This window comes from Bos indicus x Bos taurus, chromosome 11, assembly GCF_003369695.1.
Source record: "Bos indicus x Bos taurus breed Angus x Brahman F1 hybrid chromosome 11, Bos_hybrid_MaternalHap_v2.0, whole genome shotgun sequence".
Taxonomy (NCBI): domain Eukaryota; kingdom Metazoa; phylum Chordata; class Mammalia; order Artiodactyla; family Bovidae; genus Bos; species Bos indicus x Bos taurus.
Window position 1 is genome coordinate 102,557,893 of NC_040086.1, and position 266,052 is coordinate 102,823,944.

The 266,052-nt window shown below is 58.5% G+C and overlaps 5 protein-coding genes and 8 long non-coding RNA genes across 23 annotated transcripts; 6 read left to right on the forward strand and 7 right to left on the reverse strand.

Annotated features, from left to right (window-relative positions):
• Nucleotides 1-11,083: 11,083 nt before the first annotated feature.
• Nucleotides 11,084-30,224, reverse strand: UBAC1 (UBA domain containing 1). 3 transcript variants are annotated; one of them, XM_027556727.1, is made up of 10 exons: nt 29,888-30,084; nt 25,899-26,019; nt 25,062-25,135; nt 21,663-21,770; nt 20,592-20,694; nt 20,209-20,317; nt 19,241-19,454; nt 16,725-16,811; nt 15,992-16,130; nt 11,084-11,645 (listed from the first exon to the last, which is right to left on the reverse strand). In XM_027556727.1, exons 1-10 carry the CDS (start codon nt 30,023-30,025, stop codon nt 11,530-11,532), a joined length of 1,209 nt encoding a protein of 402 aa, XP_027412528.1. In that variant the 5' UTR covers nt 30,026-30,084; the 3' UTR covers nt 11,084-11,529. The 3 variants fall into 3 exon arrangements, with proteins under 3 accessions (XP_027412528.1, XP_027412527.1, XP_027412529.1); XM_027556726.1 differs by lacking the exon at nt 11,084-11,645 and adding an exon at nt 15,627-15,846 and having other exon boundaries at nt 29,888-30,224; XM_027556728.1 differs by lacking the exons at nt 11,084-11,645; nt 16,725-16,811 and adding an exon at nt 15,627-15,846 and having other exon boundaries at nt 29,888-30,224.
• A 20,935-nt stretch (nt 30,225-51,159) lies between these two features.
• LOC113901798 lies at nt 51,160-54,500 on the forward strand. The gene is made up of 3 exons (XR_003513536.1): nt 51,160-52,828; nt 53,328-53,487; nt 54,418-54,500. It is a non-coding gene; the product is annotated as an uncharacterized LOC113901798 (long non-coding RNA).
• LOC113901799 lies at nt 54,403-57,302 on the reverse strand. Its single transcript, XR_003513537.1, has 2 exons — nt 56,891-57,302; nt 54,403-55,977 (listed from the first exon to the last, which is right to left on the reverse strand). It is a non-coding gene; the product is annotated as an uncharacterized LOC113901799 (long non-coding RNA).
• Nucleotides 57,303-62,582: 5,280 nt separating this feature from the next.
• NACC2 (NACC family member 2) lies at nt 62,583-146,341 on the reverse strand. Of its 3 annotated transcripts, none has more exons than XM_027556730.1 (6): nt 146,240-146,341; nt 101,080-102,023; nt 71,405-71,569; nt 69,102-69,207; nt 68,709-68,806; nt 62,583-67,598 (listed from the first exon to the last, which is right to left on the reverse strand). In XM_027556730.1, the coding sequence occupies exons 2-6, from the start codon at nt 101,960-101,962 to the stop codon at nt 67,093-67,095; spliced, it is 1,758 nt and encodes a 585-aa protein (XP_027412531.1). In that variant the 5' UTR covers nt 101,963-102,023; nt 146,240-146,341; the 3' UTR covers nt 62,583-67,092. The 3 variants fall into 3 exon arrangements, with proteins under 3 accessions (XP_027412531.1, XP_027412533.1, XP_027412532.1); XM_027556732.1 differs by lacking the exon at nt 146,240-146,341 and adding an exon at nt 145,649-145,729; XM_027556731.1 differs by lacking the exon at nt 146,240-146,341 and adding an exon at nt 103,321-104,112.
• On the forward strand, nt 102,030-107,352 carry LOC113901802. Its single transcript, XR_003513540.1, has 2 exons — nt 102,030-102,959; nt 106,739-107,352. It is a non-coding gene; the product is annotated as an uncharacterized LOC113901802 (long non-coding RNA).
• Nucleotides 145,675-160,236, forward strand: LOC113901801. 2 transcript variants are annotated; one of them, XR_003513539.1, is made up of 4 exons: nt 145,675-145,763; nt 157,631-157,795; nt 158,648-159,977; nt 160,084-160,236. It is a non-coding gene; the product is annotated as an uncharacterized LOC113901801 (long non-coding RNA). The 2 variants fall into 2 exon arrangements; XR_003513538.1 differs by having other exon boundaries at nt 158,648-160,236.
• A 666-nt stretch (nt 160,237-160,902) lies between these two features.
• Nucleotides 160,903-162,396, forward strand: LOC113901804. Its single transcript, XR_003513541.1, has 2 exons — nt 160,903-161,975; nt 162,122-162,396. It is a non-coding gene; the product is annotated as an uncharacterized LOC113901804 (long non-coding RNA).
• A 459-nt stretch (nt 162,397-162,855) lies between these two features.
• On the reverse strand, nt 162,856-166,986 carry TMEM250 (transmembrane protein 250). 3 transcript variants are annotated; one of them, XM_027556734.1, is made up of 2 exons: nt 166,906-166,986; nt 162,856-165,144 (listed from the first exon to the last, which is right to left on the reverse strand). In XM_027556734.1, exon 2 carries the CDS (start codon nt 165,021-165,023, stop codon nt 164,604-164,606), a length of 420 nt encoding a protein of 139 aa, XP_027412535.1. In that variant the 5' UTR covers nt 165,024-165,144; nt 166,906-166,986; the 3' UTR covers nt 162,856-164,603. The 3 variants fall into 3 exon arrangements, with proteins under 3 accessions (XP_027412535.1, XP_027412534.1, XP_027412536.1); XM_027556733.1 differs by lacking the exon at nt 166,906-166,986 and adding an exon at nt 166,512-166,756; XM_027556735.1 differs by lacking the exon at nt 166,906-166,986 and adding an exon at nt 165,942-166,411.
• Nucleotides 166,987-177,853: 10,867 nt separating this feature from the next.
• Nucleotides 177,854-179,996, forward strand: LOC113901805. The gene is made up of 2 exons (XR_003513542.1): nt 177,854-178,068; nt 179,000-179,996. It is a non-coding gene; the product is annotated as an uncharacterized LOC113901805 (long non-coding RNA).
• Nucleotides 179,997-180,041: 45 nt separating this feature from the next.
• Nucleotides 180,042-187,888, reverse strand: LOC113901806. Its single transcript, XR_003513543.1, has 3 exons — nt 187,849-187,888; nt 182,120-182,230; nt 180,042-181,239 (listed from the first exon to the last, which is right to left on the reverse strand). It is a non-coding gene; the product is annotated as an uncharacterized LOC113901806 (long non-coding RNA).
• Nucleotides 187,889-206,490: 18,602 nt separating this feature from the next.
• On the forward strand, nt 206,491-210,364 carry LOC113901807. Of its 2 annotated transcripts, none has more exons than XR_003513544.1 (2): nt 206,491-208,352; nt 210,027-210,364. It is a non-coding gene; the product is annotated as an uncharacterized LOC113901807 (long non-coding RNA). The 2 variants fall into 2 exon arrangements; XR_003513545.1 differs by having other exon boundaries at nt 206,491-208,220.
• Nucleotides 210,365-229,411: 19,047 nt separating this feature from the next.
• Nucleotides 229,412-238,361, reverse strand: LHX3 (LIM homeobox 3). 3 transcript variants are annotated; one of them, XM_027556740.1, is made up of 6 exons: nt 238,043-238,361; nt 233,578-233,749; nt 232,790-232,992; nt 231,908-232,059; nt 231,622-231,793; nt 229,412-230,915 (listed from the first exon to the last, which is right to left on the reverse strand). In XM_027556740.1, the coding sequence occupies exons 1-6, from the start codon at nt 238,128-238,130 to the stop codon at nt 230,497-230,499; spliced, it is 1,206 nt and encodes a 401-aa protein (XP_027412541.1). In that variant the 5' UTR covers nt 238,131-238,361; the 3' UTR covers nt 229,412-230,496. The 3 variants fall into 3 exon arrangements, with proteins under 3 accessions (XP_027412541.1, XP_027412540.1, XP_027412539.1); XM_027556739.1 differs by lacking the exon at nt 238,043-238,361 and adding an exon at nt 235,964-236,205; XM_027556738.1 differs by lacking the exon at nt 238,043-238,361 and adding an exon at nt 235,047-235,150.
• A 1,172-nt stretch (nt 238,362-239,533) lies between these two features.
• On the reverse strand, nt 239,534-264,302 carry QSOX2 (quiescin sulfhydryl oxidase 2). Its single transcript, XM_027556737.1, is given in 13 exon segments — nt 239,534-241,442; nt 241,445-241,813; nt 243,543-243,731; nt 246,841-246,991; nt 247,904-248,026; nt 250,221-250,350; nt 250,587-250,721; nt 251,904-252,049; nt 252,790-252,880; nt 253,015-253,120; nt 253,642-253,690; nt 255,104-255,204; nt 263,954-264,302. Coding segments are annotated over 13 exon segments (2,097 nt in total). The 5' UTR covers nt 264,288-264,302; the 3' UTR covers nt 239,534-241,269.
• Nucleotides 264,303-266,052: the final 1,750 nt, after the last annotated feature.

The following is a 266,052-nucleotide window of genomic DNA, read 5'->3' on the forward strand; positions in this document are numbered from 1 at the left end:
CCTTACCTTGGACGAGGGGTATCTCCTCACCGCCGCCCTTCCTGACCTTCAACGTGGGATAGCTTCTCTAGGCCCTCCTGCGCCCATGCAGCCACGGCCACAGTCGCTTCCAACTCGGCATTTCTGGGAGCTCTAGCATTCTCTCTCTGCACTCTGGTACTTCCCCTCAGTACTCTGTGAACCTGAAACCACTCTGTGGGCTTCCCACAGGCTCAGCAGTAAAGAATCTGCCTGCAAAACAGGAGACCCAGGTTCGATCCCTGGGTCGGGAAGATCCCCTGGAGAGGGGAATGGCCACCTGCTCCAGTATTCTTGCCTGGAGAGTCCCATGGACAGAGGAGCCTGGCAGGCTACAGTCCATGGGATCATAAAGAGTTGGACACGACTGAAACAATTTAGCGCACAAGCACAATACCTCTAAAAATAACATCTATTAAATAGATGTTATTAAAAAATAACATCTATGAAAAGAACAAAGCAAGACCAGGGCCCACAGCTTCAAGACCAGCCCCCTCAGCCCCAGCCCAGCTTCTGGGCTCCCCTGCTCGTGAGAGAACCCCTCAAGGCTGGAGGGAGCCCCAAGGCCAGCCCTGCCAAGCTCTCTGCCCACCTGCTTCGTGCCAGGCACTCGGTCCTGTCCACCCTTCTGCTGGGATGCCGCTCCCTACCGGGACACTCTTGCATGCACCCCACCTCCCCAGTTGACGGCCACGGCCCCCCCAGGACACATGCCCCGGGGCTTCACTGCCAGACCTTCCATTTAGCGCTCATGAGAACCTCTGGGCAGGCCTGGCAGGATGGTCTGCTCACCTTGGCTAGTGAACAGCTGGGCCCAAACCACCACTGCAGGGGGGAGCCCCCAGGAGAGTGAGGGGCACACACCCGGCAAGGGGGGGCTGCAACAGGGTCCCATCCACGTACTAACTGGACCTGAGGACCCACAGCTAGTCAACCTCTGGGAGAGTCCTGGGGACACTCGAGTGACAACCGTGGCTGACCAGGACCTGGCCACCCAGCAAACACCACACACCCCAGCACTCAGCCTAAGACACCCGGCCTCCAGACCCTCCATTTGTAGACACTCCCCCAGGGAGAAGTGCTAATTCAATTTAAGCTAGATTAATTAAAAGTTAATCTCCCGCTTGCGAGAGAGGAAGGGAGAGCCTGTCGGGGAGGTTTGGGCCGAGAAGGACCGAAAACCACTGCCATGTGCTGTTGCCCTTCCTCCCCTGGGAGAAGCCTGCTCCTTGTCCTCCAGGACTCCTCTTGGGATTAGCCTGTCCACCCAGACTCTGCCCTTTGCTGTCCTCTTGTCCACCTCCTGGGGACAGGTGAGCCCAGGACACACCCCAGGCTCCACACGGTGCCCTGGCTCCTGTGAGACCACCAGAGCTGCCCCCAGCGCACCCCACCCTCATGCTGCCCAGACCCTCCAATCCAGCACCACCACCAGGCTGCAATGCAATTGGGCTGTGACGCGCATGGACACTGCTTCCCCACTGGTCAACAGATCATGGGCCACGGAGCCCCCACGCCGGCCCCGGGTGCCAGCCCTCGTGGCAGGACTGGAAAGGGGCAGTGGGGACGCCTTGGAATGGATCGAGCCTCCTTCACCCCCAAGCCCAATGATGGGGTCTGTGTCTCCAGTCAGGGCCAGCACTTCCTGTGACACTGACCTCTGAACACGCCCTCTCCCCACCACCCCCGAGTACTTTACAGTCTGCTGCCCTGCAATCCCAAAAGACTTGGGCAGATAACTGCTTGCCACGTGTCCTGTGGAGCCATCTGAACTTCTTTACTTGCTGAGCCATTAATTTTATTTATTCATTTATTTTTGGCTGCGCTGGGTCTTCACTGCTGCACGGGCTTCTCTCTAGTTGCGAGGCGCGAGCTTCTCATTGGGGTGGCTTCTCTTGGTGCAGGGCACGGGCTCTCGGGCACTCGGGCTTCAGTAACTGGGGCTCTGGGCTCAGGACTTGGGGCTCCCGGGCTCCGGAGCACAGGCTCAGCACCTGTGGTGCAGGGCCTTGTTGCCCTGCAGCATGTATGATCTTCCTGGACCAGGGATTGAGCTCAGTCTCCTGCATCAGCTGGTGGATTCCTTATCCCTGAGCCACCAAGGAAGCCCTGAGGTGAGCTTTTTAAAACAACTGTGTTAGTTCATTGGCGATTCAATACCTTTGTCACAGAGCACTCCTTCTCCCAACCAGGCCAAGTGGGGGATGTGGGTCCCAAATGCCTGGCTGGCTTAGGAACCCTGGGTCACGTCACATCCTGCAGGTGCCCCCGGGGACAAAGAGCCGGTCACCCCGAGCCCGCTCTCCCGAGTGGACGCTGCATGCAGATTCCCCTACAGCTTCTGAACAGGGTCCCAGGAGCCAAGGTGGGGGCTCCAGCGTGGTGGGTGAGCTGCAGCACCCCAGAAGCCCCTTCTGGTTCAGGCCATTTTTCTGCCACGACAAATGCCCCTCAGTCTCGCTACTTCAACATCTAAACTTGCAGAGACAAAACCACAACACTCCCGCTTGACGGTATTAAAATATCACTTTTAGAAATGTATCAGGGCTTCCCAGGTGACGCCAGTGGTAAAGAACCCGCCTGCCAAAGCAGGAGACATAAGAGACCCAGGTTCGATCCCTGGATGGGGAAGATTCCCTGGAGGAGGGAATGCTTGCCAACCCACTCCAGTCTTCTTGCTAAGAGAATCCCATGGACAGAGGAGCCTGGTGGGAGTCAGAGAGTCAGACACACCTGGAGCAGCCTAGCACACGGCACACAGGTATGTACCACCAGCTAGAAACTAGTCTTCTACGAGGAAACATGCAGACTGGGCTTAATAAACCATTTTGATTATAACAGCACCACAAGCCCAGGTGGGAAATTTGAAACCCACAGACACGAAGGAAGAGTGAACACTTCATGTGAGACCCGGGAGACCCCAACTGGGCAGGTGCGTTCTTCCCAGATTTCTTTTTCTAAAAGCTATTTATCTGGCTGCTTCGGGCCTTAGGTGCAGCACGTTGGATCTTTCTGTGTGGCGTTTGCAGACCTAGCTGTGGTGCCCGGCCTCAGGAGTTTCCGCACACAGCCTTAGTTGCTCCGTAGCATGTTGGATCTCAGTCCCCCGACAGGCATCCAATCCGCGTCCTCTGCGTTGTAAGGTGGATTCTTAACCACTGGGCCACCCGGGAAGTCCCTTTCCAGACTTTCTGCTTGCCTTTTCCCATCGCGGGTCGGAGAGGCAGCTTGGGGCTTGGCCTCCTCCCGGTGGGCTTGTCCTGTGTCCCTCCCGGGGCAGTGCCTGCCCCTGGCCATCTGGAGGCCCTTGCTGCTCCCCAAGCCTCTGCTCCGGACACAGCCACTGCCCACCGCCTCCAAGGAGAGGCTCCTGGGCGCTGTACCCACGGCCCCTCCCCGGGCTCAGCCCTGGGCATTCTCCTCTTTATCGCTTTTTCATGAATTTCTTGGGAAATGGAATCTATTAGTTTGGTGATATTGATTAGATGATAAAAGAGGTTAAAAAAAAAAGATACAGGTGAGATGGGCTTAAAAATCATAAAAGTTGTAACTGGAAAGAAAGTTGGAGGCAATCTGGGATTTTTTTTCCCTCTTTCTCAATATGGGGGTGAAATTGACGAAACATAAATCAACCACTTTCCGGCACACCGTTAGTGGCGCTTGCCTCACTCGTAGTTCTGTGCGGCTACCTCCATCGGTGTCAGCATGGCCGCATTGCGCCCCACGGAGACCCCTGAACCACTTTCAGTCTGTGGTTCTGCCCATTCCGGACGTCTTTTGTGAGTGGACTTGCGTGCTATAGGAGCTTTGTGCCTGGGTCTTCCATCTGGCCTCCAGGCTGTCCTCCGGCAGCCCACCTGGAGAAACCGTGGTCCTGGGGAACCACACAACCCCACGCTTGGCAGCTGCGGGCCCCCTACGTCCCAGGTGGCCAGTGGTCACACTCGAGGCCAGGCAGGGCCAGCATAGACGGGGCAGACACCACTGCTCAAACCTGCTCCCACTCCTCCCAGCAGGCACGCAGGGTGAGAACGGGCAGATGTAACCTGGCAACCTCGGGCGTGAGCTCTGGACGCCGAGACAGCGTAGACGCATCTTGAAATAATCCTGCCGAGAGCAGCCCGACTCCTCAGCGCCGGGCACACAGCTGGCGCCGCAGTCTTCCTGAGACCACACGCAAAACCAGCCGTGGGACAGGACGCAGCTGAGGAACGGGGAGGGGCTCTCCAAGGGGCCCGGGGAGGCGGCAACGAGTGCGTGCCGCCTGGAGGTGAGGTTTCTGCAGGTGTGCACACGCGAGTTCACCGTGTGCCACGTGCCCCCAGAGCCATGCTCTGAAGGCCAGCGGAGGTGGTGTGAAGACGTGCAGGAGGAGAGGCAGAGCGAGCCGGGCGCCTGGGCCCCGGAGAGTCAGCGTCTGCTGTCAGCAAAGGTGGGGGGGCTGCTGGTGGGGACCGGGCTCCCACAGCCCTTTCCTGGGGTCTTGGAGCCAAGGGGGGCGCTCTCTGGGAAGAAGATGCCGCCGAGAACAGCCGCCCCCGTGGCATCTGCCCACGTCCCGCCCACCACCTTCTCGGCAGGAAGGCCCAGCTCAGGGAGAAAGTGCAGCCTGGCTTTGAGCAGCCCAGGGCATGGAGACCCAGCCCCCCAGTTTCGCCCCAGAACGCTCCTTCCCTCCGGTTACAGCAGGTTCCCTGTGGAGAGGCTGCTGTGTGACCCAGAAATCCACAGCCACCCCAGAACCTGCGCCCTCATCTGGAAAAGGTCTCTGAAGATATGACTCAAGGGTCTTGAGATGAGATTCCTGGGCCTTGGAAAGGGGCTGAGAACTGGGAGCCCTGGGTGTGGCTCAGCTGAGACCCCTGAGGGGCGGGTCTGCGCAGAGACATGTGGGCAGGACGCCAGCCCAGGCGAGCGCCGCAGGAGTCAGCGCCTGTCTACGGGCATCAAGGGGGCCCCCCGGGGTCGAGGGCCTCACTTTGGCATCAGTGACAGAAGCCCCGCCAGCCCACCACCAAGTGAGGGCCTCTGACAGGCTTCTGTGCTTTTAGGAAGAAGTCAGCCTAACATCTCACAGGTGACGGCATCTTTGCCCTGCCCTCCACCCCACCCAGCCCCCACGTTTCACTGTGCTGCCTGGGCGCCCTCAGGCCCTGCCCAGACCTGCTGGCCCAGGGGAAGGCAGCTGCCCCTTCTTGGGCTGGAAACGGGCTCAGCCCCACCCCCACCCCACGTCTGCTGGCCGGGCCTCTGGGCCAGTCCCCAGGGCAGGCAGCACCAGGCCTGGCGAGGGTGCGGGAGGGCAGCTCTGGAGCATAGCGTGGTATGTGGGTGGGGAGCAGCTGCCCACAGTGGGGCTTGAGGAACCAGCCCTTCCAAGGGGAGTCCCAGGCACAAGGCAGGGCCTCTGCCTTCCCTGAAAGCCGCCACTTCCGTCCCTTGGGCCGACTTGAGGAGCTGAGGTGGCCATCACGTGTGGGGTGTAGGCACTGCCAGGAGCGGCTCAGGATGGTCAGAGCTGGGGGGCCCTTCTTCACAGGAGGCGGGACTGGCTCCCAGGAAGGAAGCCCGTGGCCCCTCTGCTGAAGATGGCCTCGGGGGTCCAGGTTGACTAGCTTGCCGGGAAGGCCTGCGGGGCCTGTGATCACCTGGCCATGCCCCCCGGCACGGACAGAAGCACCCCCAGGCCCCCCAACCCCATCCTGGGCTCCCAGGGCAGAGGACACAGGCCAGCCTCGGGGCTGAGGTTCCACCCAAAAGGCCAGCGGACGCGTGCTGGGCCTCAGTGACCGCCCCTCAGCGTGCGGGGCCCTGGGGTCAGGACAGGTGGGCCGTGCTCCAGACCCGGGGTCCCGGCCGGAGGAGTGTCCGGTGTGCAGACCCTGGAACTGGGATCACCAGGGCACGGTGGGGACTCCAGCCATCACCCTCAGAGGCCTCCGTGGCTCCTGCGAGCGGCCTGGGCATCCTCACAGCCCGGCCGCCACCGTGGGGCAGGGGGGCTCCTTACAGGCCCCTCAGGGCAGGAGCAAGTCCTGGTGAGAAGGTGGCCCCCACGGCCTTGGGCCCGGCGGCCACCTCACTGACTCCACGTCTCACAAAAGAGCCGCAGGTGGGTGTCAGAGACCCTGCTCCACAGAGGTGGGGGACCTGCTCTGAGGCGCCTCACAGGTTTTTCTGAGATCCTGAAACAGGGACCCCACGGGGCTCTTCTCTGGAAGGAAAGCAACTCCATCTTGGCCTGTCTGGGGGTCATCCGATGCCCAGCTTCCTGTCCGCTCTCCAGGGGCTCTTTCCACTCAGCCTGCCCAAGCCTCAGTCCCCAGCTTCCAGCGATACCACATCCCCGGCCCGGGGCCCAATTCCGTGTGTGACCCTGCCCCCACCTGGGGTCCAGAGCCACTCAGAGGCCCCACGGCACCAGAAGGGCAGCACAGGGGAGCCTGGAGGTTGGGAGCACACCTCGCTCTCAGCCCCGAAGCTCCTGCTGGACGGCACACTCGTGCGCACGTGCGCAGGGCCTGGGTGAGGCCGCTCTGGAGCACACGCCAGTCACACTGAGAGGAAAGGCCGCTGGGGAGACAGAGGCAGGCTCTGGGCCAGCCAGGCCAGGGAACCCGGTGCTGGTGTTGTCAGATGTCGTCGTCGGAAAGGGGGCGCCTGGGCCGGGCGGGTCAGCCCCCAGCAGGCGGGGCTGAGCACACAGCCTCCCGCCTGGAAGGCTGTTCCTCTTAACTCCAAGACTGGCCCCCGGCTGAAACTGCCAACGTGACAAGGCAGTCATCTGCAGCGAGGATGAAGGAGCAGAGGTCATGGAGGTGATGTCACGTCACCCAGCCAGTAGAGCTGCAGTCCCAGGGCTACGGCCAGGCCAGGCACCTCTCCGCCTTCCCTCACCGGCGGCCCAGGGGCACATGGTTCAAACCTGGGCAGGCCTGCTTGCCTGCGCTCGGTCAGACGTGGGCTACGGCCAGGGCACACGGCCTGGGCTTTGATGCCCAGAGTCCCTGGGCGAAGCAGGAAGGTGCTGGATTCCAGTTCTCAGCAGGAGAGCTCGGGTGGGAGCGCTGAACACCAGCGCCGTCCCGCCTCCCCCCAGGTGCCAGCACAGAAAGTGTCTTTGCAGCCGCCACACCCAACCCAACCTGGCCCCTAAAGCCAGGAAAGCCTAGGGTGGGCAGGGTGTCCTGGGCACCCCATCACCCTGGAAGGTGCCCTTTGAATAGTTTGGAGGTCTGGACAGCTCAGGATCACCTAAGGGGGTCCTGCTTGAAAAACACAGTTTCTTTGAAGCCTGCAGCCTTCCAGACACCAATGCCGGGCTCACACCCTTCCCCAGCCCAGGCCTGCCCCCTCCATACACCCACAGGGAGTCACAGCAGAAAGGGCAGCCTGTCAGGGGTCCCAGGTGTGGAGGGGAGGCGGAGCACCCATCACGGGGCAGTGAGGGCACAGGGCCTGGGAGCAGAGGCCACAGCTGGGCCTGAGGAAGCCCACCCTCCATACCCATCCAGCCAGGACTGTAACCCAGCAACAGGCAGACTCCAGGCTCCCCTAGCCTTCGGACAACCCCCACGTGCTGCCGGCCAGCTGTCCCATCAGTGTTTCCTGAGTGCCACCAGGGCCAGCTGGTCCTAGAACGGGGACAGCAAACACTGCCCCCCACCTGCTGAGAGTGAGCCCCGCCCCTTCTGCCCCTGCTGCAGTGGCCAGGCCACCTCTCCACGTGCCAGAGGACAGGCCTGGTATGGTGGGCGAGGACTTTCTCTTTGGAGGGTTGAGACCGGGCTCTGGACTGGCCAGTCCTTGGAGAGCGGGAGCCCTCAGCCTCATAAAAACCCCGGTAGGTGAAAACCTGGCTCTAGACTGGGCTGGGGAAAGGGTGAGCGTGGGGGGCGTGGCCCGACGGGCGTGGTCCAGATGGGTGTGGCCTGGTGGGCGTGTCCCGGGCGTGGTCTTGAGGGGCGTGGCCGAATCCAGGCTCCGAGAGGATCAGCCCACTGGGAGCCGCATATGCACTCTTCTCCCAAGGAAGAGCAAGCATGCTGGGCTTCCCAAGTCCCCAGATCAGGGTGGGAGTCCTCACTTGCTCAACAAGCTCAGCGGCACGAACAGGGACAGAGGCAGGCAGCACCAGCTGGGGCCTCCAGAGCCTCGGTACGGGGAGCAATCCCCGCAAGAACACTTTTAAGGGACTCCCCTGTCCAGTGCCCGGTCAGTTCCCTGACTGACCCTCCGAAGAGAAAGTCCTCCTCCAACCCAGAGCCCGAGAGGGGCGGGACCCAGGTCCTGGAGCAGCGGGTGGCCTCTGAGCGGCCCTGTGCCAGAAGGAGGTGCTCACAGGCTGAGCAGGGGAGGTTCTCCTCTGGCCTCCTTGCCCTCTCCACACTCCTCACACCAAGCTCCCAAAGTTGGAAACGACACTGGGTCTCCACGTTGGCCACGTGGCGGTAGTATGGGTGGTGTGAGCTCGCTCTAAGGAACCCTCGCTAATAACCAACCATGAAGATTCATGGCCTGGAAAAACAGCCTCCACCCGATGTCCTCGATTCCTTCTGACTGTTCCCACAGAGCTGTCAAAGCCGCCTCCACCTGGCAAAGCTGCGCAGCACAGGGATGAACAGAAGGGATTCCTGGGGAAGCCCGTCAGGTAAGCAGGACATTGAAGGTGAAGCCCCTCCCCTCCCCATTCCTGCTTCTTCTCATGCTGGATCCTCCGCACACCTGGCCCTGCCCTCGGGGGTCCAAACCCGGAGCAGCAGCTTGTCCACTGACTGAAGGGGCTTCCTTGCTCTGTGTTGCCTTCCTTGGGTCGCCAGGCATCCTGCAGCTAAGGCTTCACATGGCATCATATACGCCTAGAAACTAACTCAGCTTCAAATTCAGAATTGTTCACGCGGACAGAAACAATCACTAAATCACCTGTAACCAGAATAGAAGGGGTTTTATTTGAGCCACACTGAGGACCATAGCCTGGGAGAGTCAAGAAGCGCTTGAATTGTGTTCCCCAGACTGCAATATGGGGGCAGCTTGTAAAAGCAAACCCCGCCAATTTACATCAGTTGTTCGTCAGAAATTAGGGTCAGAGCTGGCAAGAAGGAAGGGTGCTGGGATGGGTTGTTGTTGCTCAGTCACGCCTGACTCTGTAACCCCATGGACCGCAGCACACCAGGCCTCCCTGTCCATCACCAACTCCTGGAGTTTACTCAAACTCATGTCCATTGACTTGGTGATGCCATCCAACCATCTCGTTCTCTATTGTCCCCTTCTCCTCCTGCCCGCAATCTTTCCCAGCATCAGGGTCTTTTCCAATGAGGGTTGGGGTCCAAAATTCAGTTACCAGCAGAGACTTTGAGACCATAAGGGTGCAGATGGCAGAGGCCAGCAGATACTGTTTTGAGGTCAGCCAGTGATGACCTTGAGTCTGATGCAGTTCAGAAAATTCAAGTTCTGTGAAGCAGGAACTGTCTGAAACCACATCCACAACGGCTCCGGACTCCTTCCTGGAAGCCTGAACCACAGTACCTGCTGTGTGTTCTCCGTCACACAGTACTCCGTGTGATGGTTAAACACATTCTGCTTCTCAATGGTTAAAGCAGGTACATGTCTGACTCATGTCCACTGGGCCAGTGATGCTCTCTAACCATCTCATCTGTCACCCCTTTTTCCTGCCCTCAATTTTTTCCAGCATCAGGGTCTTTTCCAGTGCGTCATCTCTTCGCATCAGGTGGCCAAAGTATTGGAGCTTCAGCTTCAGCATCGGTCCTTCCAATGAATAGTCAGAGTTTATTTCCCTCAGCATTGACTGGTTTGATTTCCTTTGTAGTCCAAGGGACTCTCAAGTCTTCTCCAGCACAATTCGAAAGCATTAGTTCTTCGGCACTCAGCCTTCTTTATGGTCCAGCTCGCACATCTGTACGTGACTACTGGAAAAACCATAGCTTTGACTTATATGGACCTTTGTTGGAAAGGTGATGTCTCCGCTTTTTAATACACTGTCTGGGTTTGTCATAGCTTTCCTTCCAAGAAGCAAGCGTTTTTTAATTTCATGGCTGTAGTCACTGTCCGTAGTGGTTTTGTTATAGAGGGAGCATAAGTCCAAGGGATGCAAAGCCCTGCTGCCCGCCCTGCCATGACTCCCACCCAGCCTGGCTCAGTCTGGTGGTGGGTGGACTTGGCCGCACAGCAGCGAGGCCGCCCGTGGGCAGTGCCCCACCTCCCATACCAGGCGCCATGGACCACAGGCCCCACTGCTGAGGCTTCCCCTTGGGCATCTTTCCCACACTGCCAGGTGCCACTTGAGACCCACGTGGGGCTCACGGGAAGAAAAAGTCCGCCAGGAACCACAGTGAAGGGCGTCAGACTGCAGGGCTACAGGCCGGCTCATCTTGGACGTCCCCCCACAGGTGGGTGCAGTGGGCCTGGGGCAGCCACAGCTCAGGGCCCCCATGGAGGATACTTCACAGGAACAAGAGCCCAGGTGGGCCATCAGTGCCCAGGAGACACCTAGCTGTCACAGTCCCCTCTCTCCTGACCTGGAACAGCAGCATGGAATTGTGTCTGAGGGCTGGCTGTCCAGGGGGATCCAAGGGACAGGATCTCTTCAACCAAAGCACACGGTGGCGGCTCGGGCAGTGCACAGGGGTCTGAAAAAGGGCTCTGGTCCCTGCATGCACCTCTTATTAAGGGGTCCCCTTGAACACCTGCCAGGAAAGAAGGCGCCCCGAGGCGTACGAGGCCCACTCGCACCTCGCACGTCCGCACTTCATGCACCAGGCCAGCCCCCAGATGGCGTGGCTGGTCAGTTTCCCATTTAAAAACAAAGAGAGTGTTTACATCCTTAAAAGAGCAGCCAGGCACGTGAAGAGCAAATCAACTCTGGTGCTCAGAGACAGGGACACACAGTCCCTCAACCCCAAGAAAAACATGAGATCTGGCCAAGGAAGTATGCAGGTGGCCGCGACGAGCGCCCCAGGGGAGGCAGTGAGCGTGCTCTCGGTGGGAACAAGAGCATTGCAGGACGTGTGCCCCTCCTCCCCGGCTGAAACCAGACCGAGACACAGAGTTGGAAAAGGAGAATTTATTTATTAAAGAGAAGTCATCTGTGAATTCTTCTACTCAAGTTAGTACCTTTGACGATAACACTTTGGATTGAAACATGCCTTGTTTCAAATAACAAGTGGACTCTACAAGCAGCGCCTACGGTTAATTCAAGTAGCGGTTCAAGAGCCCAGGGGACGCTGGAGGGAGGCGACCCCTTCCCAGGGTGACGGCCTTGTCTGTAAACACTGTCAGAGGCTGGAGGCCAACCGAGCACGCTGCCACCCGAGGTTTTTCACAGGAAGATCCCAGCGGGAGTGCGGCCCTGGCGCCCAACACCCAGGGCAGGGTCCCCTCCAGCCCACCTGCTCCCCGCCCCCAGCCCAGGGGCACCCTGGGGTCTGCACGCTCTCCCCACCCCTTGGGCTGGGAAGAAGAGGCTCTCTGGGCCTGGCAGCTGCAGTGCACGGCCTATGTGCGGTTCAGGGTCTGGAAGATTCTGGAGATCTGCAGCATGACCGGGCCCGTCTCCGGGTCGTTCATCCACTGGGTGCTGTTCAGCGGGTTCTCGAGCATGTCTTCAAATGCTGTGGGGACACGCAGAGCTGCTGGGGGACTGCGCCCTGCACGCCCAACACGCAGCGGTGGGAGCTCTCCTCCCGGCAGCTTCCAGGTGAGCGTGACCGGGAACCCCCCTCAGCCCCCCGCCCCACGCGTCTCATCTGCTGATACAGAAGCAGGTGTGGTCACTGTGGGTAGGGCGGGGCGACACGCCCGCATTCCCTGGCACAGGGATTCTGGAAAGCAACGTGGCAACAGCTACTAGGAATCTTAAAACAGTGACAGCCCGTGACTCAGTGACTCCACTTTCAGGCCCACCCTGACAGAAAAGACTTATGTAAGGATGATGTTGCCAGCTTAATAGTATCTAACTAGAAAAGTCAAACTGCTCAATCTTCAGGAAATGACTTTAAAAAAATAAAAAAAAACAGCACATTAAAAATGAGCAGTTCTCTGAGATGAAAACGTTGAATTTTTAAACACTTTTATAAAGCGACCCCTCACCAAACAAAGGTGCCTCTTAGCAAAAAAGCTCTCCAGCCCAGACACACGATGGCCAACTTGGTGGACAGCAACCAACCGCAGGGCGGACGGTCGCCCTCGGATCTGGGAAGGACGGCTTTACACCAGAGCTCGTCATGTCAGCCAACGTCAAACCATGTCCTCGTGAAAGTGGCCCCCAGTCTGCGGGCTCTCAGCTGCTCAGGGTCATGAGGGCCCTAGCCCCGGGCTCAATGGGAAAGTCTGACCTCGTTATGTTTACAATCTGATGACCCTCCCAGCCCTGAAAAGAGTCACCAAGCCCCCCAACTGAAATTTCAGAAAGAGAACCCGGAAAGATGACTCGGCATCTGGGAGAACAAAACATAAAGTGGGTTTCGTGAGGTGAGAAGCCCAGGCCCCCGTTCCCCCCAGCAAGCGGCACAATCAACTCCGGGAGGAGGACAGAGCTGCACAAAAGGATGGGAAAAGCACTAAATATGGAAACCAGAGGTGAAGGTTTGCCCAAGGAAGGACCTTCTGCCGCGCGTCTGGGCGTCATTAGAGATGAGAAGCGTGCACGTGACCGAGGGGTCCCTGACGCGCCACAAGCTGCTGACAGCACTCTAAGGGCAACTCGGCAGCTGAGGCAGAGCAGCAGGCGCACACAGGCGACAAGGAACGCGCAAAGGCCGGGAGGAAAGCGCTCAAAGGCACAGACGGAGCTGCTGGGTCCCTGTCGGGGGCGGAGGGTGGGAGTGGGTTTCTCACCCAGAAAGCCCCATCAGGTGCCAAGACGTCCCCAAGCGCCTAACGTCCACATTCTGGGCCTTGCTCATTTGCCTTGCAGCTGCCTGTCCTCAGGCAGTCGGAGCTACACCCAAAGAAGCGGGTCTGAACACAGGTTATTCCATGTGGAAGTTCAAAAGCAACAAAATGGAACACCGCTTGTTTTTTATGAGGAAAAATGCTTTACTGAACTATAAAAGCAAAGGGGATTGAAATTTACTTTTAGAATTTTTGTCTTCTTTCTTAATTCAGGACGTTTCCACTGTTTTATGGACTATTAGAGCTAAAAGTTCCTGGAGAAGGAAACGGCAACCCGCTCCAGTATTCCTGCCTGTGAACTCCCACGGACAGAGGAGCCCGGTGGGCTGCACAGTCCACGGGGTCGCGAGAGTCACACGTGACTCAGAGACTAAAGAACAACAGCAAAGAGCCAGACACACTCAGAGATGACGTCTGAGACGCTTCACTTTAGAAGGCCAAGTGCCAAAGGCTGCGAGGCCGGCTGAAAGGCAGGCGGTTTCACGACCACAAGCGGGGGGTGGGTTCAGCTCAGTTGCTGCTTCCTTGCTGTTTAGTTTCTAAGTCATATTATTAACATGAATTAACAGATTTAATGTATTTGTTAAATGATACGACACATCCATAGAATGAAATACCTGAACTGCTACAGTCTCATTTTTAAAAGAGAAAATGTATCAAACGTGATGAGAAATGAAGCACCAGAAAGCTGCCGTGCGCTGCGGCTGCTCCAGACCTCGCCAGACCTCACCATACACCGGAAGGAAACCCACCAGCTTGGGGGCGCTGGTGACTTCCGCTTCCTCAAGCTTCCCTGTGTGTCCAAATGTCCTATAGTGCGTATTTTCCTTCATCTAAAGAGATAAAGGAGAAGGCAATGGCACCGCACTCCAGTACTCTTGCCTGGAAAATCCCATGGATGGAGAAGTCTGGTGGGCTGCAGTCCATGGGGTCACTAAGAGTCGGACATGACTGAGCGACTTCACTTTCACTTTTTACTTTCCTGCATTGGAGAAGGAAATGGCAACCCACTCCAGCGTTCTTGCCTGCAGAATCCCAGGGCCGGGGGAGCCTGGTGGGCTCCCGTCTATGGGGTCGCACAGAGTCGGACCCGACTGAGGCGACTTAGCAGCAGCAGCAGCAAAGAGATAAAGGCCATTAAAACCCTACCAGAAATGCCTGGAGGGAAGTGTGTGGCTGCAGGGGCGCACTCACCATGGGACGCTCTCTCCTGCAGGACCCTGGGCCTGGGGTCTGGCGGGGAGGACCCTGCGCCAGTGGGCGGCCCGTCCAGATCACCGACCCAGGGCCTATAGACCAGGCAGCACTCACTCTGGGTGGTTTGTTTTAGAAATGCAAGAAACACTTGATACAGCAGATGTAAAACCACACGATAATCTCGATAGATAGCGAAAAGTCACCCAGGAAGCTGACCTCCCACTCACAATTGAAAAATCTTAGCATCTAACTAGAGAGAAAAGGGGAACTTAATCTGACCAACTATGCCTTCAAAAATTAAAAAAAAAAGCTTAGAGCAAATCAGCAAATCACACACTCGATGGTCGAGCACTGAAAGAAATGTTTAGGAAAGGCTTTGGACAGACCCGGCGGTACACGGGGCCGTCCTGAGGTCTCTGGGGAGGAGGGCCAGAAGATGCTTCCAGTGTGGAGGGGACTAACAGAGAAAGTGGAAACCAGCTCACAAGACACACCACTGAAGCCCGGAGTGAGGCACAGAGAGAAAAACTCCCTGCTTCACGCCACTCACTCTTCCAGGCGAATCACAGACTTTTTAAAACAAGAAAATTTAAAACTACTAAAAAAAGAAACACGTGAAGGTCTTCCCAAGCTTGGAATCAGAGGGCTTTCTTTAAAGATGCATGTCATAAATGAAATAGAGATGTTCTGCTGTGTTAAGATACAGGACAGAAGTTCATCAAAGGGATCAACAGAGAAGGCAGAAACAGACAGGGGATCCTGGAGATTTAAATATCTGAGAAAGGATCAGTGTGCAGCAGGCACGAGAAGGTTCTGAGCTATCAGACGGCAATCCAGTAGCAGAAGCAGCCAGAGAAGAGGGGCAGTGGAGGTCCTAGGAGTGGCTGAAACTTCTGGAAGAGGCTGTCCTTCAGAGACTGGGGAGATGGCCAAGCATGCAAAAGCCCTGTGCCTGCCTGGGCGGCTGCTCCTGGCACCTGGCAGCGGGGGCCCTAAGCTGCTGTGGGCGGGGGTCCCTTTCTGGCTCAACACACCCACACCCAGGGCCCTGCCACTCGGCCCAAGGCACGGAACCCTGGGGGAACCCTCCCCTGAGAACCAGGCACAGGAATGCCCAGAGCAGTTTCACCGGCCCAGAAGCCGCAGGCCATCGGGCAGCCGCGCAGCAGGCTCGGATGTGGCACTGCCCTGCAATGCTGCACCACACAGCCTCCAGGAAGCCAGTCCCAGGGGTCAGCCCAGAACACAGAGGGGCGACTGAATGGTCTGAGGACACGGACACCCCCACTGACATTGCTGAGGAAGCCCCCATTCGGGGCAGGGAGGGGGTAACTGCAGCAGGGGCTGGGAGGTCACTGCAGTGGGGGCTGGGAGGTCACTGCAGCGGGAGTTGGGGGGGGTCATTGCAGCAGGGGCTGGGGGGGCACCCAGGGACTCAAGGGTGCCTGCATCGCACTATGATTTTTTTAAAAGACCGCTTTTTTTTCAAGATGAACAGCAGAAACGTGGTTATTAATTTTACTATCACTCTTTAAAGTGACAGAAATTATACACACTTTTTTATATCATATCGTATCTCATAGGCAAAACAAGCACCGAGGCAACCCTTACAGAGACTAAGAGCCACCAGCCAACGAAGCCTCCTCTGGGCACGGCCCTGACCTGCTGGGCGCTGTCTACACTCTCCCAACCGGATCACCTGCTGGAGCTGGTTTTTCAGAGCTGGAATGGAGTCACCGCACAGGAGGCTGTCACACCCGGGCCCCAGCCACCAGAGCCCTGCAGGGGCGGCACGCCCACAGTATCGCCCAGGGACATCTGTGTGGCGGGCGGGCCCCGCCCCGCCGGGCAGCAGCAAGGCACGCACCTAGTAAGGTCTTCGGGTTGGTCAGGCCCAGCTGCACCACGGGGTTGTCCAGAATGGCCTGAAACAGGGGGCTCTCGGGGTCGATGCCCTTGTCCAGCTCCTCGGGAGAGGGCCTGCGGTCGCCCAGCAGCCATTCGCACTGCAAACACCAGAAGAGCAGGGTCAGCGCCTACGGTCCCCGCCAACCTCGACACTGCGGCGGGGGCTCCAGGGCTGCCCCAGTGGCCAGGGGCCCTGACAGAAGGGCCAGTCCAGCCCGGCTGTCCCGGCAGATGCGGGCGCTGCAGCTCAGGGCACTCTGGAGCTCTGCAGCCCGAGTCCACACCAGAGCCCTGTCGTGTGAAGTGGCCGGGGTGTGACCTCGTGGGCTCGTCCAGGAACAGCTGAAGCCCAGGCCCACCTTGCCTTCCTGGGCCACATGGGCCAGATTGAGTCTGCTCCCCAAGTGACCCAGTGTCACCCCCAGCCCCTCCCCAGGCTCTCGGTCAGCAGTGGGCACGTGTCCACAGGGTGGCATCGTCTCGGTGTCAGTGTAACACAATATACAAGCTTCACGTTCACCCGCAGGATGCGTACCTTTCTCTAAGAGGCAAAGCCCAGGATTTTCTCAGTACTTTAAAGTCTGTACACTGTTTGAACCATCTACCCTGTTGTTGCACCTCAAAAGCAAAGGAGCCGCCTGCGCGGGAAGGTGCCCGCATCCCCGGGTGCCCAGGCCGCACGCGGTACTCACGGCGGCGTTCTGCTGGTTGTTGCTCACTCTGAGGGCGTCGATCACTTCCTTCTCATCGAAGCCCATCTCCATCAGGGAAATGACAGCCTGCAGGAGAGGCCGCAGGCTCAGCCGCGGCACCTTGGCAGGGGATGTCTTAACGGTTCGATCCCTGGTCTGGAAGATCCCATATGCTCTGGGGCAATGAAGCCCGTGTGCCACCCGCAACTATAGAGCCTGAGGCGTTCTGGAGCCCGGGAGCCACAACTGTTAAAGCCCACATGCCCAGAGCTGGCGCTCCACAACAGGATGCCACTGCAGTGAGAGTCCGAGCACCATGGCCAGAGTGGCCCCTGCTCTCCACAACTAGAGAAAGGCCGTGCAGAGCAACAAAGACCCAGAGTGACCAAAGATAAATACATCTTAAAAAAAAAAAACAAACTACCAGGTTTTCTATTTCAAGACTGTTTCCCTATGGCTTCAGGGAGATACTTGCTGGCTCTCTGAACGACAGAGGGGCGGAACTGGAGCTCTCTCCTGGAGGCTCACTGTCCCACCCAGGTCCCGCCAGCTGTGTCCCAGAGTGGGACTGTCCCCACCACCTCGCATAGCCCCCTCAAGAGGGGCTGCCAAGTGGGAGGAGCAGGTCAGAGAAAGGGCACATCGGCCGTGCCCATTTAAGTGGAGACAAAAACGTCAGCCATTTCTGAAACTCGGAGAGATTTTCTTCACACTTTATCTTTGGGAAAAAAAAAAACCTTGAAATTAATTCTAAATGATTGTTAACAAGATCTAAGCTGTCCTTTCTGCCAAGGACCCCCTTCCTCTGCTCCTCTGGGCCATTCCCCACCTCTGGCCTGTCAGCGCACGCTGCGGGCACAGCCCCCCCGCTGTGCTTGATATCCACGTCACATAAGATCGCCTGGAGTCCAATCTGAAACCCAAGAGTAGGAGGGCCTTTTCCATGAAGTGTCAACATAAACCGCTCCCTCTCCTCACTTCTGTCTCGGCCCCAGGACTGCTGGGGGGGATTCCAGATGCTCCCACGCGCTTCTCCCCAGCCCTCCAGGGAGGACCCCCCGTGTGGCTGCGCTGAGAGGCCCTCGCGCCCGCAGGCTCTGCACAGTCACTGCCCTGTCCGCGGCGGGGCAGGGGAGCGGAGGCAGCTGAAGGTCTGCCTCACGTCCAAGCCTTGCTCTCCAACCTGCTCTCCCCGGGACCTGAGCCTTACTGGACCCTCCCCGACTGGTTCAGGATCACAGACCCTGGCCCTTCAAGCCTCGACACCCTTTTGGGGAAAGGAGTGACTTAAGATGGTTAAGAACGACAACCCCGAGCAGGAAAGGCCTTTAAGGTGGTGACCAAGACCGTGAACAACCATCAGCGGGCCTCACGGGGCCCTGCAGGACCCCCAACCCGGGAAAGGCGTGCAGCCTGACAGCAGAGCGTGGGACCCGCCCGGGGACAGGCTGCCTTTCCCCAACAGGTCCAGGGCCAACCGACTGGACTCCCAAGAGACTAAGACGAAGAGACACACTTCCTCCGGGACCGAGAAACGCTGGACTAAAGTAACCCATGTGCTTCTGCACGCGGAGCTCAACTCAAGGGAAAATCCCAAAGGAACAGAGACAAAGCCACAACGCCCTGGCCTCCCAGAGGGCGTCCCCTGGGCAGCGGGCGGGGCCCAGCGTCATGCACAGGACGCAGACCTGGGGTCCATGCCGGGCGGAGCTGGAGCTGGACTCCAGGGCCCTGAGCAGGCTCTGCGTCCCACAGAGAGGGCCCTGGCCCCGTGGGGGACACTCCGCATGGCCCACGAGCCCTGCCTGAGGTCACACTCAACCCCGCAGACACAGGCTCTGAATCAGCTGCAGAGGGCACCCCACAGCCCGGCCACACGGGTTCCCACGGAAACAAGCCCACAGGTGAGCCCAGGTCAAGGCACCAGGCCCCGAGAAATTAGGGCCACAAGCAAAATCAGGAGGACATGAAGAATTGGAGCCCTAACGCCTGGAGCTGACAGAGCTGTGATCTGAAAGTAAATAGGATACGCTCACAGTGCCAACGGCATCCAAAGAGATTAAATTAAAATTAACCCTAATGAAAAGAGAGAACAATGAAAAAGAACAGGGAGACAAAAAGCATCAGATACAAGGTGACGGTGAAGAGGCGGCCACAAGGACGGACACTCAGGTCAGCGGGCCGAGTCCAGCCAGAGGCTGTGGGGCTCGGGCCCTTGAGTCCCCCAGATGCTCCACTGACCCTCCTGACCAGTCTCCTGCTCACAAGGCGGGCCATGAGGCCAGTGGGTGACCCTCCCGTCTCTGGACAGGGCCCCCGCCTGACGCCACGGCTCGAGGACACTTATAAACTTCAAACTGGAGACTCCAGACTCAAGTCTGTCCAGAGCCCTCCCAGCCTCGCTCCCTGCAGGGCCGGTGGCCTGGCCTGGGGGCTGTGGCTTCCCCCGCAGGACTCGCCTTGGGAGGACCAGCCCCTCCACCTGCCAGGCACCCCCACTACCTGAAAACACACACCCGGGCATCCGCACGAAACTCCCTTTTCCTCCGGATCTTCTTGAAGATCTCCGTCAGCTCATCTCTGGCCTCCTCCTCCTCCTCACTGGTCCCGGCAGCAGGGGCGGCCTCGGCGCCCGCCTCTCCCTGCGAGGATGGGCCTGGGAGTGGAGTGTCGATGGTGGGGTCATCTGCGTGCTCGATGAGCCACTCCATGGCCTGGGGCACCGACATGCTGCAAGGTAAGACAGCCCCTGAGCACCGATGTGCCGCAAGGTAAGACGGCCCCTGAGCACTGACGTGCCCCAAGGGCTCGTGAGCACTGACGTGCTCCAAGGTAAGACGGCCTCTGAGCAGCACCTCAGGCCAGGGAACCGGGCCTTTGCGTCCCGAGAAAAGCCTCTCTGACTTCGTGGCTTCTCTAGTGCGAGCTGCCGAGTCCTGTACAAGGATCTAACGCAGCGCGGCTGAAGCCCCGGCCCCGCCCTAATCTGCCACGAGGCGCAGCCAGAACAGATGCCCAAGTGCAGAAAGCCACGGGAGCCAAACCCACGAGGTGCCCACGAGAGACTGGTTCAAAAGCGAAAAGAACACAGCCCGCTGACCACCCCTCGGTTACAGACAATTTATTTCAGAACCGAACATACAGAAAGGCACGTAACCGACAAGTAACTAACAATAGGAAACTACAGGAGACTCCCAGGACGCCACCGCCCATGTGCCATGGTCCTCCTCGGCCCCGCCGGGAGCAGGCTGTGATCCAAGTTCCCGGAAAACGAGAGCCTGGTGAGGTGCACGACCACCATCACATGCCACGCTCCCAATAAGCGGGTCCACCGCACACCGCCCTGTAAGACCTGGAGGCGGCCAGTGCTGTGACTCCGGAACACGCGTCCAGGTCCTCTACCGACACTCACGCACACTGGAGGCGACTCAGTCACGGGGCCCGGGGCAGAAGGGTGTCACCCGCGGCGGGGGCCCAGACGTACTGGTTCAGCCGCAGGGCCTTAGCCGCCCTGGTCTCCGGGAAGCCCATCTCCGTGAGCTGCCGCAGGGCTGCCTCGTCCATGCGCTCGTCCTCATCTTCGTCCAGCATGGCTGCGGGCCAGACACGGCACCGTGAGAGCTCGGGGCGTGCCCGGCCACACAAGGGGTGCTTCCTCAAGCTCCCCACAGGCCCAGCGCCCCGCCTGAGCACCAGACGCTTGTGGCTGACCTCTTACACCTCAGAAAACCCGAGACAGACCCGTCAGCCCTCGCCATGCAGACATGGTGACAGTGTGAGGCATCCACAAGGCCCATCTACTGCCCCTTCCGTGGGGAGTGTGAGCAGTGACGGCCGAGGGTGGGCTCCGCCCGGGCCCGCGCCTACCGTTTGCCTTCCTAAATAATTCCACGGCATCCGGGTTCAGCGCCAGCAACTTCTGAGCCACCTCGATGAGAGACACCAGGATTTTCCGGAGCTCCGTCTGGAACTGCAGTGAAAGCACAAGACGCTCAACAAAGCTGCCTGGATCTGAAACAACACCCCTGCCCGAAACTCCGAATCTGTGAGTCAATGGATCTGAAACAACACCCCTGCCCGAAACTCCGAATCTGTGTGGCAAGTCACGCCTGGATCTGAAACAACACCGCCTGCCCGAAACTCCGAATCTGTGCAGCAAATCACGCCTAGATAACCAGGGAGAAGAGCAACAGGGCTCTCAGCAGGGCGGGCGGGAGAGGATCCGTCGCTCAGCTCCAGCCCAGAGGAGGCGTCTGGCCTGCTGGCCGCTAAGCGAGCTGAGAGCTTAGGCCTCACTGAACAAAACAGGCAGACTCCATGGGTTCCACTGCTGTGGGCCTCTAGCATTCAGTGCAACCAGTTCATCTTCTCAACGCAGTGGGGGCTGCTGGGAATGTCATCAGAAACCCACCAACTGCCCGTCTCCCCGACAGTGAGGCTTGGCCATCGTGAAACACGCACTGGCCAGCGAGAGACACATGTGCCCGGCCTCAGACGCCCTGGCCAACACAGAACTCTCTGGAGGAGACCCTCAGAGGCGTGTTCCTGAACTGACCAGCTCGTGCAGAGCCCGCAGACTGACCTGCAGTGTTGGGGGCGCCACCCCCGACTCTGGCCCAGCGGGCGCCAAGTCCTGGCCCGGCCCTGGCTCGGGAGCACTGGAAATGCTCCAGCTCTGCTTTAACCTCCCGATCCAAAATAAGCAAGAGTCAGGTTTCTCTCTAAAAGGTTTCGCCAAACTCAGGACAAAACTCACATTTCCCCATAGTATCCTACTGGCCCAACGTCTCTTCAAACCTTTTAACTTGAATTAATTTGCCTACAAAAAAGTTCCAACATAGCACACAGAGTTCCTGCACCCCCTACATCCTGCTTCCCAAGCGCTCTCAGGAGGTCTCCTCAGCCCCCTGTGGCCACAAAGCCCCTGCGGGCACTCACGTCCCTCGCGCTGGTCTGCACCACGGCCCGGTCCATGTTGTGGGAGGGCAGGCTGGCGGTGGCTCGGAAGATAGCGTCTCTGTCCGGGGCTTTCTGCTCTTGTTTTTTCTAACACAGGAGAGGAATCAGAAGATCAGACGTGAGTGTAAGAACGGTGAAAGGCAAGACTGGTCTCTGAACAAACAGCTCTAACCAGGGAGCACGCGAGTCCTGGGAACTGGAGCCACATGCCCCTGATGAGCAGGGAGGCTTCCGGACGGTTCTGTGCGTGGCCTCAGGGACAGAACACTGGACGGTCGCAGCCTGCTGGACCTGGAGCATGGCGGTACAGGGTGGGGAAGACAGACACTGCCTCCTGGGCCGCAGAATGACTGTCACACGGGAGCGATGGTTGGGCGGGCAGGCAGACCGCAGAGGGACCATGAAGAATCCCTGGATGCAGCCCGAGAAGCCCTGAGCCCAGGAGGAGAGGCACCATGCTGACCCCGGACGGCAGGCCCAGCCCCACACCACTTGGCTCCTGGGGTATTGGGCAGGAGAATGCGGGTGCGGGCCGGGGGCACGACCCGCCAGGCCCAGAGCGGCCAGTGAACTCCCAGGGCCTCTGACAGGGACGTGAAGAAAGTCTGCAATTAGTGCAACAGAGAAAGCAGTGGGGAGAGGGGGTGAAGGGGAGACACGCAGGGAAGAGAAGGAAGGGCCTGGAAAGCAGAGAGCGAGGCTACACGGTGCTCAGAAAGGCAGAAGAGCAGAGGACGCTGGGCCAGGTCATCGCAGAACAAGCACCTGATTGGAAACCAAACATCTCTCAGATAGCAGGTCCCACATCCACAGGAGTGCCGGAGAGAGAAAAGAGAAAATGAGGCAGGGAAAGTACCAACAAGTACCCAGAGCACTTCCAGAATCTCCAGGGTCAACGTGCGAGCAGTCTGGGAGGGGCACAGACCAGGCACAGAGGAAGGAGAGTGGGGCTGACCGGCTCCACCGCCAGCCCCGGGGACGCTCTGGGGACACCCCGGGAATGCCTGGGGACCAGGGCGCAGGCCCATCGAGCGTGCGCGCTCCCTCAGCAGCCACTGACGGCTGCGCACAGGCCCTCCAGGCCTCCGCCCTCAGAGATGCTGGCGCGAGTCTGGCCCCACCCAACCCAGGAGAACAAGACATTTGACTCTAGCAGGCACAAGGGCACATGGCCCCAAGACCTCACTCCTGCACTCACGGCTGCCTGACTGGGGCCCGTGAGCGGGCGGGCTGCAGCTGGGGGCTAGGTCACGGCACAGGGCGCAGTGACTGGAGGACAAGGCCCTCGCGGGGGGTTGGGGGAGGCCTGACCTAATCGGGCGAGTCCATAAACAGGACGGGCGGGGCTCACCATGGTCATCGAGATTAAAGCAAGAGGGACCCGACGCATGAGCTACCCCACTGGCTGCTCTGAAGACGTGGGGAACTGCAGGCCAGGAAGGAGGTGGCCTCCGGGAGTGGAGGGTGGTCCTGGCTCATGGCCAGCAAGAAAATGGGACCCCAGCTCTTCAAAGTGCCACAACAGGATTCTGCCAAACACCCGAAAAAGCCGGAAGCAGAGGCTCCCAACAGGAAGGCAGACCTGATTCCAGCTCCCGAGCACAGGGCCAGCTGGGCCTGCCCGGCACGGACCCAGCAACCTGTGTGCTAATGGGGCTGCTCCGAGCCGGCAGGCCTGTGGGCAGGGAGCGCGCAGACATGGGAGCCGCGGCAGGAGCCAGGTGGGCAGCCCTGTGCGGCACGCCTGACGCAGATGGACGGGCCGGAGGAGCTGAGGGGTGGCTCCTGGAGCGGGCACCAGCAGACCGCCTCACACTTGTGACCCCGGTTTCAGACAGGTGTATCAGTTTGGGAGCAGAATCTGAAAAAATGAGTGGTAAGCCTACACACAGAACAAACTAAACCAGGAAGCAATTACTGGCTCCAGGAAAAAAACTGCACTCAAAAAAAGGAGAGCTCACCTTTAGCAAACTGCTCAGGGCAGAGACCGACACTGATACAAGAATAACCACAGGGATTCTGAATCTTTGACCAAGATTCAGAGGAGCAGGGGGGTGACGAGGGAGGAGCTGCCCAGATCACCAAGGAGCAACCGAGAGTCTAAAGTTGAGAATCCAAAAAATATCAACCCGGGATGTTGTTCAGAACCCAGGAGAAGAATCACTGAAGACAGGGTCAGACGGATGCAGAGCACTCGCCTCCCGAGCGCGTGACTCAGGAGGGAGAAGCACCTGCTGCTGATTACAACACACTGGACTATCGTTTGACTCTAAATACACGTACTACTTTGACTTTAAAGACGAGTTATTCACAAAAACAGGCGTGATCGTTTTTACAATATTTCATCTCACAGATACACACAGAGGAAAGGTGAGGGTCACCGCCTGGCAAGTCACCCAGGGCCGTGGGGGTGAATGGGGCCTGCCATTGACACAGTCACCGCGGTTCAGGGAGTTGCCAGCGACCAAAACAGTAACCTGAGAGCCGGATCCGCCCCGGGGTTCTCAGAAGCAGGCCTGACTCTGGGGCCCCATCCGTTTCCCGGAGACGGGCAAGCAGCGTGCCCGCGCCCAGGCAGGTGTGGCTGCAGATAAGCAGGGCCTCCTCCCGCGGCTGTCCCACAGGAGGCCCCGAAAAAGCTCGGGCCGCCACAGGCCCAGGGCCCAGCCCAGGGAGGCTGGCCTGCCTGCTTTGGGGTGAACACTCTCCCGAGCATTTCGAAGCATTGAGCAGGACACTCTACCCCTCGAGCTAAGCAAAGGCTGGCATTCGCCCCGAGCATGGCAGGCACCTGGCCTAAGCATTGGGAAGGGCCTGTTGACAGAACACGTCTCCCGCTGCACAGGGAGCCTCCTGCACCAGGCTCTCTGAGGAGCGAGCCTCTGGGGCAGCCACTACACACGGAGCGCGGGCATGGCTTTCCGGGGGCACCTGCGTCGGGGGGCGGGGGGTCTCAGCCGAGAGCCAACTCCAAGGCCGCAGCAGCCTGTCCTGCAAGAGCCAGACGGGATGGGTGGCCCTGGCCTCGCCGGGAACCGACTCCGCGCAGGCTGGCGCCCCGCTCTGCTCCCGCGCTGTGTGTGTTGTGGGTGGTCTTCAGAGACTTCCTGACCTTCTAATGTCAGGAAATGAGAAAAGGAGGGACGGGAGCTAGAGAGTAAACCCGACCCGGGGAATAGGCAGCACGCACCTCTCCGTGGCCCGAAAGCGGAGCTGGTCACCGGACCAGCCACAAGGCGAGGCATCGGCCAACAGTCTGCCTGGCCGTGACGAAAGCCCGTGACCACAGGACCTGCGGGACCCACAGCCAGCCAGCCTCAGAAGTCTCTTTCGAGTCTCCCCCGACAGAGATCGCCAGTTCCAAACTCTGAAGCTCACCTGTTCTTCTGCGGAGACTTCGGCCATCTTTGGGAGGGGGGCTGGAGCGCGCTTTCGGATCAACAGTATCACATCTGGGGAAAGCAGCACAGCGAGCCGGTTACCATCGCACACCCAGAAGCGGCACAGAGGGCACCAGGGGGACCCAAGGGCCGAGGAGCAGGGCTTCTCTCTGGGCCCTCCTCCACGAGGGTCCGCAGAGGCCCAGTCTTCCCTCAGCCCCCAGGTCTGCTGACTCTGCTCCCCTACAGGCTCCGGCCTGGCAAGACCCTGGCTGAGGGAACCAGACGGGACCGGCGTGCTTGTTTTAACGGCTCTGTTTTGAAAGTCTGGGAGGTCGGAGCGTCTGGTCTTAACCCTCAATGCTAAGGCACCTGGGGTGTGGTCAGCGCCCAGCTAACTGTGCCCGTGCCGACTAGACATCCAGCGAGGTAGATAAACAGTATTCTAGTCCTTCCAAAGCAGGCTACGTAAGGGAATCTCACAAATAAAATTGCTTTGAATGACACAGAAGCCCAACTTTCCTCCGCAAGCGCCTCCATGCAGGAGACTCAGAGTCAATCGACAGACGTGCGTGGTAAGAACGTCTTCCTGGACGTTTGCAACAACCCACGGCTGTGCTTTCCTGTCCCCTAAGCACAGCCCGCAGCAGCTCTGGGGACCTTGGCTCTGCGTGGAAACAGCCTGTGGAGCAGAGTTCACGTCTGGCTTCTCCAGAAGGCTGCGGCTCTTTTATTCCAGGGCGCACACTTTGTTTCAACAAAGGAGAATGAAACCCTGTGGCTGCCGCGTCTCCCTGCTCTGCCCGCTTGGGACGGGGACCCCTCGCCCCCTTACCCTCGTCCTGGACGTGCTCCTCCAGGAGGGTCTTGGCGTCACTCAGCACCCTCTCAGACGCGGCGTGTATTAATTTGTGATGGGTCACATTTTTGGGGTCTTCTAAGCCCCCAGGCGCACACTAGGAAACAAACAAAATCACAGAACACGTGTCAGGACAGAAAATAAGTTGATCATGATACTGATAATACAGGACCTGACGCCCCAAGCCACGCCAGGAACTTCCTGGTTTTCTTACTCGCTAAGAGTCAAAGCCACACTGAAACCAGAGAACCCCGGCAATGGCGGACACGCCACAGCCCCTAGTCCCCAAGGGCAGTGACCTGGCCACTGGGCCACCAAGTGCTGCTCAACAGGCTCAGGGCTGAGACGCAGAATGCCCTGCTACCCACCAGTGGCTACTCGAACCGCTCCTTAATCTGGAAAGATCTGGAGAGCGATTCACAGATGCTAATAGCAGGCCTGCTGTCTCCCGAGAACCTAAAGATCCGAGTGGGGTCGGGTGTGGTCAGTGCCCAGCTGACTCTGGCCAGGCCAGCCACATGCTGTGGAGGTCAGCAGACGATATTCCAGCGTTTCCCAAGCTGGCTACTTCCTTGTGGAATCTTGCTCCCCACCTTCCACCGGGGCATTCGATGGAGCCCGGCGACACGGCTGAGAGGAGCTGGTCCCTGGGGAGCAGCCATAGGGGCCTGACCACGCAAACACCCAAAAAACCCCGAGGAGGCAGGATGGCCTCAGCTCAGTCCCCAGCCCACCAAGCGACGGCCACAGGGGCCCCACAGTGAGCTACAGATACGGCTGGCAGGGCCTGCCTGGCGGCTGGAAGGGGTCACCTGGCACGTCACTGTGTTACTGATCGGCAGCTCCGAAACCCCAAAACACACAGTGGAGGGGGCAGAGGTGCTGAAGCCAAGGCTGCCCCAACACAGGGGAGGCACTGCCCCGGGGTCCTCACCGTCCTCAGCTCAGCGGGGCCGCCTTTCCACCCGCCTCTGCCATCAGATACCCTGGACATGTAACTGCTCACGGAGGGAGAAACTAAGCCTGCACTTCACCTCTCAACACTCGTGTCTGAAGACCAACCAGAGTTTTCAGCAACCCAACAGGAAAGAGGAGTCATGCGGGCTTCAGGGCTACAGGTGCACGCAAGCCGGGGGGCGGGGGGCGGGGGCGTTGGTGGGGACAAAGGTGGAAACCAGCCAACAGTGAGACACACTCTGACCATGTATGACAGACACCCCTCCCGGACTCTCACGATGGCTCTGCTCCCAGAAATACTGGGTGTGCTTCTTCTAATTCTAAAATCTGCAGGCTAGCTGGTGTGCCAAGTTCAGGATGCAGTCTATGAAACACAATTTTCCAAAACAATCCGCATACTGGCTCCTGAAAAAAAAACTGTCCTCTGCAGCCTGTCAACAGGCGCCAGGAGCAGGACACAAGCCTGAGTCATCCATACCAGGCCTGCTTACTCGCTCTTTCCTTTGTTCTCGGCAGAGGCGCTGGAGCGAGCTGGGCCCTGCCAGTGGGAAAGCCGGCCAGAGCCCACGGCTGGGGCAGGGGCCGGGCCCCAGTGAGCCCGCTTCCTTCCGGAGGACTGGAGACAGCTTTTTCTTCCTCCTGACATCAGTACGTGAAGACACGCCTGGGTGTGCTGCTACCAGCCCTGCTAGCAGCCTATGTGCCGGCAAGCTTATCACACAGAAAACACCCACGGTGTTGCGGGGGGCCACTTTCTTAAAATCGTGACCCTCCGATTTACTCTGCCCCGTGATCTAAGCTTGGACTAGAGACCACCACAGTGGTCCCAATGTATATAAAACCAAGAAGGGAAAGGCCACAGTGGCGATCCGTTTCTGTAAAAGTTATGATAATAAACCTTCACTAACAAAGTTGCTTTACTCATTTAAAAATGCATACGCATAACAAAAAGTGTACAAAAAACAGTAAGCTCCCAGGGGTCCTGTGGTGGGAGAAAACCCACAGTGTCCCCTCTGGGTAGAGAGGCAGGAGGAAGGGACAGAGAACCCTGGCTCAGGCATGCAGGGCGGGGAGCCAGGCAGGAGGAGCCCGAGCCGAGCGGTGACACCATGATCTAAGCTTAATGCACAGGCTTCCCGGGTGATAGTCAAGCACACACTCGAGAACCCCATTTCCTAACTGGAAATGCCTCCTGACGGGCTCACAAGGCCGCGAGCTCTGCCCCCAGGACGGCATGGGCACAGAGGTGTGAGGACTTCCTGACAGCTCAGCTCTGAGTCCCAAAATGTATGCCGGTATTTTTTGGTTGTGGAAATCCCCTGCTGCTCGCCCGCCACTCGCCTCGGCCCGGAATAAAATCTACAGAGTGGAGTAAGATCTCTGTTCAAAGCAGGATAATGCCAGAAAACATCAAAGCAGGATAATGTCAGAAAACATTCCAAATGATACACCTCAGTACCAAATGGAATAAAAATATCAGCAGCATGATGTGAATAGTTAGCCTAATGAAACTGGCTCCCTCATTAACCCCAGGTTAAGAGTTCTTGCTTCGTTTTCCCTCCAGAACATAACGTTTTGATGGTTATGCCAATCCTTCCCATTGGTGAGTTAAACTAAGTGTCACACCAATGTACCCGCTGCCCCCCAGCCTGACTCAGCAGGTGACTGGCCTCCACCGCCATGCAGCTCTCTCGACTGACAATCCGGGCTTTTCACAAACTGAAGGTCTGTGGCAACCGTGTGTCCAACAAGTTCACTGGTACCATTTTTCCAGTGGCATTATTTTTTAATTAAGGTATTCCAGCCCTCAAGGGGCTCCTGTGCTGACCGGGTGGACACAGCATCTCAGAGAGGTTTGCACTGGGCAAGCAGCAAGCCTCGCTCTAATAGTCTGGACGCTCAGGGGGCTCCCAGCCTTCCTGCTGAGTGCTGTCATGGTGGTTTTTAGATCGTGAAATCACCCGTCACTGCGTCAGAAATAGAAACGGCCAAAACATAGCTGCCCAAGTGTGTGAGCCCACATCCCCCTCCTCCCTGACGTGAGACCAAGACGCTATTCACATCCAGGGTTTTCCGGAAGGGGACTCTGGCAACCAGAATGCTCTCTGGCATGCTTGCGACAATTACAGAACAACTCCACAGAACCGTACTCCCAAAAGGACCCGACATCATTTTGCGGGAGTCACTAAAACAATAGCTGGAAGTCTGTGCTTGGAGACCACACCAGAAGGGACCAGGGCTAGCCTCTTGGTGGGCCCAGAACAAACGTGTGAGTCGACGGCACACAGGCACACTTCTTACATGAGGCACGCAGTGAGAGGCTGTGGCCTCCTTTGTCCTAAATTCTGACATGGAGATTCTAGACCGTGCAAAGGATAGAGTTTCCTGAGGCAGCCTGAGTCACACGGACAGATGTCTTGGCCTGCCTTACAGAGTCGAGAAGCTTAAAGAGATAGGCAAAGACTAGCCCTCTGAGGAACCTACAAAGGGTGCTTCACCTCAACAAACTTTAAAAATGGCCCTCTCCCCGACCTGCCCGCGTAATCCACGTAAAGGCCGAGGATAGCAAGGGGTGCATGGACCAGTTGGACCAAGCCACACTATTTTAAGTGATTCCAACCACGGTGAGGGGGTGCGGGGGCGCACCAGTGGCCAGAGCCAGGCGCCGGCCCCCATGCCAGCCCCAGAAAACGGCTCCAAGCAGCCGGCTCTGCAAGGTCAGGGGAAGGCGCTTCTCCTGGAGGGTCTCTCTAAACTCCCAGCTCCGGGAACCTCGCCGCGACAGCAAGCGCGGATGGATGGATTCTGGAACCGCAGGAGGCCCCGTTCCGGCGGCGACTTGGCCTCTCCCAGCCCGCGTCCCCGACGCGCCCCGGCCTCCCGGGCTGTCTTGAGGGGAGTTAGACCAGAAGGTAGAGGATAAAGCGCCCGGTCCGGAGCCCCAGCGTCCAGCGGGAGTCGGGGGCGGCGGGAGAAGGAGGGAGGTCTGGAGCTGTGGCCGGCCTTACGTGCTTGAGGCAGCGGTCCTTGAGCTTCTCCACCGAGGTGTCCTCGGTCGCCTCCTCCAGCCACTCGGCGCCATCGGACGCGCAGACGTGCAGCCGCAGCACCTTGCCCGCAAAGATCTTCTCCTCCTGCACGAACATCTCGCCGCCGCCGCCTTCGCCCGGGCCTCGGGCCTGCGCCCGCCGCCCGGTCCCTGAAGGTCACCAGGGCGGGCGGGCCGGGGGCGGGGCCAGGCCGCCCGCGCGCTCCCTCGCTGGCCGCCGCCGCCCCGCCCCCGGCTCTCCCGTGGGCAGGCCGCCCGCCACTCGCCCCACCGCCAGCCCGCCCGAGCGGTCCGCCTCGCCCCGCCGCCGATCCACCGGGGGCACGCTGTCGCCGCCGCGCCGGAAGTGCGTCACAGGGCGTGACCCGGAGCACGCCGGGAGATGTGGTTCTCCTGCGGCTGCCTCGCCGTCGCCGTCGCCGCCGCGCCAGATGTGCGTCACTGGCCGCGACCCGAGCGCGCCGGGAGTTGTAGTTCTCGGGGGCCGCTTCCTTCGTCCCGTACCTGCCTGCGCTGTGCTGTCGGGGGCCGCCGGCCACGCGGGAGCCGTGCATTTACGAGTCTGTTTTGAGATGGGTCTCAGTGTAAAATGCACACTGAATCTTAAAGAGTTGGCAGGAAAAGAGCACGAAAAATACCTCAACAATGTTTATATATTGACAGTGAGTCGGTGAAAGTCGCTCAGTCGTGTCCAACTCCTTGCGACCCCATGGACTATAGGGTCCATGGAATTCTCCAGGCCAGAATACTGGAGTGGGCAGCCTTTCCCTTCTCCAGGGGATCTTCCCAACCCAGGGATCTAACCCAGGTCTCCGGCACTGCAGGCGGATTCTTTACCAGCTGAGCCACCAGGGAAGCCCTTATATATTGACTACGTGTTGGAATAATAGAATGGATTATGTAAAATATGTTGGCACTGTTTATTTTTACTTTTTAAAGCTGCGGCTGCTAGATTTTAGGTTGTCTATGTGGCTGCTGTTGTTTCTTTAGGACCGCATTGCACTAAAGCAGAGTCTCTGCTTGTGGTTCCCAGACCAGCAGCACCTGGGAGCTTGTTAGAAGTGCAGTTTCTCCTGCCCTGCCCCTGTGCCCCCGGCAGGGACGCGGGTGGGGCCCAGCACTCAGGCTGCAGAGCCATAGAGGTGCCCTCAGACAGGCACATGAGCACCACAGGGAAGAAACATGACCGGTGGACTCAGCACACTCATTTCCGTGGCGTGACAGATATCAGTATGCACTCTGCGGTTCGGGCTAGGCCTGGACCATGTGACTGCCCTGCACTCTCCCATCTCGTCCATTCAAGGATCTTTGCTGAGCAGAGATGAAGCCAACGCCGTCCCTATTCTCGGAGGCTGGTGATCTAAATGGGGAGGTGGTTCCAGCATCTCTCCCGTTTTATACACATTGTTTTCCCCTGTGATCATTCTGCTTGTGTGTGAATTCCTTTTATTCAGTTTACCATTCACCAATAGCCTCCATGAGCCAGACCCTCCGCTGGGGTCCAGTCGCGATTAAGGCGTGAGACCAAACTATCGCCCTGGGAGTGGGCTTTCTCACGCAGGCCGTGCAAGTGCCATCTACTGTGCAGACACGGTCTCAGGAGGCAGGAGACAGCGGGGGGGACAGCGGGGCTTGCGGGTAGCCCAGGGGAGCTTATGGGACACAGCGGCATCAGAGGGCTGAGGAGGCGAAGTGGAGGACACCAGGATGGGCTGCCTGGGAAGCATGCTGGAAGGGAAGGGATTGGTGGGGAGCGGCTGGGGCGGCACCTGGAGCCAGGTCAGAAGAAGCCCCCCTGAAGCATCTGGTCTTTGTCCTGAGGCCCTGGGGAGCCGTGGTGCAGATGCTAGTGATTGAATGGCGGGAGGACAGACGAGGCCTGGAGGCAGGAGAAAGCCCAAAGCTCCCGCGTGTGGCAGAGGAGGGGCTGGGGACTCTGAACTGAGGTGGGAAGACAGAGGCAGGAGGCCTGGAGGCAAGAGAAAGCCCAAAGCTCCTGCGTGCTGGCAGAGGAGGGGCTGGGGGCTCTGAACCCCGGCCGGGAAGACAGAGGCAGGAGGAGGTGAGGTAAGCCTCTGATCGGGGGGTGAGGCGGGGTGTGGTGTCAGCTGTGAGCGAGAACAGAATGAAGAATGACAGCAATTGCTTCCAATTGGGTGACAGGGTGCACGGCCAAGGGCTCCCCTGGGGGCTCAGTCGTTAAAGAGCCCACCCACCGACTCAGGGGACGTAAGGGACATGGGTGTGATCCCTGGGTCGGGAAGATGCCCTGGAGGCGGAAAATCGCTATGCATTCCAGTCTTCTTGCCTGGAACATCCCATAGACAGGTGGGCTACAGTCCCTGCAGTTGCAAAGAGTTGGACACGACTGAGCGGCTGAGCAGCAGCAGCTGCAGGGCCCGGCTGCACCCCCACCTGGAGGGGGCCAAGCAGGGGGCAAAGCTCAGGCCTGCACATGCTGACCCAGAGGTGCAGGGGCCTCCAGGTGCAGGTGGCCGGGGCAGTCGAGTGTGTGGAACTGGAGTCAGGGACAGCTGTCATTGTGGGGGCAGGGACTGAGACTGTGGTGCCACCCGCCCCCACCTTGTCCCCACTTTACACAGAGGAGTCCACGGAGAAAACTGGAGGAAAAGGGTCCCACAGAGTTCTGAGTGTAGCCCCAGGGAGTCCAGAGTGGGGATTTCCAGGAGAAAAATGAAAACCCGGAGGGGAACTGGAGCTGCCACTCATGGGCTCGGAGAAACTGGGGTGGGTATAGCTGACTCTGGGGGCGATGGGGGCGCCTCGGCAAGAGGGTGTCCCAGCCCTTACAGAACAGCGGCCTCCGCGGCTCCAGAGTCATCCTTTGGGGCTTTTTGCCACGAGGGGCCGGGGAGCCCTCTCTGTGTCAGTAAAGAATGGTCTGGATCCAAAAACGGCTCCTGATGCCTATATCAGCCAAATCAGCCAGGCTTGCGTGCCCAGCCTCCTCCATCCACTGAATCTCCCCCAACCCCGCTGCCTGTGCAAACCCAGACCCCTCCCCAGAATTCAGGACCTCCTCCTTCAGGAAGACCTCCCTAGCTGTGCCTCCTCAGATCAGTACTTAGCACACTGTGAGTTGCCCACCCCTCCAGTGACCCTCTCGCCAGAGCAGACACGTCAGGCTGGACCTCTTTAATGATGTATTGGCAAAATATTGCCGAGGAGCCTGGATGTAAGTCAGTGGTCTCCCATTGGCGCCAGCTCCTCCTTAGAGCAGAGGCCAGTCAGGGATGATCCCCCACCCCGGGGTGCAGCCATGGGCCTGGGGCAAGGCTGCACTCCCGGGCTATGAGCAGTGATGGGTGATGTCCTAGGATTCCTGGAGTGTCATCGGTGGGTCCTCCTTGTCTCAGCCTCTGTCTCCTCCAGGACATGGGGACCAGGCTTCCATGCAGAGAGAGGGCCCCCTTCAAGGGAGGACCGGCTGCCCTGCTTTGGGGAGCGGTCAGCAGATGCTGGACCTTCAGCCTCTCCTGCAGCCTCAGCTGCAGGGAGCAACCTTGCGAGGTCCTCCTGGGTGGCTGGGCTAAGTGGGGTGTGAAGATCAACACGTTTCCAGTGACGGGGATGACCTGGCCCGGAGCTGGCCAAACCACATGGCCTCCCGCCCCAACCGACAGGCGCTGCTCCCTAAAGCACACTGTGCAGCCGAACTCAGCCTTGCTTTCCAGGACCCCGCCTGGCCCGCCCGCCTGGCTGTCCGTGCCTGCTGTGCACTGGGTGCTCCTTTTGAGGCTGGGGAGGGGGGAGCTGCAGCGGGAATAAGGCAGAGACAGAGCCTGCACTGTCACCCCTCCTGGGAGGGTCTCAAGATCACTGTCGCTCTTAGGAACAAGCCAGGCCGGGTGGTCTGAGCGGGTCCGGCCCAGGTGGGAGTCAGAAAGCACCAAGGGTGTCCCTGCAAGGGACAAAGCCAGCCTGGCTGCCAGGCCCGATTTGAGCTGGCAGGGCCCAGCCCGCTGCCCCAACCCGGCCCTGGCTCCCGCCCCAGCACTGACAGTCTCCGGGAGTGGCCCGAGCTGCCCTGGGTGGTGGCAGCCAAGCAGATGACCATCCCTCCCTGGTCTTCCTGCCCCTGCCAACTCCCGCCTGGACTCAGCCCCGGAGTCCCAAGCAGGTGTGGCTGGGCCACAAAGGCTGGGGAGGGTCTCCTGGCAAGCAAGGCTCCTCGTCTGGCCAAGAGGGGAGTCCACCTGGACCTTCCTCTCCCTGGGGGCCTCCCACCCTTCAGTTCAGTTGCTCAGTCCTGTCTGACTCTTTGCGACCCCATGGACTGCAGCACGCCAGGCTTCCCTGCCCATCACCAACTCCCGGAGTTTACTCAAACTCATGTCCATCGAGTCGGTGATGCCATCCAACCATCTCATCCTCTGTCATCCCCTTCTCCCGCCTTCAATCTTTCCCAGAGTCAGGGCTGATAAAGAATCCGCCCACCCTTGCAAGGCTCCAAACCTGCGGACTGGGCTGCCTGGCAGTACCGCATGTAGCCACTAGAGGGCGGGGTGAGCCGTGGTCCTGCAGGCAGGTGGACAGCAGGTTCCTGGATGGGGGGCGGATCCCCCTCAAGGCCCCTGCAGAGAGCCTGAGGAGGTGAACTCTCCCCCACCCTGGGGTCACTTATAGGAACAGGCCGTAAAAGATGACTAAGAGCTCTCCAGGCAGCAGGAGAGAGGGGGTGGTGCTGGTGGGGACCCTGAGGCGCTCCAACGAGCGGAGGCAGCCCTCCACACCCCGTGGCTGCAGGGGCCCCAGTCTGAAAAGCACAGCTCTGGCCCACCCCCTGCTGCGGTGGGAGACCCCAGGCCCAGAGAGAGGAGGGCCCCGAGTGGCCTGCTGCAAAGGCCATCACCAGCTCACCGCCTTTGCCCCGGCCCCGAGTGCACGTCTGTTCTTGGGCCATCTTAGCAGGGGAGGCAGGGGAGCCGCACGCAGCAACAGGAGCCCTGGAGCCACACATGTGCGAGCCCAGGTGCCAGCCGGGCTCCCTCGGGGCTGTTCCAGGCCTCTCTCCAGCTTCCAGCATCGCCAGAAATCCTCAGGCTCCCTTGGCGGGAGACACGCCCCTCTGGCCTCTGCCCCAGCCTGCCCGTGTGCCCTCGTCCCCACCCCCTCTTCCCTTGCACCTCTGTGCCTCTCCTCTGCTTGGAGGATGTGGGGCCTAAACCCGGGACTGAGGGGTCCCCCCTACGTCCCGGGCAATCCTTCGCTGATGATGTTTTTGTAAAGAGCTGATTTCCAGACAAAGTCATTCTGCGCTTCTGGGTAGATATGACTTTGGGGAGGACCCTACTCAATCCCCAACCATGAAGAGCAGGTGATTACTCCTGGGGAGTGAGTCCTGAGCCTGGAGCTGCCCACCTGCCTGCTTCCCCGGCTTTGGCTCAGGGGCGGTGGGAGGTCCATTCTGCGTCTCCGCCAGCTGGGGTAGGATCTGGCCTCGGCAGCCTGGGAAACGCGAATGCTCCCAAGGTTAATTAATTAGTACATTAAAAATGCGCCTGTTAAGGGCCCCCGCAAACAGGAAAGGATTAATCACCGATTTCCTCAGAGTGACAAGTGCATTTCCCTAAATTCCTCGGCTGCTGACTTAACCGAACCGTCTTCTCCCAGCCCGCTGCCTTTCCCCATGAAGTCACCGCTCATGAATATTCCGGTGTCGCAATTTGCTTTCTAAAAGGACAGACTTATTATTTCATCTTTAAGTTTACTGTCATGAATAGTAATTTCCAGACCCTAAAATAATGAAATGGGGGTGACAGTTCTGGTCAGCCAGACAGTTCCCGGGAGCTGGTTCCGGCCCCACGGGGGCTGCGGGGGGCAGGGGAGGAATGGGGGGAGGTACCAGGCTTCCCTGCCAGAGGCTCCAGGCATGCGGTCGGCCCCATCGCCGAAGGCGTGAGTGTGCAGTGCTCCCGCCCCTTCTGCTCAGCACCTCGCCATTTCCCAGCAGGTCCACGTTTCTGCTCCTGTCTCTCAGCTGCTCCGTGTGCTGCGGCCACATCACCATCTGAGAGCCGGGTGAGGGGGGGAGCTTAGCTGTGGAGTCGGGCACGCGCCAGTGCAAACGCTGATGTGTGCTCTCAGGCGAGTGTGCTCTGGGCCTCAACTGCCTCATCTGTGAAATGAGTCTTGAGCTGGGATTTGGGCCCAGGCTAAGGCCAGAGCTGGACTTCCCTGGTGGCTCAGACGGTAAAGCGTCTGTCTACAATGCGGGAGACCTGGGTTCAATCCCTGGGTCGGGAAGATCCCCTGGAGAAGGAAATGGCAATCTACTCCAGTACTATTGCCTGGAAAATCCCATGGACAGAGGAGCCTGGTAGGCTACAGTCCATGGGGTCGCAAAGAGTCGGACACGACTGAGCGACTTCACTTTCACTTAAGGCCGGAGCCAGCATTCTCCCGTCCCCTCTCTACAGCCTCCAGTCTGGAGGGAGTGGGCCTGAAGCCTGGAGCTTCTGTCTGCCTGGAGCAGAGACGGGCCACAGTGCCGCTGGCAGCTTCCCCCGGAGCGTCCTCCCAGGGCGATCTCCATCGCTTGATGCAATTATAGGCCGTTCCAAGTGCCCAATAAACCGTAGCAATTCACTAAGTACATGGTTAAGTGGAAAATCAGATGTCCTGACTGCCTTCAGTGACTGCGCGCGTGGAAGGAGCGCCTCTTCAGAGAAGGGGCGACAGCGGACGGGTGTGCTCTCCTCGGACCCAGCCTCCTCTGGTCACTTGTCACTGCTCCCACCAGACCCCCTGCCCCCGGCCTGTCACCCGACAGACCCCGAAGGCCCACATCGCGGCCACCCCTGCAGATTGGGAGCCACCTCCTCCAGGCTGGCCACCCTGGCTGCTCCCCTTTCAGGCCGGGGTTTGGCCCTGGTTGCACACCCTCAGCTCAGGTCCTCTGGGGTCAGAGCTCTGGTCTCCAGTGTCCCCATGTTTTGCTTCCGCCCCTCCCCCCAGAGGACTGGTCGTCCCATTTCCTGTACCCCAGCCCCCAAAGCAGTGCTCCTATGAGAGCAGATAGTTGCCAATTTTCTGTTTGCTTTGAATGAATGACCATGAACGTGTTTGTCGCTCAGTCGTGTCCAACTCTCTGCAACCCCGTGGACTGCAGCCCGCCAGGCTCCTCTGTCCATGGGATTCTCCAGGCAAGAATACTGGAGTGGGTAGCCATTCCCTTCTCCAGGGGATCTTTCTGACCCAGGAATTGAACCTGGGTCGGAAAGTATGGACTGGGTCAGAAAGTAACCTGGGTCTCCTGTACTGAAAGCAGATCCTTTACTGTCTGAGCCACCAGGGAAGCTGAATGAATGAAGTCACGTTGGAGGGTTCACCCTGACAGAGGTAAATACTGTGGTTACTGTGGCCCACTAAGAGGACGCCTGTCTCACAGAGAACTCTCACGATCGCTGTTCAGAACAGTGACACGGATGACGAGTAACGAAGTGGGATTGGGACTTCCCTGGTGATCCGGTGGCTAAGACTCCACGCTCCCAAGGAGGGGACCTGGATTCAATCCCTGGTCAGGGAACCAGATCCCACACGCTTACGTGCCTCACCTAAAACCTGATGCAGCCAAATAAATTTAAAAAAATTTTTTTAAGTGGGATTTGACCTCCAGAGGCACCTCCAGAGGTGCCCTCTGCTGGGGGTGGGGCCCCCAGGGGGTTCAGACGGTGGTCCTCACATAGGAAGCTCACCCCGCTCTGGGCCAGCACCAGCAGGTTGGTGGGCAGCTGTGCACACACACGGCATCAGTGACCCACCGTGAACACTACTGCATCAGGGCCGGAGGAGTTGTGCTGTAACCGGCCGTCTTTAACTATCCCCAGGAGTCTTGTCACAGAGAATCCGAGTGGCGAGTCCCCCCGACCCCCACCCCCACCCCAGGCTCAGTTTCTGGAAAGCTGTGTGCTCTATGCTGAAATGGCATTTGGAGGACTTGCAGCTGATTTTTCACATGGATACCATCGGCCCTGCGGGGAGGGATTGTCCTCAGCTGGCCGAGCTGGCTCACACTTGTAGCCCTCGGGCACTAAGTCCCAGTCGCACACTCCTTTGCCCCCTTGTGACAAGAGGAGAGGGCTCCCGGGGGCCCGGGGACCACTGCCTGCCTCCCCCCGCCTCCCCCCCCGCACTGAGAATGTTGGTGTAAGGACGTCTCAGGCCAGGCACAAACACAAAAGAAGCTACGCTTCCCTCCTCCCGGCCCTGCCCTCGGCATGGATGGGCACCCTGGCTCCAGGAAGACCCGCTGGCCGTGGGTGGAATCAGGAGGCGTGGAGGTGGACGGGAGCCTCCCCAAGGTCACTGGGGTCAGGGCTGGGCAGGTGGAAGCCCGCCCCGGGGACCCTCTTCCAACGCCGCTTTCCCCACAAGGAGTTGGAGCAGCCTTCCCCGGGGAGGCCTGTGGGGCCAGAGTTGCGAGGTCCTGGGGCACCTCATCAAGCATCTGCCCGTTTCCAGAGCGAGGAGCGGGCTGTCTTCAGAAAGGGCCTGGCCTCCCGTCCAGACGGGGCCTCCCGCGGGCCAGGTGCGGTGCCCCTCTCCGAGGTGCTGAAACACCCCCGTGGCCCCAGGCCACCCTCCTGGGACCGCTGTTGCCCTTAGACTGCAAGCCGCCTGTCTCGCCATCACTCCCGGGACACACCGGCCCCTTCATCCACACTCTCCACCCTCCTCGTCTTCTTTTCATTTGTTTTTTAAATTGTGGCAAAAACCACCTAATATAAAATTTACCACTTTAACCAGTTTTTAAGAGCACAGTTAAGTGGCATTAAGTACATTCACCATGCACCTCCAGGACTTTCTCAGCTTCCCAGACAGAAACTCTGTCCTCATTAAAGCCTCACTCCCGTCCCTCCCCAGCCCCCGGGCCCCCCATCTACTCCCTGTCTCTGTGGATCTGATTCCCTCAGGGCCCTCCCACTAGTGGAATCACACAGTGTGCGTCCTCCTGTGTGGGGCTCATTTCACTGAGCATAACGTCCTCAAGGTTCACCCACATCACCGCCTGCGTCGGGAGTTCCTTCTTCTTAAGGCTGGATAACTTCCTTCGTATGCCTGGACCACATTTCAATTAACCATTCCTCCATCAGCGGAGGCTTGGGGTGTTTCGACTTTTGGCTACTGTGAGTAACAGTGCTCTGGACGTCAGTGTGCAAATCTCTCTCCAGTCCTAGCTTTGGAGTCTCTTGGTACACACCCGGAAGTGGGATTTCTGTGTGGTGAGGCTTTGTGCAATTGTTCGAGGACGTCCCGTGCTGCTCGCTGCTGCGCCATTTTCCATCCCCACCGACAGTGCACAAGGAGTCCAGCCTCTCTACATCCTCACCAGGCTTGCTGTCTTCCGTTTGTTTGACAGAAGCCATGCCGACGGGCACACCCTCGCCGTCTTCCCCGCCTGGTGTTTTCTGCGTGGCTTCATCTTGTATTTTCGTAGTGGGAGCTGCTCAGAGACAGGCTGGATGATGGTGAAGTGAAAGTCGCTCAGATGTGTCCGACTCTTTGCGCCCCCGTGGACAATACAGTGCATGGAATTCTCCAGGCCAGGATATTGCAGTGGGGAACCATTCCCTTCTCCAGGGGATCTTCCCAGCCCAGGGATTAAACCCATGTCTCCCGCATTGCAGGCGGATTCTTTACCAGCTGAGCCACAAGGGAAGCAAGAGCACCATTTTGGAGCCAAGCAGAGCTGGATCCAAGTCCTCTCATCGACGCCCACCAGCTCGAGGTCTGAGACGGCGGTCAGGGTGGAATGAGAGACGGTCTGTACGGGGCCGAGTGAGTGTGCCAGTGTGGGGGCTCCTCTGCTGTCGGCATCGCGCGGGGCAAGACTGCGTGTCCTGGGAAGATGTCTAACATGGGGTGCTCACACAGGTGGCCGGGAGCCGGGAGGCCGTGGCCAGGGGTGCTCACGGCTCCACCAGCTGCCTGCCTCCTCTGAGCACAGACTCGGGGGCCCAGGGTCGGTCCATCCATGTGAGCTGGGCCCCGGGGTGGCATGCGGGAGCCCGGGAGTCGGAGCGCACATGGATGTGGCCGCTGCCCTGGGAGCCGCCTCCCTTCCCTCACCTGGCGTCCACCCCCGACGAGGCGATGATCTAACACTTCCCAGCCCTGAGCTAATGGCCTCTGAAGAGCTGAAGCTCGGGCGTCCCCGCTGCAGGAAGCATTCGGCACCATTTCTGGGAACACGAGATGTTTCAGCGACTTCCTTGCTGAATATTTCATGATTTACATTAATGGCTTTCTGGTGTTTTTCATAACAAAACTGTCCACATGATGATGGGTTAAAATGTGGTTTTTCCGGCCACTCTGTCTCTGGATTCCCTCCTGAGCGCCGAACCCACTCCAACCCCCGTCTGCTTGACTCTTCTCCCTGAGGGCCCCCGAGCTCCATGCGTCCTAAACCCAGGCTCCCCTCCCCCAGAACAGACATCACCCACCTGTTCATGGTCCTGAGGGCCTCAGACATGGAAACAGAAGCGTGCGAGGTGACTCTAGGGGGCATGGGGGCAGGGGCAGCCCCATCTGCCAACTGCATAATGGCCTGGGGCCTGGGGCCTGGGGTCTGCGGCTGGAGGGCCGTGTACAGGCCCTGGGCCAGGCGTTGTCTTTGAGGCCACGCCTCTGACAAGGTCACATCTTACCTGAGGGCTGCCTGGCCGTCCCCAGGAAGACATTTTAAAAAAATTAACTGAACCCCATACTTTGTCAGATCTCCTTAGTTTTTCCCTAAGGCCCTTTCCCGTCCCAGGACCCACTCGGCAGTCGGTCTGCACGTCTGCTGGGGCTCCGCTGGGCTGCGGTAGCTTCTCAGACTCCCTGGCTTCTGATGACCTTGCCTCTTGGCAGGAGGACTAGCCAGGGATCTCACAGATGACCGCTCTGCTGGGGTGGGTGGTGGGCTTGGGGGTGACGTCAGAGGCGAGGCGCCCTTCTCATACCATCAAACCAGGGGCGCAGGCCGTCACCCTGAGCTGTCCACTGCCGACGGCGACCCTGGTCCCTGGCTGAGGTTCGGTCCGTTTCCCCTCTGCCATCAGTCCTTCCCTCCCTCTGCCTGTTTAATCCTCTGGAAGGAAGTCTGTGCACGACCCACTCCTGGGGGGCTGTCCTGCCCCTGGGGTGTCTGCATGGGAGGGCTGCCCCTGCGCCCCCCTCGCTGCTGTTCAGCCATCTCTCCACGGCCGCGAGCTCATGTGAACTCTGGTTTCGTACTTTGGGACGCGCGCTGCCTCACCTTCAGGACTTTCTTCTGTTTTACTGCCCCAGCTTTGCCGCCTCCCCGCCCAGATGGGCCTTTCAGAGCTGAGGTGTCCCTTTAACACAGCCCACCGGTGTGAGTGCTTTTCTCTCCCCCCAAGAATTTAAAAAAATATGTTTGTAAAGATTTTTCAATTGCGGTAAAATACACCTAATAACGGGCTTCCCAAGCGGTGCTAGTGGTAAAGAACCCACCCGCCAATGCCGGGGATGGAAGAGACGTGGGTTTGCTCCCTGGGTGGGGAAGATCCCCTGGAGGAGGGCAAGGCAACCCACTCCAGTATTCTTGCCTGAAGAATTCCCAGGGACAGAGGAGCCTGGTGGGCTACAGTCCATGGGGTCCCAAAGAGTCGGACACGCCTGAGCACACACGGATGCACACACAGGATTTACCATATTCACCACGTTTTAGTGTCCGGTTCTCTGGCATCAAGCACACTCACCGATGTGCAACCATCACCACGTCCGTCCCCAGGATGTCGTCACCTCCCCAGACCAACCGCCCGTCCCCACCAGTCACTGCTCCCCTCCCCTCCTCCAGCGCCGGGCCCCCACCTTCTGCTTTCTATCTCTGTGCGTTTGGCTCCTCGAGGGGCCTTGTTCAGGTGGAGCTGCAGGGTTTGCCCTGCCGTGCTGGGCTCATTTCACCAAGCACGACGTCCTCCGGGTTCATCTGTGCTGTCTGGTGTCAGGACTCCCTTCCTTTTAATGCAGGTGATCTTACCCGCACTTTCACTGGCCGATACTGAAGCTGTCACCCCCTAGGATGCCCCCTACCCTTGGGGGAGGTGGGCGAGTCCCAGATGCAGGCAGAAGGGGCTGTCTGGACCCTCTGACCCCTCAGGTGAAACTTGACTGACCTGCTTCCACACACAGCTGTCCTCAGCTCAGCACAGGTGTCACTGAGGGGGACTAGGCATTGGGATGGGGGGCCCCGAGGAGAGTCCTGAATCCTGACTGAGGGCTGGGGGCGGGGTGGCAGGTACAGGTGGGCAGGGCCTCCTGGCCAGGCTCCAGCTCTCAGGCTCCAGGGGCCCCCACTTCGGCCTGGGCACCGTCCTCCGCAGGTGCAGCCCGCAGCCCCCCGCCACGGTGCTGCCTTCAAGCCTCAGAATCTCCAAACCCCTTCTGTCAAGTCCCACCGACCAGAGATGTCGAGCGCCCCCCCAGAGGTGCCCTGCAGATACACCTCCGGCAGGATTTGAACAAAGCAGAATCCATTTCATTTCAGGAACGAATGGCCTCTACCCAAGGGGCCTACCTGCAGAGGCTCACCCTCCCAGAGCTGCCCTGGGTCTCCCACAGCCTCCAGACTGAGTCCTCAGAGACCCCACCCCGGCCATGGACTCCTGGGGAGAAACAGAGGCTCGGAGGTCTAGCCCAAGGGCAGCTGAGAAGGGTCAGCACGCTGTGGTCATAAGGGCTTGACTCCCCTGCATATTCGAGGGCAACCCTCCAGAGGTGCCCCCTCCGCACAGGGCTCACTGTCACCGAGGCACCCGGACAGGAGGTGGCACGGCCAAGCCCCGCCGGGTGATGCCTGTTTCTACCCGCACCCGTCCACCCAGCCGCCTGTCCTGGGGGTGGGGGCAGGGGCAGGGTCCCACAAGAAGAAGGACGCCCTTGCACCTTGTCAAGGGCAGAACATCTCATGAGGGAAAATCAAAATCGGGAGCAGGCCCAGGGCACAAGCCCTGGCTCTCCTGTAGCAGAGCATTTGGGGTGACCCGGCACCCTGGCTGGGTGGGGCTTGACGTGGGGCCCGTCCTCCACCTCGCGCCCACATGGCCTCCGTGGTCTCTAGGGCCCCAAATGCTTGCTGGCAACCTCCCTGCATGTGGGGGTCCCTCTGGAATGTGGGGTGTGAGAAGGGGGCAAGTCTGTTCAGGACTAGGGCCCCCCACGTCCAGATGGGGGGAGTGGGCTGGAAGCTCGGGGGTGGGGGGCAGAGTGTCATGACCTGGGTCCCATCGGTCCTACCACGCACGTGGTCACAGTCCTGCCCCACCAGGGGCCAGGCCCACTGAGAGGCAGCGTGCAGAGAGGGGCGGCTCCTTACAATGAATTGGCTCCCCTCTTACCCCACTTGCCACCCTCTTCCCCCAGCAAGACCAGAACTTCCAGGGAGCAGGCAGGATTCTGACCGGCACCCGCTCCATCGGGGGACTCTGCTGTGGGGGCTGCCCCGCCCATCGGGACTGTCACGGAGGAGCCCGTGGCCTCCCTGTCTCCTCTCCCTTCCCCGAGCCTGGCATCACTGGCCTCCGGCCGGCCGCAGAGAGCACACGGGCTGCATTCAGAGCGGCCCGTGAGGAGGAGGTGGTGGGAACGCGGCGTTCCCTTGGTGCCCCGCCAGGCCGCCCGGCCGCCCTCCCCTAGGAAGGCACTTCCAGCAGCAGCTGCCAGGCTTTCAGGCACTGCCCACCTCCAGGCACATGCACTGCCTGCAGTCCAGGTCCTGAGCACGCCCGGTCGGCCAGTAAGCCCAAGAGGTGATGGAGGTGGGTGCCCCCTGCCCTAGATGGTGGGGCGCCAAGAGCCCGCCGAGCCACCCGGGCTGGACTGGGCAGTGTTCAGGTCCCCTCTCCTTCCTTGGCGTCTGGCCAGGCTCGGGGCTCAGGCCTGACCCGGGTTTGGCACTGGTTCTCTCTTCTGCATGTCACAGGTTCTCGTGGGGACCCTGGACATTCGACTGTCTGCGGGGAGCCAGCGGGAGGCACTCCGCCCCTGGCAAAGGTCATGAGGAAGGAGGCTCAACATACACAAAGGCGGGATCGAGCCTCAGGAGTCCCCCTGGAAATCCTCGAACATCTACCCCCCATAACCAGAGCCTGCCTACTTTACTACTTTGTGCTCTCACCTACACCTCTGACTTTACGGGGGGCTGTCCCCCACCACCTCTTCCGGAGAAGGAGTTAACCTAGAGCTCCAGTCAATAATAATTCCTGGGTGTGACAGGAGTGTTTCAACTTACAAACTCCTCTGAAGGTTCTCTAGCCTGCCTGACAGGCTTGTCCGGCCACATGTGATTGCTCACAGCCTCCCAACCGTGAGAGGCACGAGATGCTTTAAACCTTCTAAAAACAGGTTCCTTAGAGAAGTTAGAAAACTATTAGTATAAGTATAGTGGGCTGATTAGAAATTGTATTGGTGAAGGGTTTTTCATTTGTTGAGCCAATGTTTACTGCTAAGTCTCCACATCCCCTGCCCTTACACACATTAATGAATATATAAAATAAATAAGTATTAACCTTTGATATAAATCACGTTAGACCTTAGGCCAAGTAAGTTCTTTCCTTAACTAAAACCCACTACACCCTCACCCTATAGGAATGTAACTTTATTTGAGTGGCGTCTGTTTTAAGAATAATCACCCCTGGAGAAATAAGTGTTGACTGACCGCTGTCACAAGGAGAGGGTCATAAATTGTCAGCAGGCCCCCTGGCCAGAAGATGATGTAACACCCTTAAGACCTCGGTATACATTTGTGTGAAGCACCTGACTTTAATAAAAGTCAGGACTGCTGTCCCCGCGTGACTTTTGCATAACATCTCAGTGTATAAAAGTAGACCATGGAAAATAAAGAATTGGGATCAGTTTCTCAAAAGACTGGTCTCCCCATGTCGCTCTCTCTCTCTAACTCTGGCTGAGTCTCCATCTGGAGCATGGAGCCCGCCATGCTTACTAATTATGCCTGGGCTTCTAAGATCCGACCGGGGAGGCCTCAGTGTCTCCTCTCCTTCGGGAGAACGGAAGGACGCCTGCGGCCTACGTAAGTGGTGCAAACTTCTTGTCTTGAAGTTTTATTGGTCTCCCGCGTAAACCAAGCTACTCAGCCTCTTTTCTCCACTGAATTTTCCTGCTGAGCTATCCTCATTCTATTACTCTTTACATCTCTAATTAATATCTAATTGAAGCTATTGTATCCTGATCCTCGCCGACGCCGTCCCCGCTTCGAATACCCTGGATCAGCTGGGGCTGGACCCCGGCAACTGTCCAGCGCTGGGCACCTGCATGTAGCCATCCCCAGGCTGTGCTGGGTAAGCCTCTTGGGGCTGTTCCGGGCAGCGCAGGGGCCCTCTGGCAGCTGCAGGCGGCACAGCCCGCGTTCTGGGGTCTCCCTTCTACCCCTCATGGTGCAGCCCCCCATCTTCTTGCTACCACCCTCCCCCACCCCCTGCATCCTCCTGCAGGCTTGCTCCTTCCCCGGCCCTGGCTCCTGCTGGACACAGGGCCTTTTCCACAGCGCCTCCTCTATGAAGCCTCCTCAGACTGCTCCTCCAGGATCACCTGGCCAAGGTGCACCTGGGTGGGGGGGTCCTTCCAGGGCCTGGAGGGCAGGGCTCCCTCCCAGAGGATTGCCCCCACCTCCACTCACCAGGATCCCCTGCGGGACCTAAGGTGGGTGTGTGGTATGTTTGCCTGGGGCCACCAGACCCTGGTTGGCAGCATGAGGACTCGATCCAAGCCTTCCTAGGGCCCTGACTGTGGAGTCAGTCAGCCTGACCTACACAGGGAGGACTCAGGGGCCAGAAACCGGAAAGCCCCTGGCTGGACCCAGCCCAGGGGCCCAGAGAGGTGAGGGGCCACCAGGCCTTGGTCATTCCTGGATGGACTGGCAGGCTGGCAGGCCGGGGGGGTGTTGGCGCAGAAGGGCCAGGTGTTGCGGAGAGTGGCCGTGTCTGCATCAGCCCGCGAGCTCTGGGCATGGTCACGAAGTTAGGGTTGCGGTTGGGGTTAAGGCTGTCATCACTGTCTCACCCACATGAATGAGCCCACGTGCCCGTTCCTACGCTGGCCATTGGTGGGCCACCTGTCAATGTCCCCAGAGTCGCTTGAACACTCTCTTTAAGCCTGGGAGATCCCTGGACTCCCCTCCAAGGCCCCAGCCTAGGTGCCACTCCTCACAGACACCCCCTGAGCTGGGACAGGCCTAGATCTGTACCCCACCCAAGAGCAGACACCCCTAGGGACCCCCAGGAAGCGTCCCTGCCATTGTGCGGTCTTCAGAGCCTCACAAGTGACCATCCCCTGGGGAGCAAATGGGGCTGGGGGTGAAGGGTGGACATGCAGGGTGGGGGGCGTGGTGGGCGGGCTGGGGCACATAGCTGGGGGCCAAGGGACCACCACGTCCTACAGCTTTCCAGGGAGACGGCCCTCCCAGCTCTGGGTGGGTCCACCGCAGAGGCTGGAGAAAAAACTTGCCAGCGAGAAAGCGCCCCCACCGGTGACTGCAGCCTGTCCCCTCTCACCCATACCCCCACCATGGCAGGAGGACAGGACTCCCAAGAAGGGGGGCCCCCTGGAGCTGGCCCCCCTGCTCCCTAGAGGACCCCACGCTGGCTGTCCCCACCTTAGGGACCAGGGTGCCCACTGCAGCCGACCCTCTTGCCTCCCCTCCACCTCGCGCCCACGTGGCCTCCATGGTCTCCAGGGCCCCAAATGCTTGCTGGCAACTGCCCAGGGCCAAGGCTCTCCCAGAGCCTCCGAGACCCCCCAGCCCCTGTCAGCCCCCAGGAGCCCCCAGCATGGGCCCAAAGGGCCCTCCTGTCCCGGCGGGCAGGTGACACCAGAGTAGCGGTTCCTAATTAAAAAGGCACAAAACTGAGGACTGCGGAGCGATTACCCAAACCGATCGGATTTTGAGGAACAATACCCGCTTAGCACCACTTCTGCTGAGTACACATGGCTGCAACGCAGGGACGGAAGGCAGCCGGACCGTGAACACGGAACCCGCAGCAGAGGCGGATGACGGCTCGCTGCCTGATTTACCGGTGACGGCGCTCTGCAGTCCTTCAGATTAGTAAGAATATTTAATAAAGAATCAAGACGGTTTATCTGTAATGCAAAGAGAATCACATTGCCTATATTTTTATTACTGAAAAATTGGGAGCAGGAAGAAATCATGATCTAAGCTACTGTATAAATGACAAAAACACCCATTCTGGTTATGCGCCTCGCTCCACGGTCTCCCACTGCCCTATAAACATAATCTATTCGCTCGCCTCTTTCGCCTGATTCTGGAGTCTGCTCCGCGTTGGAGAGTTTAATATCACCCCGCTCTCAACAGCACAGGGAAGTGATTAAATAAGAAATAAATTTGGCTGTCGTTGCATTTAAAATCAAATCAAGGATCATTTGTTACCCCAAATGAACCAGTTCTCCTTTCGTGCCCGTAAGTAGGCTGCTGTTTGCCGAACCATTTAGAAATGTATATATAGTCGACTCGGCACATAATGGCTTGTACTATAATATAATCTTTATGGGGCTGCCTTGCTGCACTGCCGGGAGAACCCATAACAGCACATGGCTTTTTTAATTTAAAGTTATAGGTATGAGACTGTGCGGGCTGCTCTCAGATCCATCTGAGTCTCGTTGGCGGAGGCCCACGGTGAGATGCGGGGGCCGCAGCCCCGGGACCACCCCCCCCCCGCCCTCACCACCTGCCCTGGGAGGGATGAGGGGTTAAAGCAGGTCCTGAGTATGCACGGCCCAACCGAACCCACCCTGGTGGGCAGGAGGGGCCTGGATCCTCAGGGAAGCGGGGCCTGGATGGCCCACACCCGGGAGGCTTTCTCAGTCTGAGTAAGGCCTCTGGCTCCGGCGCCCACCCCTGGCTGAGAAGCTGCGGCAGGACGCAGATGGAGGGGCAAGGAGCGGGAACTCGGGCCCCACAGTGACCGTCCTGAGCAGGCAGGGCACGGGGGCAGCTTTTAGAAGCGCTTCCAACAACAACAACAGAATGGTTCAACGGGGTCTACTATTTAAAGGGGCCACGTTTCAGGAAATGCTGGAGCCCCCGACGCTGCCCACTCCAACCTGACGCTGGCAGGTGAGAACCGCTTGAGGGCCACTGCGATGCTCCCCTGGGGAGGTGGGCACCGCCCCCCCAGGCCCTGTGTCCAAAGGCCCGGCCGGAGCAGGCCTGTCCCCTGGCCAAGACCACCAGCCCCGGGCTGCCCTCTTGGTCAGCCCATGGCCGAGCCTGAACGCGAGGCCGCCTCCTGCACGGTGTCAGGGTCTGAGACGCCACCACGTCTGTGGTGTCTTCTGCGTACGTGCTGCCCCGAGAGGCTCATTCATGCCCCTTCTCCTGCCACCTCAGCCCCCTCCGAGGGAAAGCGGGGCACAGGCGCATGGAGCCTGCGGAGGGAACACTGGGCACCATCAAGGGGGGGCTGGGGAAAGTTCCACGTGGCCCCCACCTTGGCCCCGGGGCCCCGGAGCTGGGCTGGGAGCAGCATCCCTGCCCTGGAAGATGAGCGCAGCAGGCAAAGGTGGGCGAGGGGAGCCCCTGGCGGGGGACTGAGGCCCCGAGACAGGCAAGAGAGCTGGCTTCGGGGTCAGACCAGACTGGAGCAGCGGCTGGTCTTGCCTGCTGTGACCTTGACCCCCGCATGGCACCTTGACCTGACTCCCGAGTCCTGCCCTGGAAAGTAGGGACCTGGGAGGGAGAATTCCAAGGGCTCCCCCTGGGCACCAGGGCTTCAGCTGGGGAGGTCCCAGGGCCAGAAGCCAGGCAGGGGTCTCTGGGTTCCCAGAGGTCAGGGCTCTCAGACTCCGGGCCAGCAGGTTGGCCATAGGACCTCGGCAGGGGCCCCAGCCCTCCTCTGACCTCCGACCCGGCTCCAAACAGCCCTGACTTCTGACCCCTCCCCAGACTGAATCCCGTGTCTCCCTGGACCCTCCCCTGTGTCTGCCAGCTGCCAGGCACGAGGTGGCAGGAGAGTCTGGGCCGCCCCCCCACCCCCGTCCCTCTTGGGGCACCGGGCGGAGCCCTGTGCTGGGTTGGTCCGGCGAGTGTCCACGGCCATCTGCCAAGTGCAGGGAGGTTAATTCCGCCACCTTGTTAATGGCTCATGTGCTATAATGTTCAGCATAAACTTAAAAATTAATTGCCTCACCTTGTGAAGCAGCTTTAACTGCTTCTGAAAGGAAATACGGTTAATAACCATCATTTTAAAGTCAATCCTTGTTAAAAGTGGTGTCGGACCAAATTTCTTTTGTTAGCTCATTATTTCACATCTCCTCCTCCCTCGCAAAACAAAATCTCTTTATGTGTGTTTTGGCCTAATTTTTTAAATGCTCAGAGGAAAACGGCCACGCACTGGGCCTGGGGCTGGACCAGCAGGCGTGGCGTGGGTCGTGGGCTCAGACTCCTGCTGACCTCGGCTCAGGTGAGAGCGTGGCTGGGTCGGGGGGGACTGGTGTCAGCCCCCAGGGAACCCCCATTCCAGGGCCCCTAGGAGTCTGGAGTGATGTTGGGGCGTGACCTCCTAGGTCACGGGGCTAGCTACCCCAACCTCTGTCTTGGCGCCCAAGTGCGGTCACCTGACTCCCCAGGATCTGAAAGCCATGTTCAGCTCCTCACTGCCCCCTACACAAACAAATGGGCATGCCCTCTCTTGGTTGGCAGTGGGGGGACTGTCCTGTGTTGGACACACAGGAGGCGTGGGCCTCAGTGGACTCTGTGGGGCGGCTCCCCAGTGATCTGGCTCACAAACCCGGGGCCCTGGGAGGCAGGTGCCCAGACACACTCACGGAGGAACTGAGGGGGCAGGAGAGGTGGCCCTGGCCCCCCAGTGCCCGGCCAGCAACCGGAAATGCCACAGGGTCACTGGGGGACACACCGCTGGCTCCTCCCACCACTGGGCAGAAGTCTGTCTGTCCCTCCCCCCAGGAGGTGGGAGGGGGTGAAGATCGTCACCCCTTTTCTGATGGCGGAGAAACTGAGACCCAAGTGGGGCTCCTAATGGAAGAGCCAAGACTAACAAGCCCAAGGCCCCCCGTCTGCACCGCCTGCAACCCCTTCCTCAGCCCCGAGAGACGCCCTTCTGTCACTCTGACCCATTCCCACGGTCGGGGCACACCCAGAGCTGTGCACAGTCTCTCGTTGATCCCTGAGCCCCTGAAGTACGCCCCAACCCCTCGCTCTGCCCATCAGCCCCCCAAGGCCACCTCAGAACCAAGGTCGAGGGTCCCTCCTCGGGTGCAGGTTGGGGGTTGCGAGCTGCCCCAGGCCCCTGCCTGAAGCAGGTGATTTTTGTCACCCAGAGAACAACACATCACTCTCAGACATAATAGGGATGAACAGGCACTTAATCGTGAGGCCGTGGGACGGTGTGATGATTAATTTTAAATCGTGCGATTCGGTCCTGAAGTCTGAGCCCAAGAGCTGCCGAGGGGCCCCTGGGGGCCTAGGAGCCGCTCAGAAACTGGGGGCCCCCTCTTGCCAGCCAAGGGCCTGAGGATACCAGTCGGCAAGGCTGGGTGGAGTCTGGGCCGCAGCGGGGTGAGTGAGGCCCAGTCTCTGAGGCCCGAGAGCCGGGAGTCTGACTAGGACTGAGGCCCAGCCAGCCCCTCTGGCCCATGGGGGCTGCACCCTCTCCGAAAGGATGTGGAAAGGCCTTTGCCCGGGGGGCTCAGCCCAGGCTCCAGATGGGAAGGGTCCTGGGGCGGGGGTCCCTGCTCTGGCAGAGTGGGCGCTGGCATCAGCGTCTGCCTGGGGACAGGGACACCCCAGAGAACCCCAGGAGTTTGTGACCCTGGCTGACCACCAGGGGCCAGTGGAGGGGACCCGAGGGCTGGCCAGGGCTGGGGGCGGGACTGGGGCCCTGGCACAGGGCGAACCTCAAGAGGCGGCCTGTCCCCAAGCCTCGGGAAACCTGCTTCCTGCTAGGGCTCCTCAACTCTCCCCAAACTCGCCTTGTCCCCCCAGCGTTCCGGAATTCCTCCTGAGGTGTCTCCCAGCAGTGGGCAGGGTGGGGTGTCCTGGATTGCTCCTGGGACTGCAGCAGAGGCCACGGGGTGGGGGGCCCAGGGTAGGAGACACGGGGGAGCTGGAGCCCTATTGTGAGACTGCCCGGCCCGGAGTTCAGCAGGAGACCGCCCTCCCCTGCCAGCCTCCCTGGGAGCCCGGTGGGCGGGAGCCTGGTGCCAGGCCGGGCAGCTTGCGTGAGCCGACTGCGAGCCAAGCTGGCGGCTGGCAGCGCTTGGCAGGCGGCGCGGCGGAGCGGGAAGGGATGTTTGCAGACTGCGGGCGACAGTTTCCCAGCTGAAACCTTGCTGGTTAAACACAAGGGAGCAGTGCCCACGGCAGCTCCCCACAGGCAGAGCCGAGGGCGGGGCCCTCCCAGCCCTCTTGGGCATCCGCGTGGGCACCCCGGGGAGACCTGGGGGTCTGAGTCTCCATGTTGGGGTACCCCTGGGTGGGCTGCCAGACAGGGGACGGTGGAATCAAAGCAGACCCTCCAGCTCCCAGGACCTGCCGTCACCACTCTCCACTGAGGATCCCATCATACCGCACGGTGGGTGGGTGAGTGTCCGCGGTGCCCCCGCAGGGAGAGGGCCTCGGGGCTTCAGTCTCCCCAAGTGTTCGAGTCCGTGTGTGTGTGTCCATGTGTGTGTCCAGCCGTGGAGTGGCCGCAGATTCTAGGAGCTGCCTGGGATTCTAGGAGCCCATCTGAGCACCAATCTCATCAGTGTAGGAGGGACGGGGCACCCCATGAAGCTCCCTGGGCAGCCCCGAGTGGGGGGCGCTCTGGTCTGGGGTGCGGGGAGTGTGGAGCAGAGGAGGAGGGGGAGAAAGACAGAAAGCAGGGACTGGCCGCCCCTTCCGCCTCAGCTTCCCAATCTGCAGCTGGGTCAGCACTGGCCCCCAGTGGCCAGGCTTCCCGCTATCCCCGTTCTCAAAGGACAGTCTACAGAGTCTCAGACCCTTTAAGGACTGTGTGCCCCCCCACCCCCCACCTCCTTTCCCAGCCCCTGCCCCAGATCCCCTTAGACCCACAGGAAACCAGAACCCACACAGCTCAGGGACCCGGGGACGTGTTAGCTCAGGAGAGAGTGTGGGGTCCCTGGGGGGTTGTGTGGGGACCCTGGAGGATGAGAGAGCCCTGGGGTGGGGCTCCAGGAGTGTGTGAGAGCCCCCACAAACAAAGCAGGTGCTTGCCCGTCCCTGGCGCAGCGAGGGCTCAAGAAACAACTGCTGTCATCATTAGCTGTCACTGTCTTTCATTAAAGAAAACAGAAATCAGACACCAGGACTTGCTTTGCAGGGTAAGTGATGCTGCCACATACACGTCGGCCCTGGCCTGGCGGGGGGCGGGGGGTTCAGAGTGGCGTCCAAGGAGTCCAGCCCCGGGGCCTCCTCTGAGGTAGACGGGCCGCGCTCCCTCCTCCTGAAGGTCAGGCCATCAGGGACGGCCACACACTGACTCCTGCCCCTCTCCTCTGTCTTTCCAGTTCTGGGGTGCCTGCCGTGTGCTGGGGACCTCTCTGGGGTGTGCACCTCTAGCTGGATGCAGGGCCCTTCCCCTTGCGCTTTCCCAGGGGCAGGGGACTGGCTCCCTCCAGCCTCTCCTCGGCCCCTCCCCTCATCTTCCTCGTGGCTCTGCAGGTCCCGTGCTCCCCAGAAAAGCAGACAGGGTGACTTCTGCTATTGCCACAGGAACCAGACGTCCCACCTTCACAAAAGAGGAGAGGCGGCTGCGAAGGACTAGGCCGTGGCCATGGTGGGCAGGGCACCCCCGGAACAGTGTGGGACCCCATCCGGGCTGGACGCTCAAGGATGGTGGGAAGACAGGGACCCAAAGCACAAGTCCACAGAGACCATGTGAGAGCCGTCAGGAAGAAGAGACGCTAAGGAGGCCCTGGGGCAGGGGTGGAGGGGAGGCAGGGAGGCCAGAGCACAGAGAGAGCCCCAGAGCCGTACAGAGCCCGGGTTCCAGGGAAGGAGGAGCCGCAAGGGCAGGGGCTTGCCAGATAAAATACAGAAGACCCAGCTGAATCTGAATTTCAAACAATGATATGTCCCCAGACTGCATGGGAAGTCCTTGAACTAAAAAGTTATTCCTTATGAATGTGAAATTTGGTCTGAAGAAGGATGGGTGTCCCTGGTGGTCAGATGGTAAGGAATCCACCTGCAATGTGGGAGACCTGGGTCTGATCCCTGGGTCAGGAAGATCCCCTGGAGGAGGAAATAGGGACCCACGCCAGTATTCCTGGAGTGGAGAATGCCATGGACAGAGGAGTCTAGTGAGCTACAGTCCATGGGGTTGCAAAGAGTCAGACACGAGTGACTGACTATCTTCACTTTCACTGTGTATCTTCAGTTGATGAATCTGGCCGCCTGGCCAGCGGTGACCGCCTGGCTGAGGGCAGGCCCCCAGCCCACATCCCGCCCCTGATCGCGGGTCCTGGACCTAACTCTGGGGACAGAGGCCGGATTCCAGGTGTCTCTCAGCAGACCTGGTGGGCCAGCTGTGACTCCAGGTAGGTCCCCGTGCTCCCAGCCTCCTGCCCAGGCTCCGGGCCATGTGCAGACCCCCTCCCTGCCAGGCCCCCACAGAGGCCTCTCTGCTCCCCCTGAAGCTTTTAGGGCCAATGGATTGATTATTAATAGCACGGCTGCCGGTTACAGGAACTGCCGCCATGGGCGGGCGTTCACCTGCTTGAGGTCGGGGAGCCGGTTTCCTCCGCCTGGAGGCCGGGGGCCTCTCCGCAGGGACAAAGTGACCAGATTTACTGTGGCCACAAGAACTCATCAGGCACTTAGCAGCTTCCAGCCCCTGGTCTGAGGAGGCCTGGGGGGGGCAGTGCTCCCGGAATCGCCCCTTCCCAGGGGCGCTCCCTCTCGCACTGGGGGGATAGGATGGTGGGGGAGGAGAAGGGCAGGGCTTGGGGAGGATGGTACTGAGGGTGAGCTGTTCCCCCCACCGTCCTTGCTCAGCAAAGCTTGGTTCACCAGGCTCCGTGTCCACCTGGCCACCTCCGGCAGGACCCCTCCCAGACCCCTGTGTGCCCCTCCCGCCCTGCCCCTCCCCCCACCTCCCCCCGCCCCCGCAGAGAGTCCTGGAACAAGTCCCTTCCCCTCTCAGCCTCCAGCTTCTGGAGGATTCCATGAGAGCCCTCCAAGCCAGCCTGAGGGTGGTACCCAGCCCTCGTTAGCCTCCAGCAAGGGAACTGCGGTCAGCTCCAGAGCAAGGCCAGGGGGACAGGGGTTCAGAAACTGAGGTCCGTGCGAGGCGGGGGTCCCTGGGCGGCTGATATGGGAAAGCCCTGCCCCGCTGCCCAGGCACACTCATGAGCCACCCTCGAAATCAAGGCGGGGAGAGACTGGATGAGGAGCTGCTGGACCTCGATACTCAGAGAAGAACCAATGGGCCTTCAATTTCCATACAATAACTGTCTTATTCAATCTAGATTTAATGTGCTTTTGGAATACTTAATTTAAAGTGTTACTGCACCACCATCTGCTCCACTCTGCGGACGAACACAGGGAGCATATGACTCAGAGCCTCGTCAGGAACCAACGTGCAGGACTGATGTACAGCTGTCTCTCCTGGGGCGGCCTCTCCTTCCACCCAGGGCTGGAGGTGGCCCAGGCCCAGAGCCGCAGAGAGGCCTGGTGGGGGGGAGGGACGGAGGGATGGAGGGGTGTCACAGGCTGGGCCCTCGAGGCCTCAGGAGTATCCGCGCCCCATTGGGGCTGAGGTTCTGGGCCCATCTTTGGCTCAGACTCTGCCTCTGCTCTCGCAGCTGCTCTGGGACACCTCAGCAGGAAGCCTTTCCTGACCCCTGACCACTGCCCAAAGTGCCCACTGACCCTGCCTCCCTTCCTTCTTCCCCCTCCCTCCCTCCCACATGCCCAGGTGTCCCTGGTCCTCGTCATGGTGCCTGTAAGCCCTGGACTCAGAGCCCTGGGTTGGGTCTTTGCTTCTCCTTGGTGGCTTAGACCTCTCTGTAAGGGGACAAGACACTCACCTCCCCAGTGGTTGAGGGGCTTGAGAGGATGGGGGCCCCTTCCTCTCACAATCTGGGGGGCTAAGCTTCACAGGGACACATGGGCTGGGGTGAGGCTCTTCCCTCCCCTGCTGCCTTGCCTACCTCCCAGGTTTCCAGAAGCTTCCCTTGGTCTGGAAGGGAGTCGGGCAGACCCTTCAGGGACCAGAGCACGCCTCGGGCCCGATCTGGGCTGCAGCACACGCCTCCTTCAGCCCTTTCTTTTGACCTTGAAGCTCTGGCAGGGGCAGACCTCCCATCAGACAAGAGCTCAATTAGTTCAGAAGTGCATCTTGCCCCCACCGGGGTACCCACTTGGGAGGCAAAGTAACCTGCTGCACCCCCTGCTCACAGCACACAGCCTCCGGGGTTGTGGGACCCCTAGCCACACACAGGAGGTGTCCTGCCTGAGAACTGGGCCCCTCTGCGTCAAGCCGCTGTTCTGGGGTGCACTGGGTGGAGGGTGATGGCCCGGGCCGGCCTGACTCGGCTTCCCACTCAGCTCCAACACTCACTGGACATGAGGGTTTTGGGTTGTTTTTTTTTCACTGTGGTAAAATACATATAACATAAAATGTGCCATTCTGATCATTGTAAATTGAACAATTCAGTGGCATTAAGTACATTCCTCATGATATTGTGCAATTAACACCACTGTCTAGTTTCAAAACTAGTCCCCCCAGACTGAGACCCTTTACCCATCACTCTCATCCCTCCTTCCCTCCCCTGGCCCCTAGCAAACACCGACCTGCTTTGGCCTGTTCTGGAATTTCATATAAATGGAATTGACCAATATGGTGTCTGGCTTCCTTTGCTCAGCATCGTGTTTTCTTCAAGGTTCGTCCACGAGGCAGCCTGAGCCGGCCCTTCATTCTTCTTTAGGGTTGAATAGCACTTCCTCGTGCGGGTGGACTGAATCTTGGTGTCCTTCATCTGTTGATGGGCACGGGGTTGTTTCTGCTTTCGGTCACTGCGCACCTGCTGCAGAGAACATGGGTGTGCAATGTTGTTTAAACGTCTCTCTTCAAGTCTTTGGGGTGCAAGCCTCTGAGTGGATGGCGATTCTGCATTCAGTTTTTTGAGAAACTGCCAGGCTGTTTTTCAACGAGGCTGCACCACTTCAGTGACATGGCCATGAGATTTGAGCCAGGCCCTGGCAGCCTTCGGAGAAGGCAATGGCACCCTACTCCAGTGTTCTTGCCTGGAAAATCCCATGGACGGAGGAGCCTGGCAGGCTGCAGTCCATGGGGTCGCTAAGGGTCGGACACAACTGAGCGACTTCACTTTCACTTTTCACTTTCATGCATTGGAGAAGGAAATGGCAACCCACTCCAGTGTTCTTGCCTGGAGAATCCCAGGGACGGGGGAGCCTGGTGGGCTGCCGTCTCTGGGGTAGCACAGAGTCGGACACGACTGAAGCGACTTAGCAGCAGCAGCAGCACCTGGCAGCCTTCGACTTTCCCGTGCATTACATGGGAACCATCGCCTCTCTCTCTAGAGTGTGTGAGGAAGGGAGAGGAAGGGAGGTGTGTTCATCGCCTGGAAGGCCCTCCGCACAAGGCCCTGATGTGGGGGCCACAGACCCTGTGCACCAGCACCATGCAAGCCTCTCCTTGAACCTGCCAGCCTGGTGCCCCCAGTGGACGCTGTGGCCCCCTTGGCCAATGAAACCATGAACATCAGAGCTCCTTTAGGGGGTGACGGCAATGCCTCAGTCACTGCATTTGGTGTATAGAGTAGATGCTCTAGAAACACTGACTTGAGGGGTGATCTCTGATTTCCATGACACCCCAGCAAGGTAGAAACTATTATCTCTATTTTACAAAATCTCACCCAGGTGACTTCAAAAGTCCCCCAGCCAGAGGACAGAGCTGGGACTCTGTCACAGGCCCACCTGACTCTTGAGTGCAGGGCTGAAGTGTTCCAGTCTGCAGGTGGCTCACTGCATGCGGGTGTCCAGTCAGGAGGATGGAAGGGGTAAATCTCCAGTCCCCATTCTGTCCCCTCGACGGGCACCTTGAGTTCAGCACGGAGGTGCTGCGAGTTCTAGTGGAGGACTGGACAGGTCCTGGGGCACCATCCCGCTCCAGTCCTACCCGGGGGGCTCCCACACTGGTGACATGCACAGCTTGTTTCTGATGCAGGAGTAGGTGGCGACCAGACCCAGGCCTGCCTCCCTGGTCAGGGCCCCCAGAGCGGTCCAGACACGTGGTAGTCCAGCCTCTGCAGGAGGAATCCAGGGGAGAAGGCAGCAGAGAGCAGCCTCTCAGAGGGAGGGAAGCAAGGGCGCAGGCCTGCTCCACCCACCTCGCCCCTTCCGGTCCGTCCGCCCCGCCCACCACGGTTTGCCCCGCCCCGTCCCCGCCCACACCAGGCCTTCCCGTCCCGCCCACAGCGGGTCTGCCCCGCCCCCGCCCGCGCGGAGCAAGCTGGCATTTCCTCGGAAAGTGGCCTGTTTTGCGGAGGTGGACGGCAGCCTGGTCCTCACGGTAATTGACTGCTCTCTAATCAAATTGATTTCCATTCCAAGGCAGCCTGCGGCCCCTCCGTTCCAGGAACAGTATTTTGAGCACAGATGTATAATCAAACGGCAGAAGCAGAGGGCACCCCGGGCCTCGCTGCCAATCGAATAAAAGCTAAATGGCCCGAGCTTTTAGGCCTAATCACTTCTGTGTTCCCGCTTGGGGTGGGTCTGCCGCAAAGCCGGCTGGATCACGCGCCCGGCTTATCTGAATTTCAGCACCACCGGTTGAGCGGGTTGGAGTGATCCGCTTTTTCTCGCAGGCGGGCCGCCTTGCAGAGGCCCGGTCCTCCCTCTGCGCTGCCAGCTGCCGGGCACTTGCTTCCACACCGCTGGCCAGCTTCCCCGCCGCTTCTCTGTCTCAGAGGCGCCTCTCTAGGCCCTACGCCAGGGTAGATGTGGAGCAATCTGGGGAAGGAGGCCAGGGGGGTGAGAGCTCCCTGCAGGAGCCCTGGATGGGGCAGGTGGGGGTCCTGACGCCCAGTGACTGCCCAGGGCCTGACATGGACCCCCAGCACAGAGCTCTGCTCACCTCTGCAGTCCCGGTACCCCTGCAGCCAGTCTGAGCCCAGAGGGAGCCTTATCAGCAATGCCCCAGGGTGTGTGGGGGGGTCTGGCTTCACCTTCCACCTCCTGCCTCCCACCCGTCCTCTTCCTCACCTTGTGCCTTCAAGGGTCTGATTTCACCCCCACTTGGGTGGCAAGCCCGTCCAAGGCCCAGAGCCCCTCCCCCACACAAGATTAGAGTCTGCTTTGGCCTGGGGGTGCCCCTCCCGCCCAGCTCCCCACACCATGCTCCTCAGCAGGGATGGGTGCTCTTGAGTTAGGGACCTCCTGGAACTGATGGGGCCCTGGGGGCAGGATGCCGGGGGTCTTGGGCTCCTGTCCTTCCCTGCCCCGCCAGAGGGAGGCTCAGGGTCCACGGTTCTGTAACGGAGGCTGTGTTGCCTCCAAACACCCCTGCCCACCACACTTCCTCCATCCTGACCCTTGGCCGAGGGAGGCCCCAGGCGCCTTCCCCAGGGCTTCAGCTCCAATTCCAGACGGCTGAGGACCCCCTTTGTGGTGGGGGTGAGGTTCGGGCCATGCATGCCTCTGACTGATTGGAGAGGTGGATGGATGGATAGGGGGCACCTGGTGGTGGGAATAGCCGGACCACCCTTTGTGAGTCCTGGCTGAGCCCATCCGAACTTCGAGCCCAGGGACACTCCCTCTACTCCGCCAGGGGCGCTGCCCCAGTGGCAGGGGCAGGGAGGCCGGCGCCAGACAGGCGCCTGGTTCATACCCTGCCAGCTGTGCCCAGGTGACTTCCTAAACTTCTCTGCGCCTCGGTTTTCCCATCTGAAAAATGGGGCTGTAGTTGGATCGCCTCCCAGGACCATGGTGGGACTCCTGTGAGGCCCTGGGTGGACACTGTCTGGCAGAGGTCAGCTGGGGTTAGTGAGGCATGCTGGACAGACAGCTCAGGAAGGCGACCCAGACCGCAGGTCCTTGGGGGTCAAGAGCCCCACCCCTGCACTGTCCCCAGGGAGGCTGCCCAGGAACTCCCGCCCAGAGGCCAACTTGAGCACCTGCCACTGAGGTGACCTCCTCCCCCCACCCCAAGAGCCGCCTCCCAGCTGGGCACATGACCTTTGCCCCTGCCCCTGCTCCGGAGAAGGGCGGCCAGGGGTCTGAGTGGGGTGAGGGCCACAGAGCCAGATGCCCCTAGTTGAGGGGCGAGCAGGGCTTCCAGCAGGCGTGGCCTGTTTGGGGCGCTGGTGCGCGGCACCCCAGAACTTCCTGGGTCAGGAGAGCTGCCTCCTGGCGCCCCAGCTGCCCTTCTTGTGGGGCCCAATGTAGTCTGGACACTGCCTGCCCTCAGGAAGCCAGAGGGGCAGACGTGGCTCCTCCCCAGGGCTGCTCTGTCCTTACCTGATGGAACCAGGACAGAGCTACACACCTAGGGGCTCCCCTCATGGAGCGGGGGGATGAGGCCCAGGGCAGGCAGGCTCTGCCCCAGGCCCTCGTCAAGGCCTCCCTCTCAACCTCCCCACTCCTGACACCACCCTCCCCTCCCCCAGAATCAGCCAGCTTTTCCTGGAAATCGGGGCCTCTCCGCCCTCCCTGAGAGGCAATGTGCCATCCGCCTCCCAGCTCCCAGTCTGTCTGGGGCTGTTAGTCAGTTAGGGTCCCGGGAGGCTGGGCAGCTCCTCTGCTGGGCGAGGCCTGCGTCCTGAGGGCGGGGTGGGAGTCCCGGGCCAGCGCCCATGGCCACTCCCCCGCCCTGCCCTCACTCCCCTCGGTGCGCCCCAATCTCAAACTTGCAGGGGGGCCCCGCCTTTGCAAGGGGCCCTGGGGCTGGCGGGGCGGGGACCTCCGATCAAGAAGAGCCTACCCACCCTGGCCCACCCAGAACAGCTTCCTTCAGCCTCCGCTATCGCTGAGCCCCTCCCCCAGGCCGAGCCGGGAAGGACGGACAGACCAGGGCGGCCTGGGCCTGGCCTTGTGGGGCCACCTGGAGTGAAGGTCATCCCCACCCCAACCCCAGACTCCTCAGGCCCCCTCCCAGCCCCAGCTCTGAGGCTGGCTACAGACACCCCAGGGAAGCCCCGGGGAGAGGGTCCTGTGGTCTGACGCCCACCCCCGTCACAGCAGGAGTCCTGTCTGCGCCGTGTCCCCAGACCCGCCTTCCGCGTGTCCCCCAGCCCCATGTGCCCGACCTGTGTGGCACAAAAGATCTCGGAGCTGGGTGCCCCCCTGGGTAGCCCGGGAGGGGGCAGTGTCCCCTCTGCCCTGCCCGACCTCCCTTCCAGGCCTGGGCCCTAACCCTCTACCATCTGCCCGCCCCGTTCTCCTTCCCTTGACAGGCGAATACCCCCAGCGGCCCCTTGACCGCCATCTGCGTCCACTTCCCAGTGGACCCTCCTGGCCAGATGGAATGGACCCAACACAGAACCACAACTGACCACCCAGGCCTCCTCTGCCACAGCAGACAGGCCTGGACACCCTCCCGCACCACTGGGATGCCTTGAGGGAGCGGTGATGGTCTTTCAGGGCCAGGAAGGACACACCCACAGTGTCCACCCGGATCCGGAGCGGGCCGGTCACCCCTGTGTGGCAGCGTGATCCAGGGCGCCCCTCCCCCACGGCTTAGCCCCCCACCCCCACCCCCACCCCCGGGCTCCGACCCTTTGTTCCGGAGGACAAAGGGCTCCTGGCTGAGCTCTGGGTCCTGCTGACGTCGCACCCACTTCCAGGACAGGACAAAGGGGTGGGATGCAAAGGTTCTGATGCCTCAGCCAGTTTCTGTGGAGGCTGCAAGGGCAGGGAGGCCGGTTGAAGGACAGAGGCTGGGGAGGACAGAGCCCGGCCGGTAGATGCTGGATCTCATCCTGCGGGGAACCCCGAGGCTCACCCGGGGTGGGGGCTGGGCTGGGCGGCTCAAACCAGAACGTGGCAGGACTCCTGGGTTCAGAGCAGAGCCCTTCCTCACAGTACCGCCCCCAGCCCCGGCCTCAGCTGTCCCTGCTACCGGGGGCATGGGGCTGCCTGAGTGGGGGCCTTCGAGGGGTACAGTCTGTGGCCCAGAAATCAGGTGTCTCCGTCAGCCCAGGTGGGTGACCTGGAATTTGCCGATCCCGCAGTTTTGAGGTCCTGGGCAGGAGGGGCAAGGACTTGTGGCGGCCAAGCTGATGGGTGAGCAGAGCTGAAAACCAGATCCCACAGAAGTGCTCACCCCCCAGGGCTGGGTGCGGGGTGGGGCAGGCAAGCCGGGCTCCTCCTGGGCCTGTCTCTGACCAGGCTCCCGGGCATTGATGAGAGGACTGCGGGGTAGCCCCTCCGAGAGGCCCATCTGGAAACCACGTCCACCCACGTTAGCCCTTGTGCCTGCTCCGCCCTGGCCATGGCTCCAGGGGACCCTGCCCCCTTTGGGGAATGTCACTCCAAGCAGACTTACAGACCCCTGCCTTCTCCAGACCCCTCCTCTCCGTACCTACCCACCCCGTGTTGGGCGGCAGTTTCAAGATAAACAGATGAGTAAATAAATCCATCCATGGCAGGGTTTCCCAGGTGGCTCAGGGGTACAGAATCTGCCTGCAATGCAAGAGAAGCAGGTTTAATCAGTGGAGAAGATCCCCTGGAGAAGGAAATGGCAACTCACTCCAGTATTCTTGCCTAGGGAAATCCTGTGGGCAGAGGAGCCTGGAGGGTTACAGTCCATGAGGTTGAAAAGAGTTGGACACGACTGAGTGGCTAAACAACAGCAGCTTGGGCAGAACAATTGCTACAAAGCCTGAGAAAGGGGAGAGGCCAGGGGTGCCTTTAGAAAGCCAACCGTGGCCCCTCTGGACAAGACCCTCCAAGGACAGAGGAAGTGAGGAGCCCACCACCTAGATGTCTGAGCATGAGTCGCACGTGAGAACCTGAGAACTGATTGAAGTCCGTGGGACAAACAGATGCACAACCTTACCCGCTGGAGCCCAAAAAGGTCCTTGTCGGTATAGCAGTGGAGTGAAGGGTGGACAGAGCTGCCACGCCTGAATCTGCGAACCAGCCCTGGGGAAACTGGAGGGATGGCTCCAGAGATGCTCAGGGGATGGAGCCTGGGGCTCTCGGACCAGCGACCCGCTCCGCCCACTTGTAATTCCCACTTCGTCCAGCTGGGGGCGGACCTGGCCCAGGAGCAGAGGAGGGGAAGGGCCTGGTGGGAGGCAGCTGCACGCCTGGGGGGGGCAGGCAGGTGAGCCAGGCGCCCCAGTTTGCAGACAATGAAAGGGAGAGCCCCCTCAATTCACCAGGAGCTCAGGCGCCCCCCCCCCCCCCCCCCCCCCGCCCCAGGCACGGGACCGCCCCCCACCGACATCCTGCCCACCAGCCCCCTTCCCTTCTAAGACACTGGGGGCAGGGAGAAGGGGACCAGGTGTGGACAATGGGCAGCGAGCCTGGGGATGGCCCCTTCTCCCACCCAGGGCTCCCGGGTCCTGAGGGTGCCCCTCCTGGGACGGCTGATTGCCCTGCCTCCAACAAACCCATGCCCTCCCTGGCTTCTCCCAACCCCACAGAGGAGCCAAGTGCAGGCAACTTGGGTTTGAACTGACTTTATTATTCTGTAAATGTGAATTTTACAAAGCGCTTTACAATGAACGATCACATCCTTTTGTTTGTAACGGATTTCCACTTCCTGGATCGGCTCTGAGCACACTGCAAGCCCTCTGGGTCCTGGTCGCTGGCGGACGTTGTCGTGTCCTCTGAGTTATGATAGGGTGTCAGCCGTGGCGAAAAAGCAACAGTCTGAATTCTGCCAAGTAGCAGCACGAAAGAGAGGGAGGCGCAGGAGGAACAAACAGAGGTTTCCTCCTTCTTTAAAAAAAAAAATAAAAACAAGAAGAAAAAAAAAAAGCCAGTCTCTTCTGAGGCTGAAATGGAACTCAGTGTTACTGTGAAACAGGCCTCCTATACAGCACAGGACAATTTATTTATTGATTTTTAACAGTCGTGAGTTACAGTACTACTTAACCCCTCCACGGACTCTTTAACAACAACCGTCTCCTTTGCAAAAGTCTCTTTCTTTTCCCCAAACAGTCCGTCCAAAGGATGAATGGTCTATTTGCACCCAATGCCATTCAAATGTTCAAGTCAAAAATATTTATACGGTTTATATTTAGTTTTTATTATTTTTTGTCTGCTAAAAATAGTATTGCAAGTTTTGGCTTCTTTTGACATAAAAATGACAACCATGTGCAAAACGCTAACGAAGAAGCGCTGATCAGAATCCAAGCGGGGTGTCCAATCTGAATGCTTTAGACAGATGCTGCATCAGATTCCTTCTCGTTTTTCTCAAAGAAACAGAACAAAACAAACGAACAAAAACCAAAAACCCTTGCCAGGTTAGAAACACCTTGTACCGAGCCCCCCCACCCCCACCCCTGCCCCCCACCACGGTCTCTGGCCGCTGGCGGGCGACACGCCTGGAGCTGGCTGGCTGACACAATGACAGACGTCTGCAGCAGCAACATTCAGAAACAGTAGTTAAAGCTCAAGACGGCTCTGAGCTCTCAGTTCTGTGTTTAGGATTTACTGCTGGCAGAGAGGCAGGCAGAGGTTTTCTCTGAGTTTTCAGGTGGTTTATGGGCCATAGGCCTTTTTCGACTTGCAGCAGAGTGTTTCCATAAAGATAACCCGGTGGAGGGGAATCTAAGCCGTCCACGGCTGGGGGTGGCACGCACCCAACCCACGCTGGGAGGTTCTGGCCATCACATGGGGACAGAGTCAGGGCCGGAACCGAGCAGGCCGCTCCCAGGCTGAGCCCCTGCTTTCCTCCTTCCTCCCAGCAGAAAGGCCGCCGAGGAATGAGTTTTCATGGAGGAGAAACACGCCCGGCTCCTGGGGCCCCAGCACCCGGACAGCGGTTTTGGGGCCGCAGGCCGCACGCCCAGAGGCCTCTCCCCTTGCCTCTGGTCCACATTCAAGGGCAGGGTAAGACGATCGCATCAAGTGCAAGGCTAAGCAACCACAGAGAACTCTGGGTGAGACCAGACAGTGCAGAAAGCAAGACAGGTTTCAAGTACCGAGGCCGCCGGCCAGCCGGCCGGGCGGACAGGCAGCCCCACCGAGCTCACAGTATCTGTCACATCACGGTCCCTTCTCCTGGACCTCTGCACTCGTCCCAGCTGCCTCCCGGGGCCCAGCCCGGCCACCGGGGAGGGCAGGGGTGGGGGGCGGCCGCGGAGCCCGGGCGGGCTGCCCGCCACGGCCGCTGGGACTGGCCCAGTCCTTCTCTCTCCAAAAGGCGCTGATAGACTTAGCTCTATGTAGACTCTATGTAGTATATGCGTATTGCTAATAGTCAAGCTTAGGGATAAAGGTGCGGTTATCTCATAAATACTGAGTGGCTTGTCTCTCGGTCTACAGGGGTCGGGTGTGGAGGGTCACGCTCACGGGACAGGAATTAGTCGTCTTGTAAACAGAGGAGGGAAGGGTCTGGTTCTCCTAATTGGTTTTCCTTGGGAAAAATGATCAAAAGATGCTAAGGCACTCTGGAAGGCCCCCCCTGAGCCCAGGCCCGCCGCCGCCGCCCGCCCCGCGGAACATTCCGGACGCGGCGGGGGGAGCACCCCGGCAGATACAATCATCAGCCACGCCCGTCTGCAAACGCTCCGCCCCACGTCCACCGCGGGACACATTAGTGCAAAACGCTCGGCCTGGCCCGTCCGGAGCGCAGGAAGAGTTCAGCAGCCATTCACATTAGATTCTTATTAAAGTTTCACCTGCAGCTCTAGCCTTCCTTACCCAGAACAACAAAACAGACGGCGACTATGACAATTAAAGAACAGAGGTCATGGGACATTGTGCTGGCCTGAGCAGCAGTCAGGCCTTCTCTGGGAGGCCGGCGCCCCTCCCGGTCCTGACCTCGGGGCCGGGGGCCGGGGGATGGCCACAGGGCCCACATTGGAGTGGGGGTCAAGAGGAGAGAGCAAAGCCCTTCTGTCCACAGCCAGGGCGGGCAGCCGGCCCCCGAGGGTCCCCAGGAGCTAGTTGGATAAAAGTGCAAACATGGGGTGTCGGCCGACGATGGGGGCTCCGGTAGGGTGGTGGAGTCCGCCTCACCCGCCCCCACCCCACCCCCACCTAGGGGCTGTGGCCTCCTCCCAACTCCAGGAGGACTTGGTCCTGGTCCCTGGTGGGCTGTGGGCTGTGCCAGCTTGCCCCCCCCCGCCGCCCCTCCCCAGGCCTGAGACGGAAGAGGCCTACCTCTGGGCCACGTGGTTGGCCTGAAGCCCCAGCAGGAAGGAGCCGCAGCCCCTGGGGCAGAGACAGGCAGGCGAAGGGGCTGAGGTCAGCTCCCATGTGCCCACCCCGGGTCCTCCTAGCCCAGCCCGTGGCCATCAGACCTCTGCAGAGAGCAGGCCACATGTCTGGCCTGGCTGGAAGAAGCACCCCTCGCTCCCCCAACACCAAGGTCTCCTCCAAGGGCCCTCCACGAGGGAGCGCGGCAGTCAGCAGGACGAGGAGCCTGGGGTTGGGGGGGGGCAGTGCCAAAGCCCCTCTCCCATGATGCCCCCCTCCCAGCTGGGACATGCAAGAGGCTGGGGGTGGCTCAGCTTTGTGGGCTGGCGGGGGTGGGGGGGGTGGGTCACACCTGCCTGGCAGGGGTGGGGGGAAAGGGAAGGCAGAGTGCAGGGAGTAGGGCTGGGGTGGGGGGCCTCTGGCCATGCCTGGGGGCCACCTGGGACTAGGTGGGGAGCGGCCCCTTGGTGTCTGGATGGGAGCACTTGGGACAGCCTGTGCCCCTTCCCTCAAACAGCAATGAAACTTCACAGTGAGCTTTCCAGCCTCAAACCAACAAAGCCCTTGGCCCCCAACCCCCGTCAACACCCTCTGCCCCGAAGCATTCCAGAACCTCTGCGCCTGCAAACCGCCTCCGCTCAGGCCTGTGCCCAGTGCCCACCTACCCATAGCCTCGGAGGTCCGTGCACCCTGGGCCTCTGAGCACATGTGGGGAGCCCAGCGCCCACCTGGCCCCCAGTTACCTTCCTCCTCACCCTGGCTGCCCTTCCACAGGGGTGAGTGGGGCCCAGCCTGGGGTCTGGGACACATACCCCCCCAGAGCCGAGGTGGGTCAGGGCAGGGACACCCCAGCCTCTCTTAATTTTTTTTTGTTCTTTTGTGTCTGAAAGTTTCCAAACCAAATATGAAATAGATCTGAATTAAGACAAAAACGAATAAACAAGCAAACATAAACCCAACGTGGCTGAGGGCTGCGAGGGCTGCACCACGGGCAGTGGCCCCACCCCACGGGGCAGCGGGCGGCCAGGCAGGAACCAGGGGGTGCTGGGCGGCCCGGGCCCTGGGTCCCAGGTGGACTGAGGGTCCGTGGAGCCGCGGGGGTCAGGCCCTGGGGCGCGGGGCAGGAGAGCAGACACAGCCAAGATCACTTCCTCTCACACACATGGACTAGCACGGCCCACCGCGGAGCCGTCACCACCGCCCTTGCACACACACACACACGCATGCTCTGCACACACACATCCACACCCCACACGCACGGTGGACCTGGCAGGCCTGCTCCCCCAGTCTCAGGAAGAAGGTAAAACGGGGATTTGGCCCCTGGGGGCCTAGCCCTGGCCCGTAGCCCCAGAGGGGTGGGGGGGGTCCCCGTCCCCAGGCGTGAGGACCGAGGACCCCAAAGCGCGTGTTCCCACCCCACAGGCCCCCGGCCTCATCCCGGGCAGGGGGAGGGAGTGGGGGGTGGGAGGCCGGCAGAGCCAGGCACCGGGGCCTGGGGGCCTCTCACCCCCTCCCCACGCGGGGGAGGAGGAGCTACAACTTGGAGACTAACCTCTCGAATATCAAAAAGGAGCCCCTGGGACCTTTCTCGCAACTAGGTCGCCAGTGGCCTAATCGGTTTACAGTATAACGAATGCATTTGTTTCCTTCATAAATTTTAAATACAAGCAGAATAAAAATCACATTTTTTTCAGGCAACAGTAGCAGTTCAGTAGGTAAGTGGCTTGATCACATTTGTCTGTATTAGTAACGCATGCAAGCAGCTTCCGTACCCGCCTGGGCGCCGGTCCGCCTGGGGCTCCTCCCTACAAGGGCCCCGCGTACGGGCCTTCCGGTCTCCTCCCCGGGGCCGGCGTGGCGGGCCGGCTGCTGCTGGCGCTGCCCTGCTCGAAGGGCTGCGGGGGGCTCTGGCCGTCGGCGGGCAGCGGCTCGGGCGCGGCCACCTCCTGGATGACCGAGCCGGCCCCGTCGGCCTCCTCGCCGGCCTCGAAGGCGGGGTTGGCGGAGGCGGCCAGGTCGACGTTCACGGCGTCAGTTCTCAGGGCCACGATGGCGGCGGCCTCGCCCCGCCGCTCGGCGTAGATGCGCTGCTCGAACACCTGCGCGGCGGCCGGCGGGAACTCGGGGTCCAGGGGCGCGCCGGCCGCCGAGGAGCCCATGACCGTGCGGTACATCTCCACGCCCTCGGGCAGCATGGACTTGATCTTGGGCAGCCAGCGCTTGCGCACGCGGCGGGCGTTGGTACACATGTCCGCGGCGATGACGTTCATCTCGCTCTCCTTGAAGCTGGGGGCGAAGTTCTGACAGTACACTGCAAGGACAGGGCGGCGGGGCAGGGTGAGCGGCCACCCACCCGCAGGAATCCCAGGACCCCACCCTCCGCCTCCCCAGGGGCCTTGGGGCAGGGCGTGCTCTGGGCTGGAGCAGCCACTCTGGGGCCAGTGGAGGGGGGGAGGCCACGTGGCCACTCAGGCCTCTCCTGGGGCAGTTTGAAGACCAGCGGTCAGTCACCCTTCTCCCTGCTGGAGGCCCCGTCCCACTCCTCTGGGGGTGGGTCTCTCTGGGCCCTAGATGGACTGAAGAGCTGGCAAGGGGTGATGAGGGTACTGGCTCATGCCTGCTCTCAGCCCAGCGCGCGGCAGCGGCATCGTGTTTGACAATAATGACCCACCCTCTCCTCCTTTCTGTTCCAGAAGCCAGGAGACCCAGCTCTCCACAAACAGCAGGGAACTCAGAGGCGGGTCCCCCAGAGTGAGCCCCCCGCCACTGTGAGCCCTGCTTCCAGGCGGGCCAGCCCCACCCCGCCTGCCTCCTCTCAGAGCCCTGCCAGCACCGCACGCTCTGGGATGCAATTACCTGCTGCAAAGGCCCCTCTTTGCTCTAAACAGAATTAGCCTCATGGGAGAGATTCTTTTAAGCAAGAAAACTAAGACAGTGTTTCAGGAAGACGAGATCAGCTGGTCTGGCCCAGGCCGGGCACGGGTGGCTTCTTCCTTGTCCCAGGGCAGGGGTGGCTGGGTGGGTGGGGGGTTTCGGGGATGGGGGGCGGCGGCAGTCTGCCACCAAGATGGACCCGGTTCCGCCCCCACACACCCAGGAGCGGGAGGCAGAAGCAGGCCGAGCAGATGGCAAAGGCTCAAAATAACCCCCAAATGTAAATAAGGGGTTTTGTTCAAAAAGGAAAATTAGATCTATTTCACATATTAAAATAGTTTCGCAGCTGAATTCATCACGCTTGGAAACCTACCAAGAACGTTCACACCTCGAGCCCGGGCTCCCGCGAGCTGTTCTTTTCTCCCCGTCGACCCCAAGACCGGCTCCCTCTGGGAGAAGCCGCCTTTCCCAGGCTGAGATCCAGGGGTCTGGTGCCTCCTGGAGATGCCCCCCACCCCCTCTAGTGACCCCCCAGCCCTCCTCTTACGTTTCACAGCGTTCAGGACGCGGCTGTCCAGCGGCTTGCGGCTCGGGTCGCTGGTGGACGAACGGATGCCTGTGCCACAGCTGTTGGCCAGCGTGTTCCTGGTGGAGGGGCGGGCAGGGGAGGCAGCGTGAGGCGGCGGCAGGAGGGGATGCCACCCACCTGCGCACGGGCCCCACCCACGGTCTGCTGCTTATCTTCCCAGGGGGTCGGGGTGAGGGGCAGGCCCCCCACTCCCCATGACATGCAGCCAGCATGCTTCTTCACTTGGGGGGTGAAGCCCTCCCCAGGCCCCGGGCTGACACAGGCGTGGAGCTGGGAAGGTGCAGGCCCTACACACACAGCCTCGCCTAGAGGGAACGAGGCTTCTGCGCCCGCCTGCCCGCAGGGACCTACCTGTCGAAGAAGGTGGCGAGGAGGCGGCGCAGGAGCACCTTGTGCTTCACGCCCGCACACAGGTGGCAGTTCATCAGCTGCCCACGCGTGATGTAGACACCAGAGCCTGCGGCCGTCAGACACAGAGAGACAGAGAGGCCCTCAGGCCCAGACCCAGGGCTGCAGGGCCCAGGACGGGCGGACTGCAGGTGAGGGGGAGGCAGGGGGCAGGCGGGGCCTTCCCGACACTGACAGCACCCCTACTCCAGGCCCGGGGACCCCAGGGTGCCCCAGGCCATCCTTGCTCCCTCGGGGTCCTGTCTCCAGGAGGAGGCCGCCTTGGTCACTCGCTTCCATGGGGCGGTCCCCAAACTGCCTTCCGGCCCTCGGGGGAACTGCCCTGGGTGTGGGTTTGGGTAAACCCCTGTCTTGCATCTCAGCTGCTCCCCGATCAAAGAGCTGCGGGCAGGGGTGGGAGGTGGAGTCATGGAGCTCAGGGACGGGCTCCCCGGCCCAGCACTGACCCTCCCTCCAGCCCAGCGCAAAGGCAGGACTACGCACCCTGCAGTGCTGTTCGCCCCAGGGAGCCCGGTCAGACTGGGCCCACCCAGGGCTCAGCCAACGAAGGGCAGGGATGACCGCAGGCTCAGGCTGCTGGAGCCCCGGTTCACCCCAGATGGTTCACCCCGGATGCTGCCCATGGAGAAAGGAGCTTAGGCCAGAGGCAGTGTCCCCAGCTGGGAGCCATGGGTGTGAAGAACGCAGAAGGGCAGGGAAGCGCTGGGCACAGGCGCAGGGAGCCTCCAGGGCCTCTTTGGGCCTTTGTCTACGATAGAGTATGTACTGAAGCATCTTAGTGAAAAGCAGGAACAAGGCAGCCCTCCCTTCTGCGGGGGCAGAGCAGAAGGTGGGAGGACACCCTGGGAAGACGTGACTCGCCAGCTCGGGGGTGGGGGGCCTTCCCTGGCTTCACGCTTTGTCCCCACCACGAGCCAGGTCTCCAGGGACACCCGTAGCCATGGGGCCAAGAAGCACGTGGCTGATGCTGGATGCAGACCTCCATCGGATGCCCCGGCCAAGACACACTGAGTGTCCCCAAGGGCCTCATCCCGCAAGGTCTGCAGAGCCTCAAACCCAGCAGCGAGACGGGTCACCCTGAGCCACATGGGCTGGACAGCCGCCTCGCAGCGGGGAGATCTGCAAAGGGGGACCAGCAGGAGGCTTGGGGCTGGGGCGGGACCCAGCCAGGGAAGGTGGCCGGCCCACACCCCTCCCCAGCCCAAACAGGCCTCCCTGGAGACCATGCCCACCCACCCCCAGGGCTCCAAGGAACGTGCCCACTCTCAGAGTCCATCCCAGTCCAATGCGGACAGTCCTGGAACTCAGGAGCTGGGCCCTTGCTGGAACGGTAACAGCCGGCATGGGGGCAGGGCGAGCGGGGTATGCCCAGGGGCACCCTCACCCCACCCAGGCCCGTCCAGACCAGCTAACACCGCCTGGCGACTCTCCTGTCGGCTAAGAAGGCCAGGTGGCCCGCTGAGGCGTGGTTTGAGCAGCGAGGATGTCTCGGGCAGAAAAACCCCACGAAGCTGCCCAGGAGCGGCAGGCGGGGTGCTGGACAGGAGTGGGGGCCCAGTGGCCCATGAATTCTCATCTCACTGCTGGACAGCCTTAAACATCTGCAAGGAGGGACGTCCCTGGCCGTCCACTGGTTAGGACTCTGCGCTCTCACTGCCAGGCCATGGTCAGGAAACTAAGATCCCACAAGACTTGTGGCTTGGCCGAGGGGGTGGGGGGGTTGGAATCCACAAGGAGCCGTGAGGCCCAATGAATTCCAACACTGAGAAGATAAATGTTTCCAACAGGCACCAGCCCTAATGGGCTTTGGATCCCACTGCGTTGTCTGTTTTTATAGAAAAAGCGGGTCCATCTAGGAGCCGCTGTGTGGAAGCTGGCGACACTGGCCCTTGAACGTGGCCTCTGGACACTCGGGGGAGCTGGGGGGGGTCGGGGGCGGGGGGGGGCCGGCAAACTCTACAGGACTTGGTTTTAGCCACGACCTAAATTAAAACACAGTCGTGATTGCGGCCCCTGCCAATCAGAAGCCCGACCAGCCCAGGGGATTCAATTAAAATGCTAAATTAATTCAATTGAATAACTCCTCTTCGTGACACATTCTTCTAAAAGGAAATTAAGAGGAAATTTAAGATGTTCTTTTTTTTCGTTTGTTTGACTGGTGATGAGTAACGCTGTTCACAGCTCCAAAGGAAAAACCAAAGGGGAGGGCCTCTGCAGACAGCAGACGCGGTGGGGCGGGGCCTCACCTGCCACCAGCTCCAGCTTCTCGCCAGGGTCCCCCTCGGAGTAGAGCTTGGGGTGGCAGCGGTACCCGATCTGGCTGATGAGGCTGGCTGGCAGGGCCACCAGGTCGCGGCGGATCAGGACGCAGGAGCGGCTCTCCAGCGGCACCGGCTCCGGCTTCTCTTGCACTGTGGACACAGGACCGCCCGGTCAGGGGCGTCCCGGCCAAGCCCTGGGGCCACAGACGGGGAGATCGGCCCTCCTCCACCCAGGCCAGCATGAGGGCTGCTCTGCGCCCACCCTCCCTGTCCACCAGCTGCTGCCCCTGCAGAACCCGAGAGAGTAGATAGGGCAGGTGGGGGGATGTCCAGTCCGGTCCAGGAGGCTCCCGGGGCGCGGCAGTGTCCACCAGGCCTCGGAGGACAGCCCGGTAGAGGCGGAGCAGCCGCCTCTGCTGGGGGAGCAAAGGCTCGGGGAGGGGACAGACCTCGTCTTGTCAGCCCCCCACCCAGCCGCTCCTCACAGCAGCCCCTTGCCACACAGCCCCTCTGCCAGTGGGCGCTGCGCCCTCTGCTCCTGGCCAAGAGTGGCTCCATCAATACCATCCAGCAGTGAAGCTGGGGGCGTGGCAGAGCCAGGCAGGGCAGACGCCATGTCTCCACGGCCAGCTCCAAGCCTCTGAGCCTTCAGGGAATGTTCCTGACAGATCACCACTCAGGGAGCACTCAGGGACCCCCAGGCGTGCCAGAACTGCAGCTCTGATGGGGTGGCAGGCATGGGGGAGGCCCCCTGACGCTCCCCTGACCGAACCCCACCCTGAGCTCAAGCACACCCCGCCCCCATGCCAGGCCAGCCTCCCAACCACCCCCTACTCTCCCACCCCCTGCAGGGTCTCTTGAGGCCTGGTTGGGGTTTCCTCTAGTGCTCGGGATGGAGGGGTGGGTCCTTTGGGCACTTGGTGGGCACCCAGCACACCCCTGTGCCTCACCAGGTGTTGGGAGGCTGAAGGGGAAGCCGAGGGCTTGCCCCCTGCCCACAGGAGTGCCCAGCCAGCAGCCAAGGCAGGGTGAGAGCAGAGGCCGCATGGAGGACTCCACCATGGACAGGACCCCCACTTGCCAGGCTCCATCCCCCAGCACCCTTCAAGCAGGCCCCTGGTTCTTGCCCCTGCCTGTCCCCCTCTCCCCCATGTCCCCCCTCTCCCCAATGCCCCTGCCCTGTTTTCCTGCCTGGCACCAATTCCCCCCAGCACTGTGTGCCCAGGCCTCTCAGCAGGACCAGCAAGAGGCCCGCACCCAGCAAGCCTCCACGCAGACCTGCAGACTGGCACCTTCACCCTGGTTCACGCTCACACTCGGCCATCAGTCTGCCCTCTTCACCCTGCTGCTGCGGCCAGAAGGCAGGGCCAGGGCCTGCCTCGTCTGTGTCCCCAGCACACGGGCACACCTGGTCATTCCTGGGAGGGCCACTGCCCCGGCAACTGTGTGGGTGAGAACCCCAGCTGCTCTGGGGCGGGCCACCACACGTCTGGCAGAGCAGCACGGCCTGCAGGGGAGCCCAGGGCCCAACCCCTCCCTTACCCACCCGGCACCCAGGCAACGTCTACAGCTTGGACAGGGCCCCAGGCTGCTCCGATGGACACCGGGTGGGTCTTCCCTGCTGAGAGCAGTGGCTCTTGTCAGCAGCCTTGATGAGCCCTGGGCAGGGCAGGAGGGCACAGCTCATCAGACCCACCAGAACTTGGACAGCCGGAGGGTGGGGGTCAAGGACGCTAGGGGCTGGACGGTCTCCTCCGGGCAGGGGCTCAGGGGCGGAGTCTGTTGGGGAGGTGCCATGACCACTCCCAGAGGGTCAGAGGCAGCCCCTTGGGCTGGCCAGTGCCCCCTGCCCTCTGTACTGTGACACCCCGTTGGGCTCACAGGGCAATTCAGCAGGGACACCTGAGCCTGGGGAGGGAGGAGACCAGGTGGGGCTGGGAGAAGGACCTGGAAGCCACACGGGGGCTGCTGTAAAGGGGCTTTGGGAGGGGTGGTGTCAAGGAAGGGTTGCAGCCCCAGAGCTGGAGCAGGTGAGCGTGCATTAGCCCCAGGTTATCTCTGCACCAATCTCTCGTGGGGGAAGGTCAGGGCGACCCAGGCCCTAGGGAACCAGCATTTTGTAAACCACAGGGCGAGTCCCACGGGGTAAGGTAGGGTGGTCAGTCCCATCCCTGAGGATGGGTTGGGGACCCACCTTCTGCTCTTGCTGCCTCACCCAGGGTCCGGGATCACTCACGCTGGAGTCACCCTCAATTCCCAGCAGGGTCCCCCAGGGCCCCCTCTACCCTGTCCCCACAGAGCTCAGCCCTTCCTGGGGAGGCGCCTGCCAACATGCACAGGGTGAGCATGGTACCCGGTGCCTTTGGCCCGGAAGGGGCCAACTCTAGGGCAAAGGAGGGAGCCTCCCGGGAGCTCAGATCAGGGCAGAAGCCAGAGGGTGGCCGCTCTGGGGGTCGGGCAGCATCTCCCACCTGGCATGTTCGGGGAATGCTGGGCGGGGCGGGTTGGGGGGTGTGTGGGGCAGAATGGCAGAGAGCCGTCAGAATCTTCCAAACCCGGAATTACCCAGGGGCTTGGGGAGCGCAGGAAAAACAACCCGGATGATATTTTAAAACATAATTACCCAGCCCGCCACCCCCCCACCCCAGCCCGCTGTGATTACGCTCACAGACTTGGAGCAGAGCGCCAACGCTGGCGCTGTGGCATTTACATAAAGAGCGCTCGCCAGCAGAAATAATCCCATGCACAACCCTCGGCCTCGATGTTTCTCCAAACAGCAGAAGTTGTTTGTACTCCGCACGCTCCCCCCCTACCCCAGCCCGGCTCCCCGAGAGCCAGAGGCTGTCAGATCCAGAACAACCAAAAGAGCCTCTTCTATTTCTGCTCCGGCACGTGCCGGATACTGCGCCAGCTAAAAATACCCCCCTGAGCGGCAGCGCATCTGGAAAGGTGCTCCGATTGCTCCGCACACCCCCGGCCCTAAACTACCCTCTGCTGGGTCGGAGCTGAGCCTCTAGCAGCCTCCGTTCTGGGAGGGGTTGTCGAGTCACAGAGAGGCTCCAGGAACCCAGGAGAGCCTGTGCACCCGAGCTCAGTGACGGGGCCCCTCAAGCACCCCTGGTGGCCTTGGGCAGGTCACCAGGCCTTTGACAGTGCCTGATGACAAGGGCAGTGGGAGATGCCTCATTGGGCTGTGTGCAGGGGTCACACCCAGCGCCCCCCGCACTGGGGTGGGGGAACCTGCTGGCCTCCTGCTGCCCCAAGACCCGGGCAGCCGCCTGCAGTGTCAGCGGCCCCGTTTCCACCCCTTTATGATGCTGGTTTCTAGGGTCATGGGCTCCAAATAGTTAGCCCTGTGAAATCTGGTGGGAAGCACGTGAAAGCCATTAGCCACTTGCATGGGGAGGTGAGCGTCTGCCCTGCATGAGGGCCGGTGAGTCATGGTCATAAGGGTCCCAATGGAAGGTTCTGGAACAGAAGCTCAGGTGGACAAACGGGCAGCAGAATCGAGGCCTTGGGGCTGGAGAGAACGCCAGTGCGTCCACGGGGCAGGCGGTGGACCCTGCGGGGGGAAGAGGGGTCCCTGCGGTGCCTTCAAGACTCTGCTGCCCACCTGCCCAGGACACTGAACCCAGAGGGGAGAGACGTCACGCGAGCGAGGTGACACGGATGCCACAGCCTGCAGGACCGTCGCGTGAGGGCCTGGGGCTGAGGGAGGGGAAGGGGGACAGAGCTTCGGCCTGCGAAGAAGATGGCGGTGACGGTTACATACGCGAACCCGCTTGGTTCTGTGCTCTTACAAGTGGTTCTAACAGTAAATCTTCTCTTCGGTATCCTCTGCCACGATAAAGACCCTTTTTCAAAGGAATGAATGGAAGGAGGGAAACTGGGAGCGTCACGCTGCCCACAGCCCGAAACGTCCTCAACCTCCTGAGGGTCACGGGCAGGGAATCTGAAGAACGTGCTGAACCTTCTGCACGGGCAGTGCACAGCAAGACGCCCGGCCCCAGGGTGCCATCACGTGCAGGAGGCTCAGCGGGGCCTGTTCTCGTCCCCAAGTGCAGGTGCGTCCAGGCATCACCATCAGAGCCCCACCAACGCCATGGCCACCCACAGGTGCCCAGGCTGCCCTGGTCCAGCCACTGGGGGGCCCTGTTGAGGTGGGGCAGGGCGGGGAGGGGGCAGAGAAGGTGATGTCCGCTCCACAAAAGTGTATGCCATTTGTTCAGATGGCAGAATAAGAAACCGAGCCCCTAGTCCTTCATGATACAGAAAAACACAGATGAAAACCAAACGGAAAGAAGAACACGGCCCCACGCGACCCGATGCTGGTGGTGACCAAGCCTGCCAGACACAGCGCACGGCCCAGAGCCAGACCCACGTGAGTGAGCTCGACCAATGCGTAACAAACGTGCACAGGGCCCGGCGGGGGAGGCGACAGGCTCCCAACAAGGATCACGCACGAGTCACACGCAGGCAAAGCCAAGCCGAGCACCCGCAAGCCCAGCCAGCACCTTGTGTGAAGACGAACCCAAGTGGGCTGCAGAGCTGAATGTAAACACAAACCCAGAGAACTTTCGGCAGCAAATCTGCAACCTTGGGTTTAGCTAAAAACCTAGACAGAACCCCAAAAGCACAATCACTAAGTTAAATAAGAAACTAAACATCATCACAATGAAAAAAAACTCGTTGTCTACAAAAGATGACCAAGGCAAGATCTGTAAAGTATGTGCCTGACAGAGGAAAACCCTAGGGAAGACAAGGGAAACTCAACCGGAGCAGAACAAACAATTCAACTTTAAAAACGGGCAGAAGAGCTGACCAGATACATTAGCAGAGAACACACAGACAGCGAATCAGCACAAGATGCTCATCACAAGCCCTTGCTGCTAAGTCACTTCAGTCGTATCCAACTCTGTGCGACCCCATAGACGGCAGCCCACCAGGCTCCCCTGTCCCTGGGATTCTCCAGGCAAGAACACTGGAGTGGCTTGCCATTTCCTTCTCCAATGCATGGAAGTGAAAAGTGAAAGTGAAGTCGCTCAGTCGTGTCTGACTCTTAGCGACCCCATGGACTGCAGCCCACCAGGCTCCTCCATCCATGGGATTTTCCAGGCAAGAGTACTGGAGTGGGGTGCCATTGCCTTCTCCGCACAAGCCCTCAGAAAAATGGAAATTAAAGCCACGCTGAGACAACACTCCTTGAGGTTAGGACGGCTCGGTGGGACCCAAGCACCGCGAGGACCCAGGGTCCCTGGAACAGTCACGCACCCGCATGCCCAAGCATGAGAACGAGATGGCATAGGCCGCTGGGAACCCCGAGGCCATTTGTTACGAAGTTAGACGTGTGCTGTGCTGAGCCAGCACTCGGCTTCCAGGTGTTTACCCAGGAGAAGAGAGAGAGATGAGCGCCCGACGCCCGGAAGCCTGTGCAGAAATGCCCGCACGGCTCTGTTCACAGACGCCAGCTGGAAATACCCAACATCCCGAATCAGGGGAAGGGACAGCCGGGGAGCCGTCCACATGACGGTCACCACGGGGCCACGAGGTACAAATGGTTGATGCAGTCTGGATGGATTCCAGGTTCGCATGACCAGTGGAGGACTGGTGTCCAGGGTTACCTCCAGGGCGGGTCCACGCGGAGGGCGCGGCCAAAGACACAGCCAGCACCTGGGGGACAGAGGAGAGGGGCTGCCAGGGCGGGGGGTGGGGGTGGCCATCAGAGCAGCGTGGGCGAGTCCCGGGGCCCTGGAGGCTGGTTGATGGAGCTCTTCCGGGTGGTGGACGCTCAGGTCACACCACCTGGTGCCCGGGAGGCCGCCCAGCCCCCTTCTGCTCAGCTCCAGGTGGCTTCCACTCACGACAAACACACCACAGGTGGGCAATCTGGCTCGTCCCTGCAGCTGCCAGCTCGGTGCCAACTGGACCCGCAGTTTTTAAAGGGCCACACCCGTGATGGACATCCGTGTGCTGGACACCCCTGTCAGCCTCCCAGGAACAGGCCAGGTGGGTTTCCTGCAGGTGCACGCAGGCCCAGGTGGGAGGGATGGGGTGAGCATCCGCAGCCATCGTCCCGCCTTTCCGTGCCTCCTACGTAACCGTGACGCACCAGAGAGTAAGATGCGTCTCGTTTCTCGGATTTAAAACGTCGGGGGGGGAGGATGCATCCAAGAACCAGTGAAATTTGGCACTTGGGGTAAAAAAAGGAGCAGAAGTCTGGAAAGGAAGAAAAATAAAGGTGGAAACAGAAATTCGAGGCCAAGGCTGTGGAGGACCTATGCGCAAACCCTGGCCAGCAGACCCCCGGAGTGGGTCACGAAGGGACCCGTGTGGGTCTCGGGGGCCCCACACTCGGGAAGTTCTGGGCTCAGCTGCTGGAAAGACACGGGGGTTGCAGAGGCCTGTCCCTGGATGGTGCCCCAGCCAGACCTGGTGACCGGCCCCTCTGGGACAGCTCGGAACCCTGACACTCCCCCTGGGCAGCTCCACACCCTACTTGGCCCGCCCCACTCAGACCTGGGTTCTGTTTGTTGTTTTTTGCCTCCTGTGTCCGAGTCTGGCCCTGGGAGACCCCACCAGTCGCCTGTCTGGCCTCCCATCCCCCAGAGAGAGCCCAGCAGCTTCTCCCATCGCCACTCTGACCGTGTGCCTCTTCTGTCCCCCATCCTTCCGTCCAGTGCTGACTTAAGAGACGCTCGCAGGCCCGCTGCCCGCCCGTGGATGCCAGGCCGACCGGGGACGCTGCTGGGGACCAGAGTGGGAGGCGAGGGGCCATGAGGGTGGGTGGCTTTCCACCGCATGATCGTTCTGTACTCTAATAAAGCAAGCACAGGCGCTTCCCCAGTGGTCCAGTGGCTCCCAATGCTGGGCGCCCGGGTTCGATCCCTGATTGGGAACTAAGATTCTGCATGCCGCACAGCACGGCCAAAAAAAAGGACACAGGGGAAGCAGACTGGTAGAGATGGTCATACTAAGTAAGGCAGACAAAGACAGATATCAGATGACATCATTTATACGCAGAATCTCAAAAAACCACACAAATGGACTTACAGACACACATTAACAGACTCACAGACACAGAAAACAAGCTTATGGTTAGAAAGGGGAAGGGAAGGGAGGGATAAATTAGGCATTTGGGATCAACATATATACGGTTCTATATATAAAACATAAACCACAAGGACCTACTACATAGGAGAGGGAACTCAACTCAGTATTCTGTAATGAGCTAAAATGGGAAAAGCATTTGAAAAAGAACAGACACCCGCGTGTTGCGTAACGAACCACTCAGCTGCACGCCTGAAACTAACACATTACAAATCGGACGGAGAATAGTGGCTGTCCCACAGGGTCGGGTGGGGGGTGACCGCTGGGAGCAGCAAGCCCAAGGAGAGGGGCCAGCAGCTAGGGGCCGGGCAGACAGACAGAGGGGTCGAGAGCCCGCAGAGACTCCGGGGGTCCTGGCCGGGAGCCGGCACCTGGACACAGCTTCCCAAGTTCTCTTCAGTGTATCTGCCAACCGCTAAGTAGCACGCGTGCAGAACCAGAGGCAGAAAAGCCATTGCCAAGAAACAGAAAAACAACTTAAGTCAGGAATGTGGTGTCCCACATGTGAGCTAGACAAGCATCGGATGTGAGGGCCTGCAGAGGAGGCGGTGCTCGGGGGAACACCAAGGACTTCACCAAGACCCGGGAACAGCCGGGGCCCACGAGCAGGGCGGCCAGGAGCGCCCCACCGGACTTACTCCAGCAGGTCACATCAATTCCTGACAAACCCGAGGGTCTCTCACGAAGGACTCTAAAGACAGGTCCCAGACCCTGTGAGGAGCAGCTCTGCTTAGAGCTTCCAAAATGTATTCACACGTCATGAAGCGTTCAATAAAAAAATCACCAGGGGGACTTCACGGTGGTCCAGTGGTTAAGATCCCGCCTGCCAACGCAGGAGACACAGGTTCAATCCCTGATCCGAGAAGATCCCACACGCTGCAGGGCTATAACTACTGAAGCCCCCGAGAAGCCACCACTGCAGCTAGAGGAAGCCGACGAGCGGCGACAAAGACCCAGCGCAGTCAGAAATGAGAGATTAAGAAAAAACTCACCGTCCACAAAAAGACATTCGATCGGACCCACAGGCGATCTGGAACAGAATATAGGCAGAGTCTGTCTTTCAAATAACCTCTCTTCATGTGTGCAAGGAATGTACAAGACGCAGAATTTCACCAGAAAACTAGAATCAGTAAAAAAATCAAATGCTAGGAAGATGATTGGTTCAGGAGTAAATTAAACAGAGCAGATGAGAAGATTGGTGAACCGGAAAATAACTCAGTCCAAAACATCCAGACGGAAGCTGCAGAAGAAAAAAGAAAAGTCGTGAAACAGAACAGAGCTTACGGGGAATTCGTAGGACGCAGTGAGCGCACAACACTCGTGCCCCGGGAGCCCTGGCAGGAGCGTGGGTGCACGTGGGGCGCTGTCGTGACCGAGGATTCCGAGCTGATCAAAGACATGCAGTCACGACAAGACAGTGACCCCAGGGACTTCCCCAGGGGTCCCGTGGTTGACTTCACCCTCCAGGGCAGGCAGCTGGGGGTTCAATCCCTGGCAGGGGACCTGGGATCTCACGTGCCTCACAGTCGGAAATCCAAAACACAGAACTGAAGCACTGTTGTAACAGATTCAACAAAGACTTTAAAAACGGTCCACGTTAAACAACAACAACGAAAAACTGATCCCAGACAGAGGGTAACACAGGAAGACACGGAAAAAATAAATGTGCAGATAAGTATAAACACAGGTGTTTAAAACGATGACAAAGGCTGCAGCTAAAAACACGCAAAGGCTCTCACCCCTACCCAGGATGACAGGGGGACAGAAAGGGGGCTAAAGTCGTGGCGGTCTTGGCAAGCAGCAGAGGGGGAAGGCCCCTGAAGGAAGGCTGGGAGTCAAGACGACCTCCAAGCCTTAAGAGACCAGCTGTTGCTTAGGTGCTAAGTTGCACCTCACTCTTCGTGACCCCGTGGGCTGCAGTTTGTCTGCTGATCTCCAAGGACTTCCCAGATGTTCAGTTCAGTTCAGTCGCTCAGTTGTGTCTGACCATGGACTGCAGCACACCAGGCTTCCCTGTCCATCACCAACTCCCGGAGCTTACTCAAACTCAGACCCATCGAGTCAGTGATGCCATCCAACCATCTCATCCTCTGTAGTCTCCTTCTCCTTCTACCCTCAATCTTTCCCAGCATCAGGGTCTTTTCCAGTGAGTCAGTTCTTTACATCAAGTGGCCAAAGTACTGGAGCTTCAGCTTCGGCATCAGTCCTTCCAATGAATATTCAGGACTGATTTCCTCTAGGATTGACTGGTTTGATCTCCTTGTAGTCCAAGGGACTCTCAAGAGTTTTCTCCAACACCACAGTTCAAAAGCATCAATTCTTCAGCGCTCAGATTTCTTTATGGTCCAACTCTCATATCCATACATGACCACTGGAAAAACCATAGCTTTGATCAGACATACCTTTGTCAACAAAGTAATGTCTCTGCCTTTTAATATGCTGTCTAGGTTGGTCACAGCTTTTCTTCCAAGGAGCAAACATCTTTTAATTTCATGGCTGCAGTCACCATCTGCAGTGATTCTGGAGCCCAAGAAAAGAAAGCCTGTCACTGTTTCCATTGTTTCCCCATCTATTTGCCATGAAGTGATGGCACTTCCCAGGTGGCTCAGTGGTAAAGAACCACCTGCCAATGCAGGACATGCGACAGGAGCTATGGGTTGAATCCCAGGGTTGGGAAAGTCCCTTGAAAGAGGAAATGGCAACCCACTCCAGTATTCTTGCCTGGAGAATCCCATGGACAGAGGAGCCTGGCAGGCTACAGTTCACAGGGTTGCAAAGAGTCGGACACGGCTGAGCACGCATGCATGGACTGCAGCCCACCAGACGCCTGTGTCCACGGGCATTCTCCAGGCAGAATACTGGAGTGGGTAGTCATTTCCTTCTCCGGGGATCTTTCCGACCCAGGGATCATACCTCTGTTTCCTGCATTGGCAGGAAGATTCTTTACACTGAGCCACCAGGGAAGCCCTCAAGAGACCAGTAGGCAAATTTAAAACAGGCACAGAAAAACAAATAAACAGATTAAAGTACTTGATTAGCCTGAAAGAAAGAGGAAAAATGGAGAAGCCACAGTAGATCAGGGGAAAAAAAGTAGATGAAACCCCCAAATACCAGTAGTTCATGAAATGTAGGTGGACTAAACACTCCAATGAAGAATTGTTAAAGACTGTGTAAACAAACAAACAAAAATAGGAGACGCTCTTACACAAAAGGACAAGGAAAGTCTGAAAGCAAAAGGTTGGGGACAAGATGCAGCAGGTGAACATCAAAGAGAAGGGCGCGGGGCAGCTCCGCTGACGTAGGCCCACGCAGACTTCAAAGCAAGGGCCCTTCCTGGTGCCGTGGGATATTTCCAAGAAGACCAGCTCGCCAAGAAGATAAAACAAGCCAGTGAAAAGATAGAGCAGGGCCCAGATCACAACTTCACAACAACTGGCAGAGCTGCAAGGGGAAATGGCGCATCTACCGTACACCTGGAGACGCGAACACCCGCTCTGGGGAGCCAACCAGTGTAAGAAGAAAACAGCACGTCAGAAAGCCTGCGCAAGACTCGATGTCATCGTCGGTGCAGTTTATCAGGCTGAACAAGGCAGTTTTCTCCAGTGCACGTAGAACGTGTCCCAGGGTACAGAGTGAGTCTCAGCAGATGCCAGCGCGATGGAGCGCGCGGAGGCGGCTCTGAGACCGCGGCAAACAACAAACCAGAGATTACGACAAGAGGATGACCAGAAATCCAAAACAGGTTTGAAATTTTAAACCCACATAACACCCTTAGATAACCCAAGGGTCAAGGGAAAACAACCACAAAAGCACTGAAAATTATTTTTAACTGAATAATAATGGAAATAACAACATATCAAAATGTGTTGGGTAGAATGAAGCCATGATGAGCAGGAAATGGATAGTCCTTGAGCGACTATCTTTGAAAAGGCTGAGAAATCAACTGACCACAAAAACTCGAGAAAGAATAGCAGGTTAACTCAGAGAAAGTAGAAATAAACTGAAATTAAATATATATATTTAATTTAAAATTAATAATTGAATATATAAAAACACGTATAATTTTTTTCATATATAATAAATTAAAAATTTATATACAATTACATATATTATATATAATTATATATGTTTTTATATATATATATATATAAAGCACAGTTGACCCTTATACAATGTGAGGGTTGGGGCACCCACCCCCCTGAGTAGTTGCAAATCTACGTAAAACTTTTGTCTCCCCGAAACCTAACTACTAATAATTTACTGTTGACCAGAAGCCTTATATATGTAGTCAGTTCACATAGATTTTGCATGTTATATATATTTATACTGTATTCTTAAAGTCAGCTAAAGAAAAGAAAATGTTATTAACAAAACCGTAAGGAAGAGAATATATTTACAGTACTGGGCTGTATTTACTGATGTCCTTGTTTCCGCTGTCTGTCTGCAAGGTGAATCACCTGTCAGCACCTACACTAATACTGTCCTACATGACACGAAGCACGGCAGGTATCAACATGTCAGTGGTCCAAGACATCAAAAAAGGAAAGACAGTGTGGAAAAGAAATGCATATTTATTTACAAGTACTGCATTTATTGCAAAAAACCTATATATAAGTGGACCCATGCAGTTGGCAGGTCAACCGTATACATAAGAGAGAAAAAGCCAAAAGTTGGCTCTTTGAAAAGACTAGTGCGTCGGAACTTTCCTGGAGATCCAGGGGTTAAGACTTACCATCCAGTGCAGGGGTACAGGTTTGATCCCTGCTTGAGGCACAAGATCCCACATGCCTTGGGGCCAAAAACCCAGAGCATAAAACGGCAGCAGTACTGCCACGCATTCAATAAAGACTTTTAAAAAATGACTCACAAATTTTTTTTCATGACTAATATGTTGGAAAATCCCCAGCAAGCCTAAATGAAGGATAACGAGGTGAAAAGACCCTCATTAACAATATTAAATGCTACTGTTGTATGAACATGACACAGCAGATTCTATAGAATGGAGGTTGGCAGACTTACTGCAAAGGGTCATAGGGTCAGTCTTTAGGCTGCGTTCTGTTGCATACCCTTCTTTGTTTCCCCGTTTTCCTTCCAAACTTTTCGAAACTATAAACAGCATCCTTCGTGTGGGGGCGGCGCCCACACGAGCCAGGGGGCAGAACTCTCTGTGTCATAGTTTGCCACTTTCTTCCACAAACATTAGGAAGATTTTAAGAGGATATTAGTAGTAGATTCATGCCAATAAATTTGAAAATTAGCTGAGGCCCATAAGCTTCTAGAGAAATGTAACTTAACCAACATTGACGCAAGAAGAGACCAGAAATCTGAACCGGGACTTAGTAAATATAAATCTGAAAAACATCATCCGGCAAAAAACTCTTGGCCTGCATGGCTTCACCTGTGTATTACTTCAAATATTTAAGAAGGAAGTCAGCTAATCTTATACAGACTCTGCCAGGTCATTTTATAAAAGGGGCGGGGGTGATTCTCAATTCATGAGGCCAGATGATTCTGCCAGCAAAAAGGGAAACGTGACCTTAAAGGAAAATTAGAGGGCCCCCTCTCTTGTCCATATGTTACAAAACTCCTAAAGGAAATATGACCCATATTAAAAGCATGGGCTTGTCCCACATGGCTGGCGACCCAGGCACTGGGTCCAAACTCTCGCCTTCCCTGAGGTGGCTTTGAGGAACCTCTACTGGCACCAAGGCTTCCCAGGTGGCTCAGATGGTAAAAAAAATCCACCTGCAATGCAAGAGACAGGGGTTCAATCCCTGGGTCAGGAAGAGCCCCTGGAGGAGGGCATGGCAACCTACTCCAGTATTCTTGCCTGGAGAATCCCATAGACAGAGGAGACTGGAGGGCTATGGTTCATGGGGTCACACAGAGTCTGAAGCAACTGAGCACGCGTGTGCGCACGTGTGCACACACACACACACACACACACACCCCAGCACCCACAGTGCTTGTGCTGTGTGTGGGTGGGGGGGGTATGCATTTACCAGGATTCACAATGCTCTAGGCTGGAGCTCTGGACAACTGTAGGGGGCAGGGGGCACTCTCTACAGAGCCAGGGGCTCCACGCGCAGAGTCTGGCTGGAGAGGGGTGGCTTCCTTGATTTAGCAACTGCCAGACACCTGTTGGAAAAGGCAATGGCACCCCACTCCAGTACTCTTGCTTGGAAAATCCCATGGATGGAGGAGCCTGATGGGCTGCAGTCCATGGGGTCACGAGGAGTCGGACATGACTGAGTGACTTCACTTTCACGCACTGGAAAAGGAAAAGGCAATCCACTCCAGTGTTCTTGCCTGGAGAATCCCAGGGACAGCAGAGCCTGGTAGGCTGCCGTCTATGGGGTCGCACAGAGTCGGACACGACTGAAGCGACTTAGCAGCAACAGCAGCAGACACCTGACATCTCACCTGTCTCTCCTACCTGCGGCCTCCTTCTAGGAAATGAACACTGATGAGGGTGTCCCAGCTCTAGAAAACCTCTCTCAAAAGGGCAAAAATATTAGGCACTTGAATCCAGGGGTAATAAAAAAGGATCCTACGTCACAAGGTTGAACTTATTCCAGGAACACAAGGTCTTTTAATATTGAAAAGCAAGTTATAACATTAACAAAGCAGAAGAGGAAAACTATATGACTACTTCAATATTTAAAGAAAAGGCTTTTTAAATCTTTTTTTTTTGGCCATGCTGCACAGCACATGGGATCTTAGTTCCCAGACCATGAATCGAACCTGCATCCCCTGCAGCAGAAGCACAGAGTCTCAATAACTGGGCCACCAGGGAAGTCTGAAAAAGCTTTTGTTCAAATATAACACTTATTTATGAAAAAAAAAATACTCAACCTAAGAAAGAAAACTTCCTTCATCTGATAAACTGTATCATACACACACAAAAGCCTTGAGCAAATATCCTACTTAAAGATGAAATATTGATAGCTTCTCCAGAGTTTGGAAAGGAGACAAGAATGAATGAGAAACCCTGGCCAGTACAGTCAGGCAAGAAAGAAAATTAAAAGGGGAAGAACAGGAATAAATAAATAAAGTGGTCATTTTTAGCAGATGACATGACTGTACACAGAGAAAATCCAAAAGAATCTGCAAGCAAACTGTTAGAATAAATAAGTGAATTTAGCTAGGTGGCCAGATTTTTTTTTAAAAAACCAATTTGTTTCTAGATACTAGTAACAAATAATGAAAAAGAGAGAGAGAGAGACTTAAATACCATGTGGATTAAGACCAAAAAAATGAATTTCTAGGAATAAATCTAATGAAAGATGGACTGGAAAACTACAAAATATTCCCAAGAAAAATGGAAAAAGAGGAAGATAAATGGAGGGATGCACCCAATCTTATAGACAGCGGTTCACCTTAGACTAATCTGGAAGGTCAATGAAATCCACCAGCTTCCAAGAGGAATTGTGTGACATTTGAGAAACTGGTCCTGAAAGGATAAACAAACGCAAAAAAAAGCCAAAGCAAGGCAGCAGTAAGGAGCAAAAACCTGGAAGATTTACACTGTATAGACATCAGGAGACTGGGGGCTGGCAGAGACAGATGGAACAGACCCAAGCTCAGAGAGAATTCGTACATTTTACAGACATCTAGGGTCAATACAGGGGAACTGTCGCATTGGTGTGGAAAAGGTGGTCTTCTCAATAGAAAGTGGTAGATCGGCTAGAAAGTCATATGAGAAAAAAGTAAATCTTCAGCCCCATGTCACCCACATTAAAAAAACACACAATTCCAGATATACTACAATGTTGAGACAATTGACTTAGCATGGACAGTTGATTACATAGCAGCGCCATGTCAAAATTGAATTTCCTGAGTTTTGAACATTGTGTTGTGTTTATGCAAGAGAATATCCCCTGGATAAACAACACTCAGTATTTTGGAGTAAAAGAGCATAGGATCTTCAACTGTTCTGAAATAGTTCAGGAAAAAAAAAAAAGAAAAAACAACTACACACAAAAAGTGAAACATGAACAGGATGAAAAGGCAAAAACGACACTGAAAGATGACCCCCCAGGTCAGCAGGTGCCCAACAGGCTACTGGAGAAGAGCGGAGAATTCACTCCAGGAAGAATGAAGAGATGGGGCCAACGCAAAAGCAACGCCCAGCTGCGGATGGGACCGGTGATGGGAGTAAAGTCCAACGCTGCAAAGAACAATACGGCACAGGAACCTGGAATGTCAGGTCCATGAATCAAGGCAAACTGGAGGTGGTCAAACAGGAGATGGCAAGAGTGAACATTGACATTTTAGGAATCAGTGAGCTAAAATGGACCAGAACGGGAGAATTTAATTCAGATGACCATCATATCTACTACTGTGGGCAAGATTCCCTTAGAAGAAATGGAGTGGCCATCACAGTCAACAAAAGAGTCCAAAATGCAGTACTTTGGTGCAACCTCAAAAATGACAGAATGAGCTCTGTTCATTTCCAAGGCAAACCACTCAATTATCACAAGTCTATGCCCGGACCACTAATACCTAAGAAGCTCAAGCTGAATGGTTCTATGAAGACCTACAAGACCTTCTAGAACTAACACTAAAAAAGATGTCCTTTTCATTATAGGGGACTGGAATGCAAAAGCAGGAAGTCAAGAGATACCTGGAGTAACAGGCAAGTTTGGCCTTGGAGTACAGAATGAAGCAGGGCAAAGGCTAACAGCTGTGCCAAGAGAACGCACTGGTCATAGCAAACACCCTCTTCCAACAACACAAGAGAAGACTCTACACATGGACATCACCAGATAGATGGTCGACACTGAAATCCGACTGATTATATTCTTTGCAGCCAAAGATGGAGAAGCTCTATGCAGTCAGCAAAAACAAGACCAGGAGCTGACTGTGGCTCAGATCATGAACTCCTTATTGCCAAAGGCAGACTTAAATTGAAGAAAACAGGGAAAACCACTAGACCATTCAGGTATGACCTAAATCAAATCCCTTACAATTATACAGTGGAAGTGACAAATAGATTCAAGGGACTAGATCTGATAGACAGAGCGCCTGAAGAACTATGGATGGAAGTTCTTAACACTGTACAGGAGGCAGTGATCAAGACCATCCCCAAGAAAAAGAAATGCAAAAAGGCAAAATGGTTGTCTGAGGAGGCCTTACAAATAGCTGAGAAAAGAAGAGAAGCTAAAGGCAAAGGAGAAAAGGAAAGATATAACCATCTGAATGCAGAGTTCCAAAGAATAGCAAGGAGAGATAAGAAAGTCTTCCTCAGTGATCAATGCAAAGAAACAGAGGAAAACAATAGAATGGGAAAGACTAGAGGTTTCATCAAGAAAATTAGAGATACCAAGGGAACTTTTCATGCAAGATGGGCTCGATAAAGGACAGAAATGGTATGGATCTAATAGAAGCAGAAGCTATTAAGAAGAGGTGGCAAGAATACAGAGAAGAACTGTACAAAAAAGATCTTCACGACCCAGATAATCACGATGGTGTGATCACTCACCCAGAACCAGACATCCTGGAATGTGAAGTCAAGTGGGCCTTAGAAAGCATCACTACGAACAAAGCTAGTGGAGGTGATGGAATTCTAGTTGAGCTATTTCAGATCCTAAAAGATGATGCTGTGAAAGTTTTGCACTCAATATGCCAGCAAGTTTGGAAAACTCAGCAGTGGCCATAGGACTGGAAAAGGTCAGTTTTCATTCCAATCCCAAAGAAAGGCAATGCCAAAGAATGTTCAAACTACTGTACAATTGCACTCAACTCAGTTTAGTTCAGTTCAGTCCAGTTCAGTCGCTCAGTCATGTCTGACTCTTTGTGACCCCATGGACCACAGCACGCCAGGCCTCCCTGTCCATTACCAACTCCTGGAGTATCTCACACGCTAGAAAAGTAATGCTGAAAATTCTCCAAGCAAGGCTTCAACAGTACGTGAACCAAGAATTTCCAGATGTTCAAGCTGGATTTAGAAAAGGCAGAAGAACCAGAGATCAAATTGCCAACATCCACTGGATCATCAAAAAAGCAAGAGAGTTCCAGAAAAACATCTGCTGCTGCTGCTGCTGCTGCTAAGTCGCTTCAGTTGTGTCCGACTCTGTGCAACCCCATAGACGGCAGCCCACCAGGCTCCACCGTCCCTGGGATTATCCAGGCAAGAACACTGGAGTGGGTTGCTATTTCCTTCTCCAGTACATAAAAGTGAAAAGTGAAAGTGAAGTCGCTCAGTCGTGTCCGACTCCCAGCGACCCCATGGACCACAGCCTACCAGGCTCCTCCATCCATGGGATTTTCCAGGCAAGAGTACTGGAGTGAGGTGCCATTGCCTTCTCCAAGAAAAACATCTATTTCTGCTTTAATGACTACACCAAAGCCTTTGACTGTGTGGATCACAACAAACTGCGGAACATTCTGAAAGACATGGGAATATCAGACCACCTTACCTGCCTCATGAGAAATCTGTATGCAGGTCAAGAAACAATAGTTAGAACCAGACATGGAATAATGGACTGGTTCCAAATTGGGAAGGGAGTATTGTCAAGGCTATATATCGTCACCATACTTATTTAACTTATATGTAGAATACATTATGAGAAATGCCGGGCTGGATGAAGCACAAGCTGGAATCAAGATTGATGGGAGAAATATCAATACTCAGATATGCAGATACACCACTCTTATGGAAGAAAATGTAGAAGAACTAAAGAGCCTCTTGATGAAAGTGAAAGAGGAGAGTGAAAAAGTTGGCTTAAAACTCAGCATTCAGAAAAACTAAGATCATGGCATCCGGTCCCATCACTTCATGACAAATAGATGGGGAAATAGTGGAAACAGTGACAGACTTTCTTTTCTTGGGCTCCAAAATCACTGCAGATGGTGAGTGCAGCTATGAAATTAAAAGCTGTTTGCTCCTTGGAAGAAAAGCTATAACAAATCTAGATAGCATATTAAAAAGTAGAGACATCACTTTGCCAACAAATGTCTGTCTAGTCAAAGTTATGGTTTTTCCAGTGGTCATGAATGGATGTGAGAGTTGGACCATAAATAAAGCTGAGTGCTGAAGAACTGATGCTTTTGAACTGCTTTGTTGGAGAAAACTTTTGAGAGTCCCTTGGACTGCAAGGAGATCCAACTAGTCCATCTTAAAGGAAATCAGTTCTGAATATTCATTGGAAGGACTGATGCTGAAGCTGAAGCTCCAATACTTTGGCCACCTGATGTGAAAAACTGACTCAATGGAAAAGACCCTGATGCTGGGAAAGATTGAAGGCAAAAGGAGAAGGGGGTGACAGAGAATGAGATGGTTGGATGGCATCACCAACTCAATGGACATGAGTTTGAGCAAGCTCTGGGAGTTGGTGATGGATAAGGAAGCCTGGCGTTCTGCAGTCCATGGGGTTGCAAAGAGTCGGACAGGACTGAGTGACTGAACTGAACTGAAAAAGCGAAGAAGAATCATAAAGCAAATATGGCAAATTCTTACCAGGTAATGAGTCTGAGGAAAATGTATACAGGAGTTCTTTGTACTTTTCTTGAAATATCTCTGTTAAATTTAAAATGATTTCAAATCAGAAAAAAAAAAAAAATTAAGGGTACACAGAGAATATCACAATGACCATGAGGTAAAGGAAGACTTCTTTAAACATGATATCAAAATTGCCATTGAAAAAAAAAATTGCCATTGAAAAAGAAAAAAAATTAATAAGCTTACTACATCAAAATTATATTAAGAAGATGACAAGTTGTAGAGTGGGAGGGAGAAGCTATTTAAAACTTTTAAACTGACAAAAGAGGCCTATCCCAAGTAGACAGAGCTCCTGAGAAGCTGTGAGAAAAGAACAGACAACTCGCTCTACAAACATGTGGGAAAGGTTTAAATGGGCACTTCACAAAGGAAGGACTTCCCTGGTGGCTCAGATGGTATAGTGTCTGCCTACAGTGTGGGAGACCTGGCTTCGATCCCTGGGTCAGGAAGATCCTCTGGAGAAGGAAATGGCAACCTACTCCAGTCCTCTTGCCTGGAAAATCTCATGGACGGAGAAGCGTAGTAGGCCACAGTCCCTGGGGTCGCAGAGAGTCAGACACGACTGAGCGACTTCACTTCACTTCACAAAGGAAGACGGCCAAACTGCCCAAAGTATGAAAAAGTGCTCAAAGTCATCACTTATTATGGAAATTCCACTTCACTATAAGAGATTCGGGACAACAGATTGCCTGCCAGTGCTCAACATTCACGATGTCCAGCATCTGTTACAAAATTAACAGATACACGAAGAATCACAAAAAAGGGACTTGCCTGGTGATCCAGAGGCTAAGACTCCACACTCCCAATGCAGGGTGACCAGGTTTGATCTCTTCAGGGAACTAGATGCATGCCGCACCTAAGACCCAGCACAGCCAAATTAAAAAAGAAAGAAAGAAAAACAAACCACAGAAAGGAGATCCTAAGGAGGAGAAAAATCGGTAGGCAGAAACAGACTAAGAAATGACAAAGAGGAGGGCGTTAACAGGCAAAGACTTTAAACCAGCTAGAAACACCATCAGAAAATAGTTTTAAAATGTCAAAGCCCAAACTCATGAGGGGAGAAATGTAACATACAAATAAGAACAAAATGGAACCACGAAAAAGATCAGTGACCACGAGGAAATAGCAATGGAAACCCCTCCATCTAAAGCCTAAAGAGAAAAAAGGCTCTACCCTAATAAATAAACAAAGCCTAGGGATCTCAGGGGCAAAAGCATGTTTAATTGGAGTTATGCGGGGAGGGGCACAAGATAATTGAAGGAATTATGGTATAAGTGCACGTGCCCAAAAAGCCCAACAAACTGTAAGCAGAGATAAAAGCAGCCTAAAAAGAAAAGACACAACTTGTAAAGAGACACACAGAGAAAAATGACTTTGATTTCCTGAGGGGGCGGAAAATGCATTTCGGAAAACAAGAGAATGTCTACAGAAAGCAGAAAGTAATAGTCAACCTAGAATTCTATATCCAGCAAAAATACCCTTTAAAAACAAAGGTGACCACTGTATAGTGAAAGTTAATTTCACTGTATATATAAATCATACTTCAATAAGGCAGATTTTTAAAAAGGTGATATAAAAACCTCCTTGTAATTTTTTGGGATTCATCACTAGTCCATCACTGGGACTGTAAGAAATGTTAAAGGAAATTCTTTAAGCAGAAGGAAAATGACACCAGATAGAAACCAATCTGTATCAAGTGTAAAGAACTGGACAAGGTAAACATGTGGGCAAATATAATAGTTTTTTTCATATTTTAAATTTCTTCAAAAGTAAATGAGACATCCACATGAGAAAAATATTCAGAACCTTGACCGTATCTCTGACTTTATACAACAATTAACTCAAAATGGGCCACAGACTATATGTAAAACCCAAAGCCATAAAACATCTAGGAGAAACCATAGCGGGAACATTTTTTATAATTTTGTTAGGTAAAGACTCAAATGCAACACCAAAAGCATGATCTGTAAGATAAATAATTAACCACTTAAACCTCATCAAAAATTTTAAATGTCTAAGAAAGACATTATTAAGAGGAAGAAAAGACAAACTACAGTCTGGTGGAAAATGTTTAGAAATCACATATCCAACAGAGGATTTTCCTCTGGAAGGTATATAGAATACACAATATCAACGATACTCAATATTCCAACCACCCAATAAAAAGAGGACAAAGACTCAAAAAGGCATGGGTATACAGATGGCAAACAAATACACAATCGATATTCCACATCATTAGACATTAGAGAAATACAAATTAAACCTGCAGGGAGACACCATCACAGACCTTGAGGACGACTTAAAAAAAAAGACAAGACAAAGCCAAGTGCTGATGAGAACATGGAGCAACAGGAGCTCTCGCTCTGCTGGCTGTGACGCAGAGACAGAACGATTCCAGACAAGTGTTCGGGCAGTTTCTTACAAAGTTAAACACGTCTTACCATACCACCTATGACCTCACTGCTAGGCTAATTTACCAAATAGAACTGAAAACTGAAGTGTGTGCAAAACCCTTTTTCTTTTTTGCACGTTTGCAGCAGCTCAATTCATAACCACTAAAAACTAGGAAAAAACCACAGGTCCTTCGACTGGCAAATATTGGGTTGGCAAAAAGTTCATTTGCCAAAAAGTTCATTCTTCTTTCTGTAAGATGTTAAACCCACTGTGGGAGTACTACTCAGCAGTTAAAAAACAAACGAACCAAGAACGCACGCAAAAAGAATGAATCTCAAATGCGTTCTGACTCAGAACACCACACACTGTGTGATTCTACTGATGGGACAAAACCAGACCAGAAGCTGCAGGAGTTGGGGGAGAGGAAGAAAAGACTACAATGGGGGCCTCACAGGGATAAGGATATGTGTGAGGGACACTGCTCTGGGTCTTGATTATGGAGGTGATCACATGACTATATGCATTTGTTTAAACTCAGAGAATAATGTGCCCAAGAGAAGAAATTCTACTCTAAATTGTAAAAGTGACTAAAAGTAGGAAAAAACACAACTGGTCATTTCAAGTAAAAACAGTAACATTAATAAAGCTTCCCTGATGGCTCAGCAGGTAAAGAATTCGCCTGCAGTACAGGAGACACAGGAGACTAGGGTTCGATTTTTGGGTCAGGAAGATCCCCTGGAGGAGGGCATGGCAACCCACTTCAGTACTCTTACCTGAAAAATCCCATGGACAGAGGAGCCTGGCAGGCTACAGTCCAAAAGGGCGCAAAGAGTCAGACACGACTGAGCACAAGATTCAAAACTGCCTATGAAGAAGTAAAATATTTTACAATTTCCCAAAGAACTAGAGCAGGTAGAAACACACTGACAGGCTGAGTTCCATGGGAGGGGGGCAATATACCTGAGAAGGTTGATGGGATAAGTCCAAGGTTTGTGCATCAGCTCTACACAACAAAGCATGGTGGGAGTGGAAGCTGACGGCACCTAGCGGTAGAGCTAAAGAGGAACTCTGGGAAAATTCCATCAGGAAGTGGTGAAAAGAGGAGAAAAGAAAATATGACTAATAAAAAACTAATGAGATAACAGATCTGACCTTAACCCCCTTGAAAATTACATTAAATGTAAATGGTCTAAAGACTCCCAATAAAAGATGCTAAGACTGGATAAAAAAGCAGATCTCAACCGTGTGCTCGTATATCATGTGAAATAACTGGGCTGGTGAATCACAAGCTGGAATCAACATTGCCAGGAGAAATATCAACAACCTCAGATGTGTAGACGATACCACTCTAAGGGCAGCAAGTGAAGAGGAACTAAAGAGCCTCTTGAGGAGGAGGCAAGAGAAAAGTGAAAAAGCTGGCTTGAAAGTCAACATTAGAAAAACTAAAACAATGCCATCCAGTCCCATCACTTCATGTCAAATAGAAGCGGAAAAAGAGGAAGCAGTGGCAGATTTTATTTTCGTGGCTCCAGAATCACTGCAGATGATGACTGCAGCCATGAAATTAAAAGACACTTGCTCCTTGGAAGAAAAGCTATCACAAATCTAGACAGCATATTAAAAAGCAGAGACATTACTTTGCCAACAAAGGTCCATCTAGTCAAAGCTACGGTTTTTCTAGTAATCATGTGTAGATGCGAAAGCTGGACTATAAAGAAAGCTGAGTGCCAAAGAATTGATGCTTTTGAACTGTGGTGTTGGAGAAGACTCTTGAGAGTCCCCTGGACTGTACGATCAAACCAGTCAATCCTAAAGGAGATCAACCTTGAGTATTTATTGGAAGGACTGATGCTGAAGCTGAAGTTTCAATACTTTGGCCACCTGATGTGAAGAACCAACTCACTTGAAAAGATCCTGATTCTGGGAAAGATTGAAGGCAAGAGGAGAAGGGGGTGGCAGAGGATGAGACGGTTAAATGGCGTCACTGACCAACAGACATGAGTGAGCAAACTCTGGGAGAAAATGAAGGACAGGAAGGGCTGGTGTGCACGGGGTCACACCCAGACACGACTCAGCGACTGAACAACTGCCACCACAGCCGTGTGCTGCCCACGTGAAATGAGTAAGACACAGGGAGATTAACAGTGTCCTGTCTTGCTGCCTTTTCATCCTGTTCATGGGGCTCTCAAGGCAAGAATACAGAAGTGGTTTGCCATCCTCTTCTCCAGTGGACCACACTTTGTCAGAACTCTCCACCATGACCTGCCCGCCTCGGGTGGTCCTGCATGGCGTGGTTCATAGTCTCACTGAGTTACTGAGATAGTGAAGGAAAGGGAAGCCTGGCGTGCTGCAGTCCATGGGGTCTTAAAGAGTCGGATATGACTTAGCGACTGAACAACAACAACAGATTAACAGGAAAAAGATGAAAAGAGCCAGCAGTGGGACTAAACATAAGAGGTCTGGCGTGGCTATTTTAACATTTACACAGATCAGAAATGGATAAGTTCCATGAAAGATACAAATTACTGTGGTTTGAAGGGGATGAAAGAGAAATCTGGATGGTTCTATACCTCAACTAACAGAAGTGAAGTGAAAGTAAAAGTTGCTCAGTGGTGTTCGTTCGACTCTTTGCAACCCCATGGACTATACAGTCCATGGAATTCTGCAGGCCAGGATACTGGAGTGGGTGGCCTTTCCCTTCTCCAGGGGATCTTCCCAACCCAGCAATCGAAGCAGGGTCTCCTGCATTGCAGGCAGATTCTTTACCAGCTGAGTATGAAAACTGCAGGCCCAAGTGGGTTCACTGGGGAAAGAGCGCTTAGGACAGAAATAACGTCAAACTTAAACTCTTACAGAAAATAAACGAGAAAGGACCTTAGTGTATCATCCTACAAAACCAGCAAAGACACTACAGGCAGACCCCGGATAATTAGCCTTCATAAATGCAAAATTCCTTAAGAAGGTACTAGCAAATTAAATACAGCAATATACAAAATGATAACACATAAAATATCAATAATTTCAGATATGCAGATGACACCACCCTTATGGCAGAAAGTGAAGAGGAACTAAAAAGCCTCTTGATGAAGGTGAAAGAGGAGAGTGAAAAAGTTGGCTTAAAGCTCAACATTCAGAAAACAAAGATCATGGCATCTGGTCCCATCACTTCATGGGAAATAGATGGGGAAACAGTGGAAACAGTGTCAGACTTCATTTTTTGGGCTCCAAAATCACTGCAGATGGTGACTGCAGCCATGAAATTAAAAGAGGCTTACTCCTTGGAAGGAAAGTTATGACCAACCTAGATAGCATATTCAAAAGCAGAGACATTACTTCGCCAACAAAGGTTCGTCTAGTCAAGGCTATGGTTTTTCCTGTGGTCACATATGGATGTAAGAGTTGGACTGTGAAGAAAGCTGAGAGCCGAAGAATTGATGCTTTTGAACTGTGGTGTTGGAGAAGACTCTTGAGAGTCCCTTGGACTGCAAGGAGATCCAACCAGTCCATTCTGAAGGAGATCAGCCCTGGGATTTCTTTGGAAGGAATGATGCTAAAGCTGAAACTCCAGTACTTTGGCCACCTCATGCGAAGAGTTGACACATTGGAAAAGACTCTGATGCTGGGACGGATTGGGGGCAGGAGGAGAAGGGGACGAGAGAGGATGAGATGGCTGGATGGCATCACTGACTCGATGGACGTGAGTCTGAGTGAAGTCCGGGAGTTGGTGATGGACAGGGAGGCCTGGCGTGCTGCGATTCATGGGGTCTCAAAGAGTCGGACACGACTGAGCGACTGAACTGACTGACTGACTGAACGACCAAGTGGGGTTATCCCAGGAATACAAGGGTGGTTCAACATTTAAAAACTAACTGATGCAATACACCACATCAATAAATTAACCAGAAAACCCAACCATTTCAACAGACGGACAAAAACGTAGTCCCACTTATACAAGGACATCCACGGCAGCGTGATGAGAAAAGCCGCACACAACCGCCATTGGTGGCAGGTCCATGGCGTGGGAGAACGACCCAGCAGCTACGAGGCCCAGGCACCCACACTCGGAACCACAGGGATGAATGGATCTCAACACGCGGTAAGTGAAAGAAGTCAAGAGTAAGAGACTCCGTTCTGTGCGATCCCCCTTGCGCAGCAGCGACGGTGACCGGAAGCTAGTGTGTGGTGGCCGGGGCTGGGGTAGGGGCGATCTGGGTCAACTTTGAGGGGAGCAAACTGTCGCATAAGCTTGACTGTGCTGCTTGTCGAATCACAGTGACCAGCCTCATCATCTGTACGCTGGAAACTGGCACGTTTTATTTTGTGTAAACACTTAACATAAACAGAAAGTGGGAAGGGTAAGGCAGTCTCAGAGTCTTTCTGCTGATGCTACATCTAGACTGGAGTGCGGACAGCTTGATGGGTTAGGTGACGGACAAACGTCTCCAGAGGACAGAAAACAGATCCCAGGCTGCCTGCAGCTGGCGGTGGGGGTGCAGTACCCGCAAAGAGGTGTGAGCGTCCCCAGACTGACGGACACGTCCTCTCTGACTGTGCTAACGGCCCCACAGCAGATCTCAAATGGGTACATTTCATACCTGTGTCACTGGGGTAAATAAGTCACATCTCAATAAAACTGGTTTAAGAAGAAATCTCAGGGCATTGGGTGGTGAGGGTTAAATGGGACACTGCAGGGGGCCGGGGAGGCCACCCCTGGAAGCCCTCAGGGGCCAGTCCCAGATGACACTGGGGTGGTGGCCGGCCCTCGGGGCAGCCTTTGGGGGCCAGTGTCAGATGATACTGGGGGTGGTGGCCGGCCCTCGGGGCAGCCTTTGGGGGCCAGTCCCAGATGACACTGGGGTGGTGGCCGGCCCTCGGGGCAGCCTTTGGGGGCCAGTCCCAGATGACACCGGGGTGCTGGCTGGCCCTCGGGGCAGCCTTTGGGGGCCAGTCTCAGATGACACTGGGGTGCTGGCCGGCCCTTGGGGCAGCCTTTGGGGCGCACAATGGGACAGCCATCTGGTGCTGGCCCCTCTCTTACCTGACCTGACAGGATGTTACCTCAAAAGAGAGAGGACCCCCCGACCCGGGCAGGGCCCCCCACCCTAGACAGGCTGGGGCTTTTGCTGCACTTTCATGGGGTGATACCCCGCCCCCAGGCCAGGAGGCAGTGTGGGGGCTCGGCAGGGGGCCTGCAGAACCAACCCGTCTCTCCCTTCTCAGTGGGACCCCCCAAGCGAGCGCCCGTGGGCTCTGAGCTGCAGGTGGGAGCAGTGATCACCAGGCAGCCGGGGGGTCCTGCTGGAGGGAAGCCCCTCTGTGTAGAGAGGTGGATATCGCAGGCTTGGCCCCCTCAGCTGTAAGATGGGTTAGTGGCCACGCTGACCTTCAGAACCTGGGAACAGACATGGAGCCGTGAGCCAGCACCCACTCCTGAGCACCGCCATGTCCACCCTGTGTCCAGGTATGGGGATGGCAGGCAGACCTGGAGGAGAAGCAGAGCCACACTGGCCCACCAGCAGCGTCCACACGCATCTGCAGGACACCCTGAGGCAGTCCCCGCCGGGGAAAGGGTTAACGTGGAAGCACGTGGCCGGTGCATAAATACCCAGGCACCCGGGTCTCAATGCCCACAGGGAGCACCCCTGCCTGCTGACCCAACACCTGCGCAGTGAGGGTGGGGTGGGCCTGCAGGCCAGAAGGTGGCCAGACCGCAGAGAACAGGGGAGGGGCCCAGGGCGGCCTGGGTCCCCATCTGTGGCTCATCCCCCACCTCTCTGTGTCCCCCGATGGGGATGTGGATGAACCAACCAGGGCATCTCCCTGATAGACAGCGGTGCAGGACCTGCCCAGGATGGAGGAGACACACGGGCTGGGAACAGGAACCCAGAGGGGGCTGCTGGAGAACTGAGATGCATTTGCTCATCTGTAACGCTCCATTCCTCGACTTCTACAGCAGGGGGCCCAGCGAGCAGGGGCTGCCAGTAGCTCTTCATGGGGCTGAGGCTGGGGCTTCGGTCTCTGGCTCCTTCACGGCCCTGCACGCAGGGTGCTGGTCAGAAGACCCCTGAAGGTCACTCAGACCACCCTCTCCCTTGGCCAGGAGGGAGAAGAGACTCCAGAGAGCCCGAAAGCCCCAAGAGTTCACTTTTGAACACTCCAGATTCCACCAGCTTGGAGCCCTGCCTGCCTTTGTCCGGATGCCAGGAGAGGGGCATCTGGCTATCGAGCGGCCCGTGGCGGGTGTGAGGACATCGCCCACCCAGACTCGGCCAGTGCGCAGCGGGAGCCTGGGGTCCAGGAAGCCAGCACCCAAGGAGCAGCCTGCCACTGGGGACGGGCCCTCTCTGCCTGTCCGGCCCCCGTGGACCCTCCCCCACAACCCTCTTCCCAGTGAGCCCGACACCCAGCGATGCCAGCCACGTCACTGCCGATAACCTAGATTTTAACCAAGAAATCACACCCCCACCCTCCCTGCCCCACTTATGGGCTCATCGAGGAGAACACCCAGTCCGGAGCCTCGCAGGTCAGCTGGAGGCAGGGCCGGTCCCAGGCCCACTGTCCCTCCAGTCTCCCAGCTTGCCATCACCACCCTGTCCACCTTCAACACCCCCAGGGGCCTGGGGTAAGGGGCTCCAGGGGCCGCAGGACACAGGCACACAGGACTTGCTGAGCCGTGCCCACCCCGGAGGACTTGGCGTGTGGTCTTGGTGGGAGAGGGGCTGGGGAGAGGGCCCCGGCACAGTCAAGGCCGTGGGGCAGCTCGGTCTCCCAAGCCCTCCCCGGGCTGTCCACAGCCACTGTCGCTGGCCCTCTTGGAAAGTCCCAGATCACAGGAGACGGCCGGGCTTGTGCACCCAGAGCAGCAGGTGCCCCCAGACGAGCTACCGCCCTGCCCGCACACCAGCACCCCCCTCAGCACCCTGTCCCGTCTCTCCCTGTCTCCGCCTCGTCAATGCCTGAGGCTGCACGGCGGGGTGGACTGAGCGGGGAAGACCCTGGGGAGGCAGCTGTACCAGGCCCCCTCCTGGTTTGGCATCGCCCCTCCAAGGACCACAGGCAGGCAGCCCCGGCCCTGGGCCCTCACAGGTTTGGCCCTGACCCCTCCGCTGAGCCCTGTCCTGCTGCCAGCATTTGTGGTGGTGGGGGGCGGTCATGAGAGGCTGCACATCCCGGGGAAGGGGCTTGGGAGCCACCCCAGCTCCCTCTGGGCACCGCCTGGGGACTGCTGGGGCAGGAGTGGGCAGAGGGAGCCTGAGCCTGTGGGTTTCCTGGGGTCAGGAACACCAAGCCCTACTCTCCACCAGGAAGAGGAAAACCCTGTCCAGATAGAGGCGGTCTGTGTGCTAGCATCCTGCAGAACTCACACAAACATGACAAAAACGTGTTCAAATAAAGTACTGCACTCCAGGGAAGACGACACCCGAGCCCACGGGAGCTGTCCAGGGCACCGCCACCCCTGCAGCTCTGAAAGAGGCCCCGGGAGGGGCCCAGGTGGGCCAGACCAGAGCCGAGACCCAGCCACCCCGTCCTCGGCCGCTGGGGACTGGCTGTCCCAAGGGCCTGAGTTGGCCGGTGCTCCCGGCTCCCCGTCCCTGTCCCCCCAGGACCGATGGACCTGTGCCTGCCTGGAGGTGGAGGAATGGAAGGCGGCGGGCAGGGCGGAGGGGGAGCGGACAGCCTTGGCCCCGTCGGGGCGTGAGGGCACGGGCAGTCTCAGGGGAGGAGAGAGTCTCCGAAGTGCTCCTGGGCGGTCACTCCCCACGGGCACCAAGCTTCCGGCCAGCCAGTCACTGGACTCGGGCCCCGCATGCAAATCAGGCCAGGCGGCAGGCTAGACACACAGCCAGTCTTCGGGGAACGTGGAAGGCAGAGGGGGACACAACCCGGGGCCCCGATGGTGGGACCCTCCACCCACGAATCCTGAACCCTCTCTGGGGGCCGTGGGGCAGTTTACAGGCAGCACCAGGCGTCTCAAGTCAGGGTGTGCCGGCTTTATGATCCCAAAGGCGGGAGCCCTTCCAAAACAAGAGCGGGACGCACTCGTTGCACTCAGGAGGCACTTTCTGAGCAGCCCCGGAGTGCTGGCCACGACTGGGAGGCGCCAAGGACGCTCTGGCCTCGAGGCAAAAGCACATGGGAGGGGCAAAGGGCGGAGGTCAAAGGTGACAGAGATGGATCTGAGGGGGCAACCTCACTGACGGGGCCACTGAGGCCTCAAGCAGGCGAGGGGCCAGCCGGGGCTGCACGGTGCCCTGCGAGCCCTTGGGTAGGTCCCTGGTCCCCCAAGGCCCACAGTCATTTTCACCCGTCCAGAGAGCCCGGGTCCTGGCCCATGCGCTCCGCTGCAGCTTAACTGTTCCAGGGCCTCCCATCTCACCCAGGGTCGACTTTGTATAAAGTCCTCAGCTAAGGCCTTGCAAGAGGGACCCGATTCCTGCTTGAGCCTCAGGGTCAGCTCCCCCCAGCTCGTCTGGTCTGAGCTGGGACTGACCCTTGCACGTCTCTGGGACGTGCCCATCTCCCCACCAGGCTGTGAGGCCACGGGTTAAGGCCTGGTCAGCCTCAGTGCCCACACGGGAGGTGCCTGGAGGGCCCCAGCCATACCCGTGGGCGGGAGGCCACAGTGGTGGCAGGGGCCGGGCCCGCCGTGAGTTACCTGCATAGCTGCCTGTGGCCTTGATGTACATCTGGCCATACTGCTCCTCCACCATGGTGTCGTAGGCCTCGTCGTCCTCCTCATCCTCCTCGTTGTGGTAGGAGGTGGGGCTGTCCGTGGTGGGCAGGCTGCTGGCCCCGGGGCTGGTCCGCTCCCCCTGGGAGTACGGCGCCTGCTGGATGCTGGGGATGAGGGTGGCCAGGCTGGGCACCCCGTAGTAGGAGACGCGGGGCAGCTTGAGAGGGGCCGTGCCCGCGGCCACTGCCGAGCCGGTGGCCACCGCTGCGCCATCCCGGGGCCCCGTCTCCAGAGGGCGCTTGGGGGCCAGGCCCGGGCCGGCGGCCAGAGGCAGCTCCAGGGCTTCGTGCTTGACGCGGGTCAGCAGCGGGATGGGCACAGAGGGGGACACGACGTAGGGGGGCGCGGCGGCCGGCTGCAGCTGGTTGCAGGGGCTCTGGGGCTCGGAGCTGGCGTCCTCGATCATGGTGGTCTGCGAGTCACAGTGGGGCGAGCTCACCTTGAACATGAGGTCGGTGCCGCGCTCCACGATGTGCTGGATCTGCAGGAAGCCGGCCGTGTACATGACCACGAGCTGCTCACTGGCCGCCATGGTCAGCCTGCCCGTGTAGCAGAAGGACAGGATCTGCTGGAAGCAGGCGGGCGGCACCGTGCCCGGCAGCTCGAAGGCGCTCTTGCTGTTGCCGCTGAACAGGTCGCGGAAGTAGAGGCTGCTGGCGGCCAGGACGGCCCTGTGGGCCTTGAAGGCCTGGCCCTTGACCACGATGGAAACATCGCAGTAGAGGCCCAGCAGACGCTGCTCGTTGAGGCAGCCGAGCACAGTGTTCCCGAAGTTGGGGATCTCGATGTGCAGCATCTGCGACATGGCGGGAGGCGAGGGGGCCGGCCTCAGACTCTCAGCGAGGGAGCCGCCGGATGGGGCGCATCTGCAGGAGACAGGGCGTGTGTGCGGGGGTCAGGGTTGGGCTCCTGGACGTCCAGCGGCCGGGCCGTGCTCCGCACCACCTGGCTCTGCCCCAGCGCCTACCTCCCCTGCCCCCCGCCCAGGGTACCCCGACCTTGCCCCAGCCATGATGCACCAGACCAGGTCTGGCTGCAGACCCACCAGCAGCGGGACCCCGGCAGAGCTCTCAGCACTGCCCAGGAGCCCCAGCTGGGTTCCCAGCCAGGTGTGTGTGAGGGTGCCCCCATGCCACCCCAGGGCAGAGCGCAGGGCCCCTGAGGTCCGGAGACACCCCTTCCTGGCGGGGCCCGGGAGGAGAGGCCTGGAGACCGAAGACGGGGCACACAGAAGGGCAGGACAGGCCGGCCAGCCACAGCGCTGGAGGGGCAAGGGCCTCTGTCTGTCTGCACAACTCTTCTCCCAGGAAAGTTAGCAGCAAAGGGAGGGGCCAGAACCCAGAGCACCGGCACCGCGGCGATGGGGGGGGGGGTCCTCTCAGGCTTTGGTTTCGGTTTGCTTTTTCCCTTTTCTCTTAGAGCAGCCATGCAGAGAGCCCGCCAGGGGTGGGGGGAGAGTCCTGCCCCTGCAGGGTGAGAAGCAGCGCCCCCCCCCAGCCCCCTGGAGAGGCGGGCTGGGGTGGGGGGGCCGCCCAGAGAAGAGAGCTGGGGCAGGGAGAACTCAGTCGCTCCGCTGTCTCTGCTTCCCTCCGAGCAAAGGAGACTGCGGACTCCCCCGACCCGAGCTGCAAGTCTGACTCTGGGACCCAGCTCTCCCCGACCCGAGTTGCCTGGGGATCGGGGCGGCCAGTGCAGGAGTTGGGAGCCTGTCGCAGCCCCACCTGCCTGCCCTCCCGGCCCCCCACCCCCACCCCGCCGGTTCCTGCTGCCAGCCAATCCCTGCTGGCTCGCTCCCAGCCCAGGTGACTAGAGGGGTCCTGGGGGAGACAGGGGAGGGCTCGGCCAGGGCTCAGATGCTGCCAGGGGTGTGCTGCCGGCCCCTGGGGTCTGGGGCCAGACTCCCCCGGGCCTGATGGGCCGGAGAAGGGCCGGCCCAACTCCGCGCAGTCAGAGCCGGTACAAAGGGCCGCTCTGTCCCGCGGGAGGAAAGTGCGGGCATCCGGCGAAGGAGGGCGGAGCACGGAGACAGGAGTTGGGCAGGTGGGCGGCTGCTGGGGGGGGCAGCGGGGAGAGCCCGCAGTACCCCGCCCCGCCCCCACCGCACCCCCAGCTGCGGAGAAGTTGCTGGCCCGGCCGGTGGCACCGGCGGCGGGGAAGACCTACCTTTGGCCGCTGCCGCCGTGGCCCCGGCACTGCCCACTCAGCCTGGCAGGGGCAGGCTCGCCCGCACGCCCGGCCGGCCGCCCGCAGCCACCAGCTGCTCCGGGAATGCAGCAAACGGAGCGGGAGCCCTTGGGGTGGGGAGGGCGAGAAGAGCCGGGAGAGGAGGAGGAGGAGGGGGGCGGGGGGGCGCGAGTCTCGGCGCGGGGCTGGGCCGCGGCTCAGCTGCACCCAGCCCGGCTCTCCGGGGCAGCGCACAGCATCCAAATGAAGAGGCCGGATGCAGACGGACATTCAGGCAGCTCTCGGGAATGAATAGCCGCCTTTGATTTGGGAGCCGAAGTAAATGCCAGCTCCCAGCCCCGGCTTTAAAAAACAGTGGAGTGTTGGTGCCAGAGGAATGCACGGCTCCGGGTGTTGGTACAAGACAGACTTTTGATGACTCACTGCAATGCAAACAAAGATGGCAGAAATACCGTACTGTACGCGGGAGACGCTTCGTGGTGCCACGGCAACTGAGACAGCCTGGAAATTTATAGTGCAGTTTTGCATATGAATTACCCAGTAAACTGCCACCCTGCCACCCAGTACAGCCAGAGTGTCAAAGCATTTAAACTATTCCAAACAGTCTGCTGGGCTGGCAGAGCCGCCTGACTCCTGGGAAGGGGTGGGGGGTGGCTGGGGCGTGCGAGGGGGCAGGGAGGCCAGGGGGTCCGAGAGAGAGCAGAAGCTGGTGAGAGAGGGTAGCCCAGAAGGGGAGGGAAAGAAGGGAAACGGAGCAGAAAGAGGGGAGAGAGAGAGAGAGAGAGAGAGAGGAGCCAGGAGGAGGAGGCAGCGGCGGCCCAGGGCCCCGCCCCCCAGTGCCCTGCAGGGCCCCAGTGCCCCCCTCCCCACTTGCTGGGGTCTCGGGAGCCATGAGCCGTATGGTCCAGCCCCAACACCCTCATCCCACTCGCCCACCCAGCGAGCCACTCTGCACCCCAACTCCCGCCGCCTTGGCCAGGACAGCTCTCTTAGAGTCGTGCAACTCTGTGATGGCAGCTGGGGCCGGGCCCGCGGTGGCCAGAGGCGGGAGCCCCCTGAAGAACCAGCCCTGGTCCCCGGTGGACTTGGCAAGGGGAGGCGGTAGGTCACCCGTGTGGCCCCACACTGTCCATGGACCGCTGAGCCCGTCCCTGGCACGCTGCCTGCCCTGCTGAAGAGAGGACGGTGCCCCCCAGCCCGCCCCGCCGCCCAGCTTCGTGGGCCCATGGGCAGACCGCTGGCCTGCCCACCCACGGGGCGTCCACCTGCAGGGAGGGGCTGGGCTGAGACAGGAGACGGCCAAGGCAGGCCTGGTCCCTGCAGCGCCCAGCATCATGGCCATCAGGGCGGCATCCCGCATGGTCCCCTCCGCGGCATCCGGAGGGAAGGAAACGGCCATCTGGAGCCTTCCCATTCACACCCCATGGGGCTCGGCTTCCAAGAGAGAGAGACGGTAGGAAAAGCCACCGAATGGAGAGCCGGAGGAAGTCCAGGTGTGGGAAGCCCGCCCAGGGAGCAGCGGCCGCAGAGGCGGCTTTGTGTGTCCTGTATGGGGCCCAGGACAACTCTGGGGTGAGGGCGACGCAGGCATGTGTGGGCAGCGTTCACAGAAACGGCGCCTGCTCGGCACTCTGGGGACCTGGGGGCCACGTGGGCTGAGGACAGTGGGGTCTGGCCGGGCCTCCCCCAGCTCAAGGCTCATGTGGGGCGGCCGCATCTCAGCGAGGCACTGAGGACCCTTCTTCCCTACACGGTCGGCTCCCCTGGCGGCCTCTGCATCTGGGGCGCGGCCACACCGCGGGTCCACGCAGACACCCATGTCTGCACACCTCCACTCGCGTGTCCCCTGCCCATAGCATCGCCAGGCCCCCCCGGACTGGGCTCCCGGTGTCCTTCGGGTGGTCTTCCTTCGCTGGAGCCTAGGTGAAGCCCACCGGCCCCAAGATGCAGGGTTGGGGCCTCGGGTGAGGAGTCACAGGCATGGGCCCCTGCGCCCACTCAGCCACAGAAAGCGGGGCAGACTGGGCACAGAGGAAGCCAACCTGGGGCAACAGGGGGACACTCAGGTCAAAGAACAGCAGGACCTGTGATGGGCAAGGAAGCAGAGAGAGCCACACCCTCCATGAGCTCTCCCCTGCCTGTGCCGTCCCGGGCCCTTCCTCGAGCAGACCTGCCACCTTCAGGCGCCACCTCCACAGGGAAGTCCTCCCAGTGCCACATGGGAACTTGGTGAGGCTGCGGTGGGTCTGCCCGACACCTGATGGGCATTTAACCCCGTGCTGGGCATGGCCAGGGAGGGCTAAGTAAGGGACGAGCTCTGCTGCCCAGGAACACACACCACAGTGGGGACAGGCCCCCGACATGGCCCCCTGCACCCACTGCTGGGAGACTCCCAAAGACCATGGTGGGGTCTCCTGAGCCAGATGGGGCTCCTGTGCCGAGAGGGGAGGGGTGACCTAGCCTGGCAGGGGTGGGCAGAGGCTGCAAAGGCGCAGTGGGCACTAGCCCCAGAGGGTCTCAACTGCCCAGGGCTGGGCAGGGAGCAGCCAGATCCCCAGCTGAGAGCAGGGGACAGCCTATGGAGCTGTCCCCTTCAAGAGCACATCCTGGTTCCACTGGGCACTGCTCCATGTGCCCGGCCACCTCGAACGCAGGTCCTGTGGCCTCTATCTAGCAAAGGATGCCCGCCAGGGATGGGGGTGAGGGTCACCTTCCTAAGGCGGCCGCGGGGTTGAGGGAGACGACGTTATTAGCAAAGTGCCCAGCTGGAGCCTGGCACAAGTGACGTGTAAAATCCATCTGGTGACGCTCCCTGCTGGGACCGCCCCCACCACTCCAGCCCTGCTGCGCGGGCCTCCCCCTGGGGCTGCAGCCAGACCGTTCGCCCAGAGAGGGGCCGCCACTCTCCGCTGCGAGGTGACAGGCCACCTGGTCCCCAGGGACAGGGACAGCCAGCCCTGCTGTTGCCGTGTCCTCAGGCCACCTGTGAGGGTGAGGCGGCCGCCCCAGCCGCCCAGCCCGGGACAGACAGCCCAGCCCAAGCAGGTTTCAGGTTGCTTTCTTAGAAGCCTCGGCCGGAGTGAGAACAAAGCTGAACTTTAGGAGAAAAGAATAAAATAAAGGCTTGGTTTACACACCCAGGGCCGTGAAAGCAGGACGAGCCCAGGGCCAGCCCACGGGCAGGGGCAGAGAAGAGAGAGGCGGGGGACGAGCCCAGGGCCAACCCGCGGGCAGGGGCAGAGAAGAGAGAGGCGGGGATGAGCCCAGGGCCAACCCGCGGGCAGGGGCAGAGAAGAGAGAGGTGGGGGACCTGGGCGGGCCTTCCCCTTCTCACCCCTACACGACTGCCTCTTCCTTCTGTGCCTCAGTTTCCCCTCCTGTTCTCTTCCCTTCGCAGCAGGACTCCTGGGCTGGCTACTTACAGAAGGTTCTGAAGATGTGGAAGGAACATCCGAGACCCCTAACTTCGCTCATCCCGGCCATCCTCAAAGCCACTGCACCACGGAGCCCTCCCCCTCATAAGGCCCTTCAGAATGGAACTCGCTTTGGGAAACCTGACGCCACAAAGCCAGAGTCCAGCCCATGTAGCTGTGCCAGCCTTGGTGGGGGTGGGGTGCCACTCCACATGGACTCCAAGAGCTCCCAAGGAAGAAGTGGGGGGCAGGGGGGATTCTCTTCTGTGGGCCCTCCCTCAGGGAGGGCTGAGAGCTGGGCCTGGGATGACGGCTCGTCCACCAGAGCATGACCAGGCGCCTTGCAGGCAGCGTGGCCCCAGGTGGACAAGAGAAGGACGCGGGGGTATGGGCCCCAAAAGTGCAGACACACACGCACATGGGGGCCGAAGGGGCATCTGGGGCGGGGGTGCGGAGTCCACCCACCCTGACCCGAGAGCCTCCCGCAGCAGGGGCACGGCAGAGGAACGCAACGGGTCATTTCTGCAGGATCGTTACCGGCGAGGGAAAGGGAGGCGAGATAAATTACATTAAATAAAAATTATTTTGCAGGATTTAATTTTACCAATCTAATCAGAGGTCTGGACCTTGGCAAATGCACAGCCATTAAAGGCACCCACTGCAGGGGAAGGGGGGGCCGGTGTGCCAGGAACATTCTGGAAGCAGTAAAAGGAGCACCTCCGGCCCCCAGCCCAGGGCCCATCCCCTTGGCAGCCCCACTGCCCAGCCTCCAGGCCCTGCACCTCAGGACCTCGGCGGAGGGGTCGGGGGGCAGCCAGCCTGGTGACAAGAAGGCAGGGCACTGCGGAGTCAGGGCCAGGCCCCAGTGGTCATGCCCACCAGGACCACGTCCGTCCTGCAGGGCAGCGGGCAGGTTCCTGAGTCAGCACGAACACACATGGGCACATCAGGGCCCCAGGAATACACTCAGAGGCCCCGGAGCCCCTGCACCCTGGCTCTGGGGCAGGCCACGGCAGGCCCCCCCACCCGGGGGCCACAGGAGAGCATGGGGGGCGGGGGAGGGCTCCCCCTGGCCAGCTGCCACTGGAGCAATGGCCTGGCTTCTTGGTTGCAGCCCAGTCTCCAGTTAGCTGGCTCTCTGACACTCCAGCTCCAGTCCCTGGCTGACGCTCTGCTTCTCAGAGGGGCAAGGGGGAAGCGGCCTGGGGGCTGACCCTCGGGAGGCCCAGGTGCCTGGGTGAAGCAAGGCTGCCCAGTCGGGCGTGCCAGCCCCCCAAGAGGTGGGCGAGGTCCCACTCAGTGTGAGCCTCAGGTTTGCATTAAACTTTTAATACCTCCCCAGGCAGGGCTGGGCCGCCATGGGGCTGCTAATGGAAGGGCCGGGGCAGGGCAGCAAAGCTCTGGGTGGGGTGTCAGCTGCCAGGAGCCTCTCCCCCTGGTCCCCACCTGTGTGCTTGGCTACCAGCCCTATTTCCTCCAGGTGGGTGCGGATGAGGAAGCCGGGGTACCCAGAGGGTGAGCTTCCTGCCCAGGCCTCCGGCCGGGACTACACTTGATCACCCACCCCCCAACCAGCTGCCTGCTTTCAAAACCCCTCATCCTGGGCAACTTGGGTCATCGGGCGGGGGCGGGAAGGGGCTGACCCTGCTGGGCAGAGACGGCACCGAGGCCTGGACGTGCCCGTGGTCCCCAGGATTCTGCTGCGGAGAAGAGACTCTGACCTCAGCCTCTGTGCCTGGCAGTCCGAGAGTCCCCGGTGCCCAGGGGAGGGGATGCACAGGCCTCCAAAACCTCAGGGTCACGTGGGTCCCCGGCTGTGGCCCCACCTCCAACACACCCCCGACCCCAGGTCACCGCACCCCAGCCTGATAGGCAGAGGTGAGAGGCCTCTTGGATTCCGCCAGGCACCTGGGCAGCCTCCGCCCAGACCACAGCCTGGACCGGCATCAAGCATAAAAGCCGGTTTTAACTGCACTAACAAATGTTTGCCTGGAAGCTTTTTTTTTCCTCAAACAGAGAAGGGCAACCTGCCAGAATCCGCAAATTCAGAAATGTGCTTCCCAGCCCTTCCCCTGCTGCCCCAGGAGGCAGGGCCGGCCCTCAGAGAGAGGGGCATGCGTGCAGTTGGCCGGCCCTCCAGAATGATCCCTAGCCCCCTGGGGGCCCAGGGCCCCACTGGCTGTGGGACCCCGGGGGCCAGGCAGGGGCTGGGTGGACGCACCATCGGGTGGGCTGCAGGGCCCTGCACCACACAGCTCGTGGCCTATGCGGTGGGCTCTGACCAGGGTCCAGACTAGGGGTCTGGTGGTCCAGCTCCATCCTACACGCCACTGTGAGGGTGACTTCCTGCCACCAACAGGCCAACCTCTGACCCTCCGCTCGGACATTTCGACTTTGGTGCTGGTCGGGGGTTGGGAGCCAAACGAACAGGGCATGAACCTGAAGAAACAGCAATGGCTGGCCCAGCGGGAGGACAGTGGCCACCCCCACCAGGAGCCTGCCTGGACACCCAGTGTCCCACCAAGTGCACAGACTGGCCACCGGCGGGTCCAGAAGGCTTGTGAAGAATTAAGCAGTGTTTAGAACAGAACTGACAATCTCTCCCACCTGTATTTGTAATTTAAATACCGTAAGCTTGAAGAGTGTCCCCCTCAGGCATCGTTTAATAACTTAGAAAGCCGGCTCTGCGCCTGCAGACGGCTCCTTCTCCTCCCTCATGGGCTGAAGCAGGGTCTCCCCAGGTGCCCAGGCTCCAGGGCACAGGGCAGGGTCGGGGTGGGGCGGCGCGGACTGAGAGCAAGGGCTGCCTGGGATGGGGAGCTGGGCCTCAGGCGCTGGCTGCCCCGCTGTGGTCCCCATAGCACCTCGACGTCCCCTCCGAGGGCCGGCAGGGGTCTTGGAAGCAGCCAGGTCTGGGTGGCAGGAGGGTGGGGGGCGAGTGCGCCAGGCTGGCCGGTCACCCAGCTCATTAACAACAGCGCCTCCACACACACTCCGGTCTTTAATATTCATAGCTCTCTTCATCTGCATATCATGCCATAAATAGTCGAGGTAAGACACAAAGCTCCCCTGCATTTCTAATTATGCTTAAAAATCTAATGTAAATCAGACCGACACAGAAATACTAAATCAGCTACTGGCGGGGGCGGGGGGGCAGGGGGCAGCAATTACACTGAGATGGGGGCCACGGCGCAGGCACCCCACCTCCACCCTCCCGGCTGGGTGGCTGTGGGGGTAGCAGGGGTCCAGGCACCCCCCACCCCCGGCTTGGAGCTAGGCAGCGGCGTCCCAGGCCACTCCTGAGCCAGGCTCACCCACGTGGCCCTAAAGCAGAGAGACAGCGAGAGGGCCGGGGACATGCGTGTGGCACCTCAGGGACCCCCCAGCCCTGCCCCAAGGCCGGCCAGCCTGTCCCACTGAGGGGTTCTGGTAACGGGCCTCCCTGCACCCCCGCACCTGGGGCCCCCTGGCTCGACGTCCCACACAGGGCCCCAATCCTGGGCTCCCCTTGCCTCCACACCCAACCAGCTCTACAGAAGAACCTGACTCCGTGGCAGAGGAGAGTCAGAGCCCGTGTGCCCCGGCCCCAGGGCGATGCCTGCTTGGGGGAACAGAACTGGGCAGCCGGGAATCTCTGGCAGAGCATCAAGCCATGGAAGGGCGTGGGGACAGGACTGGAGGGGACAGCGGGTTCCCTGAGCCCCGGGAGGCTCCAGTCCTGCACGGGCAGGAGAGGCCTGGGGCGGCCTTGGCGCTGCCCCCTAGGCCCAGTCCTGTCTGCGGGAGACACAGAGCAGGGTTTCGGAGCAGATGCCCAGGGCCATTCAGAGCCTGTCAGCCCCTGCCACCACAGGTGGGCACCAGAGGGGCGTCTGGGACCCCCATGGGTGGCCCCGACACCAGATCTCAGGGTCTCTGCAACTGGGACAGAGGGTTACCTGGACAGGGGAGCCCAGGAGGAGCAGGGCCAGAGGCAGGTGACCCGGCCTCCATCAGGGCAGGCGTCTGCCTCCCACCCCTCATCCCGGCCCCCAGCTTCCTGGGCAGCCCCAGGGGACAGACTGGTGCTCAGCACAACTTCAGCCCAGTCCCGGGCCCCCGAAAGCAGCCTGGAGTCAGGGCCCTGGGCTGCGCACCCCTGCCCATCCTGGGGCATGGTGGGAAGGCCCCCTAAGGAGCCTGCAGGACGCCCAGGCGTGGGTGACACGGGGGTTACCCCACTGCCTTTAGCAAGATGCAGAGACGCCTGCTGCCCGCATCTGCCTGGCATCATGCCCAGACCTATTTTTAAGCCCATTTACTAGAAATCCCACAAATTAAAGGAAATACGGATAATGCAGTCAGAATCCTGGGGGGCAAATAAAAGCTGAACACAGTCATCCTCCTGCTCCAGCGTGAGAATCTCAACCACAAACCAGATCTCCCCAAAGTGCCCCGGAGATGCAGGCGCGCCCTGCATGAGGAGGACGGTCCAGCCACCTGGGCCACGGCCCACGGTGGGGCTGAGAACGGCAATCACCTCTATGAAAAATGAAGGCCGCAAATACACACACCCGACTTTACGGCCTGGGAACACAGATCACCAGTCGCTGCCGACAGCACGTCAAGACACCACGTTCTCTCCCTGAGCTGAGGCCAGGCCCCCAGGACAAGCTGGCTGGACGAGGTGAGGGGCAGAGAGGCCCAGGCCTGCTGGCCTCCAAGGTCAAGGGTCGTCCTGAAGGCTCACCGGCTCATCCGCGCTTAAAGTCATCAGGACACACAGCCAGACTGCTCCTGAGGAAAACGCATTGAAGGCACAGCTGGGCACCAAGCCCTGCAGATCTTCAGGAGCCCCGGGGCCTGTCCTCCCAGCCCTCGGGCCTCCGGGGCCCTTCCCCTGCTCGCTCCACCGGCCAGGCGGCCAGGCATCTGCTCTCCAGCCACCCCTCCACGAGAGCCTCCCCTTCTGCATCCTGACACGCTGGGTGCCAAGGGACTGGGGGTTGGGGGTCTGCACAGGTGGGAGGGGAGCCGCGGGTGGGGAGGGGTGTGCCTGTGCGTGTGCGTGTGTGTGAGTGTGTGTGTGTATGTGTGCACGTGTGTGCATGCATGTGAGTACGTGTGAGCAAGTGTGTGCGTGTAAGTACATGTATGTGTGTGAGCGAGCATGTGTGTGTGTGTTGTGTACGTGTGTGCATGCGTGTGAGTACATGCATGTGTGCATGCACATGTGTGAGTATGTGTGCGCAGGCATGTAAGTACATGTGTGCGTGTGCGTGTGTGAGTATATGTGTGAGTATGTGTGCATCAGTGTGAGTGACAGGCAGAAAGACACAGAGACATCCCCAGATCCCCAGGCCTGAGGTCACCCTGTGCATTCTGAGCTGTCACAAGGTGGGGACAAGGTCCGCCGGTCCCACCACATTCCGGGATGGAACAGACCCTCCCCTGGGGGCCAGGGGGAGGAAGCGGCCCTAGTGGTTCGGCCCCGCCCCAGCCCCGCCTGCCCCCCCGATGGCCCTGGAAGCCACGGCCACCACGCTCACATCCTGCCAGACGCCACGCGGTCTCCTGCGGCAGGGGTGGGGGCGGGTGGCTGGAACTGGAGCGGGCCGCGAGCGCCTCCCCCATCTCTGGGACCACAGAAGGGCCTGCATCTGACATCCCCAGGTACTGGGAGCCCGCCTCACTCGATCTTATTCTGCCCTACAGAGCAAGAGGCTGATATTCATGGGGGGTGGGCAGGCCATGGAGGCATCACCTCAGCCTGCACGAGAGGCTGGAGGCAGTGGGAACGGCAGAGCCCCTGCCGCACCTGCTCCTGTAAGACCACCCCAGCCCCCGGCCCCAACGCCACCCGGTCAGGAAAGGCCAGATAGTGAGGCTGTGCCAGCCCCGTGACAGGCAGGCAGCCGGGTGAGGGGCGAGCCCAGGGGGACACGTGAACATCAATTTCATGTGGACGGCAAACTGTTCAGAGAATTATCAAAAGTGTGGAAATTAAGCACAATGTCGAACGCTTGACCCTTCACCATCACAGGGGCCACGCAGGGGATTGTCCCAGGACAAGGACCCCCGCTGTCCAGGAGACTCACCCGCCTGCTTGCATTCCACCCAGGCTGTGCCCAGCTATGTGCACACTCGTTCATTTTTTTGTCCAGGAAAGATTTCAAAGACTCTTCTCCATAGAAAAGATACCCCTGGGCTTCCCTGGTGGCCCGGTGGCAAGGAATCCGCCTGCTGACACAGGACACACGGGTTCTATCCCTGATCCAGGAGGATCCCACACACTGTGAAGCCACTCAACATCTGTACAAGCATCCTGTCTACCATCTTTAAATGCTTCACGTGACAGGTGCCGGGTGGACTCACCTGCAGAAGCACATCGAGCGGGTTCCTGGCAAAGTCCCTCACTCTGCCGGTGCCCTAATGTGTGGTTTGGGCCACGTCCCTTTTCTGCATCGAGGACAGTGTTTACTTCTGACCTGTGGCTGAAGGAGTGGCCTCCCCAGTCTCGAGGGAAGCCCTGTCCTCACAATGAAGGCAGAACTTTTTCCTACCTCTGAAAGGTGTCCAAGAATTACAGACTCTCTTAAAGAGCTGTATCCTTACTTGCTAATAGAGAATGACCAGTTTTATAAGCCAAATGTTTTCAGATTTCCTGGAACATAAAGAAACTTCTAATATTTTAAAGAGCCTAGCGTGTAAGGGGGATGGGACACTTTTTAGAGAAACCACTAGCTCAAAAAGCATCTCGTAATACCTCAAATTTCTGCAATCAAGGGGAATCCTGGGCAAATGAGACTGCTTTGATAATGGGTTAAAAAGACGACACGATGTCGTTGCCCTGATTTATAAATCCAGCGCATATTTCACTTTAACGATCTGGATGTGTTTTTTCATGACGGAAGCAGTTACTCTGAATTTCTTAAACTCCATATACTGTTTCAACCAGAGATGCTAGCATCACTTCCACGTGATGCTCAAGATCACAAAAATCATAAAGTGATAAAGTCAACTCCCCTGTGGAATTCTGACAAACGGGCATCAAAGTTAGTTTTGAATATGCAATACTGGAATGCTGCAGTGTTGCTTTAAAACCTCTGACAGATAAAAACAATAACAACACAAAACCAAAACAAAGAAGAAACCCTCTGTCAAGACAATTCTAACATCTGTCATCTGAAAACTCGTAAGAGATAAACAACACACAAAAACACTCTGCACCTAAAAAATATTCAACCAGCTAGCAAGCGGGGCACTCAATCTGATGGAGGACGTCCGAGAAAAACCCCAAAGTGACGCCACACCCCAAGGCGAGACACTGCATTCTCCCCCCTAACAGAAGGGACAAGGGGAGGAGGCCAACACGGCAGAAGCTCCACGTCCACCTAAGAGAAGTCAGGCCAGACAAGGAAATGACAGACATGTAGTTAGAAAGGGGAAAGAACACCCATCTCAGTTCACGTGATCTTCTACAAAGAAAATGCTAAGGAATCAACCAAAAGACTATTAGGACTGAGCAACAGGTTCAGCAAGGGAACGGCATACAAAAAAGATCTTCATGACCCAGATAATCACGATGGTGTGATCACTGACCTAGAGCCAGACATCCTGGAATGTGAAGTCAAGTGGGCCTTAGAAGGCATCACTACGAACAAAGCTAGTGGAGGTGATGGAATTCCAGTTGCGCTATTTCAAATCCTGAAAGATGATGCTGTGAAAGTGCTGCACTCAATATGCCAGCAAATTTGGAAAACTCAGCAGTGGCCACAGGACTGGAAAAGGTCAGTTTTCATTCCAATCCCAAAGCAAGGCAATGCCAAAGAATGCTCAAACTACCGCACAATTGCACTCATCTCACACGCTAGTCAAGTAATACTCAAAATTCTCCGAGTCGGGCTTCAGCAATACGTGAACCGTGAACTTCCAGATGTTCAAGCTGGTTTTAGAAAAGGCAGACGAACCAGAGACCAAATTGCCAACATCTGCTGGATCATCGAAAAAGCAAGAGAATTCCAGAAAAACATCTATTTCTGCCTTACTGACTATGCCAAAGCCTTTGACTGTGTGGATCACAATAAACTGTGGAAAATTCTGAAAGAGATGGGAGTACCAGACCACCTGACCTGCCTCTTGAGAAATTTGTATGCAGGTCAGGAAGCAACAGTTAGAACTGGACATGGAACAACAGACTGGTTCCAAATAGGAAAACGAGTACATCAAGGCTGTATATTGTCACCCTGCTTATTTAACTTCTATGCAGAGTACATCATGAGAAACTCTGGGCTGGAAGAAGCACAAGCTGGAATCAAGATTGCTGGGAGAAATATCAATAACCTCAGATATGCAGATGACACCACCCTTATGGCAGAAAGTGAAGAGGAACTAAAAAGCCTCTTGATGAAAGGGAAAGAGGAGAGTGAAAAAGTTGGCTTAAAACTCAACATTCAGAAAACGAAGATCATGGCATCTGGTCCCATCGCTTCATGGGAAATAGATGGGGAAACAGTGGAAACAGTGGCTGACTTTATTTTTCTGGGCTCCAAAATCACTGCAGATGGTGATTGCAGCCATGAAATTAAAAGACGCTTACTCCTTGGAAGGAAAGTTACGACCAACCTAGATAGCATATTCAAAAGCAGAGACATTACTTTGCCAACAAAGGTCTGTCTAGTCAAGGCTATCGTTTTTCCTGTGGTCATGTATGGATGTGAGAGTTGGACTGTGAAGAAAGCTGAGAGCGGAAGAATTGATGCTTTTGAACTGTGGTGTTGGAGAAGACTCTTGAGAGTCCCTTGGACTGCAAGGAGATCCAACCAGTCCATTCTGAAGGAGATCAGCCCTGGGATTTCTTTGGAAGGAATGATGCTAAAGCTGAAACTCCAGTCCTTTGGCCACCTCATGCGAAGAGTTGACTCATTGGAAAAGACTCTGATGCTGGGAGGGATTGGGGGCAGGAGGAGAAGGGGACGACAGAGGATGAGATGGCTGGATGGCATCACTGACTTGATGGTCGTGAGTCTGAGTGAAGTCCGGGAGTTGGTGATGGACAGGGAGGCCTGGCGTGCTGCGATTCATGGGGTCGCAAAGAGTCGGACACAACTGAGCAACTGAACTGAACTGAAGGTCACAGCATATAAGGTCAATAGATGAAAAAATCAAATGCATTTGTATATACCTACAGTGAACAATCTGAAAATGAAATTCAATAAGAAATGCCATACACAATGATATCAAAAGCGTAAAATACTTAAGAATAAATTCAACAGAAGTAGTATGAAACTTCTCTCATAGCTCAGTTGGTAAAGAATCTGCCTGCCTGAAGAACCTGCAGGAGACTCCAGTTCAACTCCTATGTCAGGAAGATCCGCTGGAGAAGGGATAGGCTACCCACTCCAGTATTCTTGGGCTTCCTTCGTAGGTCAGCTGGCAAAGAATCCGCCTGGATTGCGGGAGACCTGGGTTCAATCCCTGGGTTGGAAAGATCCCCTAGAGAAGGGAAAAGCTACCCACTCCGGTATTCTGGCCCAGAGAATTCCATGGACTGTATAGCCCATGGGGTTGCAAAGAGTTGGACATGACTGAGCAACTTTCACTTCACTTCACTTCAGTATAAAACTTACACTTTGAAAACGGCAAAACTTTGAAAGAAACTACAGATTTAAATAAATGGAAAGGTATTCATGTTCATGGATTAGATGTAACATTGCTAAGATGGGAATACTCCCCCAATTGATCGACAAAGTCAATGCACTCCTAATCAAAATCCCAGCTGACATCTCTGTAGAAACTGACAAGTTAATTCTAAAATTGATATGGAAAGGCAAGGGATTCAGAACAGCCAAAAAAATTCGAAGGGGAGGAACAAAGTTAGAGCACTCATACCTCCCAATTTAAAACTTACTACAAAGCTATAGTGTGGTATCGGTTCAGTTCAGTCGCTTAGTCATGTCCGACTCTTTGTGACCCCATGAACCACAGCATGCCAGGCCTCCCTGTCCATCACCAACTCCCGAAGTCCACCCAAACTCATGTCCATTGAGTCGGTGATGCCATCCAACCATCTCATCCTCTGTCGTCCCCTTCTCCTCCTGCCTTCAATCTTGCCCGGCATCAGGGTCTTTTCCAATGAGTCAACTCTTCGCATGAGGTGGCCAAAATACTGGAGTTTCAGCTTTAGCATCATTCCTTCCAAAGAAATCCCAGGGCTGATCTCCTTCAGAATGGACTGGTTGGATCTCCTTGCAGTCCAAGGGACTCTCAAGAGTCTTCTCCAACACCACAGTTCAAAAGCATCAATTCTTCCGCTCTCAGCTTTCTTCACAGTCCAACTCTCACATCCATACATGACCACAGGAAAAATGATAGCCTTTACTAGACAGACCTTTGTTGGCAAAGTAATGTCTCTGCTTTTGAATATGCTATCTAGGTTGGTCGTAACTTTCCTTCCAAGGAGTAAGCGTCTTTTAATTTCATGGCTGCAATCACCATCTGCAGTGATTTTGGAGCCCAGAAAAATAAAGTCAGCCACTGTTTCCACTGTTTCCCCATCTATTTCCCATGAAGCGATGGGACCAGATGCCATGATCTTCGTTTTCTGAATGTTGAGTTTTAAGCCAACTTTTTCACTCTCCTCTTTCCCTTTCATCAAGAGGCTTTTTAGTTCCTCTTCACTTTCTGCCATAAGGGTGGTGTCATCTGCATATCTGAGGTTATTGATATTTATCCCGGCAATCTTGATTCCAGCTTGTGCTTCCTCCAGCCAAGCGTTTCTCATGATGTACTCTGCATAGAAGTTAAATAAGCAGGGTGACAATATACAGCCCTGATGTACTCCTTTTTCTATTTGGAACCAGCCTGTTGTTCCCATGTCCAGTTCTAACTGTTGCTTCCTGACCTGCATACAGGTTTCTCAAGAGGCAGGTCAGGTGGTCTGGTACTCCCATGTCTTTCAGAATTTTCCACAGTTTATTGTGATCCACACAGTCAAAGGCTTTGGCATAGTCAATAAAGCAGAAATAGATGTTTTTCTGGAACTCACTTGCTTTTTCGATGATCCAGCAGATGTTGGCAATTTGGTCTCTGGTTCGTCTGCCTTTTCTAAAACCAGCTTGAACATCTGGAAGTTCACAGTTCATGTATTGGGACTGACATACAGATCAATGGAACAGAACTGAGAGTCAAGAAATAAACCCATGCATCTGTGGCCAACTGATTTTCTAACAAGGGTGCCAATGGGGTGGGGGGGGAACTGTTTCAAAACACAACTCGAGGCCCATGGATAGTCAGATGTAAAAGAATGAAGTTGGACCCTTACCTCACACCATATACAAAACTTAAGTCAAAGACCTACATGTAAGAGTATAGCAAAAACTATAAAACACTTCAGAAAATACAGGGGTAAACATTTGTGACAGTGGAATCTTAGATATGACACAGAAAGCCCAAGGAAACAAAGAGATAAATTAGATTTCATAAAAATTAAAAAATTTTGTGGTTCAAAGAATACCATTCAAGAAAGTGAAAAGACAAAGAATGGGAAGGCATATCGGTAAGTCATGTTTCTGACCAGAGACTTGTATCTAGAATATATAGCGAACTGACAACTCCACAATTAAAAGACAAATAACTGAATTTTAAAATGGACAAAGCATCTAAAGAGACACGTCTCCAGAGAAATACATGAACGTCCAACATGCACACGAAACGGTACTGAACATGAGCAGCCATCACAGAAATGCAAATTAGAACCACAGTGAACTAGCACCACACACTCACTGGAATGGCTGTAATAAAAAAGGCAGATGGAAACTGTTGGTGATGACGTGGTGGGACTGTAAAACGGCATGGCCATTTTCGGAAAACAGTCTGCCAGTTCTTCGAAAGGCTGAACACAGAGTTAACACGTGACCAAGCAATTCCACTCCTAGGTATCTACCCAGAAGAAGTGAACACATATGTTCATGCAGAAACTTGTGCATGAATGCTCACAGCACCACTATTCATAACGGCCAAAAACTGGAAACAACACGAAATGCCCATCAACGGGCAAATGGATAAACAAAATGTGGTCTCTCAGTACAGTAATATATTGCTCACCATGAAAAAGAATGAAGTACTGATTCATGCTACAACATGCTGCTGCTGCTGCCGCTGCTAAGTCGCTTCAGTCGTGTCTGACTCTGCGAGACCCCATAGACGCAGCCCACCAGGCTCCCCCGTCCCTGGGATTCTCCAGGCAAGAACACTGGAGTGGGTTGCCGTTTCCTTCTTCTCCAGTGCATGAAACATTGGTGAACCTCAAAAAGATGCTGGTAAGTGAGAAAACCAGACAAACAAGGCTGCACGTTATATGATTCCATTTATAGGAAATGTCCAGAACAGGCCATTTATGGAGACATAAAGGAGACCAGTGTTTGCCAAGAACTAGGAGCAGCGAAGGTTAGGGAGGGATGGAGGAAATGAGAGTGACTGATGAAAGCACGGGGCTTCTTTCTGGAGTGATGAAAATGTTCTAAAATTGATCGTGGTGATGGTTACACAAGTCTTAACAGACTAGAAGCCACTGAAGTTTACATGGTGTGGAATCATATTTCAATAGAGCTGTTACTAAAACACAGATACATCAAAATAAAATTTTATAAAACATTCAAGTGACCCACTGGAAGACAAGAGAAAAAAAACAGAGAAATAATCAAGAAACAAACAGGATCAGAGAAACAAACAGAATCAAAAAATAAAATAGTAGATTTAAGCCCTGACATATCAATAATTCCATTAAATGTAAATGAGCTAAACAGACCAATTAAAAGACAGAGATCTGGCAGATTTTTTTTTTAGACTCAATAATATGCTGTCAACAAGAAACTCACTTCAAGTATAATGATAAAGGCAAGTTTAAAAAGTATATATAGGGACTTCCCTGGTGGTCCAGTGGTCAGGAATTCGCCTGCCAATGCAAGGGTCAATCCCCGGTTCAGGAAGACCCCACGTGTCTGGGGCAAGTAACCCCATGTGCCAAGATTGCTGGGCCCACGCCTGAGAGCCGGAGCTCCACGAGAGAAACCACCGCAGTGAGGAGCCCATGCACCTCAATTAGAAAGTAGTCCGTACACAGCAACCAAGACCCAGAGCCACCAAAAATAAACCAGTAACTTTGCTGTATACCTGAAACCAGTCCAGCACTGATGACCAACTGTATTTCAATAAAACTTCAACATATTAAAAAATAAAAAGGGATAGAAAAAGACAAATCGTGCAAACATAAAAGAAAACAAAGATCAGGAATTCCCTGGTGGTCCAGGGGTTAAGACCCTGCGCTTCCCCGGCAGGGGGCACGGGTCTGATCCCCGACTGGAGAACTAGGAACCCACACACTTTGCGGCACGCCCCCCTTGCACCTCCCGAAAAGAAAAGAAAACAAAGGTGCTATCAGATAGGATCAGATCAGTCGCTCAGTCGTGTCCGACTCTGCGACCCCATGAATCGCAGCACGCCAGGCCTCCCTGTCCATCACCGACTCCCGCACTTCACCCAGACTCACGTCCATCGAGTCAGTGATGCCATCCAGCCATCTCATCCTCTGTCGTCCTCTTCTCCTCCTGCCCCCAATCCCTCCCAGCATCAGAGTCTTTTCCAATGAGTCAACTCTTCGCATGAGGTGGCCAAAGTACTGGAGTTTCAGCTTTCGCATCATTCCTTCCAAAGAAATCCCAGGGCTGATCTCCTTCAGAATGGTCTGGTTGGATCTCCTTGCAGTCCAAGGGACTCTCAAGAGTCTTATCGATATCCAATAAAACATTTCAGAACAAAGAAAATTATCAGAGACATAGAGGGACATTTCACGGTGGTCGAGGGATTGTTAATCTCTGAGACCACATAGCAATCTTATGTGTGTGCCAGACAACACAACAGCAAAATATGTGAAGCGCAACAGGTAGAACTGGGGAAAAAAAAAAAGACAAATCCACAATTAGAGTTGAGGACTTCAAAACTCGCTTGAACAACTGATCATCAGATCAGCAGAGTCGCTCTGTCGTGTCCAACTCTTTGCAGCCCCATGAACTGTAGCCTGCCAGGTTCCTCCACGAGAGACCTAGATAATTAATCCACAAAGATACAGAGAACTGAGCATCAACTAATAGGATCTAAGCAACATTTACAAACTATCCACCCCAAAACAGCAGAAGACACATTCTCTTCAAGTACCTATGAAACTTACACCGAGATAGTCCATATTCTGGGCCAGGAAAAAAAACTGCAAGAAACCGAAAAGAACCGGAACCATGCAGACTGTGCTCTCCAAGCGCAGCGGGCTCGAACAGGAAATCAGTAACAGAAAAGCAACAGGAAAATCTCCAAACACCTGGAAACAAGCAACACTCCTCTAAGTCATCCGACGTCAGAGAGGAAGTCTCAAGAAAATCACATTAAAAGAAAATGAAAATATAATATACCAAAACCTGTGGGACACCACTTAAGAGCCATAAGGAGAATTTATAGCACTAAGTTCATGTACTAGAAAGAAGGAAAAGTTTGAAATCAATAAGCTCTCGTCTCAAGAACTCAAAAAAAGAACAAAACAAACCCAAAACAAGCAGAAGGAAGAAAAATAATGATAAAAATAGAAATCAATGAAACTGAAAACAGAAAATCAATAGAGGGGAGAAAAAAAATCAATGAAATGAAGAGCTGGTTCTCTGAAAAGATCAATCAAATTGGAAAGCCTCTAGCAAAACTGACAAAAAAGAGAAAAAAGACAAATCACCAATATAAGAAATGTTTCAGGTGATATCATTACAGACCGTGGAGCCCAGGGGTTGAAACCAGGTCTCCTACATTGCAGACGGATTCTTTACCAGCTGAGCCGCCAGGGAAGCCCAAGAACACTGGAGTGGTTAGTGTATCCCTTCTCCAGTGGATCTCCCTGACCCAAGGATAGAACTGGGGTTTCCTGCGTTGCAGGTGGATTCTTTACCAACTGAGCTATGAGAGAAGCCCTCCTCAACAAAGTATTAACAAATAGAGATTACCAACATGTAAGAGGAATTATATATCCCAATCAAGTGGGATTTATTCCAGGGATGCAAGCTGGTCCAATATCTGAAAATCAGTGAAACCACATGAAAATATCATTCAATGCATAAGAAAGCTGTGAAAATACTCAACATCTATCCATGATAAAAATCTCTCAGAGAACTTCCTGAACTCGATACAGAGCATCTACAAAAATCTTACCGTTAACGCTTTCTCCTCAAGATGGGGAGCACAGCAAGGATGCCTGCTCACCACTCTTACTCAACACAGTGAGATGAGGCAAGAAAACGCACACAGATTGGAAGGAAGAAATAACCTTGTCCCTGTTTGCAGATGACAGGGATGTCTTGGTAGACAATCCCAGGGGATCTACCAAAAACTACTAGAACAAATAAGTGACTGTCAAGGTCACAGGATATAAGATAAACTGCCGTTCCATGTACTAGCAATTACTAAAATTAAGAATGCAACACCACCTACAATCACACACAGAAAAATATACCTACATGTACATCTAACAAAACACGTACAGGACTTACATGCTGAAAACTACAAATTCCTGATGAAAGAAATCTAGGTCTACATAAACGGAGAGACATACCATCCTCACAGATTGAAAGACTCAACGCAGCAAAGACGTCAGCTCTCCCAAAACTGATACACAGGTTTAACACAATTCCTTTAAAAATCCGAGCAACATTTTTTGTAACCATAGACAAGATAATTCTAAAATTCATATAAAAAGGTCACAGAAGTGGAATAGCTAGGACCCTTTTGGAAAAGAATTACGTGGGAGGAATCAGTCTACCTGATTTTAAGACTTACTTGATTACTTACAGTAATCAAGACTGTATGAGGAGAGACAGGCCAACAAACAGAATACGGAAACCCCAAGACAGACCCACAGACATGCCCCACTGATGTTTTACAAAGACACAGACCAATCAGCGAAGGACAGACAACCTCTCAGCAAGCGGTGCTGGAGCAACACCATACCCAGTGGCCAAAAAAAAAAAAGAAGTGACCCTCAACGTAAATGTCATACTGACACAAAAATTAATCCAGAACGGATCAGAGCCTAAATGTATACTTAAAACTAGAAGAGAGCACAGGGGAGCCTCTCTGGGATCCAGGACAATGCAAATACTTTTTCTGTAACGAAAAACTGATAAACTTGACTACTTGACCCAAATTTAAAGCTTCTGCTTGGAACCCCTCATTGCAAGAATGTTAAAAAAACCAATATGGACCAAGACAAGGATGCACGCTCTCACTACTTCTATTCAACACAGTATTGGAGGTCCTCGCCACAGCAGTCAGGACAAGAAAAATAAATAAAAGGCATCAAGACTGGAAGGAAGGAGGCAAAACTGTCACCATGCACAGATAACATTACACTACACGTGGTTTTCCACACAGAAAACCCTAAGACGCCGCACAAAAAGTGCTAGAAACGATCAACAAATTCAGCGAGGCAGCAGGATATAAGATTAAAGTACAGAAATCTCTTGCATTGCTTTATACTGACAATGTAATATCAGAAAGGGAAAGTAAAAAAACAAATCACTTTAAAAATTGCATCCAAAAAATAATACTTAGGAATAAACCTGACCAAGACAGTCAAACACTCACACGCTAAGAACTGTAAAACACGGATAAAGGAAATCAAAGATGACTCAAAGAAATGGAGAAATATCCCATGCTCTTGGATTGGAAGAATTAATACTGTTAAAATGGCCATACTATCCAATCTACGGACTTAATGTGAGTCCTATCAAATCACCCATGATATTTTTCACAAAACTAGAAGAAATAATCCTACAATTTATATGGAACCATAAAAGACCCAGAATTGCCAAAGCAGTCCTGAGGAAAAAGGACAAAGCTGGAGGCATAACCCTTGCAGCTTCAGACAATCCTACAAAGCAATAGTAATCAAGTAAGTTCAAACAGTAATCAAATAATCAGTAAGCTCAGTTGGTAAAGAATCTGTCTGCAACGCAGGAGACCCAGGTTCGACTCCTGGGTCCAGAAGACTCCTCTGGAGAAGGAAATGGCAACCCACTCCAGTATTCTTGCCTGGAGCACCTTATGGAAAGAGAAGCCTGGTGGGCTACAGTCCATGGGGTGGCAAAGAGTCTGACATAACTGAGTAACTGAGCTTGCAAGCACATCCAGCTTTCCCAGCATCTTTCATTAAAGAGACTGTCTTTTTCCCATTTTACATTCTTTTTTTTTCCTACTGTCCACTCTTGTCTCCTTTGTCATAGGTTAACTGACTATGGTGGTTTAGTTGCTAAGTCATGTCCGACTCTTGCAACCCCATGGACCGTAGCCCACCAGGCTCCTCTGTCCATGTGATTTTCCAGGCAAGAATACTGGAGTGGGTTGTCCTTTTCTCCTCCAGGGGATCTTCCTGACCCAGGGATTGAACTCAGGTGTCCTGCGTTTTCTGCACTGCAGGAGGATCCTTTACCACTGAGCCACCTGGGAAGCCCAGAAAGCTGGACAGCCACATGTAAATCAATGAAGTTAGAACATACTCACACCATGTACAAAAATACAAGACACAGAGGAGGACACAGGCAAAACGTTCTCTGACATTAATCACAGCCATATCTTACGATGTCAGTCTCTCCATAAAAGCAAAAGTAAGCAAATGGGGCCTAACCAAATTCAAAAGCTTTTGCACAGCAAAAGAAACCATAAACAAAATGAAAAGACAACCTACAGAATGGGGGAAAACATCTGCCAATGATGCTACCCCCAAGGGGTTAAGTTCCAACATATACAAACAGTTCACACAACTCGGTAGCAGCAACAACAAAAAGGAACAATCGAAACGTGGGCGGAGGACCTAAGCAGACATTTTCCAAAGAAGAAATACAGATGGCGAACAGACGCACGAAAAGATGCCCAACATCGCTAACTATGAGCAGTGCAAGCCAAAGCTACAAGGAGGGATCACCTCACACCAGTCAGAAGCAATTCAGTTCAGCTGCTCAGTCGTGTCTGACTCTTTGCAACCCCATGGACTGGAGCATGCCAGGCCTCCCTGTCCATCACCAACTCCTGGAGTTCACTCAAACTCATGTCCATCGAGTGGGTGATGCCATCCAACCATCTCATCCTCTGTCGTCCCCTTCTCCTCCTGCCCTCAATCTTTCCCAGCATCAGGGTCTTTTCCAATGAGTCGGCTCTTCGCATCAGGTAGCCAAAGTGTTGGAGTTTCAGCTTCAGCATCAGTCCTTCCAATGAATATTCAGGACTGATTTCCTTTAGGATGGACTGGTTGGATATCCTTGCAGTCCACTAGTCTCCAGCAAGAATGGCTATCATCAAAAAATCTACACACAAATCTGGAGAGGGTGTGGAGAAAAGGAAACCCCCTTACACCATTGGTGCGAACATAAACTGGTATAGCCAGTGATGGAAAACAGTATGGAAGCTTCTTAAAAAACTGAAAACAGAGTTTCCACACGATCCACCAAGCCCACTCCTGGGCTTACACCCAGACAAAATCCTAACTCGAAAAGACACGTGCACCCCAGTGTTCACAGCAGCCAAGACACGGAAGCGACCTAAACGACCATCAACAGAGGAGCAGATGAAGAGGTGCTACACGTACTCGACGCAGTTCCACTCAGCCACAAAGAGAAAGAAGGAGTGTTATCTGCAGCGACACGGATGGATCTAGAGCTCATCAGACAGTGACGCGAGTCACTCAGAGACAGACAGTGTTATATGACATCACTTGTGGAATCTAAAACATGACACTTATTTTCAAAATAAATAAACTTATTTTCAAAACAGAAGCAGACTCACAAAGAAAAGACTTGTGGACGCCGAGGCGGCGGGGTCTGGGGAGGGCTGGGCCGGGAGCACGGAACCAGCAAACACAAACTACTGTATACAAGACAGACAGACAGCAAGTTCCTAGTGCATAGCACGGGGACCACATCCAGTATCTCATAATAAACCGTGATGGAAAAGAATATGACAAAAGAATATATTAAAATGTCTCACAATAAACCACAATGGAAAAATAATATATGTAACACTGTGCAGTACGTCAGGAACTAACACAATACCATAAATCAACTTATACTTCAATTAAAGAAAAATCACAGAATATTGACAACACGAAAGAAAACTGTAACATGTTATGTGAAGACATCAAAGTGTAAAACCAAATGTATGCTCAGAACCCAGTTTTTAAAATAAATGGTATACATATACACACCCTTGGACAGCTAGGAGATCCAACCAGTCCACCCTAAAGGAAATCAGTCCTGAATATTCATTGGAAGGACTGATGCTGAAGCTGAAACTCCAAAACTCTGGCCACCTGATGCGAAGAGCTGACTCACTGGAAAAGACCCTGATGCTGGGAAAGACTGAGGGCAGAAGGAGAAGGGGGTGGCAGAGAATGAGATGGTTGGATGGCATCACCGACTCAATGGACATGAGTTTGAGCAAGCTCTCGGAGGTAGTGAAGGCCCGGGAAGCCTGCCACGTTGCAGTCCATGGGGTCACAGAGTCAGACGTGACTTAGCGACTGAACAACAATAATACATACACATGTGCTGGAAAAAAATAAAAATTGGCTAAAGTCATGGATGAAAGTGAAAAGTGAAAGTGTTAGTCGCTCAGGCATGTCTATTTCTCTGCAACCCCATGAACTGCAGTCTGCCAGGCTCCTCTGTCCATGGGATTCTCCAGACAAGAATACTGGAGTGGGTTGCCATTCCCTTCTCCAGGGGATCTTCCCGACCCGGGGATCAACCCTGAGTCTCCTGCACTGCAGGCAGATTCTTTACTGTCTGAGCCCCCAGGGATGGCCACACCTCATGAAAGAGGGCACACAGATGAAAATTAGCCCATGAGAGATGTCCACCGCCTTAGCCATCCAGGAAATGCAAATCACTACGAGACGCACTGCAGGCCTATCAGAATGACTGAAATGAAAAACAGACACACCAAATGCTGGCAAGGGGGGCGAGGAAGAGAAGGACCACTTACTGAAACACAGACGGGAGGTGCTGGTGGCTGTCACAGCCCAGGAGGGGTGGGAGGCAGGAGGCGTGGGGGGCTACGAAACGGCAGCCCAGGCGTCCCCACAAAGGGTCCGCTGCGTCTCTCAGTTGTCTTTCTTGATGCCAGCTTTATCAAGACACCACTCACACACTAAGATTCGCCCATTTCAAGGGGACTGCACTCCTTTCCTCGGTCAAATAAGACTCCATCACCGGATGGGCCACTTCTGTTCATCCATCCATTCTGTACTATTCACAACAGCATGTGATCTATAATCTCAAAATACAAAGCTAAAAAGAAAGCAGGAACTGAGTGGTCTACCAACTTAAAATTCCCCAGATCCTCATTCATCCTAACACCCTAAGCGAGTGTGCTACGTCCGACTCTTTGAGACCCCATGGACTGTAGCCCGCCAGGCTCCTCTGCCTGTGGGATTCTCCCGGCAAGAATTCTGGAGTGAGCTGCCATGCCCTCCTCCAGGGGATCTTCCAACCCAGGGACTGAACACGTCTCCTGTGGCTCCTGCATTGCAGGTGGATTCTTTACTGCCGAGCCAGCAGCGAACACCCCATACTGACATTAAATTGAATTAACTACTGATGTTTAAATAGTTGGATAATTTGTAAGCACAGGATCCAAACCCTCAATAAGCCGGGCTTTCAGACACACTCCGCTTCTTACATGTGTTCACCAGATCCCACGCCCACGTATCTGGCCATTCTAACACGGCGTGAGCCCAGAGGCCACACCTAAGAGTTTGCATGCAGCAATTAAGACCCAGGGCAGTCAAATAAGTAAATAATTAAACACTTTTGTTTTTTAAGGGGGCTACTAGCAGGTACTTCCTTGGTGGCTCAGATGGTAAAGCGTCTGCCTGCAATGCGGGAGACCCGGGTTTGATCCCTGGGTTGGGAATATCCCCTAACCCACTCCAGTACTCTTGCCTGAAAAACCCCGTGGACGGAGGAGCCTGGTAGGCTACAGTCCATGGGGTCGCAAAGAGTCGGACACGACTGAGCGACCTCGTTAGCAGGCACGGCAGTGGCCAAGAAGCTGGGGGCATATTGAAGGGTGTGTCATTCTGCCCAAAAGTGAAATGTCTGGTTGCTCCAGCAAGTGAAAAGGGACAGATAAAAACGAGGATGAGTACAGGGAGCGCTGTGGGAGGTCCACAGAGAATAACATTTCCCTGCATTTATAATGCCCAGGTGGCTCAGATGGTAAAGAATCTGCCTGCAATGGCAGAAGACCTGGGTTCGGTCTCTGGGTCGGGAAGATCCCCTGGAGAAGGAAATGGCAACCCTCCAGCATTCTTGCCTGGGAAATCCCATGGACAGAGGAGCTTGGCGGGCTATAGTCCATGGGGTCGCAGAGAGTTGGACACGACTGAGCGACTAACACACACATAATACCTGGACAGGATAAGTCTGAAAAGAAGCCATGAAATGTTAAAATCTGGGCATGATTTGCTCGGCTTTGACGGGCTTGTTCCTAGATGTCGAGTGAAGATGACAGCTGGTGCTGGTGTTAGGTAGGGTCCATCACCCTGCAAGACGAGGTGACCGGGAAAGGGGCTTCACCACTGCCCCGACGGCTGGTCCAAGTTGCCCCACCATAACTGCCAGTACTTTGCACCAGCCACGACATTTTAAAAAAATTAACAATCTCCACTCCCAAAGCAGTTAGGGATCCTTATAAAGGTGTTACTCATTTCTAACATTATTTTTCTAAATGTACCATCCTTCCAACTAACAGGCAGCCAAGCTAAAGCCATGCCTTGTCCCATTGATCGAATATCCACGTCTCTCCTCATAACAAAACCGACTTCATTTCCCCCAAATCAGACCCTGAAATACACGAAGTCAGATTTTACGTCTGCAGTTTCCCAGAGTCCATCACAAGCGTGTTTTCAGCCGATGAACAGGGAAATGTTTGACGTGGTTTGCCCTGTATTTCTCAACCCACAGGAAGAAGTGCACAGAAGAGGCATCGAATCCAGAGCGATCATCCCGGGCTCAGCGTGGCCCAACCAGTGCCCCTACAGGAACAGAATCCTCACGCTCCCTTCCAGGAGCTCCACGCCAGTATCTGTCCTCACCGTCCACTTACGCTCTTACTCAGGGAAACAGCGATCAAAGCCTCATACTACGGTTCCGCTCAGTGGTCATGCAGAGTGTCCCCTCCCCCAGGCTGACCCTGCTGGCTGCCCCGTGAGAGGAGCTGATCCCATCCGGTCATCCACAGGTAGCTTCTGCCCCCTGGAAGCTGCAGGCCAGAAGAGGGTTGTCCACAAAATGATGCTTGCCCGCAGTCATCTCCCACGGAGGCGCCCTGCACCGGCTCGCCCTTAGACAGCCGTCACCCCACCAGTGAAGCAGGAGGTTTCCAGACACCATGATGCCCACAAGGGACGGGCTGCTGACCAAGATCCACAGTGAGCGAGACCTAATGCGGGGCTGGTCTGGGAATGCTGGGGAAGAAAACCCTCCTCTTCTGCCCCGATGCGGCTGGGGCCCTCCACGCAGCAGATTCACTTCTATAGGCTACACAAAATGTTCTGGACACTGTGTGCCCTCTCCCCGAGGCTTCAGAGTTCAGAAACAAATACTTTTGCAGAGTCCCTTTACCTTTCATGGCACTGTAGCTACTGGCAGCGGTTCCATGGGAATCTGGCCTCTTTCACTCCCTGAGAGCTGGGCGGCTGAGCCTAACCCGAAAGCCACACTGGCAAAATGCATGGGCTCCCGAGCTCCAGGACGGGGGCGGGCGGGTGGCGATCACAAGAACAGAAACCCACCTCTGCAGTGAGTGAGGTTCCTGAAAATGGATCAGAGCTCCCTTGTGAAACGCAGAGAAACCGAGCAGCTTCAGTAGTTGCCCAGAGCCCAACTGCTCTGGGGCTGCTCTTAACCATGGCGTGTTATGAATCAGAACATGAAACCTACTTCTAAAAACTATACTTGGAAATTATGATCACAAACGGAGGCTGAACAATTGTCAAAAACTTGGGAATGCGGTAAAGAGTGGCTGTGACCTTTCCATGTCCCAGGAGGGACCGCCTGATGAGGCCACCAGGCTTGTTTCATTCTTCAGGGGCCCGAGGTCCCTCTACTGGGATACTGTCTCACACTGCCCGCATCCCAGACCCTGTGACGTGCTAACTCTTCAACAAGGTGGTGCCCTAGAGACATGCAGCTGGTGATCTCTGCCCAGGAGCAGAGAGAGTCCCAAAGGGGCGGGTGTCCTTGTCTGGGGGACCCTCAGCAATTGTGTAACTGACTGAACAGTCTGAGTGCAACACTCCTTCCTCAGGGACTATAAATACACACAGTTCCTCAAATGCTCTTTGAGCAAGCTTTCCTACGCAAACCATGAAAAAATATTACTCAGCCTTAAGGGGACCCAGGTTCAATCCTTGGGTCAGGAAGATCCTCTGGAGAAGGGAATGGCTACCCACTCCAGTATTCTTGCCTGGACAGTTCCATAGACAGAGGAGCCCAAAGAGTCAGACTCGACTGAGCAACTAACACTTCACTTTCACTTAAAAAGGAAGGGAATCTGTTGATAAACAAAAAGTCCACCATTTGAGAGTGAAAAGGCCGCAGGGAGGAGGTATTTGCAATGCTTTTAACACAGAGGCTGTGTGCTCAGAATATCTAAAAATTCTGTAAGTCAATCAAAGAAAGGGAGGCTCAGGAAGGGGGAGGAGGGCAAAGACCTGAATGGGGCTCACAAAGAGAACACCACAGCAGGCAGGCAGGGCACCTGTCACAGGGATGCAAATAGACCCAGGCGGCGCTGCGCACCTGTCCTGGGCGGGGTCAGCCACAAACACCTGTGTCCTGGCCCCTCCCCTCCCCCCCAGGTGTTCACCCAGCACTCACACCTGGGACCTCCCTAGCAGAGGGTGTCCACAAAAGCCCCGAGGCGAAAAAGATGCTGGGTCCTCAGGAGATTAGATACTGAAATTGTGGACGAGCCCTCTGCAACATCATCTACCAGGAACCCTCCAGACTCCTGCCTGTGGGACACATCTCAGTCTCCACGCTGAGAAGAAGCCGGGCCCTCTCTACAGGAGGTTCAAGAGCAGTGAGCTCTACCATCATGTGATGCAAAGAGTGGACTCCTTGGAAAAGACCCTGATGCTGGGAAAGACTGAAGGCAAGAGGAGAAGGGGGCGGCAGAGTATGAGATGGCTGGATGGCATCACCGACTCGATGGACATGAATCTGAGCAAACTCCAGAAGACAGTGGACGACAGAGGAGCCTAGAGTGCTCAGTCCATGGGTCACAAAGAATCAGGCAGGACTCAGCAGCTGAACAGCAAACAAAGCTCTTCCGAGCGCTAGAGGTTCGAGGTCTGGGTGGGGCCTGGGAGCTGAGCCTTCACCGTCACTGCCGTCACACAGGTATGCTGGCTGTAAAACAACTTAACGCCGTGCGCTTGAGATCGCTGTGCTTTCTTAGGCGGCCTGGCCAAGTGTGCGTAAAACACCCACGTAAATGGTAATAAAAGACGAGCGGAAGCAGTTTGAGAACTGAACAAGGAGCTTAAACGTTGCTTTGTACTCATTACACAAAGGTGTGCTTTTTAAAGGAGAAAATCAGATAAATACAATCACTCTATTAACAATTTTTTGCTCATAAAGCTTTCAGCGCTGCATATAAAGAAAAACCCATGTACAACTTTCAAACAATATAGCACTGCGGAGGGGGCGATGCCCGCCCACAGACCATGTGTCCACAGGCCCACGGACCAGGCACACCCGACCCTGCAGTGGGGCAGCCCGGGGCCCCCCAGGACTCTCGCTCCCACAAGCCCTAATCCAGAAAACCTCAGGCTCTTTGAGCTCAGTACCCAGCTTCCATGAGAAAAGCAGACCATGTCTGTGTGTGCAAGAGGCTCCCTCAACCACCCCAGGCTTTGTTTCAACAGCCTAAATTCCCAGGTCCTATGTCCTCTTTGAATTTAAGGTTAGGAGAAATACCATCACCCCATTTTACAGATGGGGAAACTGTGGCTCTGGGTGGGGAAGGAACTTGCTCACTTGGCCTGAGACCTGGACCCTGGAAGTGGACATGAGGCCTCTGCATCCACAGACAAGACTCAGGACAAAATGCTCCTGGGCCGAAAGCTGAGGCCAAACAGAGGAGGACGAAGGCCTAGGCTCAGGCCCCGGGTGTTGCCCACAGGGGCTGAGCAAAGCCCAGGGGAAAGAGCCGCCAAGCTCGGTGGGGTGAGTGGGTCATGAGTCCTCGGGGCCCGTAGCACAGCCCACTGCCCAGTCTCCTCTGCCTGCTCCAGGGAGAAGCCCCCACCCCCGCCCAAGGCCCCTGCACAGGTCGGGGGAGGTGCAGGGGAGGCTGGGGGCCAGCGCTCACGAGGCCTGCCTGCCCCGGGAGGTCCCGAGAGCTGAGTGCCACCCCCCAACAGCCGTCACGTCACCACACACGGAAGCCACCACCACACCTCTGCGAGTCTCTCACGCTTCCCCTGGGAGCACTGAAGGTAAATACGCTAATTTGACTTCAATCATGGCTTTTTAAAATGAAACGCACGCTGTATTAATTTAGGGCACAGAACCTGAAAACTACTCATGCGTGTGTCTGAGCCTCCCATGCTGGGCAAGAGGGACCTGGCACATGAAGGGGCCGAGGGGGCAGGAGGGAGACCCACCCGTCGAAGCTCCAAATGTGAGCTGCAGCGGGGACCCGAGACCTGGAGGCCCAGCCCGGCAGCATTGGCTGGGGGTGGGGGGCTGCCCCTCAGCTTTGAGGCAGAGGACGCTCCCTCTGCAAGGGGCCTGAGGCAGGTGGGGCAGGGTCTGCAGGCCCACGGCGGCCCAGGACCCTTGGGAGAGCCCGGATCCCTGGTTCCTCCGTCCATGAGCACGTCTAGGCACAGCCTGGAGGCAGGACCCAGCCTGTGACTGTGGGACCCCAGGTCTGCCCCTTGTCGCTTCTGTCTCCAGCCTTGTAGGCTCTTTACAGGGACCCGTGGGTCAGCCCACTGACTGGGGCCTTAGTGAAAGTGTTAGTCGCTCAGTCGTATCCGACTCTGCGTGACCCCATGGACCATAGCCCACCGTAGCTCCCCTGTCCGTGGAATTCTCTAGGCAAGAATACTGGAGTGGGTTGCCATTCCCTTCTCCAGGGGATCTTCCCAACCCGGGGACTGAAGCTGGGTCTCCCGCACTGTGGGCAGACTCTTTACCGACTGAGTTACCAGGGAAGTGCTGTTAATGCCCGACAGCGTAGAAATGCCCAGCCCAGACTGCATGCAATCAGCCAACAAAGGATACTGGTACCCTGCTCATCTTATTTTGGGAGGTGCTGTAGGTGGCGGGGGTGGGAGGAATCTCCTCTCCAGACACCTGGTAGGGGGTGAACATCAATACCCCAAGCAGGAAGGACCAGGAAAAGGTCCCCAGCCCGCCGTCCAAGCAGGTGGCCTGTGGGTGTTACAGACTCAGGCCAGCCCCGCCTGGGACCTGCCAAGCCACCCCCACACACTGGAGGGGGGGTGCATGTCACGCTTTTCCACACGGTGCACTTTGGCGTGACGGGGCTGCCGGTGAGTGAGAGAAACAGACCAGCTCCCAGCACGAGTGTTAAGATGACTGTACGTTTAAGAATAAGTAAGGAACCACACCTGCGCTATTCAGCACCGTGACGACAGCGCCAGAGGACCAGCTGGTCTGTCTCCATCACGAGCAGCCCTGACCGTGGTCCCAGGAAGGCGCCCCCTCCACACAAACCGGGGCAGGAGCCTGCCCACTGTCCCTCCAGCCGCCACCCAGGGACCACCAGCCGCACCCCCCAAAGGAGACAGGGGGCCGGAGGAAGAAGCCAATCCAGAAACACAGCAGCCCAGGGCCACGGATCTCCCCTAGTCTCAGGGAGAAGAAACAGTGTTCGTATGAAGTGAACTTCAGATGTTTTGGAACTGAGGAGGGACGTGGGGATGAGTTCCCAAGGAGAAAGACCAAACCAAACTCGGAACCGGGAGGGCCACCATGGGACCGGCCAGGCTCCCAGGCGGCTGGAAACACCCAGAGGGAAGGGCAGGCAGGTGTACACAGGCCGGCCAGCTGCTCATGGGCTAACCTGGCCCACCGCGTGAACCAACGCCCGGCACGCACCATTCCCCAGGCAGCCTGGGCCGGCCACCAGGGCGCCAGGCCAGCCCCGGCCCCTCCTCTCGCCAGGCCAGGCAGGCGCTCCCCCTGCGCCAGGCCATGCAGGGAGGCGGTGCCCAGCGCCCGCTTCCACTGCGGCTCTAACGAATTCCCTCGTGAGGTTTCTTGGAAATCAGCGGCTGCGATGTAATCACAGCTGCCGGGGCTCGGAACACGCCCGCTCGGGGGCTCCGTGCGGTTATAATTATTACGAAACCGCAGTTAAGAAATAGTGAGGAGGAACCGAAACCTTGAGGAATATCTGAGAGCCAGGGGGTGGCGGTCCCACCCCCGCCAGGACAAGGACACGCTTGCCCCTTCCTACTGGTCCCGTGCAGCCATCCTGACCCACGATCAGTCCACTGATGACCTGGGCCAGGTAGCCACTGCTGCCCTGGGGAATCGAGGTGTCTTTATCTTGCCCTGCCTGGCCAGGGCAGCACCTGGACCCCAAAGAATCCCAAGAGTGGGCAGAGCTTTCCACCCCTGGGTCTGCTCTGACTCACCCCTGGGTCCATTTCCTTCCATGAAACAAGCAGGCACGAGACACTCTCCAAAGACCCCTCGGCCCTGACGTGATCTGACAGCTGCTCTGGGCAGCTCATCACCCAGGCAAGACCATGACTTCCAGGGGCTCCCTGCAGGGCGTGGGGTGTGGTTCCCCCAAGAGGGCAGTGGTGGTGGGCTGGGGGTGGGGTCTGATGAGAGAGAACAGCCAGCAGGTCACCCCAAGCCTCTACCTCGGGGTCTTGAGCCAGCGGCTGGACCTGCCTCTTCCTGGGTGGCAGAGGGGTGCCCTTGCTCATAAATCACGGGGCAGGCCTTCGGGGTCACGCTCAGCAACACAGAAAGGAGCCTGCAGAGCAACCCTTCTGTGCGTGCCGAAACCCCACCTGCTGCCCAGACAGTGCCCCCTGCTGGCACCAGACCCCCCCCACCCCCACCCCCTGCTGCAGCCCCAGGTGGGAGGAAGGTCTGGCTGGCCCTGCCCAGAGTGCCAGAGACAGGTCGGCGGGCGGTCCTGAGCTGCCACATCCAACCAACACCCATCAGCAGCCAACCAGCCACCGCAGGTGAGGCCGTCTCACCACCAGAACAGCCCCACTGGCCACGCCCAAGCTCTGGGGTTCACTCCCATCCTTCTCCCCAAAATGAAAAAGACATGCTTTCCATAAGAAGTGCCTTTTTTTGCTAACGTAACCTTCCCGTGTGGACCACTTCTGATTAGGGTTTCATGCCAACAGCCTCAGTTCTGTCAAACTCTGGAGCGAGAGGGGTGATTTGGTGTGTTTTGAGGCTGCAGGAACTCCTAATCCATCAGACATACATGCTGACATGAAAGCCATCAGACCAACATCTCCCCACCCCCCTCTCTGATGGAGACCTCTGTGCGGGCAAGGAACCACTCTGGCACCGGGCTGGAAACCTCACGAGCCTCTCAGCTGTAGAAAGGCGCCATCCTGCCAGACCGGAGGCCTCTCAGGTCGGCACCCCACCTGCCCCCAAAAGAGAGGAGCCAGAGACCAAAACAGCCGGGCTGGGGGTTCTAGAGGCGCCTGGACAGGAGGTCAGAGGGCCAGGTGGAATCTACGATCAGGAGACACGGGGACAAGATGGCTATTCCTTCCAAGACTGTGATGGAGAGGTGGGCACAGAGGCAGGTGGGCAATTTGACCTTGACTCCTCTACGGGGCTGAACAGGGTCCCCCAAATTCACGTCTGCCTGGAACCTCAGAATGTGACCGTAAGCAAACCAAGGTCTCCGCAGATGCAACTGGTCAAATGAGGTCTTGGTCACCCAGGATGGGCCCCGAGGCCAATGACTGGTGACCCAGGAAGAAAGGAATCTGGACACAGAGGAGAAACCGTGTGGCCCAGAGTTGCGAGAGGCAGCAGAGAGTCCCGCCTGCCGCGCCAGCACCGGGGGCTTCTGGCACCAGGGGCTTTTGGCCTCGGAAGGCTCAGGGGGCCAGGTCTGTGGTGCTGAGGTTCAGGAGCCCGACAAGGAAACTCACAAGCCCTAGGCCCCCCAACAAGGACCCGGCCCCGGGACCTGAGGGAATGGGACCTGCAGGTTTTGGACAGATCTGCTCAACTGGGACAAGGTCTACCAAGGACCAGGGCAGCCCCGGAGCAGCTCCGGGTCAGGAGGCAGAGGCGGCGCGGTGAGCGGGGCTGGGGAGCTGCTCGTCCTGACCCGGCTCGCGGTGCACAGGAGGGGACCAGCGGGGGTGCACCTCCTACCCTCTCCTCGCAGAGCCCATGGCCCGGAGGAAGAGCGGGCCGGGCTGAGGCAGCAGCCGCCCAGCGCCCAGCTCAGAGCTCCTCCACAGGGTACACTGGGCGGATGGGACCTGCCTTTCCAGGAGCAGCTGGTGCTGAGTGGACCTGGCACCCTTCCGCGCGCAAGAGCCTCCGAAGACCCAGCTCCGTTCCCCCACCCATCCCCTTCTCCCTCCCCCAACACACAGGGTCCCACGAGTGGCGAGTGGCCAGCCGCTTACCCCTGCCCCTAACACACCCCTGGCCGCGACCCCCCTCCCTGCACGCTGGGGTTGCTTTAGAAACACACACACCAGACAAATTCCCTGAGGGACCGGACAAAATCTGCCACCGTGCCTCCAGCCGGCAGGGCAGCGGCGCGGGCCCACTGAACACGATCTGAGATGCACCCAGACTGGGGGCGATTCTGCAGAACTGGCCTGGACTCTGGGGTCAAGGTCACGAGAAGCCAAGAGAAGACCTCAGGTTTTCTGGACCAAAGGAGCGTGAGAGACACAGCAAGGCTCGGACGGACACGAGCACACCGGCGATCACACGTTCACAACTGGAGACCATGGAGACAGCCACGCGTCCTCGGAGAGGCCAAGGATAAACCCAGGGAGGGCCATCCGCACAGTGGACCACGCTCAGCTTTAAAAAGGAAGGGGGTCCTGACACAGGCCCCACAGATGAGCCTTGAGGACATGATGCTGACCAAAGGCCAGATGCAGAGGACAAAGGCCGTTTGAATTCCACCCATGTGAGGCCCCGGAGCAGTCAAACCCAGAGACAGGAAGTGGACGGTGGGGCCTGAGGCTGGGAGAGAGAGTGTTTGATGGGGACTGAGTGTCAGTTTGGGAGGATGAGAAAGTTCTGGAAATGGACGTGGTGATGGTTGTTACAGCACTGTGAACGGACTTAATGCCCCCGAGCAGTGCACTGAGAGTGGTTACGATGGCAGATTTTACTATAAGTAACTAGAATGCTCTGAATTAAAATTTTAAAAGCAGACCCGACAGGTGCCTGGAACACGATTTCACAGAGACCCTCTGGCTGTAAAGGGGTCAGGGCTGGGGCCGGTGGGACTCTGCAGTGGCCCTGGGGCTTTGGCCAGGCAGTGGCGGGCCACGCTCGTTTCAGTGGGCCGCACTGCAGCAGGGGTCGCTGACTCAGAAACAGTTCTGCGCTCAGTACGTGCAGCTCCTTGGTGACTTTAATACTGTTCACCCTCCACCCCCTCCTGAGTCACCAGGACCAGTGTCCTCTGCGGCTGGTGCTGGGTGGGGGAAGGGGGCCCTCCCCGACCGCGCTCAGACCTGAGACAGGGACAGCGGGTCCAGGAGGCCGGGGGAGGCCAAGTCAGCACACCCCCGCCCCAGAGAAGGGGCACCCGGTCCTGGGAGCCCCCATGCTCCAGGGTCCACCCCAGGTCCTGGCCAGACAGCCTAAAACCCCTCAGAAGAGCACCTCTGACCGTGGCCAGAACCCTCCTTCTGAGCTTGAGTTGAGGAAGCATGCAGCGTGTCCTCCCAGGAGAGAAGCCCCCCACCCCCCCACCAGGCAGCTGGGGCTGGGGTGGGGAAGGGACAGGAGCCCCCAGATACCTCCCAAGTAGAGCTGGGGGCCGACGCCTATGGATGCAGGGGGTGGGGGATACTTCCCACTTTCCTGGGTTATCAGGAATCACACGAAAGGCCCAGCACAAACTGCCTGCAGCCTCCCAGCCTCCCAGGCCCTCACCTGGCCAGGCGGTCACCCGCACTGGAACAAAGCCTGGGGCTCTGGACTTGGAGAGGGAGGCAGGAAGAGGCGCTGAGGCCCTGCCACAGGCCCCCGGATCGCGTGTCCACTCCCAGGCCTTCCACGGCCACCTGACGGCATGGTCGAGGCCCAGGAAGCTCAGGGCCCCTGAGGTCTGGGCTCATCTGGACCCAAAGTCCCAGGTCCAAGCCCCACCACCTGGACACCAGGGTCCCCTCTAGGCCCATCCAGGGCCACCTCCTCAGGGCATCTCTGCTCTTACTTTGCCTGTCTGCCTTGACTTCTCCACTATTTCACTCCCACTTCACGACCTTGGTTTTCTTCCAAGGGATGGAAGAGATGCAGGAAGAAGGGATGGGAGGGTCTCAGGGGCCCGAGTCTGCACTGCAGCTCGGGGTCCAGCCCCGAGGGCTCCATGGAGACCTCCCTCCCTCTCCTTTCCAGGCCGCTTCCCGGGACAAGGACTGGCCGACTAAACTGGGTTATGACAATTAACACAAATTCTGCCTCCTGTCCCCAAACTTACATAACCGTAGACACTGTCTCAGGAAAACCCTCCTCCATCGGTGGCCCCATTTCCCGCCCTCGACTAGGGCTTAGCTCCTGAACCAAAGGTCCTTCCAGACTTCCTAGTCTGATTGTGCTGGCCCTTCCCACCCGACGTCCAGCGGCTCACAGGAGCGGTGGCTACTGTCCGTGTGTCCGGCCACCCGCCCGCCCGCCCTCCTGGGCAAGCGCAACACTGAGCCACTGGGCCGGCCAGACCCTCCCCTTTCCTCTAGGCACTAAAGGGTTTCTGCAGCCAGCCTACCACACTGGTTGACTAGGGTCCATCCAGAATCTCAGAATGTGACCTTGTCTGCAAACAGGGTCTTTGCTGGCATAATTAGTAAGATCCTGAGATGGGAGGGATGTGTCCATAGGCCCAAGGATCGTCAGCGCCCCCGGCTCTGGAAGAGGCAAGGAGTCTCCCCAGAGCCGCAGGAGGAACCAGCCCCGGCTGCTCCCTGATCCTGCCGCTGTGTCTCTAGACTGTGAGAGAGTAAGTCTCTGTTGCTTTAAGCCCCCAAATTTATGATCATTTGCTACCCGGGCCCAGGAAAGTGACCCTACCCCCTACCCAGTGACCCCCGTTACCCTCCAGGGTGACCACGAGGCTCACGTCCCTTCCGACCTGCCCTCTCCACAGGCAAACAAGCATCACTGCCCTCCCGGAGCTGGGAGACCCCACAGGGAACTCCCACAGCAGCATTCACAAAGTCGGGGGGATGCTCTGGCCCTGGTAAGGCAGGGGGCCACCTTCAGACTCGAGGAGCGGGCAGGTGTGAGGGGACGGTCAGAGCCACACGCCAAGCCCCCCACCGCCTTCCCCTGGGGGCTGCCCTGAGCCCCTGGGGAACACCAGGTGCAGTGCTGAGTCAGGCGACAGGAAGGGGTCCTGCACCCAGGGGTGGGGGAGCCCCGTCTGCGACTCCAATCCCTTCAGGAGCGACAAGCACTTGGGGTTCGTGGGTCCCCAGGTCCAGCTGCTGCCAGAGCCAGTCAGGCCACCATAACCACTGGGCAAACTGGCCACTTCGTGAAGGCCACCAGGTGCCACCCAGAGCCTGACACAGAGACAACACTCGCTGCACAGACAGCATAGAGTCCGGGGGTGAGCCTGGGGGTCGTGAGCATCCAACCTTCACCCTGCCCACCCCTCCATGTACCCCCCCAGACAAGGAGCCAGGCCGGGTATGGAGAAAGGGGACAGGCCCTGCCCGGCGTCCGCAGACACAGCCAGGAAACCAACGGCTAGGGGGCCCGGGATGCGGGCTGTCGCCTCTCCCTACCCCGGGAAGGGACCTGCCCGCTCCCCACCCGCTCCCCACGCGCATCTCCATCCTGGGGGGATGGCTCCCGGAGGAGCCAGAGGGCAATTTGCATAATATTCTTTGCAAGTTAATATCAGCCTCTGATAATGATCTCGGCATAGCGTGGAGCGCTAAGGCGGCTGTTACAACACTAAGTAATCATATTTTAAATTATGTTTCCCTTTATAGAAAGGTGTTGCAAAAACACACAGACACGAAATCTGTCTGTTGCAGCCCCCTGCCAACCACCTGACCAGCTTCCCAGAGCCACGGCTGTGACTATCTACTGCTCAGGGCTGGCTAGACCCAGGCGCCCCAGGCTAGGCCCATGTCCCCACCGGGCCTGAGCCTCACCCCGGTCAGGGGTGCTATCTGGACGGGAACCACCACAGGCTCCAGCCACAGTCAAGGGTGAGTCTGTGCAGACAAGTTCACAGAGCACCTGGGGGGGCCCACTCTCGGCAGGGGCCGGGGGGGGTCCCAGCTCCCCTGAGCATAGGCAGTGGGGGAGCTTCCCGCCCCCCAACTCTAGCCCTGCCTTATGCTGGAGCCCCCAGTGCCCAGGACACCAGACTTCCAGGCGCGCATCTCCTGGGGGACGAGGGATCCTGAAAACTCAAAACCAAAACCATTGGTCCTTCCGGAACATCCCCCTTGCAGTCACTCACCCAGCGCCCGGACTTGGGGACCCACCCCTGGAAGGTGAGATCCTTGAGCCCTGGACACTCACACCATGACTGCGGCCACGGCACACCCTCCCGCCACAGGTGAGCTGGGCCTGGTGAGGACACGGGTCTGAGCACATGGCCACGCTGGGTCCCCTGGGGGAGCAGCAGGGGCTGGGCCCGAGTGTCCAGAACTGCTGGCCATCCACGGGGCAGGAAAGAGGGCTGACGGCCTGGGAGGGGCCCACGGCCACCCCCAAAGGGAGACCCTTCCCTCCCTTTCTCTTCATGCCGGAGCCGGGGCCACCACTCAATCTCTATTTTCTTAAAAGCTTTCTTTTCTTTTTTATTAAGAAAAAAAAAATCCAATTATAGCACAAATCTCTCAGCAGGGGTCAGTGTGGAATAAGAATAGCCAAAGTTAATGGACATGACACAGGCAAGATTAATGCCTAAAGGGTTTCAAAAGTTGTATGATGCAGATTTCATTAACATTTTAATTGTAATGTATCTTTTTAATCTTCTCTCACCCTAATGGCTTTATATCCCCCCCAAAAAAGAAAAAAAAAACTGCTGACAACAACAAAAAGTATTAATGTACAAAATTTAACAAAGGCGCTTAGCAGTGCAATGGAAACTACATTAAAGGAGCATTCTGTGTTAACACTGTGATTTTTTAACAGCACTAAAGTCGGAATGCAGCAGAGGCGGGCTGCTTCCCCCTTCTTGGCGCAGAGTCCTCGAAACAGATGCCGAGGGTGAGGGTGGGCTGGCCCCAAGGGGTCCAGGAGCCGACTTCCCGCAAAGACCACCAGCAGCCAGACGGCAGCGCTGCCCCTTCCCCACCAGCTGAACTCCAGGCAGCGTCCAGGAGGTGGGGGGCGGGGTGCGGCAGGGAGGGGGCGCATCTTCTGGAAAACGCCATCCATCAGAGCAGAAGCTCCTGGTACCATGCGGATGCGGTAGGGACAACTGGGGGTGTCACCAGAATGAAAAGGGGGCACCCCACCCCCAGCCCCCAGCCCACAGCCAGGGGCCCTTGGGTGGCTCAGGCCAAGAGGGCAGCCAGGTTACAGCCTCCAACTTTCAGAAGTGGTGTCTCAGGAAGCACACTCGGCCCTGCCTACTGAGTGCCCCTGAGACTTTTGCTGTCAATCAACAAACACTCCTAGAGCACCAAGCCTGTGCCTGCTGCTGTATATGATGCTTTGCTCCAAATCCAGCTGCTCTCAGCGCACAAGCCCCTCCTCCTGCTGCTCCAGGGCCAGCCCACCCTCAAGGACCTGGGGGGCTGGGCCTGATGCTGGACCTGGCGGGCCGGGCCAGCCCTGGGCCTGGGATGCAGCCCCACTGGCCAGGCTCACTGCTCACCCCGGTGACTATATATGGGCACTTTTGGGCCCCAGCGGTCCCCGCCCCCCGCCCTGCCTGCTTCCCCCAGCTCACAGGCAGGCGTGGGGCGGGGCCCCCCCGAGAGCTTGGGCCCATCCATGGCCATGTGCCCTCCTGGACGCCAGGGCCCAGGGCCAAGGGGGAGGGAGAGGGGGAAGATTCCTTCAAAGCCCCGGAGGAGCCAGCCTCTCCTCCCCATGGGACAGAGACCAACACCTTAGAGAAAAGTACGCCTCCACCCTCCTCCAGCCTCCCCGCAGACGCTAACAGAGAAGCAGGCTTTCCTTAAAGGGGCATGAACCACCCCCCCTGCCCCCGCCCTGCTGGCTCTAGGGAGGGGGCATCTCCAGACGGTCCCCAGGCTGGGCCTGCTCACCTGCAGTCTCCCAGCAGTAGCATCACTTCACACAGGCCTGGGCGGGGCTCAGAGAGGGCAAGTGACGCACCCCAGGTCACACGCCCGGGGACTGAGTGAGAGACCCGAGAGGTCCTGCTCCTACGCGCCTCCTTGCCTGGACTCAGGTCCACACAACAGAAGTTGGGGGCAGCCCCGGAGAGCCCAGGGCCACATCAGATCCCCTCTCGCTTCCTCCTGCTCAGACTCGCTCCCAAACCGGGCAGGGGGGAGTGCTCCCCACCATCCTTGTCCTCAGGGGGGGCTCTGAGGATGCCAACCCCAAAGGCAGCCACCAGGGAGCCCGGCTTGCTCCACACCTGCCCGCCAGAGGTCCGCTGAGATCATCACCCACAAGACCCTCAGCCACGGGAGGGGGCCGCCTGCTTCCAAAACCTGCACTTTAAATGACAAAGGCCAGAGGCCAGGGCACAGGAAGCCCAGCTCTCAGCTCCGAGCAGCCGCAGGTGACAGTGTGGAGCCCCGGCCAGCCGGGAAGCATATTTTGCAAATGATCTCATTGAGAGCCAGGCCTGGTGAGAGAAAGGATTTGCTAAAAGAGAAACAGAGGTCGCCAGGATCCCTGCCTGCTCGGGAGGCAGGGCGGGTGGCAGTGAACACTTCCCGGAGAGGGGGCCCGAGTGAGGAGGGGTGCAGGGCAGGGGGGGACACACGGGCCACAGCCAGGGGTACAGGGTGAGGAGACGTTCGTGTCTTGAATTGGGGTGCAGACATGAATGGAGATGCTGGCTCTAATTCTAAATTCAGGCCCCACCTGGAAGTACCCGAGGGCCAGACGGCTCGCCTCGGGGAGGACCAAGGGGCTGTCCAGGAAAGTGAGCCAGACGAGGATGAGGCACCGGCGGAAGCCGGGGCAGCGCCCAGACCACGGAGTGGTCAGTAGTGCTCCCTGCACACGTGCAGGCCAGCCTGACTGGGGCCAGTGAGAGGCCCTGAAGCCCCTCCCCAGCCCCCAGTCAGACCCCAGGCCCAACCAGACTTTCCCAGCTCCCAAACTGGGGCTGCCCACAGCCAGAAACATCTCTGGGTCCAGCCAGGGACCGAGGGCCCCCTCCCTGTGCAGGGAAGTGCCCCCCAACTCTACCACACCGCAAGCAAAAGCCTGGACCCAAAGACCAAGTTCCTGGGCCTGGGGCATCCCTTGGGGACCCTGGCCGCGCGAAGGAGCCAGGCCCCAGTCAGCTAACACGACAGATCCTCAGCTGGAAGGCTGCTTGTCTTATCCCAAGAACCCAGCCTGGGTCAAGCTCCCAAGTGTGCCTGTACTGGGGGGTCTGCAGGAGGCACTGGGTCTTGGGAGAACCAGGCTGGAGAATTGGGAGCTAGGGGCTGTCATCTGGGCTGCAGTTTATGCTCAAAGGGCTCAGCAGACGTTCACCACGCTGCCCCCAGCTAGGGGGCTCACCCGACTCCCACACCCCAGCAGGACAAGAGAACTTGGGGCGGGGTGGTGGGGGCGGGGGGAACCAGGCTGGAGCAGAGCCCAGGCGAGACAGGACAGGGTGACACGGAAGGGGGCAGATGGGCTGTGGGGGCCGGGCTCGCATCCCCAGGTGGAAGGAATGAGGCCTCAGGTGGCTGAGGCTTCCCGCTGTACGGATGGTGAGTGCCGGGGGCCGCACCAGGAGGCCCCAGGGCCAGGAGGGAGACCCCGTCTGCTGCAGCCCGCTCAGGCTCAGGCTCTACATTTCCGAGAGCACAGTGCTCAGAGGAGGGGCGTGGGGTGGAGCCCTGGGAACACCCTTGAAAGGGTCGAAGTCACAGTGCCTACCTTCTGTCCCGGAAGGGGTACCAGGCCCACCCTGGCCCAGGCCACAAGTCAGGCCTGCAGAGCCCTAGCTAGAGGCAGAGGTGCCAGAGGAGCCCCGGCTGCGAATGCCAGCTCAGCACTTGCCATCACCACTGTCTGTCTTCCATGAATAATGCAGCTCACGTTTCAGTTGGAAAACAGAGGGACGCTTTAAGGGTTGTGTTAAAAGTCACCCACGAGCCCACCTCCCGGGAAAGGCCCCTCTGAGCGCCCCACCACGTCCCTGACAAGGAACCCAGAGGCACTCCCGGGCAGCCAGGGTGGCTGGTGTCACCGTCAGAAAACACACAAGCGTTTTCTCCTGGGCCAAGATTCTGCAGGCGCCTCGAACGGCTGCAGAGCAGGGGCCAGACGGAGCCGGCTCGGAGTCAGCGGCCTATCAGGTGCCACAGCCGGCGCCCACCCCGCCAGGTGTGACCACCGAGCACCCACCTCTGCCACTGCGAGCAGAGAAGTGACACGGTCCCCCTTCAGTGCCCCTTCCCACCAGCTCACCGAAGCAGCGGGGGCCAGCCACCCTAGGCCTCGCCCCTCCCAGCTCCTTCACTCAGGCTCCAGCCGAGGTGCCACCCAACGGTGGCATGACCAACAGGAGGATGCCAGTGGGCCTCCTGGGAGGGGTGGGCACCACAGAGGGCCACGGGGAGGAGGGGAACGGGAGTGTTGGAAGGTGGATGGCAGTGCTGGCTGCTGACCCTTCACTCCTCGTCTCTAAAATGGAGCCGATCCTCAGAGACGCCTCCGCTAGGGTCCTAGGGGGGCTTAGACGACACTCCGCATGGAGTGCTGAGAAGCACCTGTGCTGAATACCAGACCCACATCCTTTGTCGACGGGGCGGGGCGGGGGGGGGGGGGGTAGCGGGGGTTAGAGGGGCCCGGAGTTCAACGGGGAAGAGGAGGGGAAGGTGGGGAAGTGGAGACCTGGAGAGACCCAGATCAGACCAGACCAGACCAGACCCAGCGAGCACAGCTCGGTGTGTGTTCAGAGTGCTCAGAAGACCAGCTCTGCCAGATGGCCAGCCCATACAGCCTGTTTCCCCTCCACCCCCAGCCCGCCCCCACCCCCCACCGACACACAGGACAGGCTCAGCTAGAACCTATGGCCAGGGGACTCACAGCTGGGTGCCCAACCGGTCCTCAGAAAAACCACCAGAAAGAAAGAGCCCAACTGCTCCCGTGGGCAAAACCTTTCAGACCCAGGTCTGGAGAAGGAGGAAGATTCCATCATAGTGGGCATCTGCCCAGATCCAGGACCGACCCACCGCAAATCCACAGGTTTAAGGGCCACCAGCAGAGAGCTGGCCATCAAAAGCGCCAAGACCAAACTTCTGAGAAGCCCGGAAGAGGAGACCCGGAGGTGACCTCTGACCTCATGACCACCCCCCCCCCCCAACCAGGTCGACGTCCGAAGGGCTTGAGTATGCCCCCCCTCCACCCCCCGCCCCGGCCCCGCGCCCGGCCCTGGCGGGGGTGGGGAAGGGCAGCAAGCTCAGAGCTCACCTCTGAGCTTCTTGGAGAAGGGGCTCCGGGGCCCCAAGACCTCAGCACCGCAGGAAACGCAGCGAGACAGGTGGGATCCCCCGCCCCAGTGCAGCCGTCCCCCAGGCTCTCCCAGGTAGGGGGTGCACGAGGGCGCCCAGAGGGCAGTGATGCCCCGAAGGGCGGGGGGATCCAGTGGGACTGGGGAGGCGGGGAAGGGAGACGCAGGGCGGGCTGATGCGCAGCCGCGCGGCCGGCCTCGGACCCCGGCCCCGGAGGGAGGGGCGTGTCCCCAGGCCGTATCCCCCCGCCGAGCTCGCGCGCATTCTCCGCCCCGAAGGGCTGAGATCCGTCCGTCCGGTCGGGGGAGGCCGAGTGTCCCGAGAAGCCCGGCGGGAGAGGAGACGCCCAGAGCCCGGGTCCCCGCTCGGCGGGGCGGGCGGGCTGCGGCCCGGCCGGGGCGAGCGCCTCCCCAGGCCCGGGCGCCGCCGGCCAGCTCGGCGGGCGGCGCGCGGCGCGAACTTGGGCACTGCGGCAGGCGAGGGCGGGCGCGCCGCGGAGTTAGCGGGAAGTGCGGCGGCGGGGCCCGCGGGCGGCGCGAAGTTGGGGTACCTGCGGGCGCCGGCCCGGTCCGGCCTGCGGCAGGAAGTGCTCCGGCGGCCCGGCGCTCCGGCTCACATGGACTTTCTCCGGCCGCGCCCAGCACCGGGCCGCACCGCGGCGGGCGGGGCGCGCGGGGGAGGCGCCGCGGGCCGTTTAAAGGGACAGCGCGCCGACCGCGTGCGCGCACTCGCCGCCCCGGGGCGCGCCGCCCCGCGCCAGGTGGGCGCCCGGGAAGGGGCGAGGAAGGAGCGGGTGCGGGTCCCGGGGCGGGGGGCGGCCGGTCCGCGCCCCCTCCGCGCGCCTCCTCCCCGACTCCTGGCGTGGGACCCTGCGTGGGGCCAGAAGCCGGGGCCGGACGAGGGCAGGACCGGGGCGCTGACCCACACACTCTGGAGGTGTGGAACCCCCGGTCCTGGGGCGCCCCCTCCCCGCGGCGGCCGCGCCAGCACCGGGATGCCGCGCTGTGTGGGGCCGCCGGCAGGAGCAGGTGCGCGGCCTTGGCTGCTACGGACGCCCGGAGGCCGGAGAGCGGGGCTGCGGAAGAAGCGGCGGTGGCCGGCGCCGCCGGCGCTGAGCCGCGTAACAGCTAGCTGCGTGAAGGCGGCCGGGTCTGCTTTCAGGCCCGGCGTGATCTGGGCGCACTGGCTGTTAGTGACTCCTCCCGACCCCAGCGGCTCCCGGTTTTTTGCTCGAGGCCCCCCTCCCGTGGACAGAGGTGATGTTTTAAAACAAGGGCGGACAAATAAAATCAGCTACAAACCGGAAAGGACCCTCAAAAGTCCCCCTCAGTCGCCCCCACACTAACCTGAGGCCTGGGGTCAGGACAGGCCAGAGACCTCCTGGCTCGCTCAGCGCCGCGGGGTCCTTGCAGGAAAATGGGGCGGCACCGGGTCAGTGGTCCTGAGCAGAGGGTCACTGGGAGGAGGGGCTTGGTGTGAAGAACAGGGTTCCCACCTTCACTTTCACCCCCAGAGTACTTTCTGGGTCCCTTGGGGGTCAGAGGCTGGGGCTAAAGCCCTGCAGGACAGTTAGCCAAGGTCATTCCTAGGACAGTGGTCAGAAGCTGGTCTGAGTACTCCTGTCCCCAGTCTCATAAGTCCTTGACTTTGGTCATGGACTGACCCGCGACCCCATCTCGAGGTCAGCAGAGAAAGCCTCCCCCCACCAGCTCACTCCTGCCTTGCCTCAGGGGGGGATGGGTATGAAGCCTTAAGGATGCTCTGGGTACACCCCCAGAGCCCCACTTAGACCTAAGCTTGTCCCAGGCCCCACATCCTCCCAGCCCAGCACATGCCTGCAGGGCAGTCTGACTGTCCTGAGGGGACTCTTATCAGTTGGAGACACAGTCACGTGGCTTGGCATGTGGTCCTTACAGGTAACTGCCTCCTGCTCAGCACAGGACCGGTGGAGGCTGGGGTGGGGGTGGGGGTGGGGGTGGGGTACCGCAGGGGAGGGAAGCCATGCCCTGGCCTAGAGCAGCTTTGCAGCCCCAGCTTGCCACTGGCTCCTCAGTGTTATTAGAACCTCGGCTGTGCAAACGCCCCAGGGCCCTGGGAAACTGGGGCTTCTGCAGACACCTCTGAGCCCAGAGGGACCTCCCTAGCCACTTTCAGGCAAGGGGTCAGGATGCGAAAAGCCATCCACAAGGCTCCAAAGCCCCCCACCTCGTGCCGGTGGCGCGGGTCGCCGTGTGGATGGGGTCTACAGGTGTGGCCACGTCACGGGCGCCAGGTGAAGATGGGGCGGGGTGCTGGCTGTTTCATGCACTCACCTGGGGAGCTGGTCACACCTTCGAACATTCCAGTTGTTTTTAATCACTTGTGTTTTCTAAACATGAAAGAGATTCTTCTTTAACAAAAGACATTTGGAAAATATTGAAAAGTTTTTAGAAGACAACAGATAACCCACAAGCCTGTCTCCAGGGCTGAGGAGCGGCTTCGGTGCAGCTTCTGTGTGCATGTTGTGGGGGGGGGGGGTGTGCAAACCACACCTGCACGTTTTAAACACTACAGCTGAACACCTGTGAGAATCCAGGCCTGCGCTACACGCCCTGCAAGTTGTCTAACTCGATTTTCACAGCAGTTCCGTCAAGTTGGTTCTCTGTTCCTGTTTCACTTAGGAGGAAAAGGCAGCTTAGGAAGAAAATGCAGCCAGCCTGGGATTCCTCCTCACTCCCGGTCCCCCAGCAGGCAGGGCGGGGTGTGGTCCCTCTGTCTGATCACTAGGACTCATAGACGTTAAGAAGGGTCAAACTGTGCTGGCTGATATGCAGGCTGGGCAGCTGCAGTCCCCTCGTGAGGGATCTGATTAGCACCGCAGTCCGTCTGAGATGCCAGCAAGGGGTTTCTCAGCTCAGGGAGGCCTGGCCTGGCCTCCCATCCTGAGCTTTCTGGGTCTATAGCTTCACTTCCCGCCTTTTATCCAGAGAGTGTCAGGCTAGGGAGAGAGAATAGTCACAGAGGTGACCCTACAGACAGACTGATGAGAGGGTGTCAGGGGTGGGGGCTCTGGGCGCACTAGGGGGCAAGGCTTGTCTGCTATCTGTCCTTCCCTGGACAGTGGACGTGTTTGGGAGCCGGCCAGGTGCTGCTCCGGTGGTCCTGAAGGTGGCCGAATGCTGGGCAGCGGGGTGGAGCCGGCTCCCGTGGTGGGAGCACCGACACCTCTCCCCTCGGTGCTCCCCAAGTCCAGCCCAGTTAGCTGAGGCCTCCGCCCACTCTGCTGTTGTCCTGGGCCCCATGCAGCCTGGGGCTCCCCACCCTGGAGACCCCTGAAAGCCAATACTAATGGGCGGATCTGCAGACATTGCCACATCAGCTCTGGGAAGAGGCCCACGTCCTCCATTGAGGCTCATCTCAAAGATTAAGGTCCATCAAGCACACCAAGCCCGAGACTGACTTAGCCAGGCACCTCCCTGCCCTGTCCCCTCGGGTGGCCGATGGATGTCTCAGTGTGATGCAGACTGACCGTGCCCATCTCTGTGCCCGGTCCCCCCCACCTCAGCATGTGGCAGCGCTTCCTTCCGGAAGCTCCATCTGTCCAGAGCCTAGGCCCAGCACAGAATCCCCGTCCCACCCTCCTCACACCCCAGTGCTTACAGCTCTGCCGCCAGGCTGTGTCAGGGCTCCAACCCACCCCTCCTGCTCCAGCTCCCCACCCCCCGTCTACTCCCCTCTCCACCCACCCCCCTCTCAGGTCCCTGCAGCAGCCCCCTGCCCGGCCTCCCTGCCTGGCCCCTCGAGCCCCTGCTTGGCCCCCCTGCCCACCCCCTCGAGCCCCTTTCCGGTCCCCCCATCCATCCCTTGAGCCCCTGCCTCCACATGACAGCACAGAGATGCTTCTATACATGTCAGATCACGGCGCCCCCCTACTCAGCTCCCTCTGCGCCCGCATCTCACTTCTCACTCAGAATGCAAGCCTCAGTCCTTGCAGTGGCCGGGACCTGGCTCCTCACCCACGCCCCCTCCACTCGGCCGCACTCGGGTTCCAGCCACACTGGCTCCTGCATGGGGCTTCCTCACGTTGGCGCCCTCCTTCCCCAGGGCCTTTGCACCTGCTGTCCCCACTGCCTGGACCTTCTTCCCCCAGCGTCTCTGAGGCTTGACCTACGGCTCCTTTTGGGTCTCTGCCCGGATGTCCCTGGACCATGGGCCCTCCTGACCCTCCTGTATGAAACAGCCATTTGGGCCTTTGCCAGCCAGCTCTCCCTGACCCGACCTTGTATGAATCCACTCTGAGGTTCAGAGCCCCTGTCTCCCCTTTGGGGCACAGGCTCCCTGTCTTGTCCACGGCCCTGGCCCTGACCTGCGGGGTACCCGGCACAGACCGGATGCCCATGGCCATCTGTGGGGTGTGGGAGCCTGAGGGATGCTATGTGCTTGCTGACGAGGGACTGGACACCGCCCCCCCACCTGCCTGAGTTCTTGGTGCCGCTTTCCTGTGCTCGGAGGGTCCAGGGCACCCAGTCAGCAGGAAGGGAAGCAGCAGCGGGGACGCCAGGTCAGACCCGTGGCTGGGAACAGACTCCAGCATCGTGATCAGCAGCGAGGCAGCAGGTCCTGCCGGCTGCCTTGCGTGGGAGCCGCAGCCGTGACAGCGCCCGGTCCGGGCTGGGCGGGGAGCAGAGAAAGGTCTGTCTGCCTCCTGCCTGACCTTTGCCAGCAGGACATGGAGGAGCCCAGGCTGGCACGGCCAGTGCGTGCCTTCTCAGGGGAGCCTCCAGGTCTGTGGCAGGGGGGCCACCTGACTTCCTGTCCAGTCCCTCCTCGGAAGCTGCCCCCACGTAGGGGCTTCCCAGGCCTTCCTGGGGAGGGGCCTGTGGAGGGTTTTCCTGCAAATCTCAGAGCAGTGTTCCCAGCAGAGGCACAGGCAGCAAAGACCCCTCCGTAGACCAGGCGGCTGTCAGGACAGCCGCGCGGCTCCCTTTCCGGCTCTGAGCGGGGCCCTGGCTGCCCCGTTAGCGGCCGCGTGCCAGCAGTCCACAAGTGCCTCTTTGTTAGGCCCCCGCTCCGTGCCAACCAGGCCAGCCACTCGCAGGCCGGCTTTGAGCAGGGTCCCCACCCTCCCCCAGACCCGCAGAAGTCAGGCCTTCCAGTTTAGCTGGGTTTGTGCCCACCTTGTCCCCAGCTCGGGGTTCATTGAGTTCACCCCCACTTTTAATACTGGAACAGTCCCCTCCCAATCCTACGGCCTACCCGACACGTCCCCCACCCCCTGGGAAGTCTGCCAGCCCCCCAGGGTGGCTCCCGCCCAGGCCTGGAGAGCAGCAGGGGGCTGCTCACTGTCACGGCCTCTCTGGGCGACGACAGCCTAGGACAATGGGCAGGCACCTCCCCGGCCACCCAGGGCCCAGGCCACCCTCTAGCCAAAGCCCAGCACGGGCCCTCCGGGCTGGCACCTCTCCCAGGAGGCCCCAGCCTGCCCTCCAATGAGACTACCTCTGCCTTTGTTCCTGGCCGAGCCTGGAGTTCCCCTTTGCCTATCAGGGTGCACTGCCTGCAGCTTCCGGGCACTGGGCAGGATGGTGGGGAGATGAGTCTGCAAGGTCCACCCACCCCAGATCCTCCCACAAAGGGGCTGGCAGCCACCTGGAGACAAGACCCTCCTGGTCCCTTGGCTGCCTCCTCCCACTGCCACTGCTATTTTCGTGGCGGTATTCTCACCGGAGAATTAGCGAGACACCCTCCCCCCAGGGAAGGGCCACCCCTCCGCCCTCCAGATGACCTCTCGATCATCTCAAGGGTCATGCTGGGCCACGGAACACTCGAGTGGGCACTTCCGACTCTTTCTGGGGTTGTGGCTGAGCTTGCTCCGAAGCCCACCATGACCTGCAGGGCCCAGTGGCACCTGGCTCTGCATGGCAGGTGCCCGTCACCCCCTGCAAGGCCTGCCCAGGGGGCGTCCCCCTACCCCAGACCCAGGATCAAGCTTGTCCTGCAGTGAATCTGGGGACAGACGGCGGGCTCCAGCCCTCCAGCCAGCCCATGTTCTGCTGTGAGTGGCAGCTGGACCCCATGTTGGGGGGACTATGAAACTTCTGAGCATCTGATGGGAAAGCCTGGCCATCCTGTAGCCATGCGAGCTGGGGACTAGGGTGATGCCCAAGGGCGAGGTGCAGCGAGTAGGGGAAAGACAGGTGGAGTGGGGCAGGGGCGGGTGGCGTGGGGGAGGAGTGGGTGGTGTGCCCAGAAGGGCTGGCAGGGCCTCACTCAGTGACATCCCGCCAGGCCTGAGCGGCTGGCCTCAGTCCTCTCCCCACCCACGCAAGCTGCCTGTCTGTGCTGGCCACGTCCCCCGCCCCCACTGCCACAGGGCCTTTGCACCTGCTATTCCCCTGCCTGGGAAACCTCCTCTTCTGTACTGGCAAGTGAGCTCTGGTTGGTTCACCCTTCAGCCCAAGGTCGTCCACTAGGGCCCTCAGGGAAGCCATCCTGACCCCTCCCCACGCTGGCTCTCACACTGCTGGGCCCCTCCTTTTGGCTCACATACGACTGAGCTCTACACTTATGAGCAGATGGTTTAATCAAGCCCCACGAAGAGGAGACAGGTCTTGCTCAGAAGCGGGGACTGCGGACAGAGGCTGCAGCAGCCTGGGGAGTCTGCAGGTAAGGCGGTCCCCATGCTCAGCAGGGGGAGCAGGCAGCACGCTCGCCTACAGACATCAGGTCCTCCTGGAAGTCCTGCTCTGTGCCAGGCCTGGGACTCCGCCCCGGAGGTCAATGGAGAACACGACAGGCCAGGGCTGCTCCCCTGGGGCTTATGTCCCAGACAGATGGTTACAAAAAAAATCACGGACTGAAAAGTGCCATGCACACAAGGAGATACCACTTCATCCCTTACGATGATGAGAAGAATATAACCAAAACAAAATGAAAAACGGAATAACCAGTGCTGTGGAGGATGTGGGGAAATTGGAACCCTCGTGCAATGCTGGTAGAAATGTAAATGGTGAGGCGCCGTGGAGAACAGTGTGCTGTCCATCAAAATATTAAACATAGAGCTGCCGTGCGATCCAGCAATCGCACTCCTGGGTGCACACTTCAAAGAACTGAAAACGGGGTCTACCAGAAATGTGTGCACCTGTTTATAACAGTCACACCTCAAAACAGCCCAGGTGTCCGCAAAGGGTTGAACAGTATGTAGTGAACACGTTCAACGGTATGCTGTTCAGCCTTAAAAAGGAAGGAAATTCTGACACAGGCTGCAGCGTGGATGAGCCTGGAGGACGTTGTGCTTGGTGAAATGAGCCCAAGACAGCAGGACAAACCCGGTAAGGTCCACTTACAGGAGGTCCCTCCAGGAGCCAAACGCACAGACAGAAAATAGAAGGGGAGGGCCTGGTGCTGGAGGAGGGGCGTGAGCAACCAGTGGGGACAGAGGGGCGGCTGGGAAGGCGGCAGCTTCCTGGAGATGGGCGTGCTGATGCTTGCACAGCGACGTGAGTGTGCTTGATGCCCTTGCCCTGTGTTTTTGTTAAGATGGGGCTCCCCTGGTGGTCCAGTGGATAAGAGTCCCCCTGCCAATGTGGGGGACACGGGTTCAATCTCTGGTCTGGGAAGATCCCACGTGCCACGGGGCAACTAAGCCTGTGCACCACAGCTACTGAGCCCAGGTGCCCTAGAGCTTGCGCTCTGCAACAAGAGAAGCCACCGCGGCCAGACGCCCGGGCACCGCAGCAAAGGGTAATCCCCGCTTGCTGCAGCTGGAGAAAGCCCGTGCGGCGACAGAGACCCGGCACGCTGCGCTGTGCTTAGTCGCTCAGGCGTGTCCGACTCTGCGGCCCTATGGACTGTAGCCCACTGGGCTCTTCTGTCCACGGGGATTCTCCAGGCAAGAAAACTGGAGTGGGTTGCCATGCCCTCCTCCAGGGGATCTTCCCAACCCAGGGATCGAACCCAGGTCACCTGCAATGCAGGCGGATTTTTTACCATCTGAGCCACCAGGGAAGCCCATGAACGGCCGTTGTGGGTTGCCATGCCCTTCTCCAGGGGATCTTCCTGACCCAGGAATCGAACTGGGGTCTCCTGCTTTGCAGGCGGATTTTTTCTTTTACCAGCTGAGCCCACTTGCTGCAACTAGAGAAAGCCTGTGCAGCGACAAAGACCCAGAACAGCCAACCACAAATAAAAGATTAAGATGGTGGATTTTATGTTATTCATATTTTCTGCAAGGAAAAACGAAGTAATGCCGGGCACTGAGAGGAGGAGGCTGTTGGCCAAGAGGAGACCTAGGGCTGAAGAGGAGGCAGGTGGGCAGGGCTGAGGGAGCAGGGACCCTGGAGCCAGGAGGACCCTGGAGCCAGGAGGAGCAGGCTCGGGGGTGGGGCCTGTGGCAAGGGGCGGGGCCCGTGGCAAGGGGCGGGGCCAGGGCTGCCTTGTTCTGACCCAGGTGGAGGTGAAGAGGAGAAAGTTCTGTTAGACAGCTGGGGCCTCTCCTGGGGCCCAGGGAAGGCTGAGGGGCATGGACTGGGTCAGGATGGGGAGCCCAAAGGATGAAAGGGTCAGTGATGCAGCATTCGAACTGTCGCTAGGATGGTGGTCCATGAGGGCCGTTTCCTCAGACGGGGCTGTGGGAGCACAGTTTGGGGGATCAGGCCCCCCGGGGAAATGACAAGTGGCACTTGCTGCTCCAGGGTCAAGGCCCTGGGGAGTCAGACCAGACTCGGCTGGGGTTAGAGGCTCGGGGGTAGCAGGCTCGCTGTCAGCAGCGGTCGCACGGTCTGTCCTGGTCTCGTCCTCCCCTCTCGGCATCTGGCCACACAGCCGACCCTCTGTCCTCCTCCAAAAGCCTTCCAGTGGCTCCCCCGAGCCACAATGCCATCCCCGGACCCTTACGCTCCACACCACCCACTCTGACCCACCCCCAGGCTCTGAGGCACGACTTGCAGAGTGCAGATCCCCAGGTGACCGGTGCGCTGGTCCACACTGGGATCTTCGGGGAGTGTCCTCGGGCCCGGACCGGCCTGCGCTCTGCCTGCAGGACCCAGGCTCCTGCCTGAGACTCGCAGGCCCTGCCAGCTGGGGGCCTGGGGGACCCTGGGGATGGATGTGGGGGGGTGGTGAGGAGATGCTCTGGCAGCTCAAGAGATGCGCAGGCAGGGACACCGAATCTGGGGTCTGCATGCAGGGCAGCAGCTCACAGCCCAGGGGCCCCCACTGAGGCCAGCAGGAAGGACCCCACAGACTCAGACCCGGGTCTGGTCCTGCGAGGAGCAACAGGTGCCTGGGGTCCACGGCACCCAGAACTAAAGACCATCCCTTCCGCAGGGGTGGCGGGGTCCACACGGTGACCCAAGGGAGGCCCGCAGGGCGCGGCCGTCAGCAGAGCCCTGCCCACGCGGCAGTGGCGGGGTTCACACCCCGGGAGCTCAGGCATCAGCCCTCACCTGGCCAGCTCCCCGGGGGCTGCCCCAGGCCAGGGCCTCCTTGGGGGACGAGTGGTGTGTTCCCTCTGCCCCCTTGGCCTCCAGCCCTGCTGGACCGTCACTCCCCTGCCTAGGGCTGCAGGTGGGCCTGGCACCTCCTGGGCCTCCCCAAGGGCACCCTCACCTTCTCCATAGGGAGTCGCTAGGTTTGATAACAGATGAAGACCACATGGCCGTCTCCGGCCACAGAGGGGCCCCCCCACCCCCAGTGCGGTTGTTTCACTAGGCTCCTAATACCCCACCGTGGCTCCAGCAGTCCACACCCGGGGCTCTGGGGTGGCAGTGCGGACTGAATCCAGCCCTGCCCTTTGGTGCTGCAGCCCCGGTCCCTGCTGGCCGTGGCCATCTTTCTTTTGCCTGGAAGTTCTGAGCAGGGACCTGGTGGCTCAGATCCAGGCTGCCCCAGCGAGGCATCCAGCCGGGAGGGATGGGGTGGGCCTTAGTTCAGGCCTGGGCTTTGTGCTAACATCTATGTCCCCATCCATCCACGGTCCCATTGCCTCTGGAGGCCAACCCTCACCAAGGGGCTCCCACCTCAGGGCTGGGGATCTCCGGGTCCAGGACCAGGTCCTCTGGGCACTTCTGTGCAGGAAGAGCCCATCCAGGGAATTAGGTGCCTGCAAACTATGGGAGGGTTTGAACTGTGGTGCTGGAGAAGACTCTTGAGAATCCCTTGGGCAGCAGGGAGGTCAAACCAGTCAGTCCTAAAACAAATCAGTTCTGAATGTTCATTGGAAGGACTGATGCTGAAGCTGAAACTCCAACACTTTGGCCACCTGATGCGAAGGGCCGACTCATTGGAAAAGAAAAAAACCCTGATGGTGGAGAAGATTAAAGGTGGGAGGAGAAGGGGACGACAGAGGATGAGATGGTTGGATGGCATCACCAACTCAATAGACATGAGTTTGAGCAAACTCCGGGAGATAGTGGAGGACAGGGAAGCCTGGCGTGCTGCAGTCCCTGGGGTCACAGAGAGTCGGACTTAACAACTGAACAATAAGCGATGAGAGGGGCGTCGGGGAGGGAGGAGCCGGACTGACTGTGGGTGCCACAAGCAGGCGGAGGTTGAGGGTGCAGGGCGTGGCTGCTGCGCCCCGTGTCCACAGGGGACCTGCCGTGCTCCTCTCACCACCCCCACACACCTGAGTGGGCCACGGGCTTCTCCTGGGTGGGGGTTCACCTGCCTCTGGGCGGGCGGCAGCAGGCCCCGACACCTGGAGATGGCGTCTCTCTTCCTGATGGCCGACCAGGCTGCCCTGTCTTTCGTCTCCACCAGGGAGGGATCCTGCCCCGGGCACGTTGCTTGCAGCTGGAGGACTGAACAGGTGCTGGGTGCAGGACCTTTTATCACAGAATCCACTTCCCTTCCAAACCCTGGCAGAGCGTGTTGATTTCCTGGTGTTCCTTCACCTCAGGCACCAGGCTGGAATGCCTGCCCCTTTGGGCTCCCACTCCTGGCTCCCGACCCAGGCACGCACTGGCTTCGGGAACTGGAGGCTCCTGAGCTCGGGGCTGGGTGCCCAGGGGGAAGGGGGCCTGAGGCCCATCCCTGCCCGCACGCTCTCATACAGATCAACCCCTCACCCCTGCCGCCCACCCCACAGCCAACGAGCGGTTTCGCCGAGGGCGGGGCCTCATTCGTGGGGGTTGATGGTTGATGAGAGCAGCTCTGGGATTAAGGCTTACTCCCTTGGCCCCAGACCCCTCCCAGAAGCCCTTCACTGGGGGCAGCCCCCACGTCCACTGAAGCACCTTCTCCAGCTGGGAGCTGGGTCCGAGAGCACACCCACCGCTGGGGTGTGAGGCGCCGTCTCCCAGGCCCCGCGTGGCCTTGGGCTGAAGCTGGCCTGGGGTAGCTGTCTGCGCTTCTGACTCCTGACCCACCCCTCCTGGCCTCAGCCTGCCCTGCAGGGCAGACACACTGGTTAGCACGAGGGGCCTGCAGTGCTGAGGCTGGGGCCATCTGCAGGCGCCTGTCGGGCAAGTTTGGATCCCTTGCACAGAAGGAAACTGGGTGAGCCTTTCGGTTTCTTGTCAGAGGCTGCAAACCCGTGGCTCGCTCTGCACGTGAATTAGGGCAGCGCAGTTTTGGTTTCTGGATACCTCCCCTCGGTTTAAATTGGATGCTCAATCTGCTTCCTCTTTTGTCCTAAATTTCCCTCCAACATCTAGTGCAGCTGTTAAGCAGCTGCTTCTGCCTGCTCCTGAGAAGGCCAAGGGGCCAGGCAGCCACGTGACTCACCTTCTCCCAGGAGGGATAGTAGGGTCTGGGCAGGGTGGATATGGCAGCGTAGGGGACAGTCAGTGCCTCTGGGGGATGCAGGAGAGAGCTGGGCACAGGTTCCCCAGGGAGGAGACAGACAGGATGCAGACAGGACTTGGCAAAGGTTTTGACAGCTGCAGCTAGAGACATGCAGGTGAGACGAGCAGAAGGACTTCCGGGGGCCAGGTCCTAAAGACTGGGGCTGATTTTCCAGGGATAACTCAGCAAAAGTCAAGCACCCATGCCCATGGGCACTTCTGGTGGGAGACCTCCCGACCCTGAGACCCAGCTGACGGAGGCCTTGAATGACCCTGGACACAGTCATTAAGAAAGTGGAGGGACTACTGAGTGCCAGCCCCAGGGACACGGGGCATCTATGGTGAGTGTGTGCCTGTCCCCTACTTTACATGTTAAATTCTAGACTCCAGGAGAAGGTATTAGGAGGTGGGGGCTTTGGGGAGCCCCACCCTCAAGAATGGGATTATAGATGAAGACCCAGAGAGCACATGCCCTTTCCACCCTTTCCATGGTGTCTGGGATCCTGGACGCTGCCCTTGCCAGATACCCACTCTGCTGGCCCCGGGACCTTGGACTTCCAGCCCCAACAAGGAGAAACAGACAGGAAGATCCCCTGGAGAAGGGAATAGCTACCCACTCCAGTATTCTTGCCTAGAAAATCCCATGAACAGAGGAGCCTGGTGGCCTACAGCCCACGGGGTCACAGAGTCAGACACGACTGAGTGACTAGCACTTCCACTTTCCGGGAGATGCAGATGTTTGCTGTTTATGGGCCACCAGATCTGTGATGTTCTGTCTCGAAAGGGCTGAGATAGGACAGTCCTGTTCATTCACTCGCTCATCATTCAACAGAGGGCCAGGTCTCCTTGAGAAGGTCCTTCTAGAGGTTGTTCCCTCAGGTCGTGTCCCTGAGGTCAAGACCAGGGCGGCTGATCTGCCCCCAGGCAGGCCCTGCAGCCGTCGCCCCGGTTGCCGGCACCTTCCTGGAGCAGGGGGGCCAGGAAGGCTGGGCCCTGGTCCCTCTGGGTTGCAGGGGCCACTGGAGCCCGCTGCGCCCTCCTCCCTGCAGCCCCCGCCCGGAAGGAAATGCTGGCCTTGAGCTGCGCTCCCCAGAACCCCTCCCAGCCCCTGGGAGGAGCTGTGTTCAGCAGACCTGTCCACTCTGGGCGGTGAGTCCAGACTGCCCCCCACCCATTTCCTCTCCCCTCTCTAGCAGGAGGAGCTGGTGGTGGAGAGAAGCGACCCCCTCTTCCCAGCACAGGGTCGGGAATAAGACCCATCCCCACGAGAACCAGCTCTGAAGACAGCAGCCAGAGGACCACATGCAGGAAGCCAGAAAGGCAAATGGAGCTGGGACGCTCGCCTCCCAGCTTGGAACTGCCCCTGCTCCAAACCGAGGACACTTGTGCGCACACGTGTCTGCATAGTGTGCACACGTGCACACACACACGTGTGCCGGTCAGCTGCACGGCAAGGGGGGGGGTGGGGGGTCACACAGGGCTGCAGCCGCTCTGAAATGCTCCTCAGTGACCCGTCCGCTCAGGACACCGGTGGGTGTCCAGCGCAGGCTGAGTCAGCCCCAGGGTGTGGATTAAGGAGGATAATCATGTTCATTGGGGCACTTTCATGCACGGAGCCGGGGAAACAGGGTCATCGAAGTACAATTTGAAAAGCATACAAATAATTCATGTTCCCATTATGTCACAGTGCTGTTGTAAATGATGAATTCACACTTAAAACCCAGGGGCATATCATCAAAGAGCAGCTACCCACCACCCTCCCACAGGCAGCAGAGGCCCCCTTAGTTCTGCAAAGTCCACAGGTGGGCACTGGGCAGCGGCGCAGGCCTGGAGGAGCCCAGGGCTGGGCAGTGGGCAGAGGGGGCAAGGATCCTCCAGGCCGGAGACACACCCAGTGCCACCAGCCCAGGGGGCAGCACAGCAAAGAGAAGGGAGAGGGTGCTAGGGGCCGCTGGAAAGATCTGGAAACCCGTTCTCTGGTCACGTGAGCCCCATTCACAGGGGCGGCCGGCGGTCAGGGTGAACAGCACCATTCCTACCAGCAGGGGCCCCAGGTTGTATGGGGGGGGCTCCCCACACACCTGGCTACGCCCGGCCCTGGGCCAGACCATCCGTCTCCCCATCTCGGCCTCAGACAGCTGGTGCCGGGCTCCTGAGCCCAGTGAGGACAGGAAGGTCACTGCTTGCTGCCTGGGGAGGGGGCCGCCACGGCAGGACAGCTGACTCCGCTCGGTAGCCCCGCCCTGGCCTCCTAGGCTCCGGGCCAATGTCACCGTCCCCTCCCCTGGCCACCTCTGCTGGACCATTGATTCTGTATGAATATTCATGCAGCATTTCAGCCAGGGCTAGTCATTAATATTCCAAGAAAGCAGAATGGGGCCGCGTTGGGTTCTCCTGTGTGAATGGGGGTCACGCGCGCTGATGGGGACGTGGCCTGGGCCTCGCGGACACTTGCATCAGCCTCCGGGGCTTCTGTCTGAAGACGCTGTCTGATCAACCCACTGACCGACCGCAGGCAGGCAGGTAGCACAGAAGTACAGGGTCCAGAGAGGGCAGCGGGTGGGGGCTGCCCCAGGCCCCTCCCACTCTGACCACACGGCCCTCCAGACCTCACGTCCCCGCTCCGCAGACGCTCGCCCTGCATCCACGGCCCTCTCTGTGCTGAGGATACTGAGGAAGGCCCGGCGTCTGTGGTCTCACCCTTGGGATCCCCAGAGCAACACCTGCCTGCCCCAGCATCTAGCCAGGCCGCCTGGCACTCTGGGCCCTTGGGGGTCCTGGCTTAAGTCCTGCCCCACTCTGGCCCGGGGCCAGTCCCCACGGGTGGCAGTACCCGCCCCTTTCAGCTTGTGCCCGCCCCACGGCTCTAGGTCACAAGGGCCAAGGTGGCAGGTGCCCACAGTTGGGCCAGCCGGGGTGGGAGAGCTCTGCCCAACCGGGGCTCCTGTGAGCTTGCCTGTGCCCAGGGTGGTGCACTCGCCATCTCTTGGCTTAGGAGGACGAGCTGACTCTGGGGCCGTGGCGGCGGTGCCTGAGCACCCTTCTCTTCTGCCTCAGGCCGTGGACGTGCCTGGACTGGGGGCGCCTGGCAGCCCGCCTGCTCAGGCCCTCCCGGCATCCGTCTGCCACCCCCTCAGGCGCAGTGCGGGCCACACAGTGAGAGCCACAGCAACCCTGCCGGAGGCCCCGTGTGACACAGCTGCCAGCCTGCCTGGGCACGCTGCCCGGTGGGGCTGGGGGAGGGGCAGGCCCACGGGCGCTGAGTCAGCTGCCCCCGCGTGGTCCCGTCCCCACCCGGGCAGGGATGTTGGTGAGGTTGGGGGTGGAGGGGGTGCAGCTCCCATCTTTGGGGGAGCTGTCAATGGCTGGGGATTTTCTGGAAAGTGGCTCCTGCAGGAGCCAGGCCTGGAGGGGCGGCGGGGGCGGGTGGGGTGGGGTGGGGTGGGAATGAGAGGAAGGGCCTTCCCGGAAGACAGGCCCTTTCCAAACAACACCAAAAAGGGAGAAGGGAGAGGACCGACCAGCCTGAGCGGAGGGAAGGAAGCGCTGAGTCAGCACCGAGCCGGCCTCCCTCTGCCAATCAGGCGCCGGAGGGGACAGGGACTCTCAAGGTCAGCGGACGTCAATACCCGCGGGCGTCCCAGTGGACCGCCCTTCCTCCGCCGCAGTGGGGGGCACGCTCCCCCAGAACGGGGGCGGGGCGGGGGGCGGCCGCCTGCCCCGGCCATCCTCCCGGTGGGGGCTGCGTCCTCCCCCAGGCTGTGCACTCAGGTCAGGGCGGTGGGAGGACATGGCGGTCTGAGTGTGGTCTCCCTCCCAGGGCCAGCAAAAGCGACTCTGGAGCCAAGAGGGTATCTCTGAGGACGCCTTGTCCACCCCCTTGCCCGGGGGCTGACTTCCTCAGATAAACCTCTGGTTTCTAGAAATTCCCTTCTTGCCATGACCCCTCTCCCGCAGTTGCCTCACTTCCCACGGGCAGCCCCTTCCACCCTGCGGGCCAGGGGTACTCCCCAGAGGGAGAGCTCCATGGGTGGCCGGCCAAGAGAGCCCCAGTGCCTGGCCAGGGAGGCCACCACCCAGCCCTCAGGCCCTGCTCTGTGTTCCAGGGGAGCGCCTCCCCGGGCTTCTGCCCCAGCCTTGACCTGCTGCCCTCCCTGCCCAGGGATCACTGCCCCCGAATCTGACTGTCCTCTCTTCGCAGGCCACAGGCCCCGGGTGCCCCGAGTCTCCCAAGCTTGGGCGCTGACCGCTGCCGCCTCCCAGGCCTCGCCCCCCACCCCCGACCCTCCCCAGCTTGCCCTCGGGCACTGGCCAGTTGAGTTGAACTGGCCCTCCCCTGGCCAGCTTCCTTCTTCGTGGTCACTGTGCCTGCCTGCCCCCCTCAGGCCTCCCGGATTCCCACAATCAAGGCCCACTGTCTCCACCACCAACACGCCAACTCGCCCAGAAAGCGGGGAGGGAGGCCAGGCCTGGCAGCCTGTGGGAGCCACGGAAGTTGGGCCTCCCTGAGGCTCAGGCGTGGTAAGGACGAACCTGGGATGGTGCTGCCTGCTGGCACTGGCTCCCCTTGAAGCTGGCATGCCCAAGAGGGGTCTCCCTCCTGGCCAGAGAGCATCGCCCCACCCGAGACTCGGCCAGGCTGTAGCTAACAAACCATACCTCCCGAGGGTCCTCCGGCATGTCTCGAGGACCAAGGCTTCTGTGATGAGTCTACCAACTCTGCCATCAGAAGCAGCTAAACCCCGAGAGGACTCAGGTTGGTTTCCACTGATACATCAAGCCCCACACAATTCCAGGGTTGGCAGCGAGGCCGCCCTGTTGCAGACCCGCAGCTCTCCTTCCAGGGCCGCTTTCTGGCCACCCCGGCTACGGGAGAGGACGTGACCCTCCTCATCACGGGAGTCAGGGAAGCCTTCACTCAATAAAGATAAATAAGAACGTGCATCTCATTTTTCCAATTGCTTTTTGGCTCAACAAGAACCATACTTGGGTTTTCTGCCAGTATCTCGCCTGCGGGTGTCTTCTCTGAAACTCAGTGCACACTGCATGCGCACGGCCATTCCGGCCCAAGAGGGTATGTCCTGTCTTACAAGGACCATACGCACTCGGTTGTTGAATTCAGCCTCACGACCCTCACCAGGCCCTCACTCGCCCAGCACTGACCAAGTCTCGCGGCCGCCCCCGCCAAGCCCCAAGGGCAAGTGCCAGTGGTGGAACCCCTGGCCTCCGGGCACGGAGGGCCCACTGCAGTCCAGCACAGTGACTCCTTCTCCAGCTTGGTAACGGGTGCTTTTAAGTTTCCCACTGTACTTAAGAAAAAACAGCATCTGTGGTGTTTCGGGCTTGTTATATCCTCTTAAAAAAGGTATACAGCTTTTGAGCTTTAAACAGTCACACCATCAACGTGTTAAAAAAATAAGTTTAATGCAGGTGGCTCGTTTCATGAACAGCTTCACAGGCACTGAGGGCACCGAGCAGCGGGCCCGCACACTGCGCCCCCAGCCCCACGGGCACACGCCCGCCTGGGGCCAGAGTGCCAGCAGTCAACGAACACAAAACAAAGCTTTCAGGAAACAGCAAGATTCAGTGCAAAAGATTCTCTGCAGCGCTGAGAAGTGGGGTCCACGCGGATCGGCTCCTCGCCTGCCATCCAGGTAACTCGGACAGACTCGCCCCCCACTCCCTCCGAGGAGCCCACCGCTGACCTTGAGTGGACAATCGCCTGACAGAAGCTGACTACAAATAAAAAAACACGGCTTGCAGCCAAGTTATTTTTTGCTTTCTTTACCTGATTTGGGTTTTTCTTCCAGCGGCACACAACTGCCCTGACAGCCCTCTGGCCACTAGGCAGCCTGGCCAGACGGGGCTGAAGGAGCCACTGCCCGTGCCTGGGGCTGTGGGGACAACTTGGGGTGGAGCAGCATTAGCCTGCCTGTTGCCCTCCCGTCTGAGGCCCTAAGTCCTGCCTCTGGCTGTTGTCCCAGCTGAATCATTCAGGGTGCCCCTCGCTTGCCTAGGAGGCCCAAGGCCACCCTGGCCTCATCTGATGGAGGCAGGGGAGGGGCGGGGCAAGCCTCTAGGCCTTTGGTATGTTTTCTCTGCAATCGGAACCACCCTGGCCCACATTCACTCTTGCTCTGTACTCCCAGCTGCTCCAACAGCTGCTGAGGCAGGAACAAGGGCCACCGAGTCCCTCACTTGGCGGTCCAGTCTGGTGTACCCGACTCCAAGAGGTGTTTCTTAATGTGCAGCACTCGGGCCACCTCTGATATCTGCTCCTGACACACACATCTTAATCCTGGACATTCCCTCCAGGGAAGAGGCTGAACCCCCCCACCCCCACAAGCCCCCAAAGCCAGAAATGCACTGAGTTGCCTGCCTCAGAAAGTCACACTTGAAGAGATGACGTCATCTGGCCGACTTGCTCAGCAGACCTGCCTGGGAGGAAGACAGGCGTGCCCTGGAACCAGCACACCCACTCCTGATCTAACAACCTGCCAAGTGAACCCAGGTGACACAGAAGCCCGGTCTGGGACTCAGGACACCTCGCAGGGTAACATATGGAGGACAGTGTATGGGTTGAGCCAGGACTTGGTGGCCCAGGGCGGAGTGAAGAGCTTGGTGGCAGTGCGGGGCGTCAGCTGGTGGAGCCCGACACTTCCCTAAGGCTGGCGCAGGGGCTGGGGGCGCACAGGAGGGGACAGGGCAGCTGGGAGAGACCCTCCAGGTCTGCACCGGCGCACCACACCCTTCCCAGGGGTCTCTCACACCAACACTGGTGATGCCGGTGTCCTGGAGAAGGGACAGGGACCCGGGCTCTCTAAGTACAGACTGGACCGACGGGTCCCCTCTGGAATTGCTGGGAAAGTGCAGGCGGAACCACAAGCAGGTGGCCCGGGGGATGTTGCACCGAAAGCACACAGAGAAGGGCTGAAGCAAAGACCAGCAGGAGCGAGGCCGCCAGCGTCCCCTTCACAGGAAAGTCTCCGCTCCTTCCGGTCCGAGCCTGAGACCCCTGCGCGCAGGGAGGTCGTTCCTCTGGGACTGGGCAGAAGGGGCCCTGACCAATCCCGGCAGGAAGAGCACCCCTCGCAGGTGCAGCTACAGCCAGGTCGCCATCAGCCGCCCCCAGAGGAGCCCGCGGCACCCTTACATGTCCACAAAGACCATGAAGCACCAGCCCAGGCCCCCGACCAGCAGCATGGTCACGTGGATGCCGTAGACCAGCAGCTCGTTGAGGAGGCGGAAGTCCACGCGCCGGCGGCCCAGCAGCAGCAGCAGCGCCGACAGCTTGAGCTGGAAGCGCAGTAGGACGCGGACGCCCAGGTACTGCAGGCAGAAGAGGGCGGCCAGCGCGCCCCACAGCGCGGCCGTGAAGAGGCTGCAGCTGAAGTACAGCAGGAAGCGGATGAAGCCGTAGAGCCAGCGCGCCCGGACGTACACGTCGAAGTTGTTGTACTTGGTGCGGGCCGGGCGGGAGGCGCGAGCCGGGCCACAGGCGGCGTGCAAGCAGGTGGTGTGCGGGCCGTGGAAGGAGCGCACCCGCCGGGGGATGGGCATGACCGGCATCGGGTCCGGACGGCGGCGGTGCTAGCTCGAGGCGGCGGCGGAGTCCCGGCGGCGGTCAGCATAGGCGTCGTGGGCGCCTGGGCCTGGGCGGCCGAGGCTGAGCACCAGGGGAGGCGGGGGCCTGCAGGGAGAGGGACACGAAGAGGAGTCGGGTCAGCCAGGACACAGCCAGGGCTGCCAGGAGACGGAGTCTGGGACTGGAGAGCCACTAAATTATCATTTTCAAAAGGCTGAGGACACTCCGAAGGGACCCACAGTCACGTGGGAACCGAAATTCCACCAGTGACACCAGGAAGAAGGGTCAAGACAGAGGGCGCAGACACCCCCCCCCCCCCCCCCCCCCCCGCCCAGTGCAGTCAATGCTAAAAGGAGAGAAAGGGCCTCCCCCTCCCCTCCCCAGAGGCTAGGTGAGTCCCCTGCAGTGGACTCAGCGTCTGGCTTTTAACTGGGATGCCCAAGTCTGCCTGCACTTCTGTGGCTGCTTTATCCAGGGAGAATAAGCCCCTGGGTGGCAACCAGCACAGGACAGGAAGAGGGAGAGGGTGCCCACTGAGCTGACCGGGTCACTCTCTTTAGCAACTTGACAGGCCAAGCGCTGGGGATCAGGCAGCTGGCGCAGGGCTCTGGGCTCCCCCTGCGGCGCCTGAACCCCGGTGCTGTCCTTCACTAGGAGAGTAACCTTGGGCAGGTCACTTCACCCTCTGAGACCATTCCTGCTCTGCACCATGGGGATGCCAGCAGCACTGGGCTCCCAGGGGTGCTGTAGGAAGCAAGCATTACTGGGCAAAGGCTGCCCATGCCTGGCAGAGGAGGAGATGGCAGCCCAGGGCTGGCCAGTGGTGTCATCGCAGGTCATGGGACTGGACCACCAGAGAGGAGAAAATAGCAAGTGGCTCTCTGGCTTTGCCTAGCAACTACCGTTTATAGCTGTGCCTGGGTCGTGTCTGGAAAACACAGAACTGGAAGTACAGGATGCGTAAAATCGGAGCGGCAAGTTGACGACAGGCCCGGGGGAGGCGCTGCCTAGGGCATCGGCCTCCCGTCACGTGGCGTGCAGCCTGGGGGCCTGCAGAGGGGCTCGTGCTAGCTAGCTCCCTCTCCGGCCGCCCACGTGCTGCTCTGGCCAGAGCGGGAGGAAAGGGGAGGCCGGGCGCGTCCACCCTCCCCTGCTCACAGGCCCAGCCCTGCCCGCAGGCTGCAGCCAGAACCAGGTCTGACAGCATCTGATGGCACTTAGACGTCGGTGCTCCTGCGGGGTCGCAGCCGGGTGCGGGCTGCTAGCCATCCTCCCGTTGTCCATCTGCCCGCGGGCAACGGGTCTGCGCCACGGGCTTCCAGGTGGGGGGCCGGGGCGACACCCACGCGTCTCCCCAACCCCCGCCCGCTGAGTGCTAGGCCCTCGACCCCCAGAGGCGGGGCCGACCCATGGCGCCCCTGGGAGCCGCCCCCGCCCCACCCCGCCCCGCCCGGGCACCCCCGCCTGCTCACCGGGTGCCCTCTCCGCGCCGGCGTCCCGAGCCGCGAGCCCCCCTGTCCCTCGGGGCTCCAGGAGTTGGGCGGCCGCATGGTGCCGACGGCGCGGCCCGGACCCTCAAGCGTCCCGGCCCGGGGCCGCCCCGAAGGGACAGGGGCTCCCGCGCCCGGCGGCCGGCGGCGTTTGGCCCCGCGTGGGAGCCGTAGCGCCGTCCCTCTGCGGCCACCGTAGGACTTTCCTCACACCGCCCCCGCCGCCCCCCCCCCCCGCTCCGCCCGGCCGAAACGGACAGCGCCTCCCTTCCCCCTTTTCGGCGTCGACCCCGGGCGCCCGGAACTCGGCGCTTGCCCCCTGAGCGTGCGTGCGTGCGTGCGTGCGTATGCGCCCGACGCGCGGCCCGTGACGTACCCCCGGACAACACCGCCCCAGGTACCCGGTCTGCGCCTCGGCCCGTCCTGCGCATGCGCAGATAGGGGATCTGCGCATCGGCGCCCCCCCTCCCCCAGCAGTTCCTCTGCGCATGCGCCTCTGTGCCCCAGGCTGTGGGCAGTGCGCAGGAGCGCGCCCTTGGGTCAGTGACGGTCTTGCGGTCTGTAAAGAGCCCTCGGTCGTGGTGCTGCTGGTGTCGGTCCCGGCCCTGCGTGTTGGCCGTCTGGCGAGTCTGGAGCGGAGTGGGGACACCACCCAAGGTCCCCAAATGTAGGGAGTCAGGACGGACTGGTTGACACCACCCACAGATGTCAAGGTCCCATGTAGGGACCCTGGGAGAGAGAGGATGTCGGTGTAGACGTGTTTAAGTGTTTTAATCCGGTCGAGGTCAGGGTAGGGGAAACAACGCTCCTTGGATGTAGTTGGCAAGTAACACCTGAGTTCTGTCGGGTGTGGAGAATCTGTTTCCACACGTGGAAGAAGCTGGTTGCACCCCCAGTGCCTGGGGTCCTGGTCTTGGTCGTTGTTTTTGCCACCGGTTGCTCTAGTAGAGGCCAGTTCCTCGGGCATCCTTTACCGAAGACAGTTGGGTGTTGACCTCCCCTTGGCTGACCCTCCAGGGCTGGAGCCCCTACCTGCCAGCACCGGCACCAGGCGTGCACGTCCTGACCCCAGCCAGCCCTCGCCCCGCCCTGTCCTAGGGGTGGAGCATGGTGCCTGGGAACACGCATGGTGGTTCTGTCCCTTCAGCTGCCGCTCTGCTGGTGAGGAGAGTCTGACGCGGTCATGGTGGAGAGGGGAGGAAGGGGCCCAGATCAGGTCAGGGGGCAGCAGGAGAGGATGGAAGAGAAGAAGTGATTCTTAAACTGCATCTTCTCTGTGGCTGGGCCTCTGCAGTTGATCCCTGCTTTGTACCCTAAACCAGGGTGCTGGTTTTCTTCCCCAGACCTGGGTCCAGCCCTGTCCCTTGGAGACGCCCTGTCCAGGCCCCCTCCTCAGCCCTGTGAGGAGGCCCCCTTGCTCCTGTCCTTGTCCCTTCACACTAGCTTTTTCTGTCCCTCTGCCTCACCCAGTGAGCTCCTATTCACCCTTTAAAACCCCAGTCACTATCCCCACCTCTGGGAGACCGCCTCCAACTGTGTGCCACCCCTTCCCTGGCCACCCCCTCCCCTTGGTGGGAATTAGTGGTTCTGACTAATCTCAACCATACCCTTTCTCCACCTCAAAAGCTCAAAGATTCGTTGATGGATCGGCCTCTCCCACTGGCTCAGTTTCCTTACCACAGGCCACACGATAAGATAGATGTCTCTCTATGTCATGACCTAGTCCACACACTCACACGATTAAACAACTCCAGAAGCTTCACAAACTGCACTTCTCCTGACCACACACTCTGCTACGTTCTGTTGTTAATTCATTCAGTAGACGGGCTGGAAGCTGCCGTATCTGCAGCCTGACCACCGCCAGGTCCAGAGCCACGAGGATGAAGATGAGGCTGTGTCCTCAGGGCCAGCTCAGTGGCAGGGCCGGGGGAGACCCCCGACGTGTGCTGTGGGTTTTCGCAGGCTGCCCCTGGCGGGGTAGGGGGGACCGGCCAGCGGGGGCTCCCTCATGTTGCTATCCTCTCAGGCACCCCGCTCCCCCGCCCCCACGTCAGGAGGACATCTGTGATGTGGGCGGTGGCCGGGCGCCACCTGCTGGAACAGTGCACGAGGTGTCACAGAGCCAGGCCTGAGACCCAGTGAAGGGTCCGAGAAGGGCCTGAGTCCATCGGGGCTTTGAGCTGTAAACCAGGCCGAGTCCCAGCAGCTCCCAGTTGTCTGTGGAGCTACGGTGGAGCTGAGTAGCCTCGTGCCGCAGAGGCCCATTGGCCTACCCTCCCCTCTCTGCCTTTGCAAAAACCTAGTTTGCCCCTGCTTTAAACAAGTGTTTGTCACACGGCTCACAGAGAATGGTAAATGGGCAGACCGCCAGGTTGGGACTGTCTTAGCCACCCCCACCCTCCACTGTCCCTGTGCTTGCTGGGGAGCAAGGATCCGGTCACTCCAGGGGCCAGACATGGAATGACTCTTTGCCACCCAGGACAGTAGAGGCTGAGTGACCCCTGACATCAGGCTGCCCTGCAGGTTTGGGTGTGGGGAGGGACCGACCTCTCTGCAGTCATGTTCTAACTGTCCGGTCCTCAGGCGGGGCTGGTGTGACCTCCCACCCCGGGACGGTGGGTTTAATCCTCACAAGGGCCCCAACAGCGTAGCCTTCAGCAATTGTGGAGTCCTTGTGAGCGGTCCTACAGTCACCTCGCCATCAAGAGACGGACCACCATATGACCCAGCAGCGCCACTCCTGGACATACGGGCGGACAAAACTCTAATTCAAAAAGATACCTGCATGCCAGTGTTCATGGCAGCACGACTCACAATAGCCGGGACGTGGAATCAACTAAATGTCCATCGACAAAGGAATGGATACAGAAAACGTGGTGTGTATATACTCGGTCACAAAAAAGAATGACATGCCATTTGGAGCAACATGGACGGACCTAGAGATGATCATACCAAAGGTCAGACAGAGAAAGACAAATACCATAAGATGTGGAATCTAAAATACGACACCAACGAACCTGTGTGTGAAACGGAAGCAGACTCAGGAGCACAGGGAACAGACTGGCGGTTGCCCCGGGGAGGGCGTTGGGAGAGGGCTGGAGGGGGGGTTGGGGTCAGCAGCGAAGCTCCTATAGAGAGTGGCTAGACAGCAAGGTGCTCCTGTACAGGACAGGGAACTGTAGTCAGTATCCGATGGTAAATCATCATGGAAAAGAATATTTTAAAAAAGGATAGTTAGAAAAAAAAGAATGTGTGAAAATGATTTTGTGCTCGAGGGAGTAAAACTAAAAACCACCACCACCAAAAAAAAAGAGTTGGAGTCGACGAATTCCCTCCCCTCGGCTCTGGGCTGCCTTAGTGACCAGATCCTGAGGCCACGTGACACTGTGTGATTCCAGGCTGTGCAGCCTCGTCCTCAGCCTCGGGGACGCTCTTGGAAGCCCCAGTCATGGCGCCCTGAGACGCGGGCCCACGTGGGGCACTGGGCCAGCCCATCATGGGTGGCCCCGCCGAGCTCAGCCTTGGGGCATCCCACCCGTGAGTGGGTGACTCTCTGGGGGATTTTGACCCCAGCTCTCTGGGTCACTCGTCCGCTTGAGACTGCCCGGCTGAGCCCCCAGGTGGCACAGAGCAGGGAAGCCCTGTCTGGGCCCTGTGAGCGCAATGAAACGGGTGCTGTTTTACCACACCAGGGTGGGGAGGTTGGTCACATCCCCCAGTGGTTTGAGCGAACGTGTCATTTCAAATCCTCATCACCGCCTTCAAGGGAAGTCGTCTTGCCTCCACTTTTACAGATGAGGAAAGAGGTTTTTTTAGTTCAAGTCAGGCCTGACTCCCAAACCTGGGGTAAACCCACCACCCACACCACCCGTGCTAACACAGGCATGCGTACTGGCCGTCTCCTCCAGGCCCTGCAGACATCTCTGTTGATCGGCACTGGTCTCACTCCCTTGCTGGTCCTTGGTTACGGAACCCCAGCCTATCTGGGCGGCCTCTCATCCCTGATGTGACTCCTCCTTTACCCCCGTGACCCCGGACAGGACACCCCTCTCCTCCAGGTGGACCCTGGCCGGTGTGTCACGAGGGCCGGCTGAGCCCCCAGAGGTTACCACAGACTTGTGTGTGCAGGCGTGTGCGCTCAGTCACGTGTGACTCTTTGCGACCCCATGGACTGTAGCCCGCCAGGCTCCTCTGTCCATGGGATTCTCCAGGCAAGAATACAAGGGGTTGCCATTCCCTTCTCCAGGGCCTCTTCCCGACCTAGGGATTGAACTTGCGTCTCCTGCATTGGCAGGCAGATTTTTTCACCTCTGAGCCACCAGGGACGCCACAGACCCCGTGGACGGCGTTTACAGAGGGCAGAGCGGCGTCAGATCGTGAGCTGCTGCAGCCCCATCCTGCTGCTCCAGCTCTGGTCCACCAGTTTCTAACTGGGCAGAGTCCTCTGTGCCGCTGGCTTGTGTCTCCGAGACAGTTGGGGAGGGGCGCAGGGCCCCCCTCCCGCCTCGGCCTCCCTTCCTCCTGACTCCCCCACCAGCTGGCTGTCCTCCATTCTTCTAAGTCCAAGGCTGGCATGACCTGGCCACTCGGTCTCAGCATGGTGTTGCCTGGCAGGGAGGCTTCCCATGCCCACGCCCCCATCCCACCCTCTGTAGCCCCAGTGTCTGGCCCACCACAGGCCCAGTTCTGCTTGCGTTCGTTGGTTGGTTGTTTGGTTGATGAAGTGCCTGCCCTGTACTGGGCATCCAAAACTGGGGATACAGGTGGGGGGAGTGGCCTCAGCCTGGTATCGCCCAGTGACATCCACGGGCATCAGCTTGCCCGGCTCCATTCCGGCCCGCCTGGGTGCCCAGTGCAGGGGTAAGGGGCATTGGAGGGAAAGCAGATCGAGCTGGACACTGGCTACAGGCTTGGGGGTGGTGAGGAGGGCGGGCTGGATCGGCACCTGGATTATAGTTTATCGGTGACAGTCTTGCCCTGATTTCAGAAGTGTGTCCAGCGCCCCCGCCCACCTCCCCCAGGCTCCTCAGTGGGTGGGCTAATCTACGTAACCTCCCTAGGTGTCCAGCCTCCACCTGTGAGCTGGAGGTCTCATCCCCAGTGGCTGTGAGTGAGGACCTCAGGGTGCAGAGTCCACGCGGAGCTGCCAGGGTCTGAGCTCCCAGACTGGGACTCAGCCTCTCACCGTGGGAAGGAGGAGACCACACAGCCCGGCGTCTTGGTGGCCTTGGTTTCCTCCTGGGCAGTATGCTTGCCGTCTCACGGATGTGCCCTCCTAAGACCCAGACTCAGGCCGAGAAGCCGGCAGGCAAGGCGTGTGTTCAAGGTCATCGCCCACAGTGGTTTGGCCCCTTCCTGCACCCACGGCCCCAGTCCCCAGCCCAGGTTGTATTTCCTCCTGTGCTAATTTCACAAAAGACACAGCTCACACTCCTGTTGATTGAACAGTTTTGTGCTGACAGGAGGGAAGATTGGTGGCAGAGTTATCATCCCCCAGAGCGTGGGCGATTTGTCTGGCTCGGAGGAGCCCCGGCGGGGTGGATATGTTTTATGGCGGGCCTGGAAGACAAACACAGGCATTTATATGTCACTTGTTGCAATATAAATGCTAACTTGTACTTCGTTCAAAACTTTTAATGAATTGTATACGTTCCAGAAGATTTACAGGGTGAGCTCAGTGGCTCAAAATGTTACTTTTAACATATTTGTCAGTTTGGCAACAGCACCAAAAAAACCTGGAGGATATTGCGTTCAGAAATAAATCATAAATAGATGCATCTTAAAAGAGGTTTATTTTGGTCGTTAATGGTTGATGGGCCCCCCAGTGCAGGATTTAAAGGTAAATTATGCAAAATCAAAAATAAACCTTATAATACTTCATCAAACATGCATAAAACTGTCAGGCCCAAATAAATTCTCTCAATTAACTTGCTTCAGATTGTGATTGCATTTGCTAATTTAATCAGCTCCAGAATAATCTGGAAGCCCAGAAATGATGGATGGCTGTGCAGGCACGCCCCGGGGAGCAGGGCAGAGCCAGCCTGGACAGGACTGGGAGGTCAAGGCCCGCCTCTCCCCTGGGCAGCCTTTCCCATTCCCATCTTGGCGGCGAAGCCAGTCAGCCAGGCCCTCTGCTCGCGTCCCCGTTAGCTGCTGCCCTGGGGCTGCGGTGGTGGCCTTCGCGCGTGTCACCTGGTTCGCCAGGCCTGGACGTCACCACCAGGAACCACACCCACTCTGGTCTGGCCTGGCTCCAGAAGCCCCGGCGCTCACGCCATCGATGTGGGTGCCGGCTCCTTAGTCTTTTCTAGAACAAAGGGAAGTGGGACGGACTGGGAATGGTTCTCTCAGGATCTGCCCATTCCTCCCTTTGATTCTTGATTAAATGAAGGTTTTTTAATTAAACTGTGTTTTACCCATTTCGTGGGGGAGGGTGGTGGCAGGCCATCAGGTAGGGGTGGACCCGTGCCCTGGGCCAAGGCCTGAAGGGGGAGGAGGTGTCCTCTGCTCGAGGCCTGACCCAAGGCAGGCACGGAGCTGAGCTCACCAAGCGCACTGTGCGGTGTGGACCCGGGCAGTCTCGTCTCCCCATCACTTTGCTTCCAGTCTGACGGAGCTGTGTGCCCATTTCTCTTGGTACCTGCCGGAGACTGTCTCATACAACGAGACCATCCAGACTGGAGAAGTCACCAAGGAGACCTCCACAAAGCTTTATGCTTTAAGGGAGGACTGTGTCTTTGTGGAGGGTCTTTGTTTCTTTCTTGTAAAATCTGGTGAGTCTGTTTCAACCAGAACCACACCTGCTTCTTGTGTAATTCTAGCAGATGAGAAAGGAAAGCACCCACAAACACGGAGAGAGAGGGAGGCTGGTGTGCACCTGTGGGGCTGAACAGGGGTTCGTGGGCCACTCGGGGCTTCAGTCTGAGCTCCTGACTGATGCCCGGATCTCGGGACCCCACCTCGGGACCCCCACCCCACCCCAGAGCCCCACGTTTTGGCAGAGGGCCTCTCTTAACCATCAGCACACTCTGTGTCTTCCCTGCTTCCCCAGCTGCCCTGTTTGGTCCCTTGGGGACCAGCCTGGCTCTGCCCTGGGACACAGGAGGACACGCTGTGTTCCTTGGCGCCTGCTTTCTGCTGGCAAAGGGCTCTAGTATTTTGTTTTTCAGAAGTGGGACTCTGTTGGGCACCTGGGTTTGCGTCCTGCTACCCGTCCATCCTAAAGGAAATCAAGTGAACGTGAATTGGCAGGACTGAGGCTGAAGCTGAAGCTCCGATACTTTGGCCACCTCATGCAAAGAGCTGACTCCTTAAAAGAAGACCCCGATGCTGGAAAAGATTGAAGGCAGGAGGAGAAGAGAATAACAGAGGATGAGATGGCTGGATGGCATCACCAACTCTGGGAGATGATGAAGGACAAGGAAGCTTGGCATGCTGCCATCCATGGGGGCTGCAAAGAGTCAGACACGGCTAAGTGACTGCACAACTCTCCCACTTGGCCTTTCAAAAGGAACATTTTCCATGACAGCAGCCACTCTTCATAGATCTGGGCCCGTGTATCCCAGCACACGATGTTCTGTCACTTACCTCATCATTCCTCTCTGACCGGACACGGGCACTGACCCCAGTGTTTTGGTATCGTGCACAGTTCTGTGATGGACACCCTGGCACATAAAGCTGGGTGCACATCCATTTCTCTTCCCTTGGGATGCAGTGCGGATGCTGGCCAACTTCTTAGAGCCCCTGACAATTGTCGTGGCTGGACACCTGCTGTCTCTGCAGCCACAGAAGAGTGAGGGTCGAGGCTCTGGGCTGGTGGCGGGGACTCCCCACCTGAGGCTCTGCCTTTGCCACCCCTCGCCTGCTCTTGCCGATACAGGCGCAGGCTCCTGGGAATGGGGTCATGTTTGCTGTTATTTAGTCAGTAGTGTCCGACTCTGCGACTCGCTGGACTGAAGCCCGCCAGGCTCCTCTGTCCATGGGATCTCCCAGGCGAGAATACTGGAGGGGGGTGCCATTACCTTATCCAGGGAGTCTTTCCCACCCACGGATGGAACCTGAGTCTCCTACATTTCAGCCAGATTCTTTACTGCAAACCCCCGAGTGTCCATGCCTCGGAGGAAAGCTGCAAGCTGCTTGTCCTGGGGCTTCAGCGGAGTGGGCTTCTGTAGAAGCGCAAAGGGTGGTGGTCTGAGACACGGCAGAGGGGGACACTTATTTGGAACACGGTGTCTGAGCTCAGGATGGTCTCAGCAAATTCACTGAGGGCCACTGAGGTCAAAGAACAGCGTGCTTCCTGGATGGTCCGCCCATAGGGCACCGAACTCACTCAGCAAAAGACGGGCCCCGGAGAACACTGTGCTCAGTGGAATGAGTCGGCACGGCAGACAAGGATTGTGTGATCCCACTCGTGGGAGGGCAAGGTGGTGAAGAATCGGCCTGCCAATGCAGGAGACATGAGACTGGGGCTCGATCCCTGGGTTGGAAAGATCTCCTGGAGGAGGGCACGGCAACCCACTCCAATAGTCTTGCCTGGAGAGTCCCATGGACCAAGGAGCCTGGTGGGCTACAGTCCACGGGGTCACAAAGAGTCTGACATGACTGAACGGACTTAGCACACAGGCACGCACACAGGGGGTCAGACCCTACAGAGACCGGAAGTAGACGGTGGGGCCAGGGCTGGGGCAAGGGAGGGGGCGTGAGGCTTTAACAGGGACAGAGTGTCAGTTTGAGAAAGTTCTGGAAATGGACGGTGGTGACGGTGGCACAACAATGGGCATGGACTCAGTGCCACTGAACCGTGCACTTAAAAATGGTTACGATCATAAGGCTTGTGTTATGTGTTTTTGATAATTTAACTTATCCCATATGGATCTAGGTTTTTTCAGTTAATAACTATGTCATATGGTGGATGTCCTTGTCCTGGTTTCCTTGGGGGTTTTTTGGGCACGTGGGATCTTAGTTGCCCAAGCAGGGACTGAACCCACTCCCCCTGCGGTGGAAGCTCAGAGTCCGAACCACCTGATTGACAGGAAATTCTCCTGGGTTGTGTATATTTTATCACAATAAAAAGGAAAAGAAAAAGAGAGGGCATTAAAAACATATATTCCTAAGTGCTTTTGAGTTTGCATAAGAGGCCCTGGAAGAGTGCTGTCCCTGTGTGGATGGTGGGCTTCGGGCCTGACGTCCCAGCCCGACCTCAGCCCTCACACAGGCCGAGTGGGTGGCCTTGTGCAGATGTCCACTGAGGTGTGCATGCGTCCCTGCCAGGTTAATGCCTTTGAAACTGACCTGTCCCTCCCCATCACACCAGATATCCTTCCAGATGTTTCCAGCAAACTCCTGCAGCTGCCTCCACTGGGACTCTGAGCTTCTTTCTGCGCCTCTAGAAGCTCTCCAGCCTGGTTAAGGGTCCTAGACCTTCCAGCCCTGCTGGGGTTTGAGAATTTAGTGCAAGGAAATAAATGAACCTGGGGAGGGACAGAAGCTTCCGTCAATACGTGCCCCTGGAGGCAGGCCTGTGCTGGGGGATCCCGGCCCCATCCAGCTTCCTGGCTGGCAGAGACAGCAGCCCCAGCCTGGGTGGCGCTCACCTGGCCAGGTTCCTCGTGGGGTCCCCGCTCTATGGAGATGCAAGGCTCCTGGACTCTGAGATTCCAGCATGGAGGCGCTGTGAGCAGTAAAAGGGTCCTAGGGACTGGCCTGTTGACCCTCCGGGAAGAACAGCAAAAGCTGCGTGCCCCTCTCCCCACCCCCAACCCCCACTGCCCAGAAACTGCCTCTGGGTCCCGGGGTCAGTGTCCCCCATGAAGGGACGCTCCTGAGCCCATTCACCAAGCACTGGCGGGTCCAGAGCGCCCTCGGGGCCTTCCTGTCCTGGCTGCATCTCTGGGTCTCAGCACCCATGGAGCACCCTCCTCCGTCGGGGGTGGGGGCAGGCCACGCAAGCATCAGCTCTTATCAGTGCCCGGCTGACGCTGAAGTGGACCAGGGCACCTCCCTCCATCACCTCCACCCCCCTGTCCAAGGGCCCTGAGAGCCGTGCTGCCTGAGAATGCTCAGGGTCTCAGGCCCAGGACTCAGGCGGCTGGATCCAACGTGTCCTGAAGGCGGCCACAAACTGGCTCATGTGCACTCACCTTGTGTGTCGATGCTGTGTGGCATACTCAGTGGGGCTCCCCTCTCCCATGGTCTGGGTCTGAAGGGACAGCCTCCCGCAGCCCTCCCTGCCCGCTCCCAGGAGTTAAGGGCAGGTGGCTGGCAAGGGCCCTTTCCCTTATGGGCTGATGGTCCCGGCGCTGGTTCCCTTCATTTAATGGAGACAGTCATAGCATCAACTCTCACTACAGGGCAGCGACCCACTGTCACCGACCTAAGAGTGTGTGAACCGAGGTCCACCATCGTTTTATAACCGGCAGAGGAAGAAAACATACCGCCAAACACTCACCCTCCTGCCGGTAAGAACAAGGACAGGTGAGCGTCTCAAAGGAGCAGGTGCGCACCTCCGCGCCTGCGCAGTGAGGCAGCTCAGCCCCGAGGGCGTGGGTGATGGAGCCGCAGCACCGGAGGCCTGGCCCGCCCTGGGGGTGGGGGGACAGAGGCGCCCGCAGCTCTGCTGCCGGGGCTCAGCCTGGCTGGTGCGCGCGGCGGCCGGCAGGGAGCGCCCCCGGGCCGGGATGCGCGCTCGGGCGGCGGCAGAGGTCTCCCCGAGGCAGCGCGGGCGCCGGGCGACCGGAGCACGCCAGGCACCCCTGCCCACCACCGCTGACCGCGCAGGGCGCCGGGGCCCCCCTGCGCACCCCGCGCACCCGGAGGCACGCTGGAGCATCCCGGCGCCGGGCGTCGCCTGCGCTCCCCGTCGCCGGTCTCTCCCGGGCCCTGGGGCGTCAGCAAGAGGAGGGGTGCGCTGCTGCGAGTCGGGTGCAGCCGCACCAGGAGCCCAGGCTTTTTTTTGAGGGGGCAGTGAACAGAGCGCTGATCCCAGGAGGAACTCGTATCCCCCTGTACATGGGAACCCCGGGACCAGGGCAAGTGGGGGCACTCGGAGGTGGGGGGCGAAGGCAGCGCCAAGAGGAGGGCTATGCGTCCTGACCCGGCCACTCCAGGGTCCCCACCCGCCCTTCGGACCGGCCGAGAGACCTCCCTGGACGGACCCACTCCGTCGGTGGGGGAGGGGGGGAGGCGTGTCTCCCTCCCGCCGAGAACCGCGCTCCTCCGGCGGCGCTAGGGGGCGGCCTCTCCCTTTCCACCGGCTTCTGGGACACCTGGTTCTCCGGATCCGCGGGGATGGGGGTGGGCGGGCTCGCTCCGCAGCCCCACCTTCAGCGCTGAGAACCTCCCACCCCCAGCGGCCTTCCTCCTGAAACAGGATGAGCCATCATCAGATGGGGCGTAGGGGGTGGGGACAGGGACACCCCTGATGGGGGATGCCTCTCAACAGAGGCCTGGGCTTTTGTGTAGAGAGAAGAGACAGACAGACAGACACGCACACGCAGAGAAGGGACGGGGGAAGAAGCCTGACTGCACAGGTCCAGGACGGGTAAGGCGGGGCTGGGGTCCTGGCTCCAGGAGGTTGATAAACTAGTCCCCTCTTGCCAGGGTGGAGGCGCCCCCACCTCGAAGGGATGGGCATTATGAGCCCCCCTATTAAAGGAGGCGAATGGGGCTGCTCCCACGCTAGTCTGGACCCCGGAGGCGGGGAACGCTGTAAGGCTGCTGAGAATGTTGGGGGGTGGGGGCCATCAGCCTTGCAGGAGCGAACCACAGATTTCCCGGCCCAGGTGTCTGGTGGGTGGTCTCCCAGCTCTGGTTAAGTGACTCCGGCTCCCCTCCCCCAGGGAGTTTGGGGCATAGCCTGGGTCTGCCCCCACCCCAGACAGCCCCACCTCTGCCCACCGTGTCTGGAAAGCTCCTCAGGTTTGAGACACACGTCTCTTGGGCAGAGGAGTCTTCTAGGTACAAGGGAGACCTGCAGACCTGCGCGCCTGAGAAGGGTAGCTCATTAGGTCTGGGGCGACCTCCGGCTGAGCTAAGAAAGGCTTCTCATAAATAGTTCTGCAGAAGCACTTCAGTTAAAAAGTGAGCCCTGATGGGGTCACTTTAGGTGTGTATATGTGGACCATCATTTTAGAGCAGTTACAGGCTCACGGCAAACATTGAAAGGGAGGTACAGAGATGGCCCGCATGCCCCCCAACCACGTGCGCACCCTCCCCTGTTATCTCCCACCGGAGCCATCCATTGATCACAGCTGACGAGCCCATGTTGACAGTCAGCATCACCCAAAGTCCGCAGTGTCGTAGGGTCCACTCTCAGAGTCTTGCGTTCTAAGGGCTTGGACCAGTATGATGTCCTGCGTCCACCACTGGAGCATCACACAGAACCGTTTCGCTGCCGTAAAGTTCCTGTGCTCCTCCTGCTCAGCCCTCCCCTTACTCGGGCTGATCCCCGGCTTTCTCCTTTCCTTCTTGAGTCTCTCTAGGGAGTCTGGCCAGGCCAGGTCCAGGATTCGCACACTTGGATGACGAGACGTGGCTTCGGGAATGAAGGAACGCGTGCCCTCAGGACAGGCCAGCCAGGCAGAGACTGACCACTGACCTCGGCACGCAGGTCCCGGAGGCAGCACCAGCCTCCACGCAGAGGACCCACTCCCGGGAAGCAAGGCTTAGCCACGTCCTTCGGTTGGCCAGCCGGGCAGCACAGTGGCCCCTCCATGGGGCTGAATCGTGGCCCTCCTGAGCTGTTTGGTTGTAAATAGCCAAATGGAAGAACCAGGACAGGGAGAACTGTAGGCCACTGGGAGGCAAGGTGCCCGGCTGGTTCCCGGTCAAGGTGGGAGAGCCTACAGCAGGGGTCACGAAGTGCCGAGCGGCTGCTCCGAGGGGGGCAGTCCGCTTGTGTGTCCAGTGGCGCCCCCTGGCGCGCCTGCCTGGCTGGCCTCGCTTGCTGCTGTGCCCGCTTTCTTTTGCCGAGCGCATGAATGATTCCATGGATGAACAAATGCTTCCTCCCGTGCGTCGACTGCTGCCCTGGGGGCAGGACCGGAGGCCGCACCAGCTGGCTGTCAGAACCATGGGGAGACAGCGTGGCTCACCTGTGCCCCCCGCCCCGCCCCAGGGCCACTTATCTGCAGACAGGGTCCCCGAGGGAGCCAGAGCTCCACAAAGGCCCTCCTACATTTGACCAGCCACGGAATCCTCAGCCCCTCCTGCCAGCTCATGGTAACAGCTGGGGAACCGTCCCCCCGGGGTGGGGGCGTGCTGCCCAGCCCTGGCTGGACGCGGGCACAGGGGTGAGGCACTCCATTAACATTGCCGCAGGGTCCCGCGACTGTTGATATCAGCACTTCAGGGTTATTTATGAATTCATCTATTTGCCGGGACAAGCTTTTCTGCATTGGTTGCCATGGTTGCCTTAAAGCCAGTATCTTATTAATTCTGCATGTTATGAAATAAATTTAGATCAGACAATCGCAGTGAAGGTTCTTTTTTTTTTATTGTGCTGTTTAGTTCTTGACGCCCAGGGTAGGACGTTTCCAGCTCAGAGAGTCAGCATCAATCAGGTTCTGGGGGCCTGGGTGGGGTGCAGGGACGTGCTCCTGAGCCCAGGGCCTGAGGACGGGGCGGGGAGGGGGCCAGGGAACTGCACAGGGGAAGGGAGAGGCCGGAGGGACGCAGGTGGCCTGGCCACTCCTGCAGGGGTCCCACAGCTGGATGCACAAAGCCATCAGGGCGGGAGGTTGGGTTCCCTCTAGATGTTTCAGCTGGGACTGTGAGCTGGAATCAGACCGCTGGTGCTAAGGGTGTAGAGTGAGGGGCCTGCTCCAGGCCCTGGGGCCGCCCGGGACGGTGAGTGGGCATTCAGCAGAAACAGCATGCGCCTCCTGAGGTCATGAGCCCAGGAGGCGGGGACTGAAGGGTCTGGAGGGGCACTCCTGGGACCTCTTAGTCAACTTGGCTGCTTTGATTTGAGTTCCCATCCATTACCTGCCCAGGATGATCTTTGATCTGCCTGGCCACCTCAGGAAACACCACTGTTAAACCTCTGATTTACAGAAGAGACGAAAGGTCACAAGCACAGTTCTGTGATGGCTGGATGACTGGATGCAAGTCTACTCTCTGCCCAGGGCCCTCTAGGGCCCTTCCCCAGCCTCTGAAGTAAAGCCTCCACTTGCACCCCTGCAAAGCCCCCAGGCCTGTTCCCCTGGCCCCCTGCCGCCCAGGCAGCCATCCCTTCCCACTCCCTCCGTGGAGTTCAGTGCCTGGGGTGGGGCAGTGGGCGGTCTGAGGCCCCGTGGGGCTGGTACCCAGCGTCCAGACTCTGGCACAGACCTTCTATGGGCGCATTACAGCTCTGGCCAGGCCAGGACTTTGCTTCTGCTGATGGCTAAGACGCTGGGCTCAGGGCCAGGAGAGCATGAGGAGCCCAGATGGGCAGGGGACGATGAGTGGGTGGAGGGGGACCCTGCCTGGGGCTCTGCAGGGAGCTGTAGGCATAAAGGACCAGGCTGGATGTGGGTGCCAATGAGACCCAGGAGACGCGGCCGCCTTAAGAAGCGGGGCTGGCCGGACTCGGTCGCCGGGGGCCCTGGGCCCAGCATTGAGGTTGCCCTGCAACCTCGAGCTGCCGCTGGCTCTCGGACGCCTCGGCTCCTCTGTCAAATGGCCAGGCGACTCCAGGGTCTTTCCAGCTGGGCCAGGAGACGTTGAGCGTCTGCAGGGCGACACCGTTCCGTCATCACACCTGCTGTCCTGAAGCGCCACGCCCCGACCCCGGCCGCTGCGGGCAGCCCGTCCATTACCCGCCCCCTGAGCAGCACCGACGTGGGCTCCTCAGATGCTCCCAGCCCCCCCTGGGCCAGATCAGAGCATTGACAGAGCTGGGCTCGCCCTTTAATTAAGCTTCCTTTAATTAAAAACCTGGGGTTCGTTATTAGACTTGGTAATTGATTTAATTTTCTGTGGAATCCAAGCGCCAAACTCCTCCATCCTGTGCGCTCCCGAATTCCGGGAGGGGGCTGGGTTGGAATTGGATGGACAAAAAGGAAAAGCGTCCTGGAGAGCTGCCCCCTCCCTCCCCCCTCCCCCCACCCTCTTTCCACCGCAACACGCAACTTAGGTTTTGTCGGTGGAAGATTCCCATCCAAGCTGGGGGCTCCCCTCAATCAGGCAGTTTTCCTAACGGGAAAGACGGGCAGCCCCCGCTTCCCGCACCCACTGCCCTGCTGGGTTTCTAGAGACTCTACAGCACACAGGCCTACAGGGACCCTGGCCTCCGCATGCCTGGCCTGGGGGGTGGGCGGGTGTCTCCGCCAGAGGTCCTGGAAGACACGTGCTCTGACTCAGAGGGGCCTTGAGTTGGGTGGAGCGGCTGCCCCAGGCTTTCTCCCAGTGCAAGAGAGAGGAGTGGGCCTGCCCTGCGGGGACCCCACCACGGTGAGCACCCCCCCAGAGGGCAGAGTGCCAGCTGATGGCGGCTCTGGGGCTTGATGGCCAAGGGGAGCAGGGGAGGCAAGATAACCAGTTGTGTTTGCAGCAAAAAACACTCCATTCATGGTCTGAGAGAAGACAGGAGTGGTGGGCCCCATGCTCACCTGTGAGGTTAGGCACCTGGACCGTCCCGGGCAGGGCGTGGGGCTGCCGTCTCTCATTTCTAAACACCTCGAAGTTCCGGTCACCCTCCTGTCCGATACGCAGTGGTCCTCCTGGCAGTGAGAACAGCTGTAAAGGGAAACGCTCCCCCCTAATCAGGATGAATCCTGAAACTACCTTTTAAAAACAGAGGTTGGAGGGCTTCTCTGATGGTCCAGTGGTTAAGAACCCGCCTGCCAATGCAGGAGACAAGGGTTCAATCCCTGGTCTGGGAAGATTCCGCATGCTGCAGAGCGGCTAAGCCCGAGCCCCGCAACTACTGAGCACTGCGCTCTGGAACCCACGTGCTGCAACGGCCGGAGCCCACATGCCTAGAACCTGTCTCCACAGCAACAGAAGCCTCCGCAATGTGAGGCCCCTGCGCCCCCACCAGAGAGTGGCCCCAGCTCCCACAGCTGGAGAAAGGTCCTGTGCAGCAAGACCCAGCGCAGTCAAAAAAAAAAATAGAGGTCGGGCTTGGACAATTCCGGGGGTTCCTGCAACACTATAGCACAGACGGAGCGTTTGCCCAGCAGTTCCTCTCTCGGGGCCACACCTGAGAGAGCTGCAAACACATGTCCACGCTGGAGCTTGCACACGAGTGACCTCAGCGGCTTTATGTCCAAAGGTCAGAGCAGAAACAACCCAGATGTCCATCATGTGATGAGCGGATACAAACAGAACGGCGTCCATCCACTGGGGGGACATTACTGGGTGATGAAATGGGATGAGGCCCCGACCCCTACAATGCAGATGGACCTCGGAAACGCGACGCTGACCGAGAGGAGCCAGACATGAAAGGCCGCGTGTTGTGGGATCCCATTCAGTGTGAAATGTGGGCCAGTGATTGCCAGGGGCTGGGAGGGATGGGGTACTGGGGTGAGAGCTAATAGGTGCGAGACTTCTTTCCTTCTATCATTTTTCACACTGTTGTACAGTACAATGACGTAAGATCCGCCTCCTCAGCCTCCTCCGAGCACACAGCTCGGGGTTCTCAGGCATGCACGCGCTGTGGTGCAGCCATCTCCACGTCTGTCTCTGGTCTCGCATCTCCCCAGACTGTAGCCCTGTCCTCACGAGTCACTCGCTCCCCTCCCCTCCTGCCACCCACCCCACCCTCCACTCCCGTCTCCTTCCTCTCTCCCTGGGTTTGACTCCTCTAGGCCCTCACAGGGGTGTGTCCCGCAGGACTGATCTTTTCGCTTGGGCCTTTTCACACAGCACAATGCCTGCCAGGCCGTCCTCGTTGGAGCCCGCGCCAGGGTTTCTTTTCAAGATGATTCAAAGCGTTCAATAATTGACTTTGCTGATCGTGGCACGGGCTTCCCGTTGGGGTGAGTGGTGAAGAATCCACCTGCCGTTGCAGAGACGCAAGAGACGACGGTTCGATCCCTGGGTTGGGAAGATCCCCTGGAGGAGGGCACAGCCACCCACTCCATTCTTCTTGCGTGGAGAATCCCCATGGACGGAGGAGCCTGGCAGGCTACAGTCCATGGGGTCGCAAAGAGCCGGACACAACTGAAGCGACTTAGCACGTAACACTATGGTTGCTCACTTTGGTGAATATACTAAAAACCATTGACCTGTGCGCTCCAGCTGGGCGAATTGTACAGTGTGTGAGTTATGAGTAGAGGCTGGGTCCAGGCCACCTGCCCACCTTCCCTCTTGTCCTGCAAGCCGCTAAGCTTTAGACCCCAGAGGCTGTGGGCTTTGTAGCCACTTCCTATGGACAGAGGCACACGTGTGGCTCCTGGGTGAGACGCTTCTGAAAACTCTCAGGCTGAGGGACTCAGCCAGCTTTCCTCCCTGCTGGGACCTGTGCCCCCTTCCCCCATCCCGCTCCTGGCACAGCTCATCAGCCATCCTTGGCCCCACCCATCCCACGTGGTGTCTGAGAACATCAGTCCCTGCCCTGCAGCGTGGGGGAGCATCCATGTGGTCATCTCTGTGCTCTGAAGCTTAGTCCTGCCCTCATCTGGCTCTGGTCAAGTGCCCAGTGCCCACCTCAAGGCATTCAGCCAAGTTGGTGCCCTCCTCCCAGGGGTGTGGGGGCAGGCGCCCAAGTGGATAAAGCCCTGGAGGGTGGTGCCCAGTGAACGGCAGGTCAGACCAGCACAGGGTGGGGCCATGTCCCGGCTGGGTCCTCCTCAGGGACCCAGGCAGTGGGCAGCCTGTGTGGTTGGCACCATCTGCAAAGCTCAGTGCTTCCTAGGAGCTGAGTCACGCGCTCACATTCCCCAGCTTCTGAATTTTTGGTGAACAGAGGGCTTGAGGACACCCGGCCAAGAAACCCACTCCATCCCACCAACCCCATGGGTTCCCTTTGAGGTCGGGGAAGATCCCCCAGGGCGTGCGCCGTCCACACATGTGCCCAGGGCCCTTCCCCCAGCTCAAATCCTGGCTGCAATTTATTCTGCCTCTTTTACATCGTCGGGCTGTGCTGCATCCTACAGGTATTGATTTTGTTCTATTTTACTGGTTTTAACTTAATGACTAGAAACCCCAAACAAATAAAATTTGCTTTAAAATCTCAGAGAGATCAATGAGGGAGGCCAGAATCACTATTCTATGAGCCGAAGGGACAGACCCTGGGCCTCCTGGCATCATCGCTCACGGCCAGAGGCTCCCTGGGGAGGGAGTCCTGGGGAGAAGGCAGGGAGTGTGTGCGTGCCTGGGGAAGCCCCGCTCCCCTCATAAAGCCAGACCCCCACCTCTCTGGGCGGTGAGGCCGTTTGAAAGCCTATATCCAGGTTGTAAAACTGGAAAAAAAAACCTAAACTTGTTATTCATGTTTCCACGAGTCCCAGGCGGCCTCCACCCCCAGTGACCTTGGAGGCTGGCCAAGGACCGAGTTGGCCCAGGCCAGGCCAGGCCACAGATGCCCTCGGAGGAGAGGGCCCCTTCTGAGTCTGGTTCGCTGGGGCAGCTGCTGGGCCAGGTCTGGGGAGAGGCTGCCTGCCGGCCACCGAGGAAGAGGGGCCCTGGTGATGTCTCTTTCGGGGCCGAGCAGGGTGGGAACCCTTGTTTGCCTCTGCTGGGCACCACCACCTGGCACCCCGGCCCTAGCGTGTGGACGCAGACGTGGAGAAGTGAAAGGGGAAGGGTTAGTCACCCAGGTGTGTCCGACTCTGTGTGACCCCATGGACTGCAGCCCACCAGGCTCCTCTGTCCATGGGATTCTCCAGGCAAGAATATTGAAGTGGGTTGCCATGCCCTCCTCCAGGGGGTCTTCCTGACCTAGGGATCGAACCCGGATCTCCGGCGTTGCAAGCAGATGCTTTACCATCTGAGCCACCAAGAGGTGGGAGCCTTCCTGAAAACTCCAGGGTCACCCTTGCTGATGGGCCGGGCACGAGGGGGTGGTGGTCCTGCAGCTCAGGGTCTGGCTCCTGCCACTGCTCCCTCCCCTGGACTGGAGGCAGCCAGGCTGCCTTTCAGACCCCAGGGTCTCCAGCCATCTTGGAAAGGGGAAGCTGGAGAGGGCTGCTGGACAGGGAGTCCTGGCTCCGCCCCCGCGGGTGAGGCTGGGAGCCAGGCCCCCACGCGCCTCCAGTCCTGTGGGCACGCCCTTCTGCAGTTCTGTGTCCTCTTTCAGGTGTGCAGGGAGCCCGGCCAGAGGGGTGGACCCAGGGGCAGGAGAGGAGACGGACCCTGGCAGGAAGTGGCCCCACCTCCCCTCTGCCCCAACCCTGCCGGAGGGGGACTGGCAGGACTCCCTTCTGCCCTGAGGTCTCCCAGCCAGGCCTGTTCCACGTCTAGGGCCCAGGGGGGCACCTCCTCGTCCCTCCCCACCAGAGATCTGGGTCAAGGCCTGAGGGGCTTTCTCGGGACAGGCTCCCACCCCCACCGCACATGCGCATCACTTGGAAAGATTGTGGCCCAGTGTGACCACTTAGCGGGAAATCAGAGTCCCTGAGCCAGGTGAGGCTGGTGGAATGTGCGGAGCCAGGTGGGACCCCTCTCCCCCAGGGTGGCTCGCCCCAACCCCTCCACGGGTGCAGAGCTAGGGGCTCATCTACTCTTTGCCCACCAACTCTAGCCCATCCTCTGATTGCCCCGTTGGGGTGGGTGATGATGAGCTCAAACAAAAACACCAGTTTCTGTCTGGGGACCCGGAGCCTTTATCTGAGTGGAGGCTCTTTCTCAGGCCTTGGCGGTGGTGCCCTCCCCGACAGAAGCCCACCCCGCCCCTTCTAGGTGGTGGGCAGTTCCCAGATGCCCCTGGGTCACAGGTCCCATCTGGGGTGGGTTCACAGTGGGGCTCTGCTCCCTACCCAGACCCACGGTCTGCGGACCTCTGCTCTGAGGAAGGGGGTGCGGGGCCACGTGCATGCAGAGTGCCCACCCTAGGAAACCTGGAAAGCTTACCCTGCCCCCCCGAGACCTCTTGCCCACAAGCCCTTTCGTGGGGTTGCAGAACTACAGTCCAGACGCCTCTTCATGAGCAGGTGCATTTGGCCAGCCTGGCCGGGCACTCGGACCCCAGTCCTGACACTACACATGGACGAGGGCAGGCAAGTGGCCTCAGCTCCCAGACCAGACCCTCCTCTGCCAAACAGGCCGGGCCTCCAGCGGTCTCAACCACGTGGCACCCGAAAGCCCCTCCTGGGGCACACACGGTCAGAGAGCCTTAGAAATGACCAGGGGACACGGAGGGTTTCACGTGTTTCCCTCTGTCAGCGGCTTTGGGGACCACAGCCCCATCACACACGTGGGGACACGGACCTGCGGGGCTATGTGGTCAGGCCTGGTGGCCACCTGGGGACCCCCATCCTGAAGCACACCTGGGGGGCTTCAGTCAGTTCCTGGGGGAGGGGGCAGCTTCCTTGGGAAGCCTGGCCAGCTTGGTCCCCTTGCTCGGATAGCCCTGCCGCCCAGGGTCAAGATCGGCAGAAACATCGACTGGAGATGTCCCCTGAAGTCCAGTAACTTAGGGACAATTGAGGGACGTTTCCGTAATGAGGAAATCATTGACTTGAGTGGAGTGGGGAGGTGGGTGCTCGCTGGGGGCCAGCGGGTGGGGCCACTGCTGCTGGAGGGCAAGTCCTGCAGGGCCCAGGGTCAGAGGTGCCCCCTGGGTGGGGCAGGGCCTGGGGTGGTGGGGAATACGGAGGTGCCAGCCGAGGCTCCCGCTTGGGGTTGGCCTGTTTTTCCTGACCGCTCATTCCTGGTCCCTGGGCTGAGGATGCAAACGGGCTCCCCCAGCCCCTCCAGTTCTTCCTTCTCCCCAAACAAGGGGTGTGTCTGACTCTGGGGGTGGCGCTTCCATCTCTTCTCCACAGACATCACTCCCAGACCTAGGACCTGAGTCCAGGAAGTTCTGGAGCAGCCCCTTTACCTCAGCCTCAGCCCACAGGTGCGCCCCTGCCCGCGGACCCTGGGCAGAGCTCAAGGGGGATTTGCACCAGTTCCGGAGGAAGGCGGCTCTGAGTTCCACAGTGGTCCGGACGCAGAGACCGGCCCCGTGGGCCAGCCGTCTGGGCTGCCTGGAGCCCACGTGACCTGGTGGGGGCCTGCAGTGGCGGGGTAAGAATGAGGACTCGGGCAGCTGGGCACCGTGGGCACCGGGATGGAGCCGGGTTGTTGCTGCTGTCCAGTCGCTCAGTCGTGTCCGACTCTCTGCAACCCCACGGACTGCAGCACGCCAGGCCTCCCTGTCCATCACCAATGCCCGTAGTTTGCTCAGACTCACATCCACTGAGTCAGTGATGCCATCCAACCTCTCATCCTCTGTTGTCCCCTTCTCCTGCCTTCAATCTTTCCTAGAATCAGGGTCTTTTCATGAGTTGGCTTTTTGCATCAGGTGGCCAAAGTATTGGAGCTTCAGCTTCAGCATCAGTCCTGCGAATGAACATTCAGGGTTAATTTCCTTTAGGAGGGACTAGTTTGATCTCCGTGCTGTCCCAGGGACTCTCGAGGGTCTTCTTCCCTTGGAGCCGGGCAGCACTGAGCAAATTCTTCCCTACCCCAGGCCTCAGTCTTCTCAGCTGTAAAATGGGCTGATGATGCCAAGTCGTGAGGATTAAATGAAGGGAAACAAGAGGAAAGGGCTCAGGTGCCAGCTCGTTCTGTCCCAAGAGCAGCCACTTCAGGGGGAGGGGATTCTCAGTGCGCCCCCACGCTGGACTCTGATGGGTCTGAGAGAGAGAGAGAGAGAGAGAAAGTGTGTGTGTGTGTGTGTGAAGCCCTCCCTGGGGACCAGAGGGCTGCAACCCCACTCCCAGGCCCCAGAGGTCTGGCTGCCTCTGTGGCCCCTGCAAGCACCCTGCAGTCACCAGGCCCCCCAGCCCTCCCCCACCCAGGGCTGCGTCCAAGCCACCCACCCACAGGAGGTGGTCCCCTCCGCAGGAAAGAGGCTGCTCGGTGGGTCTGCCAGGACCACTTCCCAGGCAGGACCACCGGTCCCCTCTCCCAGCTCCAGGCTGGGATCAGGAAGAACCTTCCCCCTGAGCTGGAAGAAGTCCCTGCCACCCCTGGAGCCAGCAGAGGTGGCAGGTCGCCTCCAGGAGGAACTGTGCACGTGTCTGTGGTACACGTACGTGTGCCTCGGGGTCAGTGCACGCATGTGTGCAAGCAAGGTCGTGCACGCACAACCTGCAGTGTGCTCACGGGACGGGTGTGCCCACGCGTGCAAGCGTGCGTGTGTGTGTTGTGCGCGGTGCGTGAGTGTACACGGAGTATGCCTGCGTGTGTGCGTGTGTGACTGTGCACATGTGTGTGTGAGACACTGGAGTGTGTGCACCGCTAGCACCTGTCTGAGCTCAGGCACCCAGCAGCCCCCTTCGCTGAGGGACTCCCCTGCTCCAGGAAGCCCCACGTGGCACAGGTGCTGTCCCCGTCGTGGGGACGAGGCGGGGGCAGCGAGGGGGCACAGCTCAGGGCCCGCCCCCACCCGGCTGGCACCCCCTCCCTCTGCAAAGTCAGTTGAACCTTACCCGGTGGCCACCAGAGTGAAAAGTCCTCCACCTGCCAGATGCTCTCCAGGTCAATTGTTAATGCTGCGCATCAATTATTGAAGGGGAGGGCTCCCTCTTTTCTTAAAAAAGCAGCAGCAGCAGAGAGCAGGCTCAGGTTACCTGAGCCCACGCAGGAAGGGCGGTCCTGGGAGGAGCTGAGCCCTGGGCTGCCATGTGCGGGGGGGCAACGTCCAGGAATAGCTGCTCAGGCCCCGGGCATGGCGGGGAGGGTTTCCTGGGCTCTTGAGTGAGCCCCTGCACAAGGTCTGTCCAAGGGGGACCCTGGCAAGAAATAGGGGGCAGGGGTCCTGACGGTGGTCACTCTACAGTTGACCCCTTCTCTCCCTCCGCTCTGCTTGGCTGTGCTCCCCTGGGACCGAGTGTCTAGTGGGGATGCAATCAGGGTGGCTTTCTGGTCCTGGAGGCAGGGTCCTCTGTAGCCTGGGGGTCCTGGGATCGTGTGGCCAGGTCAAGGTCCTGCTGGAATCCGCCAGCCGCAGATGGGGGGACATGCAGAGCAAGCACGCCCCCACCCGATCCTCTGTCCAGGCCAAGAGCTCCTTGAGGTGATCAGACCAGAGCTTCAGGCCAGGAAGGCCGGTTGGGGGTCAGCCCCTGCGCCGTATGCTCCCTGGAGAGGGAGGCAGTGAGCTGGCCCGTCCCCTAGTGGCCCTTGGCAGGGCCGGGATGAAGACCCCGAAGCCCAGACTTCCAGGGGAGCCCGCACAGGCTTCGGGACTCAGCTCGGTGGCTGCAGCCGCCCGCCCCTTGAAGATGCTGCGTGGCTGCCGTCAGGGGTTAGGGGTTCTGGGTGCCACAGACCGATGTCTGAGATCTCATTTTGGAGTCAGACGTGAGTGGTTGGAACCACGTCTCCAGTTTCATTGAGCGAGAAGGCACGGCCTGGGAGGCAGAGGGGACGTCCTCAGAGCTGCAGCAGCTGCCCAGGTTCAGGCCCCGTCTCCAGGACTCCGGCCCCGAGCTGAGCTGGCCGCTGGGCCTCCAGGGGCCACGGATGGCCGTGCCTGGGGGCAGCCCTTACTCGGTGGTCATCCTCACGCCTCGCCAGCCCCACGAGGCAGGTGCTGCCCTGGGTCCATTTCATAGACAAGGAAAGTGAGGCCTGAGGGCTGGGGTGTGGTCACCCAATCAAGGCCACCGGCAGGGGAGGGGCGGGGCTGGGGTCCGAGCCCACCACTGCGCCCCCCGGAGCAGCACAGCCCCCACACCCGAGAGACCCCCGGCCCTGCTCCCTGCCCACGGTCACCAAGGCACAAACAGGGCAAAGGACAGTCGTCCTGCTCCTCGTGTGTCCGATGTCAAGACATCCGATCGGGCTGGTCGGGCCTCCTCTGCGCGCATTTGCTGGGGCCTCTCCAAGGCGCCTGAATTATGCACGAGGCCCAGCCTGCAAGTGGCAGATGGAGGCGCCCACGGAAACCAGAGCCAGGGGGGCGGGGCAGGAAGGGGGAGCGGTTGTCGGAGGGCGGGGGAGGCACGCAGGCTGCGCCTGGCCCCGGGAACTCGCCGTGAGGGACAGAGCCAGCGGTCTGTGCCCAGGCACTGCGTCTTTGAGCCCCTCTCTCTGCGTGGATCTGGAGGGTGGGGGCCTGGTCCTCATGGAGCTCTAATGGGGTCTCAGGCCCGAGTTGGGCAGCCAGGGCTGGGCTGCAGCAGGGAAGGACACAGCCCAGAGGACCTGGGGCCAGGGGCTCGCACTCAGCTGTCCTAGAGCCTGGCAAGGCCTGCCTTTCGTTGAAACCCCAAACGTGGAAGTCCGTCTGGTTACAGGAGTGGAGGCGCTGCCCAGGGGAGGGAGAGGGGAGGTGGGCGTGCTGGAGGGGTGGTCCCCGAGGACAGCAGGGGCACCCTCGGCCCCAGGGTCTGAGGCCAGAGCCCGTGGCAGGGGCTCGGGGCAGAGGCGAGGGAGACTCCGGGGTCGTAGGGCTCAGATCTTCCCCCAGATGCCGGTCAGTCCGCGTCCCAAGGTGGGCCTTCAGGCTCTCAGGTCTGTTGAAATGACAGCCCCTGAGAGGAGTCGCCAGGTGTCCGTCAGCCTCACTCGGCCCCCTCCTCCCCGCCCCCAGCCCCAGGACCCGCCCTCTCACTCACCACACCCACACCCTCCGGGTAGACTTCCAGACCCCCCTGTGCCCCCGGATTGCCCATCACTCCAGCCTCTGGGCCGGCGAGCCCTCCCCGAATGCCCCCAGTCCCCTGGGTAGGGTGGACCGTGCGAGCGTCTCTCCAAACAATGATTTATCTCAGAATTAAGTGTATTACACCGAGAACTTGCCAGTTCTGTCCCGCCGACGTGCATAGGAAATCTGGCTAATTAAATATATTATGCAGTGTAGCCTTGATTGTTGGGAATGAATCAGGTTAATTGCGGTGAGAATCACGCTTCATAATTAACATTACAGCCCTAAATCAAAGACGGGGCACCTTCCTGCTCCCCACCCTGGCATGGGAGGCACAGAGGGGCTCCTGGGAGACCCAGGACGCCCGGCACTCTGCTCCTGGTCTCCCCGCGTGTCCCCTTTGGGGGAAATGGGGCCGCAGGCAGCAAGATGCCTTAGTCCACCCCCTGGGCTGGCGAGCCGGGCCTTGGGCCCAGTTCAGCCCTTACTAGAGGGGATGGCCTATGAAATGAGGTGGGGGTGGGGCGAGCCCAGGGGGCCGGTGGGAGGGTCTGGGAAACAGGGCAGCTTCTATGACACTGTCTCCTGGGGCTACCTCCAGGAAGCCCAGCTCTGCTCTCAGCAATGTCTTGGCTTCACAGAGCTGATATCCAGTGGGGGAGACAGACAAGCAAAACACTCTTGGGAGAGTTGAGGGTGTCATGATGGAGGCCAAGGAGCTGGTCCTGTCGCCACCTGGGAAGTGGCCTGTGAGCTGATTCCTGAGTGGCAGGAAGGAATGCATCACACGAGGCCCTGGGGGAGGGAAGTGGCAGGTGCGAAGTCCCTGAGGTGGAGACAGGAGGCACCAGGTGGCCAGGGTGGCTGGGCTGAGAGGCTGGCTGCGCTGAGCCCTGTGGGGTGGGCCGCCATCATCCTGCCCCCTGCCCCAGCCCCAGCGAGCACAGGCTCACCGCACCTCCACCCTCTGCCCCTCATCTCGGGGCCTTGTCGCTGTGGCCCCCGGGTGGCTCTGGGCCTGGGCAGTCCAGCCTCCCAGGGTGGCCTGAGTGGGGACAGGATACCCAGAGTGGCTCAGGAAAGGCTGGCCATGTCCTCAAAAGCCACCCTTATCCCCGGCCTGCAGAAGCAGCTGCATCCTGGCTGGCGGGCCATGCAGGGAGGCGTGAGGTCATAACCCCAGATGAGCCCCTGGGGCCTGCTCTGGCTTGGGACCAGTGGCCATCGGGTCCTGAGCTATCTCTGCCCTGAGCCCTGGGTGGCTGGCAGGGCCCCTGGGCAGAAGCTTCAGCCACAAGTGCCCCCACCCCGGTTTCCCAGCCTGAAATCCCACCTCAGAGCGGTCCTGGTGGGTCCTGAAGCCCCTCCACCCACCCTCCCTGGAGGCCTTTCTTGGGGAAGCCACATTCTGATCAGCTCAGGGTGAGGTAGAGGCTCAGGCAGGAGCCCTGGGCGTCCACGGAATGACATGGGCGCGTGGGTGAGAAAGGATGGTCGGGGCGGGCACTGGGCCCCCAGAACCCCCCTACCCCATTCCAGCATCATCCTGGAGTCTAGGGCCTGAATTCCTATCACATTCATCAGCTAGTCTAGTCGGGGCCACAGGCCACAGGAGGGGACCCTTGAGGGGCCTGCATTCCCATGCTAGGGCAGGGGTGCTGGTGGGATTGACCCAGCAGGGGGCCCTGCAGCAGGCGCCCCCCGACCCTGCACCCTCCGGAAGTTCTCAAGGTCAGGACCATCCGCTGATAACCACGCTCCCCTCTCGCCCTCAGCGGAGGGCTGGGGTCAGGGGCCAGGCAGGCCTCCGAGAGCCATGTCCGGACGAATATCCGCGCTGCTGAAGGGCAGGGCGCGTGGGGCGGCCCGGCAGCTCCCGGTTCTACTTTAATTTCATTTCCCTGATGAAACAGCAGGATCAATCTGCTGGCCATTTAGCAAGGTGTCCCCATTTGCATACTTAAAAGATGCTGTGGGCAGGGAGGGGCCGGCTGGGGACAGAAAACGTGCCTGGGCTGATTGAAGCCAGGCTCGCCTCAGCTAAAGGGAATTTAATTTCCAAGTGCGCACTCGGAATAGATTGCGGCACGCAGGATGCCTGCACCAGGAGAAGCCACGGAGACAGTGTCTAAGGGAGGCGACGAGCGTGGACCCCGCGTCACTTCCCTTCAGCGTCTCTGTCCTGCTCTGGGTTTTAGCAGGAGTTATTATTGATTTTTTTTTAAAACACTAGAGGTTTCCCAGCCTTCCAGAGAAAGGGGAATTCAGTCCCTGTGAAGGTGAAAGATGGATCATCCCCTGACTTCCCCGTTTCCCCAAGAATCTGGAGTGCAAGAGTCCCCCTCGTCCAACATACAGGGCATCCCTCACCCTGGGGGCTGTGGAGGAGCCTCCCTTCTGGGAGGTCAGGACAGAAGGGACCCTGAGAGGTCGGGACAGATGGGACCCTGCCTTCTGGGCTGCTCTCAGCCTCCTGGTCCATCCTCCATGGGGCCAAAGCCATACTAGACCCGTGGCCTCAGGGCCCGGCACATCTGGATTAGAGGGGCAAGGGCTCCCCTGGGGCTTCCCAGGTGGCACTCATGGTAAAGAACCCGCCTGCCAACACAGGAGACATAAGAGACACAGGTTTGATCCTGGGGTCGGAAAGATTTCCTGAAGAAGGGAACAGCTACCCACTTTAGTATTCTTGCCTGGAGAATTCCGTGGACAGAGGAGCCTGGTGGGTTATGGTCCGTGGGGTCACAAAGAGTTGGACACGACTGAGACAGCTGAAACCACCACCACCAGGCTCCCCCGGGGTTCGGGGCAGCTGTCCTCAGCCAGGCCCCCGTCTCAGGTGGGGCAGTGGGCTGTCCCCGGAGCTGACTCAGCAGGGGGGCCCTGACCACGTGAGGCCCTGAGAGAGGACTGGGGGGTGAGGACTGCCCGGGGGCATCTGGACCTACTCTCTGGACACCCGGGTCACTCTCGGAGCCCCGTGGACTCAGCTCCACTGTCCTTCAACCTTGAGGGGACCCTGTCTAGCTCTGCTCATGACGGGAGGCAGCGCCTTCCTCCCCCTGGTATCGGGGCTCCACCTGGGGCTGGAGGCTTGGCTCAAGGCCCTGTATGCCCCAAGGGTGGGCTGCAGGCTCCGATGGAGCTGCAGGCCCGGACTGTCGTGAGGCCCACTGCCCCCTCTTTGAAGGGCCACTTGGTAGGTGGCAGACCGTTGCCCCTAGACTCTGCAGGGAAGGGCCCTCCAAGGCTCTGTCTTCAGCCAGTCTTGAGGCTCTGAACAGGTCATCCCATGCATGAACTGGGGGCAACATCAGCACCCCTCTCGTGGCTGCCGCCGTCACATGCGCTCCGTGCTGTGCGGAGCTGAATCACTCAGTCCTGTCTGACTTTTGACGAACCCACAGTCTGTAGCCCGCTAGGCTCCTCTGTCTGTGGGATTCTTATGGTCAAGGTCAGGGAGCAGAGTGAGGGAAGACTGGGTTGGCACTTCTGGCTCTGATCCTAGCATGGTCTCATCCCCACACGTCCCAGAGAAGGAGCCCCCCTCCTCCCGGGCACAGTGGAATCTGCTCTGGGGCCAGTCTCAGAAGCTGGGGATGTCGTCTCCCCAGGACTGGGCTGGGGACAAGGAGGGAGCAGGCCAGCCCCTCCCCGCTGCCTCTCACCTCCTGGGGGCCTGCAGGGTGGGGCTGGGAGAGCTGATCGTGCCCCCCAGACCCCCCCTGAGGGTCAGCTGGGGACCCAGAGGGAAGAATAGGGACTTCTGTGGATCCAGGTTGCTCCTGGAGAGAGGGCTGGGCAGCGGCCAGACTGGGCCACATTTCAGGCCCCGAGGGTCTCTCCTGATCTCCATCCCTGGACCCTTGAGCCAGCCAATGCCAAGGCCAGGGCTGTGGCCCCCAGAAGGGGCTGAGCGGGTGGCTATGACAGGGTGGACAGCGCCTGCTGGGCAGCCTCTGCTCGGATGCCCCCAGCACGTGATCTTCTTTGCGCCCAGCAGCTCCAGAGCAAATAGAGTAAACACTGCCCCCTCCCCCCCACCTGGAGCACCAGAAAACCGGGTATTTAATTATTTATTAACGGCCTGACTGTATGGTTTGCAGGATTAGTTCCCTGACCGGGGATCGAACCTGTGCCCCCTGCAAACGAAGTGCAGAGTCTCAACCACTGCACTGCCAGGGAAGTCCCAGAAAACAGTTTAAAACGGCACGTAGGAGGGTTTTCACCACCACAGGGAACACCTTATGCTAAATATTTAACCTCCAGGAGGACAGGCAGGGGAGCGCTCCGAGTGGTGCTGGCTCGTGAACGTGGGCTCCCCCGCCAGAAAACCGAGGGGGGTCCCACGCGGGGGCTTTTGTTGTTTTTGTTTTTTGACACTTCTCTGTGTCTTCTCAGTTTAAGACGATGAACACATCTGACTTCGATCATGAGGGAAGAATGGAAGAATAAACCGTCAACAAGCTGGCAGTTCCGCCAAGGATTAAACAGAATTAGCAAGGGGCCAGCAACGTCCCCAGTGTGCACGCGCCTGAGAGAGATGACAGCTTCCCTCCATGCGAATGCTCACAAGGACTGCTCAGGCAGCGCTGTTCACAGTGGTCAAGAGGTGGGAACGTCGACAGGTTTCGGATAAACAAAGTGTGGAGCGTCCGCAGGAGCCACCGGATTCCCTCGCGAACGAGATGAAGCGCTGACACGTGCTGAGACACGCGAGAACCTCGGGAGCGTCACGCTTGGGGAGAGGAACCAGACACAAAAGCACACCCACCTGATGGTCTCTGTGCAGATTGCTCAGGACCGGCGTCCACAGGGACAGAAAGCAGATCGCACGTTGACAGGGGCAGACGCGGGCGCCGAGGGGCAACAGGAGTAGAGTCCTTTCTCCTTCCTAAAAATAGACTTTATTTTTAAGAGCTGTTTTAGTGGAAAAGTGTTACTCACTCAGCCTTGTCCAGCTCTTTGCGGCCCCCTGGACCAGAGCCCACCAGGCTCCTCTGCCCATGAAATTCTCCAGACAAGAATCCTGGAGTGGGAAGCCATTCGCTTCTCCAGGGGATCTTCCTGACCCAGGGATCGAACCTGCCTCTCCTGCATTGCAGGCAGATCCTTTACCGTCTGAGCCCCCAGGGAAGACTAAGAGCAGTTCTAGGTTCATAGCAATGTTGAGCAGAAGGTCCAGAGACTCCCCAGGTACCCCTTGCCCTGCTGCGCGCCGCCTCCCCGCCATCAACATGCCCCACGGGAGCAGGTCCTTTTGTTACAACCGATGAACCTGCATTGACATGTCATCAGCACCCAGAGCCCGTGGTTTGCATTAGGGCTTGCTGCCCTGCGGGCTGTGGGTTTGGACAAAAGTATAATTGCACGTAGTACCTCCCATTATAGCGACGCCCGGAGCAGTTTCACTCCCTGAGCATCCTCTATGCACCGCCTGCTCATCCATCCCTCCCTCCAACCCCCAGCAACCCCTGAGCCTTTCACCGTCTCCATAGTTTTGCCTTTTCCGGAATTTCACATAGTTTAATTCATACAGTCCGTAGTCTTTCCCCACCTCAATTTTATTGAGAAACAATTGACATACAGCGTGTATTAGTCCTAGGTGATGATTTGATACATGTATGTATTGGGAAGGGATGACCACAGTCAGTCTAGTTAATATCCATCACCTCACATCCTTACAACTTTCTTTTTATTGTGATAAGAACTTTTAAGGTCTACTCTCTTGACCTAAGTATATACAATGTTAATGAGTTGCCATGGTGCACAATACATCCCAGGACTGTTTGTTTATCCTGCAGCTGGAAGCTTATACCTTTTGACCAAGCTTCTCCTTCCCAAGCCCTACCTCTGGCAAATGCAATCTGTTCTCTGTTCTTATAAGTTTGGTTTTTTTGATTCCGCATGTAAGTGTGATTATACAGGATTTGTCTTTCTTTAACTTATTTCACTCAGCATAATGCCCTCAAGGTCCATTCACGCCATTGCAAATGGTGGAGTTTCTTCCATTTTATGGCTGCATGATGCTCCCCTGTGTGTGTGTGTGCGCGTGTGTGTGTGTGCACACACCACATCTTCTTTATCCATTATCCATTGATGGATCCCAGCTGGTTCCATGTCTTGACTGTTGCACACGGGATGCAATGAACATGGCGGGTGGTGAGGCTCTTTTCTCAAGAGAGTGACTTCATTTCTTTCAGATAAACACAGGCAGATCTCGCTTTACTGTGCTTCAGAGTCACTGTGTTTCTTACAAACTGCGGGTCTGTGGCAACCCCGCTTTGGGTTACCACTCTCTGGGCACCGTTTTCCGTCAGCATTTGTGTGTCTGTATTGCATTCTGGGAATGCTTGCCGTTTCCAAACTTCATTATTATCATACTTATTATGGTGACAGCGATTGGTGATCTTTGATGTGACTATTATAATCATCTGGGCATTTTTTTAGCAATAAAATATTTTTAAATTAACATCTATACTTTGTTTTTTCAGAGATAATGCTATTGTACACTTAATAGACTACAGTATAGTGTAAACAGCTTTTAGATGCATTGGGAAAACTATATGTATATTATATAGATATGAGTGTGTGTGTGTGTGACTCGTTTTATTGCTGTGGTCTGGAACCCAGGCCGTGACATCACCAAGGTCTGCCTGTCCCCAGGAGTGGAGCTCCTGGATCGTGTGGTAATTCCACCTTTAATCTTCTGAGGAACCACCATACTGTTCTAGGGGATGCACCAGTTCTCATTTTCACCAACAATGCGAAAGGCTCAGGGGGCAAAGAATCTGCCTGTGGGGCAGGAGACACAGGAGATTTAGGTTCAATCCCTGGGTCGGGAAGATCCCCTTGAGAAGGAAATGCAACCCACCCCAGTGTTCTTGCTGGGAGAATCCCGCGGACAGAGGAGCCTGGGCGGCTACGGTGCACGAGGTCGAAGAGAGTTGGACACAACTGAGCGACCAAGCCGCACAAGTGCGCAGAACAGTGTACAGAGGCCCTCTTTCTCCGCATCCTCGCCAACACTTAGGTCTCATCTTTCTAACAATCTCTGTTCTAACAGGTGTGAGGTCACAGCCCTTGTGCTTTCGATTTGCATGGATGTAGCCTTTTCAGACTGACTTCCTTGAGTGACTGATAGCATGTAAGGCTCCTCTGTGTCTTTCCCCGGCTGGATGGCTCATGTCTTTTTGTGTTTGTGTTGAGCGCTCAGTCGCATCTGACTCTTTGTGACCCCATGGACTGTAGCCCGCCAGGCTCCTCTGTCTACGGGACTTCCCAGGCAAGAACACTAGAGTGGGTTGCTATTTTGTTCTGGATCGAGCCTGGGTCTCTGGCATTGCAGGCAGATTCTCCGGCATCTGAGCCCGTGTTAGTGGGGCTCACGTGTCTTTTTAGCGCTAGACAACATTCTGTCATCTGGATGCTCTGCTTTATTTATCCATTCGCTTCCTGAAGGGCATCCCAGTTGCTTCCAAGTATTGGCAGTTGGGAATAAAGCTGCTATACAAAGCACGTGCACAGGGCTCTGTATGGACACAGTTTCAACTCCTTTGGGTAAATACCAAAGGGAATGATCACTGGATTATACGGTTAAGAGTGCTTTTGCGGGGGGCACTTCCCTGGAGGTCCAGTGGCTGAGACTCCACACTTCCAGCGCAGGGGGTCTGGGGTTCCATTCCTGGTCAGGGACTTAGGTCCCGCCACTAAGCGTTCTCATGCCACAGCTAAAGAGCTTGTCTGCCACAGCTAAGACCCCACGCAGCCAAATAGATACCTTTTTTTTTTAAGGGTACATTTTTGTAAGAAACTGCCAAATTGTTTTCCAGTTTCCTTTTAGGGTGATGAAAAAGTTCTAAAACTGACTGTGGTGATGGTCGAACAACTCTGTGAATATCCGGAGACCCCTGAAGTGCGCGCTTTGCGTGGGGGAATGGAACAGGACGTGACTTACGTCTCAAGAAAGTTTTTTTTGGTTAAATCTTTTCAGCAGCTGATGGAGACCCGGGGCAGCGGTGGATGGAGCCCCTCTCCTCCGCTCGGGTCAGGGGCACCCACAGGGGTGGCCGGGCAGATGGCAGGGCCGCCGGGGGGCATCCTCCCCGTGCCTCTGCCCCACGGGGCCCCGGGGAGCCGGCCGGGTGGTAATCAGTGCGGGTGACAGGCTGAAAGGCCAGATTAAAAGCGCTGAAGGGACCTCGGTGGGTCGAGGTCAATAAATCTTGCTGGCCGCCGCAGCCTCCCTCCTGCTCTGTTCAGCAATCTGTCCGGCCGCCTTTCACGGGCCCAGTTGCTCCCCACCACCTCGGGGGAAGCGCCACAAATCACTGTGACAGACCAATCAACAGGCCGGGAGATTTTTATACACGTTGCCTCTTGAAGGATGACCCTCCCTCAGCAGCACATCAGAATAAATCTCTTCAGAAACTTTCCCGAGCGCCTCCCCCTGCCCCTGCGTAGCTGGTGGCCTCTCTGTCCCCCCACCGGCAGGCCCACCAGCTCCCCACCCACCCAGCTGGGCCCACGTCCGCCCTGGGGCTCTGGTGGCTGCAGCCAGCCCAGACCCAGGGGAAACTGATGGGTGACGGGGACCCCGTGATGGGAAGGCCCATCGTCCCTCCAGCCCGGCCTACCAGGTCCTTGGACTGGCAGACCCTCGGTCCACACTGAGCTGGGCCAGGGCACCTCATTTCAGCAGGAGAGAGGAAGCTTTATAAAATAATTCATAGGAAACTTAAAACACTCAGACACCGAGAAATTGCAAATGGGGAAATATGATGGATTGTGGGTTGAAAGAAGGCGACTTCTACAGGCAAAATTGATCCCTTGGAAAATGTTTTTGTCTGCTATGAAAAATGGGCACGATCTTGCCAGGGCTCCAGCGCTATAATCCCGAAAATAATTTGCTTTTGATTTCCTCTTAGTCTCTGCCACTCTTCTCCCCGCGCGGGAGCCCAGGAGCTGGCAGGGCGTGGGGCAGGCTTGCCCCATCCGGGAGACCCGAGCCCCCTGTCCGCTGGGGCTAAGTCCACACTGTGTCTGGAGGGCTACTTAGTGATGGTCTCTCCTTGGTGGACAGAGCCCATCTCGGCTGCCCCCCGTGGCCCCCAGCCCTCCCATTCGGTACCCCCCGAGCTGGGGACTTTTAAAAATGAAGCACAAAATCAAATCAGTGTCTCCTGGGAGAGCTGGCAGAGACCACATTACCTTTCCCCTTCTGCCTGCTGCACACCGATCCCATTGGTGCTTCATCTCAGCACAGACCCCTGTCCCAGTGGCTCGGGAGACTGAGGCCTGAGTGGAGGAGGGTCGTCAGGAAGAGTCAGAAATAGACCTATACCCGGCGGTTGGGGCTGGGCTTTGTGGAAGGTGGGAATACAGCCTTGGTCTCCAGCCCCAAGGGGCTGTCCCTGGATAGTCCCCCGCCTGCCTGAGCAAAGCCTCTGGGAGGGACAGAGCTGTGGGTCCGGGAAGACCTGGGTCAGGGCTGCCCCCTCCTGGAGCTCGTGGGACCGCAGATCCCGGGTCCACCACCTGCGTTGGGGTCTCTGAGGGGGCAAGGTGGCCCACGCTCCCCAAGGAAGCCCCTTGCCCAGCACGTCCTACGAACACCATGACATCCCCTCACTGGACGTCACCGCAGATCTGCGGATGTAGGATTCAGGCCAGAGTCGTGAAGGGCTGTGGGGAAGAGTCCAAGGTGCTGCTGCAGATGCTCAACCCGGGCGGCGGCCACCAGCTTCGCAGGGTCCCGGCGCTGATGCCTGTGGGAGGGGCTTCAGGGAGAGGCCCTGGAGTCCAGGCCCCCAGAAGAGGTGCCGAGAGGTAGGTGATGGGGTCACAGGTGGCCCGACAGCCTCCTCCCTCCTGGAGGTCGCAGGGTGTCTCCGACGCCACCGTCCCGAGCCTTTCTTCTAGCGGGGAGGCATGTGTCAGAGCCGCGGGGAGGACAGTCCTGGAGGAAGGGAGAGCCGGGCGCCGGGGTGCTGGGTGGCGGCACTGGGACCCTGTGAAGGCCAGGTCTCTTGCCTCGCTGGCCGGCTGTACAGAGGGGACACGAGCAAACCCTGCTCCCGGTCAGTGGGCCCCCAGGAAAGGCTGTGTCCGCAGATGTGAAACCTGGGGGTGGGGGTGGCAATCCCACCCACTTAGCTTTTGCAGCCAGGAAGCCAGGCTGTGCCCCTGAGCCGAAGGCACGGAGTTGTCTCTGGAAAGAGGCGACTGGTGATAAAACTTCCGAGTGGTTCGCCCGCCAAGGTCAAGAGCCCATGGAATCCCGGCGCCACGTTCCGGCGAGGCCTGGACCAGGCTTCTTTGATTGAGTGAGTGAACCCACCTCGTACTTGACATTCCAGAGACCCCCCCCACGCAGGGGTCCTGCAGCAGTGGGGGCCTGACTCTGCCACGGGGCAGGATGGGGGATTCTAGCAGCCCCCTCCGTTTCCCCAGGAAGGAGCAGCGCTCCCGACCAGGAGCAGCTCCAGGGACTAAGCCCCATGGGCTGACGCTCCATGGGCCCAGCTTGGTGGGTGTGTGCCCAGCGCCTCCTCACCCTGGGGATGGGCTGGGGGGTGTGGGCACCTTGCGTGCTGTGGTCCATTTCCATTGTCTCTAGATGAGGGCATGGGGCCAGTCTGCAGCCGGGCGAGGCTGGCCACGTACCCAGGCATGTTTTTCAAACCACTGAAGGTTTCCAAGGCGAATTCTAGTCTGTCCATCACCCTGTGGATGCCTGCGCGCCTCTGTCCCTCCTCCCACCTCCAATGGTCCTCACCTGATGGGTGGAGCCAAGAAGACTCTTAAAAAGACTAATTCTCAACTTGGCCGAGGTCACTGATCACAGTTACTTTCAGATGCCAGCTGTGAAGGTGAGGGGGGCGCTCAGAACACAGGCTCCTCACTGGGAAGCTGGGAGCTGGGTGCATCTCGATTCTACCCCCCAAAAATTGGTGCCTCGATGAGCCCACATCTGCCTACTTCCCGGGCTCTTTGGGGCCCAGGAGTGCAGCCCGTGGGTGTCCAGGTCCAGGAGGCTGGTGGGGTTGCCTGGCCCTCTCAGGAGCTGGTGGACGTCCCATGCGGGGGGTGGGCACAGGGCAGCAGGACGCCTGTGCCAGCCCCACCGTCAGATCCGCTTTGTGGAGGTACAGCCCCCATGGGAGCCTGAGTGAGCCCATCGCCCGCCCCTCCCCAGATCAGAGTCCCCCCAGCTGCCACCCCCTGCGGGGGGCGCTTTCCCAGTGTGGTCGGTTTCCGGGGCACCCATATTTGCTAAAACTTCCTGGTGATTCTTCCACCTGCAAGCCGGGCTGAGTCCCCTGTCAGCCTCTGATTACTCAACACGATGCCTCCCAGGGGCCAGGCACCGGGCTGAGGGTCGGCCCACAGGGCTCGTGTAGGAGGGCCCCAGACACAAGGTCACAGCACAATCCCCCTCCGCCCCCTACCCCATGGTTACCAGGGGGCTACAGCACTGGGAAGTAATGTGGGAAAAGATGCTGGGTGGAGACCTGTGCCGGCTCCAGGGTGCAGGCTGGCTGGGGGCCACAGGAGCCAGAGGGCTGAGTCGGAGCCCTGATCCCCACGCACCTGTGGCTGGGCCTGGGGCACACGCTCTCCTCTCTGGGGGTCCCTGCAGGAGGGTAGGGGGACGAGATAGCCGGGATCAGCCTCATTCTGTCCACAGATGGACCCTGCAGATGCCTTGCGGCAGCTTCCCCTGGGTGGGAGATGATGGCAGAAGGAATGGGGTGGGCGGGCGGGCGGGTGGTTCCCAGGGCCCCTCTCCTCCAGGCCATCACCTGAGAGGAGGAGCTGCAGGCGGGGCAGGAGGCTGGCGGCCCTCAGCTGATTGTATTAGACAGGGCATCATTGATCCGGCTCTGGTTTATCCCTGGTGCCTCATTTCAATAAACAGCAGTTGGAAAGAATTAGCAGGGGACGCAGCTCTCTCCCCTCCCCCACCCTCCTTTGCCCGGGTCTTCCTTTGATTTGTCAGGAATGGACGATTTATGAGGATTCAAGCAAGAGTCTCATTTGTCCCTGGGACGTGGGATTAGGGTACAGAGGGCACGGCTGAGTGCCTGCTGTTTACCTGCCCTTACACAGGGCCACGAGCAGGGCTGCAGGCACCCGGCGGGGGTGGCTGGGGCAGTGGGGTGGTGGAGGGGTGTGGGGAGATGTCACCAAATGGGGTTGGTCTGACCTTGGGAGAACCCAGCAGGAGGCAGCTCGGGAGTAAAAACCCAGGGCCGACTCAGGGTTGCCGGCCAGCCCTGGTCAAGCAGTTGTCACATTCCCTGGGCCTTAATTCCTCATCTGCAAAGACAGGGGAGATGTCAGATGTGTGGTGTGATGTGTGTGTGTGTGCGCACACACACGCACTGCCTGTGCCCGTTATAATTGTATCACACGGTTGGCTTTATTTCCTGTTTTTTACCCATTGTAACAGACATTTTCCCAAGTTCTTCGACACATTTTTTGAAAAATATTTTTTTAATGGCTGCAAAATTCTCAATGGATTGGTTGTAGCATAAAACCCCTAATAGTTTCCTTGACATTTAGACATTTGGGAGGCTGCTATTTCACTGCTATTATAAATAATGTTCCTAAGATCGGCTGCTCAGGCTGCAGACCTCTTTCCCTGATGCCCGAGGGGCTGCCTCTCCTCCCCCCAGGCCCCTCTCCGAAGTCTCCCTCTTCCCATCACTCGCATCCCATCCCTGCTTCCCAATAATTCTCTTCACAGCCTTCCCTCTTCATCGTCTGTCTCTTCTAGAAGGTGAGCTCACAGGGCCCAGACTGGGGGTGCTTACTCAGTCCCCACTATCAACAGCACTGCCTGACGCACAGGGTTTTTTCCAAATAAATTCTGGGGACGTCCCTGGTGGTCCAGTGGGTGAGACTCTTCACTCCCAGTGCAGGGGGCCCGGGTTCAACCCCTGGTCAGGGAACAAGATCCTGCATGCCCCAACTAAGACCCAGTGCAGCCAAATAGATAAATGAATAAAAAATGTGTTAAAAAATTAAATCAGCTCTGGCAATCATTGCCTTTTAAACAGTGCATTGGGATATAGTTCATATACTGTACGATTCACCCATTTAAACTGCAAAATTCCATGAGGTTTGTCGTATTACATTACTGATTTTTTAATTGTGGTAACATATATATATGTATACATATATATATGTATATATATAAAATTCACGGCTTCCCTGGTGGCTCAGTGGTAAAGAATCTGCTTGCCAATGCAAGAGACACAGGTTCAGTCCCTGAGCCAGGAAGATCCCGCGTGCAGAGCAACTAAGCCCGTGCACCGTGGCTATTGAGCCTGTGCTTACAGCCCAGGAGCTGCAACTGCTGAAACCCTCTTCCCCGAGAGCCCATGCTCCTCAAGAAGAGAAACCTCTGCAGTGAGAAGCCCGTGTACTGCGACTAGAGAGCAGCCCCCTCACCACGACTAGAGAACCATCTGCAGCAACGAGGACCCAGCATAGCCAAAACGGGAAAAAAAAAAGGATGCCTCAAAAACACTAAAATAAAATTCACCATTTTAGCTATCTTCAAGTGCATTAATTAGTCACTATGTCATGCAACCATCACCTCTCTTTTGAAAACTTTTTTATCCCCCAAACCTGGAAGTCTCATTTTTATCCCTCCAACCTGAAAGTTCTGAACTGTGGTGTTGGAGAAGACTCCTGAGAGTCCCTTGGACAGCAAGGAGATCCAACCAGTCCATCCTAAAGGAAATCAACACTGAATATTCACTGAAAGGACTGATGCTGAAGCTGAAGCTCCAATACTTTGGCCACCTGATGCAAAGAACTGACTCATCAGAAAAGACCCTGATGCTGGGAAAGACTGAAGGCTGGAGGAGAAGGGGACGACAGAGGATGATATGGTTGGATGGCATCACCGACTCAATGGACATGAGTTTGAGTAGACTCTGGGAGTTGGTGATGGACAGAGAGGCCTGGTGTGCTGCAGTCCATGGGGTCACAAAGAGTCGGACACGACTGAGCAACTGAACTGAACTGAACTGAACCTGGAAGTCTATCCTTCTGTTTATCCCCCAATCTGGAAGCCTGTCCTCATTAAACACTCACTACCCATTCCCCCAACCCCTCATAACTGTTTTCTACTTTTTGTTGCTATAAAATTGACTATTCTTGGTATATCATATAAATAGAATCCTACAATATAAGGCCTTTATATCTGGTTTATTTCACTTAGTATGATGTTTTCAAGGTTCATCAACTTTAGCCCATGTGAGAATGTTACGCCCTTTTATGACCCAATAGCACAATCATTGTCTGAGTTGGGTGTTTAGACTATTTACATTTAATGTGATTACTGCTATCATTATTGCTATTTATTTTATCTTCCTCCCAGCAGCTCTTTGTTCCCCTTTTCTTCTTTTTCTATCATTCTGTGGGTGAACTAAGAATTTTCACTGTTCCATTTTATCCCTTTTGTTGGCTTATTAGTCGTCACTCTTTATTCTGTGTTTTTGGCGCTTCCTTTAAGAATTACGCATCTTTAACTTATCACAGTCTACCTTCAGATGATGCTAAACCCCTTCAGGTATACATAGGAACCTCACAGCAGTAGACTTCCATTTCCATACTCTCATGTTATGTCACAAACCCCCATAATGCATTACCACAATTTTTTTCTATTCTATTTCTATTCTATTTCAATTCTATTTCAATTCTATTTCTATTCTATTTCTATTCTATTTCTATTCTATTTCAATCAATTCCTTTCTAATTTTTTTTTAACTAGAAAGAAGGCATTTTATACTTGGACATGCAGTTGCCGTTTCCAGAGCTCGTCATTCCTTTGTGCTGACCTCTCTTTCCATCAGGAATAATGTTCTTTCTGTCTGAAGGGTTTCCTTTAACATTTCTTGTAGAGTGTGTTTGCTGGTGATGAATTCTTTTAGCTTTCGTCTGCCTGAAAAGCTTCTCATGTTCACTTTTGCGAGAGTCGTCAGCAGTCACAGAAACTCAGCGTCGATGGACCCTCTCTTCCTTCCGGAGCCTGAAGGAGTCTGCTCAACTGTCAGCCACCTGCCTTGCTTCTGGAGAGTCGCTGTCTGTCCATCTGTCTTCCTTTGTCCCTTATGTGCTTTCCCCATTCACTGCTCTTAAAATGTCACCTTCATCATTGTGCTAAGTCACTTCAGTCGCGTCTGACTTTGTGACCCCATGGACTGCAGCCCGTCAGGCTCCTCTGTCCATGAGGGTCTCCAGGCAAGAATCCTGGAGTCGATGGCCGTGCCTTCCTCCAGGGCATCTTCCTGATCTTTCCACAGATGGAACTCGCGTCGTTTGCGTCTCCTGCGTTGGCAGGTGGGCTCTTTAGCACCAGCGCCACCCGGGAGCCCATCCTTCATCGTCAGTTTTAAGAAACACGATGTGCTTCAGTGTAGGTTTCTTCCTATCTCTTGTGTTTGAGGTTTGCTGAGCTTCTTGGGCTCCGTGGGTTTACGAGTTTCATCAGTTCTGGAGACGCTTCGCCACTGTTTCTCCACGTACTTCCTTTTCTCCACGTGCCTGCTTTTCCCCCTGCTCTCTCGCAGGGCTCCGGTGACAGGTGCAGCAGCCCCACTTTTCTGGTCGCTTTCCTCTGCGTTTCATTTCAGGCAGATTCTCTCACTATGTCGTCAGGCTAACTTGCCATCTTTCCTTCTTTGGTGCCTGCTCTGCTATTAATCCCATCCAGTGTTTTTCATGTCTAGAAGTTTGATGAGGGTCTTTTCTTATATCATCCAAGTTGGTCCATGGCGTGCTCAGTCTCCCCTCTCCCTTCTGCAAGGAGGGAGCAGGATAACACCTGCCTTAATGGTCGTGTCCAGTGACTCATCTGTGTCATTTCCGAGTCCTCCTGCTGAGTGAGTTTCCTGCCCGTCGTGGGTCACATTGCCCTTGCGTGTCTAGTAATTTTTGCGTGCGTGCCAGACATTGTGTGTTGGATATTTCTGTGTCCCTGTAGATCCTCTTGAGCTTCTCCCGGCGTATGCTTACATTATTGGGAAGAGTTTGCCCCTTTGGAGGCTGGCCTTTGAGCTCTGTTAGTCAGTTTGACGAGAACACTGTTAGTTTGGGGATGATTTTGCAGCAACCCTGAGGCAGTACCCGCTCGAGTGCCCCACCAGATGTCACGTGTGTTGCGGGACCTTCCCACCGTAGGTGGTGGAAATGTAAACCACTCCCAGGGAGAGTTCCGAGGATTACTCTTCGTGCTCCTTTCCCGTGGCTCTTTCCCAGGGTTGAGTGTTTTCCTTATGCCCATGTGCTGATCAGTTCCCCTGGGGCCCGAGGAGCCACTTTGCAGCTCTCTGGAGCTCCCCTACTCTCCACACAACCCTCTGGGGCTCCCCCACTCTCCACACGGCCCTCTGGGGCTCCCCCACTCTCCACACGGCCCTCTGGGGCTCCCCCCCTCTCCACACGGCCCTCTGGGGCTCCCCCCCTCTCCACACGGCCCTCTGGGGCTCCCCCACTCTCCACACGGCCCTCTGGGGCTCCCCCACTCTCCACACGGCCCTCTGGGGCTCCCCCCCTCTCCACATGGCCCTCTGGGGCTCCCCTACTCTCCACACAGCCCTCACCTCTGTGGTGCTTGGTCCTTGAGCCTTCACCTTGCTTGCTCCCCCTCTCTTGGGGATCACTATCTGCCAATGCCTACCTTCCAGTGTTGGACAACCATTGTTTTACACATTTTACATATTTTGCTCTCGGTTTTTCTTTTTTTCCCCACATGAAGGACATTTCAGTCCCCGTTACTCCTTCATAGTTAGAAGCAAAAGTCCTCCAATGGTTTAATGAATATTTCTAGGTGATTAAATGAATAAGTGAATGAGTAATGCTCTGAGCTTGCCTTTGAGCAGAGAACCTTCCTCCTACTTAGGCTGATTGCTCTTGCCTCAGCTCCAGGAGGGCTGGGACGTCTGACCCAGGTAGGCAGGGATACTGGCTATGAACTGACCCCCAGAAGTGCAACTGGAATGTCAACCAGTATGGACAATTGTAAAACCCCTGGAACGATCCCTACATGCAGCCTGGACTTCTGTGCTCTAGGAGGAGGGGAGGTGAGGAGGGGCTCTGGGTGGTGGTGAGGCCTGCTGGTTTCCACCTTAAGCCCAGGAAGCAGGGCTGGGAGCTCTCCTCAACCTGTGCTCCTCTGCCCAGTGGGGACAGCCAGGGCATCCCGGTCACATGCTCGGCCTCCACTCGAGCGAGGCACCACTGACTCAGAGGGCAGGGTGCCCAGCCCCCACGGGTTGGCTGCACAGGATCTCAGTCCTAGCTCTTCAGGCCCTGAAGTGCCTGCCGGGAGGCTCCAGAAATCTGGGCTCAGCTCCTGAGAGAGGAGGCTGGGGACAGGCTGTTTGCAGGTGGGGTGAAGGAGCTTTATTTCCTGTTGACATAAAATGATGGCCTGAGTGCTGCATTATAAAGGAATTATGGTTCAGGCTTTTCTGGACCTGCAGATTTCCTGGCTGAGCGCAGGGAGCCACGGGGCAATCCAGGAGCTCTGGTGTCATGAGAAGCACCCCAGCCTGCTATCCGGGGACTTGCCCCTAGGCGGGCACCCCACTGGACTCTGTCCCTACAGGGGGGCCTGGAGCGCAGCTCAGCACATTGAAGGCGAGTCCTAGCCCCCTGCCGCAGGGAGGGCAGTAGTCAGGGGGCAAGGTCAGGATGCCCAGTGCAGGGAGGCCAGCTAGAAACAGGAGGCTGAGGCTGGGGGTATGCGGTCTCCTCTGCATATTTCCCCTGGTCCCTGATGGCCCCTCGTGAGGAGGAGACCCCAGTGTCCCCAGGTGCTGGGAGAAGGAGACAGCAGGGCTGCGGGGGCCAGCAGGGAGAGACAGGGGAGCCGTCCTGGAGCAGTGGTGCTGGGGGGAGGGGCTGGGTCCCCAGGGAAGGCTGGGTAGGGGGGTGGGGCAAGGCTCGGGGTGCTGACGGGGAGACGAGCCTCCGGGTTTGGAGCAGAGGGCCCTGGGCCCATTTCGGCCATCCCCCGGGCAGGCCCTGAGCCCCAGGTGGGGGGCAGGGCCATTCTGGATGATGGATCGCAGAGGCTGCCCTGAGGCAGCGGGTGCGGGGCTGCACTTGGCCTCAATCGCTCCCCGGGGGCCCCGATCGATGGAGGCCCATGCGCCGCCCGAGCAGCCTGTGATGAATGACTCAGGATTGATTTTCACTTAATTGACAATTTGGTGAACCTGTTTGCAAAATCCCAGGTTGGGCGCTGGTTGGAGCCTCCAGGTAATACACGATGGGGTCGCGTGGCCCCGCCAAGGTGGCAGCCAGGGGGCAGCAGAGGCCAGCCAGCCACAGGGGGCGGGGGCTGAGACCCCACTGTGTGCCTTCCCCGGGGAACCCACTGCCTCGGGAGTCCTGTGTCTGAACCTGCGATGGGGTTTCCTGCTCAGGTCAGGGGCCACCGGAAGGGTGGACTCAGGCCAAAGCGGTCATGAAAGCAGGTTGAAATCCCAGGATCAAGATCAGAACCCAGCCCCACTCCTGTCAGCTGGACAGACCCCAGGGCACTGCCTCTGAGCCGCTCTGACCCTCAGTTTCCTCTTCCATGAAGTACAGCCCACTCAAGCCTGCCCACCCCCCCGCAGAGCCTCATCTAGTCGCCTGTCTCTGACCTGCCCTCCCGGCTCTCACCTCCCTCTGTCCTCTGTCCTCCACGTGGGCGGCCTCCTTCCTGTCCCGGGGACACTCACCCCACCTGTGTTTTTTTTTTACAGCACTTGTCACCACTTGACACATCTCCCGGCGTGCGGACCTTCCACCCCGCAAGCACAGGAACGTCCGTGGCCTGCTGGCTGACCGCCCTCCCTGCCCTGGGAGCGGCGGCCGCCCGTGGTTACCAGGACGATGTGGAAACAGGCCGCAAGCTTGCCCCTGCCGCCCGCCCCAGAACTCATTAGTGGCTGAGATGGGGGCCTTGTAACAGGACCCCTGGGTAATCCCCTCTGGGGGCCACCCAGACAAAAGCCAAATTAAGTGGACAGAATTGCAGTCGGGGTGCTGGGAGGCCGGAATTTACCCCCAAGAGCAGACAAAGAAGGTCCCTTCTCAGGTGTGGGCTGCCTGGAGTCTGATTTCCATCCTGTGCAATTTAATGCCACCCTGGGAACCGGGGACAGTCCCCCTACTTGGGGTTGGCACTGACGGTTCTTGGCAGAGCCACCCCTGATGGGACATGGCATCTGCACATGCCCCCGCCCAGTTCCCCTACCCGCCCCCGCCAAGCGTTCCTACCTACCCCTGTCCAGCTCTCCCACCCGCCCCCCACTCACCCAGCACCCCCACCCACTCCTTCTAGCACCCCTACCTACCCCCGCTCAGCGCCCCACCCGCCCCCACCCTGCCCAGCACCCACCCCAGCCCCTCAGGTACTGGGTGGTCAGACAAGAGGAGGGGTCCCTGGGGGTGCACTCCGGGCTGTGGAAGGCCCCCTCCTCGTGCACACAGTGTTCAAGGGGCCCCTGGAATCTGCTCCCAGGCAATGCCCAGGAGCCTGTCCGCCACCCCCACTGCACAGGCTTGGCTGGTGGGGGCCTCTAGGCAGGCACTGGCCACCCTGGGGCTCCCACGGGGCTGCAGGGCATGAAGACGAGCAAGGGGGCAGCGTGTCTTTGACATGAGCTGGTCACAGCCTTGGGCTTGGCCAACCCCCTGGAACCCCACCCTGAAGCTACTTGGAAACTTGAGGACCTCCCCTCTGGGAGACTCAGTTTACTCACCAGTCGCCGGGGTGATGGCCCCGGGCGCTGACTGTCAGGAGGCTTGGCCAAGGCGTCCACACCCCGGTGCTGGCCGCCTCTGGCCGCCTGGCCGGAAGCTGTGCCTGGTGGCGGTGGTCATAGTGACGGAGTTGAGAAGCCCCCAGGTGCGGGGGGGTTTTCGGGAGCGGGAAGGGGACCCCCACACTGGTACCGCTGGCAGTGCTGGAGGGTGGGCGCCCACACCAACAGGGAGGCATCACTGGCCTTGCTCCAGTGCTGACCACGCAGCCCCTCGGGGCTTCAGCCTCTAGACTGGCCGAGGGGTTATGGTGGGCCAGCTGGGGTCAGAAGTGCTGGGCCAGGCATGTGATGTCCCTCCCGCGGTGGTGGGTGAGGGCGGGGCCTGAGCACAGCTTCGGGCCCCCATCCAGACCCCACATGTGAGAACCAGGAATGCGGCCAGGGCAGGGCCCTCTGGCTCCTGCAGACGGAGTCTGCCTGAGCCCCTCTGACGACCCAGGAGGCGGGGAGCACACCCCCTGGCGTCACTGTGGATGAGATCGTGCGTCCCCCTCCACACAGACGCCTCAACAGCTCAAGCACAGCTGGATATTCACTGGTCGAGAAGCCTCCCGCCAGCTGGACCCAGGGGCATCCAGGGACGTTTGGAAACACACGTCAGTAAAGACACCCTTGACACTGAAATCCTTCCCTTGAAAGTGAAAGTGAAAATCCTTCGGTCGTGTCTGACTCTTTGCGACCCCATGGGCTACACAGTCCATGAAATTCTCCAGGCCAGAATACGGGAGTGGGAAGCCTTTCCCTTCTCCAGGGGATCTTCCCGACCCAGGGATCAAACCCAGGTCTCCGGCATTGTGGGCGGATTCTTCACCAGCTGAGCCACCAGGGAAGCCCGAAATCCTTCCCTTGGGAGAGCAGAAATCACCAGCTCAGCCCTGAGTGAGCTGGTGCACAGGGAGCTGACCCAGGGCACTCCTCTGGGTCCCGAGTCCACGTAGGTGGGCAGGCGGCCTTGTAGTGAGCCCTGAGTTTGGCGTCCCCGCTCTCAGGGAGGACAGCTACATCCCCTTCCAGAAGGCACATGGAAGCCAGAGCGGCAGACCCAGGGTCCTCGCAGAAGTGATCAGCCCAGGAGCTTGAGGTGGTCCTGGGCGCGGGTGGCCCAACATCCAGTGACTGCTGTCCTCATCGGAGAAAATCAGAGCGAGATTTGAGACACAGAGAAGCTGTGTGAAGGGGGAGCAGAGACCTTAGTGACGAGAGCCAGAGACAGCTGGAGCCGCCAGCAGCAGGTGGAGAGGCAGGAGGGAGCCTCCGAAGGGAGCACAGCTGCGCCCACACCTTCCTTTAGGACTTCTGGCCCCTAGAACTGGGAGAGAGTCAGTTCCCATTGTTTTCCACCATCCAGCCTGTGGCATCTGTTACCAGGGATCAGGGACACTGAGCCACAGCACCTCCCTGCACCCGGGGCAGGAGCATCCCGACTAAGCATCTGTGCCCCGCTTCCTCCAGCCCCCCACCCCCACCCCACCCTCTCCCCCACCCACTGCCGCAGGAATCGGGGGAGAAGGGCGTTTCCTGTCCATCTTAGGACCCCTGGCCGGATCTAAACAGTGAAATGACAAAGATGGTTCAACAGAGAAAAGCCAACAACCTATTTCGTGTAAGTTTTCCTGCTGAGGAAGTGAACATCCAGAGAGGCAGTGAGCCCTGGGGGTGACTGGGTGTGAGGGGCAGGCAGTCCTGGGAGAACCAGGAGGGGCAGGAGTGTCAGGCAAGCAGAGCAAACGGGGAGCTTAGCAAGGCCTGCCAGTTAGGATTCCACTCGGGGGCCCGGTCTTTGGAGATGAGGGAAAAAAGAAGGTAGGGAAAGGTCAGAACGACCTTCCTGCTTCCACAGTTTTCTCCAGCTCCTTCAGCTTTAACATTCATAAGCCCAGGTGCTATATTTTGGGGTTTGTGTCCCGAAGCCCATCACAGGCTCCTGCTCAGTCCCTCATCCACTCACAGGCCTCGGACACTCCCACTGTGGTCCAAGGGCACCCAGCTCTCCAGCAAAGGCCTCGACCACCCTCCAGTGGTTCCAAGTGGGGTCAGCCACGTGGAAGGGGACCGGGGAGCTGGTGGAAAGTGTGTAGCCGGAAGACACAGCAGGTGCAAAGGTCCTGAGGCTGAAGACTCAGAAGGAGCCGGGTCCCAGGGGTGGAGCGGGGCGGAGTCAGGGTGTGGGAGGTGGGTCGCTGTCCCCAGCACTGGTGGAGGACAGGAAAGAAGCCCAGCCCCGGGACCGCCCAGTCCCTTCTCATCTCTTGGCCTCAGGGACCTAGTGGCTGCCCCTGGCTGGCACACCTGCTCCCGGTGAGAGCTCCCTGAGGGCAGGGCAGGCCTGGGGCCCCCTGGGAGCCAGGTAACAGGTGTGAACAGACCCTTGTGGAAGCCAGGGGAGGGGCCTTTCCAGGTCACCACTCTGGGCAGCCCCTGGGCAGCCAAAAGCCCCAGTCAAGAGGCCCCACAGGCTATCTGGGCAGCTGGTCCAGACTTCCTGCCCACCTGAGTTCGCCCAGGCTGTCTAGTGAGGCAGCCGTGCCAGGGGCAGACCCATGGTGCCTGGGTTCCAGGGCCCTGAGGACTGACCTCCCTGCCAAGGGCAGCTCTGCGGGGCAGGGGGCTGAGGCCCCAAGCAGGAGGCCCCAGGGCCTCTTGACCCTTGACCCATGCCCAGGCTACTTCCTGCCTCCTTTTCCTCCCTGGGCTCAACAGAGACACTATTGTTCAGATGGGTGGAGACTTGCCGGCCTCCCCGTCCCCACTCCCAGTGACCCAGGGATGGCACCCCACCCCCTCCCAACCCAAAACTAAATAAAATAAATAGACGGGCTTCCGAGGGGGTGCTGGAGGAACGGGCTGTCCAAATGCAATCAGCCAAAAAGGCCTGAGCGCCTGGGAAACATTCATTCATCAGCATAATGGCTCTGCGGCGAGGCTGGAGGCCGGGTTAGGGCTTTGTCACAGGTGCCAGCGTCTAAGCCCCTGCCCGGCAGGAATGTGGGCCCAGCGGAGCACCTGAAGCGAAACCCAACGCCTCTGCCCCGGTGACTCGGGCGACTCCGATCCCCCCAGCTTTGAGGGATTCTGTTCTGCGGCCCAGCAATTTCTTTAGCACTTTCCCTGGGATCAGCTCTTCACCAAGGCCATAAGTCTTGTTCTTCCAAAATTCAGACCTCATTAATTTTGGTTTCTGACACAGATTTGCAGCATACTAGACCAGGGATCCCGGGGCTGGGGTTCAAAGTCCTAGATGAGTTGGTGAATTTCGTTCGTGGCAAGGTTGCCGTCCCCCTCTCCGAGGGCACCACAGCCAACAAGGACCCTCCCGGGGTCGAGGCCCAGTTCCACCCTCCTGGTCCGAGAGGACACAGGCCTCCGTCTGCCCAGGGCCATCGTCCTAGGTGCCCCCTCCAATCTTGGCCAGAGTAGCTGGCAGGGGTATCACTTTCCTCGATGGTTCTGGAAGCCGCCGTGTGGAGGGTTGGCATTCACGATCCAGCCCTATCTGTTCTGAAATAGTCGCAAGTCCTCACATAATAGCAAGTCAGCTGGCTGAACGCTCCCTGCCTGCGAGGGCCACGCCATTTCTCTCTAGTGGCTGTATCTTCATCCCTTAGATGAGAGATGAGGCTTGGAGAGCAGGCAAGGGAGGCCACGGGAGCCCCCAGTTTGATCCCAGGGCCTCTGTCCGTCCCACTCCCCCCGATGGCCCCACTAGCGACAGGGGACACCCGGAGGGTCACACCTGGTACAGTCCTAAGGCTGCCCGACAGTGCGGGGCCGGGAAGCACTCCGAGGGGCTTTGCTAGCATGGCCCCTGTCCACCTGCAACCTTGCCTCTGGGAAGGGCAAGAAGGACAAGCCCTTTATTATTACAGAGGTTTCTAGAAAATTTTGACCAAAAGCCAACATGTCCATTGGGGTGGAGGACCAGAAGGCATCGGCCATGAGTTGGGAGCAAGTCCTTGCGGTGGGGGGAGGGGTGGGTACCCAGCTGGACCGCAACCAGGCGGGTCCTCCCTGCCTGGTGCCCCAGGCTCCCGCACCATCTCCTGGCCCTGCTCCCGGCGGTGGGAAGGGGGCTGGCGGGAGCGGGGTGCCCGGCCGGCGCCCCTCCTCAGCCACTAACTCTGGACAAACACTGTGACCTAAAGCACAGCCGGGAGCACCAACCTTTTCATCAAGAAAGATTTAATTTATTGGGAGTGTGGAGCCACAAATCACAGGCGGGGAGATTTATCGCCTCCAGGAGTGGAATTGACCACGGAGAGAAGGCAACATCCCCAAGCCACACTCGCTCCTTTAATAAAGTTGAAAATGTAAAATACACCCATCCCACCCGGGTGCCGGGCGCTGTGGGCAGCGGCCCATGAGTTTATGGAGGGAAGTAACATATGCCTCTTGTCACCCCGTCCTTCCGGGGAGACTCAGAGAGGCAGAGGGGACCTCCCAGGCCACGGCTGGTGTCCATGATTTAGGTGACAGCTGCCCGGAGCTGGAACGGGCCAGGAAGGGGCAGGCCTGGGTGGGGGATGGGGCAGGGGCTCCCCGACCCCCCCTGCCCGGTTCCGTTTGCTCCCCCCTGCCCCTGGAAACACCTCCCCGGCTCTCAGTGGAAAGCCCCTGACCTCGAGGGCTCCTGTCTGGGAAGACAACAGCCTAAAGAGAAAAGCTAATCCCTGCCCCTCCGGCCTTAATCCGCCCTCAGGAAATGCCCGTTTCCCAGGCCAGGCCTCCCGGAGATCTGAGATCCTGGTGCTCCCTGGCAGGAGTCAAGGGCTCTCAGACTGCCCGACTCCCACCTCTCCACTTACAGCTGGGAAACTGAGGCCCAGAGCGGGTGGGGTTCCCTCTGCCATGAGCAGCCCCCTGCAGACATACAGACCACTGCAGGTGATTCCTTGGCCGGGACGGGACAAGTGTCCTCCAGAGACCCTGTGAGGCCCTGGCCCTGGTCCCCTGGCCCCCTGCAGACATGAGGGGTAGCCCCTGCCTGCTGGCCAGGCTGTGCACATTCTCTGGCCGTGGTCTAAGCCCTGGGGGTGAAGCTCTGCCCTTGATCAGGACCCATTTATACCAAACAGTGCACGCCCCCCAGTCACCCAGCAGGGCTTATCCAAATGACAGCGTGCCGGGTGTCCCTTTGCCCTCTGCCCAGCCCGGGACCCCGGTGACTTTGAGCCCCTCCAGCAGGGAAAATGGAGAAGCGGCTCTAAAGCAGGAGGTGGTGGGGAGGCTGAGGGGATGTGCGTGTGCCTGGGTGCTCACGTGTGCGGACCTGGGGGTGTGCACCACGGGCATGTATGTTCAGGCACACATTCCCAGGCACATGAGTGGCCACGATGTGGCCGTGTACACGTGTATCAGCATGGGCCCAAAGTCGCATACATGAGAGCGTGTGTACACTCCTGGGCAAGTGCGGATGCCTGCAAGGGGGCTCACCAGGCACCCGAGGCCTTACATTCCGGAGTCCTGAGACCCCTGGGAGAGGGGAAGACTTGGTCCTCCCAGCGGGCCCCCCACCCGCTGCTCCACCCCGCAGGGCCGCACCCTGGGCCTCCCTCCCGACAGCTCCGGGACCACCCACTTGTCCAGCCCCTGCCTCCCCCACCCCCAGCACTCTACTTAATGTCTTTCTCATAAGGAGTTTTAAATTATAAGCCTAAATGAGGTCCATAAATTTGACTTCATAAAATTCCACGCACATCATTTTCCAGCAGAAAAGGCTAAGAAATATTTTCCTGGAGACCCCCTGCGTCCCCCTCCCTGCACAGTATAACATTTATTCTGATATTAAAATGGCAGGTGTTCTATAAATCGTGAGTCATTAGCACGCTTCATTGATTTTTTCCCCGCAGCTCCCAGCCCGGGGAGAAGCCACGTGTAGATCCCAGTCTATTCGATTGAAATTCATACCCTATTTGGGGGTCAAAGAGCGGGACCCCACGAGCTTGAACTTCTATCAGCCTAAAGCTGATCAATACTTGGAGATATATTGGGGGCCGGCGGCTCACACAGATTAAGTGGCCATAAATGTGAGGTGTGGGGGCGGCCGGCGGAGAGGCAGCTGAAGACCGGGCCTGCTGCCTGGCCATTTGGGACTTTCCGGGGCCCTGGGGGCAGGGGGTCACCAGAGGTGCTAGAGCCGGGTAGAGCGAATATGGGGCTCAGCTGGGTGAGACCTGGGTAGAGCGAATATGGGGCTCAGCTGGGTGAGCAGCCCCTGACCCACCCCGATCCCTCGGAGGTGGGGAAGGCAGAGGACACTTGAGGGGAACAGGGGGCACCTGTTTTTTTTAATTAATTTATTCTTTATTGAAGGATAATTGCTTTACAGAATTTTTCTGTTTTCTGTCAAACCTTAGCACGAATCAGCCATAGGTACACATCTCTCCTCTCCCTTTTGACCCTCCCTCCCACCCCCCTCCCCACCCCACCCCTCTGGGTTGACACAGAGCCCCTGTTTGAATTTCCTGAGCCACACAGCAAATCCCCTTGGCTCCCCATTTTCCACGCAGTAATGTAAGATTCCCAGTTACTCTCTCCATGCATCGCACCCTCTCCTCCCCGCCCCCATGTCCGTAAGTCTATTCTTTCTGTCTGTTTCTCCGTTGTTGCCCTGTACATAGATTCTTCGTACCATTTCCCTAGATTTCGTATATGTGCGTTAGAGTACGGTATTTTTCTCTTTCTGACTCACTTCACTCTGCATAATGGGTTCTGTGTGGCACCGTTGTTTTTAATTGTAACAAGGGATTCAAGACCCAGCTGCAGATCTTTGTCCTGCTGTTTTAGGGTCTCCCGAAGCTGTCTGACCGTCTGTTCAGCCACTTCCTCCCCGCACTCAGGCCGCACAAGGGTTGGCTCCCATGGACGCCAACCATTTGGGCCTCTCTGGCCCTGCCTGGGGTTCCAGTCCATTCTGCCTCGACCCCTGGCCCCTCGAGGTAGGCCAGGCCATCCCTCCTCCCTGCGCCCCTTCGAGGCCCCTGGGTGACATTGTACACCCAACGCCTCAAAGAACCCACTGTGTCCCACGCTGGGGAAAACCATGCAAGGTCTGCAAAACCCAGCCCTCACCCCGACCCCACCCTTTACAAAGGGCACATGGGGTCAGTGCTTATGTGCTGGGCCCTGGAAGGGGCGGGCTGACCCCACCTCTCCTCCCCCCACCGAAAGTGGGTCCCCCTGGCTCTGGGGATGCTGAAAAGGCGCGTCCTTGCTGTGCCCTTGTGGTGGGGTCACTGCCGTGGAAGGATGCCACGCCCTCCCCCGTCCGCCCCCTCATATATCACGCCCAACCCGCCCCGCGTGCAGCTCTGGCCTCCACCACAGAAGGCACGCGATCTGCTTGGTTATTAGGGAGATAAATAATTTGAACTCTGGCCTTTTACCTTTTCCCCCAGCAGGCGGGCTGCCCCCACGCCCCTTGGGCACCCAGCCTGGAGGAGCAATTTCATTAGGAGCCCTGGCAGCTGGCAGAGACCACCCTGCGAGGCCAGCAAGGAGAATTTCTTTATGGAGATGAGACGTAGGAATATGAAAATTTAAGCCGGAGCGGATGTAATTTAACTTTGCATTATTTATCGGGGACACAAATCCTTTCTAACATTGGCGGATTTGGGAGGGCTGGGCAGGGCTGCTGGGGCCTTTGGGGAAAGAGGGGGTGGCCAGGGGCCTGCTTCCAACCCCCTTTGCCTGTAACAAGGGGACAGAGGAGTCGAGGGCACCGGTGGGCAGGAGGTGAGGTTGCAGATGTCCACCCAGGCCAGGTGGCCAAAGCAGGGGCAGGGAGGCGGGCACCAGGTGGGGGAAAGTCAGAGGCCCCTGTAGGTGCCCGGGGCCCAACCCCGCTCCCAGCTGACTCACTTCTCCCTGCTTCCCGGGGTGAGCAGGGCCCTGAGGACACACACACGTACACACACGCACGCGCGCACACGTGCACAGTAACACACGCACACACGTGCACACGCATGCATGCACACACACATGCATGCACGCACGCACGTGCCCCCCCCAGCCCTGGAAGCCACAGGCCTGACGTGCCCGAGTCCTCGGGACGGAACGCTACGCTCCAGGCCTCTCCTGAGTTTCTGGTGGGGTTCCCAGTCCCTGGCCCCCCATGGCTTGTAGACGCCAGAACCATCTTCCCACTGGTCTCCCTACGTCCCTGGGTCCGAGGTTCCCTCATCTCTGAAGGACACTAGTCAGGGCCCACCCCACCTGCCTCCTCTCAACACGGTCGCGCCTGCAAAGACCCCGTTTCTCAATACGGTTCCATTCACAGGTGCCGAGGGTAGGAGGTGGCCCTCTGTTTTGGGGGCACATGATTCAGCCCACAGCTGTGGGGGGGACATCTGCCACCTCACACACAGAGGACACTCAGAGGAAGGAATAGCCTGAGAGTGAAGCTGGGCAACAAAAATTTGATTTATTCTGTGCTCTTGAATGCTTTTTTTTCCATAGAAAAGATGATTCAGTGTAATTTGGTTTTTCAAATATTCAATTAACCAAAACTCCAGCTGTTTGCTAAGTTGTAAATTCAGTTTACAAATATGATTCTATTATGGAGCATAGCAAATTCTGAGAACAATGTTAAGAAACTTTTACAACTCTAAGAAATTCCCTCAAACATTTAAACTCCACTTACAGCCTTAATATTTTATCTCCTTGTTCATAACTTTGGTTTTGGGACATAACAGAAAAATTCCCCAAAGCATAAACCATCATGTATCTAAAAATCACAGCAGGGACTTCCCAGATGGTCCTGTGGTTAAGACTGTGCTTTCAATGCAGGAGGCAAGGGTTCGATCCCTGTTCAGGGAACTAAGATCCCACATGCTGTGCATCATGTGGCCAAAAATGAATAAATAAAATAAAGAAAAAATAAAAAACATAGTAAACTAAGAAACAGGGTGACTCATGTCTTCTTAGGTTTCCAACGCTGTTTACAAAGTCAGTAAGAGACTGATCTAAAAGTCTGAATCCATCATTTAATTAAACATATCAGCTGGAATCACAAGCTGGTTGATGACTGATGGGCCAAGATTAAAACCAGAAAATAGCAAGTAGCAGATTCCTTGAAGCCCAATCGGGAAAGCAGTCTACATGGAAATCTGCATTTTCCTGGCTTGAAGCTGCTCCCTTCCTGAAGACACAGGTGGTGAGCCCGTGGGCTCCGCGGTGGCCCCCCGTCTCTCAGCCACTGCCCTGGGTCTCTGTCCCCCTGTTCCGGACGGCCCCGGGATGGTGAAGCTGGACCCAGGACGGCAGGGTGCAGGAGGAAGGAGGCAGCCTCGTCCAGCCCCTTAAGGCTGCCTGGGCTCCCCCACCCCCACAGCTGCCCCCTGACCCCAACCTCGTGAACATTAACCCCTCTCATCTCATCGCCAGCGACTGGGGGAAGCTAGGAGACAGTTCCATTGAAAAAAATCCTTCAGAGTGTTTGTTAAAGGACATGCCAGGAGGTGGGCCGGCCGGGCCTCTTGGGGAGGGGGCTCCCATTGGCCTAGACCCTCATGGGGCGCCTGCCCACCCACCGGCCGCCTCCAGCCCACGCACAAAGCGCCAGATGGACAAGATGCACGGCCAGATGAGGGGTGGACGGCACAGGCCTGCGGGATGGGTGAGGGGTTGCACGGGCTCCCAGACCCACTGCAGGCCCCAGCTCATCAGCCAGCAGGGAGGCCGTATGCCCGTATGTCTGGGCTGGAGGAGGGGCTGGGAGCCAGCAGGGGAAAACTCCATGGGACTCAGGATGGCAGGAGGTGGGGAAACGTGGAAAGGTGAGGGCCATCTTAGTGATGGCGTCGCATGGACGAGTGACCCGGAGGAGCGGCAGCAGCTTGGTCCTGGGCTGCCTCATGGTTCTCCTGCACCCCCACCCTTCTTGGTTTGGGCCCACCTCCTGCCCGCTCCCCAGCTGGTCCCCAGGGCGCCCCTTCCATCTCTGTGTCCTCCGGAGACCGTGGCTGAAAGCTGCCCAAACCCAAAGTCTAACCCCAGATGCGAACCTCCTCTGACCGGGAGGAGTCCACCCAGTTGCTCCCAGAGAGAGAAGCCTTGCTTCCTCTCAGCACCCGCCCCTTACCAACCGAGATCCTCCCCAAGCCGACAACCATGTTCACCCACCTCCAGGCCCGAGCCACCACACTGGCACAACTCACAGTTACATGCTTGTGCAGAGCACCCAGGAGCCTCTGAGGACAGCAGTCCCAGGACTGAAGGTGGAGAAACTCCGCGGGACCAAGCCAGGGACCCCCGGTGGGGGAGGAGAGAGCTGGGAGTGGGTGCGAGCCCCCAGACGGTGCTCAGAGCCCCATCAGAGACAAGAAGATTATATTAATAGCTGGGGATGGGAGTAGCCTTGGTATGGGAACCTTCTAGAAAAGGAGAGGAAGTCTGCACAGGGTTGGTCCCTCAGTCAGGGAGGTGCCCCTGCAGAAGGAAGAGGCTGACCCTTCCCCGGTGGGTCCTGGACTCAGAGACGTACAGGGAGGGGCAGCCGTGCCAGGGTGGCCCTGCCAGCCTGGCGAGCGGCCCCCTCCTGCCCAGACTGGACCCTGTCGATTCTGCCGGGAGCTGACACCCCCCAGGAGCCCAGTACAAACAACGGGAGGGGCTTGATTGGCCAGTCAGACCTCAGATAAGGCCATCAGCAGACACAACTCAGAAAGGAGACTTCGTGGCCCAGGAAACGGCCAGGCTGTGACACCAAAGAGAAGAAGCAGGTCACGAAGCAGTTGTGTATGGTTGCGACAGCCCCCAGACACACGAGCCACAGTGAACAAAGTCTGGACGGAGCTACACCAACATGGCATCTTCAGTTAGAGGAATTCAGGGCACTGGGAGGGTGGAGTGAAGTTTGTTTTTCTACATTTGTCAAATTTTGAGGATGAGCACACACCACTTTCCTAAGCACAGCATGAGCCATCGGCATTCGTTTGTAAGCCCGGGGGGCAGCCTCTGCCCTCTTGACCTAGGAGATGGGCCAGGAGGCCAGGGGCCCCCAGGAGACCCCAGGGAGGACCCCAGAAGCTCTCACCCGCCGGCCGTCTTTCAGATCCCTGGAGGGCCCCGGGCTAGGTGGTCCCCACGGGTGACATCATCTCTCCAGGCAGTCAGGCACCCCATGCCCCCGTATTTCACCTCCCTGCCAGCCAGCCACCCTCCCCACCCCCCTCTGTTCTGAAGCCTGGTGTCACCTGAAGGTTGAGGGGAGAACTCCGCCCACCTCAGCTACCACCCGGCTCAGGCTCAGGCCTCACGCAGCTCGCAGCAGCTCGTAAAACTCCTCGCTTCCTGGTCCCCCTCAGCCCTGCCAGCGGTGTGTTTAGAGCCCACCCCCACCGGGTGTCCTTTTAACTAATAGGGCACTTAGTTTAATGAGGAGAGTTTGCATAAGAGGAACTTGCTAATTAAACTTTAAACCTTGTCATTCTAAAGATTAGCCCAGCTCTGAACAGAGAGCATTTGTCATGGAGAGAGGGAGCCCCCCTCCCTGCAAGAAAAGGCCAGCTGAGGGTCTTGCCTCAGCAGCTTCTGGCTGACCAGCCAAGATGGAATCTTCCGGAAGGTTTAGGAAACTCCTGTCCCAGGTCAGGAACGTCCGAGGTGGCGCTAGCGGTAAAGAACTCACCTACCAATGTAGGAGACCTAAGAGATGCAGGTTTGATCCCTGGGTTGGGAAAATGACCCAGAGAAGAAAATGGCAACCCATTCCAGTATTCTTGCCTTGAGAATCCCATGGACAGAGGAGCCTGATGGGCTACAGTCCACGGGGTTACAAGAGTCAGACATGGATGAGGCAACTGAGCATGCATGCCCCAGGACGAGCCTGGATTCCAAGACCCCCCGTGGAGGGAACGCATTCTCCACACCCCATCCGGATGCCAGGCACAATGAGGCTGGGGGCCCCGTCTGTAGGCTTGACACTCCAGCCACAGGTTTTTGGGAGGAGTAAGTGTCATGTGAGGTGCCCAAGCAGCGTGGAGGCTTGAGGACTCCTTCCTTCCCGTCACCCCTCCCTTCACCCGCCTGCGATCACCTGGGGACCCGTGCCCGCAGCTCAGAGCTGGCCGTGGCTGGCTGCTGGCCTCCCCTGCCCTCCAGAGTGCAGAAGCCCAGCGGCCACTGCCAGCACTGGCCACTCACCCAGCCTCAGCCAACTTTGTTTCCCCAGCAAAGAAAGAAAGTGGGGCGGGGGGCAGAATGTGAAGAGAATCTGTGTCACCATGTCACGGTATCACCCGGGAACATCACAGGTCTTAACCTCTGACCTTTCTGGAGGTCAAACTAGGCTGGCGGTCAGGGCAGGCTGCCTTGGGGACAATGGCCAGGGGACACAAGTGAGCCACTCCCTGAATGACCAGCAGGCCTGGAAGGCCTCCCCCTAGCAGTGTGGTCTTCCACATTCCGAGCTGGTCCTGACAAGCCCTTTCCAGGAGGGGGAACAGGTCATTAGCATCCATTCTCATCACTTGCTGGAAGCTGGTGACCGCAGGCTGCTGTCCTTAGCTGGGGAGCGTGCCCCTGCGGCCAGGCCGCTATCTTGCAGGTGGGGTCCGGGGACGCAGGGCACAGACACACTGCCCCCTGTCCCCGCAGCGGTGCTGAGGACCCTCTGTGTGCGCCACCCTGGAGGGGAGGGGGCAGAGGGGAGGGGCTCTGGGAGGGCCTTTGAGGGAGAGGGAGCTCCTGAAGGGGTGGGACCCTGATGCTGATCCTAGGAGCCGGCTGGACTGGGGAGGGGGAGGGGAGGGGGCTCTAACGTGGCCCCCCTTGCTCTCCTAATCCCACGATTTCCTGTTCTTCGTGTTAGCTGTGAGCCAGCCCTGCCTGGGAGGGTGAGTGGGCACCCTTTGCATAACTGAGGTGAAATCTCCGCGACATAAAATGACCCATTTTAAAGTCTACGAGGTGCAGCCACCACCTGAGTCAAAGCTCCTCCTCCTGCCCGAAGAGAAACCCGGGACAAGTCACGCCTTATCCCGCCCACTCCAGAACCTCGAATCCACTTCCTGTCTCTATGGATTCACCGGTTCTGGACACTTGGTAGAGACTGAATTATACAATGTGTGGCCTTTTGTGTCTGGCTGGGTCAGGAAGATCCCCTGGAGAAGGGATAGGCTACCCACTCCAGTATTCTTGGGCTTCCCTAGTGGCTCGGCTGGTAAGAGTCGGACAGGACTGAGCGACTTTCACTTCATTCCTTCAGGCAGCACGGCCTTTCTAACTTCCCGAGTTGCAGCGAGTCTGTGCCCCACCCCACGGTAGAGGTGGCCCACTGTCAGCGTTCACGCACGGATGGATGGATGTTTGGGCCACTTCCGCCTTGTGGCTGCAGTGAACATGCTTGCACAGGTGCTTGTCTGAGTCCCTGTTTTTGGATCCTGTGGATTTGACCTAGGAGTGAAACGGCGGCATCACGTGGTGATTCGAGGTTTCCATCTCTGGATCCATCAAGCAGTTCTCCTCAGCTGCTCTGTGGACATTCCCACCAGCAGTGCCCGGGGCTCTGATCTCTCCCCTCCCAGCATCCTGACCGAGTGGAGCAGCATCTCCAGGGCTCTGATCCCTGTCTCCCTGGAGCCGGGACTGTGAGCACCTCCTCCTGGGCGCGATGACCAGGATCATCCCTTTGATGGATGAGGACACAGGGCTTGCCGCTGTGCTGAGCAGGGACCACAATGTGGGGCTGGGCCACGGCGTCCCTCCCGGCCCTCAGGTTCTAGTGTGAGAAGTGTGAAAGCAAAAGTATTAGTCACTCAGCCTTGTCTGACTCTTTGAAGCCCCGTGGACTATAGCCCACCAGACTCCTCGGTCCATGGAATTCTCCAGGCAAGAATACTGGAGTGGATAGCCATTCCCTTCTCCAGGAGATTTCCCAACCCAGGGATCAAACCCAGGTCTCCTGCATTGCAGGAAGATTCTTTACCATCTGAGACAGCACGGACGCCGCCAGGTTCTAGGATGGGGTCCAAGTGGACAAGGACTTCCTCCAGCCATTCCTCACTTCGCCTGCCACCGGAGCAGGGGGCAGACACTGACCGGAGCAGGGCAGATGGGCGTGAGCCACCCCTGACTCCATCTGGCTTCCCCGCCCCTCCATTCTCAAGCACAGAGGGACTTCCCTGGCAGTCTGGTCCAGTGGTTTAAGACTTCACCTTCCAATGTAGGGGGTGCAAGTTCAATCCTTAGTCCTGAAGCTAAGACGCCACATGCCTTCTGGCCTCAAATAACAAAGCATAAAGCCTGCTTTGGTTTTAAATCCCACTGACCTGGAGGCAGTGGTACCCACTGGACCCAAGGGAGCTGCACAGATTCGGGACTGGGAATACAGAGCTTCAGGTTGTAAGAAATTCAATGAAGACTTTAAAAATGGTCCACATCAAAAAAAAAAAAAAGCATCCCAGGGAACCATAGGACTTCCAGAACCTGAGAGGGAAGTGGGGTTCCCCTCACAGCAACCAGACCCACAAGGTAGGGGAACGGTCCTGGGGCGACCCTGTCCACGCCCCTGCCTTGGGGCAGGTCTGATCCAAGCCTGACCGAGGCGGGCATTTGACCTCTGGAACAACAGCCTGGGATCCCCCCATCCGACCTTGGTTCACGAGCCTTTGCTCTCAGAGAGCATGGGTGCACAGGGGGCTGAGCGTGAGCTGTGTGGAGAGGGGGTGAAGGTGTGTGCGTAGGAGTGTCGCTGGCGTGTGCATCCGTGCCCCACAGAGCTCTGTGTCCCGAGTCCCGAGTGTGTGCGGCTCCCTGTGGTCTGGTGGGTCCCACCACCTCCTGGTCAATGGGATTTGCCCTAAGAACGGTGCGCGGGGGCGCTTCAGTGGTGCCTGCTTCCGGCTTTGCCTTGGAAAGAGTCCTAGCAAACCCGGAGAGCAGGTTATACGTGCTACTCCTCAGGCTCAGAAAGGGTGAGCAGCTCACCCGTGGTCACAGAGCTGCAGCAATTAAGTAGAATGGAGGGGAGGGTCCCAGGTCCCTTAGCTGGAGCCTGTGTGCTCCACCAGGTCCTTAACCACAGGCGTGGGGCTCAGGGGAGCCCTGGGCATCCTCATCCTGTGTCCCTCATGCTCCCCGGGACCTGACTCCAGCCCCACCTCTGCAGGTGTGACCCCGGTGGGCACGTCCCACTGTCTGGACGGGCTCTTGGGAGCATGTGGAACTGAGGACTGTGTGAGCATCTGGGGGCTTATGGCCACTCCTCCGGGGATGGCCTCCGCACCCGCTGTGACACTCTCTCTCTCTCTCTCTCTCACACACACACACACACACACGCACGCTCCCGTACACGCACACGTGTGCCTCCCTGACTCTGGAGTCTGCAGTTTGCATACTTCTCTCCCAGGTCTGGCCTTGGACTGCATTCCTGCAATGCCCTCCGAGACAGCTGCTTCTTAGGCTCCTATCTCTTTTTGAATGCCGAGGGGGGCTCTGCTGGTCAGAAGGGAATATTTTTATGGTAAAAAATGAGCCACGCTGCATCAGTGCCGGGGGGTGGAAGCCGTCACCGCAGGTCACCCAGGCAGACTGATGAAAATTCTGCTTATGAAGTCGCTGCTCCCCCATTAATTAGGGGGGAGGGGGGCCCGCGTGCCACTGAGCACCTCGCCCACGGCCAAAAGCTTGTCAACACTTCCCACGAAGAATGAAAATGTAAATACCTTTCAGATTATTCAATGTCACCAAGGTATGGAAAAAGGTCGGAATGCTGGGTGTCATTTATCTCGTTGCGGATTTGAAGAGCTTTTTTCTATTAAATTTCTTAAAATTAATGTTTTATGTTGCTCAGAGTAATTTGAACAATTATGGGCTTAAAGAATTGATCATTACAACCCCTGGGATTCAGAGCTCCCGACTGAGTCCTTTGAAAACCCACTGATTTATCGTTTTGCTACTTAACCAGGCAAGCTCCTGGGATTTGGGACCCCAACCCCCTCCTGCCCCAGGCGGGGGCCAGTTCCCAAGACACAACCGCCGGATCTGCCGGCGGAAGAGACGCCAGTGGGTCCCCAGGTCTCCAGGAGAGGTGGGGGGAAGAAGGGGTGTCTCTGATTTCAGAGCTTTCACCCGCCCTGAGCAAATTTTATATTTAAAAGGAAAGAAGTCCTTTTACATACTGGTCTAAATTGTTTTTTATCATTCAGGTGTTTACCTTTGATAATGTATGCAATCGTCGGGTTCAAAAATGAAAAGAACGTGATAACACGGGCAAGATGAGTATTCCGCTTATGTTAAAATTTAAAGTTCTAAGTATTACGTTACAGAGGTTACTGTTTTTCAAAAGTGAACAAGCCCTAGCCCCTCAGGAAAAAAATGCTGAGGTGTGTCCCGCCTCCCCGCCAGGGTGCTTCCCACCCCGAGCCCCCCTCCCACTCCGGCTGGCCGCAATTCGGAGGGAGTCCGGGGCGGACCCGGCTCCAGCTCCAGCCTCCGGAAGGCAGCCCCACCCAGCCCCCCGGCCCCGCCCCCAGACCCTGCGCCCACCCGCTTCGCAGGGCCCTGGCTGTCAGGAGCTGGTTGGGCGGGAAAACCCCTGGTGGGCGCGCCCCTGGACTCTGAGCTGGGCGCCCATCGCCTGTATCCGCGGGGAGACAGGGCGCCCGGAACCCGCATCCTGCGCTAACACCCACACGCCTCTAGATGCCCCGCCTGGTTAACAGGGTCCATCATGGGAAATAAGTCGTCGTGGTCTCCAGGTGACCCCCGCAGGGGCCCGTAAGATGGGCGTCCACTTTCCTCTGCGGACCCGCCCGAGGTCCTCCCGGCCTGAGATCGGCCCCGCCCGCGTCCTCACTGGGCCTTGGTTCGGGCTTTGGCACCGCCCCCGCCCCCCCCGCCCCGCCCCAGTCCAGGGTCACGTCCGCAGACTGAGCTGCGCCGGTACCTGGAAGCCCGTGTGTCTGCCCGCTCGGGGCCGCGGGAAGGTGGTCACCCGGGGCCAGGCGCTCCGCCCAACTGGGGAGACAGACACGCGAGGTGTGCACACGAGCACTGTCCACTGCCCGGCTGACCGCGAGCCCCACTCAGCTGAGCGCTCCCCTGAAAGGCCGGCCGGGACGCGACGGGCCGGCCCCGACGGGGTCCACTCTTCCCCCACCCCAACCAGGACTGGGGTCTGGGGCCCGGTTGCCGCCTGGACGCGCCGCCAGCTGGGAGCCCCCGACCAGGCGGAGGCTCCCTCGGGCACACTTTGCACTTTATTAACCTGTCAGTGCCTGAAAGGTCCCAGGCGGCCTGGGGGGAGGTCTCCAGGCTGGGGGTGGTGCCCGGCGCGGCGACTGGAGGATTTATACTCCCCCTGGGCTGCCGCAGGTGGCCGCCTTGGTCCCACCTCAGCCAGGCCCCCTCCCCAAAAGCTGAATCCCACCCAGACAGGCTGCCTTCATTCCCCTCGAGGGCGAGGGCGCCCCTTGCAACACTGTGCCCCACGTTCAGCTCGGCCACACCCCTGGGAGGCTGAGATCTCAGACCACCAACCCCCAGGCCAGCCTGGGACACCTTTCACTTCCAGCTACTAGGCCTCTGCTCACCCGGGCGCTGAAGTACCACCCACCCCGACTTCTGCTCAGCCATGCTCTTCCCTGGGCGCTCCCCCAAACTGAAGGGTGATGGGGCCACGTCTCCCATCGATTCCCCAAGTTTCCTCCCGAGGGCCTCCCCCATTCCTTGCCATTCTTCCTGGCGGCTGCCAGCAACATTCTTGGGGGGAGGGGCGGGCCTGCTCTGGGTTCAGGGCAACAGCAGGTGCTGGTGAGGGAGCTGACCATGCTGGGGTGGGCGGGACTGGGGGGCGAGTGGCTTGACCAAAGCCCCTTGGGCTGCCTGGCGGTCGGGGAGGGAGGGGGGACATCTGCGGAGCTCCCCTCCTCCTCGCCAGGTCACTTGCTCAGCTTCTCACAGCAAGTTAGCAGGTCGCTGGGACTGGAATCCTAGTTGCAGAGCCCCCGGTGACCGCGTTCCTGAATCTCCAGACTAGTTGACTCCTGCAGTCCCCCTCCCCGTGCTGAAGCCTGCTCCAAGCAGTTTTGCTTGGTCCTGTCACCTGGCCACCCCAGCGCCCGCCTCTCCCAGGGACAGAGTGGGAAGGCCCAGCCCCTCCACCCACGGTTGGACCGTCTGTTCTCCTAAGTCTCCGTCCAGTGCTCGGAAGCCTGGCGGAGATCTCGGGACAAAGGGGCCCCGATCCACACCAGGTGTCGTCCCTGGCAAGAAGCCAACAGCTACTCCAACGGGGCTTCCAGCTTTCAGAGATCCATCTCCATCCCCAACGCCCTCTCCTCCCCCAACCCCGAGCCTCACTGAACATACAGGCCTTCCAATGACTGTAACTGACGAATTTATTGAAGTCTGGGAGAGACCCGATGGTCAGAGAATAAATAAAAGACAGGGGAACGCCACAGAAACAACAGGTAGCTGGGGAGGCAGGCTTGAGGGATAACTTGAATCCACACGCGGCCGGCCTCTGTGTCCGTGGTGGCCAGCGGCAGAAGCATCTGGCAGGGAGGCAGCTCGGAGGAGCCCCCGCCCCGGCCTTCCTTTGCCTGTGGGGCATCCAATCCATGGGCAGTTGGAGCCCACAGGGAGAACGGGAGCTGGGGGATGTTTGGCAATGGAAATCGGTGGGCTGGGCTCGGCCTGAGCTCTGAGGGCAGCTGTGACGGGTCGAGGGGAGGGGGTGCAGGGACGAACACCTAGTCTGGACTGGAAGAAGCTCCTTAAGCGTTCCAAGAGTCCGCCCCTCCCCCCAGGGTAGTGGGGTCCAGAAGGATCGAAAGATCTAGAGCCAATGGCCCCAGGGGAGGGGTGGGGAGGGTCCCGGGGAAGACAGGAATTGGTGGCAGGGAGGCCCCCAGAGGAAGAGGAAGTTCTCAGGTGTGGCCTCCCCGCAGCCACCTCCTGCCTGGACGGACAGCTTGATCTCTGACTTAAAGAGGGGGTTGGGGGGAGGTGGAGCAGGGGGCTAGAGAACTCAGACATATAGAACCTGGGAAACAAAAGCACAATTAGAATTATTTTTAATTTTGGAAATTAAAGCATCTTCCAGCCTGAGGGCTGTGCTGGTCTGGGCAGAGGCCCCTGAAGGGAGTGAAGGCTTGGCCTCCCTGGGGTGACATTTCCGGTCTGGAAACGGTGGCAAGCACTGGGTTAATTGGTCGATAAAGGGAAAAATCTGCTTACAAAACAAGGCTTGCCGAGAGGCCCCCAGTTTGAGCAGCAGCAGCCTCTCAGACCCGAACCCGGAGAGTCCCTCTGCCTGGGTGGGAGAGGGCACTCCCAGAAATGACCCTCCCGAGCCTTCATCCTGTTCCCCGTGGCACCGCGTCCTGCAGAAGTTCGTGCTTCCGGCAGGAGAGCTGCTGCCCAGACTCCTCACTTCCGAGGCTTGAGGGCACGGGGACTCAAGTCAGAACTGAGCGTGGTCCACCTCGTCCAGCCAGGAGGCGGGGCTGGCAGGGAAGTCGGGGTAGCCCCCGCTGCTCCCAGTGGAAAGGTCGGAGCTGGGTCCGTTCCCTGCCAGCACTCTCATGGGTGGGGGCCCACCTGGGGCTCCCGTGGGCACGAGCCCCAAGCCGGCATCGGGGTACACCAAGCTGGAGAGGAGGGGCTGGGGGCCAGAGAGGCTCTGCAGGGCAGCAGGCGAAGGGGGGACGCCGTAGGGGCTGCCGGGGCGTAGCTCTCTGTACTGCTCCGGGCCGGCCAGGCCTCCGTGCTCCAGCGGGAAGCTGCCCGGGGCCCCCGAGGGCCGGCCCAAAGTCGGGGCAGGCTCTCCTAGGCTGCCGTAGAGGCCGCTGGCGGGGCCCATGTCGGCCATGGCTGGCTCGTCTGCGGTGGAAGCAGAGGGCATTGCTTAGTGCACACCTGCTGCCACCTCTGGTGCTCCTCGGTGCCCCCTGCAGGCGCCGTGTGCCCCACCAGGGCGGGTCAGCCCACATCTCTTACCCTTTCACCCCTGAGTTTGTTCAGCTCCATCCCACCTGATTCCTATGAAACTGTGGGCTCCTGTGCTGGGATCCAGTATGATCCCAAGGCTACCCAATTTTGCAGACAAGTTAATTGAGGCTCAGAGAGGCTAGGTGAGTAGCCTAAGGTCACAATGCAGCCAAACAATCTCCTAAACAAACTCTCTGAGGATGGACATTAAGAGCTGGTGGGGGAGGGGCTCTCTGCTTTGGAAAAAGGAGGTAACTGGGTTCCAGAGACGAGGGTGGACCCTCCTCCAACGCCAAGCAGCTAGGACCTTTAATCACCCCAAGACTGTGCTGCTGCCTCCCTAAAAAATCACTGTAAGTGCCAAGTGCCCTGGGTGGGGGCAGGGGGGAGCATGGTCAGACCCTCCCTCCAGGACAAAGCCTGCCAAGGACACGCATGCAGGTCACGGGGTTTCTGTCCCCCTTCAGAAGAAGGGCAATGGTCCTGAGTGGCCAAACCACAGGGCTTGGGGATGGGCGCCAGGGTCTATAGAGACGGGGATTGATTCCCAGGCTCCGGCAGTCAATCAACCCAACGCTCTTCCCAACTCCGCCCGTACCAGTGAAGGAGACCTCCGCGTCGCTGTCCTGCCCCTCCTCCTGGACGCTGTCCTTGTCCGACTTAGAGCCGCCTCGGGCGCGCTTCATGTTTCGGAAATACTGGCCCCAGCGCTGCCGGCCCGCGTCCTTCTTGAGCCTCTTTTCCTTGGCCCGGCGATTCTGGAACCACACCTGGGGGTGGGGTGGGGGGCGGTGGGGGCCGATAAGTGGCCGCTGCTCTGGGACCCGGGGTGGCCCTTGTTTGCCAGCGGCTCGCAGGGCGCGCGGGGGCGCCGGGGCGCTGACCTGCACGACGCGCATGTCCAGGCCGGTCTCGGAGGAGAGCTGCTCCCGCACGTGGCGCGCGGGCTTGGGCGAGGTGTTGTAGGCGCTCTTCAGAGTCTCCAGCTGCTTGGCTGTGATAGTCGTGCGCGGCCTCTTGGCCGTGGCCTCGGCCTCTGCACCGCGGGGGAGGCGTGAGGCTGGGCCTGCTCCTCCGGCCGCTCGGCGCTCCCACCTCCCTCGGGGCGCGCGCACGTCGGGGCCAGAGGTGCCGCCGCCGCCGCCGCTGCGACCGCCAGCCTCGCCGCCGCGGCGGGAAGGCCAAAGGGTTTTGCGGGACGCGGGTGCCCGGAGCGATGGAGGAAACGCGCTGGGCGGTGCTCCAGCCCAGCCAGGGGCGGCCCTGCGGCGGCCTTCTTTAAGGACCCAGCCGCCCTGGATCCGGGTGCAGGCGCTTCCAGCCTTGGCCCCCTACTGACAAGCGCTGCCCGCCCCCAACCCTCCCCCGCTCCTCTTTGTTCTAAGGGCGCGGGTAGAATCGGATCTTCACGGTCAAGGATTTAGGACGATAATTCAGACCCGCAGAGCTAATCCACGTAATTCAGGCCAATCTCCCTGCGCCCGGGAAGGAGGCGGCTGCTAAGACCCCAGACCCGGCTTTCTCAGAGCGGGTCTGCTAACTGTCCCGGGCTCCCGGACCTGGAGGCGGGGGCTCCCCAACGCCCCCGCCCAGAGAGAAGACGCTTAAGTTCTCGCCGCTTTGTGAGCGCTTCGCCGGGAACGCTGGAGGGAAGGATCCCTCCACACCCGACCCGGATGGGCCTTAGCCCCTCTTTGCAGGGAAGGAAAGGGGAGGGTGGGCCGTGCCCAGGCCGAGCCCCGTGACCGTCGCCCCCTCCCACTGACCTCGCTGCTTGGCTGTCTCGTAGTCTGCCTTGCACACGAGCCGGCTGTCCTCCATGAGATAGAACTCGTCGCCCGTGGCCAGCTGCCGCTTGCACACGACGCAGGCGAAGCAGTGCAGGTGGTACACGAAGTCCTGGGCGCGGCGCACCACCTGCGTGGGCGGGATGCCCAGCTGGCACGCGGCGCACTTGGTCCCGAAGCGCCTGCGGGACGCACAGGGCGCGGCTCAGAGCGGCCGCCGCTCCTTCGCTCGGAGCGGGTCGGAGAACCGCTAACGCGGTTTGGCGCAGGGTGGTTCCTGGAGGAAGGCGTCCCGGGCCCTGCCCCTGGTCGCAGAGACTACCCGCAGGGACTACCGAGAAGGGGATCCAGATGCTCTGGGGCACACAGCTGTCCTCTGTGCCCGGATTGGGGAGGTGAATTCGGAAGGGCAGGGCCTTGGCCACCGGGCCGACGTGCAAACCCATGAGTCCTCTGCCGGGTAGGAGCCCCATCCCCACCATTAAGCACGAATACAAGACCAAAACGAAGAGGGAGCACGTCCAGTAGAGCGTTACAAATTTGGGGTTATCTTTTTAACTACTGCTTCAATGACTCACAAAATTAATTACTTTAAAAGATTGTTAGTGGGCCAGCCCAGCCGCCAACAGAGAGGCCCCGGGGGTGCCCTGTTTGGGGAAAAGGAAGGGTGTGGAGATGGGGGTTTTCAGGGCTCCAGACTTGCTTACGGTGAGGGCCCCCGGGCTCCCCTGGGTGCGCCACCCGCCCCAGGCAGCTGGCGGGCTCACTTGAAGAAGTCGTCCTTGCAGTACACGCTCTCCCCACGGCTGAAGCAGCGCTCGGCCAGCGGCGCGTGGCAGTCGCTGCACTTGAGGCACTTGCTGTGCCAGTGGCGGTCCAGAGCCTTGAGGATGAAGCGGTCCAGGATGTGCTGGTCGCAGCCGGCACACAGCGGGATCTCTGCAGGCGGGGAGGAGCCACCGCGGTCAGGGCCGCCGCACAGAGCCGGAGGCCTCCCCATCCCACCCAGCTCCCAGGACTGGGCTGCCAGGAGGCCCCCTTCCCGGCACACCCTCGTCCCTAGCCAGCTTGAGTGGCCACCCAGCTCCCCTGAGTTCAGGGAAAGTGTGGCTTGGAAGTCCGTGCCTGGCCCACAGCGGAAATCCAGGACAACTGAAGCTAGGCTTAGAAACATACCCAGGGGCAGGAGGGTATCCAGGCCACCCCCTCAGATACCCTCAACTGCAAAACGTTTCCAGTGCCCGAAGGATGCACTTTGAGCTCAAATGAAACCCTCGCCCCCAGGGCTGTCTCAGAGGCTGGGCTGGAAACCGGGTCCTTACCATCACCAGAGGCCCGGCACACGTGGGCCATGGGGCATCCACCACCCAATGGCCCTCTTTCCTCGCACAATCAGGCGCCATGGTAGCCAGAGACTTGTGGCAGGTGTGGCTGCCCAGCCCCGTGGCCCTGTCCCTAGGCTACCAAAATGAATACTGATGCCCTGCCTGTCTTTGGGCGGCCCTGGGGGTACTTGTGTGTAGACTGGACGTATGGATGCTCTGTCCTCTTGCTCAAACATCGATGCCTGAGCACATACAGTAGGCAGTTTGCCTTCCCCACAGAGACACTTGTGTTCTATTCCCCTGGGGCTGCAGGCCTCTGCGGGAACCAGGCTGGGGAAACGCAAGGCCTGCCTTTGAGAGGCACAGGTCCATGGGGGTGCTTTGCAGGGTGTTCAGGGCATGAGGACTACCTGTTAATTTAGAAAAAGTCTCCCGAGGGCAGAGAGCCTCGAGCAGGAGCTGGAACCTACTTAAATATATCACCACCTCAGCACACTCACCTCGCTGACAGTGGACCCCCTCCAGCCCTAGGCCGGCCTGGCAGCCGGCAAAAGGGCCAGCGAGGGACCTTCCTTTGCCCCATGCTGAGAGAAGAGGGAATCAACCTCCCTCCTACAGCCCCGGGCACCATGAAGGACGGGATCCCGCGTCGGGCAAAACCGCGGCCCTGGGTGCGGAGCCTGAGGATCTGCTGCCTGCCCTGGCTCCCCAACCCCGGGCGGCGATGGCAGGGCGGCGGGCGAGGACACCCGTCTTAGAGCTGATGGCTGGACAGGCCCGCGCGGCGCGGATTCAGCACCGCGGCCCGGACAGCTCCCGGAGCGCGCTACCCGCGGAGCCCCGCGTCGAGCAAAAGCCTCTCCCGCCGCGCCCCTCGCGCTCTCGCGAAGCCCTGGCGACCCGGGCCTTACGCTGCATGGCGACTCCAGCCTTGGCGGGGTCTCCTACCCTCGGCGCTGGCGGCCCAGCACAGCCTTGCGCTTGCCTGCCGGCCCGATCCCCTCCGGCTCTCTTGAGACGTTTCACGCGGAGCCCGCGCGCCCCTCCCTTCCTGTCTCTTCGCCCTCCCACCCCTTCCTCCCAGCCCCCGTGGCCACCCCTCCCAGGAACCATCGGAAAATAAATAAATAAAGAAGTAGGAGACGGAGGAGACCCCCACAGCCTGGATGTAACCCCTTTCCCACCTGCTCTCACCCCGCCACTGCCCACCCTTCCAGGGCCAGCTCCATCCCATCCTGCGGTTCCCGCCTGCTTGGAAGCTCGTGGAGGACCATCCCAGTTCACGGGGAAGCCAAGGCGCTGGGGGTGAGCTGGGGGTTTTCCTGCAAGAGGACCAGCCCTGCCAATGGAGCAGGTGCATGTGAGTGCAGACACCAAGATTCCAGCTAAGGGAGTTCAGCCACCGGGGTCCAGCTCCACGCTGGCCCTTGTGTCTGACTTCGCCTGGAAAGTGTGGCGGGTCTGGGTGCAGGCAGCCTTCATGGAGATTCTCCTACCCCATCGACACTGGGACACACGTTTGCTCTCTGCACACTCTCCCTAAAGGAAGAGTATTTTCCAAACCAGTCCTGGGACCCAGAGGGCCCCCAGCCTGGGAGGCACCAGCGCCGCGACGAAACGCCCGACGACACAGCTCCAGGGGCCCAGAGGCGAGCCCGCTGCTGGGATGCTCAGGTAGGGACGCGCAGTGCTGGGGCCCTCATACCCATTCCCGCCCGCGCTCCCTAGCTCCCGCCGCCTCCGTGGCCGGGCTGAGAAGGAAGCGAGGACCGCTGAGTCTCCACGGGGTCCGCCCTCCCGGGCGCAGCCGCTCGGCCGGGGCACCCACCTCGGCGCAGGTCTTCTCTCCGCGCCAGCAGCGCCAGCAGCAGGTCGCCGCCCGCCGACTCCCGGCCCGGGACCAGCTCCCCGCGCGCCTCCATGGGTCCCGCCGCCAGCCGCCGAGGCTCTCCGGTCCTGAACTTTCCAGGGGCTCGGCGAGACCACGGCCTCAGTGGCCCCGGGCCGGCGTCTGCACGACTCCCGGCGCTGCTGGGCGCTGCGCCCGCGGGCCGCCCAGGGGCCCGGAGCCTCGGGCCGCGCGGAGGCGGAGCGGCGGGGGGGCGGGGCCGCGGCGCGGGGCGGGGCCGGGGTCGCGGAGACGCGCCGCTGGCGTCCGCGGACTCTGCGCGCCTTTGCCGGGAGAACTGCGGTGCGGGGAAACCGCCCCGAGTGCCCGGCCCAGGGATAGGGACGCGCAGGGGAGGAGCCGTGTCAGCGCTGCCAGATAGCGCTTGACCAGGCCCCGAAGCTTCCTGCCCCGGCGCCGGCTCGGGGCTGAGGCCTGGGCTCCGGCGCGAAAGCCCGCGGGTAGCCTGCCGATCAGGGAGGGAGTTGGATCCTACCGCCGCTGAGGCTCGGGCCCGAGAGGTTCCGAGCTGGGAGGCTTGGTCACAGTGCCTGATGGCACGTGCGAGACCCAAGACCCAGAAAGGGTGAGTGTGGCGCCCACGGGCTCACAGGGAAGCCGCCAGGAGCGGACCCGACCTCAGGCCTTCCTGCTCTGAGCAGCTTCTGGGCCCCATCCTGGGCACTGCAGCCCAGAAGTGGGAGTGGGGAAGCAGGGCGAGTCTCCGGAGGGAACCCAGAGTCCTCGGCTCAGACTCCACGATGCAGCCAAGGCTCCAGGTCAGGAGGGACGGAGCTGGGAATGCCGGGATCCACTCTCTTCCCTCCACACCCGCTAGCACCGGAGGAAGCCCTGGCGACCGTTTCCCCATTTCCCGTTTCTACCCCCCACCCCCAGTCCAAATAGGTGAGCTTGCAGGAACCCACCACCCTTGCACGTAGAGACACACCTACCCCGGAGGGTGCCCATCACAGGCCAGGCCACACCCCTGCGTCACCCACAGTCAGCACACAGCAGTGTGGGTCCCGGCAGTACAGAGCTTGGCGGGAGCAGGGGGCCTCCAGAAAGTGTTGGGGGACTAGGGGTTGGTACCATCCTCCAGGAGGTTCCACCTGGGAGCCCCTCAGTGATGCCCCATAGTACCCTGCCTCTGCTTGGCCTCCAGTGGCCTGGTCTGTACACTTAACTTGGAGGCCGGTGTGGAAGGACCTGGGTAGGAGAAACACAGCCCCCTCTGAGCTCCGAGCGGACCCCACATCTCAGTTTGAGCAAAGGCCCCATGCGGGCAAAGTTAAGGTGCCCCTTCACTTTGTGCTACGTTTGTTCCCCAGGACAGGACAAGGGCGTCCAAGCCAGGGAGCTGAGCGGGTGTTGGGTGCATAGGGGTGTCGGCCGTTGAGTGTCAGCTGCTGTGGAGGCCTGCCTGAGAGGGGCCATGTGTGGTCTGACTGGGGAAGGGGTGGGCGGGCCTATGCACTCGGCATCTGGCCGACTGGCCAACAATGCCTCCATTATTTCCCAACGTCCTTGTGACCGAATGGCCCTTGGGGAGTGCAGTTTGGGCAGGAGACCCAACCCAGGGCTGTGGCGCTGTGCAGTTGGGCTGGCTAGGGGGGGCAGGACTGGGCTGTGTGGGAGCTGAGAGGCGTGGGGTCTCTGGATTTTCTTGGCAGCTCTTTCTCTGCCCCATCCCCTCCCCACCAGACATGCCTGCGAGGTCCCTTCTGTCCTCCAGGCGCTCTGTGAAAAGCTGCGGGCCCTTCAGCATGGGTCCAGGCTTCCCAGGCCATCACAAGGGGGCTCCAGGCCTTCCACTTACTCAGGGGTCTGCCAGCTTCGCCCAGGTTCCCATCTCAGGACCCACCAGAAGCCTCCCCGGACTCTTTCCGCCCTGCCCTTAGTGTGTTGCACGCCTTCCTTCCCTCGCCCCTCTGCTCGCCTCTGCCCATCTGTGCCGCTTTCCCCTCTGGGTCTTCCTGTCCAGTCTGGAGACTGCAGGAGGCCATGCGGGGCTCTTACCCCTGGTCCCGCCCAAGGTGCAGAGGCCGGCGGTTGCGGGGGCCCGGGGCCGATCTCGGTCGTCCTCGAGATCCGTTTCCAGGAGCATCGAGGCCTCGGGACCAGGCCGGACCCAAGCGGCCCGGGCAGCGCTCTTTCCTTCTCCTCTGCGCCCCCGGGGAAGGCTGGACCCTCCCCGTGTCCTGGTGCGCGGAGCGTGGTCAGACAAGTGAGCCGCTGGGCCAGGCGCTGTCCGCGGTGCTGAAGGAGGCGCGGCCGCCCACCTCCCCCGACCGCGCCTGCCGCCCTCAGCTCCTCCTGTCCGCCCTCCCCCCACGTCCCGCTGCCCCACCTTCCCAGGTCCCCGGGGCCTCCGCTCGCCCCACCCCCTCCCGTCCCTGGGAGGCAGCCTTGGGCAGCTCCATCTGGAGCTCCAGTCCTGCCTTGAGGCCGGGGATTCGCCCCAAGCGGGTGCTCCACCTTGTAGTTCCTGCTCTTTCCCGCTTGAGGCCTCCAGGAAGCATCGTCCAGGCCGCCGACCCTCAGACCCCCATCGGCCTCCAGTCCAGGCTCCTGCTGAGGCTCTGGCCTCAGGAACTGCCCTGTTCAAACTGTTGTTTCGGGCCTGAGGAACTTTCTGCACTCACGACCTCCTCAGCATGCAATGCCCCTAGGTCTCAGGCCGCAGCCACCTCCCACTCCCCTGAGGCAGCCTGAGGAAGGGCGCCTCGAACAGAAACTACTCAGAAGGACCCACGGGCAAAGAGTGCCAAGGCACCCCAGTGACAGGGGTTACCAGATGGTACTTACATTGGCACCAGCACCACACACACCCGGGCTGGGGCGGGGGGGCAGAGTGTCCGCTGGTCACTCACGCCCCTGTCCGACTGGCACACCAGGGGGCTGCCCATACCCTCAGGGCCGGGTGGGTGGGTGGAGGCGCTGTCCGCGGTGCTGAAGGAGGCGTGGCCGCCCACCTCCCCCTACTGAGCCTGCTGCCCCGCTGGAAAGGCGAATTGACAGAAACTTTAGCCAGGACTCCCCCAAGCTACACTGGCCACTGGAGACCTCTCCACCACAAAACAAGGTGTGGGAGGCGGTAGAAAGAACCAACAGTTCAGCACCGGGGGCAGTAAGCAGGTGCAGGGGCAAAGCTGAGGGGAGGGGCTGCTGGGCACTCTGGTCTGCGGGTCCTCAAGGTTCCCTGGGACTGGCGCCTGCGGTACCTGTGAGCAGGATTCCCAGGCATCTCAGTCGCCATCCCCTCCCTCTTCCCCTCTGAGGGAGAGGGGCTGTGGTCCCGCTCTCCCTCAGTCCAGCTTGGCCCTGAGAAGATCAACTATTGGGGACTTCCCATCTTTCACCTTCTGCCTATCCCTGAGCTGTCTTCCAAAGAGTTTCTGATTCAATACTGGACATTGTGAAATTTCAGAGGTCCAGTCCATACACCCTTGCCAGACACCCCATCACTGGTAGAGCTAGTTTTACTTCAAAACAATTACAATTTTTTCAAATATCGGATTTCTTTATTTTTAAAATGTGCACATTAGAGTTTACTTAAATACAAAATGTTTATTTTTCTTGCAGGTAAGAAATTTCAGTGACATTTCCACGTCAATTAGCTTCTTTTTAATCCAAATCCTTCCATTAAAAATAAATATACATTTAAATTATTCAACTATCATATTTATTAGTCTCAATACTTACAACTTTAGAAAATGGAACTTAACCCTTGCCTTAAGGGAGCGTCCAGCTCTGAGCAGCGACGGGACACAGTGCCGCGGCCACCCTGACCTGCCGCCCCTCAACCTGGAATATTGTCAGGAACCCTGAACGCCGATGTCGCCCGTCACTGGGTTCTGTCAGGTACACAAGACCGCCCACCCACAGCACCGTCCCAGCTCTTGCTGTTGGGAAAATGTACTTAGGGGAGAAAACGACATTTGGCGCAAACCAAAGGCAGTTTAATTAATGGTTCTGAGCATATTCCTTTGGGCTGTGTGTACACTGGCCCAGTTTTCAAGTTGAAAAGAAACAATAGGTGTCTTCAGTAACCCAGGCACACAGCTCAGCCACTAAGACAAGCCTGTGGCTTTTAAAACACAAAGGCTTCCAGGGATTAAAAAGTGTCCAACAGAAGAAAGCTCTCGGCAGAGAAGTGGAGCGTTCCCTGCCCAGAGGCCTCGGGTCACACCTCCCACTGAAGGGGACCACAGAGCTGAAGGCAGTTGTCCGAGGAGTCGGCCACCCCTCTTCCCCAAACTGTCAAACGGTCAGGGTGCTCACTAAACACAGGAACCGGAGCGCAGAACAGGAGTGGTGGGAGACACCATGACACCCACCAGTGTCACACGCACATACCCACTCACACTCAAAGGGAATGCTCCCTGCTGTGGTCATTTCTGTTTAGTTTACATTTTCAGAGGCAAATTTACTTCTAAGCTTTTTGGGTTTTAATAATGTGTTAAAACCATTCAATATTAGACAATTAAATCATCAAAGCCTGGGAGCCTGTGGTGAAACAGCTCCAGAAAATGAAGCTTGGCCAAGACCACAGTCTGCCCTGCCGCGGGCCACCATCTCCCTCCCACTGACAGCAGGGCTCTCGCGGGGACTTGTATGTGCCAGGGGATGACCACACAGGATGAGGGTGCCTCCGGAGGCCCCAGAGAGCACCCCCTGCCACAGTGGGGCTCAGCGCTCTGGGTCCGCGTGGTGGACACACTAGGACCCCCTTACAGCCTCGTGTCACCAGGCTGGCCAACAAAGACAGCGCCCCCGAAGGGCCCGCCTCCCCTCCACACCCCCCACACTCGGGGCTTCCCTTCCCTGGTCCTGAGCGGCCTCGGCGCCCCAGAGACCACCAGCATCTGAGAGGCGCAAACGCAGGGAATCGCTGAGCCGGCTCCACGGAGCCGCAGAGGGCGGCGGGTGGTGGGCCCCGGCGGCGGGGGGAGGGTGTGGGCTTTTCTCCCTGACTCCCAGAGCGAGGCCCTGCAGTCAAGGAACTTGAGGTGAAAGCGGGTGCAAAGTCCTGTTCCGGGGCTTGGCCACCCACTTCCGTTTTCAGACCTGGAAGAGTGAAGTCTTTTTGCTCTAGGATCTGTAGGGGACACATCTGGGCCACGCAGGCGGGGAGCGGAAGGACCCCTCGAGGGGCCGCCAGGTCCGGAGTGTGGACAACGTCCCTGATCTGAAGAGCACAAGCGGCAGCCCCGCTGGAGGCGGCTCCGCAGTCTCGCCACGTCCTACACGGAAGGATGGTGGTGCTTGACTTTCCACCGCTTGGAGCGCACGCGGAAGAAGAAGTACATGACCATGAGGAAGAGGGACGAGGCCACGTAGAGCACCACGCAGAGGCTCATGTCCAGGCTGGAGAAGCCCATGCCCAGGAAGGCCGCGGCTGCCTCGGCGCCCCGGCGGCCCTCGCCCCCGCCCGGCTCCTGAGCAGCAGGTCCAGGCCTGGCTGCGACCTCTCAGACAGGCGAGCCCGGGGGGGCAGCAGGCTGGGCGGACGCAGGCTCTCGGCACCGTGGTCTGCGGGGGGCTGCTCCGGGGGAGCCTGGCTGCCCTCCTGCTTCTCGCCCGGGGCCGGGGCGCCTTCGCCGGGGCCGCCCAGGTCCGCGGAGTGCGTGTCCACGAGGTTGTCCCTGCCGTAGTGCTGCTTCAGGAAGAGCAGCACCTGGCCCTCGTTCCAGGTCCCCAGGCCCTTGATCTCCTCGTGGCAGGCTGGGCAGAGGTCTGGGCTGGGCCACGGCACCTTTGGGAACTTGGGGTCCTCACTCGGATGCCCTGGAGGAGGAGGAGGGCCGCGGTGAAGAGATCTTCCGGCCGCCTGTCCCGCACCCTGGGGGCCTTGCCCGCCTCCCCCTTCGCCCACCACCCTGTCCCTCCCACCCTACCCTGCACAGCTGCCCACTTCCCTGAAGCACTTGCAGCACAGGAAGTGTCCTCACGTGGGCACTGCCACTCCCCTAGCCAGACCCTGCCCCAAACACCCAGAAGGGGCTGGGCGAGTGCCCGGCTCAGCGCCCTTGACCTTGGCCCGTGCCGGGGTGCGGTCCTCCCTTCCCTAAGGTGCCCCATGGGTACAAAGACCTCCAAGAGGACCCTCTCCTACACCTTCCCTCTGGCTCACTCGCTCCCTTGTTCAGCACACACGCGGGCAGAGCACGGCCTGGGCCATCAGCCGTTGTTTGGGGGCGAGACCTGGAGGCAGAGCCGGGCGGCCCCACACGCACAGCTGCACTTATGAGCCTCCGGTTCTCTCTCACTCGCAATGCAGTGACGGCCCTGGACCCCGGGGCTCCCACAGGCCCAGGGGGCAGCAAGTATGCCCCATGGACTCCCAGGATTCCCTGACCTGACCGGGCACGCCTTGCCACCCAGTCCTTCTGGACACACACGTCAAGGAGCCACTTCGTTAGTGGGGTGCTCAGGACAGGCTGCGCTGGGCAGCAGCCACAGGGCCATGAGGACCTCACGGCCCAGGCGCTCCCCTTTGGGGTCTGGAAACACACCCCCCGAGACAGAGAGGGGCTGCTAGAGCGTGTTCCACAGAACCACACAGACCTCACCCCAGAGGCGGGACGGAGGGGCTGGGGGACACACGGAGTCACAGGAGCGACCCCATCTCAGGCCGCCTTCACACAGCACTGCACACGGCACACTGAGCCTGCTCAGGGCAGCTTGGCTGGGGCCTCGCCGGCTGCTCCAGGGCTGAGCGCTGCCACGACGGGGTCACCACGAGGCCCCTGTGAGGGCGGGGGGCGGGGACAGCCGGGGCAGGAGGGCCCTGACGCCCTGGATGTGGAGCCGTCAGAACCAGGGCCATGGCGGACGGGCCTCCACCTACAGCCGTGGGCGAGGCACGACTCCCACGTGACCGGACCCGCAGCCCCTCAGCCCCACGTCCAGAAAAACCAATTTTCTTTAGTGCTTTAGTTGTAATATGTTTTTATAATACAGTGGATTAAATAAAAACCAACAGTTGAGTGGCATTTTCTATTCATCTCTATTAAGACTTATTTCTCGGCGGATTACATTTAAGCCTAATTTTAATCTGCCAGTGATTTAGGAACAGTTTGAGTTACTTAACTCTGAGAAAATATGTGCGCCCCAGTTTTTCTTCAAACAAAACCACTCTGAGGAGTTTGGTCTAAGATCTGAGGGCAGATTTTAATGACACTAAAATCCCTTGTTGACAATGAACTGTATTCCCAGTCTCCCACCATTGCATTTACTGGGGGCCTAGTGGGCTCCCCAGGGCAAGGGCACGTCCACGTCCACACAGCTGGGAGCCCTGCAGCGCAAGAGCGTCTGGGAAGCCGGGGACGGGAGCTGGGGACAGGAGCTGGGGACGGGAGCTGGGGACGGCTGTGGCCTGCCAGCCGCTGGCAAGGTCACTAGGAGACTGACACCTGATCCCACAGACGGCCCGGCCGTGGCCCCACAGGCAGGCAGCACCCGCCGCCCACACCAGGCCCCACGCAGGCTGGGCCACCCAGTGGCTTCTGCTCACCTGCCAAGCGGCTGTTGACCAGGTTATGCTTCTTCCAAAGCCAGAGAATCGCTTGGTCCGGGGTTTTCACGGAATCTATTGATTCTTTAGCCATTTCCTCAAAATGCTCGCCGCATTCCTTACACCCGAAGAAGACGTGGACATACCTCCTGATGGTCTGCAGCACAGCCTGCGGGTCGTCCTCGAGACCTGTGGAGGGACCAAGGCACCCGACAGTGGCCAGCACCTCAGGGTCAGCAGAGCTGTCAGGGGAGCCGGGACGAGTGAGTGCCTGACGCGGGCCGCGGGCCAGCCCCCAGGGAGAAACCGGCTCCTTCCCAGGTGTCCATGGCCACCAGACGCTGCTGCTCACCCTCTTGACACTGCACCAAACGTGCACACCCCATGGGCAGGCGGCTGCCTGTGTCCAGCTGCTGGACCTGCTCCAAGGCCCGTGCTGGTCCCCAGGGAACAAGCCAGAAGCCTGGAGCGGCCAGGTCCACCAGGACCCCCAGCCCCAAGACCAGCCCAGAGGCCAGGGTCTATGTCCCATGTGCCATCCCTCCTGCCCTACAAGCAGCCCCCAAGGCTGGGCCTGCGCCGGGGCGGCTACTCATTCAAAATCTCGTTTGTTTTGCTTTGAAATCCTTGCTAGATGCAAGCCCGAGTGTGGACACGGCCTCAGAAGTGCCTCCAGGCGTGACTCCAGCCCCGGCCTTTGTGGCCAGTCTTTCCCAGATGGGTCAGCAGCGGCCGGGCTCCAGGCAGCGGGTCTCCAGGCAGTGGGCCAGTGTAGGCCTGCCCTCATTCAAACAGCCCGAGCCTCTCGGTGTGAGGAAACCCTCTTATCTACCAGCCGCACAGACGGCGTTCGCCCATGTGTCAACAGACCCTAATGGGACCCGGTGCCTGCGTAAAGGCCCTGGGGATGGGGGCAGCCCATCTGAAGAAAACAACCCCACAACATCAGGGTGCAGCACGCACCGTGCTGAACGGACGAGCCCAAGGAGCCCCGGGCGGTGGCCGCAGGGCGGGACCAGAGTCCTGTCCAGACAACTAACGCGGGGGATTGAGTGCACACAAGAGACCGTGAGATTAAAACAGATTAGACGTCAGCATTAGAAGAAAGGCAGCAAAATAACGGGGGTGGGGAGACGCAGTTACGGAGACTGAATCGTCTTAACAGCAGGCCTTCAGGAGCCCTCTCTCCCCACGGCCGGCAGGAGCCGGGGAGCCAGCCTGCCGGGAGAGGCCCCGGGGGCATCAGCCTGGCAGGTCCTGTGCGTCCCTCAGAGAAGGCCCCAAGCAGCACGTGGCCACCGCCTGGCGCCGTGTTCCTGTGGGCAGCGGGGGCGCCCAGCGCGAGGCCACCCGCGCGGGCTGAGGACTCCCTGTGGCCGGGCTGCACTCCCACCCGTGAGCCCTGGGCCGACATCTGCTGTGCCTGGCGGGTAATCCTCCCCGCCTCGTCCCCACCGAACCTCTGCACACTCGGGCCGCCCTAATCTTTAAAGTGGACAAGAACCATAAACCCTACCTGGGGCGGATTAGAGGCGCGGCAGGCTTTTTAGTCGATGGGGTTTAAGCGTGCAATAAGGAGAGGAAAAACCTTCCAAGACATAATCCGGGTCTCAGTCTGACCCAATTCTTTTGGCGGGAGACAGACTCCTCGGATATTGCTTCCATTTACACCGACCGAGGGGACGGATGCCCGAGGTATCTCGGGCTGTGCGCCTGTCCCTGGCCGCCCACAGGCCATGGGCAGCGGCCCCACGGTGTTTTTGCAGAGCGTCCTGGCTGCTGGCCTCCCTCTTGGTCACCACCTCCGTGTCCTCTGCGGAGCGTCCCCCGTCAGCACGAGGTCCGGGCAGCGGAGGCTCCAGGGCCCTGGCCAGCGCCCGCCCGCAGCACTAAGCCTCTGAGCTCACCTGCTGTTTGGAGCCCCAGGTTCCTCCTGAACGCACCCAACACGTTCTTCTGTGTGATTCTCAAGAGAAGCCATGGTTTAAAGCACCTCCCCACCCCCAGCCCCGGGGCGTAGATGTCCAATGCCCCCCTGGAAGTGAGGAGGGGCAGGGATGCCTTAAGAGGCTGTGGGCCCCCTTGCTGTGCCCGACAGGTGGGCCATGTCCCCCCAGCCCGGGCCGGGGGTGTCTGAACCACAGGCCGTGGCGGAAGTGACACCCAGGCCCTGAAGCCCCTCCTTGGCCCCCAGGGGAGCTGTACTGCCCGGGGCCCCAGCTTCCGAGTCTAGAGCACTCAGCTCCCACCCGCTCAGCAGGCCCACAGGTGACCTGTCCCAAGATCTGAGGCCCAGAACCTGGAGCAAAAACCTGGTGCTGGGCTCAAGCCATAGCATTTGGGGTCTGTCTGTTACACAGCAAAGGGGAACTCTAAAATAAGTTTACAGTCTTACTGGAAAGAATATTGACCATGTGGATCCAAGGACTCCACTCTGACTCAATACAGATGTCAGTGATGATTAAAGAACGAAACCACAAGATAAGCAGACACCCCAAGGCTGCCAGGGCCCTGCGCCAACTGTGGCACACACACCACACGGTCCAGAGAGGATCCAGAGGCCCAGCATGCTGTTAGTGACCTGAGGGCGCAGCGCGGCCCCACCTCCTGCCGCCCTGTCTGAGTCACCCCTGCCCCTCGTGGGCCTGGGAGCTTCCTTCTAATGAACCAACACGGCGGAGATGACGGACAGGCCCCCAAGGGCTCCAGGACAGCCACTGCCCGTGGGCAGGCTGCACGGCGAGGGACAGCCGCCACCCACGCAGGGCGCGAGCCTGGGGAGGGCATCCAGCCCTCCATCATCCCCCGCCAGCCCTCAGAGGAGACCCCAGCCCTGGCTGGTACCCTGCCCTCAGGCTCTGGGGGACCTGAGACGGAAGACCCTGGCCAGGGCACACCGGAGCGCCTGCCCACAGACGCTGTGTGTACGAAGTGTGCACTGCTCCAGGCGACCTGTTATAAATAAGACACCACACACCTCCCCAAACGGGTCTCACACTCCTTAAAGCAAAAAAAAAAAAACAAAAAAAAAGAGGCACCGACACCGAGAGGCGTTCCTGGCCAGCACACGCCCAGCCCCGAGACGCACGGCCCGTGGGTCAGCCAGGCCCCAGCCTCCAGGGCAGATGGACGGGCCGCATGTGGGTGCCTCCCGCGCTGGGGCAGGGGCTGAGCAGGGCTCCTGAAAAGACACACGCCTCTGTCCTCCTCGGCACAGACCCGGGCACCCGAGGGCCCAGCACCCTCTGCAGGCAGCATGGTGCCCATGCAGGTGACCCAGGGCAGGGGGGCTGCTCACCTGTGCCATCCAGGGCCTTTGGGTGGGTCCCGGCTCCAACAGTCAGAGTGTGGAACAGTTTCCAGAGAGAACACGAGTAGCCCCTCAGCTCCGGTCGGCTTCCTTGACATCCAACCCACTTTATGTGATTAGTGAGAAATATCCCAGAAATCTGGGCAGAGAGGGGTGTGGAGAGAAGGAGAGATACTGAATTGTTAAAATTAACAATTGCTGGTGACTGTCCTATCTCAACTGCATGGTGGTTACACAGGGAGTATCTGTCTGAAAGCTTTATCAACTACGAGTACGGTTAAATCCAGGAACAAACCGGAGAAAAAAGTCTCTATTTTACTGACTTCTCAGAACATGGAGCCGTGGCCCACTGTTTCATCTTTGGGAGAAGGGAAGCATCCACCTGGGCCGTGATGAACCAGCAAGAGGAAGCATGCAGGACGCCCGCCATTGTTTCAGGTTAGAATTAGTTGTAATGAGATTTACAGAAGACTAATAATGATAATAAAGGAATTCAATTGTCAGACAATTCTCAGCCAGAACAAACAGGATCTTCACTTAACAAGCAGCGAGCTGATGGGCCTGAGCCTGTAACAGCCCATGAGTGCAGGCTGCAAACGGCCCCTCAGGCCCTGCAGGCGACACACAGGCCTGGCCCCGGGGCCATGCTCCTGCTCTCAGCCACCTTCCGGTCACTCGGCCTGGGGCCCGTGGAGGGGAGGCCAGGCCAGACACTGGCACCTGTCAGGCGGCCAGAGCAGACCCCAGGGAGCCCACACCCTGGGCCTGCGGCTGCAGCGGCCAGGCAGCTCAACCAGGGCGTCCTTGCCGGACATGTTGTCTTTATTTACTCCTTTTCCAGGTGTGAGATCTAGATGAGTTTACTAAAAATTGAAAGAGAAACCCTAGCGCTGCCTCCCTGCGGAAACCCCTCATCGTCTCAGTCAGCTGATCCAGACCCTGGCCTGGGGAGCAACGGGAGGTCGTCATGGAAACCAGGACTGCAGACCAGGGACACGGGGGCGGCGAGGGGCCCCCGGGCAGACTTCCCTCTGCAAAGGGGCCACCTCACCCGCATCTTGTTGTTGACCAGGTCAAGCACGGCATCGTAGGGGATCCTGTCCAGCGGAAGGCTGGCCAGCCACTCCTGCAGCATCTCCAGCAGCTTCCTGACCGGCGGTCGTCCGGGGAAGAGCTGGGCAGGAAGGACCACGCTCAGGGACTGTTCAGAGAGCACGCCCCACGGCAGGCATGGCCTCCCGGGGGCCGAGACCAGGCCTGCCCCGACCTGGCCTGCCCTGACCTGACCCACCGGCTGCCCGAGAACCAGGTGGGAGTCTCTCCAGAACACAGACGAGGCGGCCTGGGGGCTGCACCTCCCCTTCCTCCAGCCCTACCACTGCCCTCACACCTGACGACAGGCCCACGGCCACCCAGGACCTCATTCGTCACGCTGCCAAGGGCTCGGGGGGCCTCTCCGAAATCACTGCCGACTCGCTCAGTCCGCGTGCCTCAGCGTAACTTACACCCATCCGCTGCTCCCCTCACTCCCTGCCACCACCAGCAGCCCCCCACCCCCCACCGGCTCTGCCCTTGGACTGGAGAGGTACGCACACTCGAGGCTTCCGTGCAAACAAGTGCCACCCGCTGCTCAGCTGCACATGGACACTCAGGCCATGCTGGCGGCACCACGGCGCCAGGGAAGCCTCGAGCAAGGAGCCCGCAGCTGTCCTGTGAGGACCTTCGCTCAGATGCTGCCAATTACACGTGCAAATTAAGGGCCGACGCTGCCCTAACGACAGCGTTGGGACCAAAAACGCCACGTCTTCAACTCTGCCAAGTCTGGGTTTTTCCTCCATCGGTTATAGAGCATCAGTATCAACTGACCAGCATTTAAAGTTTAAGTAAACTTCAGAAAAGTTGTTAAGAATAAGCTATGCTGATCTTATAGGCCATGCGTGCCCTCCAGCCTGACACCAGAAAAGACGAGGACAAAGAACTCATGTGCAGAGCGAGACCCCCATCTTGACACGCTAATAGCTGGGCAGCCAGGGGGGCACTTTCTCAAAGGAACGAGAACGGCGCGAGAGCTCTGACCTCTGAGGTCATCGTGGGGGGAGAACCGTCTCAACAGTCTCCATTTATTCATTTGCAACACACCATGTAGCTTTCTATTCCCTTAAACATAAGTTCTAGCTCTTTACTTTTTTAAACGACCTTACTAAGTAAACTCTGACCAGCCAAATTATCGCTTAGGAGCTACTGTGTCAGCAGGGCTTCCCAGGTGGCGCCACTGCTAAAGAATCCACCTGCCAATGCAGGAGACGCAAGAGACACGAGTCTGATCCCTGGGTGGGGAAGATCCCCTGGAGGAGGAAATGGCAACCCACTCCAGTATCTTGCCTGGAGAATCCCGTGGGCAGAGGGCCCTGGCGGGCTGCGGTTCATGGGGTCGCAGAGCTGGATGCAACTGAGCGTGTGTGCATGCATGTGTTGGGGCTGCACACTTGGCAACAGGAATCATTTCAAACTAAGTCTCCTTATCTCTCAGGCAATAATAAACAGTATCTCAGATCTTGTCAGATCACGTCAGAGGCTATAGAGAGTGGCCTCTGGAAGCAGATTCCTCCTGAGGCAGCGCAGGATCAAAGGTGACCAACAGGTGGGCGAGACCCAAGGGCCTGGGCTCTCTTTGAGGTCGGAGAGCAGAGGGCCACAGCAGGGCTGCCCGGCCAGCAGAACAGGGTGCAGATTCGCCCTAGGGGGCAGGGACACCCGACTGCCTGAACCTCTGCCCACAGACCACGGGCCCGGACTCTTAGCTCGGGAGCTCAGAGTTCTCAGCAGGAAATGGATGCCGCCCGACAGCTCCTCACTTCTAGACCCGAGCAAGCACAAAGCCACCCCTGCCCCACCTACTACTAAAGGTGGGCATGCCAACCTGGCCCACCCCCAGGGCCCACCCAATGCACCGGCCACAGGCGTCTCCTCCCTGTAAAACCGCCACCCTCCATCTCCACCGACCCCCAGACACACAGGCCTCCCGCCCACTCCCTGCTCCCCTCGTGCTCCCTTCTCATCCTGCTGCCTGCCGCCCACTCACATCTGGCCTGGCTTGGCCCCCTTCAGACCACACTGAGCCCTTTAGACCACCAAGCCCTTCAGACCACACCAAGCCCTTTACACCACTGAGCCCTTTAGAACACACCGAGCCACACTCCCGCACAATCCCCTCCTCTCTGCTCCACACGCCCCCACCCAGCGCTCGTCTCCAGCACCCTACACAGGGACTCCACCTGAGCAGGACTCTTGTCCCTGCCACGTGCGTCCCCAGGCACACCCGGCTCCCTGTGGCCGGGGGCCCTGCCCCAAGTCAGACGCCCACGCACCTTGGCCAGGACAGTGATGAAGTCCTTGAGCGTCTTCAGCTCGGCGCCGGCCAGGGACCTGTGTGCTGCGAGCTCCACTCTCAGGAGGTGGTGCAGCCCTGACTCCAGGTCGGCCGTGTACAGCTTTGACCTGGGAGCGAGCACTGCCAGGTCAGGGGAACCCACCCCTCTCTCTAGAAACCCCGTTACTGAGCCCAACCCCACCCAGAGGGACGCCCCCAGGACACCCCACCAGCAGACAATAGGGAGAATCCCCAAGAGGCCAGCAGGCGGGCGGTGGGCTTCTGAACGAGCCACCCAGAGGAGCCCTGGGCCCGGACCCCTACCCACGGCCGCTCCCGCAGCTTCCTGGGGAAGAACACTCACCTGTCAAAGTCCCTCCAGACCACGGCTTCCGAGCTCTCCTCTCTGCTGGGTCTCCCAGGAAGGGAACCTGGTTTCTTCCTCACTCCCGGCAGTGACCTCAGGTAAGAGGAGAAAAACGACCGGAGGGGCTTCCCACTGCAAGAGGGGTCAGGCGCAGGCTCAAGCCGGCTCCAGGGCCTGGCCCATCGGGAAGTGTCTCAGGGCAAGAGGATCAGAGCAGCCCCCTGCCCCTCGAGGGTGATGTGGTCCACTCAGACCAGTCATTCTCTGAGCATTTACTGCAGATATTTGAGGCAGGGGGCGGGCAGAATGGTGACAAAGCCCGGGCCTGAGGGAGCTGCCCAACCTGGGACCATAAGACAAATCCAGAAACAGCACCGACCTACAGGTGTGAAAAGCACTAGGCCTCATTCCTGTTTGCTGGGGAGGTTAAGATGGCCCGGACAGTTGGTATGAGCACCTGCCAGGATCAGTTTTGTCCAAACCTGTGGGTTTTGACCTCAGACCCTCTGCCTGCAGGCTGCCAGCTCCACTCGGGGCGTCTGGGGTCCGGCAGCGAGGGGCTCCCAAGCACAGCAGTGCAACCCATCTGCTGTGGGACTCCACCCTCCCGAGGTGGCTCAGGGGTCACCCGAAGGGTCCAGAGCCTGTTTTCATTCCCAAAGGGAAGGTATAGCAGCTATCGCTAAAACCATCGTCTTTTCATTCTGAGGTTACAGAGACACTTTCAATATAAAACACGTGTTTTTCCTTGAAGTGAGATGGCAGTGTATTCAGTGCTGTATTCAGGGCAGGTCTGCTGAGCTGGGTGCCCAGCTCTGCGAGCCCCAGAGACCTCTTTGCTTACCCTGAATTCCATTGTTTTTTAGAAAATACCAGACAGCCCAGGAACCACACGTGCCTGAGGCTCCTGGGTAGGGTGCCCTCAGTGCCCCAGTGAACGTCTTGGGGCGGGGGAGGCGCTGTCCACATGGTGACTCACCAAGAGCTCCGTGGACGCAGGTGGGGCTGGCCCTGGCCACTGGCTGTGGCTGGGGCCTGGCAGGCAGCTCAAGTTCCAGGAGGCACCCCTCTCACCCGTTATGCCCTCCCAGCCTCGACTCAACTCACTTCCTTTCCAGCTGAGCCTGTCTCACGGTGCACGGGCCCCACTGCAGAGGCCAGCGGCATCCTGCTGCTTCTGTGGGTCTCACAAGGCGACCGCCACGTGTGGGGCCAGAGCCGGTCCCCTCGCTTTCTATTCTGGAGACCAGGTGGTGAGTCCCCCCAGACCAGTGAGTGCCCACGCAGTGCGGGAGGGCAGCAGATGCTACTTACACGGTGACTGGTCCGTGCGACCCGTTCGGGTAGATCAGGTAGCAGGAGGGAAGGGAGGGCACGCCGAGCTTCTGCAGGAAGGCTGTGTTGGAACCCAGCGCCCGCCTCACCTCGATGCTCTCGTACGGAATCAGGTCCAAGATCACCTGGGCGATGAGACGGCACGTCACCTTCTTGGTAGGTGGCGGGGTCCGCAGGAAACGCCACGCTGACGAGCGTGCCTTCTTACAGAAACTAACAGCCTCTCAGCTCAGCTGCTCCCTAAGGCCGACTGCCACTGACACCCCTGTTGTGTTGCACGTTCAGGCCCCCGGGGCTGCAAGGGCAGGAAGAGCAGCAGCTGTGCAGACCCTGAGAGGGGTCAGAGCTGTGCTCCCCACACCCCCTCCAAAGCCCACCCCATCAGACGGGGCCGGTCACCCCCAGGCGAGTGGGGGCCACGCCCCAGCCTCCCCTCCACCCACAGGGCTTGCTTTGGGAGGCTGACAGCACCCCTCCCGGTCAGCCAGCTGAAGGGCACTGGATTTGCCAAAGTTGGGAGTCCAGAATACAGCAGAGAGAGTCTGGACCATAACGCCTACTGGACAGAGGACACCCTCAGGGACGCTGTGTGTCCTGGGGACCACGTCCGTCATGAGCCCACCTGGCCCCCCAGGGGAGGCGGCGGCAGGCGGGAGTTGCTTCTGTCTCCTCTGGGAGGCAGCCCCCCACCCCGTCCCAACGGTCTTCTCTGTAAACGAGCCTTCTCTAGTGAGTCTGCTGAATAACACATGGGCAATTCCGAGAATTAATGAGTGCAGAACACACACTCCAAGAGCTGAGGCGGAAGTCGCTACTGTCACGGAGTCTGACCGCAGCGCCGACACGAGAGGGGCGCAGACAGTACCTCGCGTCCGACGTAGGAGCTGTCATCTTCCAACAGCACAGCCACGTACCGGTCACCTCGCTTGTCGATGAGTGAAAAGACATCACTGGGCCTTTTAAGAAGACAGAGCCTTTTAGTGTCTTCAAGGCCATCGCATACCAGTGCCCACATCACTCAATGCACGTCTCTACTCTACAAAATTAAATTCAACTTGAAACGTGCTGCCTTTTCCACAGAAGCACACACCTGATGGGGTCCAAGGACGGGCAGGCGGGGGGCCGATTGCCGTCTGTGTGGTTCTGCAGGAAGTTGATCATGGTCCGCCTCACTGTCTGCAGTTCTCGGTCGGGCCCTGTGGGGAGGACCCCCGTCACAGGCGAGTCGGCCCTGCCGAGCGCCCACCCCATCCCAGGGCCCCCAGGGCGCGAGGCACACACGGTGGAGTCATGCGCAGACCACCTCACGGGACCAGCGTGGGAACTGCTGAGCTCCAGCGCCCCCGGCGTGGAGCCAGGCCACAGGCACGTCCATCCACAGCAAGCTCAGAGGAAGGCTGAACGACCTCACCTGGGGGCTCCGGGGCGGGGGGCAGGGGGTCACTCACAAAATTTCACCGCGGTGCTCTTGTGACGCGTGCACTTTTCCAAACTTTTGTTTTCAAAAATGTTTACTTAAAAAAAATTTAACCACTGTATTTGCCAAAATCAAACATTCTTGCTGAAACTGTGGCTGTTTAACCCTTCTGGGGAAGAAAGGACCGACAGCCTCAAGGCGAACCTGCCGAAGCGGGGGAGGGCAGGCCCGCCCAGCCCTCGGCGCGCTGTGAGGGACGCAGGAGTCTAGGAGAGTGAAGGACGACGTGTGTGTCCTTACCTTTAAAGTTTTCTCCAGTTGTGAAGTCCTTTGTAAACGCTTTAAAATACTGAGGGGAGAAAACCAACAAACACAAGTAAGGAGCGGCCCTGCCCGGCGCCTGCGCAACGTCTCATCTTCAAGCAACAAGACGGCCGTCACGGCTGAGAGCTTCACTCTCACTGCTCCAGGAACTTCACGCTGACTGATGATGAAACCGCGCTTCTACGGGCCTCTGTGCAAGGCAGTGTTTCTTCCAGACTCACGAGGGCTGCTCAGTACCAACCAGACCCGGGCACACAGGGGTTCTGCCCCGACAGGGCTGGGACCCCGACAGGACCCCCGCGGCCGGCACTGCCCCCACAGGCTCGTGGTGCGCCAGTGCACAGACTCCCGGGAGGAAGACAGGCTCTGCAACAGGGGTCTTCCGGCAGAGGACAAGCATTGTACGTGACCATTAAAAACCTTCTTCACTGAAAGACTCAGTGAAGACAATGGAGAAAGTGACAGCTAGGGTGACGACACCCCCCTCTCACAGCTGGACGAAGGGGCGTGATGAAGACACACGGGGCTTGTACACCAGCCCGGAGAACACAGGTGGGACAGCGGTAGATGGGCCAGGACCGAACAGAGGCCACGCCCTGGCCCCCATCAGCACTGCACGCCAGGGCTGGGCCCCAGCCACACCCAGCGTGTGGGGGTCCCAGCAGCATCCTGTTAGCTGAGGGGGGCCCCCAAACACGCAGCACAGCACCCTGTGGGGAAAGCCGAGACACAACAGGCAAACCCAATAGGAAGGCGCTGAGCGGACCCAAGCCTGGACCCGCGCTCCAGGGGAGGGCGCCTTGGTGGGCAGGGCCCAGCCAGAGACGGACACACGAGGTCACCAGGTCAGCATGACGGGGAGAAGCAGCTGGCGCTGTGCACACAGGGCGCGGGTTCAGGGCTGAGAGGAAGGGGGCCCCCAAGCTTCCCAGAGGCCACCTCCAAAGGCACGGCCTCCCTCCTCAGATGCGCTCCAGTGAGGCGAGGGGCCACACGCACAGGCACGTGCACGCGCTCCTGCACGCACACACACACAGGCACACGTGTGCACGCACACACAGGCGCACACACACACACACACAGAGCTGGGTGCACTGCTCAGGTTCCAGTCGCCCCCTAGCGGGAGAGATGGGGACAGGCTGGTCTGCAGGGCGGCGACGGCTACTGGCACAGCTGGCAGGCACCAGACCCCCACCCCCGGGCAAGGCACCTGCGGGCCCCGCCTCACTTGGGCACGCGCTCTCAGGGCAGCGCCGGCCACTCCCGTGCCTGCAGGCCTCGCTGGGTGTGAGCAGGCAAGTGCACAGTCCCAGTGTGACCCTGCAATCCAACGGGGTGCAATGAGAGGTGACCCCTGCACACAGAAGCCCCTGAGCTGGGAGACGCCCTCCCCAAGCCCCCAGGCCGTGCGAGCGGCTGGCGGAGGCGCGGCGCTCACCCGGAAGGTGGGGTAGAAGTGGATGTCGTAGGCGCGGCACACCTCCTGGTTCTTCTCCTCCGCACAGTCCAGGGCGGCGACGCGGATGGCAGCCGCCCAGTCTGAAAAGCAGGAGCGAGACTGTTAGAGGGGCCCCGTCCTGGCGAGGACCGGGGGAGCTGAGCCCTGGAGACCCCAAGCGCAGCTCACACGGGCGAGGGTAAGGATGGGGGGTCACCTTCAGTCGCCAGCTTCAGAGGAAGGGTCTCCCCAACACCCCCAGGTGAGGGTCTCTCTTTGGAAGACCTGCTCCCTTCTCCGGGACAGTAAGAGTCCCAAACCTTCGCTGGCTCCTTGGCCGGCTTGGGGACAGCCTGCAGGGGAAGCAGGAGGGCTGGCGGTCGGGCACACACAGGGCAGCAGAGCAGTGCCCGAGCAGGACAAGCCCAAGGGGACGGGCCGGGCCGAGCCCCGCTCACCGCGTCCTGCGGTCAGGTGACTTCTGAAGGGGAACCTGTGACTGTCCGTCCCTGAGCTGTGGTGAGTTCTGACAGACACCACCAGTCTAAAGCACTCACTTGGCTACAAGTCATGGCAAGTAAGTTTTCTCTGAGTGCTGCTTAAGACTAAGACTTCAGAGTTACAGTAAAGACAGGCCAGGAAGGAGAGAGGCCAGCGTAAGTACTACTCTGACACCAAGGCTTGTATACATCGGCAACTCATGATTGCTTTTGTTCCATCTAATGTTACACTTATGCTTACAAATACGTGCCTTCTTCCTCTGCAACTGTAAAAAGTATGTACTGATATTAACATAAAGCAAAAGATCAAGTGAAAAACACACAAGACACACAGCTCCACCTTTCACGACCGATGACAGAACAGTGCTCCACTTAAGTGGCCGCAGTGAAGCCGGCTCATCCTGAAGGCGTTTGAAAGGATGGAAGAAATCACAGAGCCCTCCTGAACCACAGGTCACGTCTTTCTGGAATCTCAAATTACAAGGAACTAAGGAAGAACAGTCAACGCTCTCGTCCCATCGGTGAGGCCGGAGCGCAGATGCGGGCAGGACGCACGGCCTCGGGTCGCTGCGCCCCACCCAGCGGCCGACTGTGAGCAGGGAGCCCTGTCCTCTCCACTCGGCACCTGTCCATCCCGCCAGAGCGTCTCACTTCTGCAACCTCCTCCCAGCTCACAAACACAGGGAATCAAGGCTTACTGAGAATTTCCATGACAAGCTTTTGCTCCATCTTTAAAAAAAAAAAAGGCTGTTCCAGGACGAGAGAGAGAGGAGACGGAACACGGCTCCAGGAGCTGACACCACGCACACGCGGAGCCGGGCCCAGGCAGAGAGAGACGGGAGACACTCAGAGCCGCTCACGACGGTGCCGCTTTCTCGTGGGACTTGGCCCCACGTTCTTGTTTTTCAGGCTTTTCTCAATAAGCATGCGCTACTTACGAAATGTAGAACACAGAGCCTCAGGGTGCTTGTGGGGAGCGTGTGCTCCACGTCTGTGCACCATGGGGCCCGCGGCCTGCTCTGCTTGTGCCTCCCTGGACTCCGGGGCAGAAGGCCACAGAGCGCCCATCGGGGCTGCCAGGCGCACTGGCTGCCAGGCACAGAAGGCCCCAGGCCCGGGCACGGCCCTCCTGACTCCAGAGGGCACTGGCTTCACCCGGGCTCTGGTTCAAGAGCCCCCGACCGCGAAGGAGCACTGCAGGCTCCAGGGGCTCGCCCCGCCGTCCCTGGCTCAGCCTGCAGGCCTGCGCGGGGGTGACCACGACCTCCAAACCGCCCCCGGGGGCCTGGCCCCCACCCCAGCCCCCCAGCCGGAGTCCCCCCACGACGCGCGCCGCTCTAGCACAGGACAGACCCCTCGGGCGGACACTCCACTGGCCTGGGCTCAGCCGCCTTCCTCTTCAGGGTCACGAGGCCACCCCAGCCAGGCGCCCCTCCTGAAATGCAACCGACCCCCAGGCCCAGCCCTCCTCCCGGGGTGAGGAGGGGAGGGACAGCCTGGCTTCGGGAACCGCCGGGTCCTGGCCACAGATGCCCTGGGCAGAGCAGCAGAAATGGGCGACGCTTGGTACCAGCTTTGCTTTTCCAGCCTCCCAAACTCCTTCAAGTATCCCAGGCACCCAGTAGGTGGGCCCTGCCCTTAAAAATAGGGTACACCTGCCAGTGGCTTCAAAAAGAAAGGCCTTGGCTTTCCCCAGGTTTTTAACCACCTGCTTATTCCCAGGGTAACAGTGAAAAGTTGAGGTGTCCCCTGAAATAGCAGCAGGGCCCCAGCATCAGTCCGACTGCGCTGAAACGCTCTGTGTTTAAGAAAAACTTACGCTGGACTGATCTTTCCTGGGACATCTCTAGTAAATGAAACACTTCGTAAATTTACAAGTGTGAGGGTTCCCTGCACCGAGTCCTTCCTAAGTCAGCATCAGGGTGTAATTTTCAAAAAGCCAAGAGCATGACTCATCACTGCAGAAGGAGGAGTCACACACGCCTTTGACCTGCTTACTGATGGACCCGGCTGGGGTGAGAGAGGACCGAGCCCACGGCCAGCAGGACTAGCCCTCCAGGACAGAGCTGGCCGACGTTGGAGGGCAAGAAGCCCTCGGGTTCCCTTTCCTGCTGCACAGAAGCGCTCTGCGTCGCTCCCCAGTGAGGTCTGTGAGTTCACTGCAGCCTGGGTCTGAGCCCTTAACTAATGGTCATGAAGCGAAAGTCAACATAGGCACAGCCCTGGGGACTCAGCTTGGGGAGCCTGGGGAGCAGGCCCGTGTGGTACTGAGAGGACACGAGCCCCACCTCGGCTCAAGTTTCAAATGTGTCCTAACAGGAGAATGAGAAGAAAACGAGCCCCCGGGCGGTGACCGGCCAGGGGCAGTCACGGCAGTGCCCTGGAAGGCAGCACGACTGTGAGGTTAGGGCCGGCTGCCGCGTCCCCGGAGCCCAGACGGCTCGGGGTCAACCTGGCCCGGTCATCGGACCCAGGGCGCAAGCCAGCTGGAGGGCTGTCCCTCCTGCTCACAAGCTGACACCAGCTTCTCAACGGCCGACGGTCCCGGAAAGCCAGCACCCCCACACCCCTCAGAGCCCGCCCGCCCCACCGAAGCGAGACGGGGTGCTTCCCCTCCCCACAAGCACCCCCACTGGCCAGCGAGTCTCTGGGCCTCAGTCCTGCAGGGAGCAGCCGGGGACACTCCACAGAGAGACCAGGCCAAGGGGCCTCTGCTGGAAGCCACTCCTGCAGCTCATGTGGCCGTCGGGGCTGGGCCCTCTGGACACGGCACCTGCTGGCCCTCCACGTGGCGGGCCCCTCGCCCAGCGGCCCTGCCGGGCGCCAACCCCAGCGTCCCACTCACCTTCCTAGGACCTGCCCCCACGTCCAGCTGTTCACACCGCTGGCGCTCCTGCGCCTTGTCTGTCCTCCCCTCTGAAGGACGGGGTCCACGCGGACAGGGAACGCACGCAGAGAGTGTTCTGAGACGCACACAGGTCACCGCAAGCTGGCGGGGACAGGACAGCTCCTGCTGGGCCAAGGACTCTGGGGTCCGCACGTGTGCACCCCATCCAGGCGGCGGCCCGGGGCAGGGCCAGGTGCCCGGCCTGCTGACGCCTCACGTGGTCCTTGACCACCTTTGAAAGAGGCCGCCTGTGCAGCGCAGGAAGGAGGCAGATGAGGGAGATTTCAGTGACGGGGGCACCAACAGCCACCACAGGCATCCCGGCAGATGGGCGGCTTTCACAGCAGCACAAAAGGGAGCCGGTCTGTTTTATCAGGGAGAATGCAAACCGTTTCAAAGGGTGAGCTTCAGGGTCTGCGCTCATTCAGCTGGTGCCCTCCCCTCCTCCTGCCTCTCCCACCTGTCGGGACTCCACACACAAAGGAGGGAAGCGCCCTCAACTGAATGCAAATCGCCTGCTTTCAGGACTAGGCCCGCGCCAGCCACCCCCAGCTGCCAGCCGGGCAGGGGGCCTCCACAGGGAGCAGCGGTGAGCTCCGGGCCACTCCTCACTTCCGCTCACAAGCCCATCTATTTTTAACTAAGCATGTCTACACAGAGAACTACAATTTATCTCAAGTTTCCTTGTCAAGTAACTATATTATTTATCCTCACAGGATTAAACTTCCCACCATTACTTGGCAAGTTCTAATAGAACGTCTATACAAGTCACACTTATGGTAAAGCATCCATCACTTGAAGAAAACGGTTACAGTTCAGATTAATTAACCCCTCGGGTTTCAGAGAACCCCGCCCCTCGCTTCCTTGCGGCCTCCTGGTCCTCTCACCCTTGGGAGGGAGGGCCGGCCATCAGGGTGAGGCGGCCACGCTGGCTCCCATGCTGGCGCCGCTGGAGGGCGCTCTGGCCCCCGGGAGGCCCCTCCAGGCAGAGCAAAGGGCCTTTCAGGCAAGCTCCAAGTTCAGGACGCACAGGCCCGGGCAGAGAGGAAGCCTCGTGCTAAGGAGCGCGCCTTCTCCAGCAGCCCCCAGAGCAGCCTGGAGTCACGCTCTGCGTCAGCCTCCGGGGACAGAGGGCCGCGACTGTCTCAGGGCTGTCTCATCCCTGTGCTTGCACGCAGGTGTGTTTGCACGCAGGTGTGCTTAAGCTAGCACTGTCTGTGGTCTCGCAGGCCTTGCGGCACGCACACTGTGAACAGCACACGTGGGAGTGCTGGCCGGCTCTGTGGGCTGGGGCGGGGGCGCGCAGCACAGGCCGCGGGCGGGAACCGCCCTGAGATCAGGGTCCCCCGGCCGCCCGTGAAGCCAGCAACATTCGCCAGCAGGGCTCCTCTGCTCAGTGTCCCAAGGGGCACGCGGCGGCGCCGTCCCTCTGGGTCCGGCTGCAGTGAAGCCTGGGTCTCACAGACAAATCTCAGTGCGGCAGAGCCCCCGTGGGGGGACATGCCCCCGCCCACCTGCCTCTCCAGGGTCCAGGTGGGGTCCTGCTCCATCAGCACCCTGCCCCCTTCAGCCCCCCGGCTTCTCCCAGAGAACAGGGAGCGGCTGTGGGGACCATCAGCTGGTCTAGTTCACGTGCATGAAGCCTGCAGCCATGCGAATGAGGAGACTAGCTGGTGACTGAGATGGGTGGGAGGCAAGCGGGGGCCTGGCCAGCCCTGGATGCACCAGGCGCGTGCCGTGGGGCCCTGGCACCCACGGCCTGCCACTCGACGGCGTGGCCACATGGGTGTTATGCGGTGGTGCTGCCTGCCAGGTCCTGCTTTCGTCTGAGTCTCTCATCAAGAATTCTGGGGGTGGGCTTCTCTGGTGCCTCAGTGGTAAAGAATGTGCCTGCTTGGAGACATGGGTTTGACCCCTGATCCAGGAAGATCTCACAGGCCATGGAGCAACTCAGCCTGTGCACAACTACTGAGCCTGCGCTCGAGGGCCAGTGCTCTGCAACGAGAGAAGCCGCTGCAGTCAGGAGCCCGAGCACTGCGACCAGAGAGAAGCCTGCACAGCAACAAAGACGCAGGGTAGCCAGAAATAAACAAACAAAATTACATTAAAAAAAGAACGATCTTGTATAAAAAAAAACCATTCTGGGGCCAATGACAGAACACCTTCCCCTGTGCCCCCAAGACGGAGCGGAGGAGACACGGGAGACAGACGCCCAGGACCCGGCAGCCCCGACGGGCACTTCGGGCCTTGAGGAAGTCTCCGTGGCTGTCTTGAAGGCGTCTCCAGGTGGCAGCTGCCCACCCCCACCAGGTGTCTCAGTTCTCACCTCAAAAGGAGGTGGCGCAGAGACTGCGCTAACATCACAGCTCCGGGCAAGAGGATTTTCAGGGGCACAGCAGGGTTTGTTTTGTGAAGGACTTAGAAGTGACAGGCCTAAGCCAGATCTACACAAACGCTGGAAGGACGTTTGGCTGCACCCACAGTACCTCTTTTGTTTGTTAAGCCACCTTCATAGAAGGAAAAACAATTATTTTCAAAATCTTAAAAATGTCAGCAAAGAGCTCAAGTTCAATCCAAATCTTTTAGGAAAACAAAGGTGCCCCGACGCTGTGTACAGAGAGGGCCCGCCAAGGGGAGGAGCCCCGGCCCCCTGCAGACCCCTGCCCACTCTGAGCAAGTGGAGGAGGCCACTCAGGAGGCGCTGGGGCGGGGGGCAGCAGGCGCTCCTCCAGCTCAGTGACCAGCCCCAGCCAGCAACCTCAAGTCGGAGCCGGGGCTGTACTGTAAGCAGCCACCTTCTAGAAGCCATGCTGCTGTCGAGAGTGGCAGTGGAGGGTAGAGTAGCTGAGTGGGCTGGACAGGGCATTTCAAGAGGGGAGGGAAGAGGCATCTGACAGGCCCAGGCCAAGGTCTGCGTGCCCCAGGGGCTCACTGAACCCCCTGTTCACAAAAGGCTGACTGGGCCTGAAGCCGTGAGAGTGGAACAATGACTGCGCGCAGACTGGACTGTGTGGGCGCTGGGCACCCCCGCCCCTGCGGGAGGGCCCCTGGCAGAAGCAAGGCGCTGGGCGGAGGGGCTGCACTAGCCTCCGTATTGAGGGTGTGGGCAGTTCTTCTCAACACGCTCCTCAGGGACTTCACAGAGACGAGGCACGGGAAGGACCCTGGGTCAGTCAGGCGGGAGCCCAGGATCCGAGTAGCAGGTTCCTCTAGCGGAGCGTTCTTATGTGCAGACAGCCATGGCGGGGGGTGGGGGGTGGGGCCCCTGCACCGCCTCGAGCCTCAGGCCCTCTCCTGCAGGTGCCTGGCGTGGTCAGTGGCCCCAAGACAGGGATCCTCCACCTCTGGGGCTTACGCTGACAGGCCAGGCCTCACGCCCAGAGCTTCTGCTTCCGCCTGCCCAGCCTGGGCCCACAAGGTCTCCAGGTTAGCTCTCTCTGGGGACCTGACGTGGACACTGCCCAGTGCCCAGGCTCTGCCTCCAGTCAGAGCTCGTGCTCAGGGAGCCCCGGCAGCCCAGCTCTCAGGACCCCGTCCTCCCCCCGTCTTTGGAGCCACAGCTGTTTTTCACTCTCAGTCACATCTCCTTTTGTCTCAGGCCTGCTCTTCCTGCCTTCACGTGCAGAACGCCCAACTTGGCGTGCGTGCTAAGTTGCTTCAGTCGTGTCTGACTCTGCGACCCTAGGGACCATTGCCCTCCAGGCTCCTCTGTCCAAGGGATTCTCCAGGCAAGAATACTGGACTGGGCTGTCATGCCCTCTTCCAGGGGATCTTCCCCACCCAGGGACTGAGCGTTTCTTACACCTCCTGCACTGGCAGGCAGGTTCTTTACCACGAGTGCCCCCTGGGAAACCCCCAACTCTCTTAAGATAATCTTCTTTAGCCAACAGTTAGGCTAATCACATCACTAGGTAATAGATTTTACTACCAGATTGGCCAAAAGGTGTGTCTGGGAACATACAGAGAAACCTGAATGAACTTTTTCAGCAACCAATAGTTTCTGTTTCAAAAATAACTTCCCTTCTGAGTTGCAGGGACAATGCCCAAGGCTCCTCACATGCTGGCTGAACCATGCAATGGTTTGCAATATTCAAATCCTACTGACAACTTCTGTATTTCACACACTAAGCTGAAAAAAATCAAAATGTGCAAAACAAGTGATGACAGCGTCTTGCCAGAGCGACGAGCGTGAAAATTGCCGTATCTGTTGCTGCCTCCCAATGACAAAAGAAAACTGCCAAGTCCTCTTATTATTAAAAGTACTTGCTTGATGGCACAGCAAAGGCTTAAAGGACACCTATTATGGAGCAGACCGTCCATTTCACGAAGTCTCTGACTTCAGTTCTGACCAGCGGCGAAGGCTCAAGAAAACACTAGATCAAAGAACAGACGCTTTACAATCAAGAAGTCCCAATACCTTGAGGCAAGAGAAGCCGCTAAAGATAATCACAATCACATACAAAAGCCCGATTTAGACTTTTTTTTTTAAGTTTCCTTACGAATCTGTCTAGATATGAGAAAATCCCAACAGGGTTGGCTGTAAAACTGCAGTTCAGGAAAAGAGCCCATTTGTTACTCTCTTGCCCTCTGAAATATATAATTAGAGGTCAGCTCAGCCTCAGCAAAGTCCTGCCAAACCCTGCTCTTGTTGGGGACAGGCCCCCACTTCAGAGCAATTCGTGTTCTCTTCTGAAGCGCTTCCAGCTTGTAGGAAGGCTGCTGCAAAACCCTTAAACGGCTACAACTGTGCAATGGACAGCACGCCAAGAACTTAGTGGCTGATTAGCAATTCGCACCGGGATGAGGAAGTGCCAAGCGTCAATAAAGTGTGGGAACGTGACCAGAAGTCTGGTGGGTGTCAGATTGGTCCAAGGCTGCGTGACCACGCACAAGGAACCAACCAATGAAATGCGGGAAGGTCTTTTTCTGCTTCCACAGAGAAGTCTCCAGCACAGCTGGACCTCTTTGAGTAGCCACCATATATGCTCAGCTCTCCAAACCAAAGGAGAATGAAGAACGACCTACAGGGAAAGCAGCCCGGGACAGGAACGGGAGCCTCAAAGAACCGGGATTCCAGGCAGCCGGGTGGAGTTACTGAGGACGAGATGAACGTCAGGACACAGCTAGGATAAAGACCTGGGGCGGAGGTGGTTGCTGAAGCTTTCAGAGACTCAACAAGAGGGTCTGGAGGGCTGGACAAACGAGGAAGGCCTCTGTGTCCCCAGCTGAGCGAGGGCGGTGGCGGGAGAGGGGTTCCTGTCATCCTGACTTGACAGCCGACTTCCCAGATCTCCACTGGGGCGGGGGGCGTCATACGAGGGATGAACCCAGGGTGCAGGCCAGCGGCCGCCGAGGCGGAGCACCTCCAGAGGGCCAGGGGATAGGGACCTGAGGAGAGAATCCGGGGGTCGTAGGCGGCAGGCCAGAGACCGGGGTCGGGCCCCCGCGCCAGGCGCGCCTCACCTCTCACGTCTGCGGCCAGGGCCCGCCAGGTGGGCGCGTAGCCGATGCAGTGGCCGCACCACGAGGAGTAGAACTGCACGAGCCACGCGGCCGAGCTGTTGGCGGTGGCCCCGCGCACGCTGCCGCTGTCCAGCACCCACACGGCGTCCTCGCCCGCGCGGTACAGCCGCGCCGCGCCGCCCGCGCCCGGCCCTGCCGCCGCCGCCAGCAGCACGAGCAGCGGGGGCAGCCTCGCGGGCCGCGCCGAGGGCGGGCGCCGGGTTCGGGCCGCCGCCGCCGCCGCCGGAGCTCCCGGGCTGCGCGCTGCCGACGCCGCCGTCCTGGCCGCCGCCATGTTGGGAGTGCCGCGCCGCGCCTGACCTTTCACCCTGGCAACCGCCGTCACGAGCGCCGCGCGCGCCGGGCCCCGCCTCCAGCGCCCCGCCCCGCCCCCATCCCTGGCGGCCGGGTCCCGCCCCCGCGCGTCTCGGCCCCGCCTTCCAGGCGCCCCTCGGCCTCGGACCCCAAGCTCCAGGCTCTGCCCCGCCCCGCCATGGCCATGGCCTCGACCCCGCCCATCGAGACCAGGCTCCGCCCATTCGCGTCCGCCTCCGAGACACAGGCTCCGCCCCCCTCGCGCCCCCGCCCCCACCCTCACGGACTGCTCAGGCACATCTCAAACCGCCCGTCGCCCCACCAGGTTCCGGGTTAGGGTCGCCAGATTTAGCAAATGAAGGTACAGGAAGCACTGTTAAATGTGAATTTCAGATAAGCAGCGAGGTGTTTTTAAGTCTAAATATGTATCGTACCTGGAATGCAAATTTAATGAGACTCATTTAGACTAAAAACGCTTCGCTGTTCAACTGAAATTCACATTTTACTGGGCTTCCTGTGTTAAATCTGGCAACCCTACCTGGGGCTTCGGAGGATCTGCAACCCTGACCTTGTTTTTTTTAATCTGAGATTTTTGACTCTTGGAAAACTTGCAAAACTTACCGCACAAACCCCGTGGATGTGTTACAGAGCTAAACTTGAGAACCTTCACGACTGATTGCCCTGCAAACCTAGGAAAGAAAGCTTCCTATGATTTGTTTGCTTAATTTAACGCGAGACCTGTTTTTTCTATTGCTATTCCTAATTGTTTTGTGCATATCAGATTTTCTCTGAACTGTGTGACCGAAAACAGAAAAGAAAGGAAGTGGACCACAGAACGGACATGAGTCAGCATCCGTCCTCTGTGGGCCTGGAAGTTCAGATTCCCACGTTCCAGGCCACCTCGCTATCACAGGGGATCGACAGTTACATACGTAAATGATACGATTTGAACACAAGCTACTTGATAGCCGAGCAGTCACCCCTCTGCTCTTTGCATTGTGGGATGGTGTGTAAGATTTTGTCTGAAAAGGGTTTTGTTGTTTATGTTTCGAAGGTTAGAAAACCCTGGTTAAGGGGATCCAAACTAGAGCCCCCTGGTGCAGACACGTGTGCCCCCTCCTCATTCATTCTTCACTAACACTTGCTGGGCTTCTGCTACACGCCAAGCCCTGGATACAAAGCCAAGCCCAAGTGTCACTTGGCCAGGAGAAAGACCCAAAACAAACAAGCCTGTGAGGTGGAGATAAGTGCTATAAAGAGCAGTCGAGTAGGGTGGAGCTGCTGTATACAGGGGGTCAGGAAGTCCTCCCAGAGAGGGAGACTGCGGGTGAGAGGTAAGAAGAGAGGTAAGCAGCCCAGGCAGAGGACTGCACGTGCAAAGGCCCTGAGGCAGAAGGGGCGCGTGTGCTGGAAGGACAGCAAGTGGAGCGGGGCATGGAGCTGGAGAAGCAGCTGAGAGCAGGACCCCACAAGGCCTCCCTAGAGGAGGGCCCTGGCCCTGAGTGCGAAGGTGGTCGAGGGAGGGTTTTGAGCAGGGTCGTGTGGTCTGCCTTTCTGACCGCCGGCTAGAAGGGGCGGGAGGGGGCGCCCCCGAGAGGCTGCCATAGCCCTCCGAGAGATGGCGGGGCTCCCCCGAGACGGGGGTGGCGGTGCTGGTGAGAAGAGCGGGACTTAGCGTGTGTGTAAAGGTGGGACAGGCGTGTGACGGGAGGTCACATCTGCTGCAGGGCTTGTGCAGCCGCCCT

Bases quoted from the DNA above. Each gene is read 5' to 3' on its own strand.
- LHX3 (XM_027556739.1), bottom strand. From the start codon at position 236,057: ATGGAGGCGCGCGGGGAGCTGGTCCCGGGCCGGGAGTCGGCGGGCGGC. The intron at 233,750-235,963 runs GTGGGTGCCCCG...CCCCGCCTGCAG, and splicing joins GAGAGAAGACCTGCGCCGAG to AGATCCCGCTGTGTGCCGGC. The intron at 232,993-233,577 runs GTGAGCCCGCCA...TGCGTCCCGCAG, and splicing joins TGCAAGGACGACTTCTTCAA to GCGCTTCGGGACCAAGTGCG.
- TMEM250 (XM_027556734.1), bottom strand. From the start codon at position 165,023: ATGCCGGTCATGCCCATCCCCCGGCGGGTGCGCTCCTTCCACGGCCCG.
- NACC2 (XM_027556730.1), bottom strand. From the start codon at position 101,962: ATGTCGCAGATGCTGCACATCGAGATCCCCAACTTCGGGAACACTGTG. The intron at 69,208-71,404 runs GTGAGGCCCCGC...TGACGGCCGCAG, and splicing joins GAAGCTGGAGCTGGTGGCAG to GCTCTGGTGTCTACATCACG. The intron at 67,599-68,708 runs GTAAGAGGAGGG...CTGTCCTTGCAG, and splicing joins CGTCCTGAACGCTGTGAAAC to TGTACTGTCAGAACTTCGCC.
- UBAC1 (XM_027556726.1), bottom strand. From the start codon at position 30,025: ATGTTCGTGCAGGAGGAGAAGATCTTTGCGGGCAAGGTGCTGCGGCTG. The intron at 26,020-29,887 runs GTAAGGCCGGCC...TTTGTTTCCTAG, and splicing joins AGGACCGCTGCCTCAAGCAC to TGTGCGCCTGGGGGCTTAGA. The intron at 15,847-15,991 runs GTGCGTGCCTTG...ACTCCATTCCAG, and splicing joins CAACCCGAAGACCTTACTAG to CTCTGAAAAACCAGCTCCAG.